Source organism: Calonectris borealis, chromosome 1 (assembly GCF_964195595.1).
Source record: "Calonectris borealis chromosome 1, bCalBor7.hap1.2, whole genome shotgun sequence".
Classification (NCBI taxonomy): domain Eukaryota; kingdom Metazoa; phylum Chordata; class Aves; order Procellariiformes; family Procellariidae; genus Calonectris; species Calonectris borealis.
Genome location: NC_134312.1, coordinates 120,225,760 through 120,514,117, shown reverse-complemented (window position 1 = coordinate 120,514,117; position 288,358 = coordinate 120,225,760). Strand labels below are relative to the sequence as shown.

At 42.0% G+C, this 288,358-nt stretch overlaps 4 protein-coding genes across 5 annotated transcripts in view; 1 reads left to right on the top strand and 3 right to left on the bottom strand.

The window, feature by feature from the left end:
- The window catches only part of DSCAM (DS cell adhesion molecule), a 390,627-nt gene extending 269,717 nt beyond the window's left edge, over nucleotides 1-120,910 (top strand). Inside the window, exons 11-32 of one of the 2 annotated variants that reach the window (XM_075172887.1) lie at nucleotides 269-365; nucleotides 1,804-1,932; nucleotides 7,453-7,620; nucleotides 11,569-11,639; nucleotides 18,583-18,823; nucleotides 20,498-20,644; nucleotides 22,407-22,562; nucleotides 31,787-31,920; nucleotides 49,599-49,752; nucleotides 56,162-56,279; nucleotides 57,289-57,452; nucleotides 60,756-60,854; nucleotides 61,423-61,611; nucleotides 63,963-64,253; nucleotides 70,079-70,255; nucleotides 76,839-76,869; nucleotides 83,844-83,959; nucleotides 86,317-86,466; nucleotides 90,254-90,451; nucleotides 93,808-94,110; nucleotides 99,002-99,009; nucleotides 118,329-120,910. In XM_075172887.1, coding sequence (XP_075028988.1) covers nucleotides 269-365; nucleotides 1,804-1,932; nucleotides 7,453-7,620; nucleotides 11,569-11,639; nucleotides 18,583-18,823; nucleotides 20,498-20,644; nucleotides 22,407-22,562; nucleotides 31,787-31,920; nucleotides 49,599-49,752; nucleotides 56,162-56,279; nucleotides 57,289-57,452; nucleotides 60,756-60,854; nucleotides 61,423-61,611; nucleotides 63,963-64,253; nucleotides 70,079-70,255; nucleotides 76,839-76,869; nucleotides 83,844-83,959; nucleotides 86,317-86,466; nucleotides 90,254-90,451; nucleotides 93,808-94,110; nucleotides 99,002-99,009; nucleotides 118,329-118,607 — 3,420 coding nt within the window. In that variant the 3' untranslated portion in view covers nucleotides 118,608-120,910. Of the gene's footprint in view, nucleotides 1-268; nucleotides 366-1,803; nucleotides 1,933-7,452; nucleotides 7,621-11,568; nucleotides 11,640-18,582; nucleotides 18,824-20,497; nucleotides 20,645-22,406; nucleotides 22,563-31,786; nucleotides 31,921-49,598; nucleotides 49,753-56,161; nucleotides 56,280-57,288; nucleotides 57,453-60,755; nucleotides 60,855-61,422; nucleotides 61,612-63,962; nucleotides 64,254-70,078; nucleotides 70,256-76,838; nucleotides 76,870-83,843; nucleotides 83,960-86,316; nucleotides 86,467-90,253; nucleotides 90,452-93,807; nucleotides 94,111-99,001; nucleotides 99,010-118,266 lie in introns of both variants that reach the window. The other variant, XM_075172878.1, reaches the window with a different exon arrangement.
- Nucleotides 120,911-151,850: 30,940 nt separating this feature from the next.
- On the bottom strand, nucleotides 151,851-205,213 carry PCP4 (Purkinje cell protein 4). The gene is made up of 3 exons (XM_075175204.1): nucleotides 205,105-205,213; nucleotides 185,531-185,582; nucleotides 151,851-154,345 (listed from the first exon to the last, which is right to left on the bottom strand). The coding sequence occupies exons 1-3, from the start codon at nucleotides 205,111-205,113 to the stop codon at nucleotides 154,218-154,220; spliced, it is 189 nt and encodes a 62-aa protein (XP_075031305.1). The 5' UTR covers nucleotides 205,114-205,213; the 3' UTR covers nucleotides 151,851-154,217.
- Nucleotides 205,214-228,002: 22,789 nt separating this feature from the next.
- IGSF5 (immunoglobulin superfamily member 5) lies at nucleotides 228,003-263,647 on the bottom strand. Its single transcript, XM_075172865.1, has 9 exons — nucleotides 263,339-263,647; nucleotides 260,376-260,579; nucleotides 251,884-252,204; nucleotides 250,535-250,843; nucleotides 245,285-245,416; nucleotides 244,752-244,776; nucleotides 241,490-241,602; nucleotides 239,464-239,540; nucleotides 228,003-228,654 (listed from the first exon to the last, which is right to left on the bottom strand). The coding sequence occupies exons 2-9, from the start codon at nucleotides 260,431-260,433 to the stop codon at nucleotides 228,586-228,588; spliced, it is 1,104 nt and encodes a 367-aa protein (XP_075028966.1). The 5' UTR covers nucleotides 260,434-260,579; nucleotides 263,339-263,647; the 3' UTR covers nucleotides 228,003-228,585.
- Nucleotides 263,648-277,149: 13,502 nt separating this feature from the next.
- Nucleotides 277,150-278,633, bottom strand: B3GALT5 (beta-1,3-galactosyltransferase 5). Its single transcript, XM_075135009.1, is given in 3 exon segments — nucleotides 277,150-278,106; nucleotides 278,540-278,566; nucleotides 278,568-278,633. Coding segments are annotated over 3 exon segments (1,050 nt in total).
- Between the last annotated feature and the right edge of the window lie 9,725 nt (nucleotides 278,634-288,358).

Genomic DNA, 288,358 nt, shown 5'->3' with positions numbered 1-288,358 from the left:
AGAAGCTACAGGGATAGGTGGTGCTCCAACTCCTGACTACATGTGTAGAGCTGATAGCCTGCTTCCTCAGCCCAGGTGTTGTTAGTTTTGATAAGTCTCAGTATTTTGGATGCTTTACTATGCATATGTATGTCTGTGTATAACATGCAGTATCTATTTATTACTGTCAAGTACAACAGTTTGTACAATTTTTCTTGCACCATACAGAAAAGCTGTTATTTTCTCTGCATGCTGTTCAATCAATCACTTCTTTTCAAACCACCTATAGATTTTGCCAACTGTGCGTGAAGATTCTGGCTTCTTTTCCTGCCATGCCATCAATTCTTATGGGGAGGATCGTGGAATAATTCAGCTCACTGTGCAAGGTAGGAAGAGGACAACATAAGGAAAAAAACACAGCTATTGTAGTACAGTAAGTGTATGCCATCCTCAGAAATCTGTTGGGGGAGGGAGGCTCTGATTCCTAATTAAATTTATTCCTCATTGTCCAAGAAATGAGGGGCTGCATTAAGATGCTCAGTCTTTCATTTTCCAGCGTCACAGATTAAATGAAAATAAAGGATAAGCTCCAGTCTTTCTAGATCTGCACAAATTAATAAGGAGAATTTTTCTTAAATACACTAGCTGACAATCTACTAAAGATACATAAAACCATCATCTTCAGTAGGGATAGTGGATATGAGGGGGTTACTTTTTGGGGGGAGAGGGAGAGGGTTGCATTTGTTTTTAAAGAACAAATGTGCTTAAAACCCAAGTCTGAAATAAAGCAAAAATGATCTGACTTTATCTCTAGAGAAATGTTAAACCTACTGTGGATCTTTAAACAAAATATTTCAAGTTTAATCAGTCAAAATAAATTGTAATCAGTTTGCACAATGCAAACTCTAGGAACCTATGTTGCCTGGGGCTGGGGTTCCCCTCCCGCAGGGTTTCTCTCGGGCAGACAGCAGCAAGTCCTGGAGTGGCTGAGGTGATAGAGTTTGAGTTGCAGGGCACGGGCAGGACTCAGCCACCGGCCACTGCTTATTTCTGCGCGATGCTTGTTCCTGTGCTTGTATGCCTTTGAGCAGGCACACAACAAATTTCTAAGACTTGCAAATTTCTTTCTCCCCACTCTTGATTTCAAGTAACAGTACATTTCAGTGAATGCCCAAGACAGCCCTGTCGAAAAAGTCAGGTGGAGTGTGGGGACAGGTTCTCAGTTACACCACTGCTCATTTAAACTGCCATGACAATTTAAAGGGGCATTAGAATGGGTATAAATTTACATCCTTAACTCTAGAGGCAGAAAGAGGATTTAGTGTCGTTTTATACTGTTATAGAACTATTCTGTTATGAAATGGAGACTTTTAAACATACTCAAAGAGATAGAAATTTTACTCCCTTCCCCCATCAAATTTAGCACTTTTAAGTTTAGTATTCATATTTCCACTATCGCCTTTTGTGTAAAAACTGTAGAAGTATCAGTGAAACGTGGTGTTCAAGGCAAAAATCTTTTCTAGCATGAGTAGTCCAATCTGGAGTGTTTTAAGAAATGCAACTCTATGTTGCGTATAAGAAGGTTAAACGGAAGTCAGTATTCAAGATTACATCAGTGACTCTTAGTTGAGAAGTGACTTTTCCTCCCTCTGCTGAGTATTCTTCAGCAGGTGATTAACTGGCTCAGGCTACTAATGAGTGACCGCAGAAAATGCCATGAGAGCTTACCGTCAGGAAGCTATGCCAGTGCCACGCTCATTAATGTTATCTTGTTAAGAATACGGGCTTTCTTCTCACTAAAACTGCATGTGTGTGTTTACTCAGAGCCCCCCGACCCCCCTGAAATAGAAATCCGAGAGGTGAGAGCGCGCAGTATTGCCCTCAGATGGACCATGGGATTTGATGGAAACAGCCCAATCACCGGCTACGATATCGAGTGCAAGAACAAGTCGGGTAAGAAATAATCTTCCTCTGAAGTAATCCCCATTGCTAGTCATTCATCACTGAATTTGTATCGTAAAAGATAATTCATAAGTTGAAACGGCCTGATGGAAATTTTTACCATGGTTTATTTAATCTTCCACAGTAAGATTTATCTTCATTTCTTGTCTTTTTTTTTTGAAGTAAGGACGTTAAGTTTAGCAATTGCTGCTTCTCCCTCTTACCAGAGAAACCTACATGTAAGGGGAACAAATTTTGTTGTAAAACAAGCCATTCTCGATGATAGCTGGTATGATGGTTTTGCTAGCTGATTTGTCGTCCCTGTTCTTATCTTTTGTCCATTTGGATTTTTTTTCTTTTCATTTTGTATTTTTCCCTGTAGAAAAAAATACCTGCCTTTACAAATTATCTTTTCCTGTAGTGCTGATTTGTAGAAGTTACTTTCTATCGATATACGAGTACATGGCATCTTCCCTGGAAAGTTAGCAGTGAAAAAGGGTAGTTATGAGACTTTCTAGACAAAGAAAGCTGTGTGATAGTGTGCTGAAGCACCATGCAGAGTTTTCAGTAACATAACAGTCTGAAGGATAAGATCAGTGGCACATATTGGCAGGCCAATGCGAGCAGATACCTTTCTGCTAGGTCATCATGTATTCACATCAATGAACATCTAATAAGATGAATGAGGTGAATAGTTAAGAAAAAAAATGTAACCTCCTAAGTCAGGGAAGTATTCCTGTTCCTGTACGTATTAAGCCCCAAAAATATTCACTGTCTGTTGAAATCTAAAAACATTCAAGGTGCGTTGGAACTATGTTTGTGATGTAAGATCACACTTAAACTTAGGCACATTGTTAAGCACTGTCCCTAAGTCATGATTTGAGAAGGGACTAGAAAGGAAATTGCGATGGAACAATGTTTTTGTATTTTACATATGATTAAAAAGACACTGAGAAATTATATTGTACTATTTTATGTTGGAGTTTGTTACACTATTTGTAAGGGGATGTAGTCCACTAATAGGAATGCTCTATGTGTGCTTATCAGTGAAACATTCTGTTTATCAAAGCAAGTATAGTACATTTATAGTCTTCTCCCTTTAGTTCTGAGATCTAAAAAGTTACTTGTTCATAAAATTCTAAAATTTGCCAAATTTTTAAAAAATTATTCTACTGCCCATCTTTACTATTCTTCATTTGTCTACATCGCATCATGTATTTCCTTTGTACTTTACCTACTTAGGCAAAAAATGTTGTGATGCTTTCATTACTAGATAAAATATTTTCAAGAGTGTTAAATCATCAGTCACCGTTTTTGCATTGGCTTTGTAAATGAAATCGATAATGTACAGGTGAGCATGGTACCTGAAAGATTACAAGTGAAAATTCCCCACTGAGGCTGTGGTCAGGAAACAAATCAGCTTTGGAAATGTAGACTAGGCAAGGATGCCTTCAAGGGACATGTATACCTAAAAGTTTCTGGGCTTTGTTCTGAAAGGATTCTTTTCCTTTCTTTCCAACCATCCACCTGCTCCAGAACAGTTTTTGAGAGTCATTCTTGCCTGATAGGCTCCTTTCTCACCCTAAAACATCACTTGTATTTCTGAATCATGTAACTCAGCATAACCCTATCTAGGAAGATTGAGCTACTTTCCTTTGATTGAAGCAGTGGTGGAAAGGGTATTCAGAGCTCTAAAACACCTTTTTTAGATTTAGTTCAATGTTTTCAAGTGATAATGCATAATGCCGGCAAAGATTAAGTGGTAATCCCTGTGAACTTGCATCGCAAAATTATGTCTTTCTCATATGGCATGATAAATCGATAGCAAGACAGCAAATGAAGTGCCATCAGATTGGGTGAAAACATCAAGACACAACATAGTGATAAAGGTTAAAAAATTGAAAGAAAGAAAAAATACTGGGTGGCAGAATTGGTGTTGGAGAAAATGTTTCTTTGTCTGTATTTGAAGACTGGAGGTCATGTCCTAAAAAGAGCAGATTATCTTCATCTCACTGCAAACAACAGAAATGTCACTTTTTAGGATCTGAGGTTGAATGTTTGGGGAAACTAGTATCAGGTTTTTGAATTCTTGCGAATGACACGATTTTTGTCATTAATTAAATCATCAAGAAGATGAAATACCAAAAATGGTTTCTGAAGAACTTGCAAGGGTAGTTGGGGGAAGTTAGAACAAAGAAGAGGGAATTAAGAAAACTTCTCACAGTTTCCAGGTATCAAAGGGACAGAAGAAAACTTAGGTAAAACATTCGCGAACGCAGATGGTAAGCTCAGGGAACATCCTGCCAAGGCCAAAGTAAAGCTGTAAATTGCACAGTTGAGTTTAGTGAGAATTTTCCACGTATGTTGCTTACCCTGAGGGCTCAGAAATGGGTTTACAGCAGGATGCATCATCTGGGCTTCTCTAGAAGGAAAACAGCAGAACTTTTCAGTTTCAGAGAATGTGCAGGTGACCACATATCATGCATGGACTTCACTATACGGTGCTGCCCTCATGTATCCTATCTACCCCTGCCATGCCATAGACAAAAAAGACACATTACTTACCCTCTGGAAGGAGCATGGAGTTGCCTGTCACATGGGTAGGTGGCATCTGTAGGGTCCAGTTGCCATTCAGGAGCAATATGAATAGTGGGAGCTCAGCATTTCAGGCTGTTTCAGTACTGAGATACAATGCCTGTCTGTACAGAAATGTACCCGTGGCACTCAGACCTGGCCCTTCATGGAAACCACTGATGTGTAGCCATCAGACTTTTCCATCGGAAGTGTACAAAAGGGTTTGAAGGTAGGAACAGGTATGCGGGTCCTTCTTCGTGCCTCCCTCCTCATCCTTTTTATTTTTTATGCCATTAGGGAAAGCCGAGGGGCAAACCGAACATCAGTTCCGCTTCAGTCCTGATCTGAAGGGAGGGGACTGTGCTTGTGCTCTCGTGTGAACTGAGCATCCTTCAGGACGCAGATGCCTTCGCAGAGCTGGGGGGTTCCCCCCTAAACCCGCCACGGGAGCAGCGGGGCGGGCGGCCGGGCGCGGCAGCCGGGTGCAGTACCGGCAGCGGCCACCGGATGGCAGCGCCGGCCCGGGCCTGGGGCGGGCAGCCACCCGCCTCCCCCAAACGAGCGAACGGGCCCTAGTTGTCTTCATCAGAGCAATCCCGAAGCTTCAACCTGTGTTTTAGGAACGGGTGGAAAGCTGCTGGTTTTCATAAAATCATAAATTTTTCATAGATCATTGTGTCAGCGTGCATTTTCTGTAACACTGAGAAGTGCTGGGGTGCAACGTTTTATGAGTGGAATAAAGAATATGTTGAAAATTCCACTCCTTTTTTTAACTTTTTTTTTTTTTTACTAGCCCGTTGCTGCTTGTTTTCTGTGCTTTTTCAGTCTTTCTAGGTAAGTAGATTTTAGAGCACTCTGCAACATCAATAAAAACCAGAACAGCCAATAGTCAATCTTAATATCTCACTCAATTACTTACCACCTGAACGCGAGCAAATATTTTTAGGCTTTGCCAGAAGAAAAGAAAATATTTTTTTTCCTTCTTTTTTCTTATTAACACTTAAATTTTTCAAAACTGGAAACAGTTTTGGTGAGAAATTGATTAATTTCTCTCTGGACTGACTCAGTTTGGAGGGATTCCTTTTGTAGGTTTATTTTACCCTTCAAAAAGGGGATACATGTATCAAAATACACTTCTGAAGTCCATGCATCAGTCATAAATAAACTCTGGAAACCTGCATTTAGAAGTACAGAAGACTCTGAGTTTTCATCTCTCTCATTCTCCGTGGTATGTCATTACTTAACCTACTAAGAGTTACAAGAATTTTTCAAATTTGTTTATTTTATGTCAGCAGTTAATATGTACTACGGAGTCCTACAACTCAGGTAGGACTCAGACCACTGTTTGACTCAGTATGTCAAACAACCAAGTAAAAACTTAAACAATTTGATAACATACATACTATACTAACAGAATTTATTACCCTCATCAGGTCAAATTTAATACATTCTCCATACCAAGTGGGTCTTTTTTTTAAATTCTTTTCCTGTCGGTGTAGTACATGGAACAGACAGCGTTTCCTTCTTGCTTATATAACATTTAACACAATGGAGTGTAACTGCTGGTTAAAATTCTGTAAAGTTGAAGAAATTCCGTAAGGTTTAAGAAAGCAAACTGAAAGCAAATTGTGGCTGCCTGCAGATAACTCCTTTAGGGCTTCTAAAAGTATCCTTCAGAGGAAGCTGTGACAAACTCAGTAACCAAGGGAAAATATATTCAAGTGAATCTGGTTAGCACTTAATGTCTGATTCCTAAATGTTTTCTGAGTAAACTAAGCCACACAGACAAGAAAACAGGCTCTGTAACAAGCCAAGCTGCAGACATTATGACAACTTGTGCATCTTTTAGCAAGCTCATATAAAAGAATTTACACAGTATGTGCAAATATTTGGTATCTGAGTGAGCTTTCTATTTTTAAACTAGTCTTTCTTATCTGTTGAGCTTTCTGCAATCCTGCCTACAGTGACCCATACTGTAAAACGCTCCTGTAGAGCCTCCAGTGACATCCCCCGTAGGATGCTGCAGAGGTTAAAGGAGGAACATCACCTGCACTAAGAAAGAAATGAAGGACAGCAACTCATAAAAGGCATCAACACGCTTTAAACAGAGAGATTCTATTATTTTGTTTGCAGCAATTGAATGCTTGGATGACAAAGAGGGGTTACTGTGTTTAGCCAATTTCCATCCTTTTTCCTATTATATGTCTGGAGAATTTATTAAAAACATAACAGACAGATGAATAGTAAGCATGAACAATAACAATGTGCTCCTCCTTTTACAGATACATGGAAACAGCTAAGAGGGTTCTACATTCCCTTTGTATTAAACTGCTCGTGTAGCCTAACACGAGTCAGGGAAACAGCATCAGTCCTGGAGGGTGCTGAGCCCCACATCTAAGCCAGCAAAGTACTCCAAGCTCTTGCTCACTGTTCACCTATGGTCTGAGCTCCTGGAGTTTGGTATCAAACTTTCTGGCTGATCTCTGCTAGTCTAAGAGCCCTCCATTCCTGTTTATTAACTCCCTTTCCTCCCTTCTTGGAGCACAACCAACCTTCTCTCTGAGTGAGGATCTCTGTGGGGCAGCAGCTCCCATCTTTTTCACAGTTGTTCCAGTGTAGCGATGGTAAAAAAACGGTATGTACACACATACACATACACAAAACTGGGCAATCTTTGCCACTCTCACCACCTCCTCAAAAAAAGGCAAAGCAGTATTTCCTCGGTTTTGCTGAGGACCCGGGGGCTGAGATCCCATTACTCACAGCACCACGCTTGGAGCAGTCGAGAGTGCTGTCAAGGAAGGTGATCACTCGATTTGCTTGTAGCAGCAGGCGTTATCTGGGTTAATCAGCAATGGCAGTATCCCTCTCTGTGAGACGGTTTAACTGCATGCTTGTGTTAGCAATGCTAACATCATCTTTTATTTGTCTGTTTTATTTTAATCTCTTATTAAATAGACTCTTGGGATTCCGTTCAGAGAACCAAAGATGTTTCCCCTCAGCTAAATCAAGCCACTATCATTGACCTCCACCCTTCCTCAACTTACAACATTCGCATGTATGCCAAGAATCGCATCGGCAAGAGTGAGGCCAGCAATGAGCTCACCATCACTACAGATGAAGCAGGTACGCTCTGGTTCTGTAGCATCTAAATCGTGCTGGGAATTATTGCTCCTTGATATGAGGAATCTTTACTTGAAATGCTGCTTATGTTGCTGCAGCGGCATTGAAAGAAATACTGAATTGTTCCCATAAAACATTGTGACTTTTGCAACTTCATCGTGCAGGCCTGTAATTAAAGCCGTTCAGTGTCATCTAGTGGTCAAAGAAGACATTGTGCTCCAAATTTTCAGCCTGGGGTACTGGAAATGGCACGCCTATATCTATAGTTAGGCAACTCAATCAACAACATCCTATTTTTAGTGGTGGTTCCTCCCCTGTGGGTTTTGTGGCTTTCCTTAGATGCCCAGGGATTCAGTATAAGTAACTCATTTAAGCTACCCCCATTTGAGAACATTGACCTACGTGAAACGTACCTTCCTTTGGTATTCCATCCGCTACCCCACCCATCATTTAGTTTTCTGATTACCGTGTAAGTCCGTTGGCTGTCATTAGTTAGTGTCAACCCCCTGTTCTTTGTTGCCATGTATTCTTCTACATGGCTACACGTTTCTGTGCCAGGAGGGCTATGCGGGCATCTTCACTTTGATGGCCGGAGTCACTCTTTCGTGCACTCAAACTGCTGCCCTCCAGTGCCGTCTTATTTTTATTTCTCAGGGCTAGCAGAAGTGGCAGATGGATAAGGACAGCACAGCCTTGTGCATCCTACCACGTCCCAAGGCCTACCTGTTACATGTGACAGCGGAAAAGACTTATGGGTGAAAAGCAGAGGGCTACAGCTCTCTATTTCAGCAATTAGCAATGAAAATGTTGAATGGCTATAAATATTTCTGCCAGATATATGTTGCAATTATATACAATGTACAAAGGTGTACAGCTGAGAGTAACGCAAGCAGCTTCAACACCCTTAGCCATGAAACTGGGTGCAGTTACTCTGAAAAGTCTTGACCAGAAAGGAGCTTGCTCATTTGTATTTTAAAACACATTTTTATCTTGCTAATTTTATTTTTCCTGTTATCTTATGCTAAGTCAGCAATGCTCCCTTCTTTAGGGATTTTGAGAGGAAAACCATAATGCAAGTATCTGGGTGACAGTGCCCTGGCAGTGAAAACCTACTTCTTTTTCAAGATTCATGTTGGTCTGAACTTTAAACACTCCGTGACTGATTTTCAGTTCAGCTCATATGAATACAACTGTGTAATTCCCACTCATTTACTCTGTGGGTGAATTGACTACAGTGAAAATATACCCCTCGTCAGGAGAACGTTTTTGGTTCCAAAGGACTTTTTTGGAATAAGAACAGGACACAAGGACTCACAGTGCAAAGTAGAGTAAGCAGGAGACAATGTGAGCTGCATTTCTTTTTTCACCAAGTGTCCTTTTTCATCCTAGTGAAAAGAAAGGAGTGAAGAGTATTTACATTTTTACGAGCCTTCAGTGAACAGCTTTACTAACAGTGAAGAGTTTGTTTGCAAAATATTTATCATTTGATCAGGGTTTTTCTCTTCCTTTGTTCAATGAAAATGTGAAATGACTAGAGAAAACATACTTATCCATTCTTCCAGCCAGCAGCATCTGTATCCTCAAAAAGCCCATCCTTCCTTGTGCATATACATCAAAGTAGAGGGGTGGATCTTGGATCTACTCTCTCATTCTCTCTTATTCAGCCATGCTTGGAATATTTCTTACTTGCTGAGTTTTTCCTGACTGATAATTAAGTTGTCAGGATCAGCAGCTGGTCTTGTAATAAAAAAACAGCTTCCCCATGAACAGGGTGGAACCTTAACATCACGTTTTATTCAGTTCTTTGTAACCAGGTTTCAGAATAATTGATCCTTTTGTCGCTGTCTTTTAAGGAGCTGTCTATCTGGAGAAAAAGACCAGCAGTGTGGAACTGTATTCAAAAGTCACTGATCTACCTAGGGAACAATTGGAAGAGCGGAGGTCAGGCTTAGGCAGAATATGTGATGTTTGTCTCCTGGGTTTTGATTTCAGGTAGTGTGCAATGTACAGGAGCATCAGTTTTTGATCACTGTTTACTTCTGTTCTCTGCTTTTACAATAGGAAATGGAGAACAGCATGGGTGCAGGGAATGAGAGAGAAGGTAACGAGAAGGGAGCAAGATAGACATCCAAGAAAGACAATATAAAAACTGAACAGCTCAAACCATGCTACTGGCAAGGGGCGCAGATTGTGTATCACATATTACAGCAACATGAGTTGCCCAGCACTAATTATAAAGGTTCTCTGTGGCAAAAGGATAGTCAAGAATGGCATAATTTCAAAGCTTACAGACCACATCTTTCCCTCCATATAATGACAGTTAGCTCCTGTGCTGGAAAATAGACTATAAGTACACACTTGCACTAACACTTGTCAGGAAAAGCAAAAGCAATATGGCTGTTGTTTAACACTGAAATCAATAGAGGAAGCTGGGATATCTGGGTTTTCTTTATGTCTTTGTCACAAGCTCTGTATGACATTAAGTATATAAAATAAATTACTTCTTATTTAACATTTCACCATGGTATGCTAGGAACAGTTAACTACTCGGGTCTGTAAAAACACTTGGGGTCTCTCAAGGAAAAGTCAAGATTTTAAGGTGCACATTTTAAAACCCATTTTTAGGATCAAATGCTTTGCTCATATTCCACTACATTATAATGTACCTGGAGAAATGGCATTCATGTTTGTCAGCAGGGGGACAGTATCAAGGACAGGATTCAAAAAAATCATAGAGACCTCATTTTTGTCAGTGGACTTTTTCCACTTCTCCTTCCTGTACATTAATGCAAGGGGAATGGAAATAAAGTTCTTTCAACCTTTGGAAATTTCCCGTATGAAGGACAGTCAACAATGGCACAGAATAGGGCATATTTAATAACTTAAACATATTATAGGCTGTATTCTGGGTCTCTCTGCTTTCATCAGTTAAAGCAAAATGTTCTGGTTCCTCTCACTGCAGCTGTCATTTACTGCTGCTCCACCTCTAACAGCCCCATCTCACCCTTTTTATTGCTTTACTTCCTTTGTCATGCTATTAAACTTAATTTAATACCTTTTACTGAGGCCATATTCTGCATCAAGGGAACCCTCTACAGCAGCTTGAGATCACTCCATTCCTTTCTTCAGATCTTTCTTTTACAATGATTTACCTCGCTGAGCAAGCAATTTACTTCACACCTCTCCATTCAGTCCCAGCCAATTCTTGATCTGCTTTGTAGCTGCCCAGCTGACAAGTAGGTTCCCCTAGACTCAGGGCCTTCTTTTTTCATTCGCCTTTAAAGCGTCATGCGCACCCTCGGCAGCATATCAATAGTGAATGAAACTCCTCCGGACTCAGGCAGGAGCTGCAGCTTGCTTTTTCCATCTGGCAGTTATTTTTTGCCTGCTTTCCAGGCTAGGATACTTACACTGGGGAGGGGCAGAGGGTAAAGTGTGCAGGGTTTTGTGTATAAAATACTTGATATTTGACTGAATGTGCTCAGTCTCCAGTGAACAAAGGGGATTCCACTGGAAATTTTGCGACATGATGAAGGTCGGCTGAGGAGCTCCTATCTCACCTGCTTTCAAACAGGTTCTGCTGCCTTTCTATCACCTACAGGGTTCTGACTGCTGAAAATATGTCTTGCCTATTTACAAAACAGAAACAGCATTGTAAGTGTATCACTATACAAGAAAAGTCACTGTTATTCACTCTTATTTTATTTGCCAGGTTGCTAAGTTTTGGCATGTGTTGTATTTCACTGTTGGCCAGAGATGACACCTGAATGATCAAGATGCTAGGCTCTGGTTTTGTTTGATGAAGTGGTATCTTCAGTTTTCTATATGACATTGACTCTATCCAACTCTTTGTGCTGCTGGTGTGTTAAGTTGGTGACATGTTATGTGAAAGTGCTGAATTCTGTGTGCTGTGAGGGCCAGTTTTGATGCATCTCTCTTCTCTCTTTGCAGCTCCTGATGGTCCACCTCAGGATGTCCAACTTGAGCCTATATCTTCACAAAGCATTAGGGTCACCTGGAAGGTAAATGTACACAGCCAAGAATATAGCCTCTGACAGTATTTTGGTGCATGCAAAGAGGTTCCATTGATGGGAGTATTATAACAAGAGTGGATCAGTTATTTTATTTTGGAGAGACCTTGCAGATACCTTTGCCAACAAACCTTATATTGGTCGGTAAGACTGGCGCATTATGTAAAGAAAGAACCTTCCATTGGAGAGTAATAGCAGCAGCCGCTTGCCTGTACTGATGAAAATTACATCTCCTACTTCTTTCCGATTTCAAAGATAAGGCTATGTGCTTGGAAAATGAGCACTCACAGTATTTCACTGTGGTTTTGGGCAAAATTTCCCCAAACCATTCGAGCCAATGGGATTTTTTTCCCATTGCAATGGACTTTGGGACAGAGCCTTACTGAAGGCATATCTGCACAGAGAGAGCAATATAGTGTCTCAGTATAGTCCATGAGAATTAATGAATCAGAGCAACTAACTTAAAAATGTCAACAACTGATATTATTTAAAAATTTGGCATGTCTTGTGACTCAATTAATTTTTTCTAGTTTTTGCCTCGTGTTTTGACAACCACAAAATGTTTTAAATGCTTTCAGTATGATATCAGAGGTACTTAAACCACGTTTTAAATTATTTTGTGCTATATACTGCTTGTACATTGTAGCAGACAGAATAAAGCTATCTAATTATAGTAGTGTAATCTCAATATGAATGGCAGTTTCCAAATTGTATTGATAATTCCATGTATTTAAGGTTCTGAAATACGTAGTATTAAGTGCTGGAGTAGGATGGTGGCATAATAGTCATTAATTTCTATAATGATGTTAATTACTCCTGCAAATGTGGGTAATGTGTAGTTTGCATCATAGTATGGACCATCCAGAAAGTCAGGATAGTAACAGTGAGTTGCTGCTTATTAACCATATAAATAACTGCAGGCTGCTTATTTTTTTTTAATTTATTTATACAATAAATAACCAGCACAATCCTGTGTTAGTTTTGAGTTTGTCCCTGAAAAGACAGGTTTCTATAGTGCACAATCTCCATACAGTGCAGGTGGATATATAACTACTGAGATGTCCAACTAGTACAGAGGGACCTCAGCTATCAAGATTTTTTTAGTAGCTCAATGGTGGTTTAAAAATGGTAGATTAAAAATTCTGTTTTGATGAGACATTTTGGTATTAAGCTTCAAAAGCAGTAGTCCGTATCAGACCTCTTATGCACTTGTCACAAATACAGTGCTGGTTCTTGGACCTCGTCCACATCTTAAACTTATATCAGTGTTGGTTTTCATCAAATGGTTTCCAAAAACCAAAGGCTTGTGGTCACTAGCCCCATGCTTACCTGATGGTTGAAGTGAAACACAACAATGTATTTATAAAAGACATACATGAAGCGTGGATTTAAATGCAGCACACAGTCAGTAGAGCAAAGGCAGTAGTTATTGAAGCAATGCAGAATGTACAGTGATTCTCAACAAGCTTAATGGGTTGATTCTTTTTAAAGCACTCAAGATGTGTGACTGCCATTGGATCTAGTCAACTATAACCTCCAAGCTTCTATGCATGAACTTGTTTTTATGGATGTATGGGTAGGCAGATTGAAAGGCTTTGCCTGCTTTTTTAAAGTTCACTTTGGGGAATATTTTCAAAAGCAGAAAGAGAAGATAGGCACCATTGGTTCACTGCTGGAGTTTATAGTGCCATTTGCAATTCTGAAGATCTGCCATTAAATTTTATAGATGCAGATGTGTGCAGGCAGCTACAGGACAAAAAAAAATTTCACACCTACATTTCAATAACATTGTCTAAAATATGGTTCAATTTGTAATTCCAGGCCACTTCGGGTGCAACTTAGTGTCCTGATCTCTAGGTATTGCCTGGGGAGTAGAAGCATGTCAAAAGAGTAGCTGGAGTTGTATTCTCAAGATCATGTTTGGAATTTGATTTGTGAATACTTGTCGAGTAATGATCAGTATCTAATATAAAAAAATAATCACAGAAATGAGCTATGTATTGAATATATAATCCGTTGTCCTGGCAAGTCTCGTGAGCTGAGTGAGCTTAAGGTGTGAGCTACCTGTGACCTTGAAAATGTCTGCTTGTACCCATAAAGCGTATATCCAAACCAGGAAAGGTGGGTCCATGCTCCCAGAACTGTGCACCCTGGTGAACCCGGTGCCATGCACTGTGCAGATGCTGACTAGACATTTGGAGTTTGCTGTGGAGTGTGCTGCCATACTGCACACCCATTCTCCAATAAATACCCAGTCTCCTGTGAACTTTCAAGATATTATTCCCATAGACCTAGTCTCTGTTAAATCTGTTAAATCTTTTAATTTATTGACCAGCAGTATCCGACGTGGTCAAGCAGCACGAGAGGCACTGTGGCAGTGAGATATTCCTGGTAGCGTGTCCTTTAGCAAAGTGCTAGGAAGGTGCTGCTGGCTCTAGCCAGAGGTAGCCTACAGCCCCATCATGCCACAAGATCCCATGAGGTGCTGTTTTGCAAGCAGCAGAAACTCTGGAGGTCTGCCTATGAAAGGATGGACAGCAAAAGGCACCACTGGCACTTCACTGAAATTCTGCTCAGTGTGATCTTTGTGCTGTCAAGCCCCTGGGTGCTCAGCTTGAAAACTCTGGGCCTTGATTTGCAGTCATTCCTCCTTTATCTGCTGGTAGGTTAGCTCATCTGATGGGCGCTAAGTTTCTCTGTGGTGCTGGATGTAGATGAAATCTAATTGTTTTCCTTGACCTCGAAGCTCCTTTGCAGATAAAGGTGGTCACTGAGCTGCCTTCCTGAAAGGTTAGTGCTTGCGTAGTCCTACCTTTACCGGAAAAATTATTTCCTGAATTACAAATTGTAACAGCTGATTAAGAAGTCCCCCTAATTAAGAAGTCCCAAACCAGGAGTAAGCCATTCACTTCCCTTGAATTATTGCAGTTTTCTCCTAGCCAGAGCAGTTTTAGTCCATTACTCAACAAGGTACTTTAAGATGGTCCCACAGACATACCATAGTTCAGTTCCATGCTGAATCCTGACTTTTGGGTAGGTGCCTATGATGCATTACCGTGCAGAAGGCACTCATTGCATTGTGCAATACAAAGTACTTCAGAATAAAGAAATATCCTGAGATCAATCCTATATTGTCATGGAGGCAAAATAAGGAAGAAAATAAACACAATAATAACCTGGTCATTTTTATTTGGAGGCGTATGGAGCTTTTGCCAAGAAAGCCTATGACGACATTATACAAAAGGGATTGTGTTGAGAACCATAGTTTTATTTAAAGTTGGCAAAGCTCATTTAAATACAGACAGCGTCAATAACAGCAAAAGGAGCAGAGAATAACACATAAATTATCTTTCATCTTGTATTAAATTCTATTTCTGCAACTTGCTGCAGTCATTAATCTTCCTTTAAAGTTTGTCTTAGCCCACTTTTAGAAAATCCTAGTTAAGCGAAGTTTTATAGGTCTGTGATCTATTTAATCCCATTTCTACGTGTCCACTGGGTTTCAGAATGAATTTTTAAATAGTACTCAGAATTTTTTGGTAGTTTAAAATGGTGCAGAGAGAATGGGAATGAAACAGGAATTCTCATTTAGAAAAGACCATGAAAATATTCATTATTTTTTCTTGTAGTACTTTACAAGGTAAATGAACCCATTAAATTTAGGCATGGGAAATATTCCTTTTCCTCTTTATGCATATACACATGCACACAACTATAAAATGTCATATTTTACAAAAGTCATTGATACCCTATTTTACAAATACGGGATTTTATGAGATAAGCAGTAAGATCATGGACTGAAACTTACTTTTTCATAATGTTCTACAACTACTGACAAGGTTAACAATATTTTTCCCCATGAACACTTGGTCATGGACAAATGTTGCTTCACTGAATTTTCTACCAAAAAATGTGTTTATACACAAGAAGGCGTGTATATCAAATATGATTTATTTGTGCAAATAGTCAATCCAAAATGAAACATTTAGATAGTACTAACAAGGAACATTTGAAGTTTTGTAGAGCAGAACATTTCAATGCTTAGTTCTGAAGTGACTTTGAGCTTGGTTTATATTGTATAATGTTTCAAAGTGGGAAAAAAAAAGAAGTAAAATGTTGATGTTTTATTTAAAGAAAAAATTCCCTTGACCTAAAACAATTATAAAGATGTTTCATGAAAACTGCAAAATTTGCCATTTTGTTCTAATTCAAAATGAGAAAGTATATAATTGCAGAATTCCCAGTGAAGAGGCTATTCTGGCTGTAGTCCTGCTCTGAGAACATTTCAATGCATAGTAAATGTATGATTCAGCTTTATCTTTATGTTCCATCTGTTTTACAGTATGATGTATGTGTTCCAATATATGTGCTATACGCTTCTGTGATCTATTATGTACAAGGTGAATGCTCACTTTTTCTTGATATCCAGTCATGCCTTATGATATATAGTGTACGTACATACAGCATCTTAATGTGTGCTGTATGTGGCAGTAGGCAGTGTATGCCATTCACAAAACAATAAGTGCACTACATTATGTGGTGTATGTGTTTTATGCACGTTGCTTGTGATTTTAATGTGCAATGTGTGTTTGTGACAACAACTTTTGTTCAAAAGCCACCCGTGGTAACTCATGGGAATGTTCCAGTTGCAGCCTTTAACTAGGAGAGGCTTTAGATCTTGAGATGTCCAACAGACATCTCATGTTAACGTTTGAGACAAGAAATCTCCACGCAGACTGTTGAGATGGAAGCTGTGATGGAATCCAACACTGGTGGAGAGAACTGCTGTCCTGATATGATTAAACTGGTGCCTCCACACTGATACACATTTAGAAAAGAGACACTGACCTGCAACGTTGCCTGAATGCAGTCCTCCCTGTAATAACACTTGTTTAAGTTGTCTGCTGCTTTGTCCAAACTGTTTGTCCTTTAGTCAATTTGAAATGTTTAGACTATGTTAGTTCAGTCTTCTTGCCCCTTCTCATCAACACTGACAATGCCTCTAAAAATTTATGAGCTATGCAAAATGCTATGGCTAGTAATAGAATTTGAAATCCTTCAACTAATGAAACAATTCACCCTGAAATATTTAATTATTTAAATGTGACAAAGTTATTTTCTTCTCAGATGGAATGAAACAGCTTTATCTTATGAAGATATCTGAATCTCAAACAACAAAAAAAAATCTGACCTTAGTTTCCACCCCACAGTCCAGCTTAAAAGAAACACCTTTTGCAGTCGTTTAAAGATCATGAAGCCATGTAGTTGTTCAGAATAGGTAACGCACTTGCAAACAAAGTGTTTTGATAATAAAAGACCTACATGTTTCTAAAGAAGTTGGGGTCTTTTTGACAACAAAACACAGAAATATTCAAACAGAAAACAATTATACTCTTAGATTCCAAAAAGACAGTTCTAATCCCTGCAGTGTGCCTTACAAGGCGCTCAAGACCTGAATCTCCTAATTCGGTCATCTATGACTGGACGGACAGCACCACACTTGCAGAGAGCTTATTGGTACCAGAGGAACTGAAGTACTACAGTGGAAATTATATCCTTGCTTCAAGTTTTGTTTCTGTTTCTGAAGGCAGGAGGGAGCAAAAAAATAAAGCATCTGCGGAGTAATTCAATCAGTCAGATCCATCTAGTGATACATTTTAAATACGGGGAGGGTGCTGGTTTTTGCAGAGCAATGATTTGTTGGTCGTGGATGAAAGGTAAATCCCACGCCGGTTTTATTAGCCCCAGTGAGACTTTAGTCCAGTGGACTATAAACTCACTGAAACAGACAGATCCTGTAGCAGAAAAGGGTATTCTTCCTGAGAATGTGTTCCTCAGTAGATTTAATGGGATATAGTAACAACAGAAATTGCTGCCTCTGCCGGTTTAACTCATTGCCGATAAACTGCGTCACAAAGACCTTTTTTATGGGTCAGTGGATCGGATGAGCTCGTGGGCATCTGGTGGGAATTTGAAAGAGGTTTGGAGGATTTGAAAGAGCTTTTTGTCCATGGATTATAAACTGCGCCTTAAAATGTTTGTACTAATTATACCTCATATACGTAGAAAATCATTATCATGTATTGAAATTAGTCCAGTACTATTTAAATAGAATTTTAATAGGTATTTCTTTCAATAACAGACTTTTTCCCTGAGTTGCCAATCCTTGTTTTAGTCTAGACTACATTTTATATTGCAGAGTACAGAAATGATTTCAGGTACAGGGAATCTTGTACTGTGTCTGAGAAATACAGTACATAATTATGGCCAACCATTTTGTACTGTCCATATTCTTGAATGCCAGATATTGTACACCTTGTTTTAGTAGCTATTCAGTATGCAAATCTCTGCTTCCAATTCATTATTGCCTTCAGCACTCATTATCTAATCATCTTTCCACACTACACACTAAATGAACAGAAGCATATTTCAAAGCACAGCGTAAAATTTTCCTAATGCATCTAGCTGAATAAACTTATGTGACTGCCTTCAACAGATCAATAAATGCCTTACTAAAGATTTAGCGAGTGAATGGTAGGCACTTCTGGCAAAAACACAATTAGCAGTGAATGGTAGGGCTGTAATGCAAATATACCCTTATCAACTCAACTTTGATTTATTCACCTGATAAGAGAACAAAACATTATAAATTCAAATTATAACTCAAGAATATCTCCTTATCAGACTTTTCTGTGTATGAACCATTTAAAGGTCTGTCCTTTATCACAGGAATGCGCAAATTAGAACAAACTGCACCTGAAATTCATATATCATGGTAAAAAGTTTCTACTTCATGTGCAGGGAGTACTTTTGAATTGTTACCTAAAAATAGACTTGCATTTGGTCGGAAAAAATGTTGACTCAAAAATTTTAAGGGGAACAACTTGATTTTGGAGACATGCACTTAAAGTGTAATCTTTCATTTTCTGTTTAGGCTCCGAAGAAGCACTTGCAAAATGGAATTATTCGTGGATACCAGATAGGTTATCGGGAATACAGTGCAGGAGGCAATTTCCAGTTCAACATCATCAGTATTGATACCACTGGGGACAGTGAAGTTTATACGCTGAATAACCTGAAAAAATTCACCCAGTATGGCATGGTAGTCCAGGCCTGTAACCGAGCTGGAATAGGACCTTCTTCTCAGGAAATCATCACCACTACTCTTGAGGATGGTAGGTCCTAGGCAAATAGCTATCATGGGACATGTTATTATTTCTTTATTTCTTTTTACCTTGTTACATTTATTGCTTGATTAGTGATTATTATAGTGGGCATAATGGAAGACCAGATTTTACAGCTGTTAGATACAGTAGACAGCTGGATGGAAAGAGACTGACCAATGAGAATGTACAATTTTCATTGCAAGAGATGCAGAATCATGCAGGTAAATAAATATAACTCTACTAACATGATATATCCTACTGTGAATGATATAGACTAAGATCATAGCTTTCACTAAGAAGCCTATTGCTCTGGTGTTTACATATTTGCAAATTTTGTGATCTCATCATAGCTTCATAGTGATCTCATCATAGTTTTGATATGCTAAGAAGTAAAACTCTGAAAGGTGAAGCGATACTGTTAATTTTGTTGGCTTTCTTTTTTTTTTTCAAATGAATGTGCGGTGAAAGCTAGAGCTCTTGTACTGCACAATCCCTTATCTTGTCAGCCTAAAGAGAGATGTGTGGTTTTTTCAAGGATATCCAAACTAATGAGAGAAAAATCATTGTTATTTCAGACAATCTATTTCAACCTGTCTAATCCAAGGAACAATTTAGATTTTTTTTTTTTTTAAACTTTTCAAAATAAAAAGTACTTCTCAAACGATGAAAGGGAGTCCTCTAGTGGAAAAAGAGAATCATTCCATATCCAAAAAGAGGCCCAATATTTTAGAGGAGTATAAAAGCGAATAATAATCCTAAAGGATAGTGTAGGCCAGATTTTCAGCTACCATAAATTTACATCAGTGTACTGAAGTCAGTGCCAGCTAGAAATCTGACTTTTTACATGGGGGAAATGGAGTAGTACACATCTCAAATTCTCAAGAGCTACAGATTTTGAGGCATACGTTTCACAGAAGGCTGGTGTTTTTCATTTACTCTAAGTGTTGCTATGCCTAGACAGATCACTGCAAAACCTCAGAAGGCAGTATGTCACACGTGCATATATTTTGTATTATAATAAATAGTGGTTTTTTTCTTCAGAATCCGACATGCTTATTTTTCCTGACAACTTTTTTTTTTGGTTGTTACTCAATTTTGGGTCCTTCTCAGAATTAAAGGTGTCATGAGCTTTAAAAGCAATGCCAAATACTAACACTGCTGTATTGTTTTGACACTAAATGGCCAACAGAAAATGCCTTAGATTTGGCTGACTTTTTCCAATTTTTCTAAATATCAGTGAAAATATTTTATGAACATTTTTTCCAATATTTTTTAAAGAAGTGCCCACTTTCCCCCACCACCAACTTTAAAGGAGCATTAGAATTGTCCAGAAAGATGGCAATTTGGCTGCAAACTTTCAAAAATATATTAAAATTGCTTATAGAATATTCTGCATATTTCAGCACTAGGACATATTTCTCTTTCAAAAGAAGCGACAAAAAACCTATTAAAAGACTAGTTAGCAAGTGGGGAAGCAGTACATCAAAAGTCATTCCAGGGAAATCAGCTGCACTTGCAGAAACATGTGGATTGTAGTAAGATTAAAGGTTTTGCATTGTTAAGAGTGGGTAACTGCTAATTAAATAATGGCTGGTGGGATAGCAATGAAAATTGAAAGGGCAGCCAAAGGGTAAACATTGAGTTGTATTCATCGAGTTAAAAATGGTGAATATCTTATTCCAGTGCCCAGCTGCCCTCCAGGGAATGTGCAAGCCACTGCCACATCACCAGAAACCATCTCTATTTCTTGGTCAACATTGGCGAAAGAAACCCTGAATGGGATTCTGCAAGGATTCAGGGTTATCTACTGGGCCAATCTCTTGGACGGAGGTGAGAGAAATCCAACTATTACCAAGTAACAAGCCATATGTGGCCTTTAAATCTTTTCTTCTCTGCTGTGAAGGCATTGTACTTCCTTTTCGCTTTGGTTTAGAGAAAGCTTCATCTACCTGTGAAGGAAGCCATTTTCCGTAGGTCTTTACCAGAGTAGCAGGCATTGCAAAGCTGCCTGCAGGGCCCCTTGGGGAAGGCTTCCCCCGTGGGTTTGCAACACTCCATAGACCTGCATAGTACCCAAAATGACCTGAGCAAATTTCATCTCAGTTTCAAAGTCCAGCAGGTTTCTTTTATAAAGAATGATGATATGAACCTAGAACATACCTGCCCAATCACGTATTTTATTTTACTTTGATTAGTTATCTGTTTGCTTAGTTAGGTGACTACTTGAGGGGTTATTGCTTATTTTTTGACAGGATGTATTTCATCTCCATAGCTGAGGGCATAAGAAGGAAACATTTTTGGAAAAGGCTTGTTATTTTCATGCCAGCCTCTTCTGTTGTGCTTATGTTTTGTACTCTTAGCATAATTCCTAGGGAAATCGACTCCTGAGCAGAAAATGAGTGAAATGATCAAAGGAAAAATGAGATACCTTACTAATCTGCAATTTATCACATGATGATAATTCTACGTATGGTCCTTTCTTGTAAATTAAATATTAGTAGGTTTGGGATGCACATGCCTTTATTCCTATTTGCCCTGCTGAATTTTCACAGCTCTAGGGCAATGAGCTGTCTCCCTTCTTTTGCTTTCATCCATCAGGATCATAGTTCACTCTAATATGCAACTGTCTTGCAAATCCTGGCCTCTATTAGTGTGGCAAGGGGAACTCAGAGTGGAAATGTATCCCAGAGGCCCATTGTTACTGCTGATAACGTTAGAGTCAAAAATATTTGGAAATAAACCACCAATTCCTTTGTACATTTAAAAATAAAGATTAAAAATGTATGAGAAGCATACATAAAAATGTAGACATGGCAGACATAAAATTAAATGTTTCCAGTGATGTCTGTAGTCTTTGGATCAGATTCTATGTGAATATTATCAGTGCATGTCTAAGCTCCTATGTGATGTCCTATAACATGATGAAAGAAGATAACGTTCATGCAGTGCTTAAAACCGGATTTTCTTCATTTGTTCAGCTTTATTTTCAGCCCTAAATATGTTTAAAGCTTTTTTGCCGTATGGGTTGTACTTCTTAGCTTGCTGCAAAAAAGATTCATATGAAGTGCACCATCTTTCTGCAAGTAAATCTGATTTTACTGTCTTTAAATCTATTGTTAGCTGGTATTACTGCCATCAAGTGCTTTGCAGCAGCGCTTGCTACATATTTTAAAATAAAGGGGCCTTTTTTTTGTTTTTCCTTATGAGAAATGGTCTTTCTCAAAACCAGAAAATCTTTATGAAGATAACTGACTTTCTCATTTTTGCTTTAGGGAATATTTTGCAATAATCTCTTCTTGTTATCTATTCTGTATGAAAAATCTTATTACTTGTAAAAATTTTCAATTCTCTTCCCTGTATTTAAAAAAAATGCAAAAAAATGTTTGAAAATGAAAACAGGGTCTGCTTTGAAAGGTAAGAAGTCGGGACACAAAGGAATTTATTTTAATTTATTATAATTCATTGCTATTTTATAATAATGAAGCATTACTTCTCTGGTACACTCTTTAATCCCCAAGATTTCCACAGGAGGTATCAATAGCTGGGAGAAGACTGAACTTGGCAGTAACTCTATTTCCTTTTTATTCTATAGAGCTAGGAGAGATAAAGAATGTCACTACTACACAGCCATCACTAGAGCTTGATGGCCTGGAAAAATACACCAACTACAGCATTCAGGTGTTGGCTTTTACACGAGCTGGAGACGGAGTGAGAAGTGAACAAATTTTCACCCGCACTAAAGAAGATGGTAAGGAGCAAAACATGTTCCATTCCCACTTCCACAAAATGTTTGTATGTCTCAGGCTTTCAAAATAGTACAAATATTGTACATAAACATGCAGAGTGAGATTTCTATTGAGTTAGGAGCACATGGAGAGGAGTATGCACCCGCAGCTTTGAAAACAACCTGACTGTTTCCAAGACTCCAGTTCAGGTGAGCCAGAAGGTTGTAGATAACGCTAATGATCTGAGCAAGTTTGCCTTTTTTTTTTCTTCCCAAATACTTCAGGATCTTATTTGGGAATTTTGAGAGGGTTTGAGTTAATTCTTTCAAAGTGATTGAAAACGGGGAAAGGAGGATGATCTTATATAACTTATATGCCTCTAAGAAGATTTTTTTCAGTATATCTATATAAAAAAATATCCCTCCAAACACCTTTTCCCTAAAAAGCAAAATGAAGAACCAAAATCTCTTGCCTTTGTTCATAGGTCAAAGCATGGAAAATTTAAGTCTTAATGCTGAAAGTTTAAGAAAGTTTTAATCACATGCAGACACAGACACACATGAGATTTCATAATAGCTTTCTTGTGACTTTAACTATGGAAATCACTTCAGGTTGTCTCAGTAGGATGCCACATACTGATCTATTTCTCAAGGACTAGAATTTCAAATTCAGGGGGAGTTTTGTCCCTAACCTGTTTAATGCCTTGAAAACCCCATGAGATGAACAAATACATCTTTAGATCCCTAAACACTTTTGAAAATCTGGATCAAGAAATCTTTGGCAGAAATAAAAATGCACACAGTCCTGGAAATAAAGTCACTTGAATAATGTTTGATTGGTAAATTCTCCTGTGAGCTATGCAATGTTTTTTCAAGGAAAGTAGGCAATGGATTTTTCTTTATTACTTATCCAGTTTACTGGTCATTCATGAATGTATGAATATATTTGTCAATTTTCTTATTTGCAATGAGATTTACAAAAGTGCCAAGAGAGTAGCTTCAGTAGATTAACTGACTTGATGAATGTTTGGCGTTTTTTTCCTAATAAAAAAAATGACTCGATAAATGTTATTAATTTTTTCCAATAAAATATTAAGGGACTCATTCTAAAATTTACATACGTTGTACGGTCACCTGGCCCCAACTGTAGTTGTATCCAGGGGATGCAGTATAAATGAAAATTGGACTTCTAAAATTTTCTGTTGCATTATCAAATGAGTTATTTGTTCCTTGTTCTATTTTCATGTGCTTAATACTTTCCACTACTTTGATCAAAGTTGAATTAACACCAAAAAAAAAAGTAAGTGAATGTCTTATAGCTGAGAAATATGAGGAAATTTAGGGATGTAGCAACGTTGGTTAATGTAGGTCTACTTCCTGGACTTGCTAGAAGTAGGCATCACTGAGATCCTGCAGCAGCTTGCAATAATGGCTCTTTTTAAAACTGTCTCAAGGTACCACACCTAGTCTGAAACTGACAAGGACAATTTGCTCAGCTGTAGACTTGTGTGTCTTAAACACTGAATGTTAGGTCATTCTGATACCACCCTAAAGTCCTTTAACAACTACTTTGGAGCACCTAAGTCCTGAGTCAGATGCTCTTGCGACACCCAGTGCTTGGAGGTAGATGGTTTTATTTCAAAGAAAAATCTAAAAAATAAGAGAACTGTAAGATCACCTGCTACATTTTCAAGTTACTTTTTGCCACGTAGATCCCAGAATGGCAACTTTTCCCTAAATACTCTCTGAACACAAAGGCTCTCACTCCAGAGCCTTTGGACTAGGACTTAAGCTACCAGCAAACAGGGGAATAGTCCCACACTGTTCCAGGGGTTCAGGGACAGGCTGGGCTTGGGGAGATACAGTTCATGTCAGAGCAGCCCTGAGGACAGCAAGAATGTGCTTGCTGGTCTATGCCTTTAAGCAGCATTGCAGCTTGCTGCCTTATGTGTCAAACTGGCAAGCCGGTCCAATGTTGGGGGACAATAAGGACCATTCTTCAGGAAATCCCTGAAAAGCCAACCTGTAGAGACAACCCCTGGCTCCTGGGTCAGCCCTTCATGGCACATATGCTGGAGAAGTCGTAATGCTGTTTGGGAATGCCATGCACTGGTTTCTGTTGCGTTAAAAACTTGATGGGATCTGCAAGCTACCAAAACTTGCCTGGGTGCAGATCAAGTCTTGTCTCTGTGTGAGGTTTCTTCAGCTTTTGGAATTGATCAGATGGCAGAAGTGGTGCCAGCAGTACCTCTGTCTCTCACTGTGAACAACAAAAACATGGATTACTGCTCCTGAAAAGGTTGCTGACACTTCACCAAGACCATTCCCCTGCTCTAAAGAGGATCAGATACATCTCAGCCATCCCTGATATTTACTAAACTTTTCTCCAAAATTTGCAGTGATGAGGACTCCATAGCTTCCCTAAGTATCCTGTGTCAGTTAAGAACCCACCATAATGCAATCTCTTTTGCTGCAAAGAGGGTTGAGTACTTCCCTCTGCCCAGCTGGCCAGGGAGAGCAATGGATAACTTGCTGCTTTATAACAGTATTTCCTACCTGAAGGGTTACTGTGCCCACTGCTCCCTCCCCCGACACATACACGCGTCCATCTCCTGTGACCTATTTCCAGTTTGTAACAGTTCTGGAATATCAGAAGCCCCAAATTTTTAAATTTTTTTTTCTTAACCCACGTCTTCCTAGTTTGCTTCTCCTTAACTCTTGGTGGCTTTTTTTCTCCCTCCCTTTCTGAGATCAGACAGGCCCTGAGATGTGGGAAGCACATAGATTCTGTGTTGAGGCTGATGTGGAAAGGCTCATCTCTCATCTTTAATCCTCCTGGCAGTTCAGCAATAATCCACCCCGAGGCAGCGTGACTAAACTTTTCAGATGTTTTCTGATGCCTTGCAGTGGTTCCACTCATTAAATCTTTTGTCCAGAAAACTAAACTGAAAGGTGTTCCCAGAAAATACAATGATTTCATGTTTTGCTTCAGCCTTCACAACTTTTTATTAAAGACAGTAAAGGTTTAGAGTGGAATACATAAAGGGCTGCAGTTAAGCATAAACCAAAACCAAAGTCCTGGGTCTAAACATCCTTAAAGCTGTGGAAGTTAAATGGGAAAAGAGCATTCACATTGCCAAACTATATGTACCTAACAGGTGCCTCATTCCTCAGAAAGAACAGACATTTCTTCTGTAATTTTCTAAGGAAAAAAGGCTCCTGTAGAGGATTATTCAGTAGGACTAATTTCAGTCCACCTAAAAGATCCTGCCCTAAAGTTAATTTGAACACTCTCTTAGCACGTGTAATACAAATAATTGCAATCTTAACAGAGCTTAGATCTGGAAACTTTATACCTCTGCTCCCAGCCCTTCTTTGGCTAAAATTATAACACAAGGTATTCCAGCCCCCTCTAATAAAATCTGTATATCTGAGATATTTTTAAGTGGCTGCCAAGTCCTTCACATCGTTATTACTATGAGGCCATATCACACCATTAATTTCTTTCTCTTTTTTCATTTCTTTTACATTAAGAGAAACTTTTCTTTGTAAAATCAATGGTGCAGTGTGTTCCACGGCTGCTGTTGAAAGGCAGATCGCGGCCTCCTGTGACTTCTCTGTTGGTGTTCAGCTAGAGATATCAGGCCAAAATTTCTCTAGCAGGCTTGAAATGTCCAATGTAGCAAAATAAGAGCAACCCAGAGAGTGAAGCAGTCAGCCTGGATGAAATGAGTTGGTGCTTCCATTTCTTGTAATGTTTGATACTGATTTTAGACACCAGAGGTCAGACACTGCTGCTGCTAAGCTTAGGAAATGGGAACAGCTCTAGCAAATAACAGGAGATGAGCTTTCCTTTCAATGTGATCATATTTATGGGGTTTTGTCTAGCTTTTTTTTCCCCATTAGCCTTCAAAAAAAGAAACTGCTCTTCTTGAAGTTCCTTCTGGCAGAAAAATAAGCCAGGCAGAAATGCCCAATTTTTAAGAATTCATTCGGGTCGACAGCCAGCTGAACGTGAGCCGGCAGTGTGCCCAGGTGGCCAAGAAGGCCAACGGCATCCTGGCCTGTATCAGAAATAGTGTGGCCAGCAGGAGCAGGGAGGTGATCGTGCCCCTGTACTCGGCACTGGTGAGACCGCACCTCGAATACTGTGTTCAGTTTTGGGCCCCTCACTACAAGAAGGACATGGAGGTGCTGGAGCGTGTCCAGAGAAGGGCAACGAAGCTGGTGAAGGGTCTGGAGAACAAGCCTTATGAGAAGCGGCTGAGGGAACTGGGGTTGTTTAGTCTGGAGAAGAGGAGGCTGAGGGGAGACCTCATCGCGCTCTACAACTACCTGAAAGGAGGTTGTAGCGAGGTGGGTGTCAGTCTCTTAGCCCAAGTAACAAGCGATAGGACAAGAGGAAATGGCCTCAAGTTGCAGAGGTTTAGATTGGACATTAGGAGAAATTTCTTTCCTGAAAGAGTGGTCAGGCCTTGGAACAGGCTGCCCAGGGAAGTGGTTGAGTCACCATCCCTGGAAGTATTTAAAAGACGTGTAGATGAGGCGCTTAGGGACATGGTGTAGTGGGCATGGTGTGTTGGGTTGACGGTTGGACTCGATGATCTTAGAGGTCTTTTCCAACCTTAATGATTCTATGATTCTATGATTCTATGATTCTATGGTTTTGTCCCCTACCCTTTCCACTTTACAGTCTCTAATAAGCTGATTGTCCTCTTCACCTGAGGACTTAATTTACTAAATCATTAAAAGCTAAAGTAGTTCTTCAAATTTTCTTCCTTGCTGTGTTCAAAGTACAGTTTCAAAGGCTAGTCCACTTTGTAACAATGGGGGGTTGACAAATTCCCTCTCTGTTTCTGCATTGCAAATGCAGTATGAGAAAACTGTAGTCGAGACAATGAATTTGCTCCCCATACATGCCCGACATATGACGCACCACCTCAGCCTCTGACCTCGGGCAGAACTGGCCAGCAGAGGACATGGCCCTCAGAGCCCCCTGTCATGGAAAGCTTCCTGCAACTGGCAATTTGGCTTTCCTTTCAATGTGATCATATTTGTGGGGTTTGTCTAGCTTTTTTTCCCCCTTTAGCCTTCAGAAAAAGAAACTGCTCTTCTTGAAGTTCCTCCTGGCAGAAAAATAAGTCAAGCAGAGATGCCCAATTTTTGAGAATTCATTGTCGTTTTGTCCCCTACTCTACTTTTTACTGAGTGTCTGGCAGAGGTTGCTTCTGGGGTTTCTGTGATGCAGGAGGATGCGTATTTCTCTCTCGTATCAGTTTCTTTTGAGAAAATGCATTCTTATGCACAGAAAGCTGTTTGTGTATCACAGACGACTTTGCTCAGTGCAGCAGTGCTGTCGTCCCAGCTCTCCTCTGCCACTGAGGTCGGCGTTCAGAGCAAGGAGAAAGCTGCAGCAAGGGAGCAGCAGGGACTAGCTGCAGGGAGGAAGGAGGAATAGCACTAAATCCCTTTGCCAGCCTCATTGAAAGAATACAGAGAGATTTTCCCCCTCTCCTTTCTCTCGCTTCCTGGCGGTTGGCGTGAGAGATGGATGTACAGATACCATCTGACGAAGCTTTATATTTATTCTAAAATGAATAAGCATAAGTCCGATCAAGTGCACGTTCAGTACTCTTTCTAGCAGAGCTCTGCTTGGGCTCGTTCAGCTGGTGAGGATGGCTGTGCAGTTCATCACCTGGGCCCTATGATGGAAAATTGCCCTTAATGACTCCTTAATGCATTTTTTCTCTTGTCAGAGATCTCCAATTTTATCTTTTTGACTAACAAAAAAAGGTACAGAATAATAAGTGTTCCCCTTGTGAAACTGGCAGGATGTGGTAGAAATGGTATAATTAGTATGAGGCCAGTTCAGAGTGAATGAGGGGTGGACAGCACATGTGGATATATTTTGGCTAGCGTAGATCTAAATTATAGGTGGGATATCTCATGAACAAAGGCACTACCAGCAGCAGTCAGGAGTTTGTTTTGTTTTGTTTTTCATAAATGTAACAGTCAATAAGATAGTCTTGTGTGGTGCAGAATTAAAAATCTGTTACAGAGCAGGGTTCAGTATTCTGATACATCGGTGATATCACTCTTAATGCACCGCGCTCCATGCATTTGCCTCCCTGCTGTTCAGTACTGTGAAGAAAAATGGTGATAATCTTTCTGCTTATGAAAAGGGGAATGAGAAAGTTCCTGGAGCTCCTCCCCATGATCTGGCGCATCTAAATGCTCTTTCCCGGACTAGTCATATCAGTATAATTGCCTTCTCTGCATTAGCATTTCACTTGCACTGTCAAGAATACAAAGTGTTCTCTTCCACGTGAAAGCAGCATGCTATTTCTGTGTCTTTCAAAGCCTCGTTAGCTGGAGAATGAGGCCATCTTTGATCTTAAATTTGCCAAATCTGCTCCCTAAAATGTTGCAAAGTTGGCTGGAAGCAGTCCTTGGCTTCTCTGTGCTCAGCCCTGGTTGTCCTCCGGCTTCTTACCATTATTTTACCCCTGGTGACCATGGAAAAAAGAAACTATGGTATTGTGCACATTTAGCTTGTCTTTGCTGGGATCTGTGGGAATCAGTGTGCTGGATAACGATCCATGGAGAATTCGATAAGACATCCCAGGTCTCCTGATACTGCTGTCTCATAACGACTGAAGCTAGTAAGGCTACGGGATGCAATGGCAATGAAGAAAATACCTTGAGTTAACATAGCAAGACTGGGGTCTTTCCAAGATAAGGCAGGCACCATATTCTCCCACCTTCTTCACATACTCAAGGATGTTTAGTAACAAATGTTTCAGTTAATGCTGAGCTAATTCATAATAATCTTGTTTAGGTCCAGGGAATGAGTTTGAGCAATGACTTTACCCTCTGGACAGAGGACAGTGGTGATCTGTAAGGCATCAGATGACAGTCTGCAGAATTCTTGCTAAGGAAATGTAAGCACTTCCCCATACACAGTCATTTCCACACGCACAACCCAGCAAAAGAGGATTAATAAATGAACCAGACACCACTGCAAAAACTGTTGCTTGATTCCAACCCCTCCACAATGAGGCGGAGGGGTCTTTGGATTAGAAAAGCTTCAGCAATTTGACTATATGACTTGCTAACTTTCTTTCTAGCCCCTCTTTCTGCTGGTCTGTATACAAGACAAATACAGCAGTCCAATGTCAAGTAATATTTTCCACATATGTCCGTTGACTGGAAAATGCTAGGTGAATTTTGAGTTAATCCCTCAGCAGTTGACAGCCATGACCAATTAACGTCAGAACCTGTCCCTATAGATCACACCCTAATTTAACAATAAATTACTTTAACCTCATACATCTATTTGCAGTGATTTCCAGAAAACATTACTAACTGTAAAGGAATCCTCCCATGGGTTAAGTAATTACCCTGGAGAGCTAGCTTTCACTCTTCAGCAGCGGGAGCAAATAGCATTTCTAATGAGCTGGGTATAAATAACAAGTTGAATGCTGTCAAGCATCAATATTTACTCTGCATTGGATAGAACTGCTAACTGAATTAGCCCCTTTGCAGTGAGGGGCTGGGTTTGCATGCAATTATAATCATGACATTCTCACTTGATGCCTTATTAGCTTTCTCAACACACTATAAATAGAAAATGCATATTCAGAAATGTTGCACTGAGCAGTGCCTATCTGTCAATTTTCTTACATCTTCCAGTACTACCTGTACAGATATAAAATTGAAGTTCTCTTTATATGCTTTTTACAACCCGAAGTAGCTAGCCGCAAAGCTAAGCAAATTCAGACCCCGGGCTGTCTGGCTTCTCTTTATAGGCAGTTTTTTACCACTATAATATCTACTTACTTAAATGAGGTAGAATCAAGATTAAGGATCCATCTACGAAGATCAGCTTGCTGGGCAAGGGTTTTTCCATCTGTATTGCACAATAACTGTTTTCTATGAAAGTAAAGGAAGATGATCAAGCATTGGAATGGTAATTTTATTGGAAACTCTAACATTTTGGTGGTTTTGCTTGAAATTAGACAAAAATATTAGATTCCTCATGAACCAAAAGTTCTGCAGAGAACAGAGTCCATCAAAATGTTTCATTTTGTCTTTAATAACATGTGTAGTAATTTCCAGTACAACATATCTATTTTAATAATTTAACATGAATATTCTCCACATGCAGTATTAAAAATATATTCCAAATTATTTCTTTTTACAGTTTTAAAAATATTTTAAAATAATTTCCTATTGACAAGAGGGGGGTTTTTTTCAGGAAAATTTAAAACATTTTATTCCAATGTTAATTGTAGCTCTTGCTATTTTGTTAAAGTACCAGCTTACATGTAATGTGATATTCTAGCATGCAGGAATTTTTTTACGTTAGTATAAGAGTGCTTCCAAAGTTGGAGAACACTGTACAGTGTAACATGTGTTTGAAAAATAACATGCTCATGAAATTAAAGTCTTTCTCAAAATGCAAGCGTGCAAGGAGACACAGTTAAGTTCATGTACCAAGATTTTAGCATTTCCTGGCTGAATTTTTTTCTGTGTGGTTTTAGAGAGGAGGGGTTTTTTCTCTTTTTCTGTGACAGTTTTCTATGGCTTATACAGATAGCTGCTGTAATTAGAGAAATAGATATGTGTTCACATACTGCAGTGCCAGACAGAGGTCTGAGCTGCTGAGGGCAAGGCTGGGGGGAAGGTGGCTGTGTGGCCATATGTCTGCTCACACGTCACGCCACTAGCTAGACCTGGGTCACGTCAGGCAGTGCTAACTGCATGGGACTACAGCTCATTTGCTCTCCAATTCATTAAATTCACAGCTCTACTGTGTATGTCCATTAAACTGTTCACATGTATATTATTTATACAGCAAATAATCATTTGGCATGAGTTATGTCTTAAAAATTGACAATTTATAATAATATGTTTATTGGCATTTTGCACTGGCCACAGCCAACCTATTTTCACGCATGCAGGCTGGGGGTGATACTTCACACGAGTTTAACCATCCGAGGCAGCTGCTGCTTCGGGGCCCTCTGAAGCAGGGCCTTTCGCCTCTTAGGGATGGGGGCAGAGCCCTCCAAACCCTCTCCCCTGGCGTGGGCAGTGCAGAGGCTGCTTCCTAACACAGGCTGTCCGCCTGGGTCCACAGGGGCACAGTTACCAAAGCGGCAAGCTCTCCTTTTCCTGTTTGCTCCTCCATTACACTAGGATGACCGAGTGCCTGCCTTGGGCCATTCTAACACGTCTTGTTTTTCCAGTTCCAGGTCCTCCCGGGGGTGTTAAAGCAGCCGCAGCTTCGGCCTCCACCATCTTCGTGTCCTGGCTCCCTCCCCTCAAGCTGAACGGCATCATTCGGAAATACACTGTCTTCTGCTCACACCCCTACCCCACAGTAAGTCCCCCAGGGCAACCGCAGACGGGCAGCACTGACCTGTGGGGCTGAAGTTGTGTGCCTGCAGGTGCTCAGTGCTTGATGCTTTCCTTGCCGCTTCCTTTCCTGTCATTTGGTCTTTCCCCTAAGCAAGGGTGAAGGGGGATCCTGGGGCTACGGGGTGACTGAGAGTTGGTTTCGGTTTTTCCCACCTATAAAACTTTTGCAGTTATTGAAACTTACTGCTGAGTGCTGACTTACAAATCATATCAAAACTCACAATTGAAGTTGAGTATCTTCTAAGGCATGGGTATTTTTAGAATTTACTCAGTGACCTTTTAGAGGACTGGCTGCAAGCTATGTTGTAGCTGGAGGCTTGTATTTATATACCAAATTGCTGAATCTGACTTCTGTTTTCATTTAAGTTCCTACCTTTTTGGCTTGGGTATTCATGTGTGAAGGAGCACAATGACTTATGAATGAAAATATTTGTTTGTGAATAAACTTATTTGTGCCTGGAGTCTTTGCCCACCCTAGATCGATATGCTATTACTGGGTGAGAAAGTGACAAGAGAAAAATAGAATTGAATATCAGGTATATCTCTGTCTGAGTCACAAAGGAATCCAACTATCTTTAAACAGAAGGGCCAATTGCTCTTTGTAGATACCCGTGCATATTTATTTTAATATACATTGAAAAAGTAGTTATTTATTTTTTGCGCAAGGTTTTGATTTCGTTTTTAAGCAGGACTTCCCATCAAAGGTAGCATTGCAAGTTGCAATATGTAATCTTAGTGTAATAGACAAGGAAAATACTGTTCCAGAAGTAGGAGGAGTTTGACAGGGAAATTTCCAAAAGTGCCTCAGGCTTGTTTTCAAAGCTGGCTGAGAGAGAGGAAGGCCTGAGGGTATGTCTGAATGGGACCCTGCGGGCAGACACAGCCTCACCCAGCCCGCTCTTCCAGCAAGAGAACGAATTCTGCAGGTACTCAAGGGGAAACGGGGCAAAACACACATGTCCATTGATGGCTATGCTTAAACCGATACATCCTACTATAAGCAGGGTTTATTAGTCACAGCCAAAGCTAAGGGTTGGAGATCTTTGCTTCATTTATGTCTTGGGACTACTGACTCTTAACTCCATCAATTAATAATTTTAGCCACGCAAACCAAACTTTCTTGAGCATACCGTTTAAATGTAAACTAGCCAGAGATTTTTCCCTCATGGTTCGTACATTTCTATGACACACAGTGGGTTAAAGGGGTCAGAACAGAACTGGACCTTGCCGTTAGGGCTCTGGTCCGAATGGGGACCAAGAGCCGCTCTGGGGGGTTGGAGAGAAAGCAGGTGGTGCTGCTGGCTCTTGCTAGTTACTTACCCTGCACAAAGCTGCAGTGTTTCTTCCTGAGGCTTTGCTAGGAACAATTTTTTATGTGTTTACATCACCAGGAAAATAAACATCCTCAGCTAAAAATTTTTTTCTCTAATATGCTGTTCTCTCATATACAAAATTATTTTTTTAAGACTGCTTATTGTATGGTTACCTTTTGGAGTAGCTCAGCGATGGACAGTGACAAGAATAGTTACTCTTTTTGCTGGTCTTGGCCTGTACTGAATTTTACTGCTATATTTTTGTGGTGTTCATTATGGCATGATGTGAGGGTATCACTGTATACCTTAGCCAAGATAGAGGCACTTGGAGGTGTTTGTGTTTTCTGTTAATTGTTAGTATGTACATGTATAGTTATCCTGTTGTTACCTGTGTACATGAAGGGGTGTATATGTGTCTGTACATATAAATATATACATGTACGTACCCGTATGTGTATATATATGTACAATATGTATCTATGAGGACAGTCCCTGTACCACTTCTCACTGGTGTTTTGCAGATCAGCATGAGTTGTGGCTTACAGAGCTGGTCTTCTGTATCAGTCCTGTGTGGTGAGCGAGGCAGTGATCGCACCCAGTGGTCAGTTTCCAGAAGCCAGGTTGGACATCTTTAAATAAGTGCAAGGCCTCAGGGTACATTTAATATAGGACACACTCCCCCAACATTATTTCTAATGCAATGCTTTGTTATCTTTTATCCTTAAAAGGATTGTGAAATAAAAAGTTATTTTATTCAGAGCTAGCTTTGCAGTGAAACAAGTCTGCTGCAGAGGTGCTTGAATGGTAACACTCCTGTGCAGATAGGGTCTATATATCCCAAGGAAATTCTTGTATGATTCACTGTTGGCAGAGGCAAGTAGTTGACAGAGAAAGTGGTCTTAAATTAGGGTGAGGAGGGGAATAAGTAGAAGACCTGTGTCTTTATCATCTCTTCTGCTACCGTAAGTAGCAAGCACTGTAGTTGGAGGTATAGAGACATAAAAACTTCCTGAACAGACTTCTTCCTCCAGTCAAAGCCCTGGTTGCAAAATAACCTTGCTAAAAGTCTGCCATTTAAGCAGAAAGGCAAACTCAGTTTTTAAGCATCAGTGAGGAGAAAGAGAAAAGGACAGTGGTAAAGGCAAACTTATGGGAAGGCTATATTCTTTGCAGATTGCATTTTACAAGCAGTATGTGTATGCTGAGAACAACTCAATACAGTACACTTTAGACACTTCGGCTAACAAGACAATCCTTTACACAGGAACACTGCTTTGGTGTTTAAGTCACCAACAGGAAAACAAATTAACTGTTAGTTGTATTGTGCACATTTTTATTACAAAGCACAACCCTCATATGACCCTGAGATATTGTAACATGAAGATTTGCTGCCTCTTGCAATTCAGTTTGTTTTGCAAGGGCAGAAGCTGTTAGAACTTCTGCTGCCCCTGTACAGAAGGATGCATACATTTCCTTTTTAAATATTTCGAGTCCTAAGGACAGTATTTGGCTGGGATGTTCCGAGCCACAAATATGATTAATGTGTGAAAAATAAAAATTATTTTCCACTGCAATCTATTCTCTAGCCAAGATAAAGGGCAAGCAAGGGTCCAATGTCATACTGTTTAATTGTTGTGCCTATATTATTGTATAGGCATTATTAGGCAGAACTTTCTCTTTTTTATTCTGCAAATACAGGAAAAAAAAACAGAAATATGACTTAATGGGTCCTTTGTTCTTCAAATGTAAGAAACAAAACATACCAGAATTTAAGTTAAAATAATTATCCTCTGTGTTAACTTGCAGCCCACATTTCACAGATCTTGACTCCACTTGACTCTTTTTAGGAATCTCAAGACCACCTGTAATGGTCCCATGTTGGCCAGCTTCCTTCTAAGTGTGCTTATCCCCAGCGTACCGGCAGGACGCTCATCACACTCATTCTGCCCAAGCCTCAGGGAAGCAACAGGCAGTGCTATCAGCTGCCGCATAGGCTGCCGTCCCATCCTGTCCGTGTAGGTTTTCCCAGTGGTGCCACAGACCTTGCACATGTTTTGAACCCTAGCAAAGAAGCTAAGGTGGTTCGGCTCCCACCTTGCTGTGGGGGGAGCTGCTTTAGGTGGCTGCTCCAGCACCTGCTGGCTTGGGTTGTAGATGTGTATTGCCAGGGCTTTTAAAAGGGCAAGAGAAAATTTAGGTGATTTCTGAAAAAAACTCCACCAACCTCTTGTTGCATTCAGGGCAGTACACTACATAAGGAGGAATCAATGGAATTAGATTAAATAAAATTTAGATGGCAGAAAGTGCCTGGAAAAGGTCATCGTGACACAAAGCATGTAACGGCTAGCCAGCCTGGGAAACAGTAATCTCAGAACAGGTAAAAAGAAACACAGAAAGAAGGCAGGAGAACAAAGGTTAAGAAGCAGGATTTCCTGGCACAGGAAGGGCTGAGAAAGCATTAGAACTGACAGGGAAAGTAGAGAGAGGTTAAGAGCTGAAGACATGTAGACCAACTATATCATTTGGGTGTCAACAAACAGTATGGCATCACTCAATCAGAAATACACATATTAAAGTCTATTTTGCTTTGTTGATTAGAAAAGTGCAGTCATTATTGTTGTTGTTACTGTTGGGGGTGATCCGTTGGTCAGTCATTCATTAATAGGAGCAAACATATTAAACAGGCTTATCCTGCTGTTTCCAACAAAGCAGGTCATTAAATTGTGCATCAGTCTCCTGCTTTCTCCATGGGATGCCTGGAGATTAATGGAAAGGAGTCATGTAAGTAGAACTGCACTATAAAAGGATAATAAATGGAGACCGCTCTCCTTCTCGGTGATTTTCCTTTTCAGGACATTGTCAGTTAGTTCTTGTCTTCGTTCCACTCATATTAAGATGTGGAATAAGATGACCTTGCTGTCGCTCTCTGATTTCCTGATAGTGAAAGCTAAAAGCAGAACTTGTTTGGGCAAATGTGCATAGAAAGTGTTCAGACGTGAAAGATATACAATACTGCCAATGGCCTAAAATGTCATAGGAGTTTTATTGGAGCCTTTCCCCCGTCTAAATTAGGAAACATCTTGGTGGCAATCTAATGTGTTTCTTTTTCTCGGAGAGTTGCACATTAGCTCTACCAGTGTTTGGTTTCAGTTGTTGTGTACATATTTTGGCAAACTGGACTTCCATTTTTAAACTTCTGTAGAATAATAAAATTTAGGTTGGAATGTTCCTCTGGAGGTCGCCTAGTCCAACCCCCTTCTCAAAGCGGGTTTAATTACATCAAGTTGCTCATGTCTAGTGAAGTCATGAACACTTCCATGCATAGAGATCCCACAGTCCCTCTGGGTCCCAGTTCCGATATTTGACCATGGTCTCATAGTAATTTTTCTTTCCCCCAGTTGATCAGAATTTCCCATGTCGAAACCTTTCCCACCCTGCAGCTTCAAAAAGGGCTCGGCGCCATCTTCTCTGTTTCATCTGATGAAGTATATGTAGATGGCAATAAAGCCTCTCCTGAGCCTTCTCTTCTTAAGGCTGACAGACATAGCTGGCTCAGCATGTCCTTTTATGTATGTACTGCACTCCAGCCTCCTGACCATCCCCTGACAGCCCTGTGCTGTACCTGCTCCAGCATATCCATGATTTTTTTGTACTGGAGAGCCCAAGACTGGACAGAGTACTTAGATGCAGTCTCATAAGTGCAGAGTAGAGGGGAAGGATCACCTCCCTGGACTTGCTGGCTACACTCTTACAAATGTAGAGTTGCTAATACCAGACCTGCTTTTCTGCAGAGCTGCCTCTTAGACAGTCGGCCCTCAGGCTGTAGTAGTGCATGGGGTTATTCTATCCCAGATGCAGGACTTTGTATTTGCTCTTTTTGAACTTCATAAGCCTCTGGTCACCCCATTTCTCCAACCTGACTAGGTCCCCCTGAACAACAGCCCTGCTCTCCAGCATATAAACTATTACCCCCAACTTCAGGCCATTCACAAACTTGCTGACAGTGCACTCTTGTTCTGTCTCTCAGGTCATTAATGAAGATATTAAACAGTATTGGTCCCAGAAAATGATCCTTGAGGGATATTACTAATCATTGGCTTGCAACTGAACTTTGCACCACTGATCACAAGTCTGAGCCCGGCAGTGCAGACAATTTTCTGTCCATTTTATTGTTCACTTTTTCAGCCCGTATTTCACCAATCTGATGATAACGAGACTGTGGAAGACTGGGTCAAAGGCTTTGCTAAAGCCGAGGTAAACAACAGCCACCGCCCTCCCCTTGTCCACAGTGCCAGTCACTTTGTCATAGAAAGCAATCAGGTTGGTCAAGCATGATTTATCTTTGGTAAATCCATGTCAACTCTTCCTTCCCCTCCTTCATGTGTTTAAAAATGGCATTTGCTTAATAACCATCTCATATTATTGAGACTAGGTCAGCCATCCTGTAGTTACCTAGATCCTTCTTCTTGCCCTTCTTGAAGATGAGTGTGGCATTTGCCTTTTTCCAGTGATCAGAAGCCTCCCCTGATTGCCATCACCTTTCAAATACAACCAAGAGTTGCCTCACAATGACATCAGCCACCTCCTTCAGCACCCTCAAATGCATCCCATCTGGTACCATGGGTTTCTGTATGTCTAATTAAGTGATTCTTAAGTGAGTACAGCATCACTCCCAAAGACTCTTCAAGAAGGTTTAGAGACCTGGAGGCCTGAGGGCAAACCTTACCAGTGAAAACTGAGCCAAAAAAGGCACTGAGTACCTTAGTTCTTTCCAAATTCCTTTTCACGAAGTACCCTGCCTCATTGAGCAATGGGCCCAAACTCCCCTTAGCCTTCCTTTTGCTGCTGGTGTACTTAAAGAAACCCTTCTTGCTTTTGTCCTCTACAAAAAGAATTGTGTTTGAGTTCAATCAGGATCTCCATGTTCATCCATGCTGTTCTTCTGTCATGCTTGTCAGAAGCAATTCTGTCAATTTTCCATACATTGCAAAAGACCATTCTTTTGCTCTGAGGAGGTTGTCCTTGAAGATTAGCCAGCTGTTCTGATCCCCTGTGCCCTTGGGTCAGTTTCCCATGGGATCACTCCTCTCAGGATCTTGAACGCCAGTCTTATGGTCGCAACAACCAAAGGTGTCATAGACCTTCACATCTTCAACCAGTTTTTCCTTGTTTGTGAGCAACGGGTTCAACAGAGCATTTCCACTAGTTAGTTCATTGATCACCTCCGTCAAGAAATGGTCTTCAGTACTCTCCAGAAATCTCCTAGATTGCTTGCTTCCAGTCTTATTGCCCTTCCAGCAGTTGAAATGTGGTAAAAGTCACCCATGAGTACCAAGATGTGTGCTTGTGAGGCTTTCTTCAGCTGCCTCCTCCTCTTGATCAGGAGATCTGTAGCAGACACCTACTACAATACTACAAGTACTGGTCTGTCCTCTGATCCTTACCCACAAGCTCTCTATTGATTTGTCACTTGCTCCGGGGCAGCACTCCATGCATTCAAGAAACTCCTTTACACCAAGTGCAAGCCCTCCTTCATACCTCCCTACATGTCTTTCTTGAAGAGACTGCATCCCTCCATTGCAGAACACCAGTCAGGAGTGCTATCCTACCATGTCACCATAATCCCAATGAGGCTGTAGCTCTGCAACTACACACTGACTTCCAATTACTGTCCTCTAAGCTACATGCATTGGTGTACAGGCATTTGAGATGGATCCTAAATTGTGTTGTTCTTACAGGGGAAAAGTGACATCCTCTTCTATAATGTTTTCTCCTAGACACATCTGCTTTGCCCCATTGTGCCCTTGCTTCTCTATTATGGTAGCTCTCCCCAACCACACCTAGTTTAAAGCCCTCATCACTAGGTTAGCAAGCCTTTTTGCGAAGACGCTCTTGGTGCCCTTTGCCAGATATATCCCATCCCTGCTCAGTAGCTCTCATTCCTCAAGGTCCTGCAGTCATAGAAGACAAAGCCCTGCTAGACTAACCCTGCAACATCAATTGACTCACTTCTGCTTGAGCCTTCTCCCTCATCAGAATGTTTGAGGAGACACCACCTGAGCCCCTCTGCTCTTCACTCTCATCTCCCGAACTCTGTTGTGACTCTTGATATGGTTCACATTGCCCCTTCCAGTGTTGGTGCCCACATGGAAAAGTAGTAAGGGAAAATAGTCCAAGGGCTGGATGAGCCTTGGCAATATCTCCACACATCTCATATCTTAAAGCCTGACAAGCAAAAAGTTCCCAAGATATTATGTCAGGTTGGCAGATTGGTGCCTCCGTCGCCTGCAGGAGGGAGTCTCCAATAACTATCACATGCCTTTTTCCTTTTGTGCAGACAGTAGGTTAAGGCTCAGATAGCTCTGATGAATCCTCTCACGGGTCTTGTTCATCCTCACCAGTGCCCAGGGCATTATACATATTCTGAATTTGCAAATCTGCAAGTGGAGCACAGGACTCTTTTTCCTGTTGTCAGAAGTGACAACTTCCAGTCTTCTAATAACCTGACTGCCACCTACCTGTTTGAGCATGTTTTTCTGCTGCCCTTGCTTCTTTGTGTTGAGTGACCCAGGTTTTCATCACCACATGCAGTCTTGAGCGGAGTTGCTGGGCCCCTCTGCATACCTGCTGTGATAACTGATGTGGCAATGGCTGTACCAGTCAGCAGTGCTCTGGCCTCCCCCATTCCCGAATGGGTCCCTTCTTGCAAGACTATGAGCCCACTCAAGCTTTCCCCATCCAAGCACTCATCGGTTAGCTTGTGAGCACTGTTATTGCCACATGCTCCTCCTGCCCACACTACCCACACAACAACAGGTGTCTGCTGCTCTGGGCAGATGTTTTCACTGATTACAGGAGGGATTGTGATTCTTAAACGTGAATTCCCTTGCCTTTGATTAAATGCTTCATACCTATCTTCGTTTTCTGAGTGCTCAGTAATCATACCTCTGTCAGACTTCTAAAGCTCTTTCTGTTTGACACCAAATCTCTTACTGTACAGTATGAAGTGAATTTCCATGGAGCAGTGGTACTTCTGTGAAGCTGCTCCCCAAAGCCCTGAACCAAACTGTGATCCACTCCACAGTAAAACTCTATTTGAGGAAGACTTCAGATTGCATTTCACTTTCCAGCACAAGTACCCAAAGACTGGCAAAGACAAGAAGCTTACAAAGCATCCAGGTACAAATTCAAAAACCTAGTTTTTTGATAATAAGAACCAGTTTATTCCCTGGTCTTGAATTCTGGCCATAGTTTTGAAATGTTAGTTGATCAAACTGTTGCTAGTTGTGGGATTCTGCTAAGAGGTATGATTTCTCCCTTAAACCCACCTTGACTGAGGTCCCAAATGACCAGAAACCTGAGGACTGGAAGGAGAAGAAATTCCAGAGCAAGCTGCTGTTGAACCAGATGAATGGAGTGAGAATATTCCTGCAAAGAACCCAAATGATGCTGTCATGATGAGAGTATTAGCGGGATTAGCTGGATGATGAACCAGAACACATAGCAGACCCCAATGCTGAAATAGGGGTGATGAATAGGAGTTATCTTAGAGTGCAAACCCTACAGTCAGCCCCAAGTACCTGGCAGTGACCTGTGTCTGAAAGAATCTTTGAAAACTGTAATCTACAATTCTGGACTTCTCCAAAGGATTTAGAAAGATACAAAAGCTGAAAGCCCAGCAAAGTTTCATCTTGGCCTGGAAATATTTCTGTGCAACTGTTGGGTTTGGAAGATGGGGGAGATGAACAGATGTGAAGTAATGATGGAGAAGAAGGAAATGATCTTATATTTGGCCAAAACCCAAGACAATTTACTTGAAAACGTAATTGATATTGGAAACTGACCAACATCTGGGACTGTTTGGGGCAGGCGGTTACTGATCTTTTTGGTATACTTATTTTTCTGTGAGAAACATCCTCGTAAGCGTGTTAGACTTCTATATTTGTTTCATTTTTTGCTTTTGGTTTAAACCCACTAAGAGGAAAAAAAAAATTACGTTGTTTAACCTGCTGTCAAATTAAACAACAGGCGTATGATGTCTGCACAAGACACCGTTCCCATGTACATTCTGTCTGCTCAGTCCTGTGATAGAATAACCAGCTGCAGCAGTAGCAGCACTAGTGACTAGACTATTCATCTGTTTCTCACATCTCTATGCACCTTTTTCTGTCAATCTGTAGAGCACCATGATGAGGGAAAAACTGTAGTCAGATTCCCCAGTTCGGGTGTATTACAGTGAGTTTTTTCTGTTCAGTAGAAAAAGTGACATGAATCAGACTCTTTCTCCAGGTTTCCTTCCTCTCTTCCACAAATGCAGGGACTGCATTCTCCCAACTCCGGCCACATAGTTTTAAACAGGTCCCAGTGAAAAACACTTAGGTCAAATACCTTGGTTCCTTATGAAGTCCTATAAGTTTGAGATACATTCCTCAATACAAACACATGCAGAATCTTCCAGAAAACACCTGGAGAATATTCTTTGCAATGTATTACTGATATCGTATCAAAAGCCTACACAGGAGACTCTGGGGTTGCCCTGCAAAAGAAGAGAGTCATCTCTGTTCTATCTCTGTAACTTGCAGACTCAAGTTCACCTGACTTCAGACATATCGAAGAGTGCTGTTTCTGGGATCTGGGACCAGTGCTGATTCTGGGATCATCCAGGCTTTCCTTTCATTAAAGGAAAGAAGCTAGATGTCTGGGAGAAGCTAGATGAATCTTCTTCCAAAAGCTTCACTTCTCTTTCTTCACTCTAGAGAAAGTATACATGGTTATCTTAAACCAGAGGATATGCATCTTAAACTAGATGATATGAAAGTATATACAATTCTCTTAAATTAGATCTTTAAACAACCAGAATTAGCTGACAAAAATTCCCAGCATCTAGGTATTTTCTACACAATTCTTTCAGACGCCAATCTTGTCTTGATTTTGCATAGGATCTGTCCAAATTCTAACTCAATGTGAGGCGGCTTTGCATCACGCTTTCTGACCCCTGGGTCCTGTCCAGTTTAAAGACTTGAATAAAAGGCATGGAAAATAGAGCAAAAGCAATTATAAGCCAGAAAAGATTTGTTGTTACATGCTGTAGAGACTTCAGTGATTAAAGGGATGCTGAAAGTCTACTTAAAAGAGGGGAGAGGTAGCTGGCAGAAGTTGGCTAAATAGATAAAGTTACTGTTGAACGAAAACTTGTTCAGAGTCAGCAGAATCTGAATTTAAGATATATGTTCATATATGTTCATTGATTTGTATACTACAAGCAGTATTAATCACTGTGCTTATCACAGTACTTTTTACAGCATGAAGATATTTATGTTCATTCATTCTTGTTCTTTAGGCACATAAAACTAGTGTATAATTTTAAAAACTCATTTTGAATGGTATTTAAAATATGTCTTTTTTAATATACCATGTGTACTGTTTACAGTTTTTTCATAGCTATTATTTCACAGCTTTGTTACCAGCTCCCAAACATAGTACATTCATTCTTTTAATTGCTTTGTCAACTTTACATTTTCTGTCTATCTGATTTTTGTCATAGAGCAGATCTCAGGAGAGGTGTTACAGAGTATAAATTAATTCTGATGATGTGCTGTTTTATACAATTTTTAAAAGGTCTCCTTGCAAAGCCCTCCGAAAACAAATTTGATATTGATTTTTTCATAAAACTCTGGTCTTGTCTCACCTAATCTCACATATAAGTATATCAATATAGTCTAACAATAAGTCCTTGGTGTCAGTTGCAGTGTATTTCAGCAGGTATGAATTCATCCCGTTCCCTTCTGTATCATACAGGGGACAGAGCACTTGGGACCAGATGGTGTCATACAATTCATGCGTTGACTGAAATGCTCTGAAGAAACCTGATGATTTCTTGGGGCCACCAAAGGAGGCAGCAGAACTCCTGGCAGTGCAGAAGGTGGTCTCCTGACCTTCCTATGGTCACCAGCCCATGACACCACATGCTGCTTCCCTCATGATGAGCCCCAGGAGGTTGATGGACTCTCTGTGAGTTGCTGCAAAGGGGCAAGCAGGTGGTGTACCTCGGTGGCTCCCAAGCAACAGACTCCTTGACTACCTGGAAGTCCAGGCAGTGAGTTGTCTTCCAGATGTAATTCCTGGAAATGGGTTTGCAAGGTTTTTCCTGCAGGTGGGAAGGCAGGGAGCTGCCTCTGTTGTTTCCAAAATTTCCATCTTGCACTTTCTAACATTTCAATTCCACATTTAAGGAAAAAAAAAAAAAAGAAAGATAAAAGATCTATGGAAGCTGCATTCTGTTTTGTGCACAGCTTCTGTTTACAACAGTTATCTTCAATAATGCTAAGTGAAAAACAGATGCCATATTTCAAAACATGAGCCAAAATAGCAAGACCTGAACAGAAGCCGTTATATGACTGAAGTGGTATCCCAAGTCTTACTGAAAACTGTGGTCCAGGATTGGTGGTTATTTGCAGCTCTGACAGTCTGTCCGTCTGTGAAAGGAAGCAAGGCAAAAGCCAGCAGTCCTGGAGAAAAGTACTAGTCCGTGACCTTAGGCAGAGTTTCACATCTTTAGGGCGTTCACTGAGAGTGGTTTGTCTACTCTGTTCAGGGATGCAGAACTTGAAGTTCATTCTCTATAAATACAATAATGTATTGATTTCATATTAACCCAATTTGCTTCCAGGTAGAAATAACTTGTCATAGCCCTCATTATGGGATAACTTGTCAGTCCAAGAGACTCTAAAATGTCATTTCCAGGAGCAACAAAGGCCTGTGGTAGAGCAGGGTAGACAATTCTATGATGGTGTTGTGCAAAAAGATGGAGATCTTTGTGTTTTGGCTTCGTAGAACTAAAAACTTACTTTAATTACTGATGAGACTCAGTGCTCATTGTAGGCCTTATCTGTACTGCTGATTAAACAAGAGCCAAGGAGCAGCACCTGGCCCCAAGACTATGTGACATTGAATGATGTCTGTCTACACTGCTTAGCACTAGCCCCTCTAAAGCAGATTTGTTTTGAAGAGAGCTATTTAGAGTAGTACAAAACTTAGCTAGAGAACAAGTTAAAAAGTGATGTGGATCATCGGGTGGGACACTTAACACACTCCCTGGCTCTCTCCCATTTAGCAGTGGAGATAAGTCCAGAGGATGCATGTTTATTGGAAGAAACCTAGCTAGGCAGACATGGTTTAACTGAGACAGCTCAGACTAGATATAAAACTGATTGCTGTTCTGTGGGAGGCTATGAAACCAGTAGTTCATTGTTGTGGGCAGGAGAGAGCAGCGTAGGCATCTCTCCTGAGTCCACTTTTGTTCAGTGGTTCCATTAGTGACCTGGATAATGAAATAGCAAGAATGCCTATTAAATTTGCAGGAGATATAAGGCTGGGAGGGATTGCAAGTACACTGGAGACAGAACTAGAATTCGGACAGATCTTGATGAACTGGGAAATTGGTCTGGAAAAAGTTAGATAAAATTTAGTATGGGTAAGTGCGAGAAAATGGGTACTGTGAATAACCAACTACAAAAGTACTGGGTAGAGAGCAATTGGCTAGATTCTTCAGAAGAGGATTTTGAGGCTATTGTGCATCCCAAGAGGAACATTAGCTATCTTTATAATCCTATTGTGAAAAACCAAATGCCATACCCTGGGATTGTTGAATACAGGTTTGGAAATTATTCCGGAAGGCTATAGACCAACGTTAGAGTCCGAAGGATAACAGCAGATATTATTAGAGAAACTGTTAGAGAAAATGTGATTTCTGGGCAGTGTTGAAAACATCAGAGTTATTAAGTTGTAAAAAGATAAGGGTACTGGTGGGGAAAGGAATAATAAAACTTCATGTATATTAAAGACCTGTGCAAAGATGAAGGTAATAATCTATTCTCCATGTTCCTAATGGACTGGAAAAGAAGCTATGGGCTTAAACTCCAGCAGGAAACTCAAGTTAGATTTCAAGAAAGCTTTCTAGTAGTAAGATTAGTTAAGCAATGGAATAGGTCTTGCAGCCTAGGGAATTGCAAAATCTCCATTTATTGTAAGTCTTCAAAATCAGGTTGGACAAACATCTGTGTGAAATTGTGCAGATATAGTTGAACCTGATTTAAAGAAGAAGGATAGACTTGGATGAACTTTCAAGGTCCTTCCAGCCCTGTTTTTAGATGATGCTCTGGCCATATTTTATACCTAAATTCATAGTGAAAACACACATGCCTCTTTAGGTAGTATATATATATATTTTTAATTTTCAAGGTGAGACAGCCCATATACAGGTAGACAACTTGTATAAGCTCTTACTTCACAATACACACCACAAACCTGGGATGTTTCTTGCTTTTCACTCTTGTCCTTAAAGTCTCCATATGGCTTTCTCAGTTCACCTCCAAGTTTCCTCTCAACTTGTAGAGAACGAGGAGATAGAGATCTTCAGTGCACCTATCTTACCTCAGAAGTTGTGTAGATGTAGTTATAGGCAATGTGCAGGCTTGCTTTGACTGAATAATCTTCCAGTCCACAGTAAATGCTACCTGTTACCCTACCTCCCTGCTTGAGAATCTCCCTGATTGCTTGGAAAACTGTTACAAATGTATTTTTCTTCTAAAGCGCCCTTCTGAATTTTTCCCATGCTGGGTTAAAAAACACAAAAAAAAAAAAAAGAAAAAAACAGCCAGAGGGTTCAGAGTTTATGCACATTACCTATATAATTGCTTTCTAAAGGAGTCAGAAATGCCAGGAGATGGCATACTGCTTCAAAGTGTACAAAGCAATGTACACCAATAGAGCTGAAATTGCATCAGAGGAAAATGATGCTCCCTGCAGTGGCTGTTCCTCAGCATCTCTTGCTGTTGCCTGGTTTGGGAAGTAGATTGACTGCACCCTGATAAAGGACTTTGATTTCATTTTATTCTTCACAGCCCTAGCTGGCTTTTTAGGGACTTGGCCCTGTCTGTGCTTCTTAGACAGTGAGTTACAGACAGAAGAATTAAGAAATTAACCCATCATCTATAAGCTGAATAAAAAAAGCAGTTAGAAAAAAAATCCCTTGAGCAAGCATGTTACTGCTTTTGGGATAAAACAGCAGTATATGTTTCATACTGGCACATGCAAAGACCAATATGTGACAAGATGACATTCCTTTAAAATATTTCTTATTTCAATTGTTTAATCTTCTCTTTGCTGACAAAGCTCCCTTCTTCTTGTGTAATGAAAGTCTCTGGCATGTTAGTCTAATTGAAATGACAGGCAAAAGTTAAAAGTAAAATCGATTCTTTGTCACTGGAACATCCCCAAGTGTTTAAAAGGGAATGTTAGCTGAGGAAACAGAAAGTGTATGTTAACCAGTTAGAAACCAAAATCTTTTGCTATAGCAGTTGGTTTTAAGAAAATAAGAATCATTAATTTAGTGCAGATACCTTTACCAGTTTCAATTAATAAATTAATTCCATGAATAATTGAATTTATATTTGGAATAATTACAGATGCAAATGTATGAATGATGCTGGTTCTCAGTGGGTGAAAGAAAGGAATTGAAGACAAGACATTTTAAAAGGCGTTAGAGAAGCTAATTCTGTGATTATTCCATCTTTGGAGTTCCAGGAAGAGAGAGCTTCTCTGTTTTGAGACAAATTTGCCTGCTCTTCTAGCTGGTCACATTGCAACCAGAGGAATTTCGGAGGGTTATTTTTTCAGTTTGTCTTTAACTTCAGTCCTCAGAGCAGGAGTGCTTAGTGCCAGTGCTACAGCTTCAAGGCTGAGGTTTTCCTTTTCTGCTTAGCTGCTCACCTTATCCCAAACACAAAATCTCAAACCAGATTTCTCTGAGCTGTGTTTAGCAATTGTATACAGTGTGTATGTCTCTCCGACTGTCCCAGTCTCTGTTATTGCAGAGGGGAGCAGAGCAGGGAGGCATTTCAAACAGGAGATCTGCAGTATATTCCAAAGGCAGCCATATGTCTCTTTCACAAACCATGGAAGTAATGGAAAAAACAGTATAAATTTAACCAGACTGATGCTTGCTGGAATGAAAGTTTAGCAATAAGGAAGTCTCTAATGGTTAGCTGTTCCTAAATGCTGTATCCATGTCCCATGTTAATAGGTGGTTTAGAAGTAGCTTGTGCTAGATAGCTGCAATAATGAGTGGAGCCTAAGTGCCAGAGATGGCCTAGCCTGTTTGACTTTCAAATTAACCCCAAGAAATGCTGCCTCATGAATATTAAAATTCAGCCTCCTGTGCCATGATCAATACATTAATTTTTATGTATGACCTCACAAAGATCCTGCCTGTGAAGCCACAGGCATTTGCCCAATATTTTTGTGTAAATGTCAAGACAGATGGTTCTCAAAACCTGCTGTAATATTTCACATAATAATAGAAGTATCTGCCTGCACTGACCTCTTCATATCAAAAGTGGAAACCCAGGCAAATGCTTGCTAAATGGGACAAACTGCCTTGGCATTTTGACAGGAGCAATGAGATTGGCTAGAAAGTACGGCAAGGTCCCTATCTGGGCTTGTGTTGAGCCTAGATAACTGTTAGCTGGAGCAAACCAGTCGCTCCAGAAAAGTTAGTCTCCATGGAGGAAACAGGATGTATTCCTGTAGAAGCAAACAGAAGCACACATTTGTATAAAAGCCAGGGAGTTAAGTATTTTAGTTAACAAGCACATTAACTTCAGATGTGTTCAGCGCAGACAACTATACCTGGGCTAGTTATATGGACACTTCTATAGTTGGTGGTGAAACATAGGTATGTCAAGGGCATGATTCATCCCACGGCAATGTATGTGTCTCAAATAGGCCGGAAGAACCTTGCCTTAGAAGTTACCTTTTCTTTGCACAGTCTCTGAAGGAAGTCAAGGTGACTGGCTTAGACACAGAAGTCTTCACTCTAGATTTCAAAAGTGAGATGAGATGAATTCCCCTCTTCCCCTGGCTATAGGAGATGCCAGCTCAAGAATAGAGAAATGCATTCAGTAGCTGAAACTGGCTACCAGTTCACACTGGAGAGGTGTTTAACGAGATCTCAGAAACACACCTTATTTATTTGGAATTCACTTTGAAGGACTATATAGTCCAATGCTTTCAGGTCAAACTGCCTTTTGAAATGCTAATCAGATGAAATTCGCCTTTATCACCAGCAGATATTTGTATATCAAAGAGAGTCCTTCCATACCTTCTGTCAGTCTGAATCAAGCTTAGATTACACTGATGCATTATTTTTAATGCTGATTCCTAGTAAAATCATCTTTTCTACATCATTAACGTTCTAATTATTTTTAGCCTAGTGTTAGTTAGCCATTACCACGCTCAGTATTGCAGAGGGAAGTGAGTCTTTATTATTCATTCTAATGGTTCATTACCCCTCTGTTTTTACGTACAAGAATCACAAAGCTCGTGTCAGAAGTAAAACTGGCTACGCTGCACATTGTAATTGTGTTCAGGGCTGATGAGTTTTCCCTTCTCCTCCACCAAGGAGCTGAGCTTCCTGAGGAGGATGTGCTGAGGTGCACAAAGCCCACGTCCCCCGGAGGAATCTATATATTCCTCCGCGCCTTCCCTCGCACAGGTCACTTCAAGCAGACTGCAGAACACCTCACCGATACGCAAGTACTGCTTAGCAGCTGGTTGCCTTCGCTGCAGCCCGTGGCCGAGGCACTTGAGTGACAGTGCAAGGATAGTCTGACCTGGCATTTCTTCCAGCCCTTGTCCTTCCCTGCTAATGCGGCTGAATAGCTGAAATGACCTTCTGCTGGGAATCTTTGAATGGAAGCAATTTTGTGATTGAACAAGACCAGACTCAGGGGAAGTTTGAACAGTCTGTTACAGAATACAGTTTTATTTTTTGATTCACTACATTACTGAAGGAATAAGCCACTAAACCCAGGGATAAGGAACACCAGCACAACTGTTCTAAGTGACCGAAAACATATCTCAAGTAGTAAATGCCAGATTTCACAGCAGATGCAGGACTGAATCTTCTGTTGGGAAAGTTTTGTGTAAAACAAAACAAATAGTTTATCAGAACTATTGATGGTAAAATTTTGTCAAATATGTTCACTTAAATTGCTTATCCAACCCCGTAAAAATAAACAGACACATTAAAGTCCTAATCTGGATAAAAACATTTTGTAAACAAAATATAGGCCCAAATTCACTGAATATAAATCGATTGCAACAGGTTATTGTGTCTGCTCTGTTTATTGCCATCTGCCATCTGTTTGGAGCAATTGATACTCATTCAAAGTACCCTGAAGTAACAGGCTTTGTAGCACTCAGCTTAGAAGACTGTCTCCAAATACTGTTTATTTTAGTCTGGAAACATTTGTCTCTCCCACCACAGGTAATCAGCGAGTTTGAAGCCTCTCCCGACTCATTTTCCTACAGAATCCCCAACCTGAGCCGGAATCGCCAGTACAGCGTCTGGGTGGTAGCAGTGACTGCTGCGGGAAGAGGCAACAGCAGCGAGATTATCACTGTGGAACCGCTAGCTAAAGGTATGGTGACAGTGCTTTTTAAAGCAATCCAGAATTTTACAATGCTAATTACTGTTATAATTGGCACGTGGCTTCTTCATGCCTCATTGCTTACTGAGAGTGGGATATGTCAGGACTAACTTCAGTTCTCTCCAAAAGTTAGGTGACAACTCTCAGCTAATTGCCTAAGCTTTTGCTGTAGTCAGCAGAGAGAGAATGGTGTGCTCCTCTAGGGGGTAATTCATTCCACCTACCTTAGAAGGAAATAAATTGCTTTTTGAAGCAATTTTTATCTTCTTTTGTTGGGTACAGAGGGTTTGCAGATGATCCCCCTGCCCTTCTGAATGTGCCTCTCTTTTTTCTTGCCATACAAGATAACTTCTTTATCATTCTCCTCCTTACTAATATCTCTTGTGTACTCCACAGGTGCTATCTTCTGTATAAAATGGCCTGATTAACATATCTAAACTCTGAACAATTGTTCTCAACTTGCATTAGCTTTGAAGTTTGCTGCTTCTATTTCAGATATGAAGAAGGGATAATGTGCCTCAAATCCTACATATTTTTTACCAGCTGTACTAGTTGTTCTATTAAAAGATATGAATTCTGCCTTAGCTGTACTGTGAGACATGATGCTTTCAACACTATAAAACTTTAGCTTGGAAACAGAGACCTAACATTTTAGACAGCAAGGTGAGAAGAGTTCCATCAGTACTCAATCTCTACACGGGGTCTTCAGGCTGATTTTTTTTTTTTCCACTCACATTGGTAACATCACAGAATGTGGCAATGTGAACAGTGTATTGCACAGGTCCCTAGAGTTGCAAAGGTAGATGCATTTAATTGACTTTACAGTTTTACAAGCCTGCTAATTCTTCAGTCAGGTGGCTAATGACGTAGTTAAATAAAGTGTCTAGGGCTTTATGGTGTTAGATACTTTCTAATAAAGTTTTGCAGAACTTCAGCCAAATGCCACCAACATGAAAGCACTTTCTGCATGGAAGAGCATATACCATCACCACAGGGAAGCTTGCTATTCCTACCTAGGTGGTAGGTAACCAGTTTGATGATGGCAGATTAACTATCAATCAGAGCTATTCTCATGGATGTCAGTGATGCTGTTCGGAGGGTACTATTTCAACACATGACATAGCTTCCTAATACATAGAAGTTGCAAACAGCGTTCCTCAGGCTTGTGATGGGAACTTGCATGTCTTTCCTTTATCCCTTCTCTAGGCTAAAGTTTTTATCATATGAGATGGATATTTTTCAACATTACTGTGAGAAACCTGTCGTAACTAATATATTACTACTGTAGATCACAATGGGAGATTTAACAGTGTAAATGTGGGGAGTGTGTAGCAAGGTAAAGAGGCCTAAATTGGAGTAAGCAGGGAAATGCTTGCTCCCCATACCATTGCTTACAGTTTTTTTCTGTCACGTGAGAAGAGTCACCTTTATTTTCTGCTTCTTTCTGCTATTTTTTGTACAGTCTTTCAGAACTTTTCTCTTAGTAGCTACACAGTGGTACAGGAGTGACCTGAAGGATGGCTGAAAGACTTTGAAAAGTCTGAAGGATCTGAAAAATCTGGAGCTTTTCCATTGTTGAATTTCTTGTAGGATAACTGCATACCGCATTTTAAACATCGGTGAGACCAAAGTTGATATCTTAAAAGGATGAGAAGTGTAAGGGATATCTGTAAAGGAAGACCATGAAAAACACCTCAGGGAAACAGGGCAAAGGTTTCAGTGTGGTCCTCCTTTTAGGCCAGCTGTTACCTGTGGGTAATGAATGTGTGGTGATGAAAAAACAAAAAGGAAACAAATTAAAACATAAACATTGGTGCTTGAATAAGAGCAAAAACAATTAGACAACAACATGGTGCAATACTAATAGACTGAGGATGTAGGCAAACCCAGGACTGTGCAGGGACCCCTGCACATAACACACTAGAAGTTCTTTTTCTCCATCTCCTATGCATTTAAAAAACTGGGAATTGTTCAGGCAAGATGAATGCAGAACAATGCAGAGTTTGCAGGTACCAAGATGCATAACCTCTAGTTATGAGGAAAGGTAGTATGCGATTGCTCTCGGTTTGCCAAAAATAAAGAAGTTACAAACCGACCCACATGTACCTAAACTAAACGAGCTTATCAGAAACTGGAATTAATTCTGCTCCTCCAAAGCTTATTTAATATGATCCATGATGCCAAATAAGTGAACTTAAAAATAGCTTGTTTGAAAACACAAGGGGACTTTAAGGAAAAATAATTAATTATTAATAATAATTAACTTCAATATAGACAAGTCAGTGTGAACAAGATTTTATTTTGAAGGACAGTAGACTGCATCCAGTCAATGTCAGAGCTAGTAGTAATACTCCAACATGAAGTCTGCATTAGATGATGCTCAGGACAAGCCTCTCTTACATGCACTTGGGACTGAAAAAGTGATGAATAATCCATTTGTGGAGGTTGTGATAGACATTAGGAATACTGATAGGTAGCAATTTTATGAACTTTGGATGTAGCCAGGTTAAAAATTATTGTATCATGTACCAGATTTCCTGTATGATTGCATCACTGGGCCTTTTAGAGAGCTGGGCGAAAGTGGTGATCAGTGATTAGGGTAGGGGACACACACATGAAGAAGGATGGGCAAAGTTAATAGCCTTGACGACCTTTCTACTCCCCCTACATCTGAAGCAAGTAACACATCACAGGGTTAGAAGCAGTTATAACCTGATTTTGCCACAAGTCCCCAGTGCAAGAATATCCTATGGGCTGTTATTGTGAAGTTGTTTGCTTCTTTTTTTTCTCCACTTATTTCACAGTAACTGTCCAAGTAATGATACCATCATGACAGCTAATGAGAGTTAATTTTGAATTGAATTATGTCAACTTAAATATAACCCCTTTAATAACACCTTTGAGAACAATAAGAATATCTAGATAGGGCTTTGATGTGAAATGGATAGTCCAATTTAAATGAAAGCTTAATTCAAGTTAACATTTCTTTCTTTAGTGTCTCCATGTCTCAGAACAGATTGTTATTCTCTGTAATTAACTGACAAAAATAATCAAAAAAAACCCAACAAACAGAAAATAATTACAGCGATGAAAGTTCAGTCTCCACGTAAGCAGACCATGCTCCCCCCCCCCAAATTATGCTTCATTGCTGACTTGAAAGTTGTGGGTTTAGTCAATCAAATATCTCTAAAAGACAGAAAACCTTGCATGCACCTTGTTTCTCTTATTTCCTAACTATGACTGATGGAGAGCAGCATTTGCCAGCAACATGACTATAACAGATCTAGACCCATGGCAATCCAATCCTCTGGTGAAAACTCTCTGACTTTAATAGAGTTCCCCTGTTCTTGTAAACTCCCTGAGCATTAATGTGAACAGATTTGCCTCCTAGTCTATGTTGCTTTGTGTGTCTAATGTTTTTAAACAACATGTGGGGCTACACACACCCCACTGGTCTGTTTCTTTAATGGTTCATCATACTGGAATACACAGGATATTCTTCTGTGAGAAAGTAAATGAAAGAAACTCCTGACCCAGGCTCTTGTATTTGGATTAAGCTAAGCTGCAGTGAACTGTCATAGCTCTTGTTCAGTTTCCCTGTACTGTTTGCCTTTAAAATTCTGTTGTGTCCTGTACAGAAAAAAAAAGAAAAGTGTGTTATGGCCTCTTGCAAAGAATTTCTGCCAGTTTCTTATTCTGTGACAGTAAGTGTAGGTAATAGAATTCATAATTTAAACAAACAAACACGCAGAAAACTGCATTAGCACAAGAGAGTGCACTATTCTGTGAAGGCACCCCTTTGTCTTCAATTAATGATTGGGTAATTTGCAAAAAATAGGAACAGACATAGTCCTAATCCATGCCATCTAATGTAAGGCTGGTGGGTAGTCGGTGAGCATTTGGGTAGCTTTGATAACAGAGGTAAGCCCTGCAGCTGAATTGCCTACATGCTGCATAAAGCTCCCTTGGCTCAAAAGGGAGAGGTCTGTGAGATTCAAGGTATTTTAACCTCATGAATGCCTGTTAGCATTTCAAACATATTGTTCTCAGATTAATTTCCCTGGGCATTTATTTTGTTTCTAGTTTTCTTTTGTTTGTGTACCTGCTAGCAGTTTCAGAACATTATTAGAAGTTACGCCATAAAGAAAATTGGAGTTAAGAATTTTCATGCTGTTTTACCGTCTCTTTTAAAAGCACTCAGTACGTGAACGGAATAAGATAATGCATAGAAAGCTGCTGGTACTTTCACAAAAATAGTGTGGTATGCTTTTGTAATGTTTTGGTTTATGCTTCTGTGAAGTTTGTGTTACTTCTGCACATCACCATAAAATGGGACACATAGGATATTGAAAACTAGGAGCTAGAACATAAATGTTCTCTGGAGATCTGGATCCAACCTATGACCTAAGGAAGGATTCACTGTTGAAATAACTATTAAAAATAAAGGGGTGTCACAAAAAGTTTGGTAGCAGTGCTGCTGCGTCTTGCTGAAGGCTTCAGCAGGGTTCCTGCACTACACATGCTTGGTCCTAAAGTAACTGGCAGCAGTTAGAAATAGCTGGATATTTCGAGAAACAATGGAGAGGTGGAAAGCCAGGGAGAAAAGGAATAATAGCTCATTTTAAATGAGTTTTCAGGCTTCATGTTATAGAGGGAATTTTGCATGGAACAGGAATCCACATTTCTAACCACTGTTGCTCAGAATGCACTGCAGCTACTAGGAATAGTCCAGATGCTTACAGATGTGTTTTGTAGATAGTCACAGCTGACAGCATCTCCTGCTGCTTTTTAAAGATGGCATGAGTACCATTAGGCAATTCCTGCAACAAAAAACTGGCACCGCTGAAGACAAATGAGCCTTCTAACACTAACTTCAGTGGAGTCAGCATTTCACACCATGTCTCTGGGTAGACAGAGAGACGGAGCATTCTTCTGTTTCAGTTAGCTTGGTTAACTAGTCCATGGCTTGTGGCAGTACAGGCACGTGTAAATCTTTTCTAGAAGATATGGCCTTAGGGGTCCCACAGTGGAAAACAAGGCTGTATCGTTAGAGTTACTGACCAGTGTCTTTGCATCATGCTGGAGTACCACCTCCTCAGGGCAGACCGCGCCGCAGCCCCCTCCTGCCGGGGCTAACCATTAGAGCTGCCAGAAGGAGGGAGCCAGGGGTCTTCAGCTGCTGTTTAGCCAGGACAGGACATGTCGATGCTTGGCTGTTAGGAAAGTAGTGTCATCCCATTACCGAACCTTGACTTTGTTAGTTACCCTAAATCTTTAAAACTTCTTATGTTTTCAGTTAAAATTTTGACCACAGAAGAATCTCTCAAGAAGCTTAGTCTTCCATAACACTTGAAGAGAACATGTGCAACACCGTCCAAACTGATCGTATAATCTATGAAATTTTTTTTTATTAATATCTCAAGTTCCAGTGCAGCCTACTCATATGTAATTTCCCTTAACTCTTCAAGGCCTATTCTTTTATGCATGATTTTTAAAAAATATATATTATTTGTAAAGCATAAAAAACCCATTGAGATTAAATGTCCCAGTTATATTTGATGCTGGCTCTCATTTTCATGTTTTTCTAATTGGTACAAAATGGATTATTAAGTATAAGTCCTCATCAGTGTGCATGACTGAAGTAGCTCAGGATTAAAAATACAGTATTTAGTGTATCTGTATTCAGTATGTGCCTTTGAAATGTATGTTTAGAGGCCAACAAGAAGCCTATTTCTATCAAGGGTCATTCTTGAGTAATAACATACAATGAAACTCTAATACAACCATAGCATTCCTGTATATTATACACTGAAACTACAGCTGTGATATATTTCATTGATATATTTTGTTGATATATTGATATGAGAGCTGACACAAATTAAACTGACTTGAGGATTTGTTCATATTTGTGGACTTCAGATAGTTTCTTTGCAATGTACTCACGCATTCATACATGAAGGTTTATTTTGCTTAATACCATAGCTGTTGTAACAGTCATGTATCAATAATTTAGCTTTTGTAAGATACCTGTCTACTGCGGACACTTCCTGCTGGAAGTTTGAAAAGAAACATCTCTTGGGCATTACTTTCATCCATAATTTCTACTATTAAATATATAAAAGTCAGTAAAGATGATTTTGCTCTTTTTCTCCACAGGGACTCTTCCAGTCCTCTGTCTCATCTCTATTCTAGTTACTTGTCTTCCAGATACTAAAACTCTAATACTCGTGCTTGACTAAATAGTTGATATTATGAGTCAAAAGAAATTAGTTTCCTAAAAGTACAGCTTGAAAGAGATTGGCTTGGTTTTCCACGTTTAACTCTGGATGTCTGCATTTCCCTTCCAAGGACTGTATGAATGAACACCTCATTTCAGTCTTTCTTGCTGTCTCTTGCTCAGCTCCTGCCAGGATTTTGACATTCAGTGGCACGGTGACAACTCCCTGGATGAAGGACATTGTCCTCCCTTGCAAAGCCGTTGGAGACCCAGCTCCGACAGTCAAATGGATGAAGGATAGGTAACCAGCAACTAAATGTATAGCTCAAATAAAACCAATTTGCTTAAAATTCTGAGGGTTGTGATGTGGGTGATCCTGAATGACTGTGTCAGGAAGAAGAAGGACCATTTGCAGGGACTGCACACAGTCACAGTAGATGAGGAGTTCAGAAATTCCTTGAACTAAAACTAATTGGCTGTGGTGATTAGAAGGTATCAAAAGGAGCAAAAGTTATGAAGAAGAGGTAAAGGTAAACATTCAAAATGTAAAACCTAGGAGTCTTTTCTGGTTTAACTTTTTTGCATAGATGGTAGATGCCCCATCCGTGGAAACATTCAAGGTCAGGTTGGACAGGGCTCTGAGCAACCTGATTTAGTTGAAGATGTCCCTGCCCACGGCAGGGGGGTTGGACTAGATGACCTTTAAAGGTCCCTTGCAACCCAAACTATTCTATGATTCCATTCTATGATTCTATCTGAGCTAACTTCACAAGGCACACAAAATAGTTTTAGTCTGAGGATGCAAAATGTCTGGTGCATTGAATCGTGCTGTGGAGTGCTGTATACACATCCTGCACCTATCTTGTTTTCCATTGTTCTGTTTTGATCTTTAGTTTCACAGTTTGACAGTCACTTGGACAATAATTTTCATCCAAGCATTGTGTAAGCAGTGATACTGCAATGCTATGAAACCATCCTGTGCATTGATAAAATAGCTATTATTTTATAAGGATGGACTTCGTAGCTGGGAACTGCCTTTTACTCGTATTTTGTCACTTTTATGAAATTGCAGATAGTTAAGGAAGGAGAGAGTTCCCATTTTCACTCAAACTGGGGCCAGGTTATGTGTATTCTTTAAGCAAATGGCAGGTGTTTCCCAACAGACAATATTCCTTCGCTGTCTTTATTAAAGAAGACACACCCGCTTTTTCTTTCTTTCCATTCGTAGTTGGTTCAAAAAAAAAAATCCAATCCTGAGTAATTTTGATTGTAACTTCTTTAATGTATGCACTTTGTTTCCTGTGAGGTAGTAACGGGACACCCAGTCTAGTGATGATTGATGGGCGAAGAAGCATCTTTAGCAATGGCAGCTTTGTTATCCGTACTGTGAAAGCAGAAGACTCCGGATACTACAGCTGCGTGGCCAGTAATAACTGGGGATCAGATGAAATAATTTTGAATTTGCAGGTACAAGGTAAGACTATTGGATATGTCTCGTAATTGTTATCACAGCTATTAACTGCTATGTGCTGATAATACATAGGTATGTCTGTTTGCAGGTATATGTAATAAAATATTAGTATTAATGTGTATTAACACACATTTCATTCTTCCAAATGAATAAATAAAATATTATGCAGGTCATTCTGACTCAGCCATCAGCATTTTATGATATAGTAAATGTTTTGCTTTTGGTGGAGTGTTTCACACACTTGGAGTTAACGCTGTATGTAAGCTTTTGTAGGGTTGACAACTAAGTGCATTCAGTTATTTTCTAGTTCTTCACACAGCAAATACCAACTTGTGCCTTCTCCTCACAAATATTACATGTATCATTTAAATTTTGCAAAATTCAGAAAGAGCTGAAGGCTTTTACTTTAGCTTTTGAAAAGCTATTAACAGAAATTTGCCTCTGTACTGACACCTTGGACAAAAACTTCATTATGCAAGAGCAGAATTTTACTGATGGTGAATATGAGGAAGCATTTAAAATGTAGCATCAGTACAACTTCAACTAGCAGGTATCACCAGCTATTTTTTGTATGCATGTTGAAATATATATAATGAGTTCATTATGGTATTGATATGTGTAAAAAAAAAGACAATATAGGACTACACATTAACAGTAATGTGGAACAGAGCATGTGTATTCACATACCAAGAATTCACTTCCCAGGAGATTTCCTTGCTCACTTACACTAAAGCAGATCCTAAGAGTGCTTCAATTGGCTGCAAATTGTTGTACCAGAGGGAAGCAAATAACCGAGTTGGGAATATGGGCCATGCTGTGGCCAGTCACTCTCCTGTCCCTCGATATGCAACCTAAATTTCTAGTGCAAACATAAGAGAACACGGAAAGAAATTGTCTCAACCGCAATGCAAGTCTCTCTGCATAAACCAGTCTGCTAAGCCTTGAAAGAAACGCCATAGTGTATATTAACTTACCTACAATCCAACAGAGCCTAAAGATGCTCTTCTGCAATGTCTGAAGTATGACCACAACAGGAATTAGGGAGAGAAAACACTACTAAATGGAAACCTCATATTTATATTTCACTAAGTACTTTTGTAATGGCATATCCTTGCTGTTATTGAACTGCAGTAACTAAAAGCAAATCAATATTACTTCCCCAGGGGACAGAGAAAGACTGGTATTTAATATGCAGGACCACCATTTTTTGTAGGTAGGGTGAAGCTGTGATGAAAGGTTTTACGACAAATCTTTCACAGTGTAGTGCCTGCAGTCTCTCTCCATGGATTCAGCCAAGTCAGTCAGAATAATGGAACAAATTCATCTCACGTTGGGAATTTTCCTCTAGAATATAAACTGTCTTTTTTGTTTTCTTCAGCACTGTTTAACCCTGTGAGGGCACTAAAATCAACTTCTCTTTGAACTAGTCTGTAGTTGTAAACCAGCAGCCTCCACTTCACATCAGCACTCACTATTTTGTGATGTGATGACTTGAACGTGCTCTGCAGTGGGAAGCTTTTCCTGGAGTTTGACTCTGCAGGTAGAGCTATCCCTTACACATAGGCCAAGCAGGCAATGTCCTCTGGCAGCAGACTGCTGGACACGACAGAGCGTTTGTGACCTCTGGCCTGCCTCCTTTGCGGGCTGGTGTCTGTCGAGCAGTAATTACGGCAGGGCAATGGCAGCTCCTGACAGCAGCGGTCACTGACACCACCACCCCCTTCCCACTCTTGCAGTGGCAGTGACTGCCCTGGCGTCTCTCCTCCCTGGCTTCCCATCCCTGCTCTGCCGCCGCTTCTTGGATCCTTTCCCACGATGGACGCTGTCCATGCCTCACGCCTTGTTCTTCAGGCAGCAAACTCAATTTGTCTACGTTTCTGAGGAGCTTGGAAACCTCTAGTAACACTTGTTCAGAAACAATCTGTAAGACAAGCCAGACATGGTGCTGCTGTGCATGACCAGAGCAGTGCAAAGGATTTGAAACAGGAACTTCCCTTTCTCCCTCTTTCAATTTCTGAACCTAGAATTGGAGATGTAAAGCACTTGGGTGAAGTGTTAGTAAATATTTACCTTTCAGGGCTCTAATTTAACTAGCTCTTTGGAGTTTCACCTGCTATTCATCTCTGTTTTAGCAAACACTATCTTCCATGGCCTTACTGGTTTTGTGCCATGGTTCTGGTTACCCCACTTGTACAAAAAGACTAGCTACATGATTCAGGCAGAATTCAAATATGAGCCCTCTAGACTATAACTAGGATATGACCATATTGGCTCAGCAGACACCTTTTATACGACAGACTCATGATAGATTTGTCAAGGTGAAGAGAAAGCTGGCTACTTTGCCATTTTCTGCCCCTGAGCATTAAGCTCTGGAAACTCAGCCATTATATATTGGTGCAATTTGGGGTCCCTTAGGCTGAGCCTAACCTGTCCTGGTTCCCAGTCCCATTTCCAGTCTCAATTTCCTGTCCCAATTCCCAATCCCACTTCTCCCTAGCCTGGGCGACTTGTTAGGATATAGCTGGCTCCTTCTGCCCTTTCATGCTGGATTTTCCTCCAAAGGAAACTAGACACTGGGCAGAGGATGGGAGATGAGACCTTTGTCTTACCCTTGCGCTCTGTCAGGAGCTGGTCCTCAGAACCGTGCGGTTCTTATGTCCCACAGTTTAGACACAGCCATGATGTTTATGGGGAGCAGCAGAACTGAAGTGTTTCCAGGTTTGTTCAGCCTTTGCTGATAGAGTTGTGTCTTCTCTATACCAATAGCCTCAATGAATAGACAGTGACCTGGAAGAGGTATGGATCTGCCTCTGATCACAGATCTACCTATGCTACCTAGTTAGCGCTCACAGTTACCCTTGCAGAAACTCGTTATGCACTTTTTATCTTACTTTTGCCAAAATAGCCTGCAAACACATGTATGAGTGGGTTATCATTTGCAAGTGGACATCTGTTTCCCGCCACTAAAAATGCAGCTTCTCCCTAAAACAGATATAAAAAATAATGAAAAACAATGGTTGGGTAGCTCATATGTCATTTAGATCTGACAGGACAGATATTCAAAATTCCGAGAAAAGCAAGGGTTAAGAACTGAAAGACAAAATTGTGTAGAAATTTAAATATAAAAAATGAGAGCTTGTCTGCTTTTGTCTTAACCAAGGGTGTCAGCTAAACAGACACTTTGACAGAAATCATTTGCATTTTTTGCAACTCAAAACAGTTATTTGATAAATGATTGTTAGAAGGGATTAAGATCACATCTAATCATTTGAATCTATTTTCTATTTTTAACTATTTCCCATCTAGTTCCACCAGACCAGCCAAGACTCACTGTATCCAAAACTACATCTTCCTCTATCACTCTTTCCTGGATACCTGGAGACAATGGTGGCAGTTCTATCCGAGGTAATACAATTCAGGTTAATTGCAACTTCTCACTAAATTATCATATGTTGATAGGATTAGTATATAATTATGAATGGCTAAAAAAAAAGAAAAACAAAGCAATCTGTATTGCTCTCAGCACTTAATGTGCACTATCATCGTGATAACAGCTTTCAGTAAATTGCAGTTTCTCTTTGTGGTGGTCTAATCACAGATTCAATCACTTTCTCCCAGTGTACCCTCAGCTGTTATGACAGTGACTCTCTCTGATTTTCTAGACATGTAATCTGTAAGCATTCATTTTTGAGGGTCCAGGTTCATCATCTGGTCTTTGTTGCTGATTGAACGGTATTTAGAAATGTCTATCCCTTTCTTTTCCCTTTGAAGCGATCACAAAAATGGTATTTAAGCTGTTGTAAGGGTAGGTAATATGTATTGCCTGGTATCTTTTAGTCAGGGGAGAGCTGCATGTCTTCCTGTGCATGGGATTATTCTAGTTTTATTAGGTGTTTAAAATGACTTGTCATATTACCTGCAGAATTTGTGGTTTGTGTCTGGCTTATCGTTGCCATCTGTGCTTTCCCTGCAGGTTATATTTTGCAGTACTCGGAAGATAACAGTGAGCAGTGGGGTAGTTTTCCTATTAGCCCTAGTGAGAGGTCCTACCGTTTAGAAACACTGAAATGTGGCACTTGGTACAAGTTTACTCTAACTGCTCAGAACGGAGTGGGGCCAGGACGCATCAGTGAGATCATTGAGGCCAAAACGCTTGGAAAAGGTACGTTGATTTCCATCCCTTTGCTCACCTAAAGCTGTTGCATTCTGCTGTAGATCTTGCTTTGATGAGAAGACAGACTTGGATATTTTAATATTATTGGCTTTGGAAACATTTCCAATTGTGTCCATGCTGCAACAGGAGAGGCTGTCGCTGCGGGACTTGAAGCACGTACCGGCTGGTATTCCTTCCTTATTTCTCTAATATTTTTTTTCTAAGATGGATTGGTAGATATTTGGGAAGGGGGTGTCTCCACTATCATAGGCTATCGCAATTCCAACTACTGCTATTGCCATAAGGAAATTGCTTCGTCTCCTGTTGTAAAAATTCAAGGTTTTATTTGTCTGGATGTTGAAGGAAGATGGGGAGTATATTTATGTGTAGAGGAAATGGAGCCAATGTCTCATTTCTGCTCTAAGCTGGTATCGCCAGAGCCATGCAAGTAGCACCCTTGGAACAGAATAAGAGTCAAAACCAAAGGAAAAGTTTACATAAAGCTCTGCAAGGCAAAACAGCCAAAATTTGTGAAATTCTTAGCTAACTCAGCAATGGATCCCATGGTCACACTCACATTGTGTGATAGTTCCACATTGCAAGTATGTGTCAGGATTATGAGTAAATTTTGCAACAGACCCTCTTAAAGAGGCACTTTAAAAAGTCTTACACCTAAGTCAACAGAGTGGAGTAGCTGTGCATAATGCTCTAAAGATCACCTCATCTTCCATCTCTTCACCGGTTGTAAGAAATACTCTGATTTGGGAGTAGTTTCATAATAAAGATAGTTTACTGTGATACGTACATCTGCCCTTCTTTATGCTATTCATCACACCTGTGCTGTTGCAGATCTCCCAAGCATCACAGCAAGGTGGACATTTCATTTGACACTCAGTGACATAGGGAAGACCTGGTATGCAGTAGATGTGATCGATATGAAGCTCAGAGGAGACTGCAGATCAGCTGCGTACATGCTGAGATTATCAGTAGTCAGGGAAAATTATTTGCCGCTTAAAGAAAGGGACATTTAGAGAAGTAGAAGTTGAGTGTTCTAGTTTTCTTTGCATGAAATGTAAGGTTTACACATGCTTCAGATAACATCCAAAGGGTTCATGAGAAAGCAGATCTCCCCACCTTTTGAGTTTCTCTGGGACTTGATATACATGCCTGGAAACCACCTGTGTTACATTTACAGACCGAACCAGGTGCTGTGTGATTTAGAATGCTGAGATCATTCTCATTCATGTGAGAGCTCCAGAAGCATCTCTGTCCAAAGCTACTAACAGAGCTAGTTGAAATAGTTTATAAAACAAAGCAGGAATCACCAGTTTCTTTTAGATTCCTGTAGAATTTAGAAAAGAGAGTACATTTTGGTACATCTTGGCAAGGCACAAGAATGGCTAAAAGACCCTCATTGGGTAAGTTATCCTTTATTATATAGAATAAAAAAGCACATTATAGATAATTTTCATCACATTAGGTGTAACTCCCAATAGTAAAAATATTTTGTTTCTGCTAAGCAAATAGCAATAATACTTTTAAGCACTCTACAGAAATATTTAATATGATAACATTTGTTGATGGCCTGTCTTGTCTACCTACTGTCATTACTTCAATTCTAAGGTGTCATTTTTACTCCTGTATTACACAGAACTGTCAAAAAACTGTCAAAAAAACTTTAGTGTATATATCAACAGAAACCAGCATTTGATCTCAAAGGACAAGTAAATAGAAATGTCATCCCCTTTCTGAATGGAAACATCTTAATACAGAAATACAAGTTTCAAAGTATATATTATTTTCAAATATATCATATCAATGCCAACATATTAATATTTTTTAAAATTCTATTTTTACTTGCAAGTTCTTCAAAATTCTAATTTTCCGCAAATCAAAGCCTCCATACTCTCAAACAAAATTGTGTTCAATTCCCCTTCAAAAGAAGACTAGAGCACCAGTGGACAATCTTCAAGTGTATTTGTCTTCTATGGTATTTCTACATGGTGTTCTGAACCCTTTCTTTTCTGCACAGCAGTGAGCAGGGGCATTTACTGATACGAAGTGTCTGCACTAGATTTACAAGTTGACTCATGCCAGTCCATGCAAACCAGCAAGTCAGGTCTGTGCAGAGATGTATGGATATTTTTTTCACATATGGATTTGAAAATCTAGGTTTGTGAGTCTGGCACAAAGTGTGAAAAGAACGTTTAAGAAGAGGGGGGAAAAGGTCGAATATATAGACATTGAGTTTAAGATAAAGTTAGGATTGTCCTAGAAATTATTCTCTTGATTTTATATTTTTGAGAGTCCTATATCTGTAATACTTAAGCACTTCACTTAAAACATATCATTGCTTCTAGAGCCACAGTTTTCGAAGGAACAAGAGCTCTTTGCTAGTATCAACACCACGAGAGTGAGGCTGAACCTGATAGGCTGGAACGACGGTGGCTGCCCCATCACCTCTTTCACCCTGGAGTACCGGCCATTTGGGACAACAGTCTGGACAACTGCTCAGCGGACATCTCTGTCAAAGTCCTACATACTGTATGACCTCCAGGAGGCAACCTGGTACGAACTGCAAATGAGAGTATGCAACAGCGCTGGCTGTGCAGAGAAACAAGCCAAATTTGCAACACTCAATTATGACGGCAGTAAGTATATCTTTTTATTTACATGTCTGAGATACGGTTTTTACTCTAGTTTCTTATGTGATTTTTTTGCTTGTCTTTCTTTCTTTTTTTCCCCCATAAAACCCTTTTTGAATCTGCTAGCCATGCTGACAGAGGGGTAACAGTCTCAAAGATGTAAAGTGCTTACTGACTTCATGACAATAGTCTGCCAGGCAGAAAAGAGGAATTGTTTATTTGTCCTCACTGAGGAAAAGCTCCAGCACCAAAGTCAATCAACCATGAGACATGTAACCATAGGACACCAGGTGTCATTTGTTCCAGTGGTCACAGAAGCACTTGGTAGTATTTCATGCATCTCTTCCATGCAATTTTTGTCTTCCATACCGTTGGTTCCTGCAGCCATTCACAGCAGTGACTGGCCTCATTGCTATTCCATGCAATGTCCTTGTGACACAGCTCAAAACCCATTATGTGACACAACAGAGCAGCTTACTAGCTTGTCTTCCGGGAAAGCCTCGGGACAACATCCTCCAAGGGCAAAGCAATGGCAATGCTATTATCCCTATTTACACACAGGGAAAAGTGAAACTAATGGCCGTGACAGATGGCTCTGTCATGCCCAGCAGCAGGGCACAGGGGATGAAGGAATTGTTGCATCCTGCCCTTCTGCCCGGCATTACTGCCCACCCTGCAAAAGCCAGAACATGAGGGCAAGAGCAAACACGCCAATTTGTCAGACGCTCCAGCTTGTATCCCGGCATATTTATTGAAAGGATGGTGGCACATGTGTGCTTCTGCTGACTCTATAGTGGGAAGTGGCTGTATTTCTGGCAAAAAGGCAATACAGATGGCTACAGATGGCAATCTCTTGAATTGCTCTAGTGTGAATTGCCAGAGCTTTTCTGGAGACATCCAGTGTAATATGTTGCTGTGTTGCCAGGGATATTGTGCTGTATTGTGCAATCACTTGGCAACATCTGCACTGTTAGATTAAACAACATGACTAGTGGATAAGTTCGAACAAGAACTGATAATTGTCCAGCGACAGCACCAAATTGTTAATCGTTCATAACTCTGTGTTGGTAACACATCTCCCTGACACAGTTTTGTCCCACACAAACCAGCACTCTCCAGGATAATACCTATGTTCGGCACAGGGAAGAGCAAGCAACAGGGACCATTCCCAGTCAAAAGTATGGGATATGAATCAGGCAGAGTTTAAACCTCTGCATCTTACACATCCTCTAACACTATCCCAGTCTTTGCGCTAGATATTCATCAGTTGCAGATAATTAATGACACATGCCCTCATGGCTTACCCTTTTGCAAATAGCACATCCCCTCATGTTTTTCTGTGAAAATGTCATTTTGGTAAGCTGCCTCACAGTCCTCACATTATTTCAGACACTCTAAAAAATTAAGAGAAAGATTTTGTCTCAGCACTTTGGAAACCAAGATCCAAGTAGTTGTTATACAAATGCTGCCAGGTCTTGCCAGGTAGACTTAGGACCTGTTTTACTGAGCAATATAGATGTTATCAATAATAACCGTATCAAGTATTATGAGTTAATTTCTTGCCACTTTACTTAGCCTATCCTCTTTTCTTTCCAGTATCTTTCTACAGGCAGCATCCAACTTTCAGTGATCTTTTTTTTTTACATCCATAATTACTATTACATATATATGACTGGGGCAAAGATACCTTAAAATGAGATTATATGAAAATGCAGGTCCAGAGCCTTAAACTCCCACCGATAGCAGTGAAATCAAATGTGCTTACAATGAACTGATTTGAAATGTTGTCAGGCTCTGCGTTTTGGTTAGGTGATGATACTTACCTTGGTTTCACATACTGTGACCTGCACGCCATTTGATTTTGGGTGTTGCTGTATGACAACTTTAAAAGTGAGAAAATGAAACAATAAAAATATTTGTAGCATTAAATTTCCTGGGCCACTGCTTCTGGTCAGCTAGAAAATTTCTCAATTATGGCATTGATGGTGGTGTTTGTCAAGCATGCTTTGCCAGAACTATATGGTGCCTTAGAGAGGCAGCATGATGTCAAATACTGACTGCAAGGTTAAGAGAGGAAAACATAGTTGGAAAAGCAAATTTCAGTTTTCAAGTTTTCTGAATTTGTTATATTTGATGCAGAACTAAAATGATAAGTTGATTATTGCTATTATTATCATCATTAATCAAAATGTAGATAGTCTATTCCCACATAAGGGATTTCATAGAAGAACTATTTCAGTGCTTCTAAAGCAAAATTTGTCCCGACAGTGTCCCAGCTCCCTATTAATTTGTTCCTCGGTAAGCTGCATAGGCTTAAGGCACTGCTTAAGGCACTTCAGAGTTGGAAAATAGTGTCTGATTAGAAATCAACATTTTCTATCAACACTTCATGTAGAAATTTTTGCTTTCATAGAGAGTGAATTTCTCATTTACAGAAAGCATGCCAGTGGAAATTTTTGGCCAGCTCTGCTTTTGAGTGCTAACCCTGCCTCTACCATTGATTCGCCTTGTGATGTGAGATTAGTGCCTTCCAGCTTCTAGAGGTCACAGCTCCCTTAGGATAAAACAGATACAAGGATAGTACTTTGAAGATTAGATAATATGTGTATGAAAGTTGTAGGATACCAAATGCTAAGAGCAAGCTTAGGAGGTTTAGCAGTCTTAAGATAAACCCTTTGTAAACTTTGTAGAAATCCTTGAGTTACACTGTCTTTCTGTCATTTTGTTTGGACTGCAATAGCTGATTGTTATCTGTGATAGAGCTCCTGAGAAATATCATGGCTAAGTATCCTTTACCTGAAACCTCTTCGTGGTGAATTAGATCAAAAGGTTAATGACAGATCTACGTGCAACTTTTTGCTTTCTATTCACAGATATTACCGCTAACTATTTTCAGCTTACAGATTTTATGACCTTTCTGCCCCTTGTTTTTCAGAACATTGGCACTCAATACTTAAGGAGATATTTTTAGCACCATGCAGCTGTAATGTGTAGTGCTGCAAAGGAGCTTCCTGAATCAGAGATCAACTATTCAGTAGCCCTGACATTAAATCAGAGCAGCTTGGTAGCTGCTCTAAACTATGCTAATTGATTCTAGCCCACCAGGGCACTTCCTACCATGAAGAACAGTTAGGACACAAGAAAAAGCTTGGTAGTCCTGAAGTCACAAGGTGCAATGGGAGATGCTGGAAGGGCTTCAACAGAGGGGAAAATGGGGTCAGAGACATTCAAATTACAACTTCTATGAAGCACCAGTAAAGCAGGCTAACAAAGGATGATGGTGAATTGACCTGGGGAAAAAAAAAAGCTCCCAATTTGTCTGAGAAAAGCTTTGACTATTCCACTTCTAGCCAACACCTAGAATGACAACAAATGTTGAAATGGTGTTTTCTCAAAGAATAGCAGGTTTAGTTTTTGGTAATTTCTAATACAATTGTTGAATATTCACAAATGGATAACGTGAAGAATATATAAACTTGCAGTACGGTTTTTTTTTAATTAAGCTTGTACTGCCTGTATATAGCGTTATGAGGTTTACACTTTACTTGGAAGAGCTATGGAAAATGATAATCACTTACTTAAACACTTAAGGTTTAACTGAAATTTAGGCCACTCTTAATCTGTTTTGCATCAAAGTATTAAGGAGAGCACGACATAATTTTAGGTAATATTGAAGCCAATGGTCCTTAGCCAATAGTCTCTGTGACTTTAATTCAGAGCAAAATTTGGCCCTTTAGTATTCAGGGGGGGTTAGGAGGATTTAGAGACAGTTATAAGTATTACCTTCAGGAGCCTGAAGTTCTTTCCATTTCTTCATCTAATCATTTTTTTTGCCTTTAGAGTAGTGTAAAAACTGTATCTCAGTTAAGAGAAGATGAAAAAATCCTGCTGTGTGTTTATTCCAAGAAATGGAAAATTAGAAAAAGAAGAAAAATTATGGGGAAGAACTGCAATGGAACAGTAGAAAAATATTCAAAATGCAATTGTAAGAAAATAAATTTTCCGAAGTACCTGGTATAGATTTGGATGGTCGTAGCTTTTCTGTTTATCTCCATCCCTTTAGGGAACTACTCTTCTCATTATATGCAACTCAAATAGCTGTTCTGAAAAAACACGTCTTAGAATTCTACATTTTCACTGTGGTAGCGCTCACGTTGTACTGCATCATATCACAGGGTTTTTTTCTGATATTGTATGGTACATAATGAGATATAACTATATCACACAATCCAGCAATTAAAATGTAAAAAAAGGATGTGCCTGTTTTTCTATCTCACCCTCCTAACCTTTTAGCAAGTAAGTAGCCACTTTTATGTTTCAATAGCTGGTTAAAATTGAATAGTTTCCATCAAAAGTCATCACAGTTCACAATACTTGCATGTTTCTACCCGTTTCAAACAAATCTGCATTTTATAGCCTCATTTGTGGTTGCATTCAGCACTTTAATAGTAATCAGGAAATAAGTGAGAAGCCTTCCATGAATAAACAGCCTTCCAAAGAAAGTACTGCATTCTTCTCACGTCCTTTAGAAGTAAAGGAAAAAAGTATTGAAAATTTCAAGTACTATATATCACTAGGAAGCCAGGTATATTCAAAATGCAAATATGTCCCAAAATGAAAAAGTGAGCTGCCTGCTGATGCCAGTAGTTTGTAGATTCATTTCCCTCATTTCACTCTCAAAATTTGATTGTTTCTATCCAGTGTTACTCTCCTGTTTTACTGATGAGTACAATGTCAGACACTGTTTAGCAAATCAGCATCAGGTTGGCTATCTGAATTTCAGATCAATATCACTGCTGCACCCCTAAGACATGACATAAGAATGTTTCTGTGCAAAGGATTCATCTGATGTATGTATGTCCTGGTTTTGGCTGGGATAGAGTTAAATTTCTTCCTAGTGCTGTGTTTTGGATTTAGTATGAGAAGAATGTTGATAACACTGATGTTTTCAGTTGTTGCTAAGTACCCTGCTAGTCAAGGACAGCTCCCATGCTCTGCCAGGTGCACAAGATGGGAGGGAACATAGCCGGGCCAGCTGGCCCAGCTGGCCAATAGGGTATTCCATACCATGTGATGTCATGCTCAGTATATGAATGGTAGGCGTGTTCCAGGAAGTAGTGATTGCTACTTGGTTATCGATCAGCGCCGGTGGTGAGCAATTGCATTGTGCATCAGTCATTTTGTATACTCTATCATTATTATTATTATTTTCCTTCTTCTGTTCTATTAAACTGTCTTTATCTCAACCCACAAGTTTTTCTTACTCTTACCCTTCCAATTCTCCCCCCGTCCCACTGGAGGGGGGCGGGGGAGAGTGAGCGAGTGGCTGTGTGGTATTTGACTGCCTGCCGGGTTAAACCACGACAATGTAGCACAAAATGAACTTTGTCAAATACGTTCCTTACAAAGAAAAGTCCAGCAGAAAGTATGAATATGTCACAGCAGTGCTATTTTCCCATTGTAAGGAAATACTATTTCCCATACTACCCATAGGTAGTAATTCTGAGATCTCTTATAGCTTTGTAAAGATTTAATATGACTTAAAATTAATTGTAGTATTTGACTGTATAATGGGCATGGTTTTTCATCAATGAATGCACCTCTTCTCGATTTCTGATAATCTATGAGTCCCTGCAGTCAGTACCTTGTTACCAGTGTGACTGGATACGTGTGTGTGGCCATTACACATGCAAAGATAGCATCCACCCTGAACATGACAAATCCTTCTTAATGTTCTGCATGCAGCTGAAGCACATAACATGCCATATTCCCTGAGAACTCAATCTTTTGTCTTCATTAATAGGCATCTAATATCATGACACTGTTTCCAGGTACAATCCCTCCACTCATTAAGTCAGTTGTGCAAAGTGAGGAAGGGCTGGCAACCAACGAAGGGCTAAAGATGCTGGTGACCATTTCCTGTATCTTGGTTGGGGTCTTGCTGCTTTTTGTGATGCTGCTGGTCGTGCGGAGGAGGAGGAGGGAGCAGCGACTGAAGAGGCTGCGAGGTAAGATGAGACCTGTGGCCCTTATTTCTGCATATGCATACTCCCTGAACATGACAGTACAAGTGGGGCTGCATGTGACCAAACTGTTAAATACCCGGTTGGTGTCATTTTCCTGCAATACATAACAGACATGAGGCAACAAAGCATATGTGTTTTCTACAGAAATTCCTTCTTTTTCATTTGGTAGTAAGTTTCTAAAAAAAGACTCTTGTATCCATTGATATTATTTTGCATGGGGAAAGGAAAATAATTCTCATGTGTTGGTATGTGTTTGTTTTCCTTTTTTTGTTGTTGTTTGTTGCCCTTGTGAATGGTCTCAATAACCTAAAATGATATTTTCTTCAAAGGGTAAAATCAGATGTTCTGAAGATGGGGGAATTTTTTTTCCAGCAGATGCAAACCATGATTCCCGAATCATAAAATGAAAGTAGTCACATGTTAGCAGGCCAGAAAACATAGCCAGATATTCTCAGATTTGTTACCACATCTTTTTCCCTATGATGTGTTATAACAAAACTATTACAACAACACTTCATTGTTCACTGACACTTCATTGTCGCTGATCTGAATCCTATTCAAATTCAGGTGTTTGCTATGTAAGTAAGTTTTAGATCTGTGAATTCATTCAACTCTATCAATCTTCCAGTAAATACCCCTGGCTGAGCCACAGCCAGGTTTTTGTCCCTTGCAGTCTGCCACTTCTGCACTTGGCTCTGTAGGTTTTGCATTAGCACACGACAGCAGACCTTACACTGAAGGTATTTAGGAAAAAGCCTTTCAAATCAAACACTGACTAAATAGTAAAGTGATTTGTCATCTGCAAAATAAATCTAATAGTTTCCAAGAGCCAACACATTGTTTAGTTATTTGTATTTTAACCAAAATATGATCATGATCAATATTAAAACCAGGGCCAACCCTGTGTATTCCATCTCACCTTAGCATCTACTCGTCTCTCTTTTGGGTCTCATTTTGTCTTTTGTAACAATACTTTGGATATTTTTGCAAAAAAAAGACAGAGATACAGGGCTCTTAGGTATGGGCAAATTCATAGATCAAAGAGGACAACTAGTCTTATGGTTCATACACAGCTCTGGAAGTCAGGGCATCTGGATGCTTTAGCTTGTATAACAACATTCTCATTTGAAATCTTTTAAGCCATTTACCTCTGTGCATTTTTTTTTCATCAAAAAAATGGTGAAGAAAGTGTTATCTTATCTTCTCAGAAATACTGTGGAATTCCATCCCATAACGAGTAGGGTATTTTGAGCTCCTTGGCTCCAGGAAATGATAGCTGTGCACATCTAGTTTTTCATGCTTAATTTACAAGTATTCATAGATCCTTGAGTTACAGTCCCTTAAGGAAGGCTGATGATGACTGGCCAGTATGGCTTTTGCATAACATAAGACTTTTCTGAATTATTTCCTCTCAGAATATAGGAATTTAGAAAAATATCTGATCTTCACTTAAACATAGGCAGTGACAAAGAATTCATCAGTACTTTTGATAAAAATCGTCAATATTTAACTACCATTTCTGTAAAAGTTGCGTCTCACTTCTTATATGAATTTGTCAAGCTACAGCTCGACATCCCAGCCATCTGGTCTTGTTATACTTCTGTCTGCTATACAGGGACTGAAGTTCTTTTTTGTATCATATTTTTAGTCTCTGATGATGTTCCTTTTACATGGTGGTAACCAAGGAATTTCTTAATGTTTTCATTAGTAAATGAAACAGATGAATCTTCTTTAATTTTTCTCTGTAGTTTTCCCAGCATTTATTAATTTCAAGGCTTTTATCTGGTCCCTTTGCAATCTTCAGATAGCTTTGCTCATCTGTGTATGCTAGAAATTAACATAGTATTCCAGCAACAGAAATATCAGCATCAGATTGAGATCTTCTTTCCCTTTATGGTCTTCTGTCTATATCTGCAAGGATCACCTTTTTGGGTACAGCATTATTCTAAGAATTTGCGTTTAACATCTTGTCCATTGAGATCATCTGACAATTCCCTGATGACAGTGCAACAGAGTAACATTCTCCATTGTATAGCTATGGCTTGTATTCTTGATTTATGACCTTATACTAATACAGATACATTGCTAACTTGTGGCTAGCCTACCTGATGATCCAGATTGTTATGCCTTAGTGACCTGGCATTTTCATTATATTTTAGCCACCTAATTCTTGTATCATTTTCAAACTTTTACCAGACATTATTTCATTTACTCCAGACCACTGATAGAAGTGCGAATGGTGTGATGTCCCATGGTGCATGACGAAAAGGAATGCTAAACAATGATCATCTTCTTAAACCTGTGTCTTGAATATGCAAAATGGCTGCTGTGTTAATTTTTTGCATTATGCTACTTTGTTATTAAAATATTTTGAGGTACCAAAACTTTGCTCTAGAGAAATATAAATATAATATTTTAATGTTATTTAATCATATCTCAGTGAGAGTTTTTTCAATGTCACCAGTTCTCAGTGAATTTTAATCTCATTTTTAAAAAATCAACTTTGTTTGACATGACTGATTGACCACAAGCCTATATTGATTGGCCTCAATTATTCCATCTCCTTTAATTCATTTCATTAAGCTTCATTCCATTTTTTTCATCATTTTGCTCATTGCCAAGACCAGATTGATAGGACTTCAGTAATTCAGATTTTTTTTCTTCATTCTTTTTGAACACTGATCCTGTGTTAGCCATTTTCTGCTCTTCTGGAGGTTACTTCATGATCTAAAAGTCTTATTGACAATCAGGATTGCCATTCCAGAGAACTCCTTAGTAAGTTCTCTAAAAAAAACCTGTGTGCAAAACCTGATCTCGTACCTAAAAAAAAATATTTTCCTCTAGTAGTTGTTCTGTTCAACTTTCATCTGAATTAGTTTTGAAATTGAAATCCTGTCATTATCACTTGTTATGTATCACCTGGTGGGGTTTCTTTGAGGCACAGGACTCATTTTTCCTAAATTAGGATTCCACCACTGACTTTCCTCTAGTCTACATCAGAAATAATAGTTTCCACAGTGGGACCTTCTGAAAGAATTTATACAAGTTACAAACGTAATTCTTGCTTTTGTGGCTCCAGGAGATGTGTTTTCTTTGAACCTGCTTGACAAAGAAGAGTGGGAATTGCAGATTTATTTGCAGTACCTTCTGCATGCAAACATTTGTATCTGTGCTTATAGAAATGGGTTTGTGGTTCCAGTTTCTGTGGGATAAAATGTAGCATAAGAACATCAGTCTCTCCATTCTTAATCTTTTTACTCCTTGTTTTAGCATGTAGTAACAGGTAAACCTTGTCTTCCTCCTGTGTCATGCCCAGTATGATTTATTTCTCCTCTGTAGTTTTCAGCAAAACCCTGATTTTTGCCCAGTTTAGTAGTTCCACAGGTCAGGTCACAAGAAGGTCAATTGACTGCTGGAGTTCATGCAGCCATTCAGTAGGTCAGCATATATTATAACATAGAAACCTGATGACTTGCCACTCTTTCTCCTTACTATTAACCTAGCTCCACTACTACCGTAATAGTTTTCCCTTTGTTTTTAAGTCCAGCTCACCTTAATCCAAGCAGAAAGTATCAGCACGGCATGATAGTTCAGAAGTGGCAGCATGCAATTTAAAACTGTATCATGGCCCCTGATTTCCCAGGGGGCAAGCTAAATGTGTTAAGAATTTTAAAGACGGCTGCCCCAGCAAATGGAAGTGAGGGCTGTTGCTGGGTCGGTGCCTGTCAGTGCAGTCATGCGTCAAACCCATGGTGAGAAGCAGTTTGCTTTTTTCACTAAGGCATGGGGTGACGCTTGGCTGGAGCGGGAGATCGCCCCCTTCACTCTGCCGTTCATGGCCTCCCTGAGCCCTGTTTTCCCCACCTGAAAGCTGGGAGATAGGACACTGGCAGGGTTACTGACTCATTTTATGAAGTATTCTTATTACCGAATGCAATCTGTAGTCTATGCTCATTTGTTTTGAACCTAGCATTTCTCCTGTGTCTGATGTTTTGGACACACTGTTATCATGTTCAGTTGCTTTTAGGCTTCTGGGTTTTGCTTTGGCAGATACATAAGATCCCTTATCTTCTTGGGACATTTGTTTTGGTCCAGTCCTACACTAACCTGTGTGCCCAGTACAGCCATCATTAACTACAGTAACACTGCCGACCATTGTAACAATCTGCTTGAATAATTAGTACATTTAAACCCTGCTGATGAAGTTACTTTTTTTTCTGCAATACTTCCTCATTCAGCTTTTGATATGTAACATGATCTTGCATGATGCCTCATGTTATGCACAACCTCCTTTGCATCTCTTTGACCAAGAATGCCTATATGTTAATGAGCATTTGAATATGTGCCACATACATTTAATGGTGAGAACATAACATTTTTTCCAGATGCAGCATGGAACTCAGCTATATGCTGTGCAGTATCTGAGAACATGTGAGGGAGGTTGTTTGTCGTTTAATCCTGGTAAACAAATCTAAAAAGCAAACTGGACAACATTGGGCCAAGCAACCTTCAACTTTGTCCCTTCAGCTTTTCTTGAGTTGTGAATTACTTGCACAAGTATCCATAGCCTTCACTTAAGGAGGCAGCAATTGCTTCACAAAAGCTGCTAGCTGAATGAAAACAATATTTGCACGTTAAATCACCTTTATTATATGTGCCAGAGGGAGAATGTGTGCATAGTCTATTCATGATCCTAGTGCTGCTAGAACAACAAGAAGCATCATAAAGTTTGCTGAAAAAAACATGATTTGGAACCAGAGCTTCATTTTTTTTGTGTGTTCTTCAAAAGAACTGGGTCCCTTCCTGGGTCGTTAGAAGTCAGTAACAAAACTATCTCTGATGGCATTTGGGAGCAGCAGCAGTGGTAGTTTTGTTTATGACTGATGATAAAGACGTTGTCATCTACTACGTAGTACCACTTATAAGAGTGTTAACAGCAAAAGGCAATCCCAAACAAAGTGCAAAATAAAAAGGCTGAGTGCCTAAATGAAGCACTGTTTGGATTAGATGGGACATCTCAGATGAAGAGTCCTTCCATCCACCAGGAATCTGCCATGCTTTGTGCTGAAAAGGAATAAGTGAAGGTTAAACAGAAAGGAGTGGAGTAAACAGACCTAGAGGAAGCACAGAATTTCAGCTTCTCCAGTAGCAGGTGAGGAATAAAGCTTAGGACAGGCAAGCTGGCACAATGTCAGAGAAACAGAATGTAGAAAGTGGATGGAAGGGCTTTTGTTGAGGTTTTTTATGAACAAAAAGAGCCCTTTGTCCATTCCTTTTAAAAATGAATACAAATGTAGTCAGAGCAATGCATTAAGATGGTGGTTTGTTTCTGCCCACATCCTTTGAATTTTAAAGGCAGGATATTTAATAGGATCACAAGCAAGGAAATTGTAGTAGGTGTAGGAGACCCAAGAGGTGATTAAGGAATAAAAAAGGTGACATGGAGAAAACAAAGACAAATTCAGTAAATGGCAGGTGCTGGTAGATTTACAAGCAGCAGCACATAAAAGAAGAAATTTAAAGTTTCACACAACAGGAGAGTTGCTTGAAGACTTAGAACTTGGAATTTTTTTTCTTCTCAGATTTGCTTCACTTGGTTGCACAAAAGGCTGCTTTGTTGCTGTGTGATACATTTAAGGACTCTGGAGTCAGCATTTTTAAGTGAGTTTGTTTAGCAGCAGACTGCAGGAGAACAAAGCATAGCTGTCTAAGTTTTACAGAAAGCTACCTGAAGAACACTGGGTGAACTAACCTTCAGCTGTGTCTTTTGATCTGATAAGTACCAGAATAATTATATCCCCAAAGGATTTTATGCTAATAAAAACAGCAATGACAACAACAGGAGGAATTTTTTTTTTTTTTTTTGCAGGGCTGATCCATGTGGGAATAAGCCATCTCCTGTTTTGTAGGGCTGATCCATATGGGGATAAGCCACCTCTTGTTTTGTAGGGCTGATCCATGTGGGAATAAGCCACCTCCTGTTTTGTATGTAGACTGTTCTCTGAAGACCCAGCAGTAGTTTTAAATTACTGCTAGTGGAAAAGCATTCACATTTGAGAGCGACCAAACAAGTTGACTCCTTGGAGACCTCCCTTGCTCAGACCTCCATGCAGTCAGGTTTGGTTTGGAAATGGCAGGTTGGCAACTGCTCATCCAGCTTGGGTTTGGCTCCTGCCCAGAGACGGATGTCAACATTTCTGTCTTCTTGCCTTTTCTTCCTTCCTACCTGTTAACTTGCTAACCATGGCAAGAAGGAACAGAGATCCCCATTATTCGTTAAACTGTTCCTACTTCTAATAAGATTCTATAGTTTTTTCTAATTAAGCCAATGCTAGCTTGTACTTCTCTAAGCATCTTTGGTGCTACTGAGGAATTAAACAGGGCTATCTGGGGCAGAAATACAGTTTCTGCCAAAGTAGGGACTTTTAGAGATTATTTTATTCTTGCCACTGATCTGAGAAACAACAGTGGTCTTACAAATGGCTGATTCAAATCACTTCCTTCCTAATAATCCATCTATCAAATAGATTTTCATTGTGATGACATTTCTTCTATTTTCTTCTAGATGCAAAGAGTTTGGCTGAAATGCTTATGAGGTAAGAATAGATTTAATGTTTTTAAATTGAAAAATGTCTGTCAACTATGCTATCATATTTAAAAGTTATTATAGGGACAAACGGAGAAGTAAACCTTCTATTCCGAAATCCTTTTTCAAAACACACCATTTGACTTGCTCAGAAATGGAAGAAAAAAGACAATTTGTGGACAGTATCTGTGAGGGAATACAACGGTAAAAATCTGAGAACTCTTGTGTTAGTAGATTAAATTGTAGAAGTTATGTAGGTCTGTTTGGACATTTTTCCTATTCAGAAAAACATTTTCATAATATGTACCAAAGTAATTGCTCTTCAGAGATCATCTGATTGAAGGCAGTAAGTGCCTCGATGCAAATATCTCTAAACTTTACAGTTATATTTATGTAATTCACTATTGCTTATACCCAAAGGTATAGAAGAGCAGGTAAATCCATTTATTATTTTTCAGTTCTGTTCCATCAGCTCAGCATCCTGAAATCTAATTCAGTCATTGAATTGCAACAGAATGACTATTCTGGCACCACAATTCTTTCAAAGATGGAAATTTCATGTCTTCAATGTTTATTGTTTTGTCTGGGGAAAATATTGAACTTTAAAACTGCTGCATATATTTGAAAATGGGATCACCAAGGGATTATTTTTAAGTTCAAATGAGTTTTGGTTTGCTAGAAAATCTTTGTATTTTTAAGCAACAAATTTGAGAATGTCATAGATATTTTACCAAATGAACCATACTTTAAACTTCCTCACCCGTGATAAACTTCACCTGCTATTGTAAGAATATACTTACCAAAGACATGGTGACAAATGGTTTTAGTGTAAACTCAGCTCTATGCCATCAGTCTGCAAAGACATCTGAATAGTCCCACTGATGTTAACAAGAATGGTCATGCAGGTCAGGTCATACCCTTCCTATCTGCCAGTTAGAAACCCCTGCTAGCAGCAGATTGCAGGTTTAAGCAACTTCAGGAAGATATGCTCTGATATTTTTCGGTGTTGCAGAAAACAGCACAGATTAACATATGCAGCAAGTCTGTTCCCTAAAGAAACCCAGCACAGACTGACTGAAACTCCTGGATGAAGATATTCAGTCCCAGTGACAACCACACATAACACCTCTGCAATAACTGGTGAACCTCTGCCTTAACCCTGGTTAGCTTCACTAGTCTTGTCACTGCCTCTGCAAGGCCATTTCAGAGCCTCGCTACTCTGACACTTAGAAAACTAAACTGCCAACGTAAGTGCCCAGTTTTGACCCATTTTTTCCTCTGCCGATGTTGACCTTCAAATTAAAGAGCTTCTTTTGCCATCCCTGCCTGATGCACTCAGAGAGCAGTCAGGTTCCTTCCCAGCCTTTAGCTCAGAGTTGTTTTTCTAGGTAACTCATCTGTCACCACTTCTTTTTGCTTTTCCTCCCACCAGCATTGACATATGATCGTCAAGTCAGTTTCTCCCATCTCATTTATTAACAAATAATCTTGTTTTTATTAAACAGTCATATTTTATATTTCTTTTCTGAAAGTGTGAACAAAGGCAACATTTGCAGACACGTCATAACTTGGAGCTCTCAAAGTGATGCTGTTTTGGGGAGCCTGCTTTCTACAGGCTAAATGTTCTGTCATTTCTGTGAAATACCTCCAACAGAAACCTGAGCTACCCACCATCACGAGATATTCCTGAAGATTTAGGATGTTAATAACCAAAGGATAATAAGCCTTCTCCAAAGCACTAGTCACATATTAAAAAGCGCCTGATATTTTCTATCTTTTAGATTTCACCAAAACCTGCTATGATAAAAATATCAAGGAAGAGGGTACGCTGTGGGTTGCACCTTGCTGTTTAAGTATTGGACAGAGACCAGAAAAGATGATTCCCTGCTTGGTAGGAAGGTGTGAGGGATGGAGAGAGCTTTTTGTATTTTTCCCTTTGAGGAGATTTTTATGAGTGAGTGTAAAGCGGATTAAGAATGGAGCTTTAGTCTTTGTTTTGAAAGATGCTGGCTTTGGCTGTGTAAGTCAAATGTCTGGGGAGCAGGATAAGCCCCAGAAGTTAGCAGTTTAATGGGATCTGCACAACTTGTTGCTGATACCTTAAATTCGCAAATAAAAATCCCTGCTGCTGTACAGTCACAGGTCTTTTATATTTCTTTTGGATGAAAGCATGGGTCCAGCCGACTTCTTTGTAAGAGTTCACTGTGAATCAGTTTAGCAATTGACTGAGCTTTCTAATTTTGAACACAAGGTGAGGAATCTTTTCTCCCCAAATATTCCTCTGTCAGGCTGATTACTTACAAGATTTAGTTTTCCATATGTTTTTATAACAACCAGCTTAGACATCAGGAAGCCGTGAGGTGGCCTGACTCTCTGCCAAGGACCCGGAATGACTTTGGGTTTACACATATTTAATCTCTTTACATAATTAACTTGATAGGTTTAACCCTCTCCTGTGCATAGAGATATTTTCAGTCACTCAAGTAAGTATTTTTTTGTTAAAGATCCAGAAAGATTTTTTTAAATGGGGTATCCTTTGAACTATGCACACTTTTTCAAAATACCTTATACATCGTACTTCCTCTGGAAAAAGGCCCATTTATCCACAGACTGTACATAAAAGCTCTCAGACCCAAAGGCCCATGTACCCAAGTATCTGTCTTTCATAGTGGCCAAAAGCAGACACCTTGGCAGAGTAAAAGACTACAGCAAATGCATACTGACTCGTTCCCCAGACAGGCTCCCAGTCTCTAACAATTTGGAGCTGAGAGATTCATTGAACCAGAGGCAATGAATTGTATTATACACAGATCCTTACAAGGTCTGACAGGTAAAGAATAGCCATAGCACTGTTTAAGTTTGGGATTTTATATCTGCAGGTTAAGGAAAATATAAGTAGATATGTTTCCTCCCTGTAAAGAATTAATCATTGGACTTCTCATCCTCCAGACTGTTAAATACTCTGATGCCTGAATATTCCTAGGTTAGAAAATACTGGGGCACCAAACTTCAAAATTGCAACCCTAAAAATCTTTGCCTCACTGCCAAGTCCTAGAGGCACTTAATTGCTGTTGGCATTTTAGGTTTTTATAAGCTGAACGTTGAGCTATTGTGGTCTGCAGAAAATAATTCAAAATTCCTTGAGCCAGAAAAAGATGTCATGCTAATCAGCAGCAACTCTCTTGCTACTGCCAATTGCCTGTTCTGTGTTTGGACACTCATGTCACCATGCTGCTGCATACAGGAGAATTAATTAGACCAGTAAGGACGAGGAGACAGATCACACAAAACAAGGCATAACTCTCGAGCATAGTAGGGAATTTTCCTGAATATAGAGTGGCCTGGGTTCCAGTTCTGGCTTGAAGGACCTTCCATGTATTTTGCATAAAGCTATGTCAGGAATGGGATTCAGAATTCTCTCTGGGCAGGTGAGCAATATAACTGCAAACCTGGGGAATTGTGCTCCTGCTCCCTGTGGTCCAAACAGTACTTTCTGTGCAGCTGAGTACTTTGCAATAGTAGGAATATAGAGCATTCGTATACTGCATAAGAGCTTCTAGCTCTCACTGGGATTCTGGGGTCTGCATTCTCTGAGGAAGATGTCTGATTTGACCCCTTGGTCTCCTGCGTCCCTGGTGAGCGGAGGAGGGGTGCAATGATGCATTTATAAGACTTAATTATGTATTGCCCAGATTCTATATGTATCTGATTGCATGTATCCTATAACTATTGGATTATTGATTATTAATTGAAATTGGACCTCAAAAATTCAATTTCCTACTTGATCACAGGTTTGCTCTATGATCTTGACAAGTCCAAAGTAGTCCAACTTTTCAAGGGCATGTATTCAAGTATATTTGGCATGCAGATAATATATTAGTCTCTGATTCTCTTACTTGAGTGGAAACCAATAGGAGAGTGGCATCTAATCCATGCAGAGACTTTGCAGAGACTTCGAGAACTTCAGTGAGGAATTTATCTGCATTTAGGATCCTAAATGTCTTTGAAAATTTATGTGCTTAATAAGACACTGTGAGTACTATTCTCCACTGATTATATATGGAGAAAAGTCTGGCAGCCCTTGGGTAGCTCTTCTGATATTTTGCTTCCATAATGATTAAATGAGGCACCAGTTGTAGCTGTTTGAATGTATTTCAGCTATCCATCTGTACATGATGGCAACAGTACCACCTAACCATCCAGGTAAAGACAGAGACATTAAAGTTTGATATGCATAGATAGTGTTAATGCTGGGGACCGCAAGAACAGAGAAAGCCAGAAGGTGAGAATCAGCCAGAGAGGGGTACCTGTGTGCCTTGCAGATCTCACTCTTGGATTTGGAGCAGAATTACTGACCACGTGACAAGGAAATTCCTCCTAAAAACGAGGACCGCCAAGCCTGCAATAGTTAGGTCTTGCTCACATGGAGACACAGCAGGAAGTTAAAGCAAATTGTCTAGGGATGTGGGCTCATCACACATGCATCAATCTCCTATGTAGAGGCCCGCACTCAGGGAAGAAGTGAGCTTATCATCAAGCAGCTTAATAGTCCTCTGCTGATTCCATTAACAATAATTCATTGCCAAGGAGAATTAAACTGAGTGATCTACAGCTATTTCAGAATCATAGAATCATAGAATCATAGAATAGTTTGGGTTAGAAGGGAACTTTAAAGGTCATCTAGTCCAACCCCCCCCGCAATTATCAGGGACATCTTCAACTAGATCAGGTTGCTCAGAGCCCCGTCCAACCTCACCTTGAATGTTTCCAGGGATGGGGCATCTACCACCTCTCTGGCAAACCTGTTCCAATGTTTCACCACTCTCATTGTAAAAAATTTCCTCCTTATATCTAGTCTAAATCTACCCTCTATTAGTTTAAAACCATTCCCCTTGTCCTGTCACAACAGGCCCTGCTAAGAAGTTTGCCGCTATCTTTCTTACAAGCCCCCTTTAAGTACTGAAAGGCTGCAATAAGGTCTCCCCAAAGCCTTCTCTTCTCCAGGCTGAATAACCCCAACTCCCTCTGCCTTTCTTCATAGGAGAGGCGTTCCACCCCCCTGATCATTTTTGTGGCCCTCCTCTGAACCCGCTCCAACAGTTCCATGTCTTTCTTGTGCTGAGGGCTCCAGAGCTGGATGTAGTACTCCAGGTGGGGTCCCACCAGAGCAGAGTAGAGGGGCAGAATCACCTCCCTGGACCTGCTGGCCACGCTTCCTTTGATGCAGCCCAGGAGACGGTTGGCCGCCTGAGTGACGAGCGCACGTTGTCAGCTCACGTCCAGCTTTTCATCCACCAATGCCCCCAAGTCCTTCTTGACAAGACTGCTCTAAATCTCTTCATCCCCCAGCCTGTATTGATACCAGGGGTTGCCCTGACCCAGGTGCAGGACCTTGCACTTGGCCTTGTTGAACTTCATGATGTTCTCATAGGCCCACTTCTCAAGCTTGTCCAAGTCCCTTTGGATGGCATCCCGTCCCTCAGGCATGTCGACCGCACCACTCAGCTTGATGTCGTCTGCAAACTTGCTGAGGGTGCACTCGATCCCACTATGTCATTGATGAAGATGCTAAACAGTACTGGTCCCAATACGGACACCTGAGGGACACCACTTGTCACTGATCTGCATCTGGACATTGAGGTGTTGACCACTACCCTCTGGATACGTCCATCCAACCAATTCCTCACTCACCAGACAGTCCACCCATCAAATTCATACCTCTCCAGTTTAGAGAGAAGGATGTTGTAGGCGTGGACCGTGTCAAAGGCCTTACAGAGGTCCAGATAGATGACATTACTAGCCCTTCCCATGTCCACTGATGTAGTCACTCCATCGTAGAAGGCCACTAGTTGGTCAGGCAGGACTTGCCCTTGGTGAAGCCATGCTGGCTGTCTCGAATCACCTCCCTGTCCTCCATGTGCCTTAGCAGAGCTTCCAGGAGGATTTGTTCCATCATCTTCCCAGGTACAGAAGTGAGACTCACTGGCCTGTAACTCAATAGTTTTACACCAGAAAATGAGCCTCCACTTGCATTTTAAAGCTCTTTGAACTTTGAGCACTTGGATCACACTACTGGCTGATTTGTCCTAACTTTCCTCAACCTCCCTGCGTAAAGAAGTATTTGCAAATATTTCATCTCCTCCAAAGAGTAATTACATCTAAAAGGGCAAAAAGTTCCTGGGTTTTTAATGCAGTCTGAAGGTTTCTTGGTGCAAGCTCTGTACTAGAAATGATTGTAGCACTCAGTTTTATTATCCATTTTCATTTGCTTTCGGTAGACAGCTCATTTAAGAAGTAATTTTCTGGTACACAAACTTCAAAATGAAATTGTTTCAATTTGCATGATGATAGAATAATTGTTTTATGTTCTTTTTTAGAATATTGCATCAATCAATTAGAAATAATCCATGAATGTAAACAAGATTTGCAATTTTATTCTTGGAACATCAATGGGATTAAAACCTTTATTTACTCTATGCAATTTATTAATGGAATCCCTAGTTATTAATATGCTTTTTCATTTATCAATTCTAGTGATAATTGGAATTTGTCTAATGAAAAATAATGAAAAGTTAAAAAAAATAATTAGAAATTACTCAAGACATCATTTTCCTACCAACCTGTTTGATCAGCTGTGTGTTTCTTTACTCATATTCATGAGGAATGAAAGAAAAGGTCCACCCTGCAAAGTGTTTTTACTGATGTCGTTATATGACAACACTTGAAGAAAACTATACGAAATTTTCAGGAGATCCCTACTGATAAAGAATAGACCAAATCCCTCAACATTGTGTTCATCTAACTGCTTGTCATGTGCAATAAATTAATACCATGCACTTGTTCTGAACAGTGGAAAAATAATATGTATGAGTATTTTGCTGATTATTTTTTGTTTGAGCTGGACAGATTTAAAATTAGGAAGTTTGCAAGTATCCTTTCATTTAGGCTGAAATGTTAATGTGTTCACTTCTCTCTTATTTTTAGCAAGAACACCAGGACATCGGATACACTTAATAAGCAGCAGCAAACACTGAGGATGCACATAGACATTCCCAGAGCACAGCTTCTGATTGAGGAGAGGGACACGATGGAGACCATTGGTAAACTCTTGTTGGGCTTGTTTTCACTGGTTAATGTAACAGGCACTTTAGGTGAACTTCCTTTATCCTACACGTTTCTGCCACTGCACACATCAAGAAAAAAGAGCTACAAAGTAATTTGCAACATTTGAAAACTGAACTGATTTTTTTTCTCCCCTTTGAATCATTTTCCGCTTTTAGTAATCGCAGTACAGTATTTAAAATAATGCAGGACATTAGGAAAATGAAGCTGATGGGAAGAGCCTCTTGAAGAAAATGTAAATGAAGACTGGCAGATTTATGATTTTCATTTTGATTTCTCTTTTGGCTTTGACTAGACAGTTGGTTCACTGGCATTACTTATAAGGAAAATGAAATTCTGAAACTACAATATCAGTATTTAAAGATTTGCAACAGCCAACTTCTAAAACTTACACGTTGCATATTGTATCCACCTGTCTATAGCAAATGATATTTCAACATTTTGATCAGTTTTCAGCTTTTGTGTATCTATGCAAAATTCAAATCTAAACTGTTTCACACAACAGAAAACAAGATTTCTCATGTGGTTGGCACATAGCTGAACTGTCATGAAAAACAGAATTGTTTGGTGCTGGGGTTTTTTTCCAAATAAACACAAGATGTCTGAAATCTCAACGGAATAAAAATGCAACCTGATCTTGTGACCGTATGGGTACACACTGTGGCCAGACTTTTGAGTTACAGTTGCTGAGCAATAAGGGGTTATAGTGGAAATACCGTTAGTGCCTTAACTGTAGCAATACGATCAGTGTCTTAGTAATAGCCAGCTCTCCACAAAGCACTCAGAATAAGCAGGCCCTTTGGCAGTCTTGGACATAGTTTTCTGCCAAGAGGCTTTATTCCCAACCTGAATAAGAGCTCGTCTTTTGCCAGAGATAGAGTAATTTGATTTCATAATGCTCATTCTATTTATGGCCTTCTTTGGGTAAAAAATGCTAGTTATGTTATTGTGCAGAACTCTTCGCCTTAATGGTGTCTTGTCAAGCTAAAAAAAACCCCAAAACCAGGAATGCTTAGAAGAAGTGAATCAACCTCTGCTGACTAGTAAATACACGGAAGCCCCGCTGCTGCCAGTCCCCTTAGAAATACATTACAAAGCTATATAGCATAGCATAGCATAGCAGGAACTTCTTGTGGCTTTCATTACTGTTAGGAATGGATAAAAAGCCTGTGAAGAATGCAAAAGAAAGTCTGATATCATGCAAATAATTGTCCTGCAAGCACAGAGACAGTGGAAGATTTATTGCTGTTCAACCTTCCACAATGAAGTGGACCAGCTTCCTGTTTGGAGCAAAATAAATACAATACAGAGATCATAACTGAAAAAAAAAAAAAAGTGCTGTATAGCACTGGCTTTCTGCAGGGATCAAGGTCTGTGTAGAAATTCGGTGCATATATCCTACCCCATAGGGAAGCAATAGGCAGCAGAACCATAGAACAGTAGAGGTCAGCGCTCACTTTTTCTTCTCAGTCCTTCCCAAGGTCAGGCTTCATCTCACACCTTTCTTTGCAGCTGCAGGAGAGCCCATAGTCAGCTGGACTGACTATGTTTTGTGAAACTTATACGACTCACATAAAGCTCCCCAAAGCTTCTTTTTCAAACCTACAGTACTGAGGTTTGGTGCAGAGAGAGCTGGTAGGACTTAGCCCTTAGCTTCCAGAATGGCAAAACACTGGACTTAAGGATACTTAGCTGCCCTGCAGGTATATTTCCATTTACTTCACTATGGTGCTCTCATGCTTGAAAATAAGCAGGTCCCTAAGAACTGTCTTGGGTCATGGGCATCCATTCTACAATATTCTGTCTGTGGAGAAAAAGCGGACTGGTAGAGGGTTAGTTAGCAACATTACCTAACGACCTCCTTTTGGGAAGACATGGGTGATTTCACTGAGGACATTACTAATTATGTTAATAAAAAGAAATAAATTGAATATGTTGTTGAAAAGCTCAGCTGAGCTCTCTGAAAATGAAGGGGAAGAGGGCAGTGTTCAAAAGATGGGAAGGAAAGAAGTTAGGGCCAAAAATAATTACACACAAATTAGCTTTTTGGAAGGATGCTTAACAGTCTTAGTTGCACATCTCTAAGGTGAAATCATAAAGACAGACATGAAAATTACACTTATTCTTTAGTATGAACTTTAAGTTTAAACCCACAAGGTCCCAAGCTGTGGTACACACTTCAGAGCATCTTCAGCCCTGCAGAGAAGAGGGAGCTGCCACTGTCAGTGGTGGCACTCAGCTGAAAAGAAGTCTGGGGACTGGCTGTAAAGCTCTTATGAAGGCAAACCCAAAATTCATTATTCAATATCTATCTGATGGGTTTTTTTACTTGCAGATGACAGATCAACAGTTCTGCTCACCGATGCTGACTTTGGAGAGACGTCTAAGCAGAAGTCACTTACTGTCACCCACACAGTACATTACCAGTCTGTGTCACAAGCTACGGGACCACTGGTGGATGTTTCTGATGCCCGGCCAGGAACAAGTAAGCATATAAGAGAATATGTTATCTGGAGAGGAGAAAGCTATAAGAAAATGAATACTGTGCTCCTGCATTTGTATCCTCATGAGGTTTTTTCTTTAATCTGAAACTTGAGAGAAATCTATTTAGGTCAGCAGAGAACATTTCTTATACAATTGCATTTAGTGATTCAATATGGTAAAAATTGCATATGTATCTGAAATGTAGGTGTAATTTGAAATAATTCATACCTGGCTTTCATTAAACTAAATGCATGCTAGATATTAATTTCTAGAATTTATTGAGTAAATTAGCTTAATGGCTTTTAGTGTCTAATTTATTCTTTCTTGGTGATCAATCTTTATTGTATTTCAAAATACGTCTTCCCTCCTTACCTCTCCATCAGGCAAGAAATACATTTCTCATTATTGCTTTTCTGAAAAAGTTGTATTTCCAGTTGTAGTTATTATGGTAAATTATTTTTCCAGGTATATTCATGTTGAGTTATTCTTATAGTGATTAAAATACTATCATAAGTTAATATACTGCTGCAATCCATTCTTCTTAATTTCTCTCATGAATGTGTTCCATATCTATGTAAATGGAAAAGAAAATCACTAGATTGAAGGAATACTTATGAGTTAGGAATATTACCAAAGTATAGTTCACTAGCAGTGTGTATTTTCTAAAATCTCTTGGATTATTTCTATCCCTTGATCGTTTCAGAATTTGTTTACTTGGAGAGTTTGGTGAACATAAATGCTGAAAGCTTAGTTGTGCATCACCTAAAATGTGGATTATTTGAAAAAATTTCATTTCATCTTCATTTCCACCCCAGTCTTTATAAATGATAGTTGTTCTAGTCCTGATCTTGCTGCTTTTCTAACTCTGATAGAGTTAAGCTATGACTAGTTATTTCTTGAGGATTAGATTAGTACCACCATTTTTCATCTGTGGAGAGCCATGACATTTGAGTTAGAAGAGCCAAGATATGACTTTTGTTTTCTTTCTGGTACTACTCTTGTCTCGCTCCTTTAGTTCATGTATATGCTGGCTAGCCTGCTCACTAAGAGCAAAAAATATCATATAATTTTTATCATGTTGACAGATCAAGATCGTCTGAGTAACCAATGGAGTCTCCATTGTTTTCCAACCCCGTCTTTTCTCATAAAGAAAGAGGTGCCACCCCAAAATTGCCTGCCTGTACCACACCACAGCATTTTATAGCACCAGCTTCTTCCATTCCTAATCCCTTTTTTGTATGCAGTTATGTGCTTCCATCCATTGAAGTAAGGAGGAGACTTCCCTCAAATTAAACTGGGGTTTAACTCATGTATGAGATTATGTCTGTGTCCAGCCCAGCTTTGGAAATAGAAATCCGCCATCACTCTTATTATGCCGTAAAGATCTGATTGCAGCAGTGCGCAGGGCTGGGTCAGAGACTTTTAGGTTGTGTTCTCTGGATTTAAGACACTAATATAGCTTTGACAGAGGCTAGGCTATGAGATTTTGTTTAGACCCGCAGCTTTCTGTGTGAAGAGCAGTGCAGTGCCCAGCCGGGTGGCTCAGAGGTTATGGATCCTCCCGCCTGAGCACACTGCTCACTGATTGGCAAATATTCCCTTACAGCACTTTTAAAGTTGTTCTCTAGTTCTTTTGTATTTATTTATAAAAGATGTATGCTCCATGAACTTTTGCCTTGCTCACCTCAGCTCTCTACAGTTATGTTTCAGCATATGACAGCAGAGCTGGCTTAACAACAGGGGCACCAGATGTGCGCTGTTTTCCATCACACCGGCAGCTCTGGAGCTCACTGTGTCTGTGCTACAGAGACCCTTATGCAGGCACAGCACAGCTGGTGCAGAGCTACTGCTCAGCACATGCTCAGCAGGACGAGCACCGACCTCCTGCCTGCTGGCAGCAGGCTCTCCTGCCTCCTTCAAATTGCTGACGAAAGCCTACTGAGTCACGGGATCAGAGAACAGTTGAGGCATCCCTGGGCACTGGCTAGTCCAACCCCTCTCTTTAAAGCAGGGTCAGCTAGAGCCGGTTGCCCAGGGCCATGCCCAGACAATTTTTGCGTATCTCCAAGAATGGAGACTCCACCACCTCTCTGGGCAACCTGTGCCAGTGTCAGCCACCATCACAGTAAAGTGTTTCCTGATGTTCAGAGGGAAGCTCCCATGTTTCAGCTTGTGGCCATTGCCTCTGGTCCTGTCACTGGGCACCACTGAAAAGAGCCTGGCTCTGTCCTCTTTGCACCTTCCCTTCAGGTTTTTATATACGTTGATGACACCCCCCCAATCCTTCTCTTCTCCAGATCAAGCAGCCCCAGCACCGTGCCAAGAGTTTTCCCACCAGCCCTGTCCTCCTGTCCTTCATGTCTTCCCTCGAAGCAGGCACGAGGCTCTTCTCTTCTGGCTACGTGACAGCCACGTGCCAACTTTCCACAGCTGGTGCAAGCGGTGGTTTATACTGACAGGCTGGTCACGTCATGCCAAGTGCATTTTTGGATGTTATCCATGTGAGGCGGCTATGTGTTGCACTTACCAGGAGGATCAATTACCAATGGCACCAGGTTCAAATTTTTCCACTGCTGTAGGGGGAAGATGTGAAGCAGGAGAAAGATCAGACCATAGCTGGTATTTGTAAATAAATACCTTGGTTTTTTGAAGCAGCAGAATACAGATTCTTACTGGGAATGCTTAGGCAGAAGCAATGCTCAGAGTCATTATCTGGGTGTTGTTTTTTTCTTTAAATTGCTTCTGCTAAAGTCTCTTACCTCAAAGACTGACAACTTCACCATTTGAATGTGAAAGAACATTTGAATAGATTTGAATTTTTCATTTGTAATACACTTTCTCTCTATTGTTAGTAATATCCTTTCAGGAGCTCCGAAGAGAGAGTCACTTTCTGTTTGCCACATAATGATTTTTCTATTCCACTTGCTTTGTTAGGGAGTACAAGCCTCACTTTTACAGAAGAACTTTTTATTAACAAAATTAAGGAGGACAGTTTTGGCAGATAGTTTGCTTTTACTCCCTTGGTCACCATATTATCTCTAGGATAATAAATAAAATATTGCTGACCGTAAACAAGTAGCAGATGATTTTTAAAGTTTAAGAAAATTGTATTTGTTTACTAATTTTTTTTAAAACAGTCAAACCTTTATGAAGCTGTTCCTATTGAAACTCTGATGGCACCATTACAGGTTGTGTTTTATGTCTTGGCTACCTGTTAAAAAAAATAGGGAATCTGTAGCTGATTAATACCATAATATAGTAAAAGTATTAGTAAAATGTCCAGAATAGGAAATCATATCACCACATTTCTAAGCACATGTTTTTACAAACTGAGGGCAGGTACCTGGTGTAGGGTGTTTCTGAGAGCACATCTACGCTGGTAATTTACCTTAGACTTCACTTGAGATGTGGTATGAAATCCCCCACCGGATCTACTTGCCTTGTGCTCTTTCATGTCGCAAAGTGGTTTTCGTACTGGAGAACTGCTTATGTTGATTATGTTGCACATTCATTATCATGAATGTGTCATAGGAGATTGGTGGGCCTCTCAGCTCTTCAGCTGCATCCTTTTTAAAATGCATGGTTTCATTAGAAAGAGGGTATTTCAAAAAAACGTTAGCAGTTTGGTAATGAACAGCACTTTCACTGTTCATTTTTTTTTCCACAAAGAATGTTTTGTGGGTTTTTTTAACCAACATGGTTTCAGTGGCCATCCCCTTCTGACAGGGCTTGTTTCCTTATCAATTCAAGAGCCTAGTGGCAAAGATCCTCTCTGTTATCCATCACAGATCCTACCACAAGGAGGAGTGCCAAAACCGGACCCACAGCTCGCAACCGCTACGCTAGTCAGTGGACCCTCAACAGACCTCACCCCACCATATCAGCTCATACCCTCACCACAGACTGGAGGCTGCCCACCCCCAGGCCAGCAGGATCAGTGGACAAGGAAAGCGACAGCTACAGCGTCAGCCCCTCGCAGGACACAGGTACGAGGCACTCTGCAGGGCTGCACTGTGCGAACAGGACAGCAGTAGCTGCAGCAACCTTCTTGGTCCTTGATGAACTTCATTTGGTGCTTAGGTGTCATTATTTTTTCCTTGCTAGCGTGTTTTTCTGTAGGTTGTTTATAAGGGGTGCCACAAATGCATATAGTGCTAATAATAACAGATATTGTGCCCGTGGTTTCTCATGCCACACATGCATACTGAAAGATATGGCGGTAATTTTTCCTGTAGCTGAAGTGCTGTACTTCGCGTATCTGAAAGAAAAAGTAGGAGAATTTGCTGCATGAAATGGCATTGACCAGGAAGGGGCAGTATTAGCAACCAAGAATAGGCCTGAGTCATAGGTGGAATGGTTTTAAGGTTTGAGCTACGTTGAGGTTAGTATTTTCCTTTTCCCATTCATGTAATATGTTCATAGGGTTTATTCTAAGTGGAAAAAATGAGAGGGAAAAATAGCCGTGATTTTCCTGAGAAACAACATAGGTTTTATTCCTCTATATGATAAGTGGGGAGAAACTGAATACATACTCTGCCTGCAGTCTTCATCTCTTCTTGATGTCTTCACATTATAAATGCAATTGTAACTGAAAAAAAAAAGCTTTCTTCTCTGCCCTACACTGAACAAGTGATCAAAAAAAAGGCAAATAAATGAGTAAATGATTAGGCAGAAGAATAGTCACAAAGCAAATCTAATAAAGGTTAAATATGAAGAAAGGTAAAATACTATTCAAAGGTATTCCTGACAGAAGTGAATCCAGGCTTACTCTGGCCTCCTCAGAGGAATTGCCTACCTTCCATCCTGATTTTAGGGGACAAGTGTTTGTCACATGAAAAAGCTATGTGTTAGAGCTACAAAGCAATAGGTGTGACTGGCCTTTCACCATGAAAACCAGTATGACTGTTTTTATTCTCTCTATAAGAACAAGCATCTGACTTCCCTTACATCCAGTAATTTATAGCTTGGAGTTCTCATCCTTTCACAATTCATCCTCTTACACTTGTAGACCCCTATGTTGTCTCCATAGGGTAATGGCACTCAACAGATACTTCTAGCCAGCTGACAAATTCCATACTGATTTCTTCAGGTAGAACTGTCGTAAGGCTTTAAGGATTAACTCTAACAGTTATACAGATACAAATATTATCTCAGAAACCCTTTTTGTAGATATTCCAGATTTCAGGTGCACTTACATGTGTTTCAACGTTTTGTCACCCAAGTGTATTTTCCAATGGGCATGGCAAAGGGCAGAGAATTCAGTTTGCGTGGTTTAATAGACAAACTACATGCAGTTTTGTAAACAGACTTCATAATCTATATTTTAACATGGATACTTTCCTACTCTGTGTCTACCCTTGAACACACAGTGATTTATGTAAGGGATAGCAAGCTTTACATCATGCTCAAGAAAGGTTTTCTTGTGCCAAAATGTAGCTCTTTTATAACACTCAGTTTCTCGGGAAAGAATAGAGTCACTTTAATCTAAGTACTTCAGAAGTTTAAAATTTCCAAATAAACACTATAATAGATGTAGCCAAAGTCTGTGTTCAAGACTCAATTGAACTAATGTGCACATTTGATCACTTTTCCAACACAGAGTTCAGATTTCTGAATCTAGTTGATGCAGTTGATATTTGGCAGAGTTTAGCACTTTTATCAAAACAATTCCAGGTTTAAAAGCTGTAGCTTTTAAGCTTAGGAGAAATGTATTGCAGCAGTTCATGGCTGTAACTAAGTTCTAATGTTCTAAGTAGAGGCTATTAGAAATTTTCTGATGAATCTAGGTTTCATGAAGTTCACTCTGGGCTTGATGATTTGATGAACTTTCATCAAATCTAAAGTAGGTGTTCAAGCAGATTCTTCCTGGAATAGTCTCCCCAGTGCATGGATACAGAAGCTGCACATCCTGAGCTTCATGGACTAAACTGGGACTTTTGCATGACCATCATATTTACAGACACTGCTCTATGGCACTGGGCAACTGCAGCCTTCCAGGAGTTTCCAGTTGATCAGAAAGTTGGAAAGAGATTATTTTGGTGTGATTTACGAATCAAATGTGAAAAACAGGATGATGTTTCCTGTGGGGGAGGGGGGGAAAAAGCCTTGTTTAAGTTCTGGCCAGCTAAAAATCTTAAGCAAGTTACAGCATATTGTAGAAGTACTTATCATTTTAAATAAAGCATGGTCCTATTTACAAGTGGCAGGAGTGTTGTTCTTTGTGCACAATGAAAACTGATGCAAGGATCCTAGCGCACAATAAAAAAGATAAAGATTTGCAATAACAACACAGTTGCCTCTGGCTGCTATAGGAGTCCCATTTTTATGAATTAGCTATTACATTGTGCTTGTTTATTGAACATCACCAACAACATCTGAAATTGTACAGATCTTGGGATGAAACATGACTTCTGCCAAAGGAACTTTTGAAAGTCCTCTGCTCTTCCAGTCCACTGAAGTAGAAGTGCCATGGGTGCAACAGACCAGTGATTTGTCCCTACAGAAATGAGTGCTGCATTTCCAGAATTCTTTTTAGTGTATCAGTAGCCATCTACATCTTCAATAATAGTGCTTGTTTAAGAAATATTGATATTCTCAGAAACTCCTCAGCAGAAAAGAACAGCTTCTAGGTCATAACAGCCTGTGTGTCAAATATGAAGCCCCCATTAGCTTCAGCAGCATTGAAAAAAGCACCTGAATCACTGCACACTGATAGCTACCAAACGATATTGCTTTCTTAAGACCTTTGTTCCGTATGAAATGAGTTAGTATTTTACCTGGTGTCTAGAGAGACAATGTCTGAGAGACATTGCCTTTATATTTGACCTTTGTCCTTAGGGCTTTCTCAAAAAAAAGTTATAGGATTGAAACAGGTACAGAAAGCCTAACCTTTCTCACCTAGACATCGCCTCACAGAAATATTTCTGAGATGCATTAAAAAGATAATGTAAAGAAGATGTTCCTCATTTTGCTAAATCTGTTTTGTGGGTTTCTAACATTTTTAAGTCATTTAACTTTTAAAGAAATGATTTTTTGTAAAAAAAAAAAAGTAACCTTTTTCATGCATTAAAGGTTATTTCTTCTAAACCATTAATTTAATGCTAAGCCAAAAAATGCTGCTAGCAGAATAAGACTTCACTTTAGATTATCTGTAATTATCAAGCAACTGACTTAACTAAAAATTATGCAGACATTTATAGTGAAGTAGACTCATTTAAATCACCTTGATAATTTCAGGGGCTCTGCATTTTGTTAAGAAATACTATCACGTTCATAGTTTTTTTCCCAAAAGGGATTGTGCAGATGTTTTCTTTCTCCCATTATTTATATTTCTGATGTTTAGATCGAGCAAGAAGCAGCATGGTCTCCACAGAAAGTGCCTCCTCAACATACGAAGAGCTAGCGAGAGCATATGAGCATGCAAAAATGGAAGAGCAGCTGAGACATGCCAAGTTCACCATTACAGAATGCTTCATATCAGACACATCGTCGGAGCAGCTCACGGCAGGGACTAATGACTACACAGACAGTCTGACCTCAAGCACGCCGTCAGAGTCGGGGATTTGCAGGTTTACCGCGTCCCCCCCCAAACCTCAGGATGGAGGGCGAGTGATGAACATGGCAGTTCCGAAGGCACATCGGCCAGGTGAGACACGAGAGGTAACATTTTTGTCCCTGGGGTGAGCATTTCACCCCATGCCTAGGCTGGTTAACAGGCGAGGATATATCATAAGGAAGGAAGAAAGAACTTGCACAATGTATCCTGTAAATACTTACAGAGATAATTGCTTTTTGTCCCAGCTAATATAACATTTGAGTATATTCTCCCATATACAGAAATTGATGAAATTTTGGAAATGTAGGAACAGAAAGGGACTGTCTAGGCCATCAAATCAACTCCTCTACAGCTGCAGCTGTCAGGCAATAGTCCCTTCTGTGATAAGTAAAACCGTATGGGAGTACATATGCCCACCTCCAACTCAAACCACCCACTAATAAAACGTGTCTTACAGCAATACTTTGTGCTTGAGAGCAAAGGTTTGCTATCAGAATAGTTCATAAAGACAGATTGTAGAAGATGTACTATCCTTTCTGCCATGTAGCTTGTCAAAAGTGTAATAACCCTTCAGTGAGGTTCTTGCGCTGTTATATTCTCTCTTTGACATCTCCTAATATCAGACTAGGATTATCTAAAGGGGGGAGAAAATGAAGAAATGGAGAAAATGAAGACAGTGCAATAGCTCAAGGGATATGGAGCCTTCTACCTTCAGACAAATTTAAACTCACTCCAACTTCTTACTGACTGAAGGTGCCTGAGGGACATCCATCTATGGGGCTCAATCACATTTCCAGTTCATAAAGAATGCTGTTTCTAGTGATATCCACCTAGGTAGGTGCACATCTACCTAGTGCACAATAGCATAGGTAGATTATTTGTGGTACTCTGAAATCAAACATGTTATAAAATCTTCTCAGAAGATTTGTCAGTCTTTGTTAAAGAATACATGATTTGACGAAGATTCAAATGGGAAAAACGCATAACTATATCTGTGTTTTCGGAAAACACGATTTATTTTATTTTATTTTATTTTACTTTATTTTTTTTATTTTTATTTAGTATATACATTTGCCATTTGGGTGGGGCTACTTATATACACAGAAAGTAATCAGTGGTGCTCATATATGGAGCGGTTGGTTTTGAGGGTGCTCACGAGCCATGTCCGGGACAACCAGGGGATCAGGCCCAGCCAGCACGGGTTCATGGAAGGCAGGTCCTGCTTGACCAACCTGATCTCCTTCTATGACCAGGTGACCCGCCTAGTGGATGAGGGAAAGGCAGTGGATGTGGTCTACTTGGACTTCAGTAAGGCCTTTGACACTGTCTCCCACAGCATTCTCCTAGAGAAGCTGGCGGCTCACGGCCTAGACAAGTACACTCTTCGCTGGGTAAAAAACTGGCTGGACGGCCGAGCCCAGAGAGTTGTGGTGAACGGAGTTAAATCCAGTTGGCGGCCGGTCACGAGCGGTGTTCCCCAGGGCTCAGTGCTGGGGCCGGTCTTGTTCAATATCTTCATCAATGATCTGGACGAGGGGATCGAGTGCTCCCTCAGTAAGTTTGCAGACGACACCAAGTTGGGCGGGAGTGTTGATCTGCTGGAGGGTAGGAAGGCTCTGCAGAGGGACCTGGACAGGCTGGATCGATGGGCCGAGGCCAACTGTGTGAGGTTCAACAAGGCCAAGTGCCGGGTCCTGCACTTCGGCCACAACAACCCCAGGCAACGCTACAGGCTTGGGGAAGAGTGGCTGGAAAGCTGCCCAGAGGAAAAGGACCTGGGGGTGCTGATTGACAGCCGGCTGAACATGAGCCGGCAGTGTGCTCAGGTGGCCAAGAAGGCCAACGGCATCCTGGCCTGTATCAGAAATAGTGTGGCCAGCAGGAGCAGGGAGGTGATCGTGCCCCTGTACTCGGCACTGGTGAGACCGCACCTCGAATACTGTGTTCAGTTTTGGGCCCCTCACTACAAGAAGGACATGGAGGTGCTGGAGCGTGTCCAGAGGAGGGCAACGAAGCTGGTGAAGGGCCTGGAGCACAAGTCTTGTGAGGAGCAGCTGAGGGAACTGGGGTTGTTTGGCCTGGAGAAGAGGAGGCTGAGGGGAGACCTCATCGCGCTCTACAACTACCTGAAAGGAGGTTGTAGCGAGGTGGGTGTTGGTCTCTTCTCCCAAGTAACTAGCGATAGGACAAGAGGAAATGGCCTCAAGTTGCACCAAGGGAGGTTTAGATTGAACATTAGGAGAAATTTCTTTACTGAAAGAGTGGTCAGGCCTTGGAGCAGGCTGCCCAGGGAAGTGGTGGAGTCACCATCCCTGGAGGTATTTAAAAGACGTGTAGATGAGGCCCTTAGGGACATGGTGTAGAGGGCATGGTGGTGTTGGGTTGACGGTTGGACACGATGATCTTAGAGGTCTTTTCCAACCTGTATGATTCTATGGTTCTATATGTAAAAAAGAGTAATGAATAAACTATGGTCTTTTGCCTAATACACACCATAAATTGAAAAGTAGTTGTGGGGATAGAGGAATGGAAGATAGACAGTGCTTTCCTGCTTACCACAGGAAAGCAGGTGGTATCATTCAAAAGCAGGACCTGACACTGAAAAGAAAGCATAAAGGATTTTGCTAGGGAAAGCTAAAAGAACATGGGAAGAAAAAGTCCAAGCAGAAAGTAGAAAGTTATAAAACACAAGGCAGGGAATTAGTGTATCATACAGATAGATAAGAAGGAAAATAAGTAGGAAATAAAATAGTGAGTGAAATGGCTGATTTCTGTGTAGTCACAGAGTAGACCCACAAACCCAGGAGCTGTAGAAATAGATAAAGATAGAAATAATTTTCATTTCTAACTCAAAAAAGTAAGGTAAATATTTGTCCTTGCTCTGCTAAAGGGAAGCATCTGCATTCACAGCTAAGTCAAAATTGCAGCCCTCTCTTTCCAGTCAGTCAACAAACATTTTTTATCATCTCTTTTTAACAAATAGCTTACTCTCTTCCTTTCATGTTCCAAATACATTATTTATGCATATTTAGTATTTGGAAATATTCTAATGTATTCGATAGAAAGATGATTTTCTTGAGGGCATACAGCACCAAAATTTGGTCCCTGTGCTTGAGTTAAAAGCTTCCAGGGTTGGAACATCACCAGAGCCCCTCTAGTGAATTACAGGCTTGTAGCCATCTTTAGCTCTGTTACTTTAAATGGCTTGAATTTTTACCTGTTTTTCTTAATTAGCTTTAGCTTTCCTTTGTAGTAAGGAAATGAAATATATTATAAAATTAATAATTAGCTTCAATACATTGAAAAAAATTGAGTGTTCCAGTGGAGCAACTCGAATGTTGACCCATAAATATTGAATGATATGTTATTAAAGGTTACTTTATGAAGGGCTTTAAACAAAATATATGGGTAGAAAGAATTTTCAGCAGTACTGAAAGCTATTTCAGTAGCAGTAGCAGTACTTCTAATGTTCAAATCAGTGAGGAAAGACTTACTGGGCATCTTTCTTCTTTCACCCACCACTTCAGAAATTCTGCGGAAGTAATTAATAATTCAAATACAATTAATCAAAATAATTCTACATTTGGGAACATGGAGAAGAAATTTAAAAATTTAAGATATTTAGATTAAGCAGATGAGAACATCTGAGATGAAATACTGACTGTGCTTCTTCAGCACATCTGTATTCTTCCTTGAAATCAGGCTTTCCTTTCAAGATAACTTTTACCTGTTTTCATGGTGCTTTTTTTTTCTTCTCCCCCAACTTGATCTCTTTCTTGTACAATGTCACGTTCAATAACTTATGCCTCCTCCTTCCTAATTTCTGATCTCACTTTTCAAACTGCCTGTAATGCTACCTATTGCAACTTTTATGGTCGCAGTAAAGGTTTAGGAGTGTGCAATAAGTAGTATTTGTTTTTCAAAATAATCCCCAACAATTATAAGACAGTCTCAGAAAGACTGTAACAAAAAGTTATTTTGATAAACGGGACATTTTGAAACCAATCTACCCCTTTAGTGGCAGGGCAGAACACCGAAAGGAACAGGAAAACTCATCGGATCAACACGTGGCTTAGGGGCTGGTGCCATCGACAGAATTTTGGCTTCTTTGACCACGGGGAGGTTTACACGGCACCGGGCCTGCTGGCGACGGACAGAGTTCAGCTGTCTCGCAGGGGGAAAAGGATTCTCGCGTGTGAGTTGGCCGGGCTCATCGAGAGGGCTTTAAACTAGATTCAAAGGGGGACGGGGATAAAACCAGGCTCTCTAGAGAAGAGCCTAGGGACCGCACGCCATTGTCGGGGGAGAAATCGGCAGCCCAGCTGAAGTGCATCTATACCAATGCACGCAGCATGGGCGGCAAACAGGAGGAGCTGGAAGCCATTGTGCAGCGGAGTAGCTATGACTTAGTCGCCATCACGGAAACATGGTGGGATGAGTCGCACGATTGGAGTGCTGCAATGGATGGCTATAAGCTTTTCAGAAGGAACAGGCGAGGAAGGAGAGGCGGTGGAGTAGCCCTGTATGTTAGGGAATGCTTCAACTGTCTATAGCTCGATGGTAGTGATGACGAGGTCGAGTGCTTGTGGGTAAGGATGAGGGGGAAGGCCAACAAGGCAGATATCCTGCTGGGGGTCTGTTATAGACCACCTAGCCAGGAAGAGGAGGCAGACCAAATATTCTACCAGAGGCTGGCAGAAGTCTCCCAGTCGCTAGCCCTTGTTCTCGTGGGGGACTTCAACTTTCCAGACGTCTGCTGGAAATACCACACGGCAGAGAGGAAACAGTCGAGGAGGTTCCTGGAGTGTGTGGAGGATAACTTCCTGACGCAGCTGGTAAGCGAGCCCACCAGGGGAGATGCCTCGCTTGACCTGCTGTTCACGAACAGAGAAGGGCTGGTGGGAGATGTGGTGGTCGGAGGCCGGCTTGGGCTTAGCGACCATGAAATGGTAGAATTTTCGGTACTTGGTGAAGTAAAGAGGGGGGCCAGCAAAACCGCTACCATGGACTTCCGGCGGGCGGACTTTGGCCTGCTCAGGACACTGGTCGAGAGGGTCCCTTGGGAGACAGTCCTGAAGGGCAAAGGGGTCCAGGAAGGCTGGACGTTCTTCAAGAAGGAAGTCTTAAAGGCGCAGGAGCGGGCTGTCCCCATGTGCCGCAAGAAGAACGGGCGGGGAAGGCGACCGGCCTGGCTGAACGGGGAGCTCTGGCTGGGACTCAGGGAAAAAAGGAGAGTTTATCACTTGTGGAGGAAGGGTCAGGCAACTCAGGAAGAGTACAGGTATCGCGTTAGGTCGTGCAGAGAGGAAATTAGAAAGGCAAAAGCCCGGCTAGAACTCAACCTGGCCACTGTCGTGAGAGACAACAAAAAATGCTTTTATAAGTATGTTAATGACAAAAGGAGAGCCAAGGAGAATCTCCATCCTTTATTGGATGCGGGGCGGAACGTTGCCACCAAGGACAAGGAAAAGGCTGAGGTACTCAACGCCTTCTTTGCCTCAGTCTTTAGTAGTCAGAGCGGTTATCCTCAGGGTACTCAGCCCCCTGAGCTGGAAGACAGGGACGGCGAGCAGGATAAACCCCCCATAATTCAAGAGGATGAAGTTCATGACCTGCTATGCCACCTGGACATTCACAAGTCTATGGGGCCGGATGGGATCCACCCGAGGGTACTGAGGGAGATGGCGGAGGAGCTTGCCGAGCCGCTCTCCATCATTTACCAGCAGTCCTGGTTAACTGGGGAGGTCCCGGACGACTGGAGGCTCGCCAATGTGACTCCCATCTACAAGAAGGGCCAGAGGGAGGATCCGGGGAACTACAGACCGGTCAGCCTGACCTCGGTGCCGGGGAAGATCATGGAGCGGTTCATTTTGAGGGCGCTCACGAGCCATGTCCGGAACAACCAGGGGATCAGGCCCAGCCAGCACGGGTTCATGGAAGGCAGGTCCTGCTTGACCAACCTGATCTCCTTCTATGACCAGGTGACCCGCCTAGTGGATGAGGGAAAGGCAGTGGATGTGGTCTACTTGGACTTCAGTAAGGCCTTTGACACTGTCTCCCACAGCATTCTCCTAGAGAAGCTGGCGGCTCACGGCCTAGACAAGTGCACTCTTCGCTGGGTAAAAAACTGGCTGGACGGCCGAGCCCAGAGAGTTGTGGTGAACGGAGTTAAATCCAGTTGGCGGCCGGTCACGAGCAGTGTTCCCCAGGGCTCAGTACTGGGGCCGGTCCTGTTCAATATCTTCATCAATGATCTGGACGAGGGGATCGAGTGCTCCCTCAGTAAGTTTGCAGACGACACCAAGTTGGGTGGGAGTGTTGATCTGCTGGAGGGTAGGAAGGCTCTGCAGAGGGACCTGGACAGGCTGGATCGATGGGCCGAGGCCAACTGTATGAGATTCAACAAGGCCAAGTGCCGGGTCCTGCACTTCGGCCACAACAACCCCAGGCAACGCTACAGGCTTGGGGAAGAGTGGCTGGAAAGCTGCCCGGAGGAAAAGGACCTGGGGGTGCTGGTTGACAGCCGGCTGAACATGAGCCGGCAGTGTGCTCAGGTGGCCAAGAAGGCCAACAGCATCCTGGCCTGTATCAGAAATAGTGTGGCCAGCAGGAGCAGGGAGGTGATCGTGCCCCTGTACTTGGCACTGGTGAGGCCGCACCTCGAATACTGTGTTCAGTTTTGGGCCCCTCACTACAAGAAGGACATGGAGGTGCTGGAGCGCGTCCAGAGAAGGGCAACGAAGCTGGTGAAGGGCCTGGAGCACAAGTCTTGTGAGGAGCAGCTGAGGGAACTGGGGTTGTTTAGCCTGGAGAAGAGGAGGCTGAGGGGAGACCTCATCGCGCTCTACAACTACCTGAAAGGAGGGTGTAGCGAGGTGGGTGTTGGTCTCTTCTCCCAAGTAACTAGCGATAGGACAAGAGGAAATGGCCTCAAGTTGCACCAAGGGAGGTTTAGATTGAACATTAGGAGAAATTTCTTTACTGAAAGAGTGGTCAGGCCTTGGAGCAGGCTGCCCAGGGAAGTGGTGGAGTCACCATCCCTGGAGGTATTTAAAAGACGTGTAGATGAGGCCCTTAGGGACATGGTGTAGTGGGCATGGTGGTGTTGGGTTGACGGTTGGACACGATGATCTTAGAGGTCTTTTCCAACCTGTATGATTCTATGATTCTATGATTCTATGATTCTACCCAATGGCAAGGCTGCAACTTTACTCAAGAAAGATAACAGTGGAGTTTACTGGTGAGGACTTTGTCAGCCATAACTGACTGAGCTATTACTTAGCTTGTTGCTACCATAAGTGTTTGGTATGAGCAAGCAAAACGTTAGACCACCTGAGGCTTGACTTCAGAAGACCTTCCTGTGAGTTTCTGGGGGCATCCCAACTCACGTCACAGATTGTTCCCTTGCTTTTCCTGAGCATCTCATAGGATTCTTTTGTACCTGTATAGTCAAGCCTGCTGATCAAACCATCTGCTTTTTCCAACAGGTAGCATTTGAGACCTCAGGTTGCTCCAAACTGAGATAGTTAATGGGAAGGAGGGAACCTGAATGTTTTTTCACTGGAGGAGGAAAAGGGGTGATCAAGATTCCATGACTTGTATTCTGGGGGCTGACATCAACCACCTGCTGTGACATTCTCAACTTCCATACCATTTTCATTCAGAAATTAAATCAAACATTTGATCACCCCATCAGTTTGAATTTCATTTGTACGGCTCATCAGATGTCTAGGCAAGCTTAGTAATTGATCATTTCTAGCACTATGAATTAAGGTTATGTTTTCAGAACTTCTACACATTACGTACAACTCTAACTTTGTAATTAGTAATGCATAATAGTTGGTTGCCTCATATTCTAGCCCACTGTAAGTCTTCTAATAGACCTTTTCCCTTCCAGTCAGCTGTGCTGCAGATACACGCTCAGGTCAGCAGTCAGAACTGCTTCTGACTTCTGGATTTCTACACCTTTTTCCTGACATTTACAAAAACAATAATCAGTTTCATGAAGTCAGCTTAGACATGGGAGCAAAAAATGCAAGGATTTTGCCATGAAACAATAATGATAATTTTATTAAAAAAAATACAACAATCACACCTAATGTCACAGAAAATATTAAATAAGGAAACAAAGTGATTTTGGCATACTAAATCTGAGACATGCACCAGCACTTCAGAATGATCTGGATATTTGTCATGGTTATTCTTGTATAATTTGGACTGCCAAATGTATTGCGCTGTAGTACACAACTCTACATTTCAGCTGAATGCAGTTATTGCATCGCAGAATCACAGAATGGTTGAGGTTGGAAGGGACCTCTGGAGGTCACCTGGTCTAACCCCCCTACTCAAGCAGGGCCATGTATGGTAGGTTGTCCAGGACTGTGTCCAGTTGTGTTTTGAGTATCTCCAATGATGGAAACTCCACAACCTCTCTGGGTACCAGTGCTCAGTCACTCTCACAGAAAATAAATGTTTCCTGATGTTCAGACAGAGCGTCCTGTCTTTCAGTTTGTGCCCATTGCCTCTGGACCTGTCACTGGACACCACTCAGAAGAGTCTGGCTCCATCCTCTTTGCACTCTCCCTTCAGGTACTTGTATACATTGATGAGATCCCCCCCGAGCCTTCTCTTCTCCAAGCTGAACACTCCCAGCTCTCTCAGCCTTTCCTTATAGGAGAGATGTTCCATTCCCTTATCTTAGCAGCCCTTAGCCAGACTCTCTGCAGTAGCTCCACATCTCTCTTGCACTGTCCAGCCCAGAGCTGGACACAGCATTCCAGGTGTGGCCTCACCAGTGCTGAGGGAAGCATCACCTCCCTTGACCTGCTGACAACACTCCTATTGCAATCCAGCTTACAGCTGGCCTTTTTTGTCACAATGGCACATTGCTGCTTCGTGTTCAATTTGGTCCACCAGGAGCCCCAGGGCCTTTTCTGCAAAACTGCTTTCAAGCTGGGTGGCTCCCAGCATGTACTGGTGCATGGGGTTGTTCTTCCATGGGTGCAGGACTTTGCCCTTCCCCTTGTTAATCTGCATGAGGTTTGTGTTAGCCAATTTCTCCAGCTTGGCAAAGTCCCTCTGGAGGGCAGCACAATCCTCTCAGTCCTCCCAGTTTTGCATCATCAGTAAACTTGCTGAGGGTATGCTTTGTCCCACCATCCAGATCGTTAATGAAGATGTTGAACAGGATTGGAGCCAGTATTGACCCCCGGGGTACACCACTAGTTACTGGCCTCCAACTAGACTTTTTTCCACTGATCACATCCCCTAGACCTGGCTGTTCAGCCAATTTTCAATCCATCTTACTGTCTCCTCATCCTGCCCATAATTCATCAGCTTCTCCATGAGGATCTTATGAGAGACGGTGTCGAAAGCCTTACTGAAGTCAAGGTAGACAATGTCCACTGACTTCCACTCATATACCAAGCCAGTCATGTCATCACAGAAGGTTATCAGGTCGGTCAAGCATGACTTCCCCTTGGTGAATCCATGCTGACTAGTCCTGGTCACTTTCTTGTTCTTCATAGGCCTGGAAATGTTTTCCAGAATTAGCTGCTCCATCACCTTCCCAGGGATGGAGATGAGGCTGAGTGACCTGTAGGTTCCTGGGTCCTCCTTCTTGAAGATAGGAGTGACATTTTCTTTCTTCCAGTCTTCAGGCACTTCTTCCAACCACCATGATCAACCAAAAATTATTGAGAGTGGCCTCACAATTACATCTGCCAGTTCTCTCAGCACTTGTAGGTGCATTCCATCAAGGCCCATGGATTTACATATGTCCAGCTTGCTTAAATATTCCCTGACCTGATCCTTGTCCACTAAGGGCAAGTCTTCCTTACTCCAGACTCTTCCACTAATGTCTTAGACCTGGGATTCCTGAAGGCTTGTCTTGCTAGTAAAGACTGAGGCAAATAAGACATTCAGTACCTCAGCCTTTTCCATCTCCTGTGTCACTAGTTCCCTGCTCCATTTGGCAGCAGGGCCACATTTTCCCTGGCCTTCCTTTTGTCACCTATATACTTACAGAAGCCTTTGTTGTTGTCTTTGATATCCCTGGCCAGATTCAACTCCAGTTGGGCTTTGAATTTCCTGACCACATTTCTACATGCTTGGACAGTGTCTCTGTATTCCCTCCAGGTTACCTGTGCCTGCTTCCAACCTCTGTGTACTCCCTCTTTGTGTTTGAGTTTTGCCAGGAGCTCCTTGTTCATCCATGCAGGCCTCCCGGCATTTTTGCCTGAGTTTCGGCTCATTGAGCTTGGAGTGGGTGATCCTTGAATATCAATCAGCTTTCTTAGGTATGAGGCTACTTCTAGTTGTCTGTACAAGCAGCTGTACATGTTTTCTGCATCATTGCCTTGACACCAGGCCAAAAGTTTCAAGTATATAGAGAAGGTGTTATTAAACAGTCTTCAATAAAAAGTATTTTAGGAGTTGCATTTTTCTTAAACTTTTCAAAAGTCATAGCTACAGGAAATGGAACAGGGAAGTAAGAATTTTTAACTAATTCCTACATTCAGTGTTTTGAAAGCATGTCTTATGCATTCTTGCATTCTGATCTTTACAACTCAGACAGATTTTTGGAAAAAGATGAGATTATTTGTAGGTTTTGCTTCAGCATCAACAATAACATCATTATTTTTCCTTTTACAATAACACATTATAAACCACCAAGCAAACTGAAATTGCTGCTTAACAACAGTCTCTGCATAGCTTCTGAAAATGAAGGGATGGATGCAGACCTGCACATGGGTTTTTGTGGACTTCACAGAACTGGCAGATCTAATCTGCCCAGGCCTTGAAGCTGACCCACTGCAGATGGTGACAGTTCTCTGTAAACCATCAGAATAGTCATGTCCCAAGAGACACATTAAAAGAGAAAATTGAAGCAGTAGAGATAGCACAGCAGTATTTTAAACACCTGGGATAAATCACATCCTTTAGAAAAGTGCATTTTCAATTCCTAACCTCTGTGCAGTGTTGATATTCTTCATGGTATAAAAATTATGTCAATACGTTATTAGCATTGCATCTTTCTCAAAATCAAAACTCTCAGAAGTTTAGGTTTATGATTACTGTTCTCCTCCCCACAGTTGTCCCTTGGTTAGCAAGATCAGGTCCTCAAGGAATAGGCATACTGGGCAATCATCTCAACAGTATACTAGGTCCTTCCAGATCAAAACTGAGGCACTTTTTCATATTAATATTCAGAAATGTCAACAATTATTACCTAAAGTTTACCTGGGATGTTAACAAATGAGTCAGTCCTTTGTCCTCCAAAGCTGTCATTCAAATCTTGCATTCAGAAACTGGGTGGGACAGAAATTGGAAAGAAACACACTCTCTTCCTGCCTCCCACTGTGCCATCAAAGAGTCTATAATGTAAAAAAGGGGAAGATAATTGTAGAGGTTGAAAAAGTTCTATAATAATGTTTCTCGCTTCTGTTTTAAAAATATTAACCACAAATTGAGTTATCATAACAATTATTCTTAACTGCAATAAACATTGCAGTAGCAGTTTATTAAAAATAGATTCCCGTTATTATAATTTTAAATCTCAGTAATAGCCTCAGCCAAGAAGCCTCTTGGGTTTTTTCCCCTCTTTACTCCTAAATAATCGTGCTTGAGAAAAGAACAGCTATTAACTGGGAAATATTTTGATATTTCTGTGCTTCCCAAGTGCTATTTATGTCTTTTCTGTGGACAGACCGCTTGCATCCTCTGGCAGTGGAATTCATGCTTGGAAGAAATAATATCTGACCGGTGCTTGAATAGGGAATGTCTAGGAAGTTTTCATCAGGTCTCTTGCTATTTGCAGAAACCTCTCTTTCACAGGGGTACTGCAAAACTCAGACCCCCAGATTATATTTTTCTCTGATGCTAATCAGCAGTAAAAAGAACCTCTTTAAATATATGACATTATCCTTAAGTGTTAGCTTGACTTGGATCAGGCAGAAACTTGATGTCACAAAACAAGTGCAAGCTCATTTTAGCAATCCCACTTCCTTGCCTCTTTGGAGATCACATTAATATATAAACCCTGAAGGACTAACAGCATCTCAGATACACTTCCAGAGAAGGGATATCATTCACTGGGTATATCAGACTAGGAGATTTTGAAATCCATTTAAAGCATCCCAAGATTTTATATCTCAGAACCTCCTCTACAAACTTTCAGCTGATGAAAGGAATCAGTTTGGAAAGAAATCTGCATGTGGGTGGGGAGAAAAGGCAGTTGCAGTCAGGCAAGCTCTGAGAAAAAAAAGATTTTCCTGAGACTGATTTCACAGCCATGAAGATGTCCAGAACACCCCATTTCTCCATAGGGACGCTGAGTGCTCTCCTCGGTCCCTATACCTGCACAAAGCAGGAGCACCAGTTTGCTAAGCCCCTGGAAGCATTCTCCTCTTGCTGCCCTTGGACTGTTGGTTGATGTGCGAGGGCAGAGCTCCATCCCCTGTCTGCCAGCCCTCCTGTTTGGCCTCTCCATCCCAGAGGAGGAGATCTGGCCAGCAGCCACCACCTTCTTGCAGCAGCCGGAGGACAGGACAGGCCTGCTCTCAGTCAAGCTCTCAGTAAGCAAGTATGGACACTTCTTTGGTCTGGGTTTTTCAGTTGGGCACCTAAGTCAAGCAGCCTGGGTCTCACCCTAAGCCTACTGCATATTTACTAGAAAAGACATGAAAACTGGTCTAACCTCTCCAGCTTTGCTGAATGATCAAGTTCTTTCAGTATTTAAGATGCCTTAATTAGGATTCTTGACCCAATTTACAAATTTCTTGCTGCTTTGACTAATCCTGCAGACTTGAACAGCAAAGTCTTAGCTTGTAGACAAGCCTTAAGCTACAGAATGCAGATACTTTATTAAATAATTGTTTACAGGGATCCCTTAAAATAGAGGCTGGACATCACCTGCAATGCATAAATGTTGTTTTAAACACGTAGGTCAAGACACAAGTCTTCTTTTCCAGTGTTCAGTCACTACAGCTAAAAATAAGCTGCTTAGCACAATAAGGAAAATATGAACCATCCAGTAATAGAAAGCACAGTATATTTCCAATGTCAGCCCTGTAACTCGAGATAAAAAGACGTGAACTCTTTTCCACTGATCTGAGTTCAAGGGTGAAGGAGCTATTTCCCTCTTCTACCAATGTAGACAAGTGTGACATAGTGATGGAATCTATTTAGAGACTTGCTTTCTGTTGAAAAGTTGCTGACGGTGCTCTATAAGCTGCAGCAGTAACTGAATCCGACACAAATTTGGCCACTGAGGATTCAGTAATGGCTGGGACTCTTGAGTTAGGGCCTCCAGCTCACCTTTTGCCTCCTTTTCCCATGCCTATTATATTATTCTGCATTGACTGAAAATAGAGTTGTACAGTTCCACAGTTTCCAGATCCAAAACTGCATTTCCTGAAGATATGTGGGTATCTACGTTTGACCCTTTTTTGTTCAGAAATCCTACAGCAAAGTAAGAAAAGGATAATATATGGATTGTTTTCTTTTTTAGCTCTACACTTGCACTGTCTGCTTTCAAATACAATGTAATATGTACGTATCAATATATGTGTATATAAACACACCATACATAGTGCGTATATAGAACGAAGAAATCATCATCCTGACTCCACAACTGGCGACCAAGGTCCAGTTCTGAGAAAACTACATAAGGAGACAAATCAAAATAGGAAGGTGGGAAAAAAGCAAGACAGGCAGAACAGTTGTAAGTGGGAAAAATAGCTTCTTGCCTATGTTTTTAACTATAGTAAATACTCTTAATATGTATTTTAACTTACTTGTATGTATACTTACTTACCGATTCTGAAATTATTCTCCTAGATGAGCATCTCTCATGTTACCATATTAGATTATCTTGTGCCTGTAACACATTCCTTTTATTTTCTATTGCTTGTGGGAAAACTGGGAACATGCCACAAAGAGACAGACTGTGTTGTTTGCTTCTTATCATAGAAATGGCACATCGGTGATGAGAGTAAATTGTCTTTATCCTGTCTCAGGTTTTATTTCTGCAGAGTATCAGGAGCTTTTTCTCCTTCTGCTGTGAAAAGCTGAATGTTCTGCAGGGATGAAAACCATTTAATTCCGCATTTAATTTGACATGACTACGTACTTGAAATCATTGGCTTGCATTATTTTTCTGGTGGATTTACAGAGAGGAAGGTTCACACTGCAAGTTTTTTAACCTTGCCAGTACAATAAAAATGAACCTAAACAGGTTCAGCTCAGAAGCTAAAATATTATGAGATCAGGAAGGAAAACTATAGCAGTGTGAATCATGATTTTAAATAGGGCAGCTGTTTGGTTACAAATACAAAGTTTCTGTGCAATTGCAATGTGAAAATTCCATTTTAGGTAGCGTACAAGGTGCTGGAAAGCTAAATTCAATTCATTAATGAGAAAAGTAATTTAAATTATTTTTACAACTGTCATCTATGAATCAGCGATACTGGTGTCAGGAAGATTTATTTGATTTTTTTTTATTAGAGGAGAGAAACAACTGGTACCAGTTCCTCACGGACTCTACTAGAAGTGGGTAGCAGCACAATTATCTTTTCTTGTTGCTATCTAATTTATTTGTTATTTTGATTTGAAAGTTAACATTGACTTTGGAAAAATACAGTATCCCAAACTCTGCTGGTTTGTAATACCACTGGTTTTTTCGCTTTCTTCTAGATTAAAAGTTGCATGTTAAGGGAAACCCCTTTTCAAGAATGCCCATTTCCTATCTTTTTATTACCAACAAAATCTTTCTTATTAAAAGTGAGATTTTTTTATAATTTAATTTAGTTTTGTTTTTCTAAAGCTGATTATTTGCTTCATGGTCTTTTTTTTTCATCAGCTGCAACTATTAAAATAGACTACCCGTGTTTTCTGTAGGTTTGGAAGCATCGGATTCAACTGTACTTAGTGGAGAGTTTTATGCCTAAAGCAAGGATTACATTTATCAGTAAATTTTCAGCTGTTACCATGTTCTTACAGACATAACTGCAATGTTAAATTTCTAAAACCACCAGGATATGTTCCAAATCAAACCAAAGATGTGGTGTCCACTTCAATTAAAATAATAGATTTTTAGAGCAGTTCTGTTAAGAGTCCATATCTTAAACCTCACTTCTACAAAAACTAGAAATGGCCTGCTCATGCCATTTTAATTTTGAAAATGTCAAAGCATTTCACTTGGTAGTGTTGAGACATAGTCCGTGATTTTTGCGTGACCTTTCAGTCAGCCCAAGGTAACGAGAAGCAGTTGTTTCCATACAGACAAGAACTGACCTAGCCTCGCTTTAAGGTCCTCGCGGTCATTTACAGCTGTTACTGCTTTAACTGACTCCACGCACAGCAGGCTCTGCTCATTTCCCCTGTGCCACGGGACCCTAATGTAGAGATCTATAGGAGATGTATAGGCATCTGAAAATGTAAACCAAATCTTACCTGCAAGAAAGGCCACGCTTGTGCTATTTTTTGCAAGTAAAGTAGAAACTGGTATCCCTAGAGAAACAAACTTTTGTTTTAACAGTACATTCTTAATCTGACTGTAGTGATAGTCTTTGCCATCCATGTGAGGGCTTTTTTATATGCTGACCTTTAAAGCATAGCTGTATGTACGTGTGGATGCATTTCAGTATTGTTCACATTTTCGTGCCAGCACCCTTAATTTACATATGAGAGCTGGACTTCTGGTCCCAGTGGATTAATTAACAAAAATGCAATGATGCACCTCGTCAGCATCACTCAGGTGACTCAAACTGATGGACATGTGGAAACCGAGTTATGGTAATTCATCCATGAATATATCTTCAGCAGAGCAGCAGGGCAGCGCTGATATTGGTTTCCTTGTTGTAACCTGACCTCCCCATAACTATTAGTAGAGCGTTGTGCTTACCCATGGTCAGGCTTAGCCGTGAATTCACGGGCATGGTGCAGAGCCTGTTGAGGTCAACAGAGTGGCTCCCACTGATTTCAGTGAACCGTAAGTACAGTTCGAACTGCTCACCTCTCCAGCCTCTGTGCGGAATCTGGGCTCCCAAGACATCGCAGGAATAAACCTGTGAAGGATGCCAGTTTCCATGGAGTCACGATCGATTTAACCCTCAACTGAAGTGATGTATAATTGAACAGTTTCTGTTCACTGCACCCAGGATCAACAAACGAGTCTTAAAACTCCAGCGTTGCTAACTGGAGGCACCAGAGTGAGGGTTTCAGCAGGACTTTCCCAGCTCAGCCAGAAGGCAGGAGAGCGCTGTCTCAGAGCATCCTTAAAAATGTATGAAGCAGCTTGCGTGACAAGGTGAAGATGGGAATACAGAGCTCCCATACTTTACTTTTCTATCACCATTTCATCATTTATTGACAATTTTTCTGACCTTAGCTTTAGAGTGCATATTGATTTACGTGGTGAGGTCCCTTTTACAAGTTTTTATAACTTAGACATTGCATTAAATCGAAACAGGAAGGCCTCAGTTCTGCAGGTGCACCGGCCCTGTGAGGCTGGACATCCACATGGCATCTCCATAGGCTCTAAATCTATCTGGCCCCTGGAGTTAATCAGTTTTTCCTTCCTTACACCACCAGCTCGGCAGCGGAGAGGTCCTTAAATATGTCAATTCTCCTTAAAGTTACTTCTGAAAGGTACAAAGCATCTAACAGATCTTTTAAAAGTGCAGCTCTGTATGAAAGGCCAAAGTTCTGCTTAGAGAAATACAAACCAAAAATGTGCTTCAATTCCTGTTTCATTAAACCTTTCAGGAGTAGACAACAATGTGATAATCAAGTCTCCTGGCATTCAGTTAGACAGATGCACAGTGTGTTACTTTGATGTATTACAGATGTATGATCTCAGTTAAACTATGGCAGTCATGCTTTTGCTTTAAGACACATTGATTAAGGACTTTTTCTTGGAATTAGAAGGCTTAAATCTAAATAACAAAATGAATCATCTTTTAAAAAAATGATTCAAATTAGTTGGAATCCTCATTTTCAGTCACTTAAACCTAATCTCCAGTAAGTATAAATCAATTTATAGTCTTGCTGAAATCAATATAGCTACTCTGATTTATACCAGTAGCAAATTTCGCTCCTGAACTACAGTTTTATCAATACCCTGGTGTTTCTTAAGAGATAATTCCAATGATTGTAGTCAATAGCAACTGTTGGTTTTATTTTGTTGTGTGAAACACAGCTGGTATTTTTAATGCTTTTATGAAAATGCCAGTTTTAGCAGACGGCAACATGCAACATTTAACTAAGTGTTATAGATCTTCAAATTACCTATGCAGGTGCAGTTTTCATGGAGAAAGAAAAATGAAACTTGCCAATTTAAAGTACAGCCTTGCAGGGGTGATGGGGAATTCTGATTTCTCTGTCTAGAAATGGGAATCTTGGCATATTTTTCTAAGGTGTTTTGGCTATTACCTATCTATGTGATCACAAGCTTGAACAGCGTAAAGACGTGATTTTATGTCATCTGCCAAAACACAGTGAGAAGCCCAAAAGATGTAATGGTGCGAGTCACAAAGCCACAAGGGCAGAGCTGTGGCAATTGCCCGTACGGCAAAGGGGACCTGACAGGCAGCTGAGGTTTGCAGCTGGAGTGCATCCAGGCATCTTATTGGCCTTGTTTAACGTTATGCATTCAGTTGGTTTAAAAGTGTCCCCCAAAAGTTGAGCACTTCGATCATTTTCCTTGGGCAGCGGAGCAGAGGTTGAAGATACCCTGAAGAAGGGAAGAGCGCCTGCCTGCTCGCACAGCAGCTCCTTCGCTAACGAGAAAGCTGTGTCCTGCCACCTCCCTCCTTCCTCTCCCCTTCTGCCTCTCGGCTGCTCGCTAAACCCATAATTTAAGGGAGTACTTGGACCTTTTACCTATTATTCTGGATCAACTTAGAGGGCAGCAGAATTATGAAATCCAGTTTTTGTACTGAAAAAATGGACTCAGAAGGAGTCTGTGAGCTCCTGAGCTTGCTGATGGTGTGCTCCTATTGACCGAGAGCGAGCTGAGGTTCCCATTCATTTGAGCAGTCAGTAATTTGCATGGGGAAATTTCACCACCATTTCCATTGCTGATCAATACTGGCTCTAGCAAGTGGAGCCCTGTTATTCAAAGCATCCTTCAGAAACTTTTTATTGTTCAGTTGCGGCATTTTACTGCGACATTTACTAGAAAAAAATAATTATTAAACAAAGAGCATTGGGAAGGCAGTTCCACGCTGAACAGATCCTGGGAAAAAATAAAACAACAAAACAAACACAGGCATAAGTTAAAGCCTGCCTACGCTTTGGTTCTCTTCATTTCATCATCCTCCAAGTTCCCAACAAGTATCTACCTGACCCTTCAACTGGGTGCTGAGTCAAGGGAGGCACCACGAAGCTCAGCTGGGTGCTGGGAGCAGCTGCTCCCTGCACCCGTCCACCTCCCTGCTTCGGGGCAGGAATGACTCTGCGTATGGAAAGGATCCCCTGGCTTCCCTTTGCAGCCTGTCACTTTTCCCGGCTAACAAGGCAGGAGGGCAGAGCCGGTGCTGAGCTCTTCACTGAGGCACCACCAGGCTGAGACCTCTATCAGCCAAGCAAGGAGGTGGAGGACTGATCCTTTTTACCCTCCTGCTTGGCTGAGCAGGACACAGGATCAAGGTAACCAAAGAGTTGACTTTATTGCTCATTAAGTGTATTTATATCTGATGTTGCAGTGTGCTGTGAGCCTTGCGGGTCTGACTCTTAGCCTGTTGGTGTGGGAATGATTGCAGCTGCGGGTTCAGTGCAGGATACATGGACAGAAGATGGACAGAGAGGGAGCACCAGCTGGTTTCAAACACTGACAGCAGCAATTGTAAGAAATGTTATTGCTGCTATCAGTCTGGCTTCAGCTCAAGCCGCGGCTGTCTAAGCAAGCTTTGCCTGCTAGCTTTTAATGGTGTGTCAGTTTTGAAGTGACAAAGACCTCTGAACATCGCTTGTGCTCTTTTTTTCATCGAACCTCTCCCCTCGGCCTTGCAAACCCTCCACCCTTTCCTCGTTTCTAAGATAAGCTTTTCCTATAGGCAGTCCTTTTTCTGCAAATCAGCCTGTGAGTATCAGCAAAGGCTTCACGGATTTATTTATTGTGCTTGTGAGCTGGAAAACCCCACTAAACTTTTTAATCAGCATAAACCTGAACTTAAAGCTAGCTGTCAGTAGCTCTGTCTCCCTTGCTTCCTTTCAAAGGAAAACACAATATCCCACCAGTGCTTCCCCTTCCAAACTCGGGACAAGCCAAGGGATGCCCAACACAGTGGCACTGTGGCACCATTTTTGCCAGCACTTGTACACCCCCCCGCACTGCACCATGTCATGAAGAGTTGTACACTCGGGTCCCAAATCGACGTAACTACCTCAGCAAGGCACCTCACCCGTGCTAACAGAGCTGTATGATTCAGTTCTGGCATGATCTCTGATCCCGTGAGATCAAGCAAGCTGTGTGAATGCCCTATTCACCCGGACTTATTCTTACCTTTGTTAAATAAAATATCCTCCCATAGTCACCAGTCCTACTTTATAAACTTCTCTAAAACAATATTTCAAATAGCATGGAATTTCCTTCACATGGCAATCAAAACTTGAAAATCATGAGGCAGTCATCATCGCTGAGAGTATCTGTGTGAACTGGTTTCGGCTGGGACAGAGTTTGTGAAGACAAATTGCTTTTGCTTTAAGTAGAAGTTATCATTCATGAGAAAATGCATATAGCTATCATGTGACAACTTGGTAAGAGCATCTTTTTTGCAGTCTGTGATGATCTTTGTATTGAATATAGCACAAATCCTTAGATTTTCTGGAGCAGATGAAAGCAAAAAAACCACATAAGCTTTCTGGCATTTGAAAGAGGTATGAGGTGAATTTTCAGGGAGAAAGGAGTGCATCTCAGCTGGGTTTAGTTCTGCAAACAAGATAGCTATCTTGAATAAAATCCCAGAAAATTTGAGCAGTGGTATTTTTTCCTCCATGTAGCCTGTCAAATTCATCCCAAATGTTCCCATACCCAAAGCTGACCTCCAGAAGGAGGATAAAAATTTCTATTGTTTTTGCAAAAGTTTTTATATCATCTTAGCTGTAATGAAATAAAGGTAAATATTTTTTTGCCTAGTGCCACATTAACTCAGAAAATACTCCTGTTTTGGTAGAATGTGTTGTTTATGGTAAATATCACAGGAAGTGAGTTTTAGCATTTGTTTACAAATATTTACTGAAGCTAACATTTTCTTAAATGTACTATACTAAATAATTCATTAGAGGGCTAGCCACACAGAAAAAAAAAAGACTGAGGTAGCTCTGCCTTAAATTACCGCATTCAGATTTGACTGAATGTTTATTATTTGTATATAAAGTCAGTGTTTCTAAAGACAGCAAATTTCCCCTTTTTAAAAATGCATCAGAAAACTATAGTTTTAGAACGTCTTTTGTACTAATTAAGCCAAAATGTATGAATTATTAAACATGTTCATTTGCAGTGCTCATGCACTTGAAAGGTTTGCTTTCATTACTAATAAGGCACACACACCGCTGAAAAGAGGTAATTAGAGCATCAAAGGCAATGAACCATCCTGAAACTTGATAATGCTTTGCCTGAAAAAAATCATCATTCAGCTCAATAGCAAGAAACCAAAAAAGTCTACACTGTTGTGTCCAGAAGGATGAGAACCAAAGTCTTTCCAAGTAACTCCATAGATATGGCAAGAGGCTTTTAATCTTCTCAAAAATACCTTCAGAATTGATGTAGGAATGGCAAAAGTCAAACCCTGTGGTTACATTTCAAAGACTGTGTTTTTAAGCCAGAAACACATTAGTTCTTTAGAAAAGAATTTTTCATCCTGTGAGACTGTTTCAATCCTAGCAAAGAAGGAAAAGTTCCATTCTCAAAATTTTTCTTTTCCAGTGATTTTTATAATCTGCTTTGGTATATAAGCAGTTGCAGGGAAAGATGCTTCTTGCAGATAAGAAGGAGCACTGGCACTTTTTATGACAGGAAAATGTGTACATCGTATCAAATAATGAGTGCTCTGTGTAAGCCATGTCAGAGACTGTGCGTTGTGTACCCAGCTTTGGAGAACAAGTTACACTCTCTGGTTTCTCATTACTGCAATCCTGTTGGAACTTCGCCCCCAGACACTTAGAAAACTACGGTAAAATGACTGCATATTGTTTACACAGATTATTGACTATGCTTTCTTATGTAGGTTTAGGGAGGAAAAAAAGGTCTTTTTTACATAGCCTGAAGCTCTTAATGCACGTAAGAAATGTCTAGACAGCAGCTTGAAAACCAACCTTCATCTCTGTAAGGTTCAACACTCATCTTTTTTATAGTCCATGCATATCCATTGCTCTCAAGAAGTAGCGATGTCTTAAGATACAGAAGCGGCTCTCCGAGGCGACCACGGGGGATTGCCAATGAGCCGTGCTCTGGCTTCTGCTCCGCATCAGCTCCTTCTCGGAAAGTCGACCGTAAAACAGAAAATGCAGTAGTAAGAGGGAATGCATGTGAAATGACCTGGCTAGTCTTAATAAAGCAGCAGGCACTGTGCCGCCTGGCAGCAGCCCATCACAGCCAGTGTTAGGGAGACAGACATCTTCGGGAAAAGGCCGGGAAATAGGGGTGGGGGTTCAGCGCAGAAAATTGGTCCTCTTCTGCCAGGGCTGAGGGACCCCTACTTTGCATGGGGGGCAACTGTGGGAGCATGAGAGAAACCCTGCTTTCTGACCCCGGCAGCCTCTAAACATCCCTGACAAGAGGGAAGTTATTACTTCGGTGTTATAGTCAGTCACAAAGTTTTCACGCCTACTATTGCCATCTCAGAGGTGTGCTTTGCTGCCTGCCTTCGCTGGGGCCCTGACAGCGATAACCCACGCCCGAGGCAGCCAAACGAAGGCCTGCACCACCTTCGTTAGCGGGCAGAGAGAGGTACGCGGGGGCTGCATCGCTCGCTCCTACACTCTTGTCTCCCTCCCCCACTGGGGAGGGGTGGATAGCGATAAGGCTCCTCGTTCAGGATACCGCGATGCTGCAAAAGATACAGCCATAGGGAGCGAGTGATACAAGCACTTCCCACCCAGGCTATCTTCCCACTGCAGCCCACGGGGAATGGTCTTTGGAGCAAACTGCCCCCACAACGGAGTTTTGCAAGGACTCTGTCCAAAAGGGAACCCAGACACAAAATAACTGGGGCGCAGCGTGGGTGGGCAGGGGATCGGGGACTGGGTGCAGAGGGAGCAGCGCAGCTGTTGGGCAGCACGAGTGTGCCCGCAGGCAGCTCGGTTCGATGCCTGCAGTTGAGTGAGCCGGCGCCTGCCTGCACCTGCCGGTTCGTGTGTCCGTATCCTGATGTACTTTACCCCAGCGGCAGGTACATTGCTGTCTCAGCTGAAAGAGGTCTCATATGCTGAATGTGTTTGGCATGAAAGGTACTGTAGGAAAATAAGGTAAATGAGTAAAACCAATTAATGTTACCGCAATTCATTTTTCAAGTGGTGATCAGTATGAGTATAAGCACAAACCTCCCCCTCTCTCTCCAACCTTACATAAATGTTGCCGTGGTGCATATGTCAGCCTAATCTTGAGATACGCACATCTTACTCTGTGGGGATTAAATACCATGTACCATGCATCTCTGTTGGAGACGTAACTCGAATAAAACATATGGTGTCAGAGAGTGCCCAGGGGATTTCTATAGGAATAAACAGCGGTTCTGTCCAAATGTAACTTCTCAGCAATTCTGTCTGTGACCTGAAATTATGGATAGAGCAGATGCTGTTAGTCTTTTAGGTAAGATTTGCAGTGCCTTGACTTATATGAGAAAGTAAAAGAACTGTTTTATTTTAGATCATTGGGCAGCTTTTAGCTTAGTTAGGAAAAACGAAATTGTTATATATTGTTTTATTACAAAGAAGTGCTTTCCTGGTCTACTGTATATGCCACTGGCACAGGTCAGCCTTAATTCCTATGGCCATAAATAGCTCATGTAGCCACAGGTGTAGTAGTGCCAAGAGCCTTCTACTTTAAACATTCAGGATGCATCCCACCTGTAGATGAGACTATGGTTTTGATAGCAGCCATAAAAAGGAAGATATATACTGCAGAGGTCTGTAAAGAAGGGGAAATACTGCTCTTGAATGCACCTGTAACAGTGCTTTTTTCATATATACGTTAGGCTACACCATTAAATATTTCTAGAAGGGAATGTCATTATGTGCCTGATTGCCCCTCAGTTCCTTGAAGCAACTTTATGAATGCCTAGCAGGCAGGGCTAGAATAAATAAGCCAATATGATTTCTGTAGTAGGTCTAATACATGTACAGATATGTGGAAGGTAACACTCACCCCTGCCTAATTCCAGACAGTAGGTCCAAGGTACCCGTTTGAACTCAGTAGCTTTGCAAAGGCAAATCCTCTGGACTGAGCAGGCTGCCATCACCAGGCTCACATAGAAATGCCCAGGAATCGGGGGACATAACGAATAAGAGGTTTCCTCGACAATACAGAACAGAAGGGAAGGTTGATGCAAGAGCTAGGGTGCCAGCCCCAACGCATTTTGTTGCCACAAAACAGCAGCATATTGATGGCCATAGTAGTAGAAAATCATTAGTGATTTAAACACGGTGATGATGGATGGCAGGTAAATGTTGTTACATTAGGACAAGAATGCTTTTCTGCTTTATTCAGAAATGTCGTTAAAACTATAGCCCTAATACTCATGTATTCATTTTAACTAATTCAGTCATTCTACTCTAGATTGGGGGTCATTAATTGTAACTGTGAAGGTTTTCATTTAAAATGGAAAATAGGAAATGGATATCTACTGAGCCTCCACATTTTCCACATTTTGAGAAATGAAAACCAAGACCTTTTTTTTAGGATTTTGAGAAAAACTTCCTGGTCTTTTCAGTTTATATCTTCTTCATGCTGTGAGTGCATGTAAAACACATTGCACTTCTCATTATAGTCATTCTATTATGAAGACAAATATTAATAGTGAATTCTTAGGGATCTGCCCAAAAGGAGTTTGTTGACCCATTACTCTTGATTCTGTAAGATCACAACGTAGCAAATGGCCGACAAACAATATATCAATTATAAATGTTGCAGCTGGACTGATTACAGTTACTCTGCTTTGGTGGCCAAATCCCCCCGCCAGTAGGTGAGGGTAACACAGTACGTGACCGCAAGTAAGGACTTGTTTTTCACTTTTGCCTCCCCAGGTGATCTCATGCATTTGCCACCCTACCTTAGGATGGACTTTTTATTGAACCGTGGCGTGCAGGGCACGAGCAGAGACCTGGGTTTGGGGCAAGCCTGCTTGGAGCCGCAGAAAAGCCGAACCTTGAAGCGCCCCACCGTCCTGGAGCCGATACCCATGGAGACATCCTCCACAAGAGAAGTACAGTCATGGCAACCTGGTGCTGTGGCAACGTTACCTCAGCGAGAAGGAGCTGAGCTAGGACAGGCAGCAAAAATGAGCAGCTCCCAAGAATCCCTGCTGGACTCCCGGGGCCACTTGAAAGGAAACAATCCCTACGCAAAATCTTACACCCTGGTATAACAAAAAGAGCATGGTTGGACAGTGGCTGTAAATATTTACACTGAAAAAAAAATCCAATGAAAGCTACCTTTTTTTTATTGAATTCCAATATTTATAATTAAAGAAGAAGATTGCCAAAATATTTGACAAAAAAAAAAATAATATGAACGACAGACAGTGCAAAGACTCTCTTGCTTTTTTTCTGTCTGAGTGTGAGCTTCATCTGACTGGACATCTAAATTTTTGGGTAAAAGAGTCCAGTTTTCTGATCTTCACAAACGTTTGTGTTTTTACTGATTTTCTACGAAGTGCATGGAGACTTAACTAAAACATTTTAACTGGAAGTTCCATCAGACAAGATTTAAAAGGGAAAAAAATCACAAAAAAAAAAAATCACCCTATTTGTGAATTCAACAGGAACATTGATTTGGAAAAACAAAAAGTCTTTTGTCATGTTTGCACTTTTTTTTTTAAATTAGAAAATGGGTCCTTGATTGTTCTTTTTTTGTTGTTAATTAGGATGAGTGATGTCAGTGGAGTGAGGGGATTGATTTGTTTTTTTTTTGATATTAATTTAATGAGACACTCTTTGCATTTTGTCTATGCGAAATAAAAGGGTCTTCTGCCTTTATTTGTGACGTCTGTTTCCATCGCCTTCTGCTGTACTTGGTTTTCCCTACCTGTAATAGCCGTGTCAGTACCGTACTCTGAACAATGTCTTCTTGTACCTTGGGCAGAAAAGGAAAGCGGAGGTCATACCTTTGGAAAAAAATCGGGGTTCACTCACCCACAGCTTTTTTGCTACCATTGGGCAGAGAGCCAGAACGGTGTTAAGTCCTGAGTGCTCTCAAACTCACCCCGGACTCTCTGCATTCGCTTCACCTGCCACCGGCAGGCTTTCATTCGGCTGCAATATTTTTTGGATCAGAAGAAATGTGTTGATGTTACTTTACTTACTCCCTAGGAATGGATCTTCAGTCCATTTGGGAGCAGCAGTCACAGAAATTAGTCGCTTACGTAAGGACTGGGGAAAAAAAACACAGCTTTTCCCATAATAGGAGAAAGGGGAGGAAAAAGTCATTCCAGGTCTAGGATCAACGCAGCTTTCTTTAGCGGAAAAAATCTTTTTACGGGGAAGCTGTCAGCTCATATTACTTTTTTGCATCTTTTGATTACATGAGAAGTAATATTGCTTGTTTTATACAAAGCATAAATGATTGAATACTACAGCTGGTGAGTTTTACACAACATTTGAGTGGCCTCGCTAAGTGCCTCCTTGTGTGTATTCTGGCTACCTTTGTGCGCCCTGACCAAGAGAACATGGTGCAGAGCATCCCAGATTAGTGCTAATACAAACACGCTGTTCAGTGCCGGCTGGAAATGTTAACTGGGGTCTGAAAGCAATAAAACTCGGTAAAAAACTTGAGCAGGCTGAGAAACTCCTGCAATTTCCCTGGCTGGTGACAGTTTGGGCACTGCTAATGCAAACATTTCTGCACCATGCTCAATTCAAGATGTTTTAAAATAGAAAAATGCAGTTATGTATAATTGTTTCATTGTAATTATGTTGTTATAAGGGCACTAAGTTAGCAAAGTACTTAAGTGTCTTGAAATGAATCAAGTTGCACTTTCATCCTTAGCTCTGTCAAGCCCAAGTGCTAAAGTCCTGGAAAGTCCTACAGAAGAAGCCAAATGAAGGCATCCTTGAGGTATGTACTTCTTAGAGCCCTACAGAGAAGTGCTGAGATGTCACTTAGATAAGGAACAATTTCCCATCTAGTCTGCCTATTTGACCAATATGGTGATAAAGCACATTAAAAAAACAAAACAAAAACCCAAAACAGAAACCAAAAAAACCCAAAGTAAAAAAAAACCCAACCTTTTGCCTCTGTAAAAAATTTTAAAAAATCAAAAATTAAGAATTACCTGCTAAGTATTTCCAAATAGAATGAAAAAACTATGTGTTGAAAAAAGATTAAATTATTCATTTACTTTGGGGTTTTTTTTTCCATATAGAAACATTTTGTTAATACAAATCTAATTTAAACATGCAAAAAGAAATTTCTTTTACTATTTCACATTGAAAACCTCCACAGAAGACTAAACTTCTATTGGAGACTTCATTTTTGGGCAATCCACTTCTTTTCAATTCCCACAAGTGTCTTTGCAGGGTGCTCAGCTTGAGCTGGATGGTGCATTGGTACTGCATTTACAAATAAAACCTGATTTTCTCAGCAGCATTCAGGACTTTTGAGTCTCAGGCCGTTTTCATCTTCCATTCAAGCTTCCTTCTTGTCCTCTGAAAAAAGGCAAAAAGCTTTTGGGCAAAATCCAGGCTTGATCAATTTGTTCCCGTGGCTCTTGGCTGCCCTCAAGCACAGGGATGGCGGGTCCCACGGCAGCGCTCCCCACAAAAACTCGCCTTCAGTGACAGACAAGAACAAGTGTGAGATGGAGGGAGGAAATATTCACATTTTAAGCTCCCGGTGACTGCTGAGAGTGGAAATATTCCAATATCTCCCTAAATCTACATTTGGCTGACAATCTGGAAAGTGCCAACTGTCCTTGACTTAACGAGACCTTCTCCTCATCTGTATTCAAAATGCCTGGTAATATTCATCCTCCTTATGAAGTGAAGACGCCTTTGGGGGCCCCTATTCAAAGAAATTCATGGCAAGTCTCCTGCTGGTTAAAATCAGAGTGGAACCGGGCTGTTGCTCAGCACACGGAGGCTCAGACCGGCAGGGTGCCTGGCTCTGTGCCCTGGATCCAGCCAGCTCTTCAGCACACGTAACTGTAAACATGTGTACGGTCCCCTTGGCTTGGGGGTTTTATTGGCTTTTAATTTTCCAAACAGCACTGGAGTAGTAGACCTAGTTAAACATGTAACAGAAGCTTTCAGGAAATGCCTGTCCTACTCTCATCTAGTCAAGGTTTGGAGGCAGAAGTAATCTCATTTTTCAGATCAATACAGCTGGGAGCAGTCAAGTCCCTGCAGGTTTGTAGAACCAAGATAGGAGAAAATGTGCTGATATGTTCCTACCAGCATCATTTTAAACGCTTCCCTGTAGCAGACCCATCAAAATCCATGGATTGTATAAGTCTGCATCCCGGCATGTGATATACTTCCCCCATTGCACTAAACGCCCTCTTGGAAAATATTCATGTAAGTGAAAAAAACAGTTGGCACCAGCATGCGATCTCAAAAGACGCTCCCTAAAGTACCGGAACATCTAGGTACCAAGCAAGCACTCCTTGCAGAGAACTGTGACTCCATCTCAGTCCTGAGGGTGATAGGAGACCTTACTTCAAAAGATGAATTTAAGAGCTAAAGTTCTTCCCCGTCTTCTGTCTACTAAAAATCATAACTCCTTAGAGAGGCTCATTCTTTTTCACATTATACTTTTCCCCATGCCCCAACCTCAGCTAACCCTTTAGTGATTCACAGATAGTAATTAACTCTCCCTTTTGTCTCAAATGAGTTAGCAACTCCCTCACTCCTGCCTTTTTAAGAATCCTTTTGTCCTTCTTCATTCCATTACTGTTTCACTTAAATTGCCTGATTAACACAATTACATTAAACTCAGTACAGTTTTTCCCTCTCCCTGGTTTTAGGTTGGAGCTTGCTTTTCCTATTCAGAACCAAAGAAATCTTGACTTTAAAAGTTTAAAAGTGTTCTTTTGGTCGATTATTTTTTTAACCAGGTGAGCTCCATAGCAGTGTTACTGTAGCTAAGAGGCGTTTAGGAGTTATAAGCAAGGTGAGGTATTATTACACCAAATAATATAGTTGAAAAACAAACAAAAGCAACCCTGGGCTACTCTTTGGGACAAACGGAGAGTCCAGAGGAGCTTTGTACAACCGGGTTTCCCACCCTCCCAGGCAGCTGGGGGGATGATACCGATCCCAGGCTTGCAGGTGGGTGAATGGCAATAGGTCTCTACTTGATTCCTTGCATTGATTAATTTGGGGTAAATGTCTTCGGACTTTGACACCCAACATCCATTTCCTGCACAGCCAGGTATGTATGAAGAGGGTTTTTTTGGTTGGTTGGGCTTGGTATTTTTTTTGGGGGGGGTCTTTTTTTTGTGTGAAGACATAAACAGCAAAGAGGTGGGATAAAGGGGGCACCTGGAAAGACAAACTCCTCCAGCACATCATTTTCCTGAGTAGGTTGAAAAGCTCTCCCAGAGAAGGGAGGTCTCTTTTAAAAGAAAGGAAAAGTAAAAAGAAAAATAAGCACACAGTTTGGACAGCCCATTCGTAGCTTTAGTGTTAGGTTATTTTAGGTCACAGCAGTTGCTTAATGGGCTCTCGCGGTCAACTATCAGGCATTCCAGCAGGGAAAAGAGAGTGCTTTTCACCATTAATTTTCTCTGGGCTTGCCTGAGCCTCCCAAGGGGAACCTCACCACCTCCCCAGAAAGAAAATGGCTCTGTGGGAAGTGCACCAGCCCCCCACAGACCGCTAACATGGCTGGGGGACCATACAGTGCACTTCCCTGGGGTTTTTTTATAGTTTCTGAATTATTCCTCCTTTTTTCACAATTAATGTTATGCTCTTTTGTTTCAGGATTTCAGGGCAGGAAGGTGCTAGAATTGACACAAAAGGGACCTGTAACTATCTCAGGGTTGACAAGGGCCTGTAAACTTTCCAGCAGGTCCTCAGCACGGGAGCATTTGGTACGCTGGCTCCCCACCTCGCAGCCACCTCCTCCTGGCTCTGCTTTAAGCACCTCTGCCCTCCGAGTTGAATGATTTTCCCCCTCGCTGGCACCTGCTGAAGGTGTTTGGTACTTTTCAGGCCTGACAGTCGGCAAGGGGACAAGCACCAGGGATGACCCTGAGGGTGGAGACGGCCACATCTCGAGAGGGGACAGCTTTCCTGCCTGTTGGAGCAATCGTTTGAGACTAAAATGAAGACTCTCTGCGATGTGCTTGTCAGGAGGAAGGCTGCTGCAGGTATTTGTTCTGATGCTGCTGGACAAGAAACAAACACACAGAATTTCTAGCCAGTGACTTTTTTTTTTTAATGAGAAATACATACAAATATAAGATTTCGAAATCTCTGGGACTGAGTGTGAAAGAAACTGATCTCTACCTTGCCCATGGAAGAGTAATGCCAAAACCAATTTCTCAGATTACTGAAACAAAAAAAATTTGCTTTGAAATAAATTGTGGAAGTTACTGATTTTACACTGAAACTGCCAAGTTTCCATGCTCTGAATCTGTCAGAAAGCATAAAAAAACCCACAACAGTTCAAACCTTTGGACACTTTTATTTAATTGAAAGCAAGTAAGATAGGCGTTTCATAAAAGGACATCACATAATCGTGAGGTAGTAGAGAAATCCACAACACAATGGGAAAACAAGGTGAAAAACCCTGAGAAATGTAGTCACTAAGGAAACTTGTCATCAAAACTGTAACACACAGTAATATGATTTTGGAATATTGCTCAAGTTAAGTTAAGCTACATCTTTGCACCTAAAGTTTTTTCAGTATGCTTTCTTTAACAGTTCCAGTGCTGGTAGGATAACAAAATTAACCTGATTCAACAGTTTAATAGAGAAAGCAGTGGTTTCAGTGCTATTTGTAGTGCAATGGAGGCCTTGGGTGGCATGGGGAGGGAAGGGAGCATTGCAGCCGGGGGCTTGGAAATATCACACATTGAAACATGTATTGTGATAGATCTTCCACCAGCTAGAGCCTGGCTATGTACAATCCTGCAGCTTTTCCCTAAAGAAAGCACACCAGGTTCACAGAGAGCTTGAAAATCCCCTCTCCTCCCACCCCCTCGCAGGCTACGTCCTTTTCTCCTGTCCTGTCCTGCCTGTGATTTTCAGAGGCTTTCGAGGCTGCAGAAGCTTGATGCGGCTGCCTCTGGATCCTGGGAAACATCTTCTCCTTCCCTTCATGTCTGCTGGCAGCATCTCCAGCATCTCCCAGCCCCTCTCATGCTGCGGTTCCCACGCTGCCCCGACCACCGCTGCTGCCCCACGCTGAGCTCTTGCACCCTTGTGGGATGTGCCCTTTCCTGGGGCGCCCACCACCCTGTCTCTGCAAAGCCAGAAAAGTGGGACCAGGGGCTCCTCTGTGTCCAAGGCAGGTCCCAGTGCACACCGTTCCCAAACACCTCAGAGTCTCAAGGATGGAAAGCTCAGCTCTGATGGATAAGACTCAGTCCAGAGGCTTGAAATCAAACAGCGGTTCCGCTTATGGCACCCAGCATGCCTGCTTTACCAAGGGCCGCAGCTCCCAGCCCTCCCAGGGGGCTCGCGTCACTCCCGTGCCAAGAAAAGAGCTCCTCTTATACCGGAGAGGATAAGCAGGCTGGTAGCATTAAGGACCTCACCTCTGTTCCCAGGTGGAGGCAGGTCTGCTGGAGCCCATCTGTGCCTTTGCACACCAGTGTGCTGGTGCCTGATGTCCGACTGTCACCTCCTGTCTGTCTGGGCAGCCAGAGACTCGTAGGAAAGTGGGAACTCGTTGGGACTCTGTTGGATTTAAATAACATCCCAAAAGCACAAGAGAGGGGTTCTTTTGTTCATGAAGAAAAGCATTAGAGGGCTGTAAGGCTCTGCTCTGTACCAGCTTCTTCACCTCTGTGCAATTGCTCCAACATTAGTAATAGTAAAATTAGGTGCTTCCATAAGGAAATTTAAATTAAATGTAACCTAAATCAATTTGAACTTTAAAACACTGAGCTCGTACCACCTGTCTTTCCTATAGAACAAATTATATTTAAGCCCCAAGGTCAGGAGCAAAGGGAAAGCTTAATTAAAGTTGATAGCAGACTACATAACCACGCCTGAACCTACGTACAAACAGATTAAGCACCAAAAGCCATTTATTTTATTCTGCTATCCTTGCCTGGACTCTAATAAGATTTTCCTTTTAAAATGGTGACAGCTTCAGTTGCATTTCATCTTAAATGTAGAGAAATGAATGGATACCTTGGCAAGCTGCTCTCCACCAACCACAAAAGCTTGTTCATTAGTCTCTGACATGTTGGGCCATAGCTCTTTGCACTTCTAATTAAATCATCATCCTTGAAGGTGAACCCTTTACAGTATTTATAAGCAGAATCACCTCAGGTGGAGGAGACGTGAACCAAAGCAATAGGCAACACAGATTTGATGAGGTGCTCTGCAGTTTTCCCGTCATTTCAAAGAGATCCGAGACAAAACTCTGGAGAGGGGGTTTCTTTCATTTGAGGAAGACTAGGGATTTAGCAGCTAAAAAAGAGTAGACGTGACCACCCGATTGTGCATTTGCTCCCATGGGTGGCTTGCAACATGCAGGGCATGTTTGGGATTTAGGCTGCTCTTCGCTGGCCCGGGGCAGGAGTACAGCATAGCTGGATGTGGTTTGCCAGACCAAACAGAGGGAGTTGGTGCACTGGGAACAGGTGGGATTACAGGTTATTTCTGGTCAATCTGGCATTACAGCGCCAGCTGTCACCTGTGTCGTGAGTAGCTTATCTGTGATTACGGCGTGCAGACGTGCATGCACGTACCCATACACACACACACTCTTCATCATCTGCACAGAGAATGTCAAGATCAATATGAAAGCTATCATCACAACCCTTTCACTACCACTGCATTGCACTTTGTGGAAAGGAGCAGGGAAAGATGCTACAGCACCACGAAACCACAGCAATCAGCCACTTCCAGTCATATCACTCTCCAGTGTTTGTCTTAGCTGTGCATGGGTGCATAGGCAGATCTTAACTTTTCATGGCCCACCCTTTAGCAAATATTGTCCTATCCAATGTCTCCTGGTTATTTTTATAACCTCATATTTTATTCTTTACTCCTCACAGCAAGATGTTGAGCTTCTTAATCCATTCAGCACAAGAATACAGTCAGAGACATTTAGGGGCAAATGCTCAGGTCAAGGTGAAGGGTGTCACTTACACTGACTAGGACTAGAAGAAAAGAAAAAGAATTGGATGAAGTCTGCGTGCTAGAAAGTGCTCTGCATCAACCTTGAAAGTACAGCAGGCCCACGATCCCCCTTTACAGCTGTGAACCACTTTTCAGACACTCATGCACACAGGAGATCCCTGGGAGCTGTATTCAGTGCTGTCCCATCCCCTCCTAACACCACACAGAAAAACCACATCCATTTCCATAGGTGGCACCCAGAGCAGATATGGAGATGGTCAGTGTTTGCCTCCTCAGGAACATGCAGAAAGGTTTATGCCAAAGCTGACAATGTCATGAAGAATATGTGTGTTCAAAAGACTACTGCTACTAATTATGATTATTCTCAATAGACTTGTTTCAGCATAGCCTGATTATTAGGGTTCTCACAGGAAAAGACCACTTAGTGGACCCAAAATTTTCATGACAGTCTCTCATTTTCAGTAACATCCAGCATAAAAACAGCCTGATCTCCTGCCCGTTCAATCAGTTGGCCCTAGATAAATGAGAGTTACCTGAGTCTGAGGCTCTGAGGCCAACAAACCATCTACTAAATCAGGCCTAGGCATCCCATGGCATCCTCCTGCTGGTAGCCTCTTTCTCCTGGATTCAGGGTCTAGCAGAGGTTTGTGGGGATTCAGCGTCCAGGTGGAGCTTCGAGAGTCTCTTCCCGACACCAAGGCAGATCCCCACCCTTTGGGTGACCTTGGCAGTTTCCCTCAATTGCCTGGAAGCAGCCCAAGCCACTATCTACAGCCACAACAGGCTGAAAACAGAAAGGAAACATTTGGATTTTATTTTTTTTTCCTTATAAAATAAAGGCAACTTTCAGAATTTCCATTCTGAAGCTACACATTTCCCTTCTCTGCCCTGGCAGGGAAACGAAAGCTTTTCCAACACATTATCTGAAGAACGGAAAGCAGTTTTGGCCACATCCAATGATTATCACGTTGACATTTCTCCATGCTGCATTGTCTGGAAAACGGAGCAGCCAGGACAAGGCTGGACAAGGACTGGGTCTCAGCAGACTTGGTGAAATTAGCCAATACTGAGCCCACAATAAAAACCACTTGCCTAGCGCTTCAGTGAGGGTTCCCATGCAGCAATTCTTTAGCTCTGTGTGCTGGGCCTGAAAGAGGCTTGAAATTTTGCCATGCAAATTAGCAATCGCTCAGCTGACTGGGCAGCTGAACCAGCAGAGCAATCAGCTGTGCTGATGTGTTTGAACTGATCAGAGAGCTCAAGATCCATGGAAATCAGGGTATATCCCAGCCCCTGGGGCAAATTCCAAACACACTAACAAAAAGCATGGTTCTTGAAGGAGAATAGCACGTTACCTGTATGCGAATGAAATAATTTCCAGCACGTGAGCTCTGAAGCAGCCTTTAGAGCTCAATAAAGAACATTAGCTTGGACCACATGAGAAAAGAGCAAGTCTTGACCATTTACCTAGCAATATATTGACTTGTTTCTCACAGGTTTCGATAACAGAAACTCATCTCCAAAATTTGCATAGTCCCAGTAAAATACACGCTCAGGTCTGACAGGACAAAATCTTTCCTATTTTTACAGTCACTGAAGTCCCAAAGACTTCAGTAGGAGTTTAGGATAAGAGAAGCAGGCAGATAAGTGTGTAATAAAGAAAGAAAGTGGTCAGCTTCGAGAAGAAAAATGACAGAGACCAAGAGGTAAGACCTTGGCAAAATTTGCCACAACTTTGAATTCACCATGTAGACAAAGTTATGCACAGCTGATGTCTGTGTCAAGATGACGCTTGACAGTACAGTTTCTACCTTTTGCAGTTTTAATCAAAATTGAAAACTTCAGCATTTAGTAACAGTGGCAGTGTCAAATATTACTGTGGCTCTGACAGTGACATGATGTCATCTCAAAGATGGCAGAATATTAAGGTCAGACATCTTTAAGCTTTTCATTTAATCTTATTCGCACTGAGAAGACAGCGCTCTCCCCTCTGAAGAGGATACAGCAAAATTTCTAGTACTAAACACTCAGGAGCTGGATATCTCATAGGGGGAAAGCTGTTGGTGGAGTCTTTCATCGGCACTTCTACAGCACATATTAGGAGAGTAACCAAATAACTCAGAAGCCTGAATCCTTTATATGCCCCCATCGTACCTATGAGGGAGGGAAGGCTGCAGGGATCAGATGCTTTCTTCAAGGGCATTCTATAGACACAAAACTTCAGCCTTCATTAGTTTTCACACAGGGCTTGATTCTGCTCCACCGAGCTCGGTGGCAGGTTGCCCAGGGAAGTTGTGGGGTTTCCATCCTTGGAGGTACTCCAAATTCGAACGGACAAGCTCTGAGTCACCTGAGCTATGCTGGCCCTGCTCTGAACAGGAGAGGGATAATCCCTGAGGTCTCCTCTGGACTAAATTACTCTGTGATTTCAAAACAGAATTTCCTGTGGGAGCAGAATTGCATTTGGAGTGACTCAGTTGTAAGGACCTGCTTTCCTCCTGAAGCTTTTCTCTCCTGACCCTTGGGAAGGAGAAAAATGCTCCCACATTTGAAAAAGAAATCCCTTTTCCCTAGTTCTTCAGTTGCACACCTTGCTGGGGGTCACGGGGACATTTCTGGCTTTAGGTTTAACACGTGCTAAGTTTCACCTCAGCTTTGCATATATATAATGCTATAAATATTTTCCAAATATGGTCATAAGATGGGGTCAAAATCAGGTGAAAGTTTGTCCTCCATCTCCCTATACCTTAGTTTGCTGTGCTAAAGGGTGCAGCCAATTGCTACTTCATCTCACCGTGACCTCGTGCAGAGAAACTCAGAAATGCCTGTGGAGCACTTGGACACTGGTGACAGCGTTCATGAAAGGAAATTAGAATCATGAAAGCTGCAGGGAGTCAAAGAATAATTTTATGTTCAGTTCAGCCTCTGAACAGTGAATTCTAATAAAATACAGGTAGTATTAAAGAAAATAAGGAGTAATTTCCCGTTCATAGAAATGGGGGGAGGGAGGATATAGGTCCCCCCTGGGGAACTGGGGGGATATAGGCTTATGAAGTCAAAACCTGTGTCATAACACATTTCATCACGGAAGAGCAAGTACCATTAGTACTGCAGGGGTATCTAATTCTGGCATTTCTTAACTTCAGATGGTTGGCTTTGCAATCTAGTTATTTTTGATGTGCTTTATAGTGTGCAGAAACTTTCTGATGTTTTGCTAACCAATGACCTTGTTTGAAAAGAGCATCTGTGGTATTTTAATGACTTTCAGATAACTTTTATAGCTGATGTTTTCAACCAGCAGCGTCCTCTTGGGTCCAAACCTAAATATATTCTGTCTGAAGAAGTGTCAATTTTAAAAAAAAAAAATGAAGGATGTCAATTACATCTCAACATTTCCCAGAGTGCTTGAAAATATCTGCTGAATCAATACATATACATACATTTTTTTTTTAAAAAAAGAAGAAAATTAAAAAGACAATACTTATAACAAAGTATATTACTCTGGAGAAAAACTTGCAATGTTGACTGATTTATAAAAAAATTCAAATATTTCCTATACTTTTAGCAAAAGCTTGCTATTTATCCCTCTTTTTCTACTACAGTATTTACTGCATGATTTCTACAGACATTATTTTTCTTATGCAAGTAATTTCTCATGCTGTCTGAATATGTCCAGAACATTAGTAGGTTTTTACTCCAAGACACCTTTAATCCAACACTCTTCATTCTCAAAAGAGCATTTGCACGTGTGCAGAAAACATCCCAGGATTTTCACAAACTAAGAGTATTGGCCACATCAGAAGATGTCAGGTATAACCTTAATTCTTCAAACAGCTGAGCAATCCCCTTAAAAGAATATTCAAAGGACAAACACAGAAATTTCTTTGACACGTGCAGCAAAAATGCCTTCCAGTTGCAAAGACAAAACTGTATTTATGGTGCACTGCTATCATTAAAAATTGATGGTGTGGTCATGCTGTTAGCTGACAGGTTTGGGGTGGGCTGTGATGGGTGTTCCTGTGTGCCGTGCTCCAGAGATGGTGGCGAGGGCAGCGGTGCCACTCCCGGTGGCATCTGGTGGTCCCTTCTGGGGACACTCCAGGAGCAGTGACTGATGCTCCCTGCACGCGCGGGCTCCCGGGGTCAGGTACCGCTACAGAGCAGCAGGACTGCGGGCTGCGATGGTGAAGCCATTGGAGGCTGAAAACACTGCTGTGGGCTGGTACAGGCACATGTTTTTGTGGAGGGCTTTGGGGTCTTTTTTTAAAAAGCACATAGGTTTTAAAGGTTGCGATCTTTTGTGACATTTCCATCTCTCTTTTCGTGCTGGTGGTGGTGCAGCTGACAAATTGAAGCCAAAGTGTAATCCAAATAGCTGTTGACTGAAGTCCTCTGTTTTCTCTTCTTGGCTACCTCTGAGACCCGGGCAGTGTTCATCTGGCTGCTCGTAAGTGCTTCTGAATGCTGAATTTAACCCCAGTCAACCCATCTGTCAGATGGCAAAAACCAGCTCCTGACTGACAAATAGAAGAGTAGTATGACTATAAAAATAAGGATGTTAGGTACAGCTTTTAAAGCTATTAGGTCATATATCATGAGAGAACATCCCATGAGACTAATCCTAATTGACACTAATTTCCATGTTTTATGAAACCTTTTTTAATTGTCATTACACTTTTGGGGGGCTGTTCAGAGCTTGTCTGTCCTAAAGTTAACCTCCAAAGAAGCTACAGCTTCTGCAAGAAGGCTTTTTCACCAAACAGCGCCTGCAGAGAGAGATCCCTGCTTCCCTTCCCTGGGTCCGATATCATAGGAACTCATGCTACGGGCCACATCCCCAGTTAGTAAAATTGAATACCACTCCTTTTCCAGCTGATGACATTATATTGATTTACACTACTAATAAAACTGGTCTCCCTCTTTTTTTTGGGGGGGGGGCGAGGTCTGCCTACAGATACAGACATGGTTTTGTATCTCTGTGTATAACATACACTGTTTAAGTTACAGGCACCTATGTATGCACACACGTTTAAATTAATATATGCTTGTAATATAACCAGCGTGTCTTCAATTCAAATACAGATATTAGGTAATATATTACTTTATACATAAACATAATTGAGGTAAAGTGTATGGGAAATAACTTTTGTTAGATCAAAGGTTGGAAAAACAGACACGCTTTCAGGCAGATGAGTTCTTTTTCAGGTAATTTTCAGGGCTCATGTAACCCAAACTTGTCTTTCTTCCCTTTTTTATACTAGCAATGCTAACAAAGAATTGTATCCTTCCCTGCAAACCTTGCTTCACCTGTAGCCTTAGCCCATCACAGCTACGACAGGGCTAGTGTTAGCTGAACAAAACTGCTGCTTTCACGAAGTTTTCTCATGGACACATCGTGCTGCCCAGGCCTGAAACAGCCCCCACTCCCTACCTGTGGAAAACCATTGATATTTTCCTGGATTGTGTTTGAGTTGTTTGTCCTATCACGATCCCAAACACTGCAATGCATAACACAGCTCCTCTGTTTGGTGAGTACGCGGGGGCTTGAGATCTGCTACTGTCTGTAGTGACTGAGGAGAGAAGGCTTAATTAAAGCTGTCCATCGGTAGGTGAAAGGCATCCTTTTCTTTTATAATGGGAAGATACACAGGTAATTGCCTTTTCAATTTAACACCTCCTGTACCAGGGCTGCTGGCACAAAGCATGGAGGTATTGTACTCTGGGTGTCGGGAGGAAGAGGGGAGGGAAGATGTGGGGGATTTTCTCTGGCAGTCCAGTTTGGAGGACCATCTGGACAGCAGCCTGGGAGCAATTCATCAGCTCTGCAAGATGAAGCTCAGAGGCCGAACGCCTTTTTTCTTTTGTACAAGCTAGCTAAAAGTAAACCAGATTCTGCTGCAATGAATTATTAACAGGAGTTCATTTAACATCACTGTGATCTGGGTTAAGTACAGACAGGGCAAAGTGGTTTCCCAAATCTTATTGATTTCCCTGAGTGTCCAATCAGAGGACAAAAATATGAGTTTGTCAGCAAAAATATCTGCTGGAGAAAACCTAACACAAAGCAAAATGAGCTTTGGAGAAGGAAAATAGTTAAATGGGAGGTCCTGGTGCAAAAAAAAAATTGCAATGCTTTAGTTTTAAGTGACTCAATAAAGAAAAATGTGCTCTGACAGTCCTGTGATACACCAATGTCTGTGGGACATAAGGGTCTGCATCTGGGATCACACATATGTTCTATACATAAGGTAAAAGTGTATATATGTGACAATATAGGTATGTGTGTATAGCCAACCGCCATAGGTCATCTTTGCGCTCCGGAGTCAGGAGAGGTGATTCACCATCTCCTTTGTCCCTCTCCTGCCCTGGTCAGTATTTCAATGAGTCATATTTCACCGTCTGCCTTAGGAGTTGACTGTGCAATAACGTGCATGGAAGAGTTCATAGAATCATAGAATCATAGAATAGTTTGGATTGGAAGGGACCTTTAAAGGTCATCTAGTCCAACCCCCCCTGCAATTATCAGGGACATCTTCAACTAGATCAGGTTGCTCAGAGCCCCGTCCAACCTGACCTTGAATGTTTCCAGGGATGGGGCATCTACCACCTCTCTGGCAAACCTGTTCCAGGGCCTCACCACTCTCATTGTAAAAAATGTCTTCCTTGTACCTAGTCTAAATCTACCTTCTTTTAGTTTAAAACCATTATCCCAGGGATAATGTCACAACACGCCATACTAAAAAGTTTGTCCCCATCTTTCTTACAAAGCCCCTTTTAAGTACTGATAGGCCACAATAAGGTCTCCCCAAAGCCTTCTCTTCTCCAGGCTGAATAACCCCAACTCCCTCTGCCTTTCTTCATAGGAGAGGCGTTCCACCCCCCTGATCATTTTCGTGGCCCTCCTCTGGACCCGCTCCAACAGGTCCATGTCTTTCCTGTGCTGAGGACCCCAGAGCTGGATGTAGTACTCCTGGTGGGGTCTCACCAGAGCAGAGTAGAGGGGCAGAATCACCTCCCTGGACCTGCTGGCCATGCTTCTTTTGATGCAGCCCAGGATATGGTTGGCTTTCTGGGCTGCGAGTGCACCAGGCCGGCTCACATCCAGCTTTCCATCCACTAATACCCCCAAGTCCTTCTCGGCAGGACTGCTCTAAATCCCTTCATCCCCCAGCCTATATTGATACCGGGGGTTGCCCCAACTCAGGTGCAGGACCCTGCACTTGGCCTTGTTGAATTTCATGAGGTTCTCATGGGCCCACTTCTTGAGCTTGTCCAGGTCCCTCTGGATGGCATCCCATCCCTCAGGGACATCAACCGCACCACTCACTTGGGCTAGTATACCACAGCTGGAAAGTATCAAGCACACTGTTCACAGGTTTCAGGATCAGTAAATTCAATAATACGAGGATTTTGAGTATTCATCAATTGTTTCCTTAAAGACTAAGGACAACATTTACATACAATTGTTTTCTTTACATAACAAGCTAAAAAGATAATAGATGAAAATGTGAGAAGACAGACAGCAGAAGTTAACATACCAGTCCTGTAAATGTTGCACCAATTTTTCTCAGTTCTTCCAGCAGAATTTTTATTTTCTCCAATTGTACCTCTGTGCAATGTTGTGTAATTCAATTTCTCACAGACTTACTAGCTTTGTCAGCAAGGCTTTTAACTTCTAGTTTTTGCAACCACGTGTCCCAGATCACCAAGCAAAATGAGAGTATGCCTAAAGCCCAGGCTGTGCAGTTCAGTCTCCAAGGCAAAGCTCCCGTTAATTCAGTATGGCCAGTACTTTTTGTAATGGATCTGACATAAAAAGGACAGCCTTCTTTAATGTGTACTGTTGACTTCAGTAAGTATACTCATGAAAAAGGTGCTGAGTTTGTATGAATTATGACACTTCATACCAGTTGCGTGAGAATACCTGCTTAAATTCTCCATTTTCATTTCTTTTCTTCCCCATTTTTCTTTATACCTTAATAGTATTTTGTATAGCATTAAGTAGTGGGATCTGCAGTGATTGCTTTGCTTGTATGTTCATTTCTAAAGACTGATGGCCAGTCGGGATTTTTGACGTTTATAAGCAGGAAGATCCTTGGAAAGCACTACAGCTGTAAACAGTAAGCTGTATATACTAGAGCTAGGACAGGTAGGTGAAAACATATGGTGTTTTTAATTTCCCTAATGGACATGGTAGGTTCCTCAATCTTGTCAAGAATCAGTGTAAATTAGTTACCTAAAAGAACTGCATTTTGCAGCTAATCGGAGTGCTTGGTTACTACGCAATTATTTCCTAAATGGAAAAAATGCACATTAGCACGAATGTTCAATAAGATTGTGAACCATTAAAGACCCATTTGTTCTACAGATATAACTGTGGTGACTTTTTGAACAAGTTCTTCCTGAAAAGCAGTTTGCTACAGATGTGAGAGGCCACAAATGATATGCTTACTGTAAGAAAAGGGGCAGTACCTGTTGTCTTGAAGGAGAGCAACTAAACAGACCTAGGAGATGAATCTATTTTTCTGCCTGGATTTTCAGGACTGCTGTTCTTTACCATTTTCAAAAGAATAATCAAATCCCCAAATGAACTTGAATAAAATTGCTTGTTCTTTTGAGTTTGATGGACTAGTTATTTTTAGTCAGGTTTAGTCATTAGAAGAAAGTTCTTTTTTTTAAAAAGAGTTTGCACAGATCGTTAAGGATTTTTATAACACTTTAGAAGCACAGGAAAAACACTCTACAGCACTTTTGATGCTTTCAAAGTATTTAAAATGTTTTCATGAAAACTCCACAAAAAAACAAGACAGTAGTTCATAGCATTTGGGCCTGCAAAAAAAATCAATCCGTTTGGGTTGATACCTTGTGTTTGTATGCAGCCCAACGCTACAGGAGCAGGCATTTCTAAACCACAACTCTAGCAAATAAATATTGCACAGATTTCTGTTATACCCTGCCCCGCAAATTTTCCTTCTTATTTCCTTCTCATTTTCCTTCTTTTTTTTTTTTCCACTGAGGAAATTTACACACGGAGGCTTAAGCACCAAAACCTGGGGTTTGCTCTTTCTTTCACACAGGCAGGCTGAAAGTGCATGTTTTTCTCATTAGATGACTTTTATGATTTGGAAAATGGATATTGCAATCTCAGTATGCAATTGATGCATGGTGTACAGATGCAGTGCCTTGGAAAACATTTGCATTGACTATCATGATGTTTTCCTAATTAGATGCCTCTGAATACAGATCTATTTCCAGCATGGTTTTTACATCGAACTGCACAACAAATTCAGTTCAACTGGCAGTTTAGCTTACCCAAATGCCATCAACAGAAGTTAGCTGAAATAAATTAAAGAGGCAGTAATGCGCTCGTAGCATTAACATTAGCATTTCATGGCCTTTAGCTAGCTCAGGCAATAAACAAACTTGAATTGTGAAAAGTTTCCTGCTTATGCGGACAGAAGGGCATCTGACGGCTGAAGGCTGATTGCCGCTTCTCATCAGACACCGTCACTTGCCTTTTCTGAAAACCTTAACCGTGGTCATAAAGTATCTTGCTCTCCAAGAGAGGGTTAAAGGTGGGAAGCAGAACAAAGGAAGGTAAAATGGAGGATGGATGTCAAGGAAAACTTGCTTTGAATAAGCTGATGGAAGGAGTAGCTCGGTAGCTGGGGTGCAGCGTCTCTCCCTCTTAGGTTACCGACTGAAGTGATGGAGGTTTGCTGATTGAAAACCAGCCGGCGTGGACTGTGATTAAAGGTTTTTCCCTCCGGTCGTCCTTCAACAAACAGCTCATGTGAAACACAGGCTGTAGGGAGAGCGAGACAGTCTCTGTTGGGATTTCTGGTGAAATTCAGAAGAGGTACCTATGTTTTCTCATATCATCCTACTGTTTCCACTGCTGCTGGAAGCAAAAATGCTTTTAAGTACCTGGAGCTGCATATATAAAATACAGCTGAAGTATGATTTTAACCACTACCTCAAGCTGATTTCCTAGAGCCACAGACAGGCAGGGACGTAAGGGGTTACGCTTTCAGAAGTGCTGAGCACCCAGCAGCCCTCCCCACGGAAGACTATTTGGTACTGATTGAAAGCGGCTCTTCTAGAAATGATCCATCGTGGCGAGAAACATGATTTCTCCCAGCGACTAATGCCGTGACTTTATCGAGTGACAGCACAGGAAGGAAAGGGACAGTGCAGAGCTGGCAGCAGGCACAGAAGTGGTGGGGGAGCTTCTCTGGTAGGACAAAATGTTGCCAAAAGCTGAGATGAGATGGAGTCTGATGAGGGGAGAGAAGAGGGGAACAAAGAAAAATCTCACCTTTCTGGAAGTTAAAACTGTGTTGAATTGCTGTCATTTTGTGTCAAATTGTGTCTTTTTTTTTTTTTTTTTTTGAGGAACATGGATTGCTTCAAGTATTGGGACTAAAGAAGCAGGATAAAAGCTCAAAATGGAGTTATTTCAATAGGTAAACTATATGCTCCCTCAGCAATCGTGTATTGGAGCCCCACAGTAGGGGTAATGAAGGAAGGGAGCTCTTTTCTGCTCTGGTTGAAGCAGATTTCCTGCCTCAGATTTTATTTCAGATGAACAGAGATTAAGTTTGCCTCTGACAAGAAATCCTTTAGCGGAAGGGAGCAGGTGACAGGGGTCGTGGGGTTTATGGCTCTATATTGCCTGTGGGTGGCACATTTGACAAAAGAAAAAATTGTCCAAGGTGGGAAAACACTTCTAGTCAACACAAGTTCCTCAAAAAAAAAAAAAAAGACACTTAAAATCTGAATTTTTCCCAGGAGCACTGTATGGAATGACTATACCAACCTTGCTTTAAAGGACCACAATGTATTTTATTCATGTGCCACAGGGAAGACCAAATCAACCATGAACTCCCTGCTGCAATGGTTCAGCCTATACTGTATGCCAAGACCTGGGCTTTCATCCATGGTGTCATCCTTCTAGTGGGCTCCTCAGCAAAGATCCAGCCCAGAGCTTTGCAGACTGCCACCCAGGCTCCACCACCTCGAAGAGCGAAGACCAAGCTGCTGGGACCTCTGCTGTGCCCTATTGCTGAGCCCATAACTGATGGAGGACTTGAAGACCAGCCAGAGAGGGGCAGAGACCTGGTATTACCCAGGGATTGATGGTGAGAGCTTTCCCCCCCTGCCACCACCTCCTGAGTGTCTGAGCTGGCTGCCACTTGCTGCTTCGTTTTCCCCAGTGATGTCATTGCTTGAGAGCAAATACTAAGATGTTATCACAAGAAGTTTACACATGCGCACCTTACTACCAAAGGGTCTTCAGTTTTTCATGTCGTTTATATAAATGTGCTTTCAGCCGCCATGAGAACTGCAACTCCAAAGAGCAAAAATTTTAATTCTGTTCCAGGAGATTGCAGTTTACTTAAACACCTGCTAGCTTTATCCTGGCAGGCTAGGCTAGGATTGCTCTGGTATTTTACTGTAGCTTAGTGTTTGATGATCAGTTTATTCCATGAATTTTTTCAGGCAAAGCATCTGGAGCCATTTGTTAATCCAACATGCGAGGGAAGCAGAATAGTCAGCACGACCATGGTCTAATTTTGAGGCTAGGTTTTATTTCTGTCAGCTGGTCAAACTACATCCTTTCATGCACTGTGACTGTAAAAGTAACTGCAGGAGTAATGGTCCACCAGTAAGGCAAACTGCACCTCCAAAACGAAGAAAAGGCATTGCACTTTCTGCAATGAGTACGTAGACAATTTTGCATGGCAGAGGAGAGAAAAGCCATGAGACTTAATACAGCTTCAGCAGAAGCCATTTCCAGTTCCTCGGCATGGTACTGAACCATAGGGGCTAATTGCAAGGCAGCCTGCAGAGCAGTTCATCAATATAGATCTAGCATAGCTTGTGAGAACAACAATTTTAAAACCATTTTTGTTGCTTAGAAATTTGGGAATACAGAAGGCAATATGACTGCTGTAGCATAAAGATACAGCATGGTATAGTCCACGCTTGCTCTCATCAATAATTAGACAATGACAAAAGGTTGTTTTCCAAGACTTTCACACCTTAAAAAGATAGGTCTTGATAGCAAGTGCATTTCGTGCATTTCGTGCATTTCATGCATTATCGGCAACATATCAGCTCCTCTTTCAGCTGAGGAAGTAAGCAAAGACTTGTTGAAAAGAGTGGAGCTTGTTTTTCTGATGACTCAAGCTAAAGCAATATCAAAATGTTTCTAAAGTTTGTCTCTTGGGATACAATTAGTTGAAAGGAGAACAGGTCTGCATAAATATTTTCAAGATTGAAGTGAATTGTTGGCTGTGTTCATAAATATAATCAGTATACTACCATAAAACTGTCTGTAGTTTGACAACATATCATGATGTGCAGCTGGTAACACTAAAGTTAACTTTGGAAGAAACCACTCTCCCTTCAAAGTAATAGAAAAGGGAATTACTGAGGCTCGTTTAGCTCATACACTGTGGAAAAAACAAAGCATGCTCTCACTAAGACATCAGTTTAACTTTAAAGTCTATAGGACTGGAGGTTTCCATCACATTTCCCTCTCTGCCAGCAGATTGCTCATGTCAGCCTTGACAACTGGGAATTTTTGAGGCACAGGGTACTCAGCTTTGCACACGAAAGCACAAAGAAACTTAAAATGTTCTGCAGATATAACAAATGACTTTTTTCTATTAGTTTATATTTGCTAAGTTGTAATTCTTAAGCCTCTTAAAGATGGTGAAGATGCAGATGGGAGAATGCTGCTTTTTTAATACTAAAAACTACGACAATCTTAAAATTAGAACAATCTCATTCTGTATGTGCTGAAGTTTGACATAATGCATTAGCTGAAGGTTAAATTACAACAAAGAACAGATGACAGATTACTTGTTCATAAGAGTAACTCTTCTCTAAAAAAAAATATGCAAAACTATTTAATTCACTGCCGCACATTTGTTCTCAAATAGCTGAATTCACATTCTGATTTTTGAGAGAAAAATTTTTATTCACTATTTGAACTACATTTGCTGAAGGAAGGAAAAAGATGACTTTGAAAACTGCAGACGTGTGCAAAAGGGGGAAACTTCTGATTGATTTACGTTTGTACCAGGTATGTGTGAACTGAAATATTAAGTAAAGCATGTATGTATGTTGGGGAGGGCATCAGGAATCCTGTATTAGAGAAGGTCAGGTTCTGTTTTCAAATGCCTTAATTTTTCAGAATTCTAGCTTTCTCTCACACTTAATAGTTATGGCATTTGCTGTGTAAATTCCTAACTCAAATATATGAGCAGAAAGACAACCTTGCCAGATTGCAGAAATATGCTAAATATTAAATCCCTTAGGGCTTAGGCTTCTCTCACACATGCAAAAAAGTTTCAAGAAATGATTATGAAATATAAATATGCATTACAGTTGTACTGAAGTTACATAATATCTCAAACAAGAAAGTAAAAGTTTATAATAACTGAATTTTATATGTCACAGCTATAGGAAAATTCAGGAAAAAAAATCCTGGGATGCTAAGGGAAACATACTTCTCTAAAGGATCCCCTATTTTTCATGTTGTCCCTTATTTTCACCCAGGAAAGGCAGTACCTCTCTTACCGAAGATCTCTGTCACTCATTTCGCCTTAGCCAGATACCAAGGCAAACAGATCAGCCACCAGTTCCTCCAGCTATTCCTCTCCAGGAATTCAATTAGAGAAAATGACTGCTTGGTGAATATACTTCCCATTAGCTTCCCCTGGACCTTGAACTAAGCTTCATTTGTAAAGCAGAAATAACCCACTCAGGAGGGTTCTCCAAAGAGTAATTTCTTGTAAAGGTCATGCACGCACTTTTGAAAGAACTGAACACCTGCGCATGAGGAATTATTAGAGCTCTTACGTGAAATGCAGATTTTGTGCGCATCAAAACATCAAATCTAAATGCTTTTGTCTTCCAGATTTTTTAAAAAGTACATGTATTTGTACCCACGCATATAGCTAAACACGACAGTTGGATGCGCTGGCCAGAAACTCAAGTAATATCTAAATATCTCACATCTAGCATCTTTTTAAATTGATCGTTTGTCCACAGAAGAGAGCTGAAAATAACCTGTTCTCTGACTGACAGTTTAGTTAATGAACTTAACTAGATAATCCTGTAAGGTCTGAAGTTAAATACCATAACTAAGAAAAGGTATTACCCCGGTTACTCCTCACTCTGACTTCACTAAATGTAACAGTTCCAAGACAAAAGACAGGGGTTATAGCCCAGTGCCCAGAAAAAAAATCCCTGCTACTTAAATTGTTCCATTACTGAAGTACAAAGACAATCATCCATCAACATGTTGACAAAGTTTTAAAAGGTGGCTCCTCATTCTTTCCAGGAGAAATAGTGCTTTCTACATGACTCTGGAAACTATGCTAAAAAATAGGGGGGAAAAAAAAAAAGAGCTTTTAACCCCAGAGACTGAGACTTGCTTCTTATTTTAGCAATGCAGCTGTTACCAAGGTAGGTAGCAGAGATGCAGTACACTTTTCTAAAACTTCAGCTGAACGCGGAGCCTCTCATGTTGCACTAAGTGGGAAAATAATACGGTTATTCTGCTGAACAGGGTATTTAGAAAGAAATCTCTCTTAGATCAATTAATTTGGTTGATTGTATGTAGGCGAGAAACAGATTTCTCTAAAATATTTGGTCCTGGTTAATCAGAGAAGCACACTGTCAGGCTGTAGCAATGAGCTCTTTTTCCTTCTTTCTTTTCAGGTTAGAGAAAAAAAGATCCTGTAAAAATTATCAATTTCTCACTGATGATTTCTAGCTGATTTTTGACTGTAGAATGAAAATCCCTAAATTGCTATGAAGTGAAGTCATAAGTATCCTGGGTTATATAATAACAGCCTCATATTCTCATTGAAAGTGATGTCTTCAGTATCATTTACTAATTTCTCATTTTTTCCAAGTTTGGTGAAAACTGGTTTGCAAGTAGTCCACCACCAACGCCTGGCCTCTGTTGTTGAGGGATTTATTAGATGTGTTTCCAAGCCTCCCTTAACTGTGACTTTCCAGTCTATTAACTATTTACGTCTGGTATCACATAAGCATCTCTAACATAAGCACTGCTGTAGTGAATGTAGATGCTATATAAATAATGAAGGAGTAATGGATTGGATCAACTCCATCTGGAAACGGGATAAACTCCTCTCTATCTCAGGCAGGAGCTCTTTCCATAGGACCAAACCGAGGTGAGCTTCTCGCTGGAGAAAGAGGCTGGATACTTTCAAGGCTGTGTTGGAAGGCGGCTTGCTGCAGCCGCTGAAGCCTGCGGCAGGACCAAAATAGGCAACGGGTCAGCTTGGTTTCCCCTCCAGAAAAGGGGGAAATTAAGCACCAGGAAAAGGTCCCGTTCCTTCAGAGTACAGCTTTAAAGCTGGACTCTACTGAGCAGATGTGTCCTGTGAAACTGCAGAAGCTGAGAAGGACAAACGTGTTCCCTCATCGGGCTCAGCCATTTTAACAGAGCAGAGACAGCAGCAAGGAGCTCACAGGAGCACGTTCACAGGCACGAAGATTACCAGGCTGCTGTACTCTTCCCCTCATTAATGCAGACACCTGACATTCATCTTGCACTTTGCAGTCCCAGAAAGATGTCTGTAGTAGCTGTACCTCAGCAATACTGCTGCACCTGCCAGGAATTACAGGCACCACTGCTCTGAGCTTTCAAGACACGGAGCAGGTTTGAGATTAATTCAAACCCTAGTGAGGAAAATACCTGTGCCATAATACTGGTTCTTTCTCAAAACTCCCCTTGCAAGCAGATCTTGCACAAGTGCTAATGGATGCAGATATGTAACAAGACAGAATTTGTTTGGTTTTATTTTTGATGCAACAGACATATCCAAAAACAATCAGATGTCACTGCAGCTATGTTTATAAATGGATGGCTAATAACTGGAAGCTGGTTCAAATTAAATCAGATTTATTTTGCTTTAGGTGAGAGCTTGTTAATAACAGTGAAATGCACTACGGAGAGAGGCACCGCTAAACCTCCCTGCTTGGCAGAAACCTCATCCATCACGGAATTGCTGCAGTTGAATATAGCCCATTTACACAGTCTGTGAAAGATTTGCAAAAGCACCCAGGAGATTAAAGTGCATAAGTGCCAATGACTTTAAATAGTACTTGCTATAGCAAATTTCATCCCCTGAGACTTCAGTAAACTTAATAACGCACAAAAATACAGTCTGAAGTGCGATCCAGCTTTACATAAGCTTGGCAAGTCTTGCTTTTGTTTTAATTTGACTGATATTGTAGGGAGAAAACAAAAATGATGGCTTTTTCAGAAATTATCAGACTGGAAAGTAGCCTTTATAGTCATACTTAACGCCTAGGCTCACTAATACAAGTGTTCCTAAATGCCAACAGATAAGATGTTTTTCAGTGGAAATCAACAGGTTAGTTTATGTCAGAGAATCATAGAATCATAGAATCATAGAATCATACAGGTTGGAAAAGACCTCTAAGATCATCGAGTCCAACCGTCAACCCAACACACCATGCCCACTACACCATGTCCCTAAGCGCCTCATCTACACGTCTTTTAAATACCTCCAGGGATGGTGACTCCACCACTTCCCTGGGCAGCCTGTTCCAAAGCCTGACCACTCTTTCCGTAAAGAAATTTCTCCTAATGTCCAAAGAGACAAGCAAAGGGAATTAACTGGCCTTGACTAACCATCTCACCTAAAGAATACGCTGCTGACAGAGCACATGAAAATGGATTCACAAGAGGGAATAACATAGCCTAAAGTGTGCGAACAAAAGTAACCTTTTAAAGTTGATTTGCATCAGAGGCCTTGGCCTATTGTCTGAAAATAATAATTGACTCCAGCAACCCAGTTAAGCCTTATCTGTAGCATATCAACAGAAAAGCTATTCATCTGGGAACGTTTTAGCAAGAAGCAGCAGGAAAATCAAGGGAGTGACATTTGGTTGCTGGGACAAAGAAAAAGCAACGTAAGTACGTGCCTGTTCAGGCCACAATAGCTAGGGCACTCCCTGAAAGACTCGCGGCAGCTGAGAAATCAACTTTCTGTGTAAATGTGTCTTCCTTCGCCATGTGGTTTTGTACTCCTGAGATGCAAAACATTTTTCAGTGGCATTTTGCAAGTCTTAGATCCATCACCTACATATTGTCAGCTATTTCCAAGGCAGAGAGTTAGAAGGACACTCCAGAACTGGTAAACAGGCTGCTGCTCTGCAGCGATGTGAATTGCAAAGGGCATTGGGCGATGCCTTCAAGGTTTTCTGATGAACGTCCTTTTGAATGAAGCAGTGGCTTCCCCCCACACACACACTTTGCAACCTGTTTTGTTATCACTTAGGTCTTGTTGTGTGGGAATACAGTACGCCTCACCAAAGCTGCCCGTGGGCTGCCCACCCGTGCCTGCAGGCGTGCTGCATCCACCAGCAAGAACAGGCTGTGGGGAGGCTGAGTTTTAGGAGACTCTCAGGTAGACATGGAGTGATAAATTTTGCGGTGATAACTTTCAGTACCAGCGGTGGGGAAGCAGATCCAAGAGTTTTATCTCACCTTTATGCAGCACGTCCTCACTTGTGCTGCAGTCCTGCAGCCCAGCCCCCTGCTCCACGCTGCTGGGCTGCTTGCGCAGCGAGGTGGCACGCGATGCAAATAAAATTCAAGGGCAGAAGCAGAGTGTAAGTCACGCTGATGCACCCAACGCTCTTCTCCAGCGCCTGCTTTCCTGTGCAGCAGCTGCACATCACTGGTGTATATTTGAGCCAGAGCTCTGACTGTGAATTGGCACTGAAGGAATGCTGTGCAGATGAAAAAGGGATATTTATCATTTAGTGTTTGTTTCCTCAAAGGAGAATTGTCTGCTTTTATGCAGGCAAAAAATGTCATCAAGAGAATTCCCCTTCTCACTGGATACTTTCAGGATTTCCTTTACTGTTTTTACTTTTACTCTCTTACTTTTTTCTTTGTTGCTAGTCCTAACCTTGAAGCTTTGGCAGCTATAAACTATAAATACTACTGAAAATTACTTACTTAAATTAGTCTTATTGACTACAAAGGTTGCAGGATCACAATTTCAATGTGCAGCACAGAATCAAGATAATGGACACCTAATTCAGATGATGGGCACTAACCCATGTACATATGTAAGAACGGAGCAAACGTAGGTAGCTCCCTAATGCCAAGAAAAACTTACATTAATGGAAAGTGCTTCTTTATGAAATGACTATTTACTTCTATTGTATAAAACTATATAGAATATGATGCATAATACATGTTTTTCCCTTGTGTGCATCCGCACGGCAATTCTGAAAAAGAGCGGAAATAGAGGAGCTAATCATCCATCTTTTTGCTATGCAGCAGATGTCAATAAACTGGAGTTTGTGTTCCATTCTATTAAAATCCCAATGTCCCAGGCAATAACCTATCTTTCAATAAACACAGGTCTAATGTCCATTGAGATGTGAGCTAATGCTGAGTGGAAAATGACTTCTGTGTTTACCTACTTCCAAATTGTGTTTTATCCATTTTCATTTACCAGATAAAAACAACTGATTGCCTTAACTTATCCTTTGTAAAGAAAAAGCCTCTATGATCAGGGGAATATTGATGGCAGAAGAATTCTAGTGGAATAAAACTGAACAATGATTTTAATTTCTCCAAATATGATGTCTCCCAATTCACTTTTTAAGCCCTAGATGCAAGAGATGTTCTGGGTGTTCTCCAGAGGCTGTAGGTACCATATGTCAGGAGAATGTCTAGAGGGCAAACTACAGGATGACTGATCAAATACTGAGATTTTTATTTTTAACTCTAAGACAGAATTTACACAGCACAGCTGTGATCCCTAAACGCCTGCCAATTGCCTTGTATAAGTTGAACACATTGCAATGCCTCAGCGCTTGCAATGTTGTCCAGGTATCCCCTAAAGACAATGCTATACTGTTTAGTTTTACATAACTGAACTGGAAATATCTAAGTAATTCATCATATCAGCAAAAGAGTGAGTGGGAAATGAAGTGCTCCAGCTCTTCAGCATGAGGCAATCACCTCCCTTTCCTGCCACCGTTCCCCCTCCACCCACCCTTCCTGCTGTAATTCTCTACCCACACCCTATGCCTCCTCCTTAACGCACTGTCATTACATACGTCCCCTTCACCTTTCCCATAACCCTTTCCTCTACAGCAGTCACCCCTGCTCCTACACTTTGCTACCATCTCCCACCAGTGTGTCCACTTTGTCCTCTTCCCCAGTTGCTGGGGCCCAACAAGCGGTGCCCGATGCTGGGACCACTCTGGGCTCTAGGGGAGCGTGTTGACTCCGCAGCCCTGTGGCTGATCAGCTAAAAGGTCTAATGCTGGTGCTTCCTTTTGGCCTGCCTGGTGTTTCTACGATCCCATGATGCTACGGTTTGGCACTGAGCCTTGCCTGCTCAGGTCAGCCAGCTGCCCAGCCAGGCAGGCAGATGTGCGCTCCCATCAGCTAAGGAATCACCCCGTAAGCAAGCCCCACCTCAAGGCTGCGCAGGACCGGGCTGAGTTTTGTCTAAATAGCTGATAATCAGAGATTTAAACGAACAAAACGTAGTCCTACAAAGGGGACCCGTGTACCTCCATGTGGTATTAACGTGGGGACCGGACACATTCCCCGCGTCTGGCTTGCGGGCAGGGCTGCGCCACCAGTGCAGAAGCGGGGAAAGTGGGACTGCGCCAGCCCTGGGCAGGGGCACAGCAAAGCAGGGATGCGACCAGCAAGGTCCCTGCTGCCGAGAGGAGCCAATTTGCTGCCACCACAACAACTGAGTCTGGCCACACCAGGAGGAGGATAATAGGTATGCCCACGCCACACAAAGAAATGTGTCACTGTGGCTTGTGTGTGTGATCTGAACTATTTTAATGTGTTTGGGAGAGGTGCCAGTCTTCTGCAGGTGTGTCAATTTTCCCCTTGCTGTAGTTATTATTGTTGTTGTTATTAATCATTGCCACCGTCTTGTGGTTATTTTTTTATATCATTCACTATATTAAATGTGACCTTGGCTCCCAAGAAGAAATGACAATGGTTAAAGAAAAACAGTGATATCATTTTGCCAAAAGCTGCAAACTAAGTGCAGAAAGTCACTACACTTCGTGTACTTGATTAGGCCAACAGATCAGCCCTCATGTACCTCCCTCTGCCGCGTTAGTCCTGAAGACTTCAGTGGGAATATTTATGGTGGAAAGTACTACTGAATGTGAGTAATAGTATCGGTTTGGCCTTTGTGAAAGACCATTACATCACCACACACTGAGAAGGGGCAAGAGTCCTCAGGCTTATTTCAAGAGCTATTTTTAGATATGGATATTCAGACTTTTCTTATCAAATAATTAGTCATCATAAGTAAAGGCAAGATAACTTTTGAGAATAAAATAGAAAGTCATTGAAACCTTTTCTGAGCTCCCAAAAAAGGTTTATTTAGAGATCATTGAAGCCTCTGCACCTGACTCTAATAATTTAGCAACAGGAAAGGGGAAAGCACAAAAAAAATCTGAACCAATTACAATTCCTGCCCGATTTGAAGGCCAAAGAACTGCAGATAAAGACATTTACCTGGATTTCTGTATCATCCCAGTATTGCAGAGGTGCAGTGGGACTATAAAATTAAGGAAGGTGTTTTACCGCCAAAATAGTCTCTTGTAGAAAAGAAGGGGAAAATCCTGACAAGACAGAGAGACCACAGAGAGGCTCCATATTCATGGGAAATGATGTTCTGACTATAAGCCAAGAAAATAATGCTGTCACAAAAAATGCCAAAAGCCATGTAAATTTGTGGTAAGGGCATCATCACTTGTAAAATAGTCAAGATAATTATGCTGCTGTGCTTGGCACTGGTTACGTTTCATTTGGATGACTGCATTTCATTTCAGGCACACAGATAAATTGGCAGAGTTCAAAGGAGAATAACAAAAAATTATGAAAAGGGTTGGAAAAGAAGACTTACAAGATAAGGTTAGGGAAACTGGGTATAGCTGGTCTGGAACAAATTAATCTAAATGGCAGGAGGGAGGATTTAGGTTAAGTACAAACCAACCTTTATAGCTTTAAGAAAAGTGCAGCCACGGAACAAGCTGCCAAGGAAGGTTTTAGCCTCACCACCACTAGAGATGCTAAAAGGCAGGAGACCATCTGTCAGGGAGAGGTTAGGGATTAAAAAAAAAAGCAAAAAAAAAAAAAAAGGCAAAAAAAAAAAAAGCACTGCCACAATTTAAGAGTTGAGCTAAATAATCCATTTGTGACTAGACTTTAATGGACTAGAAGTGGCATGGCTTCTCTTTTATGGTAAGACCTTTTCATTGTCAAGATTGTCTTGATCATATAAACCAACACAAGTCAATTCTGCTGATTTCAGATTGGGAAGGATATCTGCATTTAAATGTTTACAGGAGATAGATGTCTAAATATTAAGTTAATCATATTAATAATACAGTCTCCTTTTTTTCCCATCAGGCTTTGAACATGTGTATAGAGCTGATATTGAAAAAAGAATATTTAGTTTAGGTTAAACCATAATTAAAATCTGAGGTTTGTCGTATCCCTTAGTATTGCAAGTAAATTATGGGCCAGCCCAGGCCTGTCCAGTGACCTGAGGCTTGTGATAATCATATTGAAAAAGATTTCAGATCAGGTCAAAAATGAGGTGAGTGGTAAATGGTCAGTAATGGATATAAAAGCATTTCTGCATTGCCACACAACTATGGCACTGAGATGACACTGGACTCTAAGCATCTCTTGCAGCCTCACAGCAAACTGCTGACCGTCAGGAGACACCTTAGGAAGCTTCTGCTTGCTGCAAGGCATCTGCTAGCTTGTGGGTCTTAAGGAAACATTAAGCAACTAGCCCAAACAGCCTTCAATGGTGATTCAGCTGAACCGCTGGGACTTTACTTTGGAAGTTTCCACAGTCAGCTGCCAGGTCTAAAACGGGAGCTATCAGGTAATGACTGAGGGTAGCAGAGGGCAACTAAGATGCCTCTCAGATGCATAAGCCTCTGGTTACTCCTACACGAGAGCACCACCACGGAGGGCTAGATGTGCACCATGTCCCAAACGTGGGCTGTTATACCGCCTGGGTGAGTATCATGTCCTCCCTACTCCACACCCTCCTCAAGCTTTGGTTTTCATGAAGGAGAAACCGTGACACGCTCCAGATGGTCTTCTGAGGTAGAGGAGCAGGGACCATGGCCGTCGGCAACGTTGGCCGTCTCGCATGGGAACGCCCCCGCTCTGCTGCGCGGTTCCTCGGGATCCAGTGGGCTTCGGACCAGCGTTTGGGAAGCGTGGGCTGCATAAACACCTCCTGGCAGCGGCCAGCTTCGTGCCGGAGAGCCAGCACAGCTCCTTTGAGGCATAAGCCCTGAAACAGACCAGACGCAAGGAGTCAACTACCTGAGCCGAAGAGAAATCACCTTCAGATGGCTCAGTAGGTTTCAGCAGCGCTTTCCTTTTTCTCCTTTCCCAGCTGTGCTCCTCTTTTGCTCAGAGGATTCCCTTCCACCCATCCGCCTCCATTGCAGACTCCGGCAGATGCTTTCACTGACTGCTGCTGTGCTTGGCCGATGTACTTTGGAGCAATTTCAAGCAGGCTGCAGGCTGAGCCCTTGCGCCAGGGCTGGAGCAGATGACAGAGCCGCTGCTGACGCCTGTTTCAGTGAGCAGCCGGTGGGCATGCTCGGCCGCAAGGAATCCAGCGGGGATCCTGCTGCACCCGCCCCGGACCTGGATCCTGGGGGATCCTGCCAGTTTCTTGGGCTCGAAGCTCAGCATTGAGCTGCGTAGTGTTGCAGCTCGGGTGACTGAGGGCAAATAAGCCAGGGGAGGGAAATGTCACTTGTTTCCATGGGACCTCTGACCTTCGTACGTATGCCCAAAAGCTATCTACATCCCTCTCTCCTCCCTGGAAGGGACACTGGGATATGCGGAGGGACAGACCCCTAATGTGGGCAGGGAGACTGCAGGGCACAGTGGGGCTGGCAGCTCCATGGGGCCAGGACCGTGGGAGATCCATCCAGGAGCAGGGCAGCCAGGGAGCAGTAGGGCAGCTCCAGCCCCGGGCATCGGACACCTCCCTTGGGATGGGCCAAGGCCAGGACATGGGCCCATGGATGGGCCCGGCTTGATGGGGCCATGGCTGGGCAGGGCAGGGCTGTGGGGAGCTGGAGACTGGCCCTGCTGTAGCATCGCTGGGGCAGGGGCTGACGGCCCTGAGGAGCTGACGTGAGGGCCTGGGCCCTGGGCAGGGTGGGGGAGCCCCAAGGGGCTGACATGGGGTCCTGGCCATGGTTAGGGTGGGAGGAGCCCCGGGGTGAGCAGGGGCAGTCAGGGCTGTCGGTGCCCTCATGGCTCTGACATGATCTTCCTCTCCTTGTGGGTCTCAGGGATCCTTCTGTAAAACTAAGGAGCAAAGAATGGGATTTTTCATGTAGAAAGCACGGATAAAACCATTTGTCACCTCACTTTTCATCATCCCTCTTTTCAGGTGATTTTTAAGAATGGCACAACATAGATGCCATTGGAGTCCCACTGGCAACACCCCGCTCCTCTGAGAACTGGACATGCCATCCCACCCGTTCGGCTCCTGAACCTTCATCAGGAGTTTTTCTGTTGTTTTTCTGCAAGAGGACCTGACCATTTGTTCCCAGATCACTTAACTTCCCTAAGAGGCATTCACAAGAGTCCAGCCAAAACTTCTTGAAAATCCAGGTGCACCTGGGTTACCATTACCCACCTGTTTACTCCATCAGCGACCGCCAGCAGATTTGTGAATCACAGCTGCCGTCAGGGTTGATGTATTACGCTTGTACGACATCATATCATAGTTTCTTTCGAGCTACCTAATGAAGACAGTCTTTCTAAATCTCTGAACACGCCTAGAGCCCTTTCTAAAATCTGTTATTAATTTGCCACCGCCTATTCCCCTGGAATTGAGGCCAGCGCAAGCAATGGGTTGAACAAGGCGGCTGCTGTGTATCTGAGCTCCTCTTCAAGACGTGGGTGAACCTCATCCAGTCCTGGCAATCTGTTGTTACTAGTTTTGCCAGGTTACTCCAAACTCTTTTCTACTGACATTTCAGTTTGACGATGAATTCCTCAGGTTGATGTATTACAAAACAAGAGCCCTGTTGTGGGACCCTCTGCTCTGAGCGTTACTGCAAGATTCATTTCTACTTTCTGCAAGACCTCTGCTTCCCCACATCCCCACAATTCTCCAGTAGGCAACCACTCTGAGTAGTGTTTGAAAAAAGTTTCGTTTGTAACTCTGTACCTTCAGCAAGCCACAGGTTGGCTACAGCTTGCCTTTCTGTGTTTGACTTGACAGAATTCACATCCTTTGCTGTTTTCCTCATTTGAGCATTCTTGTGCTTTCTGATGGCATTTCTTTTACTTCTAATAGTCTCCTTTGCTGTTTACTTCTACAGGTTATTTTACGGTCCAGGCAATGATGTGAACAAAGGATTTCTAAGGCTCAGGCAATTGTTCTGATCATTCAACTGCAGGTTATTCTCTTTTGGGACAATCTGATGGTAATTTGGAGCAGAAGCAGTATGGATGTGTCTGGGGAGGTGTGGGTGTATGTGGTGGGAGTGATAACCCTGTTTCCTGCAAAATCTACTGCTCTGAATAATCTTTCATGTTACCTATGGGAACTTTTGGTTTATCAGCACAGATATCCACACAATTTAAATTTTGCCTTCCATGACTTGGTTACTCCCAGCTAGGTAGTGCCAGTTAACTACAGAGCTCAGTGAGCGTCTGGAAGTTAAAAGACCCATATAATACCTGGAATGTTTAAGTGTCCTCTTTAGCCCATCTTAGTGAAGTTCCTGGTTGAATCAAACTCCTTTCCTCACTTCAGCAATATCCAGATAGGTCTTTGAAAAATATGAGTCAGTGGTAAGAAAGGAAATTAAAAACTGCCACCTTGCATATGAACAAAGGATCAATGAAAAGCAAGACTCAGGAGCGAGAAAGCTCTCCTCTCCTGGGAACATGAACTGAAGCTGTGATGCAAACACATTTTCATAAAAAGGAAATTGTCTGACAGGGGCAGCCACAATTAATCCAAATTTGATGCCAGTTCACTATTTCGTCATTATGTTTCACTGTATATTAAGACTGTATTTGTAAGATGCACTCTGAAATTCACATTAAAGAATAGCTCTGCTGCTGAAAGAGCCATAATTCATTTACTAACAGCCCTTGTTGCTGTGCTTCAATAATGTAATCGCTTTCTCTGTGTCCCAACCATATGATTATACTAGTTGTGTAGGAAATTTAAGTCCAAGGAATGTCAGATCATACATAAAAGCCTAGTGCTTACCCATAGTTTTTATTCAATTAAGTAGCCATTACAGAGCTCATGCTATTTCAAATGACATAATGCAGAACGGAAATGCAGTCCTTTATTACAGATATATGTTCATCTAAACAAAATTGCACCAACATAATCCAAACCCTTTACAATTTTTAAATTATTATGCTAAGGCAATTATTATATGGTGAGCAGTCTCTGTGAAAGACTGGGAATCCGTGGCCTCCGCAAACCACACTTGGAGCACAGCAGCAGTGTTATTTGAAGTTTATTTGTGAAATTCCTACATGCAGAGAAACAGTGCTGCTAAAATATGCTCCTAGAGCGAAAGCGCTGAGCTGCAGCTTGGAGAACCCTGACTTTGCAGGCGATACGTGGGTAAGTCTTGCATAGGGCCGGGACCTGACCCAGACAGAGGTGCCTAAGGCAGGGCCTGGGCAGCATTTACATGTTTATCCCCAGACTAAGATCTAAAAAGCCCTCTCCATTTCCACCCAGTCTTGCTGTGCTTATTAAGCACCTCACACGTCATCTCTGCACATGCCTTCTACATCCTCCACAGGTTCCATGAGGCTTCCTCTGCTCAGCATCTCTGAAGGCTCCTCCTAACCAGCACGGTCCCAGAGCTCCTGTCACCCACCATCAGGTTTGGGCTCCTCACTAAATTGTTGCCAGCACCACAAGTGCCTTAACCTGCATAAGGCTGAGGGCCTTCCCTTTGCAGTCTCGCAGCCCTTCAGTATTGCTGCTGTGGTGGGCTTTCATGGGAAGCGACTGCCACCAGCGTGAGATCCTTCCTTTCCCTCTATTCCTACCCCTTGGCCGTAGCTTTTTGTTTACATGAGGGGACTAATGATATATGTGTCCTTTGCCCTGGTGATCAGAATACTCCTGTGGGAGAGGAAGAAATGAATCCCTCTAGGCAGAGGTGGGAATTATACCTGAATCTCTCGCGCCCGAAGGAGTCCCAGCTCCAGGCTGTTCAGTTCAAGGCAGGCAGGCTGTCACCACGCAGCACGCCTGTCTCTCAGCCTGGAGGTGAAGCTCATGCTGCCTTCTTGGAGGCAAACACCGGTCCTCCAGAAAATGCTTCTGTCTCCGATTTCCCTAGAGACAAAGCCGCCTACTGGAACCCCTAAATCTGCTGATGAAGCCAAGAAGGGGATGAGATTTTTTTTACACATCTCTGTGTAGTGCATGTCCCACTTGCTCAATCTAAATAGCTCCTTTTTCTGAATACAAAGTACTTGTTTAAATCTTTTCTGAACCTTCCTCGTGCACTATATGGGCAGCCAATTCCTGATCAGGCCTGAAGCCAGGCAAGATCCTCACTTAGATCCAGCCTGAAACTGGTCTGTTACTGTTTTACAACAGGGAGAAAATACAAATACTTCCCAATTGAAGACAGACATTGTTATGGCTGCTTTTTGTTAATCAAAAACTGGGCTAATATAGTGATAAAGTAAGGGGCTCATATAAAGCTGAATACAGAACAGTGCAAATGGAGGCAGGGAGTCTGTTATGATTTACTCATCAAATACCAAAAATAATATGAAAAGAGAGAGATGGCATGGAAATAGTTACTGATTATGTAGAGAGTGAAAAGCTGCATCAAAAAAAGAGTTTAGAGCATCAGTTTCTATTTTTACAAATCAAAAAAAAAACCTTCCAAAGGTTTCTGGAATTGAGTTTTGTATTTTGTGTCTGATTTATTATTTTTTTCCCATAAGTCAATGTGCTCCAAGCTGGGTAATTCTGAATGTTATCATGCAAAGAAGAAGAACAGGGACAATTTCTCCGCTTAAGCCACTTTATTGGCATAATTGCAAGACAAAAATAAACTGCTCACTGCTTCCTACACCTCTTCCCCTTGTGCCAGCTTCTGTCTGCAACTTTTTACTTTCAGCTCATTACGAGAAAGTAATTTTATTGTCACATTTGGCTGGCAGCTGGAATTCTCCAAATGAGGTAAGCAGGGCTGAGATGCGTGCTCTCATCCCTCAGCAAAAATCTTGTAACATACGGTGCTGTTATGTCTCCAAGCTTTACGTGAAGAGGAAAACAGGCATCTGGGCTGGGTTCATTTGTAACGCTGTGGTTGCTGGATTAATATGAAAAGACAGATGAAGGCAGACACTTTAATTACTTCACCCTAACTTTTTATTACAACATCAAGTAAAATGGTGAGTTACAGAGAATAACGGGTGTGAAACATCTGGGATGAAGTCACACACACAAGCTCATGGTTTGTTATCTACCAACGGGGTTTTAAATATTGATAATTTCTGTACATGCATCTTTGTGTTATTTCTGATTTTCTTGATAAATCATTTCAGGATTACTTTCTTCTAAGCTGTGAGGTAGCTACTAAGACTGGGACCCCGCTTTTTTCTTCTGGAATTTTCTGAACTGGGACTGTATCGCCACAGCCGCCCGCTCTGTCTCTGGCGCATCCATGTCTATGTCAAATTCCTCTTGAACCTTCTTCTGCCCATCTGCTCAAAGAAAACAAAACAAAACATCAACAGTTTTTTCAAACAGTGATAATCACTGGACAGCACAGGTGAAAAACCCTGCCCCTCTCTCCTTCACAGACACAGCCGTGATGATGGGGAGCATATTCAGAAAAAACCCTGAGACCAGTTTTAGCCAGCACAGCTGATCAAATCCCCCAGCCCCTCCCATCGGCAGAGTCTGTGACAGCCTGTTGGCAGCTAGACACCAAGGAGCGACATCCAAATGGTGCTCGGCAGTCACCGAGCATCACCCTGACATCTGAGCAAGTCCTCTCCTGCCCGAGGAGCTAACAGTGAGGGGCAGAGGGACCCTCCTGTGCCACCCTGCAGGTAGAAGTTACTCATAACCCCATGTTTACTCTAAAACAAAGGCACCTTAAAATATTTTAAAGTAGGGATTAAGACCCTTTTCCTATCACAACTCCTGCATTAGAGGAAGAGATAATACTTCCTACGGCAAATTTCCATCCTTTTCACTAGTTTCCTGCCTCATGTCTTTCAGCACGCACCGCTCTTCCCCTTTGAATCATTTATGTTCAATCTCTCTGCCACTGTGCTGCTTCCCTCATTGCTCTCCGGGCTCTGTTGTTGCCTTTCAGCCTCGATGCCTGGCTCTTTGCCTTCCTTTATTCCCAGTCCTCAGCTTTTGCTTCAACTGCATTCGGCCTCCACTTGGACAACGCAGCTGACTTTGCTGAATTTTGCTTCATCCACCTCCGTTTAACACTCACGTTTAAAACTGCCACCCTCATTGCAAAGATAACCCTAATCTGCCTGGACTAACAAAGTGGGAACACACATTCACTCCACTAACCTTGTCGTACCGCTGAGTTTTTCCTCTCTATAAACATGTTTGTTAAACTCACTTATGTAATTGTTGTATCCCAGTCCTGCAGTGAATGTCATGCCAGGAGTCTGCAGACAGCTCTACTTAAAACAGCTGTGGGAATGCACCCATTTTGAACCACTTTGCTTTTTATTCTTGAGATTAATACGTCTGGGATGCTCATCCCCAAGTACTGTTAATGCAAATCAAGGGAAACGCTTTCAATGTATTATTAAAATGAAAAGAAACTTATTCCCCACTCTCTCTCTCCTTCCCACTAGAAAACAGGGATACCATTTCATGATTTTAGCATGAGTCTTGCAGTATTTCTTGCCTTTACTTCTTGTTCTCATTCAGAACTCTATTTTTGTGTCCATTTTTCATGACCAGAATCCACTCTAAACTGGGCAAGTATTTGAAGGGAAGGTTTTAGCATATTCCAAACTGATTTTATTTTTACTGCAATAACCAAATAAATGCAGCTATGTTAATATAAAAGAAATGTTCACTTAATATTTTGTTTTACTTAGAAGAACATTTAAGAAGAAAGATGGAAATGTAAGAAGAAAGATGAAAATGTAAGAAGAAAGAGAAAGTCTGGAGAGGAAGAATAGCTTGAGAGCCTACCAAAACTTTGATTATATAGTGTAATGAAAAGTTAGGTTATCAAAATGAAGATTTTTATGGAAGAAATTGAATCATACTAACATTACATCAAACTTCCACAGCCATTAAATCCAAGAATCTGCATGGTTTGTGTAACTATTCAAGCAACACAACCACCTTAAGTACAGAAATACAATTACTGCCTTATTTTTCACGGCGAAAGGGAGGTGAAGGTCGGAAGTTGACAGAGCCAAGAAAACTGAACTCTCCCATTAAAGCCATGTTATACACTGAAACTTAGAATGGCTTGTTAAAGAAACAGAAATGTCTGTACCAGTTCCTAAACTAATAACTATAACACAACGCTTTGTGAAAATTTTCCTGTTGCCAGATAACATCTCCTCCACATTGCTGTGTACACAGCAGAGAAACAGAGATTATTTTTTTAATCAAATTTCAAAAGGAATTACCATTCTCACAATGACTTAGTACCATTTTGTTGGTATTTTGGTAGTTGGTTTTGATTTGGTATTTATGGGTTGAAGGGAACTAAGACAAGAAATCACAACTTTTTATATGGAAACAAACCAAAAAAGGACTTTAAATCATCCTGTAAAAAACTAAGAATTTTCAGTCAGAACATGTAAATACAGACTTTTCATTTGAAATTTTTGAGTGAAAAAAAAAACCTGATCAGCTAGCTCTAACAGTAACCACTTTGTGATATAAAAATGAAAATAAAAACTGTTTTACTTGTCCATATGTCAGAATCTCTCCTCTATTAATAGGGTCCTATTAACTTACTCTAAAGAGAAAAGTATCACTTATGGAGAAATACTCTTATTTCTTATGGGGAAATATTTTATCAAAATGTTTATACTAGTAATATAATAATCATTTAATCAGCTTTGAAATAGATGAGACTAATGTCTTCTCATTGCTTGATGATTTTGATTTTTGTTGTAACATTCTGAATTTTAGGTTCCTCCCTAGCCACTCACTAGACACAGCTGTCGGTCTTAACAGTAGAAAACAAAAGTGGAGTTTATGCATCAATTTTAGCTTTTCAGTATATAAATTACTGTCCCTTGGAAAAGTCAATAGGGAAAGCTAGATGGATGGACGAGTAGACACGATTGGTTTTGTACCTCTTGATGAAATCTGGCTTGTACACCTCATTTCCTATTACAGCCAAGTCTTAGTAATATGTTAACTTGCAGTAGTGACTCAGCAATCTTACGTTAAGATTTTGTAGATTTAAGAAAACCCAGCATTTAACATAATTTTTCTCTGGAATTTCCAGGCCAGTTAATCTTTGCCTGATGTGAATCATCATCACTGCCTTAAAATCAATTGTACTACAATAATTTACCCTTTCTTAAGATCTAGCTGACTTCCTTTTATTTTTTGACCCTTTCTTGTTGAAATCAAAACCAAAATTCCTTATGAACTCTTTCTGTATTTCTCTTTTTCCCATCACTAAGGAGAAATGGTAGGATGAGAAGTTTTCAGTCATGATTTATTTAGACTTGTAGATTAAGAAATTAGAAGTGTTCAAAAGGGCCAAGACATTTACATGGGTAATGAAGAAATTCATTGTTAGCTTACAGATGGTATGGAAATATATATATAATGATTACACATATATGCATAACATTATAAACCAACATGTACATCATCTATATATAACGTATATGATATGCCTGTGTTTTCTTTCTTCCTATGCCCATCTCTTTGTACATGTATGGTATATCTGCATTTGAATATATAGAGAAGATATATGAATATATAGAAATACACAGACATATTTGCTTAAAGAGTTTTAAGTCCTGTGTTAAACTGAAAAGAGCTGGATGGGGTATTTCCTAAATTTTGGGAGTGGATTTTCTTGGAGTTCTCCCCAAAACATTTTCTATTGAAGACTGTCACAACACAGATACTTTAACAGATGGCTTGTCAGTCTGGAGAGAGAATTAAGTGGTGTGCCTTCTTTGGCTTTGTCTGTGCTAAGGGAAAAAGATTTTAGCTTTTACCTTGAATTGCTTTACTAAAAGTAGCCTAATGATTTAAAATATATCACACCCCACTAACTACACCGTTTTTGTTTTACTGGTTAGTTAGAGTTAGGAGCATGAGTTCCAACCCCCCAAGGCAGGGCTGTTGGAACTAGATGATCTTTAACGTCCATTCTAACCCACACCATTCTATGATTATATGATTCTATGAATTAAGAATTGACCCACTTAATTACAGTGAAAAGCCAGCCTGTGCTCGGGACCGGGACCTGTGCAGCCTAGAGATGACCTCCCTGCACCAATATGAGTGACTGAAAGCCTTTTTGCACCACGCTTAGCTTTTACCTGTCAGTAGTTGTTCATATATCTCAAACATGCAGGTATTAAGTTTGAATGCTCCAATTATGAAATTTATGCAGAGAACTGCAAGCAAGCCCATAGAAATGTCCCTCTTTCACTCATTGTCTCCCACTCCTAGCTTTCTTTTCACAAGGGATCACTAGCTTGGAAGCGATCTGAAAACCCAGGAAATTCTCACTCTCAGCAGGCCGGAGCACAGATAAGCACTTGCACAGGCTTTACTCTTGGACTTGCCTTTTTCATTCCTACTGGTGGGGGCCACCCATTCTGTCTGAAAACAAGTCACCTTTTTCTAAGCTACCTTTATGTAGCAGTAAAGGTAGATCTGGATTCCCTCCCCATCCTCAGTCACACACACACCCTGTTGTTGATACCTATACTTTCTAGACTATATGCAGATTTCTTCCACATGGGTATCTGAGGATCCCTGGACTACCACAGGCCCACATGAGGAAACTAGGAGGAACAAGACTGTTGTCAGTAGACTTCAATTCACAAGCTACTCATGACTTTGAGGGATTCAGAAATAAAAAGGGGTTGATAAGCACTGGCCTACCCTTTCCGCTTTCTGAGGGGATTTGGTTTCATTAGCACCATAAAAAATAAAACCCCTAACCTTTCTCACTACACTCAGCTATTTCAAGGCTTTCCCTGAAACATTTTTTCATACTTAGTCCAAATTCCCTCTCCTAGATAGTGACTCACACTCTTCTTCTGGACATGCCATGACAAGCCAGGGGAGTCAGTACGTGTCCCTGCTGGGTTCTGATCACTGCCGACAGCGGAGGTGAACAGAACAATCGCATGCCAACAGTCATGGGTTGGCCATAACAAAAGTCTAGTATCTAGATGTGTTTTTCAAAATCATGTGTTTAATGTGGACTGACTCTGGCCGCGCGTCAGTTCAGGCAAATCTGAGTTGTGATGGAACAAACCCCTTGGAGTACAACATCAACTGCTTGATGAGTCCCACCATCATAAGGAACACCGTCCGCCCCAGCACCAGTCTGGAGCTACAGACCACTTTGCAGGACTAAAGACTGAGACAACTTGCAGGGTGCAGATTTTACTTCAGTATATGCAATAGTCATCCCAGCAGGAGAGCCTGAAACAGCATCTAATTAGCTGTTTTCCAAATCTAACACCCTGAAAGCTCAATTCACATTGTTGCAATTGAAAAAGGTCTATTTATTCCTTTTCCAGATGAAACATTAGAATGCTGTCTCCGTAATCTGCTACAGTGCCTCATAATCCATTGCAAACACTGGATGGATAATGAAGCTGTCTGTAACAAGGAAAACAATCAAACCTTACACATAAATCTACCCAGCAAACTCTCAAGAAATATGGTGCAAGTGTAATTATTCACAAACATGCTTTCAGCTATTTCTTTCATTTACTTTTCAACTATAAAGTAAAACGAATTGTGACAACACAAGTTGTCCCTTGGCAACAAGGCCAAGTGCCGGGTCCTGCACTTGGGTCACAACAACCCCAGGCAACGCTACAGGCTTGGGGAAGAGTGGCTGGAAAGCTGCCAGGAGGAAAAGGACCTGGGGGTGCTGGTTGACAGCCGGCTGAACATGAGCCGGCAGTGTGCCCAGGTGGCCAAGAAGGCCAACGGCATCCTGGCCTGTATCAGAAACAGTGTGGCCAGCAGGAGCAGGGAGGTGATCGTGCCCCTGTACTCAGCACTGGTGAGGCCGCACCTCGAACACTGTGTTCAGTTTTGGGCCCCTCACTACAAGAAGGACATTGAGGTGCTGGAGCGTGTCCAGAGAAGGGCAACGAAGCTGGTGAAGGGCCTGGAGCACAAGTCTTGTGAGGAGCGGCTGAGGGAACTGGGGTTGTTTAGCCTGGAGAAGAGGAGGCTGAGGGGAGACCTCATCGCGCTCTACCACTACCTGAAAGGAGGTTGTAGCGAGGTGGGTGTTGGTCTCTTCTCCCAAGTAACTAGCAATAAAAAGAGAGGAAATGGCCTCAAGTTGTGGAGGTTTAGATTGGACATTACATTAGGAAAAACTTTTTTACCGAAAGAATGGTCAAGCCTTGGAACAAGCTGCCCAGGGAAGTGGTTGAGTCACCATCCCTGGAAGTATTTAAAAGACGTGTAGATGAGGCGCTTAGGGACATGGTGTAGTGGGCATGGTGGTGTTGGGTTGACAGTTGGACTCGATGATCTTAAAGTCTTTTCCAACCTTAATGATTCTGTGATTCTATGATTCTAACACTGGAAAAAGAAAACACAGCTTATTCCATATGGGCCAAAAGCCTAAAGCAGTCTTTTGTGACCTTTGAACACAGGCTAAACAGACTAGTCTTTCCTAAAAGCGTTCATGGAAGGGCAAAAGCTGGTGAGATGGACTTGGGGGGGAAGAGGACCCACTCTTTATTCTCAGAATTTCTCCATCCTCCAGATGAAAGAGAGATTACTTGTCACCTTCTGGAAAAACATTCAGCATGAAAAATTGCATGGGTTGGAGCCTCTAACTGGCATTTCACGTCTTAAGTGCTATCCTCCGCCCCTGCTCACCCAGCCCACAACCAACAGGAATTATGGGACTATACTGAAGATGAAATATACTCATAAAAATACTGCATTTTGCAGGGGCTAAACTGCAGCATTTGGAAGAAGACTAAATGAAGTGTGGGACAAAATCACAGTGCCCCATAACACGCCAGAAGCGGTATTTTGCCTCAGGCAGAATCATTACCTCCCACTGCTCAAAAGATCATTCAAGCTGTGACAATCTTTATGCTACTCTGATCCCAAGCTATTACACCAGTCTGTCCAATGAGGCAGAACAGTCCCTAATTAAAGAGGACCAAAATGGGCAGGAATCTCACGGATGCTGACATTCATGTGGATCATTATCTTTATATGATGGGAAAAGTCATTTTATCTGACTAGACTCCACAAAGTAACCAGCCTGCTAAAGAAAACATATGGGTGCTTACATGTATGGAAGCCAGATTCAACTCGCTTACAAGTACCAGTTTTGAAAGCCAAGAGTTGATGTGACCATTCTTCCCCCTCTGTATTCAACTGAGGGGTGAGGAAGGGTCTCATCTTCTTTTAGGGGAGTCAGTCTAGCAAGATGCAAGTGTAAGATGAGGAAAAACAACACCATAACTGACCTTATGGCTGAAGAAAGGAGACAGTCTACTTCTCAACAATAAAAACTCTCCAGTCAGTTGCCAGGGCCACATTACCCAGCAGGCTGGCTCTGAGCCTTTTTATTGGTCACCCTGCTGCTCCCCAGCAGACTCTCACTTCACAAGGCAGCTGAAAAGATGGCAATGTTGGGGAGGTGGACGTTGCCCAAGCCCAAGAGAAGAAAGGAAGGTAGTATTGGCATGCAGAAGACAGCCTTAATCTGACCTTGTCTCCTTTTATTTATTCCCTAGCCTTTTCTTTTGCTGAATGAAATGCCAAGTACAGGCCTCTCTGCTCAGCAACTATAGTTTGTTGCTCTCTGTGGTATCGGGAAAAAACATCTTCCAGAGCCTTGAGCACTGCACTGGTTTGGCGACCTCGCTAGCTTAGTGTACACAGCTTGCAGCTGTGACTTTGCCTTAGCACCCCTCCAGAGATGGGATGATCCAAAGAGAATTATTTATATGAGGAGCCTGTTATAGCATAGTGCATTGATGAAAGCTCATTAGCACAGTACCTATGCATTTTGAGGGACAGACTCCATGATACTGCTGGTGTGATGCAGTATTCCCATTGTCTAGAATGACCTTACTGCATCAGGATATTATTGGCCTTTCTGTTAGCTGTATCTGCCTCCTGGGTTAGTGTCTAGGCACAAATCTCTCAGAGATTACTTTTTTCACATGCATGCTCCTGATGCCACAACACAAAACTATGACATTTTGGTCTAACTTTCCCAGATTGATGCAGTAATTTAACGCCGTTTGTTCTTGTGATGTTACTGGCTAATCTCCAGTTTGGTGGTCATTTGCAAAAGACCTGAATCCCTGGGAGCCTTGTAATTACTTGCTTTACCAACATGCTAGCATAATGCTAATGCAATATTAGGCCTCCGTGGAATTACCTCGGTGTGACAGTCTTGTGGCCCCATGACCTCCTCAGCCACAAGAGGCACAATCCCTTCAGTCCTCTGAGCACCGACCATGGGACTATGCAAGACAGAAGTTCTTCCCCTTCCTACCCATATCTGCGCAATGGAGTATCACTATCTGACTGTTATATAGATAATCCAACTCAAATGTTCAGCTACTTCATTTTTAAGGACAGAAATTTTCTCTAATTAGCTTAGGAATAACACAATAGTTTTTCTTCCTACTCATTAAAAATGCTGCACGGTGAGATACTAATTTTGTGACAAGGACTACATCACTACATTTGTTCTCGTTTCTTCACTCCATAATGAACTCAGACGTTTGAGGGCCACCTTCCAAAGTCAAGGGCTGCCTGTTCTGTTTGAGTGTCAGTAGGTAGGCACTCGACAGTGGGGGAGGTTATGGGTTTATAGAAGGGTGTTCATTTTCCATGGTCAGTTATTTGAAGGTGGTAGGCTAATGTCCACACAGCAATGATCTCTGAAACTGAAGAGCAAACCCTGGAGCTCAGCAGTCTCCTGTGACTTCAAAAGCTCAGTATGAAGGGAAATAAAGGTTATCATTATTGATCAGATTAAATGTAACAGCTACTTTTATCTGAACCACACCAACTGGCCCCTTAATATCACTCAAAGCAAGCCAGAAAAGAATTAATATCTTTAGATTCAACCATAAATTACAATTTGGTATAAAGAAGATGACTTCATTAGGCAACCAGAATCCTTTCTTCTTCAAATTGACCTTTACTTTTGTAATGTAGTGGTGTTATCTCAAATTTGAAAAATTAGTTTTGCTGTAGAAAATAGTGGTTGTTCTTTTATGATTTTAAAAATGTTATTTCAGCATGAGGCTTTTGAAATGTCTGATTAATCTTTTTTTTCCTAGTTGTAATAATGTTGGAGAGTAGCAATACTATTTCTGACATAAGATAAACGAAGTAGCACAAAATTATGTATATTGGGGTAACATAATGGAATGGAAAGGAATAGTAATAAAATTCGGTTTACAAAAATTGTATTTTCAACTAATTCGTAGCCAACTACAGAGGAATTGATTTTGCTCAACAATTAATACAGAGGCAAATATTGTTTTTCTTTAAATGCTAATATTATTTAAGCAATCATTCCTCATCTTTAAAATAATTAACGTATCACTTACAGACTTTCAAAATGGCTTACAAATGCATAAATGATGCATAGATAAGTACGTAAGTGCTAATGGAGATCTAAGAGGTATTCTGGGCATGAAACTAGAGGCCATAATTCACATCTCCACATGGAGACTAAACTTTGTGGAAGTTTAACTGGGAACATAGCAAATTAAAATGGCCATCTTAGCTGTATAATCTCATCTAATACTAGCTAAAGCTGCACCTGAGGAGTGCTAGCCTGACGGGCAAATGCAAGGGAAGCCTCTGGGAACTAAAATGAAGTGGTGCTGGGGATCAAGTGCTGGCACGGTCAGGTCCCTCTGTCACTGCAGAATGATGCCCTGCCAGCAGGGATAATACACTTAGCCCTAAGTCCTCTTCTCGAAGAGAGAGTGCCATGATTCTCCTCACAAATTCAGTCCAAAGTTACGGGAGTCTCTTTCTGCAGCTGCATGCATGTGATTCCCAATGTCCCAGCCAAGTTTTAAATGGGAATTGTTATGATGTGTTTTTAATTTCCTGTGCAATTTCCAGTTCTCTCTTCCTCAGTAAATACTGTGCCTTTAAACAGCTTTGCTGTTCGACTGTGGAAAGAGCTGCATTTCAGCAGTGCGTGAAGCAAGCCGCCCTCTTGCCTCGCTAGTCAACTGCTTGATTAATATATGATCAGTTACTTTCCTATTATGGTAGCATTCAGGCGCTCCAAGTCACAGCTGGGAACCCTGATGTGGTTACAAATGCAGGACAATAAATTCTACCCCCTCCGCCACCCCTCAGTACTATGACCTTTGCAAAAGTGTCTTCAGCAAGAGTTTAAAATAACAACAGAACTTCCTCAAGGCTACCTCCTAGGCTATGGCTACACCAGCACACTACCTCAGGCAGCATCCACAGCTCCTCTAGAGCATGTAATACTTGGCGCAGCCTCTGGCATGACTGGGACTCTTCCTGCCTGGCTCCTGTGGCCGCATAGCATGGCCGGGACCCTACCTTGCAGGCAGGGTGGATGAGAACACTCTGGGTTTTTGAGGGAAAGAGAGTTTAGCCCTATTGATGCAAGCCATGCTTTGCATCAGAATCAGAGAAAAGGCTTTAGCCCATTTTATTTTCTAACAGGGATGGGGCCTCTAGGACTTCGGCACACTTTGTAGCTCTAGACTGCTAGGGAACTGACTCAAAATGTGTTGGCACTTGCTATTAATTATGTGATGACCAACAGTACCTGAGAGCCCTTGCAAGGAAAATGCGAAAGAGGGGTGTTCATCTTCCAACATGATACTGCCTCCCTTGTGTTGCGTAACGGCCTCACTTTCCGGGAATGCTTCCCCACCTGCCCCCCACCCCCTCTCTTTACAGTTTATAAGAGTAGCTAGGGAATAAGCTCAGAGAAATGGCAGCGATTACAATATGCCACACAGAAGTAGCAGAAAAGGGGGCTCAAATTCGTGCACTGCCAAAGTGAGCTGAGCTGGGGAAGATGGCATAGGTTACAGAGGAAAACCTGTCAATCAGAAGAAGGAGGAGACTCAATCAAAAGAGCCGTGGTACGGAGTCAGAAGGTGTTTCTCTTCACCCACAAAATGAAGAAAATGAAGAGTGAGATTTTGCCCTGCCCATCTTCAAAGGGGAAAATAAGGGCAGTTCCTAGGCATCATCATATATCGGCAGATCTCTGTTAGAAATTAATGACAGCGCTATTTTAAGTTTTCACAGTAACTTTAATAAAAACTGTTACATGAGAGCTTGGAAAGTCACAGTGAGAAGATATTCTCCTCTTGTAAAATCCATCACCAGGTTTTAATTACAACGTATTTAACCACACACTTAGCAGTGGACAGTGTAAGGTACAGGAACTGAGCTTTGCCATTCAACATTACACTCTTAAGCAAGGGAGTCATTTCAGTGTCTTCTATGCCTTATCCCATGGTATCAAAAAACACCTTGTAAATAAGATTATCTGTAAAAAGCATTTACTTTACTGCATAGATTAAATGCAAGAAACAAACAACTTAAATGTCCAAACACTGCAGCTTCTATTTGCATGAACATGGGCATTGTTCTATGCTGGTAATAGGATAATTACTTTGGCACAATCCCACCATGAAAAAGCCACTGCTTTAATACAGGTATGTACCACTACATGCCAGCTTGGGGGTGCTTGTGGAGGCACTTGGGCCATTCTCAAAGCCTTGCAGATAGAAGTGGAGCTTGTAAGGTTAAAAATGCCCAGGGAAGCATCTGGAGTCCTTTGGAGACAGAACAAAATTGTCACGGGGTACCTGATCCCGCCCACGGACTGAGTTGAACAATCATGCTCCAAGAGATTCTTCTGGGAGTGTATTTGGCAAAAGTTTGTCACCCCTCCATAAAACCAAACACATCCCAACAGTAGAGCCCCAGAGATGTGATGGGTATAAACCCTAGGCTTCTGAAGCAGCTCCAAAGTAGTTCAGTCACAGTCTGAGGAAAGACCAGCATACTCTGATAGACACGGATTTACCATGAGACTTGGCCTGCCAGTAGATCTTACATGCTCCTGCATCAATTGGCTTTGTAACTTCTGCTCCAGCATCCACAAGTGCAACCAGATATAGTGCTGGATTAATGCAGTCTGGCCAGTAGTCTTACTGAATGTTCTGTATAGTGAAATTCACAAAAGGTACAGAATTTCAATGTCTCTGACTCCTGAAAGCAGTTACCCAGCTGTAGCTTTCCACCATAAAGCAAAGAAATTCTGTTGCAGGAGGGTTCTAGGAAATTTCCACTGTTTTCTTTTGCTTGGGCTGTTATCCGAACAGAATCATTAATTTGAGTTTACCATGTCTCCATTGAACACAAAAAGCCACATTATATGTTTATTTCCCCTGCAGGCTGGTTTGCTTAACTTTCTTAAGAAGAGAGGGGCACCTCAGGAGAATGCACAATAGCACTGAAATAGCAGTAAGGGGGAGACAAATGAAGATCCTGTGGCAGGATCGGCTCTGAAAGAGGATGAGACGGAATTATATGCTGGAGGGTGTTGTCAGTGCATTTCAGGCTGTCTTGCCCAACAGCCATTTGAAAAGCCATGTTACATGTTGTGCGGAAGCTCATTAGGCCGAACATTTAAAAACTCGATTCTAGATAAAAAGCTCTGTCCAATTCCTGAGAAAAATTCACCTAACCTAACTTAGAATCAGAGAATCATAGAACCATTTAGGTTGGAAAAGATCTTTAAGATCATCAAGTCCAACCGTAAGAAAAAAACCAAACTTGCAGGTGTTCTCATGGGAGCTCAGCAGCAGCTCACTTTAGAAAGAAACCAATGGAGAAAAACAGGCACTCCGAGGGTGCAATTCATCTGACCTACTTTAGGCAGACGTTTCACCCTTGAATCTCACCCTTGAATGCCCTTCCTATATTGGCTAGTTCTCTATTAGCTATAAAGGGAGCTCAGGGTTACTAGTTCAGATGTAGATATTGATACCTGGTCAAATGAATAACATTCCCTGAGCCTGAGTGGTGCCTGAACTACACATTGTAGAATTTCATATGAACACACTTATCTGCTGAATGTGAAATTCTTTCTCATCAAATAAATTATTTAGTCCTTGTGAAAGGTACTACACTGAAATTGTACCAGCTAAGAAATCGTATTTGTTTCAGGAAGGAAGAAAATAAAATAGAGAGAGGCATACCTTCTCACACTACTCCATCTGCGTGCTTCCATCCCATTGCTCGCAAGGAGAGAACAGCTCACCTTCAACAAAGGGTCAAAACGAACATTTGTTCCCTCTGCTGAGCTTGCCAGTGAAGCTGCCAGTTGTGCAGCTGATCTGGATCCTCTCATGTTCCCTCAGGAGCTGACTGAACAGTCTGCCTACATTTCTCTTTTTATAGATATGTAGTTGAACAGACAAAAAACCCATATCGGCACCTCTTGCTATCCTTTGAATTTATTTCAAGGATAGTGAATTTTTGTGCAGGTATGTGTGTCTGCATGCTGTGGAGAGACTATTTCATGCTCAAAAGCCTTTTTTTTTAAGTGTACATCAGTGAGACTTCTTATATTTCCCTAATAAGGGATTACAGTTAACACCACAACAAGCAATATCAAATGCTTCATATGAACAAGCAGCCAAATGACAGTTGCTGCGAGAACTATAATTGAGTTTGCAAGCTACTGCAAACACCAAACCTCTGCTCTGCTATTTAGCTAATAATGAGCCAGATGATGGCAGCTGCCATTCTGCTGAAGACTGGAGATGCTCAGAGGAACATCGTTGCACCTAGCATGTGTCAACGGCAGCCATTACTTGACTGCAGGACTGAGACTACATAAAGGAGAAGAAATGAAATGGGTGAGTCGGATGTACTGGATGTGCTGGAGAAGACAAGTACTTTTTAAAAAGTATCACTAGCTGTGCTTCTCATTGCTGATCCAAACCAAGGAAGGCACCTACTGACATAAGATTATAGTCTGCACGAAGTGCACAGAAAACCATAGTGACCAGCTCCTACTACAGTTCCCCAACACGAATCCCCTCTCCTTCCCTCCTGGGTTCTGAGCAGGACCTGTGGGTAAGGAGAAGGCATGGCTTCTGCACTGAAATCTTAGCTGATGAGCACTCAGTAGAGTTCTGATTTTACAGGACAAGTATACACACGTTCTTTAAATGCCAGAGCACACAAGTTACTGCTTCATCATTCCTTAAAGGAAGCAATACAAACCCCCCACACATCCTTGTCGTCGTCGTCTTCTTTTTTTCTTTGTCCTCTCCTACTGTAGAAACTGATGCTAAGGTTAATATGACTATTGGCTCTGAGACAGAACGTGAGCATAACTCTGCTCTTCCACAAATTTCCTCTCACCAAGTAATAGAAAAGACCTTACTGGCACACAGGACAATTTACTGTTTGGCATAAGGGAGTAAAAAATGGCAATGAATAGATTCTCTAAAAGAGTGGGGAATGAATCCAGAAGGGCAAGATGTCCTTCTCAGCAGTTTGTTCATTACTTATAGACAGTTACTGTATTGTGAGGCTGAAGCCTGGAATTCTAACAAGTCAATACCAAAGCTCTGTGGGATTTCTCGTCCCTGACTTTAGTGTCTGTATTTATTGAGTGAGGACTGATGGTATAGGGTAATGTAATTTTCCAAGCCTTTTCAAAGTAGCAGAGATTAATGATCAAGGTCAGGCACCAAAGGCACTAGACAGTACTTCAAATCCTGCTTCTACTTTTTTTTTTCCTTTTCCCTATCTCATAAAAAAATAAAATTCCAAACCTTCTAGGTCCCAGGCACTGACTCAGCAACATCCTCTTTTGAACTTGATGGTATTTCAGATAAAGGGTGGAGGAGCTGTTCTCCCATAAGAATGCACTTATATGTTCAGACAAGCATCTGACTGAAGTGTAGATCATTAAGGCTGGGTTGCAGTGGACTTACTCTCAGCTGTGTAGCAAGGAGAAGGAGCATCCACCTTTTTATGGCCTATGTATTGATTAATCACACCTACATACCTTTTTTTTTAAATGTTGGTAAAAGCAAGCATGGTTCTCTAATAAAGTCCCAGTGAAAGGAGAAGGTAGGCCCTAGCTCTTTATCTATATCAGGAAGTTATGGAGCAGGGAAGTGAAAATGGTCTCATTATCCTGACAGATGGTGCACTTAAACCCACACAGTGCACTGAGGACACAAAGAAAGGTTCTACACCCTTGAAACGCAGCACATTTCTGAGCTGCCAATGAAAGTGGTGGCTATGAAGTACCACACTGGCCCACCACCCAAGCTGCCTTCCAGCCCTCAGAGCTGTAACAAATTACTTTTGTCACCTGGAGCATTCCCTGCCTCCTCCTCCTCCGGCAGGGACTGTCATGCCTTTTGTTCCTCCCATCCTGGTCCAGCAGCACCTCCTTTTGCTTGGCAATCCCACCTACAGGGTTCACACACAACCACCCCTACTAAAGTACTCTTAGCGCAGCCCCATTCACCTTCACAACATACGTGGCCTCAAGATGGAGGAGAGCGAGAGGGCAACAGTGATCCATATGCAACATGTTCCCCTGTATGTCTGTGACTGGCTTTGTGCCCCCATAGATCTCTGCCTTGTGCTAAAGAGACTTACAGTGAAACAGAAAGAAATGGCATTAAACTGTGCAGGGATTTTGGCAGGTGGTCACTACACATGTTCATTCATCAGTTGGTTTTTTGGTTTGGTTTTTTAATTAAAAAATTAGAAGTGGGTGTTGATCCTTTATCTCAAGCACAACTACAAAAAAAAAACCCCACACAACTTCCAGGCAATGAATTAGGAGGTGTTAGCACAGTAAATGTTAGCAAGGTTGAAAAAGAAATTCTTTGCTTTAAATTTATGGTAAATCTTTTGTATCCTTGCAGATTCATAACTCAGAAGCTGTTGGAGTGGTTTGCTTTTAAACAGAAAATGTTTTAAATACAAAAAATACAAAAACAAACCACAAGCTTTATTGATATGAGGTTGTCTGGAAGAAAAGAAGGGTTCCTATTCATTCGATCTTTGTTTTCACCTCACTAAGTTTTCACCTGGTGCCTTTTAACAACTGCTATTTAAAAACAATTTTATCAGGAAGGGTGGGCATTGATTTAGCTAAGTGCTGCAATTGCAATTAGAGAGTTATTAAACCCAGTGCCAGATAGTCTAATTGACATGAAAATCTAAAAGAGGCCAGGGAATAAAGGTTTCCCTCCTGCTTCAGTTGTATGATTATTGCACACATAAAGTTATCTTAGAAGAATATTAAGGTTGCAAAGTTGAGCATGAAAAATGACAAACTACACTGATACCATCACGCAATTAATTCAGTTAATTTTGCATAGACAACTTTAATTCCAGAAAATCCTGTTTCAAATTCTTGACTTTGTGACTTTCATAGTCTTAGGAACACATTGTGTTTCCTAGATTTAAAGAAAAAAAATTATATTCTGCTACAATATATCTACACCCACATGGTTCCTCAGCACGACTGCTTGGAACTGTTAGACCCACCACATAAACCTCTTGTTTTAATGAAGTAACTGGTAGTGGTAGTAGGTTGTTGTCCTCTACTTGAATCAGCAGGAAATGGGATGGTTGCACATTTTGCCGGTGGGTTTCATACGGCTGACAGGAAAGGTACAATGAGACGATGGAAGGTATGGGCTGCAGGCTCAGGGACTTCATCACTCATTGATGCCTTCAGATGTGGTGGCTATTTCTGTTCCACCTCATCTGTATAAACTCAGGGCTAGTCCCATCTCTTCCCCAGCCTAGATCTTCATTATAGTTCCCATTAGACCTCAACAATGCTGCTTCTTTATTTGGATAGTGCTAGTCCCCAAAACTGTACCAGGGCATCCCATAACCTCAGAACTCCACCCCAGCCCCTTCCCACACTGACTGGCTCCTGGCCTCCTCCGGTTCTCGCATCTCAATTCATATTCTTCCCTCCCAGTCCCAGTTTCCATTCAAAAGTATCAAACCCTCCCTAATACTCTGGGGTTCTAGTTTCCTGATGAGATTTACTGAACTCCTTCGTCATTCCATCCTTTGACCTCCCTGCTCCAGCTTCTTTGACCATCTGGTTCCAAGGAAGGAGGTACACTTCTCCTAAGCAACTGTGGTGTCTTGGGAACACAGAAGGGGCACCACCATGCTCTTAGTTTCAATTCCTGGCTAAAGTGTAGCTTACAGAAACATGTAGCAGCAATTAAGGAAAACTGTAATTTCCTTAAGCCTTGCAAAGACACTGTTGGTTTAGTTGTTTCAGTGCTTACTATTTGGCTCAGTGATGTTGAGTTTTCATCAAAAAAAAAAAAAAATTAACTGCTTCGCTGAACACATGCAAACATAAGACTTGTCTTTCTAAACATTTATAACTTGGCCAATTTTGAAGATAGAAAAGTCACATCCCAGATGGCAAATCTTACATTTCTGTTCAAAATGACAAAGGCTCAAAACAGTCAAAAAAAGGCCACCAGAAATTGTTTTTAATTGCTAGATGTGCTAGCATTTTGTTCAAGCCTCATTTTGGGGAACACTGGAATGACTTTGCTGAACCCTTCCAAAATAATTCTGCTTGAGGCAAGCAATCAATATGACAAATCTCAGCCTAAGCAATTGGATTTTGGCAAGGCTGTGTAAAACTGAAAAGGGAGCTTTTATCCAGCAGAGTTCAGCAGCTCTGTTAATTGGCCTTGCCACCAGTCCAGACTGTAATAAACAAAATAAGCATATATAATATAAGTAAAAGAATGTAAACTAAATGAAATAAAAGTTATGGATAGCTGAAAAATCTTTAAAAGGGGTCAGAAACAGAGTGTGAATATTCCTGTGCTGGTGTTTTGAGAGTTGCCAATGATTTCTTGAAGTTTTAACCTCAGAAAAAAAAAATAGAAAATAGTTGAGTCACTGAAAACGATTACATGGAAGACAAAAATTAAAGCTCTCCCTTATATATTCTGCATTTGAGGATTTCTCTAGCAGTTAACTCTGCTACTCATTTAGAACTTCTCTAGAAAACATTTTCCCCTGTGTGAATTTAAGCTTTGACAGGCACTTTTTAAGTTCTGTTTGGATTTACAGACACATCAGATTATCAATAAAGCTGATCAGAAACAGCATCTTAGCTGACACACACGGTTGACCAACCTCAGATCATTACTCCAGCCCATGTTTTCTAATCTATATGGATTCATTTTTCCTTCCCCTATTTCTGAGGGTTAGAGGCCCCATGAGCTTCCACGGTTAGCATCTAGAAGAAGGACTAGAAATAGCATGCATTTCCTCTTCATCAGAAAACACAAGCTGGGTTAGTGCAATTAAGGATTTAAGTTAGGCCTTAAATCCCTAACTGACACCGCAAGTGTTGGCATATGCAGAATGCAGAGTATATAGCACACCCCAGAACTAGTCCCTGTTGCACTAAAACCCACCTATTTTCTTCACTAATTGAATTTTAGACCTGAATGTAAACAGAACCAATTAAATATTTTTTTCTTCTCTTTTGCTCAGGAAACCCAGTATTTACTCCTTCCTTCCTTCCCAAGCTAATAAGGCAGACAAAGAGAACAATTAAAAGCCTTCTTGTTTCCAATCCCACTATTTTAAAAACTGCATTGTCTCTTTCTTAAACGTGGTGCTCTTTTTCCAGATGTTTCTTTGCTGCCTATTCACCTGGCCCATGCTTAAATCTAGTCTGGGAAACAGTAAATGTTTTGTGAGACTGGAGAGAAATGAGAGACCATGACTCCAAATTAAAGCATTAATAACCTTCTTTTGGCGAATGTATATTCTTTACTAAAGACCCAGACTGGAACTTTGCCTGGGAAAATAAGAAGAGGGAAAATTAGGCAGTTACAGGGAGAAGTAGCACTTGACCTAGCTGTGCTGAAGAGACATGAAATTCTCTGGGGGAGGAGAAAGAATGAGGACTGAGACAGAAACACAGCATGAGGGAGACAGTAAGAAAGCAAGCCAGAGAAGAAACTGCTTGTGGAAAAGATGAAAGTAAAGCTTCAGTTTTTATGAAGACGGAAAGAAAGTAAGGAATAACTGACGACCCATCGCAGCAGCCTGGCTTGCCTGGCAGAGCGGACCAGTAGCTTGGAATCACCCCAGAGCATCCCACTGCATCATGTGCTTCATCCCACTCTCATGGGCACACTCACTTGTTGCCTGTGAGAATAAAGGCTCTCACTGACAGAAAACTATCTACTGATACAAGACAATGACTGGTTAAAAGCTTCAGTATAGTGAATGCCTCTCGGACCTTGCATAAACCAGCAGAAATCACTGCCAGAATAGCTATGGCAATTTGCACCAACTGAGGATCTGACTCTCTCTTTTCGGCTGCTTACCTCAATCTGTGCAACCTCTTTTGACTAGCAATAACCAGAACAATTTTTTTTTTTTTTTTTTAACCAAATCGATCATACTTTCTCCTGAAAAAAGCCACTGGGGGGGCAGAACATCTTTTTTTGAACTGCCTGAACTGGAAGTCTACATTGCTTTTGTTTTGTTTTCTGGCACGCTTGGTCAAGCTTATCAACTGTTTTGTCACATCCAGACAGCGTCACTTACAACGACAAAAGGTATCCCTGACACTGGAAGAGGAGGCTGGCAGCTCTAGGCTGGATCACTCACTACCTCAGCAATTATACTGATATGTTAAGCTGTGATGAACAAAAGTGGAAGCTGTACCCAGCCTCTTGCTGCTAGGCCAGAAACCTCACAAACACACAGCAGAATAGAAGTGGCTGCTCTCTATCTTAGCCCAGGTTAATTAGATGCTAGTTTCTATTCTGCAAGTTCAATCAAGAGATCTGCCCCAAAATATGCTTTGTGGTACTACATAGTCCTGGAGAAAACTCCTTACAGGCATAGAAAATTACTGTGATGTCTTAAGAGTTGTGTGAAGCTTGAAAGTAGGGGCAGATTTATGGTAGTTATAAAACCTTTCCCTGCCATGATTCAAGTAAATTTGGATCTATTTATACTTTGGAGAGGAAAGCAATAACTTCTTAGTGATGTTGCATAGTACCCACTCCAAAAATAATGGCAGTTGTGGATGCGCTTACATTTAGGTTCATTAAAACCTGAAACTTAGAACCAAATGGAGTGGCAGTTACAAGCTCACACAAACAGATATAGGGGGGAGAAATTACAAAGAAGCACTAGCATCCTTTGATGCAACTTTCTTCACTGGTTTTTTTGTGTGCAGCATCTTCTATACTGCAAGAAGAAAAAGAACTAATGAAAGGAAGAAGATAAGTATTATAATTCCAACTCACTCTGGACCTCAGCCAGTCCACCATGTAATAGAGAAAATGCTAGTGTTAGCAGCAGTGATCATCTTAAGATGATGAATAAAGACCAAAAATCTACACTAATTCTGCTGCGTCTGAGAACAGCCTCTAGATTGCGTTGCTCACAAGGTCTGCCTGTGGCAAGGGAGGAATGGAGTGAATAGCCAAAAATTACAGTTTCTTTTTTATGTTCTTCCATAACGGAGTGGGTTTTAGCAAGACACCTCCAGAGAACTCCATCTTATGACTCAGTCTCTTGCTTTTTATTTACGTGGTCCCTCATTTAAAAACTATAAATACTTAAACAACAGTTGTGACACTTTTCTCTGGCATAGGGCCACAGTTTCAAAGAGGTCCAACAGTCAGCGCAGACTAGGTCCATCAAACCTCCTGGACATGGGCAGAACAGCTCCAAGTCTTGCACCTGGTCCCACTGGGCATATGACACGGGCCTGTCTGCCGGTGTGCTAAGCATATACAGTATCATTTATGGATCCTTAATCTCCAGATTTCTTTCACTGGAGTCTAGCAGAACTATTTTTTTCTCTTGAATTTGACAGAGAAAGGAACTTAAGCCATAGGCTTAAGTTCGTCTGAGATGAGACAAAGTGGTGCTGATGGATAGAATGATGACTCATGACTGATAGGCAAAGCCTATGTCTGTGCCCTCTGCTGACAGAATTTATCACCCATTGATAAAAAGGTCCAAAAGCATGTCTTCTATTTGTCGTCTTATCTTCTTGGCTAAAAGAAGCCAGGAATGCTTTCTTCCAGCTTCCCCCAGGCAGCACAACACATCTTTGCCTCCCAGAGGCAGACCTCACAAGAGATACACAGTTTAGCTACGAACAGATTCATTGTAAAGGTCACCAAGAAGTTTTTGCTAGTGAAAAATACAGCTGTCTGCTTTATGAACAAAATCATGAGATGAGACCCTAATACACCTGTGCTTTGCACTGTCTGCTAGTAATTAGTCTGCTGGCTGCTAGACCAAGAGGTAGCTGCTTCAGGATGCCAAACAGCCTTGAATCCAGCTGCCTCAGCTCTGTCTAGACATCATTCTCTATGTGGGTTCTGGCCTCTGGTTATTTGAGGTGAAAAGAAGGGGGGTATCTGATTCTCACCTGTGCTGTATGAACAGCCATCTGTATAAGTCAGGATGGGGGTATATGCACTCCCATCATAGCCCAAGATGGGGCCCAAACATAACTGGAAGTCTGGTATTACATGTGCATCCACATCTTTTCTCGAAGATACCACACCTGATAACCTACATTCAATTACGTGAAATCAGTCTAAGGCCAGAAGAATAGACATATCTTCAAGCTTTATTAATCTCTCCCCTCCTACCCTTCTGTTTAGCTGTACCACATCTGCCACAAACCAGAGAATCCAGCCCAGAATTTTCTCCATAGCTAATTCTTGCTTCCAGTCAGGGACTCTCTGCAGTGTCTGTACAGACCTCAGCCACAAATTCTTAAGGTGCCACCAATTGTAATGAGAATTAAATTATTTTATTAACATGGATATAGAAAATTATTAGTAAAAATCATTTACATACAATTGTGCAGCATTGCTTAGCTGGAGAAAACAGTGCCTATATAGAGCAGGCAGAATGAACAGAACAAGCCCTTAAAAAAACCTACAAAAGTAAAGGAAAGGACTGATCAAGGCTAATCTAAGCTTCAAACTACAGAATACCAACGTCACAATACATTGGAAGTTAATGCACCTCCCCTGTGCAATAAATCTAAAGATGTTCAGGTGAGAGACTCTGTCCTACACATTGTGTTTGAAAGAGAGAGTTGTTGCAACACATTCTCAGAAAGGAGTGCTTCTGAAGAACCTATGAAAGTAGAAATTACTAACGTGTAAAAAGGCCATTAGCAAAAGGCTAACTTTTAGCTGTCTGGCTATCAGTATGAGATCTGTAACTTAGATCAGAAACTGCGGAGCCAGGATAGTTACTGTTGGATTAGTACAGACAGTTAATGAATTCCAAAATGCTACAATAATGTATTGTTTTCTGGCTATTAGCCTGGATTTTAATTAGTTTGTGCTAATGAATACATTTGTACATGTCCATTTTTTATTGGCAGCTTTTAGAGGAGCTGGTAAATTGGTCACCGTGGAGTGCCAGTGTTTCACTAAAACCTAACAAATAATTAATGCTTTCCCCACCTAGAGTTAACCAGCAGTCTCAGGGGTTTTTAGGTATAAATTAGAATGAAAGATGAGATACTCAGAATACAGTTAGAGTATTCATTCATCAACCGCGATTAAATAATGTTACTGTGAGACCCTAGAGAAGCGTTGAGCGCTGAGTTCCCACAATATCTCTGGACTACCCACAATATCTCCCAGGAGCTGCCAGAGCACCCTGCCCTGTTTTCCACCCTGACTCTTGAAATGCCTTTTCCATATCTGATGCTATCCAACTTTCTTCTTTTCTTGAGAATTCCTCCTTGGAAAATACATATTTTTTCTCAGTCCTTCCTATTCGTAACCCACTGTGGTCTAGGGAAAAAAATGAACCAATACCAAGTGTGCTTGACCAAAGCAAAGGCTTTCATTAGATCCAGTATCCTAGCTAACAAAGACCTCAAGCCAGGAAATATTTGGATGTTTTCACATCCAGATTTCCACAGAGAAAATGGCTGGAAGAACTGACATGAGGTGGCCAGGATCAGCCAGATCTGAATAAGGATGGAGTTGCTTGAGATGGGATTAAGGAGAAATTGAATGCCCAGGTCCAAACCCGACATTCCGAAAAACCCTGTTGAGCATCCACTTAACTCCACAGGCTCTATAGGACTTTTATTTTAGTATTACCCACAAATTCCTCAGCTTTGATAGAGTTGAGCAAATCAGAAGCCGTTTTATACCTAAATCAAATTACGATCTATAAACACCAGGCTCTCCAGAGAACCCCATTCTGATAAGTATTCATGTCATAAAAGAGCATGTTTCTCTCTGTTGACAATAAATGGAGCTTTAGGTCTCTCACACACATGTACACCAATACAGCCAGGCAAGAGGAATGTCACCCCTAACCTATAGAGAGGGACAGAGTTTACGATTATTAATTCTAACAGCTCTTGTTCAGCATAAGAACCCAAGATACATGTGGACTGAAGTCCCACTTTGAGACACCCTTCTCTTGCATTGTACGGGCAACCTAGGCACTTTACATAAAGTCCTGAAATCCACTCTGAGCACCAAGATTGAAGGTGCGGTGTTGTGCTGGTTCATGTTGTAGCATCTAATTCCTTTTTGCAGTCTTAACTGCTCTTTATTCTGGTCTCTAGTCCAGCTAAGGACCAAATTTTACTCATGTCTGTAACAGTCCCGCTGTTCTAAATTCTGGTGCCTGCTTACACAAGGGAGCCTGATAACACCAAATTACAAGCTAATTTTGGAGCATTGAGCTAAGTGCATTAAGACAGCTGCGTACTATAAATTAAAATCTTAAAAACCTTCAGAAAAAATGATTAATCATTTACCGAATTACTAATAGACAAGGAACTCTTAAGTGGAAAAGCATTTTAATTTCATTTACAAAACCAAGTCTTCTGGAAAAGAAAAATAACAGAACAAAACAAGTCTATTGTATGAAGTAAGGCAGATAGTGTGTACAGTCAAAAAGAAAAGCGATGTTTCTGCAACAGTAAATCCTGGTAACCACTGTTGTGCATTGATTGTGTTCCTCTTTCATTTTTCACTTCCACTAAATTAAAAAACATGCTGCTGAGCTACATCCACCTCTCGTAGCCTTTTAGTCATCTGTTGTTAGAGTCTAGGAACATGTAGGGATAGATCTGCAACTTGTGCAAGTCAGTCCAGCTCCATGGACTTCCAGTGTCAATACGCTAGCTTACATACGCCATTGACTCTAGTCCTGATACAGCCCCAAACCATCCCTGATGATGTAGGGATAGATTCATTTCAGAGGTAACATTACTGGTTTTACGAGGGACTGGCTTGACCCCGGTCCTTCATTTGGGTTCCTACCAGCAGCAAAGCATAACTAAATGTTCCTCTTCTCAGAGTATTGATGACAGCATGGTTTCAAATGAGTGCACATTTGTGGAAGCAAGCCAGTGCATGTCAGCTACATGCCAGTCATGGAAAGAAGTCTCATTCTCCCTGTTGCATAGCCAGCAGCACACTGATAATTACAGACTGATTTCCAAAAGAAATATGGCACTTGTCAGAAGCATAATTTCAGTTCTGCCTTTCCTCATTAACACCTGATGGGAACTCCAGCATCAGAGTCATCTAAAGGGCAAAAACCACCAGCGCCACCAAAGCCTTATTATTATTTTTTTCTTAATTTACAACTGACTTTTTTTCCCTAAAGGCCTAACTTGATCTTTACAGACCAGCTTCTCAGAAAGGATTAGGGCTCCCACTGCTTTTCAGGTGCTCAAACACCCACTGAATTAGGCACCTCCTAATTGCCAGGATCCCAATGCTGCAAGAAGCTGGATCCAAGTCACATTGTTGTTGTTGAAAGCACAAAGAAACTGAGACAAAATCTTACCGAACAGGGAAGTAGTGGCTGTCAGCTAAGGGTGGAAACTAGGAGTCAGAAAGGCCAAACCCACAGTGTAACAGGCCACAATCAATGCAAATATCAAAAAAAACAAGGACAAAGGAGCATGTCAAGATCCTCGTGGGTACCCTGAAGAGGGTACCCTGGGTCTCAGACTTAAACAGTGCTCTTTCTACCTTTAGTTTTACAGACTCCATTCTTTCAGGCAATTTCACTGCTCCTCCATGTTCTCACTAAACATGGTTTGCCTGACAACACAATAAGCTTTTGGGGTGCAGGCGGGGGTGCGCGCAATCTAACACAACAGGGCTGTGATCCTCTGTTAACTACTGAAACTAAGTTACAAGTGAGCATAATTCATGATGCTTTCCTTGGGCTGCTTCTAATCTCAATACTGCAGGAATGCTGCAGCTCTACTAATTTCTACCTCCTGCAAAGGTGCAAAGGAACAGACTGTATGAGTGACCATATGTAAGTATATATACTTGTATACATCTGTTCATTTCTCACATTTTTAGAAATGCAGCTGAATTTGGGTGCACTCTGTTCAAGAGTATCACATGTAAGCAGGCACACAAGTTTCCCAAGTTGTATGCAGGCACTGTGTGCAAAACAAAGATCCCATAAATTAATCAAGTTATTCTCGTAGCAAGCTGGGAAGAAAGAGATGGACTGGGGCAAAAATTGTTATTGTTATCTCTATTTTTAAAGACTTGGAAGACACTTAGTTACTATGGTGGTGAGGACCATATAAGTACCTAGACAGATTCATTTGTAGCAGGAGCGTTAAGTGTGAGGGTTTTTCCATCTCAAAGGTGCCAGCTAGCTGGGACCTTTTCCTCCAAGGGAAAAAAAAAAGGGAGAAATATATTTTGAAATAATTTCATATTTTTAAGTCCTTAAAAAGTGAGTTTAAAAAACTGCAATCATTCCTCTATGGTTGTGCTGTTCTGCTTTGTTTTTTCCCTATGGGACTTCTGCATTTAATTTGCTCTCCTGGTACTCTTTCATCAGATAGGAAACCACTCTTTTCCTCTCCAGTGCAGTCCCAGGGAGGAAAAAAACCCCAAAACAACATGCAAGAAAAAGCTGTGTAATTAACATTATATATCAACATACACACAGACACCTTTCATGTGCATATGCTATATTCTTTGTGTCAGCAGATGGACTTATTTGGTAGTCATGAGAGTAGTTATAAATGATACACAAAATGAAAGCTTGCAGGGAATTCCAAAGACAGGACTTTGGCCAGACTATATGAGCACTACTGGCTCTGCTAATTGATGAAACTTCTAATACAATGCTTTTTTTTTTTTTAAAGATGCTTCTGCCTAAACATTCAAAAATGAAAGCTTCTCATTACCAGATGAAGTGCAGCAGTAATGCACAGTATCAAACCCGACTTGTTAGGTAACAGAAGAATAAGAACAGTATCTGTTCTCTTACAAGTATTACTTAAGTTTAAATTAGGTATATTCATTACTTTAAACTCCACTAGATGATCCTCCCCATGAAACCAGATGGCTACTGCATGTGTACAGACACGTGTGGGGGTAGGTGAAGCTTCACTACAGAAGGTGTCTACTTTACCCCAAACACACATAAAAATTGTTGCTTTAAAAGTTTTTGTTGCTAGATAAACATCGGAAGTTTTTGATACAAAAGTTTCTGTGAGCAATCCTTCATTGTTATCATTGCCCCAAATAAATAAGCACACAGTACTCCTCTGGAGAGGACTTATACTAATCTCTGGCCTCAAGAAATGGAAATTCACCTAGGAGAGGAAATGAAGTTCATGTATAATTCCCCTCTCTTCCTTTCAGCATCCTCTCTAGGGAAGATCTGTGAACAACCTGAGAGTCTTGTTATTAAAGGCTTGATCTGTCTTCAGCTGAGACATGCTGGCTGCCTGAAGAGATGAACAGACTCCTTGATAAACAGACCAGTCTGGGCAAAGGAAGAGATACAGGCAAGGAAAGGTCCTGAGACATTTTGGTTTGGTTCTGGGTAAACTTTATGTGTAGCTGTCCCCAAGAAAGCGCCTGAAATGAAACTCAGCAGTGTTCTTGCCATGCGCAGCTATGCCTTGAGATGGGATTCCTCTAGAACTGTTTACTTTGAATTTTTCTCCTAACCCTCACGTGAAACATTCTCAGCTACAGATCATGGTGTTGAGTTCACACAGGATTTTTACACCTTCCTCTGAGCCTGAGCAATGTGTACATGACCAAATACAACTTATGTAACTATGCTGAGGGTTCAAACATTTTTGTATTTAGGCTTTGTGAAGGTGTTACGTTATTTGATGGTTGCATATATGTCTAGGAATGTTGCTGAGACACAGACTTCCCATTTTAAGAGATGGGGGATGAGGTACAGCAAATAATTCTCATCTCACTTCCTAAATACCTGCTAGTACCAGCTGGGTTCTATGACATAGGACAGAATTTGGCTCTGGACATAGATTGAAAGAAGTGGAAGGGAGAGACTGCATTACTGTCTGGGAGATCATATTCCGTGAAGCACAACTTTCAAGGGACAAAAGAATTTTAGCAAAACACCATAGTGAAAAGGGACAAGAGAGTAAGGTCATTTTCCTCCCAACACTCAACCTAATACCCAGAAAAACTCAGTATTAGTTTCATACAACACTCCCCATTCTAACTTCTGATTAGTGCTGTGGGGGTGAAATATCAGAGAGAAGCAGTCTGAAAGGGTAGGGTTTTTTTTTGTTTACATTGATTCAGCAGTTGCTTGTAAGACCTATTTCATCTTTTGCCACGCAAGCAATGTTTTGTGGGAAAGACAAAATGCACAAGGCATTGCAATGCTACAGCTCGGTCACTGTCCTTCCCTGTGACTAAAGAACATGACCTCTAGACCTAGGCAGATACAGCAAACCATGTTCCATGAGATCCTTTGAATATTTATACAAATTAGCCTCATGCGTTGCCTCCCTTTCAAAATCTTTTTTCCACAAGTAAGTTTATTTGTAGGGCTGTTCCCAAAACCAGTACATTTTTACATAGTCATTGGAGAATATTAGTGGAAAATTAATTTCGAGTTCTTAAACAGATATTTATATTAGACCATACTACAATAATGATCCTGGCCTCTAGCCAGGAATTAAAGCTCTATTAAGCTAAGAACTCTACATAAGTAACTATGAAGATGATTATTCACTCTGCCAGACCTAGCAAGATTCTTTATTCCTGAGTACAATGTGCAGAGTGCAGAAGTTCCCAAATTCCTTGAGCAGATGAGCATATCCCTCCACCAGGAAAGTTTACTAGAGAGATATCTCTATTCCATCATGCATGATTATTTTACAGTTCTTTACCATTACTGCTAATTTTTCTAGAAGCATTCCAATTTAAGTGAGTTTAGATGACTCCAATTTAGATGTAAGAGATAAGAATTTACTTTATTTACTCTACTGTTTCTTTATCCTCATGTAGCATCCCATGGTGTACTGTATGGAGAGGAGAAAATGCATTTATAGTATTCTGACTACCTCAAAGCAGAAATCATACACTGACAAGACAAATGCTTGAGAATGAGTAGAAACTGAAAAGAAGGGCTTCACCTTTTCAGTGCAACTGACCATCTTGCTGTGATTGTGTAGGCCATGACATATAAGTTCATGCAAAACCTATTCATTTTCATTTCACTCAGATCCAGGAAGTTACAGAATTCATCACATGAAAACACGTATTTGGTTATTATAAATATTCATATTGCTGAATGATAAATCTGATATTCTGAAAAAATTAACAAATATCAATTAATAATCACATGCCTTACATACTTTCAGAAGAAAGAGTGAGATCTACTAATAGGAAAAAGAGTGATTCTAAATTTGAAGATAGAAATAATTGATTCTTATGCAATTATTTCCCTGCCAGTTGTGCTAGGCTGTAGATTATACGAGACCAGCTTGCAAATAGCAAAAAAAATGCAGGGTAATGTGAAACAGAATGAGAAGTGACAAGTGTTAACCTACAAAGGAACTTTGTGACATTGCCAAGGTAGTAAGAATAGTAAGGTAGGAACATCCTGTTTTCATTTAGGATGCATTTGCAAACATGATAAGCCAGATTAATCAAACCAGGTGAGCAAAAAGGAAATGATAGCTTCCTATCCCACACTGACTCTATTAGACCAAGTCAGATTCATACAGGAGGGGGTTCAGAGGGATAGTACTGCTGTCTTCCCTTTGGATTTTCCACCATAGAGAACAGCATTATGTGATAGAGTTTACACATTAAGTTCATTATGGCATACACAAATAAGTAAGTCTTGGCTTTCAGGTAGACTGAGGTCCTTCAAGACCCAATGAGATCATGGCAGCTACAGTGACATGGCTCCTACGTAAAAGTTGTTTTTACACAGGTGCTTCTGTATGCATAGTACTACTGCTAATTTTTAGGGTGGTGTTTCTTTAAAACTAGTCCTTTGACTAGTTTTCACCCAAGAAAACTAGTTTATGTAATTTACTCCCAATAATATTTTTGTTCTTCCCGCTCTGACAACAGAATGAAATTACATAGACTTCCTTGACAGCAGTACAGGATGTTTTGGATGGAAAAGCTACTCAGCATTACACAGTGCCCACTGAAGCTATCAGGAGCTCTTCCATTGACTTCACTAGCCACTGATGTACCATGAGAGCACATTGTAATGCAATAGTCACTTTTCCTCAGGAAGACATGAATCACCATCTGATTTTGATCATAACCTGTAAACGGGCAAACCACAACTTGTTTAAAAAGTCAAAATAGACAAATGTCATCTAGGGCTTGACCAGCATCCAGTGAGGTCGTTGAAGGTTAACAGCAAGAGTTACTCCAACACGAGTGATTATTCAGTATTTATAATACTGAATATAATTCTGCTTTATTTTCATGCAAGCATGCGGATTGGGGAGATCAGAGGACTCTATTCCATCTCCCCTGCTGCTCCTCTATTTTACTTGGATGACAGTTTTTTTGTTATAATTTCATTACAAAAAATAATTGGTATCTGTTTGTCTAAGATTAACTGTGCATCTGCCTGTTTATATTATACCTAAAACTATGCTACAACTAGAATCATATATATTTGTGAATTAATGATGCAGCCCTTTCTCACTCAAAATTCCCTTTGAGAAAAAAAGAATTTGCTTTTAAAAAGGCTGCAGGATCAGTAAATCTAAGCTAAACTTGACAACAGGACAATTTTATTTGGGAAGAAATTCAAGATAAATGAGCTCAGTTCATAATGTGCTCAAACAGTAAAGAGAAAAACATGCTTCCCATGCTGCCCGAATGGCTGACATAATTTTGCTTGCTTTCCTTTCCTGTTAACTTGAGAATGCAAATGGCTTTGCTGTCAGGGTACATTTGTTCCCACTAATTCAAGACACTATAACAAGCCAAAATATTTATTTCTTTTTCCCACTCTAATTTGTGTTTTATCATATTGGGAACATCAGCTACGGATTTCATTTACTGTAACATTATGCAAACAGCTCTTATGGGAAAGTCACCTCTCTGTAATAGGAAAACTAAGCATAAAGAAGTCTCTTAATGTTTTACGAGGTGTTGCTTCAAAGGACCCAAAAATTCTGTTCAGATCAACACATAAAGGCCAAAATGCATATCCAAAATAACTGCTCAAATATCCCATCTCAGAAAACCCTTGGCTTTTCAGAGAAGAGACTTACATTCTTCCTGCTTTTCAGCAGATGGGATGGACTACCAGAACATACTCTTTTAATTAGAACTGGATGATCAAACACAAGCAAACAGCATATTTATATAGTTCAATCCTCATCCTGTTCATGAATGTCTACAAAGTGATGCTGCCTCATATTCAGCTGGGTATATAATAAAGCTGATCAAAACGTTTTCCTTTGAAAAATGTTTCTGATGGTAACTGGATTTTAATCAAGTGATCATTTGTGTGTAAAGCATTTCTGCCTCCTATAGGAAATAAAATGAGATTTCAACTAAAAAACAATTGCTGTTTTCACTGAAAATTCAGTTTGACTTTCTTCGAGAAAAAAAAATTTCAATATTTTCCAATTAGAATTTTTTGTGCCACTTAAGGGGCAGAAAATGGTTCCTGCCAGCATCTTTGTTAAAGTCTGAAAAAAAACAATGACTCACTCCTTAGAGCAGTGGAGCATGAGTCCAGATTCGCTCACGTAGACTGCCGAAGTTAGGAGCCTATTTGCCGTAAGTTCCTTCCACGTGAGCTGCTCCATCCATAGCCTATCTCCAGCAACACTCAAATGAGCTCTATGCAAGTGGCTTCTAGCTTTGGTATCTTAGTTATGGGCCTAAAATTAGGTGAGATGAATCACATCGCAGAAATTATGTTTATGAGCAAGTCCTTTGTAATTAGTTTACTTTTGTTCACCTTTTCCATTCACATAACAGCTGCTCATAATACTTAACCTAGTCTCTTGGTGTCCTTTTTGCACATACCTAACAGTCTTGTTCTAGCCTCATTTGTGTCTGCACTGCCTTCTACAGAGTCCTTTGGTTTACCATAGTACAAGCTCAGAATCAGGTCTCTACTTTAGTAGAAGATTTGAACACACAAATATAAAGAAAACAATCCTGCTGAAGTCCTTCCAGTTTTTAAAACACATTCAGAAGATAAGATATGAAATCAAGGCCATCACTACCTGACATCTGTCATTAGAGTAAAAAATATTTTGGCTCAATTTGACTCAATATTCTCCTTCAAGAAATACAATCTACCCTTACCATTCTCACCAGATGTCTTGTCTTTTCCATTTGTAGCTCCGGTTCCTTGTCTCTGTTAGGGTGGGAAAGAAAAAAAAAAAAGTGGTTAGAACGAACTTGAATGTGCATTTTCCCCTTGGAATTACTAGCAGTTATAGCCTGATTCCTCCACGATACCTTGGATAGTCATTCACCCTCAAGCAACATTGCTTCAAAACACTACCAGTTAGAACAGGAATGCTTAGTACCATTTAGGCACAGCTGTATAACTATGTGTGCAACTGTATATAATTATCACGTTAGTGATAGGATATGTGTAATCACGTTTCCAGCAGTGCAAGGGTATGAGTTACAGTAGGACATCTCTTCAGGTCCCTGCTATGCCTCCATTTTCATGATTCTTCTGACCTGACTTTGGCCAGAAGACTCATCTTTCCGCTTTGGCCACAAGCGGAGATGGAACTTCCCACTTCAATTCAGCCTGTCCAAGGAACAACCTCATGACTTCCCATGAAACAAACTGATTTAAGTTACTCTACTAAGTAACATGTTGCAAACACCAGTGCAATCCAAATAAATAAGCACAGTGGCAGAGCTGTATTAGAGCAGTTACACTACTAGGTAACTTCCTAGCTTAGGAGTGGTCTCTCTATGAAAATTATGCTCCATGACCCAGAGAAAGCATCTCACAGGTGGAATTAAGGTACATTAGCAAGTACAGCAAAACTTGCATCTTATGCAAAAATATTCGTACTGTATTACTGAAATAGGCTAAAGAATTCGTCCTCTAGGGTTGTACATGTAAAAAACTAGGAGTATTAAATTCAGTGAGTAAATCCAGCTGCATTCAGCCATCAGAGGCAGCACATCCTCATGTATCAGGAAAGTTAATAGCTGCAGTAGCACTGGAAACCAAACTGTTTGTACCAAATTATGGACAGACATCAATTCTCTTATGAGAATTCATACAGGCATACTTATCTGAAGGTATTTACGCTAGAATATCTGGTTAAAACCTTCTCTACTGCTCTGGCTTCTGTCCTTCATCTCCCACAGTGGTGGTATTTCCAGGGTATTCTGTGTATATAGAGCTAATCACGACATAAGCACAAAACCTTCACGTGTACTCTTAGCTCTTATTATAGAAGCCAAAGGGGGAAGGAAAGTTCTTCAAACCCCTCTGGAGAACACGAAAGAGCTATATATGGTCTATCGTGCATCCACATGCCAGTGGTGAGGCTTCTCATCTTCTCCGTGGCAGACTTCAGTGCATATATCTCTGCTCCACTAGCTCCACCTCATCTCTCACTCCATGCAATGAGACAGAGCACCCCTAGAGAAAACAACTTGGAGTCTATAACTACAGTCTCCCCATATGATGGAAATACATTTGTTTCTCCCCGGAGCCTCAGAGCTAAGACAGGAGAGAAAACTTGGCCAATAACATCAAAAAATGGGATTCTAAAGCGATAAACATCTTTTACAAAAGCATGTTACCAACAGCCAGAAATCAATAAATCCACCCAACAACTAGTTTTGCTAAAGATATTAACCTTTATGCCTTTATTTAAAGTTTGGTTAATATTTCCATATTTCAATTTCAATCCACATTTGAAACTAGATTTTAGTGTAATTTACTGGGACCCCCCCAAAAACCAAAATACTGAATTTTTCCTATCTATAAAATGGTAGCTTTATTGCTTTTTCCTCCCCTGTTTATTTTTAAATGCTTTTTCAAGCTGTCATTTCCTGAGTGTTTCAGGCTGTGCTACTTAGCCTTTATGAAAGTTTCTCTTTCCTCCCTAGGTTATACCTGTCAGGTTCGGTCTGCTATTGATGGGGTGCTGGAATATGGATCCACACATTTATTTCATGTCTCAGGATTTCCTCTCAGGGAAAGGGGAAAGTTGTCAAAGAAAAATAAAAACTTGGCTTTCGTCAATGAAGGTTTTTCTATTCATGAGGTCAATATTTTTCTTTAAGTCTGAAATCAGTCTAAGTATTCTATAGCCATTCATTTGATTGGTGACCACTGGACATATACAGAATGAAGACTGAAAGTCTGCCAAACAACTTCTGATAGCCTTTCCTTCAGTTATATACATATTTTGATCTATGAGCACTGTGCTGTCTTCCAAGTGAGTGCAATGGATTTGAAAGTGAAAATCAGTTTCTCATTAACTAGGCATTGAAACTTATGAAAAAGCCATACACAAGGTGATCATCGACCTGCAAAGCCTTTAGCCTTTTATTTCAATACATTCAGTGGACCTATTTTTAAAAACATCTTCAAGATGCTGGTATTATTAATAGCTGGAGCTATTTGCTTCTTTCATCACCTTTCATGATGCTACCACAGACTGCAAAACAAAGCTTAGCTTTTTAATCTCCTTCAGAGCACAAGAGGACTCAATATGAGGAGGAGTTACTACGCGTATTTCCAGGAAGCAATGGATGAAAGCCCTCTAAAAGCTGATATAACAGATACTGTCCTCAGATGCAATAGATCGAATTAAAATCAATGAAATACAAGAAAAACAATATTAATTTCTGGGGTTTGTTTTTAAACAGAAAACCCCCAAGTTGTTGACCATATTTTAAAACATAAAAGCAGTCTAACACATTCTGTTTCCTATAATTTGTAGCCAGCTTCCTTCATTCAAAGATTGCTTCCAAAATTCCCCAGCATTTTCTAAGGCAAGCACTAGGACAGAAGCATTGAATAAACTTTCCACTAGGCATCGAAGAAGAAACATCGGAGCCAAAATGAACATGAGTGCAAAACCATAATGATTATACGGTAAAACAGGATAAACAGTTTTGTTGCTATGTTGCATAGGAGGAAACATAGTTTATGACTGCTTGGGGCTATATTAATTTTTAACTCAGTGGTTTTACAGAACATCAAAGGCACATTATTAAAAATATCTCCAAAATCAAAGTCACTCCCAATTTGTCAGAAGAGGAAGGAAAAAGGACTACTGCCATATGCCCAAAATCTCAGTAAAAAAAGAACAGGTTTACTTTCCTATTAAATTCTCAGTGTTATACACAGCAGCTAGTTAATGTGATATGAAAAGCTGTACTAAGTCCCCTAGGTGTACAAACTAAGGTCAAAAGTGAATTTGCAGCCTGGAGGACCTTTCAAGAAGAATGTTAAATTATTGCAGCAGCTTTTCTACTCATTCTTCTAGCCTTTCCTGCACGCCCAAGCCTAATTTTTGCCTTTAATCTTACATTCTGTTCTTGCCTTGAAATAGCCTGACCTTTTCAGTTATGCTTTCAATTAGCACCTCACTGTTGGGGATTGTAGCCAGGTGTTGATTACAGAATTTTTCGGGGCAGAGGGGTTGTTTGTTTTTCAGTGAGACACAGAAAGCCCAAGATCAGGGACATGAAACTGCCAGAAAGTTCTCTGACAAATGGGCCTTTAGAGTAGTAGTAGTATTCTGCTTCTTCATCTCAGTGCAGAGCCAACAAGGTACTGGCTGTGTCCCAGTAAAGCAATGGCTGTAGATTTTCAAAAGTATATTGTTTCTACATCAAAGAATGAAAGACCATTGAAGGGTAGAATTAAGAGAATAGAAATGGTGAAAGTTTTTGTAAAGTGAATAGCAGAGAGTCAGTGTAGACTCGACTCAGGACAAAAAATAATTACATTGACACATGTGAAATGTTATTAGGATGTTCTGTACTCATTGACAAGAGGAACAGCAGTGAAGTCTGTGCATATCCTAAGCTTTTCTTAAGCCTTGTTTTGCTACCAGGTCCATCCCTAACAAAAGGCATTATATGTGTGACATAAGGAGATACATGTTGGTACAACGCAGCACAAAAATGGCTGTGGGTCAGCCAGCTGTGTGCCAAGCAAGCCTTTATTCTGCACTACCATCTGTTCTCCATACAAAATTTTCTCTGTAACAGATATAAATTGAATCGAACTATTTCATAAGCACCTTATTTTTTTCATAGCCTTCTGCTTTAATTAGAGTTCAGCTGCTTTAGCCTTAAAATGAAAAAAGTACTGAAAAATACATTTTACAAATTTATAAAGTTTATAACCCTTCTGCAAATAAAAATGTCACTGTAAATATCTGCTTAAGGACTTTCCATGCTTTCCAAGTAAGGAAAGCTTCCTAGTCAACAGCAGAATGATCAGGAGATACAGCAATTTCTACCTGCTGTTTTTCATGGCTGAATACTTCCTGTACAGTTCCTCAAATTAGGACAATTAGGGTTGACTTTATCCAGGAACAACATAAGAAACAAAGTTCTTAGAGGCTGATCTTTACTTAGTGTTGGTTGATCTTTGAAGATACTGAGAGTTTTAGATTACTGAAGTAAGCCCCAGTTGAGGTTCATTTGTCTATAGGCATAGGTAGATCCCATAGCATACTTAGTATATAACCATTACTGCCTGAAGGTTCGTAGTATGTTTTTTTAGTTTCCCCTAGGTGGAATTCCGAGGACATTACATTAGCATGCATACTTCCTACACACTATAGAATGAATTAGAGAAATCTGGATTAAAAACCCAGAACAGAAGACACTATCAAATGTGGGACCTACATACTTCACATAGCCTCCTTTTCTCTGTACCTCCAGCCAGTCATATTATAGTCAACTCCTTTGGTTCTAAGAACCCAGAGTTCTCCATGCTTTTTAACACCAGGTATAAATTCACTATTGAAAAAAAAAGGGAAGGTAACATATTAAATTTAAAAACAAGCAGTAGGTATTGAAGGAAACATCAGCTTTTGCCAGTAGATCAATACACTATGTGTACGCACCACTTGAAAATAATTACGTGATGAGGCAATATCCTGAGCCTACTGAAATCAATGGGAGTTTTGCAATTGCTTTTCTTTCATACTCTAGCAAAGAACAAAAGCTGTACGTCAGAAACAAAATTTAAGTAGGGGCAAGAACCAAGCAGCTATGACCTGGAGTGAGCAGATACACTCTAGAATTCAGGATTTCAATGTGATTAATTACGTTAACTCTTCTTTACTGGAGATTTCTGTTTCGCTATGTTTGACAACCTCTTCTTAATGTCGTGCATTGACTTGAAACTATAGCACTTGGCATTTCACACAGTTAGGTGTGAAAAACATTACTCTTAACCACAACACAGTAAATAATTTTGTAAGAAGAGGGACAAAAGATATTACCATGTTTAAGATAAAAAGTTAAGAGCAGGAAAAATGATGCTGTTGTGACAGAAAGATTTCTGTTTACTGACACTGCCAAGGGATACCTGGCCTCTAAATAATGGGACTTCTAGCACCACTGTATTTTTTGGAATTATGTATCAAAAGCATGAAGATGGACAGCTGGGAGAGATAAGGTGTACCACTGGTGAGCCATGCACAGATTCTGCTGTTTCACTCGTTCTCTCCTATTATAAGTCTTCTCAAAACTGGTCTGCAATACAGCCAGATGGTAAATCCCAAACCAACTTCTGCGACGTACAGGTTCATTCACATCAGTAACAGTTAGTCACCTAAAGAACATCTGCAGACAGAACTGAAGAATCCCAGAGAGAAGCTTGAATATATTTATGAAAATTGCATTAGAAGCTACATAAGTAAACTTTCCTCACTGTCTCTTTTTGCCTCCTTTACAAGTTCCTCTATGTTTTCCCCCACGTTTTTATAGATGTGTTACTGAATATTTATGAAATGAAAGTGTCCTTCAAAGCCCACATTTAAGGTAATTGCATCAAGTACAGAACATCTAGCCAATATTTTGTCTGAACGATGGGTAAATCTGATAATGTGTCTGTTACTTCTGTCTTACACATCATTGTAAGAAATCACAGACCACATTTTCTGGGCACTTGACAGAAAGGAAAAATATTTATCAATACATACTTCAGTACAAAGCAGTTCACTCCTGGTTATGACTGTACATTTCTGGTAGAAGTGACTTTCTGGAGACTACCACTTTTCCCTGGCTGCTCTCACCCTGGAATCTCAATTCTTTAGGATATGGCCTCTACTCTTGCCTATATAGCACCTTCTCTGCATGCTCCTTTACACAACAGGAATTTTCTAGAGCCAGTTTTCTGGCTGTCTTGTGTTGCCAGGGTAGCATAATATTGCCAGAGCAAGAGTGCCAGAATCCATCTTTCAATACTGGCTGTCAAAACTAAACGATCCCTGGCACTCTGACGATTTCTGTAATTATCTTCATGGGTCAAGCAGTGTTCTACTTGACTAGCTCTTGATTGTCCTTAATTTTATTAAGGCTCTTCTATAGCTATTTTAATAAGTTACAACTCCACAGGTGGAACTGATGGGATTCAAACTGCAATGGCTAGAAGTTGCCACAGTGACCAGCACTGGTTTTCTATGCCTTTGTAGCCACACACATGCACATTGTCACCCTAGAAACCACAGTAATATTTGTCAGAACTTAACAAGGCTGTGGATAACTACAGATGATTTTCCATCTGGACACTGGGACCAGTACCTGGCTCTTGACATTCCAATTATTTGGGCAAGATACAATCTCTCCACAACTTCCTTTCATCTTTCTGTAAAGGACACAACCTGGACCTCAGAAGTCATATCCTTGCATCTTTGACAGTCATTTACACTGTTGCAGATTAAGTCTTAAACGCTACTTTCAAATACAGAAGGAAAGCACTATATTCAAGGTATAGCTGTCCATACAAGCTGCAGCCTGTGTGAAAAGCAGACAATTTACCAAGTCGACTGCTGGTGTACTGGTTGCTGCATTTCCCCAGGAAGGAGGACATGCAGATGTAGGTACTGTTTACTCAGGGTGAACCCGCAGCTCCCATGAGACAGCATAGGGAGGCATGCTGGTGGAAAGCCCTGGCCCTCCTTTTGATCCACTGGACGGCCAGGCACAGAAAAAGCAATGGGAACTGAAGGAGTAACCCTGAAGTTGGGGTATCTCAGGGTAGTTGAAAGACAGGGTTGCAGTCCCTGCTCCTGGGTTATTTTGTTTGCAATGTGGTCATTGTCCATGTAAAACATGCATTTTATTTACATGCCTACGCAAAATGCATACTCCATCCAATGGCCAGAGTGCCTTAATCACAGGGGCTTTAGCAGAGTTAGGGAATTTGCCTCAATTTAAGAGGTGTGATTTGTTCACTTTTGTCTAGACAGAGCTTTTGGCTTGAGGTAAGTCCTGAGAACAGGCACTTCTGAGTGCATGCAGACAACAGAGCTTCAGCACCCAGCACGCTTTCAGGTTAAATAAGAAGGCACCTGATGAAAATCGGCAGCGAGAATCACTGTCTGGGATATAAGAACCCACTTACAGTCATGTTTTTAAATATTCTAATAGCACAGAGAAGAACTTTCACTGTGCCCCACTTTTGCCAATGCTGGGCTGTAATTTATAAATCAGCACAGTGAGAACCTGCTGATTTGTATTCAGATTCAATATAACATTGTAAACAGAATATTTACACCAACACCAAATGTAATCACCATAATTAGCACAAACAGTACCTTGCTTAATATTTAGGTTATTAGCATATTTTGAATTAAAACATTATTAAGCAGATATTTCTCCAAAGACATTGTAATCACAATTTATTTTTTCTGAGGCAGGGATTAATGGAATCTTTGAAGTTAATTTTGAAAGCAGCTGCAAGAATGTATTTCCCAAATCCTGTTAATTACCATGCCAGCCATAAGAAGTACTCCCTCTTTTTTCTGCAGGAAATGGAGGATATGATCCTGCAAGGCTTATTTACAGAGGTAATTCATATGTGGAAAAGTAGTTGTCTTCAATTCAGCAGAATCACTCGCATGAGTAGAGTTGGAACCTCAATGTGGTACTTTGGAATTTCTCTAAACTGCATGTTAGGTTTTGTTTAGCAAAGGGCAAATAGGGTAAAAACAACTACAAAATAAGGCTTCTCACACCACTTGCCAAGAAATTACCTCAGCTCTCATTTGGACATGGGTGATACAGCCCGTATCCTAATTACACTGGAAATTGACAAAGAGGAAAAATCAAGGTGACTGAAGAAGAGTATTTCAATTACATAAAAACAGATTGATTAAGCTAGATGGCATAAATGAAAAATTACTGAGATTCTTGAGGTGGTCTCTTCCTTTTTTCTCCTATTATTTCTTATCTATTGGTAGCATCAGAGCTGGCACTACAGTTCCAGAAAGGGCATTTCTGGGCAGGAAACCTGCCTTAAGAACTCCTATTAAGAACTCCTACTTCCCAGTCTAGCCCAATCCAGCCACACCTTCCCATCCCCAAGGCCTCGTTTGTTTGGATACAATTGTTGGCAAGGTCATACAGAAAATGGGAGCACTAAAATTATTCAAGTTAAAAATAACCCTTCAGCAGAGCTGTGTTGAAAACAATCACTGAAATGATCCAGCTAAAAAAATACATAGTTTAATTGTTTCTGTTGATCATTTCAGTAATGTAGTTGACAGCTCTGATCCACAAACAGTTGTACAAGGGCAACGGAACAGGCAACAGACAGTACCATGGCGGCACTGCAATTTTGTTCTGGGCACTGGAAATCTGAGCAAGTCAGTGCTTCATACCATGAAACATAGCACGCAGTATCTCCCTGGGATGCTGCATTACCTCCTAGCAATCTTTACTCTGCAACAGAGCAAAACATGGAGCAACACTGGTACATCTATGCAGCCTAAACTATAAGCCTTGGCCACCTGCACAGGCAATACAGACAGTTGATGGCAACTGAGTCTGGCATCTGACTAGAAACAAATCAGAAACTTGGGGACCTCGGGAAAGCATTTTGATTCAGATGGTATCTTGGGTATCCTTTAATATTAGCATCCCCAGATGGGAGGAGTGCCCTAAGCCAATTAAGGGGTCACAATCCTTGCCTAGGTATAATATAAGTAAATATGGATAGCGGTTTTGTAACAAATATTTACTTTATATTTCATTCTTCCAGCTGCTTCTGAAGTTTAGGGTAATTTAATCTGCTGAGCTACAAACCCAGCTGTAATTGAGTTAGAGGCTGTCTTCAAGGGACAGCCTTTAAGGATGTTTATGCATCACTTACTCTAGTCCTCAAACCCCGGGGCAGCCAGTCTGGTCACGGAGAGCAGCTCCGAGCAGCCCCAGAGCCATCTGCAGTGATGACAGTAACTTCTTTAGGGCTATTCCAGCAGCAGGGGAATCACTGGACTGAGAGCATGCTGCAGCCTTGGCAATGCACCCTGCCCAGGGGCTGCACAGAGAGATGATGCAAACCTGTTATCTCTGGCTCTGTGCCACAAGGAGATTCATGCAAGGGGAACCCTGAATTGGCTGCTGAAGCTGCCTCAAAATGGGGCCTCTCTTGACAGAGGATTTATCCCGCATTGTTCAAATCTGTATCAGAACTCACCCGCTGAGACTTTGGGGGAGCTGCTGTGTTTGAAGTGTGAGGCAGTTCAGAACAAAGCTGTCTTAGTACTATGAGTCTAAACAGCAGCCAAGCAATTAGAAACAACCCTGCCATACTAAAAAGGAAAATGGACAGGGCAATGCACAAGGTCACCTTGATTGCCAGGAATCAGGGACAGCAATCAAATACACTCTCATACAGCAAGCAGAAGAAAAACCAGGTCACTAGCTCTGACCAAGAGCTGGCCAAAAAATAGGGATTTCCATAAATCAGAAGCTCACAGAACCCTGCAGCTGCTCAGTGAAATTGATGCTGCCATCAGCTTCATTGTTAATAGCAGCAGAGAAGAAAGCAATTCTCACTGAGCAGCTGTAGGTAGTTCCCAGGGTCCCTGGCCCCAGGACAGACCCACCAGGTTACCTGCCCTAAGACTAAATGCTCTACAGTTCCTGCAGTGCCCTAGCCGTGGAATAAGTCCAGGGGATATGTGGTCAGGCAGATTCAGCAAAAGCTCCCCCACATTGTTTCAAACACTCTCCCTCCACAGAACTGTGTTTTCCAGTTGAAGTCCAATGAAAGCTTGCAAGTTTCTCCACTCCAAGTAGTCAGTCATTCCTTCTGCCTTCAGTCTCCCATTATGTATCAGGCTCCATTCTGCACTTTGTGTCTTGCATATGAAGTGAAAGAAAAATGTTACCCAACTAGACATTTTCACCTTATTCACACATGAACGTAGCAAACCATCATTCAATGCCATTAAAAAGGACTCTAATCTGCTCCTCCAGAAAACAGTCATGCATTCACAATATTCTAACATACCCATCCCATGACTCGACAGAAAATAGGTTCCTTAGAAGTTTCATGCAGAAAGCATATAACAACATTCTCTTAGATCCAGCTGTGTGCTGCAGTCTGACAGTGCTGACACACTGCAGTCAGACAAAAACATCTATTAAAGGTTTACATGGCATGACCGCAAAAAGATATTGCTAGAATTCAGATAATTTGCAACTTGTTTTTTTCTGCAATAAGTTTACAACGTTAATGCTAAATCCTTTGCTACCAATGTTTCTGCATCTGCAGATCCATCCCATAAGTCCAGTTCCAGGATGGAAATGCACCAAGCTTTTAGTCCAAGCAAAGAATATAAGGCAGTGCTCAGAATAAAAGCCCTGTGAAACAAGGAGAGGGTCTCCTGTAATCTTACTGGAGAGGTTCATTTCAGCTTGGCTTGGATGTTAGTGCTGTCCAGTAGCTTGCAAAATATGCCGAAGGAAAGAAGTCACAGCTAGCCAACTCTGACTGGCAAACTAAAATTGGCATGAAGCTGGCCTGCCTTAGGCATTTGGCTGCCCCGCTTAAACTGCGACACATGTGTGAGGGCACATGCATTTTAAAGCATGCCAAGCCAACAATGTATTTGCCCTCTTTTCCAGTGGTGAGTGTGTATCTGTCAAATATGAGTGGAGTAGTGATATGTATGAAGCAGCTATGAAGCCACATGTCTTATTTTTCCACCATGTCATCTGCAGAAATCTACCTGCCTAGCCATCCCTCTCTTGCCTAGTATGCTCTTCCTCCTCCTCATTCCTACCAAGTTAATGCTTCTAATTTGTAGCAGTTTCCAACTGGTCTCCCTTTTACCTCACATTTTACTAATATATGTTTGGAATTCAATGAACCAGATTTCAATGTTATTCAGGTTTTTTTCCTGAACACCACATAGTATCTCTTAAGTTCAGATAAAAGCCATTCTTCAGAGTATTTCAATTAGTGTTAAAATTATGTGCTTAAAAAAGTCAACATCCAGAGTATTCAGTATCTTAAAACAAAAATAATTTAATTCTGGGGGTTTCAAAGAAAAGCATATTTTCTACAAAAGAAAAGGAGGAGAGAGACAGCAAGAATCCCATTACTTGAAACATTCAAGCTAGGAGTGAAAAGCCCTAGAATTCAAACGAAAGACATGCTAGTGATTTTTATGAGAATTATTTTTCTGTCTCTGCACCTCTCCCCTACTGCTCCACCCAAACTTGGACTTTAGCATTTTCAAATGTGTTTTCACATTTAGCTAGGCATTACACTCTGGTTCATCTCAGGCAGGCTTCTCTCCCTCACCAAATTATGTTGTATCTGTCTGATGGAGTCTGCACTCAACCTTGCTTGGTCCCTTTTAAAAAGAAGTCCACCTTGGACATCCAAAACCCAACTTCCGCATCCCCTTGCAGAATAGGGCACACTTTCCTCTGATCCACCCAACCTCACCCTACTGCCTATAGGGCAGCTTTGCTGAAACACACACAGCTCCTTAGTAGACAGGCAAAGGTACAGCGGTATGTGGGTAGTGGCACCGGACAGGGCAGATCAGTTGAATACATCTGGCTCAGAAATACCAATTCACTAAAGGCAACCTATTTGCAGGAAAGTGCTATGATGTCTACAAAAACATCCCCACAAATCACGGGTCTTCCTTCATATCCCAAGTGTTACTAGGAAAAGGTCCAATATTACCAAAATTCTCAAGAAATCAAGATGTGTTCAGATCTATTCAGCTTTTCCTCATATGCTTAGTTACACACTTGCACCAATTTAGGAGTTGCTACCATGATCTTGATAGCCTTTTCCTTGAAATGCATCTTCTCCTGTAGTTAGAATGCTGCCAACTACTATTTCAATGCCTGGTAATCCCTCTAGTGTTAGATTCATAAAGAACAAAGCATCACCGAGGCAGATTGACAGCCAGGTGCCCTGCCCAGCGGTACCTGCTGGGTAGCAAGGCTTATTTTGTAGGTCACAGAGGACAGAGATGCAAAGCATCCCCAGGCATTAGCAATGGGTACTGTCTGCTTTCCAGCACTCTGCTCAGTGATTCTGAAGCTGTGCAGATCCCCAATTTCCTTGAAAGTTGTCCTCCATCCCCTACAAAACTAAGGCACTTTCTGTGAAAAACTGCTTCTCATGTGCAAACCTACTAGTTCCAACTGGAGATGCTGACAGGACTGTTCCAGCTGTCTCAGTGATTGACTCCAGAAGAGCCTGCTAACTCTTGTCAAGATTAACAAGCTTTAGCATAACACGGAGTTGTCCTGTTTCCAGGGATAGCCCTAGTCAGTGCTAGCTTGGGCATTTCTGAACTGTGCTCCATCATTCCCAGAAAAGGTGCACCAAAAATCCCTACAAATACATCTACACCAGTGTGTGCAGCTAGCCAAGATCCCTACAGGTCTCTCTTCTTCACTTTTAGGACACTCCTGTTGTGCTGTGATCCAACATAGCCTTCCCCTGCTCAAGAGCACAGCAGTGCATGCCCCTTCTGAGTTTAAACCATTATAACCCCAAAATTTGGTTCAGGTTTCTCTGGTTCTACTATTGCAGCTTTCTAGTCCTGTTGGCACTATCCAGCAGCTGGCTTCACAGCACGGCTAGAATCAAACCTACCAGCCAAGGAGCAGCAAATAAGGCTGGTGACAGAACAGCTCAGACCTTTCTGTCAGGCATTTCGACTCTAAGACTCTCTGCTAAAGACACTAAATATACACTTGCATACATTTTGCCATAGGTGTAGCTCTGTCTCTCCACACGTTAGAAAATCTGAAGCCCTCATACCTGGTGCCACCCCTCTCATCAGCCTGCTGTCTCAGTCTACGAATCTTTGAAGTCTCCAAAGTCAGACAAGAAGGACACCGCCTTTCACAGTTTTTTTTCCTTTTGTTTCTTAGTTTCAGCTTTAACAAAAGGGATCTCTAACATCATTCTGTCTACTGTCACAGTACTCACAGTATCAGCTGCACCACTGTTTCGGGTCATGTTTCATGCACTATATACTAAAGTGATAATGTAAGAACACTCAGTGTCTGTAAAATAATACTTTTCTTTAAGAGGAAAGACAGTTCAGGTGTAACTAATATTCAAAGCATGTAAGCAGACAATTTTCATTTCTTCTCTGACTAAACTCATGCTTCTTCCTCCAAATTCCATGTTAGTGCATAAATAAGGCTATATCCCACTTGGTATGAATTGATGAGATCGCACCAGCCAAAGACCTGGCCTATGAGACCCTTGCACAATTTACCTATAAGTAGACTAGTCTGGTCTCAGAGGGAACAGACATGGGGAGTAGGGATAGATTGCAACCTCAAATCCTGCCATTAATAATAAGTTTCACAATTGCAACTCTTCTGCAGTTGCTTATTCCATCAAGATTGCCATTCATTTTCCTGTTAAGAGAAAGGTAGCCTGTATAGTCTGTCTCTTCCATCTCTTTCCATAAGAGAAATAAATACTGAATTTCTTAATTAAAAGTAGAGGAAGAAGGGGAAAAAGGATTTGTTAGTTATGATTTGATGTAGTTCCTAGGTCAAATCCTATCTGCTAGGTCTTTTTATTTACAAACCCAATGTCCAAACAACTGAAAAAAAAGAAACAGAACACCTTTTCTTAGAAAGAGGGAGAATGTATGTTATTCATCTTCATTAGAAGATCCTACGCCTTGCAGAGAAGAAAGCGTTACATGGCTCAGTGAATTTAAGGCTCTGTTGCAACTGACAGGCTGAAGAAAGGCATAGCTTTCCCCTGATGCGTGCAGCCTTCTTCCCCCAAATCCTCTTCAGCTAAGAAGTGGGTATCTCATGATTTACGTACCCAATGTCTAGGCCTAGCCGCTCTATTGCAACTTTTCTGTAGCAAAGTTACAGAGAAGAGGTAAAACATGTAAGCACTGAGACACATTTTCCAAGTCATCCCTACAAAAAAAGCAAGACAGACAACCACAAATAGTGGCCTGGAAATCAAATATTTTATTCAAATCAATAAACAAACACCCCACAAACTTTGATGAAAAGACCACCGCTGTTCTGTTGAAGTTAACTGCTACTATACACCACATTTCATCATTAGCATGATCTAGTTAATCTAGAAACTGTTAGAAGATGACTCTTATAAACTTGCCAATGCATTACAAATTCAGGGATATTGGACTAGAAACTAATATGCCTTTGCAACCTGAAATGATATTCTATTATCAAGTACTGCAGTACGAAGGTTGGAGTTTTCCCGTTTTACGAATGCAGGAGTTTTTGCTTTAAGTTACTCTTTTACAGGGAAACATATTTGAAGCATACTATTAAAGCTAACTGCCCTTTAATAAAGTGTTGTGTTGTTTGAATCTGTTGGCATTCTATACATTGCAAGAAAACCAGTGTGCTTCTTTCTAAACAGTCTGTCTACCAGTTTCACCAAATTAAGATCAATTTCCAACATCACTTCTAAGTGCTATTTTAGAGGATGCTTGATCCCACTGAAACCATACTGATGGAAGGAGTAGGCAAAGTGACAGATCTAAAACTTATTGTTCTCCCTTCTTCCTCCTCTTTTCAGCTGCAATTTACCATTCTGCTAATAAATAATGCGAGTTAAAATTAAAACTGATGTTCACGTGCCTTATCTGTCCCACCCCCATCCTATAACAGCTGCAGATTTTCCTCCTCCACCCTGCCATCTTCGTGCTTCATTTTTTAGCTCTTTACAGTTTTAAACCTACTATGGGTATAACCTCAGTGAGGCCAATAGTTAACAGTGGGGGTCATGGCAGTATCTGAAAAATGCATCCAGAAGGACCCCCCTAAGACAACTGGCTGGCTCAGACAGTTTGACAGTTGTTTTCCCCTGACAAACACCAGCTCTTTGCTTTAGTGCCATCAGGATTATTGGTGTACAATCCTCACTTCAGTGTTTAAATACACGTGGTTCTGAGACCCTAAATACCATTTCAATTGAATGGTTTCAACTGAACTTGGGAGAGCAACCCATGGAAGAACCCCAGTTTTCCCATTTAACTACCTGAAGCAGCTACAGTTTCAGACAGAAGCCTCCATGTACACCCAATGTTTCACACTTGGACATGTCCCTCCTTCTCCAACAGCCTCCTGGTGAGCACAATTGTCCAGAGTGATAGAGATATGTTCCAGGTTCTCCCTCAACCTGGAGGGAACAAGATACCCTTTGTTACTCTGCCAGCCTAGGAGCATACTCAAACCACCAGGCCATGTGGTACTGGTTTTGAAAACAGCCACAGCAGAGATGGCCTTAGTGATTAGTGTCTCATGCACACACCTCAAGGAAGCTCAATTTTCAGAAAAATATCTTTGACCCTAGTGTTAGGCCATGTCATCTTTCCAGTGAAGCCTCCATGTTTGCTGAGTTGGCTGCATGGGTACCTCCCACTGAAGGTGATCTGAGCTCCAAAACAAAGGTTCAGTACTCCAGGCCGCAGAGGAGAGCTGTCAGGATGAGCATACCCCACATGACAGCTCATCCCCACACGAATGTCCTGCACGCCCCTACTGCCAGGACACATGAGCATTCTTCATGATCCTTTTGAAGGTGGACACAACACAGCAGTTGCTGCAGGATTCAAGAGCCCAGAGGCAACATAAGGCAAAGAGCTTGCTGTAGCTCAAAGAAGAAACAAGACCTGGTGTTCTTTGTATTCAAAGCCTGACCCCTATATTTATGCACACATCACGTCCCCAGCTCTTAGCCTCCCCAACTAAGAGACCTAAGAACTCTACGGAGTCAAACCCCTAACAGCTCTCTTCTGTCTTATGAATTTCATGTGCCTGGTTGCTTGATGCCTGTTTCAAAAGCAAAGCTAGAATATTCTTGCTATGGTCTGGTAGCTAGGCTGCTCCTCAAATACACAAAGCTGTTGGCTCAAACCCTGCCTTAGGTGGTGCGCATCAGAGCCCTGGCAATCAGTACAGCACTTCACTCGTGTTATATAAAGCTCTTCCAGTGCAAGTTCTTTCTTTAAATCACAGGTGCCTCAGGCATGTGGGCTGATTAGGTAGATTTCCTGAATGGCTCTCCCGAAGACAGACACCTAAATATCACTTTAAAGCTGAACTCCTCCCCTACACCAGCAATACCACTCTTGACCCTTTAATATCAAAAGCAAATAAATGCATCCAACAAGGCAATCTCTGCTAATGCTATTTTAAGCTCTGACTCCTTACACATGTGCTTCATCCCTTAACCACTGGAACAGCATCCAGGGCTGTAACGCCATAGTGTTTAAGCGCACTCCTTCCCAAGTCCAGACCCGATTCCTGATAACACCCAGAATCACTCAACACAGGAGGCAAGAGTGGCAGTGAACATCATAAAAATGTTTGTGATGAAATACTTCTTGTGTACCTTTGTGCCAGGGAATACTGTCACCATGACATATCTGCAACATGTCAGATAGTTAAATGACTGATAAGACGACAGGATTCCCTGTGGTGAATCAAGTTTATGCCAGTTGTGAGGCTCACTGGTAAAACTACCGGCTGTGAATAGCTATTTGGCATTAGTCTGCAAACCCATTACCCAAGATTACTTCCCCCAGTTCATCCTATGTGACCAGAGATCTTTAATGGAAGAAGGGCTGCATCTCATGGGTGCTCACTGACAGGAGCTGATATTTTCCAGCATGGCTAGTCTCTCTAGGCTCATTAAAAATAACAGAAAACACCTATAGACCTAAAGAAAAGGCTCCTCAGTTATTTGAGGACAGATTTTCAAAGCTACTTCAACACCTAAAATACATTTCAGTATACAGTGATGTTCCTGAGAAGTTCCCCGTACAGCTAAGTGACCTAACTGCCAGTAAAACCAAGCAGCAGGAAGCACTGACCATGTTTTGCGATGCTACTAGGTAAACTCTTATACCTCAGGTTCCCTGTAACTAGTTACGGGGCCAGACTTCTGCCCAGAAGAAGACAGAGCACCTTAAACGCATTTTCAGACAAATATTGCAGAGGAAGAAGTGTAGGGTTTTTCTGTAGAAAAGTTCTTTATCCTTCCTGAAAAAAATAAGTTAGCTGCTAGAAAATAGAAAAGTGCTATAGTGAGATGAATGGCTGCTTCCTGGTCAGCTTTCTCCACCAGGAGACTGGTAATCACTGCCCATAAACAGGAAATAAGTTAATTTTGCTTGAAGGAGTAAAGTAAGAATCCATGCAAAGTGTCAGCAAATAACTTGAGGGATATGAAAGCTCTCTTCAGAGATTTCTGCAACTGCACTTCAAGCTCCACTCAAATCCTGACAACTGTTAACAAAGCAAAAAAAACCTTCCCACCCTCCCAACACCATTCTATTTGGGATAATCTTTTGATGGCTCTAGTTGAGCCTCTATTCAATCACTCTGTCCTCAGATTTGCTAGCAGATTAAAACAAAGAAAATGGAAAATATTTTTCAGTTACAGCATTACAAGTGAAATCCACCAAGACCCCATCCAAATACAGCAAACAGATGTCTAAGGAGCTTGCTTTCTGCTAATCTTTTTTGCCTCATTTTTTAACAAGTCATTTGCAGTGAGGTGGTTTGGGGTAGTCCATTTGCTTTCGTCTGCCTTTTGGAAAAAGAATCACCTTTTGCGTAATAGCTGACAGGCAAGTAACAGCAAGGAAGCTTTTTTCATTGGGGCTGTGAGTGATAAACTCTCCAATACTGTCAGCTGAATGACAGTAGCACTGAAGACAGCGAGTGCAGTGCTAAGTGTCATACAAACAGGGCTTAGTGCTGCGCCAGGGAAAGAGACATCTTCCAGCTCTGAGGGTTTGCTAGGAATACTGTTCTGTGAGGCACAAGGAAATGCATTATGAATAGAGAACCCCTACGCTGGCGTTAGGAATCATCTTGGTGTTCATCAGGACCTTTAAAATTCAAAAGGCAAGCAATCTAATTCAAACTATGAAGGGGTAATTACTGAGCAAATACAACCAAGCACAGGGCTATAACAAAAAGAGTGCAGTGTACAGTTATACCAAGTACAGCAGTATCACCCAATCATTACACCCCACTATAAGTAGTATTTTTTTCCCCAAATGCTACCTTTAAGGAGTAGAATAGTGTTGTTGCATCTCACAGAACACTTCAGCTAGCCTGGGTGGCAAAGGTGACTGCAAAAAAACCCCCACACTGCATGAATTCTATCCGGTTGATATAAATACAGGCAGCAGCAGAGGAGAGGTCATGGAGAGCCCGGTGCATTACACCTGGACTGCCTGATCCCTGCAAGCAGCAGAAAAGCACGATGAGGATTTCCTCTCCTTTCCCCATTCAGCCTGACCTGCAAGCCAAGATGTAAACTTCCCCTCTTAAATCCCTGCACCAGAGACCATGCTACTACATTGCTTTTTGTCTCAGGTTTACACCTCATCTAAAAATACAGCTGAGTGTAACACCTGCACAATAACTAGCCAAAACTTATTTGCTGTTGCTCTTAATTTTACTCTTGCTGCTAAGAAAGGAATACTCATTTGTTAATGAAGCAGCAGATCTTTTATAATAGGAAATAGCCTCCAAAAATAGGTGCTGGGTAGGGCATAGTTACACATATTTCTAGTGATTCCCAAAGAAAAGAGTTGCACCAGAGAATGTGGGATCTGCCAGCTGAACCTGCCTGGCATTTGACTGACTACACTGTCAAGCAGTCATCCTGTCTGATGACACTTTTAATAACAAAAATACTAGTTTGCCCTAGAGAACTTTCCCACTGCAAAAAACCTGCAAGTGAAAATTTTCCGCTTATTTATTTACAAGGATACAAGTGATCCTTATATGTTTGGCACTATTTACATTTTTTCCTTAATTGCAATCCTTACCAGGACACTATTTATAAAGTTTACATCAGCATCCAACTACAAACAGGGCATTTTTTTCCATGAGCTCTAGCAGGTAACTTTCACACAACTTACTAGATCCTTCCTTCTGCATAGGAAAGCATTAGATACATGTTCAAATTATCAGGTTTTTTAATAAATGATTCTCCACTGGTCTGCATGGTCCTTCAAAGGGTAAAACATTGCCTTGTTTTATGCTTTGAAGGAGCATACACACCTGTGGAGATCTGTTTATCGGAAGACAAGAGTTTAACACAAGCTACATATCTGAGACTCCCCACCCAGCAAAGAGACACCTCTCAGGTCCACTAGCTCTGCCGGGAAGTACAGCAGAGCCTCACCGGGTTCCCAGCCCGGGAAGCACCCGGCCCTCCCCAGCTGCTCTTTGGAAAGTGACGGTTACGTTCAACGCCAGGTGCTGCCCACGCTCCAGCCTCCCGGGCCGCTTTCCGAGGGGCTGCGGCGGTTTCCCCCCACAAGCCCCCGCTGGTGCTCCGCGAGAGCCCGCCGCCGCCGCCGCCCCCCCAACGGCCGCTCGCCCCAACGGCCGCTCACCTCGCTCATGTCGCGCAGCAGCAGCAGCCCGGCCCGCAGCAGCCCGCCCGGCACAGCGCTCCCGCCGCCCCGCGCCGCCCGTTAAGAAGCGGCGCCCCGCGCCCAGCCTAGCCCGCGCCAGCCAATGAGCGCCGCGCCCGCGCCGAGCCTCCGCGCCCCCATCCGAGAGGGCGCGGCGCCCCCTGGCGGCGGCGGCGGGGGTCTCAGGCGCGGCAGCGGGTGCCCGGGCCCCCGGGGTCCCTGTCCCGCACTGCCGGGAACCCGCCCCCGCCTCCTCGGCCGAGCGGGCAGGGCGGAGGTGCTGAGGCAGGAGCCCCGCTGCACCCTCAGAAAACAGTGGTTCCAAGCACCGGGACTGCAGCTTTCCCCAAGCAGCGCTCCCCTTCGTGGTGGTGCCGGAGCTCCCCTGCCGAAGAAGGAGACCGTCACCGCGGGAGGCTACCTGGGAGCCGGGGAGGGGCTCGGCCACCCAGCTCCGGGGGGAGAGCGGCCCTTGAAACAGTATCTGCTGGAAGTAGCCTGGAAATGCGCACTGATGGGTACTGATGGGATGAGAGAGTCAAAGTTTCACGGCTCTCTTCACCACCTGGCCTTGCTCTTTATTGCTGAGGAGCTCAGCAAGTCACAATGTGAGGCTCACTGCCATTTCTGTTAAAATATATAGCATTTCTTCATCTAGCTGCTTTCGCAGATATATGGAAAAGAGTCCTGATAATTTTTCTGAATAAATAATTAAAACAAAACTTTGGAAAGTGTGCCGTTATACTCCAGCATCCATCTTTTGATGGAGCACAATTACTGTATTTGGTAATACATATTCAGATGCTCTGACTCATGTATCTGTGAAGAAATATAGATTCAATTTGCTCTGGGAATGCATTTAACTCCCTCAAATTTTTCTCAAATCAATAAAAAAGTTAACACATTATTTTGGAGAGCCCGAGAAGCTTGCCAAACCTTTCCACTTCCAGGAACTACCTTGCAGCAGCCTCTTCTCTTCATCAAAATCAGGGCCAGTCTTAATAGAGATAGTGAAATAAATTTTGTGAGACCTTTCTGGAAAACGCCTTTCCCCTTTGGGTTGCAGAGGCATAGGCACTGCAGCTTCACCTTCCCGTACCACCCATCAGTAGATGCGCAGTGACGGAGGGGCAGATGGAGCCCTCCCGTTGCAGTCACTGCTGCCACGGCTTTCAGTCTGCTCCTACCTGAATGCCTGCCTGGCCCCTGCCCCGCCGCGCGCTCCTTCCAGCACTCTTCCCCAGCAGGGGTGGGCTGGCCTCCTCCACCTGAGGATGAGGAGGCTCCACAGGCAGTGGAACCAGGGAGGTATATCCTGGGAAGAATACAGGGAAGCTGCCCAGATGTGTAAGGATGGGATCAGGAAAGCTAAGGCACAGTTGGAGCTGAATTTGGCAAAGGATGCAAAGAATAATAAGAAGGGATTCTAAACATATGTTGGCCAGAAAAGGAAGATTAAAGAAAATGTACCCCCCAGGTAAATAAAACGGGAGAGCTGGTGACAACCGACAAACAGGAGAACTGGTGACAACCGACATGGAGAAGGCTGAGGTACTCAACAAATTATTTGCTTCAGTTTTCAATCTCTGTTCCCACATCTCTCAAGCCCCTGAACCTCAAGGCAGGGACTAGGGGAATGAAGTCCCTCCCATCGAAAGTGAAGATCAGATTCGAGACCCCTTGAAGAACCTGAACATATACAAGTCCATGAGACCTGACAAGATGCATCCCAGGGTCCTGAGGGAATTGGCTGATGTAGTTGCCAAACCACTCTCCATCATATTTGAAAAGTCATGGCAGTCAGGCAAACTCCCCGGTGACTGGAGAAAGAGAAACATTACACCCATTTTTAAAAAGGCTGAAAAGGAGGACCCCGGGAACTACCGACCAGTCAGCCTCACCTCTGTGCCCAGTAAGATCATGGAGCAGATCCTCCTGGAAGACATGTCAAAAAATAGGGAAGACAGGGAGGTGATTAGAGACAGCCAACGTGGCTTCACCAAGGGCAAATCACACCTGACTAATCTAGTGGGCTTCTACAATGGAGTAGCTGCATCAGTGGACAAGGGAAGAGCTACAGATGTCATCTACCTGGACTTATGAAAGGCCTTTGATACAGTCCCCCACAATACTTTTGCTGCTAAATTAGAGAAACATGGGTTTGACCGATGGACTGTTAGATGGATAAGGAATTGCCTGAATGGCCACATCTAAAGAGTTACAGTCAATGGCTCCATGTCCAGGTGGGAACCAGTAATGAGTGATGTCCCTCAGGGGTCTGTACTGGGACCAAAACTATTTAATATCTTCATTAATGACATAGACAAGGGGATTGAGGGCACCCTCAGCAAGTTTGGAGATGACACTAAACTGAGTGGTGCAGTTGATTTGCTAGAGGGAAGGGTTGCCATCCGGAGGGACCTTGACAGGCTTGAGAAGTGGGCCCATATGAACCTCATGAAGTCCAACAAGGCCAAATGCAGGGTCCTGCACCTGTGTCAGGGCAATAGTATCAATGCAGACTGGGGGATTAATGGATTGAGAGCAGCCCTGAGGAGAAGGACTTGGGGATACTGGCAGATAAAAAATTGGACATGAGCTGGCAATGTGCGCTTGCAGCCCAGAAAGCCAACCATATCCTGGGCTGCATCAAAAGAAGGGTGGCCAGCAGGTCCAGGGAGGTGATTCTCTCCCTCTACTCCACTCTCGTGAGACCTCACCTGGAGTACTGCGTCCAGGTCTGGGGTCCCCGGTACAAGAAAGACATGGACCTGTTAGAGGAGGGCCATGAAAATGATCAGTGGGCTGGAACACCTCTCCTATGAAGGAAGGCTGAGAGAGTTTGGGTTGTTCAGCTTGGAGAAGAGAAGGCTCCGGAGAGACCTTATTGCAGCTTTTCAATATATAAAAGGGGCTTATAAGAAAGATGTAAAGAGACTGTTTACCAGGGCCTGCACAGGGCTGTGGTCGTGGGGTATGAGGCAGAAGGGGGAGAAATGTGGAGGGTGACAGCAAGGGGGGTTGATAGCAAGAGGGTGGAAGATGCATGGTTTGCCTCCTGCTTCCTTCAGGGTGCTAGGAAAGCAGAGGAAGCTAAGGGCATGAGTCGAAAACAGGCACTGGAGACCTCAGCCGCAGAAGGGGGTGAATTGTCTCTGAAGAAGAAGGAAGAGTGCTGCCTTTTATTGTGCTTGGGCTCCCAGGTTGGCAAGACCCGACCTGCCCACCTTTGTAAATCCATTCATATCCGTTTACTTGGACTGATAAACATGTTATTGCATCAGCTCAGAAACTTGATGCCCTGACTTCTGGGCAGGAATAAAATGCTAAATCGTGATTTATCCTTGTTCTGGAGAAACTTGCTGGCTCCTGACCAAGTAAGAGCCAGTGCAGTTCTTGTCAGGCGCTGATGTGATTACTAGTCTAAGCCAGCCAGTGGGACTTTCACAGTCTTGATTTTGAGCGAGGATAGCCGGGATCCCAGTCTTGCAGGGAAGTAGAGGGGTAGCAGCATTATGTCAGCCCATGAGTGTTGATCCAGCAGCAGGAGGAGGATTTTCTTTTGCCCTGTTAAACACAGTGGCATATTTGCAGTTTGTGTCATTAATTCGACTAGTATTTGATCTTCTTTAACCTGAGCCAGGATGCTGTGTTTGTGGATATGCGTAGTTTCTTTAAAAAACTGTTCACAGCACAAGGTAGTTGGAGAAGAATCACCTCACCAAGTGTGTGGATGTATGATTTTTAGGTTAAGTATGAATCCTACAACTGGGGATACAACGCTGCAGGCACTCTACCTTTTATGAATTTGAAGCCTGAACAGGACTTCCCCCTCTTTTTTTTTTTTTTTTTGAGGCTTGTCTGGGTTACCAGTGATAACACAAGAGGAGGAAGACCCCATTTAAAATATCATCTTTGGTCCTCTTTTATTATGCTAATATTCCCAGGACCTCCACCGGCATCCGGCATTTTTTAAAATTTACATTAATTGCCCCAGATCTTATTGTGAGTGGACCAAGTGGGCAATACGCACGGTAAGAGTTCATTGTATGACTAGCAGTTTGTTCTGCAGCTTCAGGCATGTCAGTACAGTGTAAGGACCCAAAGTAAATATGATGAAGTTCAGCCCCTGAAGAAGCTTTTTTATTACGTGACAACATTTTCCAGTGAAAAGTAATAGTGGGTACATTGTGTTAGTATTCGTATTCTGACAGGAGTGCCATTGGTCTGTCAGCTTATGGGTATAAGGCACAATGCTAACACAAATTATTAAAGGGGTACTTCTGACCAAAGGGCTCACAATCACATGGTAAGTGATACAGACCGCTGAAAGAAAAATCGTTTCAGTTCCCATTGACATTGATAGGAGTCCTACTGGTCTCGCTCTTCATCATCAAAATAAATGTGTCAAATTCAAGCAGAAAATCCCATGGTGACAATTCAGGCTGTACTCCACCGTGCACAGAGAAGCATGTTAGCAGAGAAGACTCTTTGCACTAGATTCAGGAGGGGAACATACAATGTGTTTATTTTCTGACCTGTTTTGAGGAGTTCAGAGCTTCCAAGAGAGGCACACTGGAGAGCACACTGAAGCCCAGAGGCCCCACGGCACTCACCCCCCACCACACACACGCCCACCCGCTGCAGGACATCCCTGCCATCCCAGTTCAGTACCTGAGAGCAGGACGGATGCGAGCTGGCATTTTGAGGAATCAGCTGCCCAGATTAGCTAGTGGGAGAAGTGGAGGAGGGTGAAACCCCCTCCTTTCTCAGGGCCCGGTGTTAAATTTGAGTTCATAGCTAGGTGCCAAGTTTGCTCTTTTCAAATACAGCACCAGGCATGGTCTCTTCTTCTAGAGCAATGATGCTGATGGTGATGGCAGTGCCCTCCATGCAATAACTCTCTACTCTGTGGACAACTTGCATATATTGCAGTATGCAGTCGCAGTATAAGATGCATAAGCTGCCCTCAGACAGTTTCCTGAGTGAGCACAGGACCCCCCTCTCTCCGATGAAAGCCCTTGACCCACAGAGATGCATCTGTTCTCTCTCCCTCTGAACAAATCTTGTTCCCTGCCTCCCAGGTTTGCATATCATACACTGGAGAAAACTTCCACAGCCAACTAAAGCAATCTAGACATAAACTGGGGGCTGAAATGCCTATGTGCATCTCCTACTTCTTAGAGTGGACCTACTGAACTTAATAGCTCTTGAACGTACACACACACAGAGAGCCACACAGATACATCCTAATCTTGGGTACCACCTGAGCTCTGACATTCTAATTTATGAGCCAGCTTAGTTTGACTTATCTTGACTTCTGGAAATGCAGCAGCAACTTCAATTTTTTTGAAGGAACTTAGAATAAAGATAACCCTAATATTTGTTTTATTTATATTCTGTCATTTATGCTGTCTAATGGCATCAGGTTTTAGTTTTGAGGTACCCCTTTGCTGGCAGCCTTTCTAACCTGAGGCAACTTGAAGATGCCTCAAAGCGCAGCTTTTACTTAAGTGCACAGCTAAGTAGTGACACTTCTAAATAGAGAAAATGTTCTAAGCTAATCTATTTTCAAGAGCTGTTATATTCTGAAAATTGACTATTAAAATACCACCTTCTTATTCATCATGTCTACACTCTGTATGTATTCAATCTTGTCTGCTGGCATATGACTGCAATTTTACTGCCTTTTACTCCCACTTACCTGAAAGTCTCAGCAGAGAGGAGAGCATCTGAGCTGGATCCTGAAGCAGAAAGCATCACAGACTTCCAAGGAGTTTCATCTGTGCAAGGGGACTGAAGATGGCTCTTCTCTGCAACACTGAGCAATGCTGTGGTGGGTTGACCCTGGCTGGACGCCAGGTGCCCACCAAAGCCGCTCTGTCACTCCCCTCCTCAGCTAGACAGGGGAGAGAAAAAGCTCGTGGGTCGAGATAAGAACAGGGGGAGATCACTCACCAATTACCATCACGGGCAAAACAGACTCTACTTGAGGAAGATTAATTTAATTTATTACCAATCAAATCAGAGTAGGGTAATGAGAAATAAAAAAGAAATCTTCCCCCCACCCATCCCTTCTTCCCGGGCTCAACTTTACCCTCGATTTTCTCTACCTCCTCCCCCTGAGCAGCGCAGGGGACAGGGAATGGGGATTGTGATCAGTTCATCACACGTTGTCTCTGCCGCTCCTTCCTCCTCAGGTGGAGGACTCCTCACACACTTCCTCTGCTTCAGCGTGGGGTCCCTCCCACGGGAGACAGTCCTCCATGAACTTCTCCAACATCAGTCCTTCCCACAGGCTGCCGTTCTTCACGAACTGCTCCAGTGTAGGTCCCTTCCATGGGGTGCAGTCCTTCAGGAACAGACTGCTCCAGCGTGGGCCCCCCACAAGGTCACAAGTCCTGCCAGCAAACCTGCTCCAGCATGGGCTCCTCTCTTCACGGGTCCACAGGTCCTGCCAGGACCCTGCTCCTGCACACAGTGTCACAGCCTCCTTCAGGCACATCCACCTGCTCTGCTGTAAGGTCCACCATGGGCTAGGTGGATATCTGCTTCACCATTAACCTCCATGAGCCCAGGGGGACAGCCTGCCTCACCATGGTCTTCACCACAGGCTGCAGGGGAATCTCTGGTCCAGCGCCTGGAGCACCTCCTCCCCTCCTTCTTCACTGACCCTGGTGTCTGCAGGGTTCTTAACTATGTTATCCCAGAGGCACTACCACCATCACCGATGGGCTCAGCTTTGGCCAGTGCGGGTCGTCTTGGAGCCGGCTGGCATTGGCTATATTGGACATAGGGGAAGCTTCTAGCAATTTCTCATAGAAGCCACCCCTGTAGCCCTCCTGCTGTCAAAACCTTGCCACGCAAACCCAATACAAATGCATTATTGGAGAACCCTGTGTTGCATATATGTAAAGAAAGAGCTAATTGTAATCTCACTCTTTGTAACTGGCAACGATGCACAACTGCACAGTCTTGCTTCACTTTAAATCCTGCCGTTGTAGGCAGCTACTAAGTCAAGTGGTTTTATTAGAAGTCTGGTTAGCTGCAGAATCGCTCCAGAAGAGACAGTAACACAGAGTGTAGGGGAAGATGACAGCTTAGGCTGCTATATTTTCCACTCAAAATTTGATTCAAATAAAATCAAACCCAAAAATTCAAAATGAAAATACGACTGTGCCTTGAAAGGTGTTCCATATTCCATCAGAGTAGAGCCACTCTGTTTGGTAGAATATATTTGAATTTTAACTGTGACTGCAAAAACTGAAGTTTCCCAGCACTTGAGATCAGTACACTGAAGTGAAACCTGTGCCTTTTGCTGGTTTTACACTCTATGAATTTTTAAAGACAAGGAACAATTTCACACAAACTTTCAGGGGGAAAAAAAAAAGCCCATGTTGCAGCTGAAATCAAGGATATTGATTTCACATGGGAAGCTTTCGTTTCAGAAAAATGTGTGCCTTTGAATACTGGAGAATAGAAGGGGATCTGGAACATGACCTTAATTACAGAGAACATGCCATAATTATAGGCTTTGGTTTGCTCCTTGATAGTAATAGATTTAACAAACATAGCCCTAGACACTGTATGATGTGTGACTGGTCACTCATACATATCAGCTAATTTGCCCTAGTAAAAAATTTAAAATTTAGAAAAAAGGCAGTTTCCACAAGCTTAACTCCCATTAGTATGTCTCTTTACCTTTTAATTAAGAAGCTAATGGCTGTGGGTAGTTAAGCAACAAAATACCTTTGAAGATCTGGGCCTTAGGGCCTTTGTTACAATCTAACCTTTGTTCCCATGCAAGAGAAATGGGTCAATGGTTCCAACAAAATCTTATCGTTGTCAGTGTCACAAAATTATCAAATATAACTTGGAAAAATTGAGTCTTTTCTCGGGACAGTTGCATGACACGACTTATGGTACAGTGTGAGTCATCTTCTATCCAAAAAAAAAAAACCCACCCAAATATAAGTGTCGATTCTTCAGTCTGGCCAAAGAATTTTGAAGGATGTAATTCACAGATGTGTCCTTAACTTTGGTGTAAAGAAAGCCATTCTCAGTTTAAGTCAACTTCCCTAAACCTTTCAAAGCCTGAAGAGTGCTGCGGGGTTTGACTCTTTGATTGGCTCTGTTTTGGAGAAGCCAGAGGGTGTCAAAATGTATAGCATTCAGATGTTACTTGGCACTTACCCATGGCAGTTAACTTTTTAATTAAAAGGTAAAAAGACATAATAATTACCTGTTAACAATTTTCAATCTCTGTACAGACAAAGGAATTAATGTGATTAAAAAGATCCACAACAATTATAACTTGCAGTATGGAAGTTTAAAGTATATTCCTTCCCTTACTTTACTTCAATGACTTTGGGGAAATTAAGGTTAAGGGCAAATTCTCTGTGCTCAGCGTCTCTTTCTGTGCTCCTTGGATTAAACAAACAAAGGAAAAACCAAACTCTTTCCCCCAAAATTCTCAGTGGCATCTTACAGAAATAAAGACTTTCTTTCCAGTGCAAGCTGAGAGCATTAGGTGCTGCATATATATATGTATGTATGTAAGTATGTGTGTATGTATGCTGCATATGTCAGGGTGAAAGAAGACTTCTAGGAGAGTCTCATTGGCTCTTGACCATTGCACAGGGGTGTTCAGGGAGCCTTTTCCCCTTTGTGTACTCCCTAAATCCTTATTCAGCTCGGAGAACGGACCTAGAAGGCTCCCAGCTTCAAAAGGGCTGAAGTATATTGCAAAGGTAACATCACTGCCAGTATTAGCCTCTGCATGAAGCTCATGGATCATAGTCTTCTCTCCTACTCCAGCTGCAGAAAGCTGGTTTGACCAAAAATGAAGGGTAGTGTTACAAGAGCCCTTCCACTGTGCACCACCCAGCACTGCTGCCATGACTGCTGGAGCTGCTGGATATTTTTATTTTCTTGGTCTCTATAACAGCATAAAGCTGAAGTTCAGAAGGGTTTCTGTCATGTTTGCTTTCCATCTTTAGACAGAGCAGAGGCTTCAAAACAACCTCTGATCTCTGCGTCATAGCACTCCCAAATTTTGCCAGACATTTTACAGGGAAAAGAAAAAAGGTCAAGTTATCCAAACCCTTTCTTTCTACTTGCCCTAGAAACCTTTTTAGTGCTGTATTGATAGTAATTACACATAACATATTCCAGTAAAAGGAAGTTAAAGTTGCCAGGTCAAGTCACCCATAATTAGCGGCTGCCAAAATGAGGATACCAATGCGAATGTACTTCATCTCTGCTCTTCCCTCATGCAAATGCATGTTGGGGTTCTTCACTTTCTCAGAGGGCAGGAGTCTGCCTCTGCTGTGCAGCGTGGACCAGGTTAGGGCATGGATCAAGACCAAGCAGTTGGCTGGAGAGGGAAAACCTTATCAATGCTAGGACTCACACATAGGAAGGTTAATAAAAAGAAGAAGGATTTGTCTCTATTGCTAAACATCTTTTTATAATGTATTTGTGGATCGATATGTGAAGCTTTGGAGTTCTCAACTTCAGCTCTGGGGCCTTTTGACCGTTGCATACCTGGTTTTTAAATGGGGCTGGTTAGCATCAACGTTGTATATAATGTTGGCTGGAGGTAGGAAGCACGATATGGTCTTGATACTTCAAGAGGACCCTTCTAGGCCTATTTCCTACATTTAGTTTATTCACAAAATGGGATCTGTTCCACTTATCAAGGTAAAGATATTTACTTAACATTCAGAAATTGAGCTAGTCAAAGAAAACATAAGATCAGCACTTTTTCATTTCTGAGCTGTGAAGCGCAACAATAGACTGAGACAGATTGTGCTGGCTTCTAGAAACACCCATTTAGTAATGGGCATGCTTAGAGACTGAAAACCAGGCCCTTTAACTTCTGTACCACCGAGTTAAATCTCTCCTTTTAGCAATGGTTAGTTTGCTGAGAAGAGTATGAGGCATGGAAAAGAGAGGAGAGATAAAGTATGCGAGAAAAAACCAGCGTGTTCAGCATGTAAAGACCTAAGCTGATGAATAGGTATAGCTAATTTGGCTGAACCTTTTTTAATGAAATTATTTGCATTTTCTGTTAAGAAGTTATAAAATGGAGATGGAAAAAAAAGCAACTCCTAGCTGACTGATGGGAATGGATGACTCCTCACTAAAAGCATCTCACTTTTAAGAGAAAAGAAATGCTTGTTTCTGTTTGCTTCATCTTTCTTCTACAATGTCTGTTTTACCAATAATAACACCTCGTTTAGCCATTTCCTATGGGCTAATGGTGACATTTCAGTTTAATGGTTTATGACTTTTCTGAGGGCTCTGTCCTCCTTCTCTCCTTGCTAGAAAGTGCTCTCTCTCTGACCCAGTATCTTTAGTTGAGGTGTTATTAAGTAAAGGTTCTTGTAAAGGTCAACGTAACTCTAAAATAGACTCATGAACACAAAAGAGACATGGTTCTCTGTCCTGACTCACTGCAATGCCATTTTATTCAGCACAGAGTTTTCCTTGGTGGTATTTCCAAAGCACTGTCAGAAGGTGAGCTTGGAGGGGCTGAACTCTTGGGGATCTCTCTGCAGACCGTGAAAGGACAAGTTTCCCTTGAGGGAATTACAGGACATCACTGACCATCCTGATTTGTGTCCTTGCAAAGCATCTCCTTCTCTTCCTGCCCCCCTGCCCCACCTTTAATTTTCTAGTTAAATGAAGGAAAGGAAGGCACCCTAAGCTATTTTTTAGCCATTGTAAATATACCCCTAAGAGCTGACGCAGAAACCCTTCCCCTAAAAGACGACAATCTTCTATGGATGACAATGGGGGAGGGTGAGAACAAGGCCAAGCCGTTGGATCCCCCAGTTCCAGCCTCACAGGCTTGTGTCTGGCACGGTGCAGCTTTTACAAATTTTTCTTCTTACCCTCCCTCTTTAAAATGCAAGCTAGGTCACATGTAGCTTGTTTAACACTTGCTGCTGCACAGAAATTAAAAATAGCTGCATCGCGTTACTTAGGACTAGGAAAAAAGCACAGTTAGATTTAATGCATTCTTCTGTAGTTGGTTTGTCCCTGTGCAGCTCTAGAGCAATGAAGCATGGAGGCGTCTAGCATTTACCCTGGTACACCATTATTTGACTAAAACAAAAGTCAGTACTCCCTCAAATGATCAGAAAGAAAATCATTTTGAGACAATTAAAAGTAGTTCAGGCACTACAGTGGACTTGGCAGCGTGATGATGAAGTACTGGCTATGGCCCTAATGAACTAGCTCTGATCTCAGCTGCAAAATTCAGTAGTAGTCCTGGATTTACATTTTTTTTTCAGGCATTTTGTTTTTATGAATAATAAGTAGGTCATTTATATAAATTACTCAAAGGAATTTGTGAAGATCAGTGGAATCTAATCCCAGGTTCTCTTAAATATTTAGTTTATCATCCCTTTGTATTTAAAGTTTCAGAAGCTGAAACTTTAATGACGTTATGCAACTGTAAACAGATGAGTTCACCTGATAGTGAGGAAGGGAAGGGTATTAAATAACAAAACTCTTATCCAGGAAAGGCCAAAAACTTGCTAGCTTCTTTTACAGAGGACATTGTCATTTTGGTGAGCATTTATCTACCTTCTTCTATGTTTCAAACAGATTCACAGAATCAAAGAATAATTTAGGTCAAAAGGAATCTCTGGAGGTCGTCAGGTTCCCCAGCTCAGTGCAGGGGCAGTATCAGCGAGATCCTTATGTTGCCCCAGGAACAGCTATGAAATACAGCCCGCATAAGGAAACCTAGTGCAACCATTTGATATAAATTTCTGGACACCACGTGCAAGCGAATCTGACCTAGAGCCTGGAGATTTTTTGCGTGTGTGTGTATTATCTTCGTTAGATATTTTTATATTTATATAAATATTTTTATTTATATTATATATTATTTATATATTTTTATATTTTTATATACTTATTTATATTATCTATATATTTATATTATAAATATTTTTATACAAATTTCAGAAGAGTAAATACGGCTTCCATGTATACAATAAACTCACTGTAGTTCCTATCTCTAGCACATTTTCTATCTTTCCAGGAATATCTCAGCAGTCCTAATGCACACCATCAGGGTCCCCGCTGCCATCTGGTCACAAGTTGTTCCTTGAGTGGAGAAGTAGCCTTGTCTAGTTACTCAGCTGTGGAGTTATATCAGAACACGGCTGTGCCAATCTCCCCCTGCACGTTCCTCTCAGTGGTGCACCTCCAGGGGCCCCAGCACTTCTTGGACTTTGAAGTATGCCCAAGTTTTCTGGGGGGCAGAAAACCTTCGAATCCAGGGCCTGAGGGCAAGGGCTGCCTAATGCTGGACCTCTCTTAATCTGGTGCGGGAGGAAAACCCTGCCAGTCCTGCGCTAGCCTGTACGGGTGACTCAGGATCGTTAATGAATTCTGAAGCTTTACTTCCTAATGAGATTTGCTGTTGTTGTTTGTTCTTGAGAGCTCAATTTGATGAAGCACTGATCAGGGCAAGGACTGAGAAGTAGGTGAAAGCATATTTTATACATATCCTCAAAGCTCTTGGGTGATACCCACTAATACCTCATTAAGCAGGATGGTTAATTACACTCTCAGTTCTGCATCTGTAAACAGTTTGCTACTTATCTGCTTAGACCACATTTAAATTCAGTATTAAAAAGCAGTGACAAAATCCTATCGCTAACCTATGCACCATATATCAACAATATGGGGTTCAGTTGGAAAAGGCAATTAGATTAGTATAAAACTGGAAGACAAGTAATGCATGATTTGACTCTTGGGAGAGCTGTTAGCAGAATAGGCCAGACCAGAATAGGGCTCTCAGTCACTCCAGAGGACCTTCAGCGTAGCGTCTTTAAACAAAATGGTTTCAAATGAATGTGGTTTCGTTTACAACAGCAGAGGAGACAGGAGAGTCAGCTTCTTTCTGCTTTCTGCTGCTGAAATGTGCCTTTCCCTCTCTGTCCCTGTTCTCCTTCCTCCCTCACTGCTGCAAAAGAGGGGGTACTATTTTGGACTGTGACCAAAATGTTTCTTGCTAGTTTCAATTAATATCATGCAAAAAGATGTGCAAGCACATAAACATCCCAAGTGAAGTCCATTTCCATATTAGATGTTTATTCGCCTTGTTCTATTATACACATTTCTAATTTAAAGGAGAACATGATGGATGCCTAGAGAACAAAGTGACCACTACGTCCTTTGGAGTGTTATAAATTATCTCGGCCATAAAGTACATTTAAAAATGTACCCGGCTATTGAGAATCGCCATGCTCTGCACACTGAAATGCCAATTCTAACCCAGGGGAAGGAATCATTAATTGGGTAATGAAATTGAAAGCATGATAATAGATTTATTACTTAAATTGTTGATTATGCCAATTGACCTTTTAGTTAGATCTTTAAGCCTTCATAAAGTCCTCTTGCTCCTCAACAGGAAAAAACCAACAACGCTGTGCTAGCAATTATATTCGTTTGACAACTGTGTTTGCGAAGCAGAAAACACAGCAAAAGGAGCAAACGGAGTTCAGTGAACTCTTACCTATGAGGTCCCCAGCATAACAGCAACTCAGGCAGCGTGAGCTGAATGCTCTGCACTGTGCACCTGCAGTAGGAAAAACAGTATAGTTACAGCCTAGCACTTATATGTAAATCGTTGCAATTATAGGCTATTTAGTTGATGTTTTGAATTAACTTGGTCAATGACCCACGAGTGTGTCTGAAGGCAGTGCTTCCCTGGAAGACAAACACACAGAAAATGAGAGCTGGCGTGCACTGTCGCTCACTTGCCCACTGCGCACTTTTCTCATTAAGCAGTTACAAAGGGCACAAAGGGCATAGGTGTCCGCTAAGCAAATCTTACCCACCGGCAAAATTAACAAATACAAGCAAAGGAGTGACTTAAGTAACGTAACATTGGTAACTGTATATCGTGGCTCTTTTTACTGTTTCCATTTCAGAGCACCGTCAATGACTTCGTAATCATCTGACATTAATTGTATCTACCTCTGCCCTAACAAAAGGGATTCGCAGTTGAAATTAAGGAAACTAAGGCTTTGTAACTTATTAGCTATGAAGCTGCTGAGTTTAGCAATATAGCAAAAGAAGAAAGAAAACCTCCCTGGTTCAGCGGATGATCTTCCCAATATGCATTAGAAAGACTTCATTAATTATTTCTGATTGGGTTCATTGCAATAATTGAATCGCATCTGCAATGCAGGGCGAAATTTGTCAGCAGTCTGGCCACTGAGGCTAGAGGGATATAGATTTCCTTCCTTATTATTTCTGTGGTGCCATGTGGCTGCTCACGGTGCTTCACAGCCAGCTGAGGAGTCAAGGCACCTGCTCTGAGGCATTTGGGTTCCTAATGAAACAAGTAAAGCTAAGAGAAGTGACAACGGACTGAGGGCAGAGGGGGAGAAAAGAAGCATCTGTGAAGAAGGGGAAAAAGAAAACTTTTCTGGAGGGAAATAAAACATTACTTGCAGTAGGGCAGCTTAGGTATGCATAGTTCAGACATGACTTTGTTGCAGCTGCTCAACAAAGCACTTGCACCGAAAAGGTTTCTGGACATAGAGCAAATTTTCTTTTGGCATCTGCTTAGGGGCAGTACCACGGCGCGACAGGAGTGAGTGACTCTGGCCTTCCTGTACTGATGCGCACAGACTAATAAAGACAACTGGCTTGTCTCCCTCTTCCCTGTACGACCACTTGGTAGGCTGTTTGTGCTCCCATGTTATGCGACAAAGTGAGCGGCTGCCTGGCTTCTCCATGTGGGTAAAGGATGCTCCCACCTGCGTCCTGGGAGAGATGTAGGGCTGCGGCAGCGCTGTGGTCATTGCAGAAAGAGCCCCCGCGGCAGGACCACCCAAGGGCGGTGCTGTGCCCCGCTGCCTCCTGGTGGGACTGCGCCTAAATCTGGAAGTAAGTCTGCTCCTAAACGGGTGGACGGAGGCTCCTTGTTTTAATGTGCAACCAGTGGGAAACTACAGAAGGCGTTCTAGCCACTTAGTTTGTGGCATCTGTAAAAACAATTTTTAAATCTGCCCTCAAAATAATCTTTCTTACAACCTGAGGAATCCGTACAGCTGTTTGCCAGGAAACTGAGGACTTCTACGCAGCTCAGAAAGGGTCCGGCAGCAGCACACGGTGTCAGGAGCAGCAGCGTGGGGCTGCCCCACCAGGCAGGCGCGCTGCAAGCTGCCGGAGACAGCGGGCCAGGTCCTCACGACGAGGGGCACAGCCCCGTGAGACCCAGGGAAAAAGAGCAGAGCAGCTCCAGCAACGGTCACCAGGTCAGCCAAAAGCCCAGGTGACCGCAGAGGTCCGTGGTGGCTGGTTCAAGGTCCGGCCGGCAAGTGAAGCCGGGGGGGTGGAGGGGCTGGCAGCGTGCCTGCCTGCGGGGTGGCTGCCGCGGCTCCCAAGCCAGGGAGCACGGCGTGCACGAGCAGAGGCCCCGGATGAGGCTTCTCGCGGCTCGCTCTCAGAACTCAGCTGTTTTCGGAGAAGTGTGATTGACAGTTACACAGCATCACCATATTAGAGCAGACCACAAACACAGGCAGCTAACCCCTTAGATGGAAGAGGCTGCAGAGGAGGATTGCAGAGAAAGATGGCTACAGAGCCTGTTGACATACTCAGGGCCCTGACAAGCTTCTTACGAACGCTATCAAAATTGCATGTGAAAGCTAAGTTATTTCATTAGATCTCCCAAGACCTCAGCTATTAGGTATCAGCTCAGAGCAGTGGAAATATATGTGTGCTACCACACCCGCCTCCTTCTTTACCTTGTGCTTTCCAGCCCTTGCACCTCCCAATGTTCCATCATCTTTAGTACATGCATCTTGTAAACAAATTTAATACACACAGCTAATCTTTATACATTGGAAAAAAATTGTAAAATATGGAAGCCTTGAAAGGAGTATGTTTATGTGTAACTCTGGATAGTCCTACCCAATAAGAAAGGTCTTTTGACTTTAAAATAGGCTTACCCCACAGAAAACAGCAAAGATTTTGCATGAACAAAGGAAACAGATTCTTGACTTGTGATTTAATACAAAGTTATACAATTTCCTCAAGTTTGGTTGCACAATACAATATAGAATGTCATAATTCTTTTCAGGATCTGCAGGTGAAAGGTAATTGGTAATTAGGTCTTATGTTCATATTGCTGATATCTCAGTAGATTATACTCAGGTGATGTTTCTTCACCAAAACGCTATGACACTGTGCCACAGGAGCACAGTGCCATAGTAAAACCTTGCCTCATGCTTTTAAGCATTGCACGATTCAGCTGTAGCCCCAATGTGACAGAATCCATGATGTAACCACTGTATATAATTTTAGGGCTATTCTTCAAAGTATATTGCTCCGTTCTACTCAGGGAGCGGCACACTGCCTGGTGATCAGCAGTCCCATCCTTGTCACTCCTCTGTGCTTGTCCCCTGCTCTGGCAATGGATAAAAGGAGTAGGAGAAAGTGACTGTTCCTCTGCCAGCTCGGATGCCTCCCCAATTAATTTTGGCGGCTCAGCATAGACACTACATCTCTCTTTGTCCTCTTTGAGTTGTTCATTTCGCAACTGGAGACTATGAAGCAGTGATCAAATTTAAAGTCTTTTCTGAGCTCAGGCAGCATCGAAGGGCTTGGCTGATAACGTAGATCTTAATGCGGATGTCTTCAGAGGATCAGGGAGCAGTCTTGCAAATTTCCAAGATGCAGATGTCCACAATAATGGCTGATAAATTTGCTTGTATTTTAACAGAACAGTCTCTGTTTTGCAAGGTTTGAGTGTGTCTGACTGCTCTATTCCGAAAAACAACACAATCCAGAGTACACAAGGCTAATTTTCAAGCAGGAATTGCTGCCCCACCACTCTTTCGGTGTGGACCAGCAATCATCATGAAGATTATTAGCTTCTGCATAGGTGCTGCAACATACAAGAGAAGTGCTGAGACAAACTTAAAGGGCATAGAGTTCATTTTAACAAATTGTATGGCTTTGTAGTAAAACCAAATAAATGTATTGCCTCATCAAGGGGGATTTGTTGCCTGTCTTTTGGAAGGAGAGTAGGGTAACATCTAAATGCAACTCTGTCTCTCTGAAGAGTGGTATGGAACAGTCCCAGCATCTGGCAGCTCGTAGCACCTTGTGAATCCGTACTCCTCTGGGAAAGAAAAATACAGTCTGCCGCCATCTCTGAAAGACTGTCAGTCGTGGGGCAGGAGGTCTGACCCACAGGTCTCCCTTCATCCTTTCACAGTAGGTCTAAGATGGGTGGTAGCAACACTGGTGTTTGCAGCAGAGAGACCCAGGGTGCATGAACACATGGTCCAAGCAAACGGAGCTGAGACCACAGCATCAGTATCTGACTGGAAAGTCATTGGGACTAACGGGATCAATAGCACAGATGAGCCGATCCAAGGTCAGAGCAGCCCCTGGGCTTTTTGTAGTGGGAAGCTAATGAGTTGGAGGCAGAGCTCAGATGGATCTAGTTGGCTTCTCTAATAAAAACATCTCAGTATTGTTTTCCTGGGATTTTGGCATTCTTTCCCCAAAACAAAAACAAACAGAGTGTTTTGCTGGAACATGATTTTTAAAAAAAGCACTTAGCGTAAACCTCATTTGAGAGAGTGATCATACCACAGTAGAAAATAAACAATATAAATAACATCTGTGTGACATGACTTCTACTATGAGAGCTAATGCCGAATGACACTGGAAGCTCCCAGACATTAATGCTCTGAGCTGAAAAGGAATAGCCTATTGCAATATTCCTCTGAGCCAGCAAATATCCATGTTCATTTAAGTAATCATCTGTGCTAATCTAGCATAAATAATCCATGATTTCTAGGATAATGTAAAGGAGTTGTAACCAACCTGCACCTCCCAAAGAACAGAGAGCAGGGTGAGGAACGGCTAAGAGAAAACTGAATTCCCCAGGGCAGAAGGGCAAGAACCTCATTCAGAGCTACAGGCTGCAGCAATGCCGAGCGCTCCTATCAAATCCCACCTTCACAACGACACGGCTAACTTTTCCACGGGCTGAGGGGGTTTGGTGCAGGCATATTAGTATGGAGCCTACTTGGCTTCTCTTTCTTGCTCCAATTTTTCCCAATAGCAGTTCAGGAAGGTCAGTTGAGGTTTGCATAGTGTCCTCCTGAAGTTCCAGTGGGTGGGATGATGGAAATACACAGCCATCAGTGTGTGTGTATAGGCCAGAGGAAGTTTGCAGGTAGAGGTAGTATGTTTTGTTGGATCAGCTGGTATTGCTGGAAATATTAGGCAAATTCAGGTATGCAAACCCTTATTCAGGTCTGAAATAGAAACAGCAGTTTTCAGAGCTAAATACAAGCTGAGAACAAACGCTCAGATGTTCATTAGGTATGTATCAATTAGGCCTTTGTTTAAAGAAAAGATATTTGGTAGAAGAAAGGATGGTAAAGAGGGAGGAAAGTGAGAGACAGAGAAAGTTAAAGTTAAATGAAGCTGCTTGTCACCTAGGGGAAAGAAGAGACAGGTAGTTTATAGCCTGGGGAACAAGAGTCAATCATGGTGAGTAGGAGGAGAGTCTAATCATAAAAGTCACATCTACTGAGAGCGTGCTCCTCCATATCAAGTGGCTTTATGAATTTCAATTCTCAACCTCATCTTTAGAATGGGTTTTGGAGGCTGTTCGGAAAAAGAGTACTAAGATGCCAAAGGTGTTTTGGGAGCAGTGTTCTCCTATTGGCAGCCAGGGTTTTTTTTATTATTATTATAGCTTGACCATATGAGACCATTTTGTCCATACTGATTGCTTAATTTTACTTACACAGTTACCATGAGGTCACTGGATTAATTTTATTGTATTTCTGGGAATGTGGGTGTGGGATTTAGAGAAATTCAGGGAGGGACAGTTGGGGGTAGGCCCCATTTTAGATGGGTAAGATCTATTAGGGTGGATAGGGAAGGGTAATAAGATGAGTTATCTGCAACACTTTGAGGGACCATCCTCTGGTTTTCCAGGAGCTTCTGCTGGGAAAGCTTGTAGGATGCTGTATCATAGAATCATAGAATAAAATCATTGAATCATTAAGGTTGGAAAAGACCTCTAAGATCATCGAGTCCAACCGTCAACCCAACACCACCATGCCCACTACACCATGTCCCTAAGCGCCTCATCTACACGTCTTTTAAATACTTCCAGGGATGGTGACTCCACCACTTCCCTGGGCAGCCTGTTCCAAGGCCTGACCACTCTTTCAGGAAAAAAATTTCTCCTAATATCCAATCCAAACCTCCCCTGGCGCAACTTGAGGCCATTTCCTCTTGTCCTATCGCTAGTTACTTGGGAGAAGAGACCAACACCCACCTCGCTACAACCTCCTTCCAGGTAGTTGTAGAGTGCGATGAGGTCTCCCCTCAGCCTCCTCTTCTCCAGGCCAAACAACCCCAGTTCCCTCAGCCGCTCCTCATCAGACTTGTGCTCCAGGCCCTTCACCAGCTTCGTTGCCCTTCTCTGGACACGCTCCAGCACCTCCATGTCCTTCTTGTAGTGAGGGGCCCAAAACTGAACACAGCATTCGAGGTGCGGCCTCACCAGTGCCGAGTACAGGGGCACGATCACCTCCTTGCTCCTGCTGGCCACACTGTTTCTGATACAGGCCAGGATGCCGTTGGCCTTCTTGGCCACCGGGTCACACTGCGGGCTCATGTTCAGCCAGCTGTCAATCAGCACCCCCAGGTCCTTTTCCTCTGGGCAGCTTTCCAGCCACTCTTCCCCAAGCCTGTAGCGTTGCCTGGGGTTGTTGTGGCCGAAGTGCAGGACCTGGCACTTGGCCTTGTTGAACCTCATACAGTTGGCCTCGGCCCATCGATCCAGCCTGTCCAGGTCCCTCTGCAGAGCCTTCTTACCCTCCAGCAGATCAACACTCCCGCCCAGCTTGGTGTCCTTCCTGCCTCATGCAGGATCCTTTTGAGGAAAGAGATAGTGAGGCCAGTAACTAAAGAGTTGCCATCTCTGTCACTGGGAAGCCCAACTACTTGAAAATGGTGTATTTTAGGTTAGCAGCACAAAGTATTATATATTCTACCAAATAAATATCAAAAATGGAAGCTCTATTCAATCAGATCAGTAAAAAACCAAATATTGTGAGTACCCTTCAGTAAGAGTTCATCTGTTGATTCTGCTCAGCCCACACAAACTCGAGGTGCTTTTTTATTGTAAAAAGAAACCTCCACATGAAGCCAGTGTTATTTTTAATTGGCTTTGTATTAAAGGTAGCCTGAATTTCTGTGAAATATAAAACTGGTGAGACAACTTTAGGAAACCTTAGTGTAGAACAAAATACTGTTTATCTCCAATGCATTTTCCCTGCATATACATGTATGGAATTCAAATTGGAACATTTTATAAATAAACATGGAAGGGTTTTATATTATCAAACTGTGCACAGTCTGTGAGCAGTAAAAAACTAGATACTTCTAGATTACTAAAATGTCCCTCAAGTCATAATTGTAAATCAATATGCATGTGTACAAAATAGTAGTGTCTCCATAAAGTGCCTGAAATTCACTATTTTTAGTCTACTGTGTCTTCTGAAAGTGCCTGAGTATTTTATATTCCCTGTGTGCTAAAAATTGTCTCTGTATTTTATGTATTGTTGTTTGTAGAGTTCTATTTGCAAACATAAGTAACAGCTAGTACTGGAGATGATATACAAGCTGTATAACATGCCTAAAGAAAACAAATCTGGAAGCATACAAATGCCCCCAACTGTAAATTTCAAGGACACCATAAGAATTTTTAACCTCATGCTAATGCTGTTAAGAGTGTACCATAGCTGTGTGGGATGCATTCTTGTAGCTGGCAGGAAGGAAAATAGCTCCAGACTCTGGTTAATGTGCACGTTTCCATGGTTGTGGTACCTACTTGTGCAAAAAACCTTCATTTGTTGACAAACCCGTTTGTCAGTGGGATGTGCAGTCAGTGGGGTGTAATTCCTGTTGCTGCTGTGTGTTGTCCGCTGGCAATCATCTGCTGGCAAATGGTCCCCAAGGTAAGTGCGGCACGCTGGAGCATTTTCCAGCTCCCAGGCAAGATGCACAGCTGGAGGGTGACCTGGCTGCACGCCCCTGATGTCTGACCGCTACAGCTTGGAGCTGTCAGCAGGGAAGGGAGCTCCCACACGGTTCCCAGATTAGGGGTCTCACACTAGCTCATTCATTCAACAGCAGTGCTGGGAGGTGCTCTTGCCCAACCACAGCCTGAAAACCAATTTGGGAAGCACTGCTGGTGTCCTCTGAAGAGCCTCAAGCACCAGGTAGCACAGTGTGGAAATCTCAGTGGGAACTCCCCAGCGTGGAAGGCACCATATTTCTGACACAGGAGTCCGTCTTTTGGCTCAGAGCATCTGTCCTCTTGCCCGTGGCCTCAACACAACAATGTTTTTGATTAACGTGGAAGGATATAGATTAATTGGAGAAAAGGTTCTCTTCAGTTCTAGGTTGGCTGCTTTAATATGATACCAAATAATATCGAAACTAAGCTTGAAATCAAGTGCTTTGAGATAAACAACACAATATAGTTTGATTCCTTTTGAAAATACATTCTAATGAATCAACATTTTCTGCTGGGAAACTACTGCCTCCATGCAGTTTTCATTTTTGTACTGCAGGGTTACTTTTCCGACAACCAGACGGCTTGCTAAACATGCACGTGCGCAGGAAGACAAAGGTCCATGGTTTTTATCCCCGAGGCACAGGCTGGTGTTACCCTGAGCCTATCTGTCTCATGCAATGGACGTTCCTCTAATAAAGTGGTGTTTTGTTGTATTTAGGTCGCATTAAGCTACAGTAGTAACTAGGAGATGTCAGCAATAGCAATACTTGTATCAGAATAAGGTAGATGTTTCTCTCAGTGCATGGTTATTTCAAGGAAAAAATGCAGATATTCCATAATGTAGATTGCTTATATTTTCTCTGTATAACACTATAGCTATTTATATACTATGCTGTTGGTACAATTGGATTCAATGGGAATGCAAAGCTCCTCCTTAACCAAACAAGACAGAAAGAGTGTATATGGTCAGAATCTGAAACAGCTTTCTATACAATTGCACATGGCAGACCGTGAATTGGTCTCAGCGCTTGTTCTGACAGACTGACTGCAAATGCGACTGGCAGTGCAAAATCTGTCACAATTTAATGAGATGCCAAATGCTAAACATGCAAACCAACTTCTTTTTCCTGAGATCGGGTTTCAAATTTCGTATTTTTGTGGCACAGATTATCACTGAAAGTAATTCTATGTAGCGGCTTCTTTCAGCACTCAAAGAGCACCTGCATTGGTTCATACTAAGGATTAACATGCAAAACACTGAATAATTCAGAATGCTTTGAGTGGGTAGAAAGACGAGTACACTGAAAATGACTTGTTTTTCTGGACTAAGTTTGCCTTTTTGTAAAAAACTAATAAGCTTGAACTTTTTATTATGAAATACAAAAATTCAGACAAAATATTTCAGCTAGAAATCATAATTTTTAGATTGGGAAGGCACATTAGGGTCCATGTGCCAGATCTGCTCTACTGACAAGGTTGCCTCGCTAAAGTGCATTTCCCATGGTCATTATCAACTCTATCCCTGATGAATCAACAGGGTCCAGCATGACTACCAACAGCCACCATTTGCTGTGACCCAAGTCATTTGGCTGTCAAACTCGGCCCACAAGTAGAACAGAGACATAAAGCATTCAAGCAACAACTCTTAAAAGTCAGGCGTTTCAAATCCACGTTTTTCAGCTTAAGATTTTTGCATTTCAATCAAAATAGGATTTTTTTGGCACATGGGTGATTGGTTTTTATTTAAAACTGGAACATTGGCTTTAAGACAAACACCTTCAACAAAAGAATGTATTGAAGTGAATCAAATTAATTTCTGATCCAAAGATAGTTTTGTTAGAAATTTTGAAACAGCCTTCATTAAAACTTCCCTTGATTTTATTACAGAACAGAAACTGAAAAATGTTGTTGATCTATAAGCTCAGGATAATCAGCTGTACATAAAGTACATTAAAAAAGCAGTAGATATTGTATTAACCAGTATTATTATTAACCAGTTCTTCTGAACTAATAAATCTCTTGCAATTCCAGTCCTTGGTCTTGCTGTGGATAACCTAACATTTCTGTCTGATAGGAGTTTTGCCGATTTCCTTGGGACCCAAAGCACGGGTTCTTGTTCTTGTAGACCCCCATCAAATTCATTGTCTCTGAAGTTAAGGCTGTCATTTATGTCCATTATTTTGCTGAGAGATCATATGCTACATTATAAAGGTTGCAATTTTGTTTCATTACATGAGGGAAAAAAGAAAAATAACTTATAGTTTAAACTGAGAGAAACTGGCGTTAACCTTTCTCTGTTGCAGGAAGCCATCCAAACGTGTAAATGCAACTGATACAGAAACTTCCTGGAGAAGTACATCCTACACAAGTGTCACGTTTCTAATTTTCTTTGGGCTGATCAGATAATCAGTACGTCTTTGAGGCTGCACCTATGGGAGAGTAAAAGCAGTTATAGAACTAAAAGAAATCCTAGAAAAGCAGTCCTGCAAGGGTCCTCAGGAGGTTACCTGCCAAACCCTCACCCCAAAGCATTATACCAAAATGAAATTTATCATCAGCAACTCCCTCAAAATCTAAATACAAAGGAAAGGATGAATAGCAGAACAAAACAAAAGCTTCACATGCAGCACACTGATAGCAGTTCTGGGAATTCATTAACTGGTCGTACTCTATCTGAGAACTTCTGTGGACTCCGCAGTCTTTTAAGCAAAGTATTCTTTTAAGCAAAACATGATGTTGGGCATTTCTCCTCTGGTTCTCTTAAAGAAACTACCCGTTAAGCTGTAAGAAAAACTTAACATCTGACATTTCTTTCCAAATACATTAGAAATTGTAACAATAAGCACGCCAATATTCCATGTATCTGAAAGACCGCTCTCAACATCTCAGTGTTTATTCAAAGCAGGCTTTTTTTAAAGTTCCCATGACTGGCATGATTCCAATTCCACCGACCGCAGCCTGTTTTCAAACTGACCGCAGTGGGATCAGTGCAGGGCAAATACTCAGCAGTTTTGAAAACCCTATCCTCATTTGAAATCAGTGCGGTGGATTTCCAGTCCTAATTATTTATGTGCTTTTACAAAATATCATTGCGGAGGAAAAGACAAAGAAAAATTCATTCTCAAATGCATCCAAGAAACATACACTGATATTTAAATGTAGTAGTGAGACCTCACATAGATAATTACAAAGTAGCTCTAAGGAATGAAAATTTCTTCCAAAGTTATAAACATGTATCTTCACATAGCTTCCTAAATGAAGCACTACAGTGGAATGGTTTGCTGCAGTTAGCCCCAGTGTTGGTTTTATCTATCTCCAAGCAGATGCTATCTGCTGGCTACTGTTCCTTGCAACTTCCCCACTTGGTCGCAAGCCCTTGGAAATTAATGGAAATTTCACTATTCTTCCCAGTGGAATTTTTATCAAGCCCAAGCTGGTTCCTAACTATTAAGCAATCTTCTTGTGGTTTGTTTCTGGAGCATTAATCCTGTACAGTCTGTATTGCCTTGGTATCCTTCCAGTATTAAACATCTTAAATAATGCATTTGGTACATATACATTATTGAATAAGCCATAGAGGAAAATGTTAGATAACAAATGCGGACAACATGTTTCTGGTATTTAATGAGTCCCAGCACCTCAAGGAAAACTACGGGATAAATATAACTATCCTAGAAACATTTCATAAGACAGCTGCCTTCTGTTTTAAACACAACTCTCTTTCTCCCCCTCCCCCCATCCCTTTTTGTTGCTAGAACATACTGCTGTTTTCTAAATTTACCCTTCTTTACTGTTTATTTCTGCAGAGAGGAGAGGTGCCCTGGGAAGTAACAGGATTGCCTGTATCTGCTCAAGAGACCTTTTCCAAGATCTCTCTGCTGCACTTAATTTCCTGCAGTTCAGCCCAAAGACCTTACTGGTGCTCAACAGAGACATCACTCATTCATTTCCAGACCACATCAGAAATTTCCGCTGGTCTGTGTTACCCTGGAGATAAATATATGATGAGATTTGCTCCATTTATGGCAGTTATTTTGCATTTCCTGATTATTCAATTACAGGTCTGTTATGGCAGGCTTTCTCACTAGGACAGAGGTTTTGAGAAGCCCTCTACTACTGGTCCCCCCAAAAATAACAAATTTACAAGAAGAATGGAAAAAGAAAATCTAAAAAAAGCTGAAGGCAAGTGTTATGTTTGTGGAAAGCAAGTATTCCCAGATATTGTGGACTGTCCTTTGAGTATAAAGTATACTAAACTAGTTAGCATACTGAGTAACCAGAAAGTTTCAGAGGGGGTCCAAGAGCACCTCATTGAACACTGTCTCTGAAACTTCCTGAAATAGATCATTATTTGAATCCCATATTTAGCAAAATACTGGCGTGGGAATATTTCCCAGAACTTGTTGCACAAAAATACTGTATTGCACCCAGATTTTCTAAAGGAAAAAAGACATTAATCATAAATTTCATCAAGTAATGTTGTCAAAAGAGGCAGTGTTTATGGCCATTAATAGGCAATAGTTCGGAAGATTTTGGTTTATATGTGATTTTGAATAGGAGGGAGCCAGAGGACCTGCACCAGCTGGATCTAGACTGCCCTATTCTTCCCTGACAACACTGGGAAAAACGTAAACCAAGCATGCCTCTTCTGCTTTCAAAATCTCATCTGCAGGAATGAGCCATCCAGCCCCTGCCTTGTCATGCCATTTCTCCTCACCACCAAGGGAGGAGCCGAGCAGCGAGTTTGCTCCTGGGGTAGGGACTGTGTCCACAATTGTTAGCCTCTGCCCTGTTGCATCTTTCACAGAATCATAGAATCATAGAATGGTTTGGGTTGGAAGGGACCTTAAAGATTATCTAGTTCCAGCCCACCTGCCATGGGCAGGGACATTTTCCTCGACCAGGAAGAACTAGACCAGGATGTTCAAAGCCCCATCCAACCTGACCTTGAACACTTCCAGGGATGGGGCATCCACAACTTCTCTGGGCAACCTGTTCCAGGGCCTCACCACCCTCATAGTGAAGAATTTCTTCCTTATAGCTAATCTAAATCTACCCTCTTTCAGTTTAAAGCCGTTACCCCTTGTCGTATCACTACATGCCCTTGTAAAAAGTCCCTCTCCAGCTTTCTTGTAGGTCCCCTTCAGGTACTGGAAGGCTGCTATGAGGTCTCCCCAGAGCCTTCTCTTCTCCAGGCTGGACAACCCTAACTCTCTCAGCCTGTCTTCATAGGAGAGGTGCTCCAGCCCTCTGATCATCTTTGTGGCCCTCCTCTGGACTTGCTCCAACAGGTCCATGTCCTTCTTATGTTGGGGGCCCCAGAGCTGAATGCAGTACTCCAGGTGGGGTCTCATGAGAGCGGAGTAGAGGGAGAGAATCACCTCCTTCTACCTGCTGGTCACGCTTGTTTTGATGCATCCCAGGATATGGTTGGCTTTCTGGGCTGCAAGCGCACATTGCTGAGTCACGTTGAGTTTCTCACCAACCAACACCCCCAAGTTCTTCTTCTCAGGGCTGCTCTCAACCCATTCTCCGCCCAGCCTGTATTTGTGCTTGGGATTGCCCTGACTAATGTGCAGGACCTTGCACTTGGCCTTGTTGAACTTCACGAGGTTCGCACAGGCCCACCTTTCAAGCCTGTCAAGGTCCCTCTGGATGGCATCCCTTCCCTCCAGTGTGTCAACCGCACCACACAGCTTGGTGTCGTTTGCAAACTTGCTGAGGGTGCACTCAATCACAGTGTCCATGTCGCCCACAAAGATGTTAAACAGTGCCAGTCCCAATACTGACCCCTGAGGAACGCCACTCATCACTGGTCTCCACTTGGACATTAAGCCGTTGACCACGTGTCCTGATTTTGGCTGGGACAGAGTTAAATTTCTTCCTAGTGCTGTGTTTTGGATTTAGTATGAGAAGAATGTTGATAACACCCTGATGTTTTCAAGTTGTTGCTAAGTACCTGCTAGTCAAGGACATTCAGCTCAAGAAAAAAAAAAAAAACAAGCGTTGGGAGGGAGCACAGCCAGAACAGCTAGCCTAGCTGGCCAATGGGGTATTCCATACCATGTGACGTCATGCTCAGTATATGAATGGTAGGCGTGTTCCAGGAAGTAGCGATCGCTACTTGGTTATCGGTCAGCGCGGGTGGTGAGCAATTGCATTGTGCATCACTCATTTTGTATATTCTATCATTATCATTATTATTTTCCCTTTTCTGTTCTATTAAACTGTCTTTATCTCAACTCAAGAGTTTTTCTCACTCTTACCCTTCCAATTCCCTCCCTGTCCCACTGGAGGAGGGGGGAGTGAGCAAGCAGCTGCATGGTATTTGGCTGCCTGCCAAATACTGCCTGCCGCAACTCTTTGAATGCAACCATCCAGCCAATTCCTTATCCACCAAGTGGATCCAATCCACCATCAAATCCATGTCTCTCTAATTTAGAGACAAGGATGTCATGCAGGACAGTGTCAAATGCTTTGCACAAGTCGAGGTAAATGATGTCAGATGCTCTTCCCTTATTCACCAGCGTTGTAACGCCGTTGTAGAAGGTCATCAAATTTGTCAGGCACGATTTGCCTTTAGTGAAGCCATGTTGGCTGTCACCAATCACCTCCTTAGTTTCCAGGAGGATCCTCTCCAAAACTTTCATAATTATTTGCTTTAGAGCAAATGCCCTGGGTTATTTATATTTTATTCTCACTGTACTCTGATATCAATTAATGAATCATTTCATTAATCTCAATCAACTCATGCTGTGTACTGGCCATTTTTCTGTAGAGCTTTCTCTGAAGTAGCATAGCCTCACTGAGGTTGCAGTTCACGGGATATAACTTCACTGAAATGGAGGCTGCTAGCTGCTTGTCAGTGACCTAAAACTCATTTTCTGATTCTATAGAAGATCTCATACAACTCATTACAAATACAAAATGCACAGGAGTAGGACCACAACAACCATTTTGTATTTAGACCCTGATATGTTACAGCTGCTAAAGCCTCTGCTTGGTTTTGATTTCAAAGTTGTTTCTTCTTCAGATTAATTCAGTGCTCTACTAGTCCTGTCAGTCCTAGTCTGAGAAAAAATGGTTTCATTATTCATTACATCCTACACATTGAAAGGAAAAAGACAGCTCTAGTGGTTCGCTGCACAGCCCAACTTTACAGGAGTGTCTAAGGTGGTCCCATTTATCAGTAAAGATGCACTATCGTCAGCATTTCCTTTACATAGTTTTAAATGTCTTTGTACTGACAGCTTGGCATCTAGTTAACCATGGATATTTGACAGTCACATGTTTCAAAGCCTGCCTGTTGACTTATCATCTGCCCTGGATGCCTTTTTATAGGGATTACTATAAAGGGACTATTACACTGGGAAAAACTTTGCATAGTTCGTTGGTTTGGCTGAGGAAGCAGATGCCCAAATCTTTCCATCTCTTCCAGCTCTTCAGCCAGACAAAAAGAGAGCTAGCAATACGTAGATGAATCAGAAGGTAAAATGAGTGTGTGTATCAGCTGATTTCAGGGTTGAATCCTTCAGTGATGTTTTGAATACTGATCTTCAGTCAGTGAAAGAAGGACTTCTGCTATTACAAGCGTATTGTAGTCATTTCTGCAACCCGTATGACATCAGTGATATGAATGATGAACGCACATCTGGCATTATGAAACAGGGCTCTGATTTTTAAATTGATTTGACAGATGGCAGCTCCTCAGACACTGACGCTGTGGAAATGTGTGATAAACTGAAGGCTTTGCCTGCTATTAGCCAGCCAAAAAAATCCCAGTCTAACTGCGTTAGAACAAATTGCTGAAATTAATGTGGTAGGAGTACTTCCAAATGTGTCTGCATGCATCACACATTTGGCTAACTGCTAGAACAAAAAATCAGGGAGGCACAGCTTTCTGTTTCTGAAGGTTATTTCCCCCCCGCTCTCAGTTTTTTAATTCTCATTCCAAATTCACTTCGGTTAGAGGAAAACACCCACCCAAAGTTCTAGATACCCTCAAAATAATTTGAATACACTATTGCTTCAAATAGCAAACCAGTTCCAACCTGTCAACTTTTTCGTACACTCAGCACATTTCCCTGTCCATCAATAGACATACAGCCTGGAAATTCCTTCTCATTTCTTCGTGGGTTAATCTCACCCGCATAACTTCATTCCTCCCCTTCTTCCACAGACACTTGGAAAAATTATACTAAAAACTGCACCTGCCTTTTCTATATCTGCATCATCAATATTTATTACTCTCTTAATCACGATATGCTGACCAATGAACATCATAACATGACATACTCGATAGTACATTTCATCAGTAGGGGTAAAATTATTTGCTGTCATTTGTTTATATTTCTATTTTATTGACCTTTTAATTTGATTTTGACAGCTTAATTTTTCTTTTCAAACAATCCTCAGAGTCAGAGCAGTTATATACAGTGCAATAAATGGATCTACAATTCATCATTCATTTCCTTCCCAGTATAAAACCACAACCACAACTAAATAATATTTCCAGTTTATAGAGTGTCACTTGGAGTAGTTAAGAAGAAAAATAGATCCTTCCCCATTAATGGAGCCATGACTCACTCTGGATTGGAGAGGAGGAGTGTGGCTGTGGTGGCAAGTGCAAGCCTCTTGTAGCTGTGCTGAAGTCAGCTGAATTACACCAGGGATGAATCTGGCCCACTATAAATGAGCACTCACTCCCTCTTATGAAATGGTCTTCTGATTTATCATAGAGACGTTTATGGCATATTAAATGGATTAAATATGAAGCTTGTGCAGTCCAGTCCTGCAAGATGCTGAGTCCTTAGAGCTCCTTGTGTACCAGTGGGACTGGAAAAAACGAGTGTCTTGGAGGTGGCACTCGGGACCTGGCAGAACTGGCCCTGTGGCCCTTGTTCAGGCTAAACTCTCTGTGGGACTGCCCCAAAATCTGCTAAAGCCAAGGTAAGGGATCCCCCTTACTGCACTTGGGTTTTGGAAAGAGCTCTGTGCAATGGGTCAGGGCGTGAGGAACAGCCCCTCGGATGAGACCTTGGTCCCTAACACCTGTTTGGCCTGCAGCTCAGCCCTGGGACTAGGAGCAAGGATCACTCTCCTCCCATTGCTGACAGTAACAAAATATGCAATTAAACAGAAGCCTGTAACTCTACTCTTCATTTGACCTTTTCTTGGCTAATGTAATCAGAATGAAGACCTTCCAGCACCCCTGACTGATGCTCCTGGCCTCCTCTTCCAGTGGCTGGTAATTTTTTCCTCAGCTCAATAATTTAGTTCGATATTCATCATTTTTTAAATGTCTCGTACATCTTTTTTTTCCGCCTTCTTCTTCACTGAGGTATTTCTTTTCCCTAAGATGATTTGCCAAATCTTTTGCTCATGTTGTGAATTGATCAGTGCAATTGCTGGCCAACATTTATCTTCTGTAACATTTTGCATTAGTTTCTGATCCAAAGGGTTTGAATGGCCAATATCTGTCCTAAGTGATTTTCTGTTGTCATCTTTTACAATGAGACTCACCAGGTATTTCAGGCTTTGTACCTGGTTGTGTCCACGGAGCAAGGACTTCTGAGGAAACCTGTTATACAGAGTCTCCCTTAATCTCTCAAATCATTTAAAATTGTAACTTTTTATATATGGAACAGAAGGGATCAAATTTGAAGCTGATAATACCCTCAGAGATGCAGGGAGACTGCTTAATGCCTCTGATCTGTGCTCAAACTTTCTACCCAGTTTTCTTCTGGGAGTGGGAGGAATGGGTTGTGCAGCAGGTACAATCGCCTCTGTCCAATCAAAATGTTAACTTGAAAAATCTTCATTCACTGTGATTGCCCTGCTTTTCATCTCATCCCCACATCCATGAGCTTCTTTTAATTTTAAAACTCTCCTTTCAAACTTTGCCCATATGGACCTAGTTTCTGGCCTTGTCACTGTGGTTGATCCTGATCCCATAAGGTGTCAAGGAAGCCAACCACAGAAACTTTAACTTCTTTCACCTTGCAGACGTGGAGAGACAAGGCTTTAGGTCTTCAGTCTCTGTGACTCTTTCCATCAGTAGATGGGCTCCTCGTTCCTTCCCCACCCTGCTCCTGAGGGAGGACTTGGGTTCTTCACTCCTTCTTCTTGACCTCCATAGAAGCACTTCAGGGACGTTTGACCATTTTTCTTGTTATCCAGGGAGAGAGAGGCAATTTGCTGGAGTCCACCCCTTTATGACCTCCTGGTTTTTTACCCTCTATTTCTCATTTAAAAGTCCAGAAGAATAAAGATGAAAAACCTTTGGGAATGTTTCCAGTATCCAGGAAAGACAACTGAGAAACACAACTTTCTGTGCTTAGAAAATGCAGTGGCAGGAAGGCAGGTGGTTTCTGAAGAAATTGTTTGATCCAGCACTAATCAGCAAACAGTTAAATGGCTTGCCACCTCACTTCTCCTACTTGACAAGAAATACATTATCACAAAAGAGCACCACAATGTTTATTATGCAATATATTGGCAAAAGTGGTGATTGAACTTTATTAGAATGCATCCAGTAATACTTTTTGTCAGAAAAACTCTATTATGCAGTTAACAGGTAAGGTTATGAATGTAAAAGAAAAACACTTTTTTTGTCTGGGAAATGTTTTACTATGTTTGTATATAATGCCATAAATTTAAATCACGGACTGCAAATCCACAATTTAAGGTAAACCTTCATCAACCTTTATCAGCTCCTGCGTATACAAAATGGGGCCACCACAATATACTGAGAAGCCCTGTTCCAATTGAGAAATAGTTTGTCTTCACAAGCCATTTTTACATTGCTAAATACTCCTCCAACATATGGAAAACAGTTATAAATAATTTTCACCTCTAGATTATCTCTTGATACTTTTAAAAAATGTGTGTGCAGTTACTGATGCAGCTAGAAGCCACCGTAACAGACTTGTACCAAATATTGCCCAGGGACAACTGGTTTAACAGAAACGCTTCAACTTCATGCTGTGTGCCTGTGATGGATTTCAATGTTTCCCTAGCCACTGGGCTGCAAGGGACCTCCTAGGCTATCTAATCTTGACATGGAGGGCTGCATTTGACATGGAGGGCTGCACCTATATTTGTGTTTCAGTTTGAATCAGGAGCATGAACCCAACGCTTGTGAACCCAGTCTTCTGATGGTCCCCACTCACAACACCATCGTTCTCACTGTGGAGCTGTCTGAGAGCACCCAAATCGGATACCCTTCAGATGACACCAAATGGGTTAATGCCCCCCAGTGCACAACCAGTGCACATCAACCATCAATGAGCACCCGCCCAGTCACTGGGAAATGGCTACAGCTAACTGAAGTTATCGCCTCCACCTGAAATGTGTGTAAGGTGGATACGGGGTCCTCAGCACAAGCTCTTTTGCTTCTCAGAGCAGACCCTAAAGTGCCACATGCCTCGTGCATGTAAATATAGCCAGTGCCTTGGAATCCTGTTCATAAGCATATCAAACATGGTCTGAAACTTTTGCTCAGTGTAATAGAGCCACACTGAACCCTCAGCTGTTTTGTACATGCTTTTCAGCCTTGTTTTAATAGTATTTTGTTTGACAAGTAATTAATGTCAAACATAATTACTACCAGCCACAAATACATCAGTATCATTGCTATTATTATTAGTGTTATTATTTTGATCATTGTTTTAATCATTGATTGAGTACTTCCTAAATTTCATTGCTTGCCAAAAGAACTAGACACACTCTGCTGTGATTTATATGCATTGTCATCCCAAGACAGATTTCTGCATTGTACGTGTTGAAATAGCTCTTCAAAAATAAATGAGTTATCACTGTGTTGAGGAGTGAATTCGGTACCACATCACTGCTGCTTTCCAAGGGAATATTGGCAAAAACCATCACGGAGGTGCTAAATGTATTTTACAAATATATGGCATAAATTAAGATCCACGTTGCTGTTGTGCTAGAAGCTAAGAGCGCCCAGCACCACCCTTCAGAACAGAGGTAGCTGAGAACAGAACAAGTAGAGGAATAAACATTCTTTCTCTACTTCTTTATGTGTTAGCCATGTGGAAAGGGGGCAAAGTTCTAGGGTCGACTGGGTGTTAGCTACGTGCTTTCCCTTCCATCATTTACTGCTGAGATACCAAAGGTCTCTAAGATCAGTGTAAAGTTCCTGACTGAAGCAACTTCTGCAACGTGGAAGTGTAATTGGAAAATACAATCAAGAAATGATCCAGAGAAAATGCACATTTATTTACTGTATCTGCACTGGATTTTGTTTGCAAAGGAACCTCAAACCTCGCCTTCAACAGTGCCTCCATCTTATATCCACACCTCCTCCAGTCTGGCAACTGGGGAGAACAACAAAAACATTGCAGACCTCCACTTTGGCAAAGGCACCTATATAACAGCTGTCCAGAATTATTACATGTCCAGAGCAAAGCAAACCTCCACATTATAATGGTTTAATGTATAATATACACAGAGGTGAATTCTCAAAAGCCAAACTGGAGTTACTCTGGCTGGCAAGGCTGAAAGAATTAATTAATGGTAATAAGTGGGCTTGTGGAGAGAGAGGAGGAGACTTTTTAATCCCAGGAATGACAAAAAGACAATTGGCTTTACCTATGGGAAGTCTGTTCCAGCCAGGGCTACCCATCATGCTGGCCAGCAGAAAGGCCTAGCTGACATTTGGAAGAGGAAAGATATGAAAAGCAATGGAAAGGAAAGAGCAGAGACTGACTGAATGCCTGTCAGAGTTCAAGGAGCATCTGAATGATGTTCTTATTCATATGGTTTAGTTTTAGGTAGTCCTGCGAGGAGCAGGGAGTTGGACTTGGTGATCCTTATGGCTCCCTTCCAACTTGAGATATTCTATGATTCTGTGATTCTATGAGGGGAAGTCTGTGACTTCGTAACTTTAGCCTGGGAGGTGGGGAAGAAGATGTAGCAGGGTGCTGAGGGGAACAGATGTGACAAAAGCCTTATTAGACATTTCTTCCAAATGTCAGGGGTAGTTGTTTCTCCCTCACCTCCCATCCCCCCAAAAAAACAATCTAAATCCAAGGCTAACACCCAGGGCACTTATCGTTATAAATCAAACGTTCAGGAATGCTGAAGGGACATTCCACTTACCCAATTACAGCTGTAATTGACTTATAAATGTCTACCTCCACTCAAAATATATGTTTGGATATAGTACAATACACACTGTGTGAAAAAAAAAGTCAAGATATCAGCATTACAATTACCTTTGGTACAGAACTGATATGTAAATCTGCAGCAGGGACAGTGAACTTTGAAGACATTGGGGGAAGAGAGGCAATTCCTGTAACAAGAATATACAAGATTACTGTTATTCCGTGTCCATCATGGCATGATCCACAAGCCATTCAGCAATACAGCTAAATATGATTTAATATTGTGAGCCAAACCCTAGCTAACTTGTTGGGCTAACATGGCAAGGTTTTTGTAGTGGGGGGAGCTTGCAGGGGTGACTTCTGTGAGAAGACACCAGGAGCTGCTCCCATGTAGGACAGAGCCAGTTCCAGCTGGCTCCAAGATGGTCCTGCTGCTGGTCAAAGCTGAGCCCATCAGTGACACTGGTGGCACCTGTGTGATACCGTATTTAAGAAAGGGTAAAAAACGCTGCACAACAGCAACTGGGAAAGAGGAGTGAGAAAATGTGAGAGAAACAGCCCTGCAGACACCAAGGTCAGTGAAAAAGGGAGGTGAGGACGTGCTCCAGGTGCTAGAGCAGAGATTCCCCTGCAGCCTGTGGAGAAGACCGTGGTGATGCAGGTTGTCACTCTGCAGCCCATGGAGGACCACAGTGGAGCAGATATCCACCCTGCAACCCGTGGAGGACCCCACGCCACAGCAGGTGGATGTGCCTTGAGGGAGAGTCCACACTGGAGCAGGCTCCTGGCAGGAGCTGTGGCCCCATGGAGAGGAGCCCATGCAGGAGCAGGTTTTCTGGCAGGAACTGTGACCCCGTGGGGGACCCACACTGAAGCACTCCATTCCTGAAGAACTGCAGCCCGTGGAAAGGACCCACATTGGAGAAGTTCGTGAAGGACTGCATCCTGCAGGAAGAACCCACGCTGGAACAGGGAAGAATGTGAAGAGGAACGAGCAGCAGAGATGATGTGTTATGGACTGACCACAGACTCCATTCCCTGTCCTCCTGCACTGCTTGTGGGGAGGAGGTAAATGAGCCAGGAGGAAAGTTGAGCCTTGGAAGAAGCGGGGGTGGGGGAGGTGTTTTTAGTTTTGTTTTTCTTTCTCACTATCCTACTCTGTTATTAATTGGCAATAAGTTAAATTAATCTTCCCCAAGTGGAGTCTGCTTTGTACATGACAGTAATTGGTGAGTGATCTCCCCCTCCTTATCTTGACCCACAAGCTTTTCCATCTTATTTTCTTCCCCTGTCCTGTTGAGAAGGGGGAGTGATAGAGCAACTTGGTCAGCACTTGGTAGCCAGCCAAGGTCAACCCAGCACACTAACGAATATGAAAGAAGCCCATCTAGGACCCAGTAGAATCAATTTGTCCAGGTTTTCCTTAGTTTTCTTTTCGTTTTTTATAACTGCTACATTTTACAATACCACAGGCTCTTGAAATCTTTCCACTGCACTTATTTCTTCGCAAAAAGAAGAGAGAAAAGGATGTATGCCTGGATTATAGACTCTGCACAACAATTTTATGTCATTAAGTGTTTGATTATACGTTTTGATAATAATGTGGTTATAAATGCAAGTGGTGGGTAACGATTTGGTGGAGATTTGCATTTGCTTTTGAAGAGTCTTTGTGCTTAAGGACTAGAATTTATAATGCCTTAGTCATTTATCAGTAAATCGTAGTTCACTAACTGCCTTTATTTCTTTCCTTCTTTTTTTTTTTTGTTCTTTTTTGGTGATGGTGGTGGTGTTTTTGTTTTTACAGACCAATTGCAAAATATTGCCTAAACTGACTATCGTATAGGAATCCAGTAGTGCCACTTCTGGCCCCAGAAGATATTTGGAAGAACAAAGGCATTTAAAAAAACAAACCCAGGACTAAAACTAAATTCAGCTGCAAAGAACACTGATTTTTTCTCAATACTTTTGAAGGACCATACTCTAGAAAATCCAGAATGTTCTGAAGAGGTTCAGGCCAAGCACAAGTCTTTCACGAAGTGTTGTGAAAGGACTTGTAATGTAATTGTTTGACATGTTGTCCAAAATGCCTATGTTGAGAAGCAGTTTGACAATATGTGATTCACCAGCTTAGACTCACTTGGTATTTGTTCTGTGTTCCACAGTTCCTCTGGAATGTATCCCTGATTTTCGCTACCATGCCTTTGCCTGTTTTCCAGATCGCCATCTTTTTTCTTTTCAGCTGAAACTTTTCTAGAAACAAAAAGGCCTGTCATTAGAACTTCATTATGATATGAGAACTCTTGGGTAGTAGACTACAGAGGAAAAACTATATGTCTTACTTCTGAAAAAATAGGTGCAAAACATATCTGTGCCTTTCAAGTAATTAGCTAGTACAAATCTTGTCCCATATAAGTATTACCTGTGAAATTCTCTTTGGGAAGTTTCCATTAGCTGCATTATCAGAAAGCAGGAAAATTAAGTGAGCAATCTTCAAAGAGTGAAGACTCTGTTCCAGATCATAGGTTTTGTAGGAAATTAATTTTGATCTCTAATTCTGAATTACAGGATATTCAGTGGCCCAATAATAAAACACCGGCTAGGTCACTTATGACAGCTCATCATTTTTGTGATTTGAGCCCCCCCCAATTGCAAAAACAAAGTATGTTATCTCACATCACCACAGTTAGCTCCCAAGTGATTCATCTGTACACTCCAAAGTTAATCTTTCACTTTGAAATTTACTTTACAAGTGAGCATAGCCACCGTGAAGTTGACAGAACTTCCTTGGGTAAAGTTACACATCTCTAAATTTGCAGAATGGTGACCTGCATAGCTGCACAGTGAGAAAAGAGTGCCTTTTTTACTCAAAACTCTTATGCTAGAAGAGATGCTACTATTCATCTGTTCCTACCACGGACTCCTTTCCAGGATAGTCCCAGGTCCATCTTTGCCTAGGTTTCTGGTGTGGCAAGCACAAATTGATGGCAGGACTATGACAACTCAGGGAGTTGTAGGGGAAGGGCGAAATATTCTCGGTTAGCAATATTTGTGGAAACTGCTACATTTACTTTTTTATGTTTAGTAGGAATTACTTTGCAGGCCCATAGAGCTTCAGAGGAGCATTACTGACGCACACGTAAATCTGACGAGCCAGCTATGACTACGTGGCTTTTTTAGGAGATAAACATGTAAGATACCACTAAGAAACCTGTCATGGTTGCTAGAAGACAAGAGGAATTGTTTAGGAATACCACCTCCACATGTTACATGATACTGTACTGTCTATTTTATCTGATCCTTAGATCTCAACAAACTCAGTGTAGTAGCCAAATTGAAAGCAGCTACAAAAAAGTGTGGGAGGTACAAAAAGATAGCCAGCCAAGTTAAAAATAAATGTGGGAAGTAAAACAATATATCTCGGGTCTCACCACTTCCTCGCTACTACAACGCAGCTTCCAAAATCTGGAAAATCATCATTCTTTTTACTGCAGGTAGATTCCCCCCAAGAAAAAAAACACTGAACCTACAAAATCTGGAAGTGATTGTAAATAATTCCTGTGATTTCAGTGTCATTGTTTACACTTGCTAAAACTTTGCAGAACTGTCAACACTGAGTTTCTAAGTCCAAGCTGAACCATAGAGCCCGAACTCATCCCAGTGCTTAGGTATTTGCTTAAGCATTTGCTTAACTTCCAAAGTGTAAGCAACGTTTATGAAGTCAATACGATAACTCATGTTTAAAGTTAATGGGAAAATAGGAACTTATTGTACTGAGTTCTAAAAACACACATTCTGTCATGAAGATAGAATTGTATTTGCCCAGAGCAGATTCAAAGACATAGGGGGAGAGTAATGTTATGCCCTATTCTGGACCTGTTCAGGTTGTCTGAAAGAAAGCACTGTGCAGACCCGCATCACCGAGTCAGGGTCCTGGGAAGGACACAGACCCGGCCGTACCAGTCCCCACGGCTGGGCAGATGCTTCCCTGCATGTTCAGTTGATTTTGCCTTCGCAGGGTTGACCCTTGCAGGCGGCTTTTGGCAGAACCAAGTCAAAATCCAAGCCAAATGGCTTTGTAGGACGTTATTCATAGCAAAACCGATATGCGAGTTGTACTGCTTTTGGCCTCCCATTCCCTGCTGATTTAGTCCTGCCCTATTTATATAGCTGCACTGGGTAAAATGATGAATTTAGCATCACAAACTAAGAAATCACGTGGAAGTTTACTGGTATGGCATGGCATAATTAGCATCATTTCCTCAGTAGAAAATAGTGTTTACCTAACCTCCTTATTTTGTTTCACATCAATGAAGTGCTCTATAAATGGAATTCTGTCAACAGACCTGCACAAAATTTCCCCACAAGAGGCCGTTAATGAAGCTAGGTATTACTGAAGTGGGATGCAAGGTGGTGTAACGTTTTGTAAACTCATTAAGAGAAGGGGAGTTAAAAGCCCCACAAGCATAGGCAGAGTATGAATTTACAATGCTCCCTAGAAGCTTAGAAAAAATAACTCCAAATAACCCCACTGACGTTGCTGTCACAGCCGCACTGGCGCCGATAAATAGGATCTTAATGCTGATAACCACCAGCTCATGATTTCTAAGGTTTTCCAACTCAATGCAATAATGTACCAACAGCTTTGTACTCAAGTGCATCTGATAATCACTTGATTAAGCGTTGACACTCATCATCGGGGCAGCTTTATTTATTTACTTTACTGATAATTTTTATCAGTCTAACGCTAACGAACCTTAAAAGACCCGGGGAAACCGTCTAAATTGCCTGCCAATCATCTATTCCAATTAGCAAGGCTTCTCGCCGGAAGGTCCGGGGGCCTCCCTCCCCTCGGTGTCCCAGCCCCAGCCCCAGCCCCAGCCCCAGCCGCATCCGAGCTGCTGGGCGGGCAGTGACCTCCTGTGGCGGCGCGGGCAAATGCCTGCAGGCTGCAGGCAGCCAGGCTGATGCAGGCAGCGCTCCTCCCCTGCCTCCCCCGGGGCGCCTGGGGGTATAGCCAGTTTTTAAGTCTTTGCTTTGCCCGTCAGCTTCAGTAGGAGTGTATTCTCAGTTCGTCGTTTCTGTGCTTGCCGAATCAGAGAGGTCGCGTTTGCAGGATTTTGATTCTTTTCACCCAGTTTATGGTGGGATCAGAGTTCACAACCTGCTGCGAGCTGCGGCCCTCGCTTTTCGCCCCTAAGGTCAGTCCCTTTCCCTGCATAGTGCACCCCCTTCCCCTGCTATGCATGCCGATGGGCCAGGCCACACAGCAGGGCAGCACCCACACGTCCTGGGAGTGCTGGGCGGTGGGGCAAGGAAACTGGCACACCCCTCTCACCATCCCGCAGCAGCCTGGAGGACTTCAGTTGAAAGGAAAAATTCTCCCACCTCATCCCGCTTACCTTATTTCATTTTGATATGTAGATCCTGAGAAAGAAAGGAAAAAAAAAAAAAGAATGTGTTTAAAATGCAAGAAACTAAAATGTGACCTACTCTAGAGCTCCTCTTAGAGCGTGCACTGTGTTCCAGCTACCACAGGGGCATCTCCCCTCCCTGCTTACAAAATTGTGCAACATCCCTGTTGAATAGTTTCCACAGAAATTGGAAATTAGGCACACAGCACTGAGGGTGTGCTTCAGCAAAGAACATCAGCATAGGAACTAAATGCCATTGAAAGTTAAGGTGTTCCTGAAAAACATGACCCCCTTGTAGTTAATGTGAATGGCTGACTGATTACTTTGGAACCAATTTATAAGAGAAACAGCAAGGTGCAAGTAAGGAGCATCTTAACCAGGTCATGGTTAAGAGCAGGATCTATCTGCTCATATTTCTGCTTACAAGTCCTTGCACAGCACCAGAGCTGACACAACTAGGAGATTTATATCTAATTGAAGATACTTTTTAATGTATAGACCGATTGTGAAGGTCCACTTACCTTTCTTCTTTAGGCAGCAGCAACGCACAACAACCGCAATAATAATGATCAGAAGAATAATACCAACAAGTGAAAGCACAACTGCAAGTACAATAACCCATGTGCTTCTGCTGTCTTCACTGTAATCATTTTCTGTTAAATTAAATGGAGAAACATTGTACTATCAAAGCCTCAAAACATCCTTTTCGGAATATTTACCTTTTCTTTGAGAAGCTATTAGCTGTTTGTTGATTATTTAACAAGGAGTCTGTGTTTTCCAAATGATGGACTGTATTTATGGATGGTGCCCAAACATTTAAAATGTTTCCAAATGCAAAATCTTTATTGCAATTGTAACTTTTCCCACAGCCACTTCTCTTCTGAAAAACACAGGGTTGCAATCTTCCAACCTAAACTTTATTTTGTATATATGCTGGGCCTCCCAACATCCTTTGGAGACATTTGGGGTTGGGGAGAGGGGTTAAGATTCAATTTAGATGTCTGTACTACAGATATTAAGCATCTTGCCTAGCTGCTCTTGTCAGTGGAGAGAAAATAAGTGTTTTGAGTTACAATTCATTTGGCCAAATGTGCATGTGTCCCTTTGGATAAGGTGAACAGCTCTGAAGAAATGTCCATTTCTCCTCACAGACCACAACGGTAGTCTTAGGTGACTAGTACAGATGGAGAGCTCTAGCCTGTAGATATGATTTTCTGATGAATCTCATCTTGGAATTTCTCTCACTGATTTCAGCAGGTGTTTGATTTTGGGCCATACTTGGTAGGGCATCTGTTATCCACTTAAAGAGCAGTGAAGAGCAAAAAACTCTGTAAAGAGTAGCACGGTTTGGGAATATGCAGCTACTAACCCATCTTCATTACTGACATTCTCACAACATTAACTTATTCCTTTGTCTTTGCTGTAATCTACAGAGTTAAATGAGGTGATTTCAAGATGATTCAGTATCTTGCTGAAATCGGTTGCTATGACCGAACAGTTTTCCTACAGAGCTCCCACATGCACAGAATTTTAAAAGTACCCTGTATTTCTCATGCAGCTGGATGCACAAGGAAGATGCCGGTTCTGATTGTCACATCATCCTGCCCCTTGGTTTTGACCAATTATTTCAGAACCATCTCTAATTTGGCTACCCTTTGAAAAGCAGCCCCAAAGTCATTTTGGCAGATGTTTAGAAACAAAGTTCCAATCCAAATTACAGGTGCAAGACATGTCCAAACTTGACAAAACCTATTCTGTTGCACTGGATTTATGATTGTCATATCCTCATTAGAGGTCCCAGTTAACAACTGCATGGCCACATTTAGCTGACAGTCTCTGGAAAAGGTACTGCAGCAATGTAGGTGACTGGTAACTGCACAGTGTCAGGGCTATGCCCCTGATGCGTGAACGGGAGTATCTGCTGGTTTACCTATGGCAGAGAATAAAGAAGTGAATCCTTTCTATCTACAAGTTTGCCTGGGCATATGTTTGCCGTTTGGACGTTTCAGGCTGCAAAGATACAGGGCCAGAGTCTTCTACAAAGCTTGAACCTCTGTTAGGAGTCTGCATTCTCCAAAGCTCAGGTCATTATGATTAAGAAATTTGTTCCAGTCTTCTCTAATCGTAATGCTCAATCAGCATGTTTTGAATTTCTTCTGACTATTAGAGAAAACAAGCACTCAGTAACCTGCAAACTAGTAGTTAATTCTTTAGGCTGTAATCAGTTGCGATTACAATTGATGATAAACTCGTTCATAATATTTTTATCTAGAAGTATTGCAACAAATATCTATATTTTATCATATATTGTTCCATAAAGCATGCCACAGGGATTTCAAGATGCCTAAAATATGAAAGACAGCTATTTAGCTATAGGGAAAGCTTAACCTTAGTGTGAAGGGAGGAGCTGAACACACCTGCACTGGCCCATACCTCCAGGCTGGTTGCCACACCCAAGGTATTTCGCTCCCTGTCAGGTTCAGGTTACATGCCTAAAGGGGATCTACAGAGCTGAAGTGAGAAGGACAGGATACGATACAAACACTCCTGGCACTTCAGCATTGTAGCTTCTCCCCAGTTTTGGAGGATCCAAAAAGAAACTGGAGCTGGGACCAGCAGGTATGAATGCAGGAGCTGCCAGCTCAACACGCAAGTAGGGGTGCAAGAGCGGGGCACAAAGACATGAGGGCATTAAATGCCTTTTAGCCCCGTTAGTAAATCCACACCAAGTTATATGAGGTGCTTAGTGTGGATGAAGCTACTTCCTCATTCTCTAGGGCCCATCCTCTGCTGCTATCCTGACCTCTGGCTCCTCCCAATGCTGCCCAAAAATTTACTTGGGCAACGTGTCTGCAGAAAAGGGGATTTTCCCTGGCACATGCTGGTGACCAAGGAGAAATGAGAGACTGGAAAAAGCTGCACATCGCTTCTTGGACACTTTGGAGCTTTCTGGCTAACTTAAAAAGCAAAGGAAAATCAGGGTCAGGGCAGATTCCCTATCTTCATCTTCTGCAGGTCAAAGACCATATGAAGTCAACATTGACGCCAAAGAGAGCGTGGGCCCAGCTAAGGGTCTCTGCCATGGACTCCATTTCCCAATGACAACTCTGTGAATGCATCTGCCGGGATAACTCCATAGGAGTTCCCAAATCTGGGGTTCAGCCAAACACCACTGTGAGTGAGGTAACCCTGGACGAGGAGTGATTGACATAAAAATGCATCACCCTGTATAGAAAAGTCTGAGATTAAGACTGATCTAGAGGCACAGGAAGGTAGGACATTCGTTGACCAGGAGATGGCTGGCTGAAGAGAACTCAGATTTTTGGTTACAGTTCTTGTGAATGGACAGGTATTGCTTGTGAGGAAAATGGAGGAATTCAATTTCTCAAGCTTTTAAGTGAAGGCTGAAATTTATATTACAGTAGTTTTGGTAAGGACTCCTTAGACATTTGAAGCTAGCTGTATTCTTTCCTGACAACAGCAAGCTAAGGCTGAGTCTGTATATGAAAAGTCAGACAAGCTCTGAGATTTCAAGTGTGATATATACATTATATATCTTCCTCTGTCGTAAATGCCATGTCTTTATTTCATTCTAACAATTTAAAGACTTCGTATTCTCATATCCAGACAAATTTTGAGTGTCTGCTGCTGCACAATGATTTTTCCAAAGAGAAATGAATGATAGCCTTATACAATCACTAATTATAGAATAATTGTGCTTCATGACATCTGTTTTTCTCCTCTTCTGATTTACAATGAGTAGCTATGGAAACTGAGGGTGGATACCTCAGTATTTCACAAATGAGTAGGCAGCGGAATTTATTAATTTCCTCAGGATAGTTCTATTTTGCTTAGTCAGTAATTAGGAGCAATCTGACTACAAAAAAGTCATATTAATAATGGTGAAATGACCTTTTTCAACTGCATTGCAAAGCAAGTACTTCTGAAAAAGGCTTGCTAATAATGACTCATACTTAAAATAAAAGGCACAGTTACTCAACCTCCTCAGTTGTTTATATGTCGAAACTTCTATACCAAACCCTCATCAATCCACTATAAGAATGTCTTTGTATGTGCCATGTTCACCCACTACAGAAGAAGAATCAGTTCATCAAGAGAAGCTGTCAGCATGATTATAGAAGTTCGCAATGCTCACCTATCATGAAAAGAAACATAGATTCGAGGCCCTACTCTGTGCAGAAGACAGCTGGGTATGTATAGACCCACTGCAAAAAAACTCCATATGACCTATGCATTTCCCATATGACAAGATAAGGCTAATAAAAGGGATGTCACTGTAGGATGGACTATGTCACCATAGGTGGCAATGTACCTATATCCAGCAAGCCCAGCCCCCTGCCATGCAATTAGTGCTTCAAGGTTAGTTTGTCTTGAGACTCCTCTACCTTACAGTTGAGACACTTGGCTAGTCCCAACAGAGAAATTGTCTGGTATTGTCTCCCTCGTCTGCATTAAACACTGCTAACCACAGGGAGATACTTCCTCTTTCTTGCTTTTATTGTATTACGGTTTGGAAAAGAAAAACATTTTTCATAGGATTCTGTTAGATTATGAGGCAGATCTGTAGTGATAATCCCACTTGCTTTGTTCCACACTGGCAGCACAGATCAGATAAAATCACCTTTTCCTGATAAACCTCCTAATACTGTGAATGTGTTAAATTGTGGGATTTATTTTCACAGGATGTCAGCGAGGCCAAAGATTAGCAGCATTACAAAAAATGCTTACAACATTAGCGAAAATATTTAGTGTTATCAAAGGTCTAACTGTTCTTGAGAGATATGCTCAACATCCATGCTTGGATTAAAGTGACCTTGGATTTCCTTAAATAAAAGGCAATAAAAAGTAACCAAATGCACTATGCAAAGAATCCCACATATGTTGCTGCAGGACAAATTTTACCTTCCTCTAAGACGTGAAAGAGACCATACGAGGAAGAGGAAAGCAGGCCCAATAGCTCTTTGATCTAAGTAGACTTTGGGATAAAGCCCGTGATACGCAGCTTCTCTTGATGACCCGATTCTTGCTCTGTAATGGGTGAATACACAATGTACAAAGACATTCCTATAGTAGATTGGTGATAGGTATACAGTATAGAAGTTCCTACATATAAATGCTACCATCTGCAATTAGGTGCCTCAGTGCAGCCCTGGGGATGTTGCCACCATACTAAAACAGCTCCATCACATCTGATCACAGCTCATATGGAGAACTTTCTGTTTGCATCTGAAGTGCTAGTACAGAATCTGTTCTGGGTTGTGTGTGGAAACTGGGAGTAAAATCCAGGGTTTTTTTCCAAGTCAGTGGTAAAACTGGTATTGAATATTATGGAGAACAATTTCACCTGAGGGTTTGGCTTTGAGTAAATGAAGTTTAACAAATTATGTTCATATGGTAGGCATGGCCTAATCAAAGATGTTTAACATCTAAATTCATTAAATGTTTACTTGGTCAAGTAGCAAAGGCCAGTTTTCTTAGCGGTGAATCCATAGTAGGAGTCAGTCATCTTGCTTAGTCCTAAGTTGGACTTTGTGGTTCATTAGACTTGTACCAGTCCTCTCATAGATGTGAATTTAACCCTCCCTATGTATCAGGTTGTGACTATTGGGTCTTAATTCTATCACCTTTGCACATCTCATAGTATTTCATTTGCAAATAAAAGACTTTTCAAAACAAAACAAAGCAAAACAAAAGAAAAAGCACGGTTCTGAGAAAATAGTATAGGCAAAGTACAACAAACATTCACTTACCTATAGTAGAGTTGACAAAAATAACAGTTACAGTCGCATTCTGAGGGTTAGGGAGTGCTTCTATGTCAGCTAAACAAGTCAAAATCTCAGTGTCCGTCGGAGTCAAAGTTAGGATGCTCAGGGCATTGTGGAGGCCATTAGATCCTTGACTTTGCTGGGTAACGTACCTCGACTTATCAATGAGAGACTCATTTGTCATCCAGGTAATGTCTGGAGCTGGAGCCCATCCTAAGGCTTCACAAACAATTTCAACTGTTTTGTTCTTTTTTACTGTTAAGGTGCTATTTTTGATGAATAAAGATCCATTAACTGTAGGAGGGAAAAGATGTTTTGTTCCTTCAGAACATTTGGCTGCATTGCTTTCCTGCTGATAGTTTTAAATCTTATTCTGCTACCCAGAAATAGCTATGCCTTGAGATATGAATTTAAAAACAATCATTATTAACACACATATATACCATATGCATGATATAAACTATAGATATTGCAACTTCACAGACACATTGTCCAGATTGTCTAAAGCACAAGTCTTGGCTTTCAGTACCTTTCCAATAAAAAGCAGGAAATTATACTTTTTAGCCATCCCGATATATTTCCAGCTGAGGGACAGCATAATGAAATAACAGTGTTTCTCTCTAAATTTTAAGTATGCTTGGGTTTTATCAGGAAAAGTTTACGGGTAGATGACAAGATGTTCTCATTGCATGAAGCATCTCTTTGACAAATGGATAGTGTCTGGTGGTTAGATCTTGCTTTACTGGCTGCACTCTGTCACTACTGATGCTTCAGAGAGGAGGAAGAGGTCACAATCACAGGGGCTTGATACACGGGAACTTTTTGTTCCTTGGAAATGGTGGCTTGCAGCAGCAATCATATGAAGAGTATTGCTTTGTGTCTCAAGGGTTTTACTTCTACACGCCATTAAATCAAACTTAAATAAGCTGGACACGGACTCATTCCTGAATTAGAAATCAGGAGGGAGATCTGCCCTAAAGACAGCAGAAGGTTCATGTACAAAGATGTGCATATGGGGTAATCCATACTGTTTCTAGCCAAAAGATCATTTTTGACTGACTGCTGGTGGGCCTGATATAGCCTTCAGGCACTTTAATGCAATCCAATAAAGAATAAGAGATGTAACAGGCAAAAAACAAGAGCAGTTCAAACCTTTGTAAATAGCACTCTGAATGTGACTCTGAAACCTGGTTTGACAGTAAAATTAAGACAAGGAGGCAAAGGATAGTGAATGAGAGCATGTACTCCTTCACAGGGATAATTTGGGCAATCCATCAGAGGATTCCTTTAAGTGCAGTATAATAAAATAGCTTTCTATTGATGGCTATACGCACCTTGAACAGAAAGAAATGCAAAGCTGCTGTCACTAGGTTGCTGGGTGCTGCATTCAATTTTTCCAGAGTCACTCAGCTGTGTGTTATGGATGATCAGTTCCGAGGTAAACCCATTGCTACTGGTATAATTTTGAGAGGTGAAGCGGTCTGAAGTTTCAACAGCTCCTTGAGAACTGATGACAGTGAGGACAGGATTTCCATTGGACAGCCAAATGAGAATTACCCACCCTACTGACACAGTGCAATTAAAGCGGGCTTCTGAACCAGCAAGGACTGTTACATTAGCAGGGCCATTTACAATAGAGTAACAAAAGCCAAGACCTGGAAGGAAGAAAAAACCACAGTCTGTAAACACATATGCAACACCACCACCAAAGGCCTTTGACTTAATCTTTTACTGCCAGCAATTTAAGGCTAAAAAGCCAGGCCATGCCCTGCTTCAAATAGTATTGTTCACTAGGAGCACTGGGGTATTAAGCACTTAGTCATGTGTCAGGAAAAGCTGTTGATTCAGCTGAGCTGGCACTTCACCTCTGACAGTCGTCAGTACCTGATACTTTCAGGAAAAGATTATTGTCTCGTTTTCTGTAATGCCTGTCAGTAAGTAGCTAAAAGATATGTATGGTGAATTGAAATTGCAACTGAGTAATATTAATCCCACAGCAGTAAACAGTGGTCAAATGCTACATTGTTATAATGGATCCCCAAGCCAGTCATTACAAACCCAAGAAGTACAGGTTTATACAGCTTAAAAGATCTTAACCAGTTCAGGATGGAAATGTACAATCTAATGTTTCAGCTCCATCTTAGATTAAATGGTTTCTTTAAAGATGCATTTGATTTTTGGTCTCTCCTCCTCCCACTCCAAAATCACCTTACTTTCTCTTTTCAGTGATTCTCTAAAAAGCTGACATCATTTTGCTGAAAGAACAAAGTTCCACTTTTAAATAGGAAAATACATGAGTTCTCTAGCCTTTAAATAAATAAAGGAGTATGTAAGTTGTCCCTTTTCCATACCTCAGATTGCCACTGATTTTTTGCAGCCCCAGCATATATCATTCCATGCTCTTTCCCCTATTCATCTGCCTCTTCCCTTTTTTCTCATGCATATACCAAATACATCCTTCCCCACCTTCTCAGGCTTTCTGTTAGCCAGAGCTGCTGTAATTCATAAGTTTTTCTCCTTAAAAGGTAGTACGAATTTTTCAGAACTGAAAGCTCATTTCTAATGAAGGCATTCTGTTTTCCTTTCCTCCTCAACAGACCCAGGGCCTCCCATTGCCCTCAGAGGAATGAATGTGCAGCTGTTGCCCAGGCAGATGGTGGATCCCCTGTGCGTGGGAAGGCAGAAGCACTCGCTTCTACCAAGCAGAAAGTGAAGGCAGGATGAAGGCAGAGACCTTTTTTTCAAAGCAGCAGCTGTGACTTCAAGTCCCTGAAATAGCCAGGGGAAATGGGTGCTATTTTGAAGGTGGGCAAATCCTAAAGTATTTCTCAGAGACAGAACATCATATACCCCACTCTTCATGAGGGACAAAACTTCAAACTGTAAGAACAACTGAGATTATTTGATTGATGTCTTAGGGAACAGGACTTGAGAGAGCAGTGTTGTGTGAAATTAGGAACCTGCGTCTCTGGGTCTTTGTTCTTTGTGAACCCCTTTGGATTTTGGCTCGGTTCCCCAGAGCATGCTATGTCCCTGTGCAGTAGAGCAAAGGCAGAGGTACTATTGATGCATTTCAAAGGGGATAGCTGACCAAATGGCCATAGAGTAATTCAGGTTGGAAGTGACCTCAGGAGGCCTCCAATCCAGCCTCTCTGATAAAGCAGGATCAGTTCTGAGGCTGGACCTTGTTGCTCACGGCTTTATCCAGACAGGGTTTGAAAACCTCCAAGGATGGAGACTGTACAAATTCTCTGGGCAACCTGCTCCTGACTGTCTGCATGGAGAAAAAGCTTTTCTTTTCGTCCACTCTGAACCTCTTTTGTTTCAACATATGCCTGTTGTCTCTTGTCCTCTTGCCATTCACCACTGTGAAGAGCCTGGCTGCATATTCTTGACAACCTCCTTGCAGGTACTGGCAGGCTGCCATTAGAAACCCCGCCACCATCTCTTCTTCAGACTGAACAAGCCCTGCTCCGTCAGCTGCTCCTCACAGGGCAAGTGGTCCAGCCCATTACCTTCTTGGTGGCCCTCTACTGAACCTGCTCCAGTTTATCAATTTCTTTCCTCTATTGGGGAGCCCACAAGAGTATGCTCTTATAAGCCAGTCACTTTACTAAGTCACTGCCACCCACAGTCCTGCTGGTTGCAGGTGGAGTGGAGGGGGAGGAAGAGGACTGCCATTGCAGGCTCTGCTGTCACCGAGGTTCATCTCAGGGGACTGCCCATGCTCTGCACACATCCCACGGGGCACAGCGCTTTCTCATCCCACACAGCTTCTATCGTCTCGTCACCTGCCTCTAAGCTCGGGTCTGCTCCCTTTTGGCTTAGTGCTTACCTGCACCCCACTGTGACAGAAGTGCTCTTTGATGGGGGCATTGAAAGGTTTCGCTGGCAAGGGACCTCAGGAAATCTCTTCACAGTTAGGCCATTTGCACAGGGCCTTGTCAAGTCAAATTTTGAATATCTCCAAGGATGGAGATTTCACAAGCTCTCTGCAGACCAAGCAGTCCTGCCAGTGAGATCTACCTCACCAGTGAGTTTCTCATCACTTACTGGGAAACATTCATGCTGAGGAAGCACCAGGACTGCCAGTGCTACCCCTAACAATTCAGGCTGTAGTCTGCGTAATTACAGCAATTAGATACTACAGTCCATAAAAGTCTAATTAAAACCCCGTATCTGCAAATTTGGCCTGAGCATGTGTTCAATTATTTTCCAGCAGAAAAATAGTCTGAAATGGCCATTACTCCCTTGCTAGGATTATTCAGGACAATGAAGTGGTTTTTAAAGGTTTCATTCAACCCAGGTTTTGTACATTTTTTAGGTAGTTTATTCATTAATGGATTAATTATAAATTATTGAAAAAATCATTTTTCATTCTGTCAATAGCTGACATGAGTAGGGGAGAATATGCTGTATTGTTTCACACAAAAGAGATGTTTGTTAGTTTTATAAATGGAAACAGAGCCCAATCTCAGTTACGACGTTGCAACCAGACCCTCAGTGAACGCACCCAGGGCATAGGGTCTGTAATCTCATTGCTCCAATGTCAACATCATTTTCTAATTCCCAGCTCACATTTAATCCTAGGCAGTGAATATCTAACCAGATTTGTGCCAAGAATTGTTCTTTAATATAAATAGCGCCTCTCTTTCCTCCCACTCACCACATATATTTACAGACAAGAGCCTTTTCATTCTTTGTTTTGCAGGATTATACAAACCTAGCTCTCCCTGGTTCTTTGTATGATTGACTCTGAGTTCTCTCATGTTTACAAAAACCTTTACAAAAATTTTCCACCTTCCTGGGTTATGTTACCTCTGCCATGCACCTCATTCTCCAAAGTATATCTGTGTGTGAGCAATAAAACATTAAATGAAAAGCAAACTCCACTTCTACTGATAATTAATAAAGCCAGATAAGATACAGTAAAGCATACTTCTGTTCAACTTAAATGGCTATTTTTCCCAGTAGCATTTATTCAAAGCTCTCTTCAGACTTGTAAAGGTGAACTGAAATGCTTTTAAAACATGAAACAGCTTGAAGATGAACTCAGCAATCAAATCTATGTGCATACCTTAATACTTTGCTTTATAAACAGTTAACCACACAAAATGCCTAAAAGCCATTTCCTCTCTTTTCTATTTGTCACTTTCAGAATGTTAGGGATTGGCCACATGTCTGTGGATGGTATCATTTACAGAGCTACAGGTTTTCTAATGAAGGTGCACTGATGAAGTGCATTGTAGTGAGACCATTTGTCATGTAATATGGCCCTCTTTCCTGATATTCAACATCCAGTTGTCATGATTTCTATTCATAACTTATATTACCAGGGTTGAGACACTGTCCTAAGCTCAAACTTGTCTTTGAATTATCTATTTTTTCTTGACTCATATTGTAGCCAGCCTTTACAATACTACTTCCTGTATATCTATGGTGTTATAACATGTTTATGTGCTGTTTTTTGATTTTTACACTTTGTTTGAATTCTTCCTGACTGGTTGAATTGGACATAAACAGCTACCGTGATGATAGACACAGCCATGAACAAATTTCCTTAGTTAACACCAAAATGCATTTAGTTGCTCATGAAACAGGAGCTGCAGTACTTATCCATACTGCTCCTCTTAATGCAAACTGATCTCTGTGCATTTGTAATTTATTTCTATGCCTGTGCAAACACTTTAGTTTCCTAAGGAGCCATGGTTTGCCATGGCTCTGAATAAATGATGCGACTTTCAGTACACTGCTAGCTGTTAATTAATCATTTGCTATGAGATCATGTCTGTAAGTTCCATTATAGTCTTGAAATTTATCTCTAAACATGAATAATCAGTGATCATTGGCTCTAAAAATACATGGCTAATATTGCTTTTGTTTTCTTCAGACAGTCAGGACAGTATAGGCAGGTAGGTATGAGTTATTCCTTCATTTATCTAATATAATAATTTTTTATCAGTCCATAGGTATGGTATGATCTACATCTTCTTCCACCAACCATGTCTGCTGCAGGAATAGATGGTCTTTCACTGACTTCTGTGGGCTAGGGAACAGGTCCATAAGCCCTGTATGGCGGGTGGCATATGGGTGGCAGGAGGACTAGGAGTGGGCCATAGCTCAACCTTGCCTCCATTTACATCTCAGTAAAGCCCCAGCACAACCAAAAAAGGAGTTTCATGAGCCTCTCCACTTGCTGCCAAAACATTTTTGGTGGTTTTAACCTTGCCTCTTTATCTTTTTGCTTTTACTTTTTATCTTGCAATAGCACACGGAGTCCTGAACCAACAGGGTGTTCCATTGTCCAACCCACGTACAAACATTGATAAAGTAACTCGTGTAAGGTCAAAGAGGACATTTATGACAGAAATGGGATCTAAACGCAGTTACCAGTGCTTCAAGCCAGTGCTGTAAGTCCCTTTGCTGGGCCTTGCTTCTTGCACTAAGAAGAAAATCTTAGTGCCAGTTTGATTTACATACTGCTTATAAAATACCTTGCAGATGGTTGCTTTTAGACAAAGTAAGGCCTCAGGCTAGATTGTCATTGCACTTTACAGGAATTACGTGTTCGGCTCTTAACAGCTGGTTTAACATCTGCTTCCCCACACACAACCAATGAGAAATCCCACCCAGACAAATACCATCTTTGCAATAGGGAAATGTTAGGCTGTCTTCATGCTATTGCATTACCCTTTGATTTTTGAAGAACAAAGCTGAGTTAGGACACCTTCTTTGAGGCACATCACTAAATGTTTATAAAGCAGTCACCAGTGGTGAAAGTTTGCTTGAACTGATACGTATTTACTTATTTCAGTTTATTTACGTATTTCAGTTGCTCAGTCCTTCCCAACAGCATGCAGACTATATACCAACTCCTTTATGAGCTGTTTATTCCCTCCTCTGTCACACAAATTCACTGTCACATCACTGGGGATTTTGAAGAAACAAAAAGGTATCTCATTCCCTGGTTGATGCCTGCACTGAGGCAACATCATTTGCCAAAGAACCGCCCTTGCCCTTCATCACCAATGTTTTTTCTTCTCTGCTTGAACTAACTCTAAAGGACCACTTTTTCATGCTGAAGATTTTGGCAACAAGGGCATCGAGATGTGGCTACCTTCTTTTCCTTCCCTCCTTTTCTCTGCTGACTCTGTCTTTCCTCTTTTATGACATATTTGGATGCAGCGCAGTGAAGAACAGGCTGGACTTTTTTGCCATAATGATTCCTTTTTTTTTGACCTTTTTTGACTTTTTTGACCTTTTACCATAATGATTCCTTTTTTTTCAGCCTCATTATTGTATTTCAAAATAATCTCCCCCTCTATACCCATATCACCCTTCCATAAACCCTGCCTTTTATCCTTCAGTTTTTTGTTTCTAGTCTCTGTGTTTCTCCCTTCCTTCTCTGCTATTTCTGTTTGGATTTCTACATTTTTCTCCTTCCAGACTGTTTTAAATTCCTTTTTCTTTTCACTCTTTCTTTAGTCTCTTGCTCACCCCACCTTGTCTTCTGCCTTCCCTGATGCATCGCTGGCCCACTGCTCCAGCAACAGCTCTGCAATAAATTGTTTTGGATTCAGTAAGATTTTTTTCTTCAGCACATCTCAAGTTTATTTCAAAAACCAACAACCCTGAAGCTGAGCTTTTTGAAAATCAAAATTTCCACCCACCTGCACACAAACCTCTCCACAGCCCCCAAGTGTGTCTTCCCATCTCTTCTCTTACTCACTGTTTGACAGCTGTCCCTTGCAGCCTCTCCTGGCTCTGCCACTAGACGACTGCTCCTCTCCTCCTGCACCGCCTCTTGCCTCTAGTGGTGAGGGTCCCTGGGCTGGGAGCACTGCAGCAGCAGCAGCGCCAATATCCTGGCAGCAGGCTGGGACCCTGCGCTGCATGTCGGCCCTGCAATGTGGTCTGCAGTACTGTTGCTGCCAAAGGACATGCTGTGCCCACCCACGGGCATGCCCAAACTGGCTGCGCCATGCAGCCATCTCGGCAGCCTAGCCACACCACCCAGCCTTGTGACTCCTGATATCCCGAGAGCAGCAATACTTCTTTCAAGAGCAACACTTGACTCTCCACGATACACTTTTTCTCTCTCTGCTTTGGGGTGTGCTCCCATGGCTGCCCCGCGCAGTGCAGGCAACGCAGGTGGGGCAATAGAACACCCATTGCAGAGGTGCTTGACTAAAAGCGTTAGTGAAGGGTAATAGAAATCCTCTAAAACACGTAGTTCTCTGCTCTGGGTGCTTAGGAAGACAGTGCACGAAACAGAACAAATAAAAATTAAGGCTTCCTTGTTATAACTTCTCAGTATCCAAAAACAAGAGATCTAGGGACTTCCTGAGCCAATGATTGCATCTGCATCTATGGATCTACCCTCCATGATATTTGCTTCTAGCTTTTTTCAGTGTGTTTATGATTTGGTATTCCCCATATCCAGTGACCTTGAGATTTACTATTTAATTACATGTGAGGAAAAGTACATTCTTTGGTTTGCCTTAAACCTTCTTTTTGATAGTTTTACTGGTTGTGACTAGTTCTTTTTGTTACAAGAAATTGTGAATAACCACTTCACCATTCACCTCCATATAATTAATTATTTTAATAAATCTTTCCTATTTCTTCTTTTTCATAAGCAGAAAAATATCCCAGACTAATGAAGACCTCCTCATGCTTTTGATCACCTCTGTCACACTTTATACCTTTCTTAGACCTAATATGTCCTTTTTGAAATGGAAGGGCTAACAAAACATCCAGTATTCAAGATATATGCTTTCTGCGGATTTGTATAATGCCAGGTTTCACTGTAGTGCTGAAGACACTAAGTGGTGACATTTTCTCTCTTTTTCAGCAATTTGCTCTCTTTCCAGGATATCTATTCTTTTCCCCCACTAGACATCTTCAGTTAAGTGATGCTTTGCATTGAATGTTTTCTGCTCCTTTATTACTTACTCACTTGGCATCATGACATTTTCTGGCAAATCTTCCTAGTCTGTTTTTGGATTTTGCTGCCCTAAGTAACTCTGCACCACCTGCAAAGTCTGCCACCTCACAGTTCACTCCTCTTCACTGGGTGGTTAAAGAGCTTGTTGAATACCACACATCCCTGTGCAACTCCACTGAGAACACCACTCTGCTCAGAAAACTCAACATTTATTCCCGCATTGTGTTTCCTTTCACCGAGTATTAAGCCATGACAATGCCTTCCCTCTCATCCCACTGCAGCTCCCTTCTTTCAGAGCCTGTTAAAACCCCAGCTAGACTATAATAATAATAAAAAAAATCAGCCTCGTCTCCGTCACCCAACTAGTCACTTCATATTCACATTTTCTTTAAAGCTCTGCCATCAAGATACCTTTTATCTGAATTTACTTTGAAACTCAGGCATGTGAAATGTAAATTGGAGGCAAACTAGCAAAATGATAATTTGCACATATTTCTGGAAGCAAAATCAGCTGCTGATATTGAGTTCTGTACAGATGCCCCCTCAAAAACAGTCCCAAACAGACAGGAGGAAGATGAGCACAAGGAGAGGGAGAAATAAGAGGGACATCCCTGCTCACTGGAAGTGAGAGAGGGTAGCCTCCCTATCTCCTCCCCACCCCATCCACTGCTCACTCCTGCATACTGAAGCCCGCTCTAAGCCATCAGATCATTCAGGCTTGAAATGCAAACTTAACCATTTCAAACAGTTTAAATAATCCCCCTCTGGGACTGACTGTTCAGTCTGATATCTCCAGTAACTGCCATTTACATGGCTTTAAAATTAGTTCACACATTTTGTCCATGGTGGCTCATTTCACGGGTTATGAATGTGTCCTACCTGGTAGTGAGGCCGTTAAGATGAGGGGAAGTAAAATAAGTTTCTGGAACCTCTCCATTGGAGTATTCTCTCCTGGTCCCTAAGGCAGAAAGCCACCAGCGGTCACTGCATACTTGAGACGAAGCTGAAGGACGGAACTTATCGAGAAAACTCGGTAATGAGCTGCGGCTTTGCGTCCTGTGATAAAATGTGACTTTATGTGACCTGTATTACCAACAAGGGGAAAAGATTAAATGAGGGAGGGTTTGGAAGGAGAGCAGTATCTTTTCTCAAAACGATTGTTTCAAAAGAAGTAGAGGAACTTCCTTCAGCAGAGAAACCTCCCCCTACAAACCTTGCATCTCTCGTGCCCTTAGTCCCTCCTGGCTATTACAACACTACTGCTTCAGGATTGACTGTGTCAGGGGAGCTCCATCTGCACCATTAAAGTTAATCATGAGCAGCTGGGAAAAATAATTCTCTAAGCTGCCTGCAATTGCATGTGTATTGTGGGTGCGCTGTCCGTGCCACTGGCAGCGTCCCAGCAGACTAATGAACCCTGTGCTCCATCACTTACTGTCATGCAGGGCAACTGCACAGGGTGCCAGCTGCTCTCCTGGGGTCAGAAGGGAGCAGACCTCCGTACGGAGGGGTTGTTACCCCTCCTCGGGAAACTGATGCCTCCTGCGCCAGGCAGCCTCCAGGAGAGGAAGTGGGAATATATCCCAATGCGCTGCTACACCCAAAAAGTTTGTTTTGATGTTTTTCTGTGTGCTTTACTCCAAAACTAGGATTCCTATTCATACATTTCCAGGCAGAGCCTGGTACCATCATTGCTGCGGCAGTCCCGTCAGGCCCCCGCTGCACAGGGGCCACCGCGGCCAAGAGGAACGGCTCCTGCCACCCTGGCCTCTCCGTCCCACCTGCCTTGGGGCACGGATGAGAAACACCAAATCTCCTCCCCAGACTGAGCACTCAGAAAGGCTGCTAATGCAAAGAGGGTCCCCAGAATTATTTCTCTGAACCTGAGAGTGCCCCTTACACCCCAAAATGAAACGCTACCAGCTCTTCACTGGTCAGAGATAAGATACAGAGCTTGGGTGGGAGCCATCACCTTAATTCTGCATTTTCTGCTTTTCCAGCATTTGTGATTCACTTGTGTGATATTATTGTCCTCCCCCTCAAAATATGTGGGAGAGAGTTTGACTGCACTGCTTGGTTTACAGACTTCTCAGCTGGGAAGTTGAAGCTTGCCTTCATGAAGGGGACACAGGCCAGAGGATGTGGTTTTGTGGCCAGCCCAAATTTCTTGTCAGGAAAGTGTTTTTGATTTCAGGGGTGTTCTTTGTGGCAGCTCTGTGCAACGCATAAATATTAGTATCACCACAGAGACACCCTGAGTTTGCTGTAACAAGCCTGCTTTTTTAACCGCCCTTTTGCTAAAACCATAAACCACACCAAGGCACAAAACGCAAAAGCCCTGGCCCAGCTGTTTTGCTGCCCTTAAGCAAGCAGTCCATTTCTCAGTTTTGTGAGAAGACCCTGCATTAATTCCCAGCAGGGCTTTTATGAAAGCAGTGGTGGTAGGATGGCACAGGGGTGGGTGGTAGTGCCTCTCATGGGGCGCCCATGTAGGAGGAATGCCCTGCGCCCAGATCTTCCCTGCCCGCTGCACCACTGCAACCAAAACAAATCATTTTTGCTGTCTTTCCAAACATGTTCAGCTGCAGCATCAAGGTACACTGGAGCTCTGTTCACTGCTCAGTGCTTTAAGCAGGGGATCTCGCTGAGTTTACTGCAGCAGTTGCGACCTGACCGGCTCAGCTGGCAGCTTGCTCCGTGTTTTCCTGTTTTGCAAGCTTTCAGTTTACCTCAAGAACTTAAGCGACAGCCCTGTCAACTAATCACCATTTTAAGCCGAACCTGTAGGCTGATTTCTTCACCTGTGCATTGGGAGGGGGGCTAGTTTTTAGGCTGGTTTGGGTTTGCCCAGTGCATTTTGAAAAGTTTTGGTTTTTTCTCACTTCCACATTTTGTGTGTGGAGGGGTCCCCAGCAGGCAGCTGGGGCGGGAGGGTCACCATGCACAGCTTGGAGGGATTTCGCCTTCCTCTGTCACTGCGAGAGCTCTCAGCATGTACACAAATCAGTCAGTAGGTTTTAAGAGTTAGTATTATCTGTCATATGAAGTGAAAGAGCCCAAGTAAAGCACTAGGAAACATCCGAAAGTCAGGGCCATGTCTTTTTCCAGGAAGCTGTGATCCCAGGCAGGATCTACAGGCGCGGACAGAACCCCACCGGCCAGGGCAGCAGCCCTCATACCTCCACTCAGAAATCTGGCTGCACCAACACAAGCTGAGCTGAGCAAAATTTTAGGGAGAAGAATAAACTTACTAGAATCTTATGCCCAAATTCAGGCCAAAATCAGTAAATAGCTTGGGGTGAAATAAAGCGAGACGGGAAAGAAAGGTATCTATAACATTTTGTTTCACTTCGTTTCAAAATGGACTTTCAAAGGGCCAGGAAATATTACCCGATCCCTGGATGAAAGAGGATATTTTGGCCAATGATGAATTAAATACCTGGGGTTTGGCCTGAGCTGATTTTCACCTTCTCCACAGGTGCGCGGGGCGACTCGCATCACCAGCGCTGCCGTGCATGGCCCTGAGCCTACTCCCTCCTGCATCTCCGCCGGAGGCAAGGGGATAATATCGATAATATCGCCCTAAAGGAGCAGCAGCTGGATCCGGCCCGGCACAGAGCCGGGCTCGGATGCTTTGGGCACCCCATGATGCGGGGGACACCCTCTCCTAAGGCCAGGGAGCACAGCAGGAGATGGGAGTCGCAAAACACCCCTGCCCACCCCACTGCTGCCGGCCCAGGGCAGGCTTCCCCCCTGAGGCAGGAGCAGGGGAGAGGGTTAAATTATCTTTCAGCCGCCAACTCCTTCTGCTGGGAAGCGAATAATGGCTGCGGAGGGGTTACCTGGATCACTTCCCCGGACGCCGAGAGGGTGTCTCCCACTGCTTTCCCTTTGACGACGGGCCCTGCTCGCACCCTCCGCCCGGGGGGACGCAGGAGGAGACCGGCAGCGTTCAAAGCGAGGAGCCCCAGCCCTCAGGCGGCGGGGCCGGCTGCCCGAGGTGCCGCGGGGAAGGAGCGCCGACCTCTGCCGCCTCTCAGCCTCCGGGCCTCGGGGCAGGCGCCCGCTCCGACATCGTCCCCGCCATACAGTGAGGTAAGGATTGCCTCTCCCCTTCCTCCCGCCCAAATACGCCTGTCGCTGTGTTAATATTTAACCGATCCTGCAGGAGGAAGTAAGGCACATCTGATGACACACACGCGAGAGCAAACTTCACACCCTCCCGACCCGAAAAGCTGGATGGGTGCCACCGCCTGACGTCTCGCCAGAGGACGGCCACGCCACCTTGCCAGGACGCAACGGGAGGCGCAGGATTTATTTTCCCCAGTTTATAACTGCGCAGGTGAGCGTGTCGGTGCCCCGTGCCAAGGCTGGAGCTCGTCCCGCTGTTACAGCGCTGCAGGCAACATGGCAGAGAGGAGAAGTGCCCGCCTGTGGGCCCCGTGTCAGCCGTGCCCTCACCAGCAGGTGCCGTCACCCACAGCCAGGGGTGTCGGAGTCCATCGGCAGCCCCTGACAGGGTGAGAGGCTGAGCCAGGGCCAGGGTCTGTCGAGGGGGTCCAGTCAGGAGCTGAAGGAGACGGGGCCGGGGACAGGGCTGCAGACAAGGCCACGACATGGTGCCATGGGGCCCGTCCAGGGGACAGGGCCAGAGGCAGGGACGGGGCAGGTTGAGGCATAGCTGGGGCAGGGGCCGACCACCCCGGGTGGCTGACGTGGGGTCCTGGGCCGTGGGCAGGGTGGGGGACCCCCGGGGGGGCTGCCGAGGAAGGGTCAGGCCCACTGGTGCCTGCAGGGCCCTGGCAAAATGAGCCCTTGCTGTGAAGTGCAACTTTTTAAGCAGCTGGTGAGAAAACTGAATTGGTTTCCCATCTTTTAATGGAAAATACAGTCCCCAAGTGTTTTTCTTTTTTCCTTTTTTATTTTCATATTCCTTTCCTCCTTTCAGTTTTTTTTCTGGGGAATTTTTTATGTTATATCAGGAAAATGTTCATTAAATCATTTCATTTAATTCTGAAATGATTTGTGTTTGTTTGCCCAGTTAAATCACATTTTTTCCTGCCACTTTTTGATAATTGTGTGTGTTCACCACAGCTGCCATATGCCTCATGAGAGATAATCTTTCAATGGCTGCAGCCTTCATCTTCCTCTGAGAGCTGAACAGCACCCTTCACATTACGCCGTCATTGGTCAGTGAGTTGAACTGATGTGACACATCAGGAGGTTTTTATGATAAGTCCATCTGTCGGGAAGCTTAAATCATAAAGAAAGGACATATGACTTTCCTGAACTATATTTCCTACTAAGCACGGTAACAGTTCTAGCAAACAGAAACAAATGCCACACTGACTCAAAATGAAAAGGTTCAGTTCTGCAAAGGGAAATGAAACAATCAGTTTGGGCAATTTTGATCAATTTCCAAAATTAAATTTTAAAACTTTGCTTTATTAGAAAAAATATCACCCTGACTTGTTAAAAAATAAAAAAGCTCTGAAGCCTGCTGGAATTTTTCTGACCAGTTGTAATTTTCTCTTTTTACTTCCTTGCTTTTCCAAACATCTCTTTTTTTTAAGTCTAAAATCTCACACTCTTGTTCAGCCAACAGCCCTACTTTCATAACAGTATTCTTGAAATACCTGCTATGTATAGTTTGATTTCCATCCAAATAAAGCTAGAGGAAGAGAAGGGAAAACAGATTCCATTTCTGGTTGTCCAAATAGGAAAAGCGCAGAAAGTTAAAATGGATTGATTGGATTTTCAGCTTGATTTAATAAAGATAATTCTTCATAAAAATGCTTTGGAAAGGATAACAACTGCTTTTAAAACTTTTACAAAACTATCATTTGGCACTACCGAGAAGAGATTGTCTCTGTCATCTTTGTAATTGCTCTTCAGGTATATTTAAGCTGCTATTAGATCACCCCTTAACCTCTTTTCTGCCTGACTAAAGCCTTTCTCCCTCAGCATCTCCTCACTGGTGCTGTGCTCTAGACCCTTGTCCACTTGATGACCTGCCACTGGACCCTCTCTCAACATCTAATTTGAACTGAGGGGCACAAAACCTCACACAGATTTCCGGGTGTGTCTAGTAAAGGAGAATAATAGTTTCTCTGAATTTGCTGGCAACACTTCTCTGAATGTGACCTAGTACATGGTTTGCCATAATGGTGGTGAGAGGGCTTTGTTGGCTTGTTGAACACCCTGGTGTTCATTTCATCCAGGTCTCAAGAAATTTTCTCAAGAAATCAAGATTTCTACCACTGTCACTTAGGCGGTACCACTGCAGCCTGTACCTCAAGATTGTTGCATCTGATGTGCAGAACTTTGTGTCTCTTCACACTGGATTTCAAGATGTTTCTGTCGGCCCAGTCCTCAAGTTTACCAAAGTCCTTTTGGATGTCATGTTGCTGCACCTGTGCTACAGTTGTTGTTATAACACCAGCTAATCACAGGCTGATCAGCTATCACTTTACCACACTGCAGTCTGTCATGGTCTGTAGATTAGCCATATCCTTAAAGGTGTACGCACATAAAGATGCATACACCACTCTGCTGGCCCCAGTCACAGGCGTTTCATTCCTACCTCCTCAACGTAGAGAGGATAGGTTGAAGCCCACAGTGGGAACTGTGTGCCTTGTGGCCTGGTGTTTATGTCCACCGTGTTTATGTCCACCGTGTTTACGTCCTGCTCTGGATCTGACCCCAGTGGGAGTCATCAGGAGAGCACCTGTCACCTCCACCCACGCACTCGCTGGCTTGGCTTTGTCAGCTGAAATCCTGCTGGGTGAATCTGCTGCACAGTGACTGGATTCAAATGTCCTTTGTTTCCCCTGGGGCTGCTTGGGCAACCAACACATGTATTAATATTTTATCAGTTATTTCTCCCTGCCCTTGTTGGTTCCTTCCATACTTTGACTTTTCTGATGAACTGTAATACCATGAAGAATACAACCGTTAGCATCGGTTAGGATGTGCATGGGATAAGACATTATACAGCATGGTAAAGTGCCTGAATCCCCAACCACTGAAAACATTGTGCACGTATAAGACTACCCATGCTCATGACTGTTCAAAAGATCAGGTCCTAAGTTTGCCAGCCTGATGCAAATGGAAAATCATTTTGTGAATCATCAGCCTGCATACCAGGCAGATTCTTACCTCCCACTCCAGTTTCTCTAGACACTTCTTTCCAATTCTTCCCTTTTCTTCTGTGTGTGAGTAGGAGGATTTTTGCCCATTTATTTTTCCCCCAACCGTTCCAAACTCTTTCTTGCGCACCATATCATTTTTTCTGTATGGTGCGTAGCCTGTGTAAACTGCTGGATCAACCCTCAACATTTTTTGTTCTAGAGTGTGTTAGTCTGAAACATATGGCTATACAGCTTGCTGTGCAAACCTACACAAGAATCTCCAAGTGAAATGGACTTTCTGAGAATCGCTTAGTGAAGCCTTCTGTCATTGTCATTGTGGCTGTAAGTGTTAGGGTTTTTTTTTGGTCACAGGAAATTGGACAAATTGTCATGATGGAAAATGAAAAGCATTTAGACACCTTCATTTGTAAATTACTTCTAATGAGCGAGAATGCAGAACAGGAAATCACCAGTCCCTACCCTTCCATGCTGTACATTAGCTTGTTTAGCTGAGTCAAAGAAAATATGGTCAGAGGGTGCGAGCACTAAAATAGCAGAGAAGAGGCACTTACAAATACAACATTAAAGCTGATTTAAGGTCAGTGCTAGAAACAGAAATAAAATTCTTCATTTTCCAATGGAAATTGGCTTGAAAAGGGGTTTGAACATTGCAAAGACTTTGAGAAATGGCTCCCTATTAAAAAATAAATGTTCTTTTCTCTAGTGAAGAACAGGAGAATTGAAACATCTAGAAAAGACTAAGGTAGGGTACAAGCTGACATAGTGACTGAATTAGCTGTCTCTATCTTAAAGCCTACAGGACGCTTCTCTCTAGTAGCTGATCAGGCCAAAGAGGTGCTAAGCCATAACTTTTCCAACTCTGCCTCTTTTTTTTTTTCCTCTTTCTATGCTCTTACACCTTTCCTCTACTGTTTTCCAAAATATTTGGTGCTCTGAAAGGCGTGTTTCTCATTCAAAGCAGATTTTATTAGTGTTAGCTATAGAAGTCAAGTGAGATACACAGATCCCTCTCCTCTCACAAGCTTTAGTTTTTAAAATGTTTTCATTAATCTGTTAACATATTGAAAACTCATCACAGTATTAAGCTTTGATTTGCATTTCTCCTTAATCAGGACCTAAATGCACTAGAGGAAAAGCTCTAGAAATAACAGGGCCGTGCCATTTCCTCTTTCTATTACCTATGTGACTGTTGAGATGCATTTTTCTCCACCTTGTTTCCACTTTGTAGGGTATGAGAACTCCGGAGACCCATTTCTGCTTTCAACATCAAGCACAATGAAGACTCAGTGCAAGCTGGGGTCCTTGCTGTCTACTACATATATATTTATGTGAAAAATTAGGATACCCCAAATGTCCCTCTGTTGCATAAACAATAGTGTAATGTTTGTCTCCATATTTTAAAAGAAATCTCAGTTTGTAAAAAAAGGTTTGCTGAGTGAACAAAAGAGAATTACTGGACAGATATATTAATTATCTGAAAGATACTGACGGTATCCTGTGACATCCCCATTGCATAGCTGATGTGATACAAAGTGGGGCTGTGGGGGCACTTCCAGAGGAGCTGCAATCCTTATGAATACCAGTAACCATACACAGCATGCAGGACCCCCTTCTCAGCTATTGCTAGCCAGCTAAGACACAGGCATCCATCCTAAGCTATTTATCAAGGATTTTTTCTCTAGTCATTAAAGATATAAAAGCGCTACCAGATGATGCTTCACCTATCCTGATATGAGGGTCTAAGACAGGCAAGATTTGTCACCCTTTGGTTAGGCCTGCCTCATTATTTTGACTGCAGGGTAGTCTGAAAGACTGGGTTAGACTGGACATGCTGTTTTAGGCTGCAAAAGTTAGCTGAGACCAATCCCACCAACAGAAGACATTTCATGTTGATCTGAGGAATCCTGTTTTATCTCCTTCCTAGGAAAGCAGGTCATCTTTGTCTTGACCTAAAGATTCATGAAGTGACACTACCGTGAATCGAGGCCTGGGTAAATCCTCAAAAACCTCATAACACCCATATAGCTCATCTGATTTTTTTTGTTCAGAGTTTTTTCTTCAGTGTTCTCTTGCTGGTTATTACAAAGCTGTAACTCTGTGAAGAATTGCTGTGGGCCCTTAAAGAGCAAAGGTTTGGATATAATCTGCTTCCAGACTTTCACACACAGGAGGCCACAGGATTAAACACTTTATTTGCATGAATATCCCTGCAGTTTTTATTTGGCGTTAATAAATCTGCACAACTGGAATGTAGTTCTCCAGTACTTTCCTGCCCACACTTCTTCTGAACCGCATTCCCCTTTGGCAGGTGCATTCCTCCTCTCCAGTGCTGAAATCGGTGATGAGTTGTAGCTGTAAAATCAAAATGTCATAATTCAGGGAACGTAGATGAAGATATTCATCATTGATGCCTATTCATCATAGGCAACAATAAATAAGTAAGAAAGTTTATTACAGAATGAAAGAAGATGCAGCTTTGGTGCTGATAGGAGGACTGTAAATCTAAGAAGGAAATTTTTAGTGCTCTCTAATACATCAGTTCCCCTGGCAACATTTTCTTCAGCTTTAGAAATGTTTTGTCTCTGGTCCAAACAGTTAGCTTAATTGCTCTGGTTATCATTCAGTTTATTCTAAGGAACTTTTCAATGTATGATAGCGTGCCAAGAAAATGTAAACATCATTCTCTACACTCATTATAATCACTATTACATTTTTCATTATTGCTTAGGGTCATGATTTTAGACTCCCTCCTGAGCTTTACATGTGCAGCTAGATTCTTCAAGGAGTTCAGGCAAAGTGCAAATCTATCCAGAGCTCCTTTAAAACTGGTGCGCTCAAAATCTATCTGCCAGTGCACGGTAAGTCCAGCTCTGAACATGTCAGATGAACAGTGCACAAGCGTATCACAAGTCGGTGATATGCACACACAAGCACTATGGTCCAAATCCCACAGGAGTTCCCTGATAATGCCAGGAAAACTACCATCAAAGTACGAAATTATACTCCTTTTCTTTCTTTCCTGATGATTTTGCAAGGTTGCCAGTTATAGGTAACGTTAATACTTACACCTCTGAAAATAGAATATTAATGAATATTCCTAAGTGACCCGCAGGCGTGATCCAAACTGACAGTGCAATGATGAGAGAGCAGATTATCACCATAAAAGTAGGCATTATATTGGAAGAGCTTTGTCTTTTTTGCATTTTCATGAAATACATCCTTATGACTGACATCTTACTCCTCCCTTTGGGCATTCAGTTAAGATCACCAAGTAGAAATGGCAGGATTTTTTTCTTACAAATAAATGTCTCCTATGCACTGTATCTGTGATACGGAGTCTGTTACGGAAAGCTGCCCTTTTGCAGTAAGAGAACATAAATCCCTGGCAGAGATGGCTTCAGATATTCGACTTCTCTTTACGTGGCAGAGTAATGGAAGTGCTTGTGATCACTGCTGTATTTTGGCTTTCTCTTACAGAGGAGAAGTAAGCTTTATTTTTATATTCAGCTATTTCCTTTGCCGCAGATGTATATAAAATAAGATTCCCTAAAAGCGTAGGGAACTGGTGAGTACTGAAAGATCTCAAGAATACAGTGAAGACTGATATGTTTACAGGCTGAAGTTTCCAGTCTCCTTTTTACAGGCTAAAGTTTCCAGTCTCCTTTTCTTCCCTATCCCATGCAGCACTTTCTTCAGTACAGTTGGAGAAGGTGATATCACTCCGCTACTGTGGCCTCCTGCTGCTTAACTTATACCTGCAAGGAATGCAGGGTTTGACCTCAGCATAAGGGGATGGGATCCCCAAAATGGGCTGGGGGGGCAGGTGAGCACAGAGGTGCATCGCACACCCTCACCCTCAGCACCGAGCTTTCCCTGCCAGCAACAAGCGCTGCTATTCTGCCACCTCCTCACCCCCAGCAGCAGCAAGCTGCGTTACGCACGCACACTGCGACTCACTCCTACTCCTGCCTCCCGGCTCAGCTCACTTTTCTTTTTAATTCCCTCGTTGAACCTTTACTAGGAGAAGCACATGTAAAAGCTGTAGGTCCCTTTATGTACTGGAGTCAAACATTTACTTAAAACTGCTGTTCCAGCAATAACAATTAAATTAAACATGAAGGGAATATTGCTGCCTGGAAGATCTACAAGCTGGAGGTGTAAATCACACCACATGACTAATTTATGACATTCTGCACCTACAGGTGTACGCTGAAGGTTTGTAAGTGTAAGGACGGCTGTGATTTCTAAGTGCTTTTGGTGATGAGAGAATAGGAAGCTCATTACACAGGCCTCTATCCCTGACCCAAAGTCATAAATTAAATGAGGTCAGGTTAGGTCAGTAGCTGAACACAAGGGATATTGTGTACGTGGTTCAGTTGGAGAGATTCTGAGAAGGGACTTGGATTTTTTTTTTCGACAAAAATAATGCATTTTTGCATTTGTGAAACATAAGGCAACAACAAGGTTATTTCTCAACCATTGAAATTGTCCAATTACATTTTTCAGTGAATATGTACTTGAGTGAACTTTTTAGAAGGATGGCCTTAAAACCACTGTATTACTAGACTTCGAAAAAATCTCTATTTGTTCAGTCAGAACATGTGCAAATTCAAGTCTGTTTTTTCAGGCTGGATCTCCTATGTACTGCTTATATCTAAGCCCTGTCACTTAGATGCTTTCCTCTATCCAGTGTGATAATATTTGTAGATACTTTTGGAAATATATTGGTGGAATGAACTAATGAATTTAAGTCCAGCTGCAAACAAACAAGCAAAATACACCGGAAAGGTAAGCGAGGAAAAAAGACAAAAGAAAAGATAAAGGTAGTAAGGGACACCTTTTCTAGTTACAGTTTTTAGTTCATAACTGCTTGTGTTTGGCAAACAATCAGACCGCCTTCAGTTACTTGACATTTCCCTTTTAAGTGACAGGGGAACAGTGCGTGCTTCCAGGTCCCAAGAACTGGCATGCCAGTCAGCCACAAACAGTGCTGGCTATGGTGACACAGGCAAAACCATTTGGGTTGGATCTTGATCTTCCAAAAGGTATCAACTGTGGTTAAAATTGTCTTTTATCAATTCCCTTGCTATGGTTTTAACAATCTTGCACTTGACACACTTGTCATTTGCAAAAAACATTCTAAATTCAGATCACAGCCTGTTTATAAGGTTTTGCTTTAAGGTACCTTTGGCTTAAAGGTGTACCATGTGTAGACCATTAACGGCAAGAGTGGCTGATGTGGCAGGATTGCATGCTTAGTACTTGGAAAAGCACTCCCATTGTTGATCTCTTTCTCTTCTATGGGAATTGTGTATTTGCCTTAGGAACAGGAACCAGCCAGTCATTTTAGGATGTTCATACTAAGACATTTTAGAGAAGGGGAGAAAATTCAACAGATTCAGAAGGCTGAGTGCTGGCTCACTTGGGTCACAACAACCCCAGGCAACGCTACAGGCTTGGGGAAGAGTGGCTGGAAAGTTGCCCAGAGGAAAAGGACCTGGGGGTGTTGGTCGACAGCCGGCTGAACATGAGCCGGCAGTGTGACCCGGTGGCCAAGAAGGCCGATAGCATCCTGGCCTGTATCAGGAATAGTGTGGCCAGCAGGACTTGGGAAGTGATTGTCCCCCTGCACTAGGCATTGGTGAGGCCGCACCTCAAATACTGTGTTCAGTTTTGGGCCCCTCACTACAAGAAGGACATTGAGGTGCTGGAGCGTGTCCAGAGAAGGGCAATGAAGCTGGTGAAAGGTGTACAGCACAAGTCCTATGAGGAGCGGCTGAAGGAACTGGGGTTGTTTAGCCTGGAGAAAAGGAGGCTGAGGGGAGGAGCACTGAAAGGAGGTTGAAGTGAGGTGGGTGTTGGTCTCTTCTCCCAAGTAGCAAGTGATAGGACAAGAGGAAATGGCCTCAAGTTGCACCAGGGGAGGTTTAGATTGGGTATTAGGAAAAATGTCTTTACTGAAAGAGTGGTCAAGCCTTGGAACAGGCTGCCCAGGGAATTGGTTGAGTCACTGTCCCTGGAGGTATTTAAAAAGACGTGTAGATGTGGTGCTTAGGGACATAGTTTAGTGGTGGGCTTGGCAGTGTTAGGTTTATGGTTGGACTCGATGATCTTAAAGTCTTTTCCAACCTAAATAATTCTATGATTCTATTCATTTTAATTGGAAAAAGAGCACGCCTCCTAACTTGACTACATCCCAAAATGTTAATACATTCACGACCGAAAAGATAAATGAACACACGGAACTGTGGTAACAAAATACTTTACTAAAATATCATACATTGAATAGTTAGCTTAACATTCTCATGTTCTATGCAAATAATGCAAACATTGTCACGCATTTTGTATTAATATTTTATATTAACCCGCACAAATCCAAGAAGAACAGCATTCCTGTCAGATTACAGAGCCCTTGTGTTCTGTTCAGCTTTTACATAAGGCAAATGTTTCATTACAAAAACCTACTCTGTATTCTCGAAACTGCCTGGAAGGGTTATACCTCCTTAGTAAAACTGAATCAGATGAGATGTGTGACCAAATCCTTCGTGGACATTTTTTAAAATCCTAACTTAAAGTAAGAATATGTTAGCTGATGAGTTAGAATTGTGAAAAATGTATGCATTTTTCTGTATTCAAAACCTGATCTTGTGTTGGAAGAAATAGAGTATGCTGAAATGCACAACTCCAACCAACTCTAACACACTATCAGCTAGGTTGATTTGTACACTCCTTCCTACTAAATGAGGAGCACTGAAGTAACTTTTCAGAGTAACTTTCCAAAGCTATTAGTAAGAAACTGATTTAATGATCATCTGACCCAGAAAGCATAAAAATATTAGGATAGTGCATTACTTTTACAGATAAACTGCCCCCAAATTACCTAAATTCTTTTATTAGCCTATACAAAATTTTAAAAATAAGTATATGTACACTGCAGTATTGTGTTTACAGTTCTAGTTATATTTCCAATCTTTTTGTGACGGTCTTTCATAGGAAAATACACATAATTTGGCAAAAGGCCACTAATACTGTTTTGATTGTGTTAAAAGTCATGATCTGAGGCCTAAGCTGCAAAAGCTAATTTCATTTAGCTGATACTTATAAACAGACTAGCACAGTGGCTTTGTTTAAATAAATGAATTTGCCTTACATTCAATCATCTACTTTTCTTAAATCACCTTTTCCAGCAGGATAACTTTATATTTTAAGTAATTAATTATTCATTTACTATATTCTTATTCAAAGCAGCCTACTGAATGGAGAGAATTATGAAATCAATTTCTAATTTATGCGAGCACAAAAAAAATCATATGTTGAGGAAAATAACGTGCAACAACCTACAACATTCACTTGGGAAACTAATTTGCAAAAAGGAGAGGAACAGGCTATCTGAATCCATAACATTTCAACCTGTACTCATTTGCTCCTCATCAGAGATTTAGCAGTGATAAGCCAAATGCTTCAGATAGGCAGGCCGTTAGATGCTTAACAACATATATTCAGTGGGGACAAAATATTTCGAATGCAACAATAGAGAGAGGCATCTTGCACGGGTCACTTGGAATTACAAATAGACTCCCTGGAAACAGTATCCAGAATGGGATGGTTTCTTAAAACACGCCTGAGGACCTTATTCTCAATGGCACAGTAGCTATGAGTTTAGCCCCAAAAATATAGCGGTAGCATCTGCAAGTATGATTAACAGAAAATAGCACCATCTTCCCAGTTAGTAGGTATATTCAAGTAATTAGGAATACTCTTGAACTAAAATAAAAGCCACAGTCAAGAAGTCTTGCAGAACTTGGCCCTCAAGGGTAACTTTTTTAGTGATGATACAAAGCCACGAACTGCTCAGATAAGACATATTTTAATGCCACTCACAAGCAGCCATTGTTCAGGGAAGCAACCCAAAATACTGTCTCCTAATGGGAGACTTTACCCTTTGGTCATGACCTCAGCCTGACAGACCAGCAGCTGCACCATCCCAGGAGCCAGGTGCCACCATACATCTCGGATCAAAACACCTGGTGGAGGTGAACAAGTCAACACATCCGTGCGTAAATGAATAGCTACTCTGCCGAGCGACAGGCTCCCTGGGACTGCACGGTTGGACTGGTCCTGCCGGCTGGGATAAGGTTGGCACCAGGCACAGAGGTGGAAGTGAGACCCACAAGGGACTGCAGGATTATTTCTCTGAGAACAAGAAGAGGTCAGGATGAACATTAGGCTGCATTATGCTGTCCCAGCTCACAGACTCTCTACCCCACAAGAGAGGGAGCTAGGAGAGGCCAGGAAGCATTCCTTTACGCTCAACGTTTTTCCAAAAATTAAAGTAATAGTCAGCTTGCACCTTGGGTGCAATAGCAATGAATGCCAAAAAGACATTTCTACAGGTTACGTGGAAAGAATAGTGATTACAATGCTGTTGCTAGGCTTAATCAGTCTGACCCACCACACCTACTTGAAGGCAGCAGCAAAAGTAGATGTGCCACGGCAGGGCTTTGAGTCCAAGGGCAGATACACCCGCAAAGCTGGGATGGGAGGCGGAGAGATGCTGTTCAACCCTGGCACAGGGTACGTGCTAGGGAAAGGCAAACACCTCCTTGGCCACCCACCCGACCACCTGGATAGCCATATCCCTGCAAACACCATATACGCAGCTATTTTCTGAATGGGAAACTTAAAATGAAGATTATTCTTCTACCAAACAAATAAACGTTATTTCTTTCATCATCAGTTGTCAAAAATAAGTGCATGAGCTTGGGTTACTCTACATCAGAAGAAAATAAATAATATTACATTACCATTATTAAACACTTTTCAGGATGGGGCATATTCCTGCTGAAAATATTTATCCTGCTCTTCAGACACAGGCAAGTAAAAAGAGACACGTGGACAGTCCTCACAAACGTCAATAAAAAGAAAAGAAACAGTAAAAGTAAATAACCCCAAAGTAATAAAACATCTTTCCCTGTCTTTCCTCCATGCCTTTTACCACATTCAGTATCTGTCCCCATCCCCAAGGCCCTGCCCCACCATCCCGGGGCAGTGACTGGCCCTGGTTCCCCTCACTGGGCCTGATCCTGACCCTCGCCTGTCATCACCAGGGCGTGGCCATCGGTGGCTTGCCCTCAGACCTACCTCATCACTGTGATACTTCCTTACGATCAGGACCCTTGGTTGGACCTGGCCACCATCTGTGGGTCTGTCCAGCTCCCTCACGTGGGTGTGTGGGGCTGAGCCCTGCCGGCTGTCGGATCCCCTCAGCTCTCAGCTCATCTTCCCCTAGGGAGCAGCCCCACTTTTAGGGCTCTCTGAAAAAAACATGTCACACACAGTACAGGCGTTCGATACTTCTTTGCTGGTAAAACCGACCTTTCCTTTGCGTGAAAGTAAATCAAATAGGAGTATTGCATAAGCATGATTTTATGAACCCAATTCTCCCTCCCCATAGCCCAAATGTATTTTTCACAGCATCTACTGTGAAGACTCAATTCCTTATCTCTGAAACCTACAAACATCCTAGCGATTTCATGAGTCTTTGCTTGGTAATGAAATAAGAAATGAGGCTCCCAACCGGAATGATTACTTGGGAACATTTTCCCATGAGGTCTTGTTTAAAAGAGAAAAACCCACCTGTCTTCTCCCTTACACACCCAGTTCCTCATAGGGAAAAATGTCTAAATCAGGTGTACTGTTTAGCTCACTGTAAGCGAGCCTGGGCAAACCATTTACAGGAGCTTTCAAGCAAAGTGAGACACAAATGTAAAAGATGTCTCCGGCGTCTCTTTTAGTAGAAAGACCAGGACACTCTCCACTGAGCATGGATCCGGCTCTGCCACGTATCACTTTCAGCAGGAGGCACGTTTAGGGAAACAGATGCAGTAGCCTTACACATTCACCAGGTGACCTGCAGTACCTAAGGTTGTCCCAAGAGCGCTGCATGGGCAAATTCTTCCATCTCTGCAAAAAATTTGTGTAGACTGAAGGAGGGATCTGTGCCAGTATGCAGCTCTGCCCACACAGAGCTGGCTGCAAGGGCAGGGCTGCAGTTCCCTGTGCCAGGAGGGGAACGTCCTGACAGCTACCACCACCTTTTCTTAAATGCCTGCACAGATGGGTGCAAATGCAGTAATCTATCAAGGGGGACCAGGAAGAAGGTGCACATTTTCTTCTCTGAACAAAAGTACTTTGACTTTTGGTTTGGCACTGCAGAAATGCTCCCAGTCCTATAGCAGCAAGACTTGGAGGGCAGGTTTGCAGGCCTGCACCTTTCAGAAAAAAATAATAATTGTAATTTGTGTAGAGAAGGGATGCAAAGAGGCGGGAGTGAATGGGAAAGAAAGAGGTTTGCATGTTCTTGGGGAGAAATGGAGATTAAAATAATCATTAAAAAAGTCTTTAACATGATGGATCTAGAGTTAATTGGGAGTTTTGCTGGAGTCAAGAGCAGCCCTGTAAATGTGGAGCATTTCAGTTTGTTAATTCAAGCAGGGAAGGTGCTAGGGCACTTTTCTGTGATTTTCTGTCACTAAGTGATTCCAGTAGCTCAGCTGCTCAGATGGTTTTACTTCATGGCACATCACAATTTTCTTAAAGCGAGAAACGGAGAAACTAATCCTTTCTGGAAAAAACGTCTGCTCTGAATGAAGCTCCTCCAGCTGAATTTTTAATTTGGCAAGGCACAGTCCTATGAATACATCCTCCAGTTTAATGAACGAAATGCTCTCTGAAACATTATAGATCTGACTGGCAACGTCAGTGGATAAAACATAGCCAGTCCCAGAACAAAACGGCGGGTAGGTCTTTCCAGGATACTCTTCTCTGCTCACATACCACTTACTCCCTCTTCTCCGTATGGGGTACTCCCGCAGTTTTAAAAAGCCTGTGAAGAATCTAGTGGTCCTCTTTTTCCTTAGAAGAAGCTCAGTGAGGTAAAAAACATTGACAAACACATCTGTGTCGGTTTTCATCACAAAGCTGGACTGGTAACAAAATTTGTGAATCCATTCAATTCCCATCATGGTCTTCAAAGTCAAATTGTAATACGTGTCTGTAAAATTCTTTTGAATAATGTCTTTGTACTTTTGGCTTTCAGCAGCGATATCAGCCTGCTCGTTGAGATTCACAGTGCTTCCCAGGAGGAAATATGTCACCAGGCGCTTGCTGGCGACTGTTCTCTCCTTGCCCCAGGTTTGCCGGATGGCCATCCTGGCATTAACATGGTGGTACGAGGATGTCACAAGCAGGACAAGGAAAGGCGGGTTCTTACGGCAGTCTATATCCGGGAGCTGCAAGAAGTTTCCTCCGATTCTCCTAAAAGTCTCTATGGGGAGTATGTAATCTTGGGTGTTTTTTTCACAGGATATACAGGATTCAGACAAACTGTCGTAAAAAACCCAGAACACACAGCTGAGCCCTACAAGGCAAACAAACAGCCTGAATCTTCTGAAATCCACCTGAAAGAAACAAGAAGGAACAGCATATTAAAAAAAAAAAAATCTAGTTCCTTTCAGTGCTGCATACCAAACTCCCTGCATAGGGATTTAAAGCCAGGTCGTCTCTAATTGAAAGCCACCTATTTCAGGGCACTCCCCCACACGCATTTCTCTTAGTATCATTCCCACAAGATATTCTGCTGGCAACCAAATTCACACTCCTACTTGCTTGAATCTGCCCCCCAAGCCAGCATATCCTCAGAAATCTACACGAACACATCCACTGACACCAGGTTACCCTGGCTGATGCTTCAGACCTCCTCTCCACTTTCAGCATCTTACAAACCACGACTTAGACCCACCAGGGCTCCCACAAGCCAGAGAGTGGAGAAGCAGCAGATATGTGCCCATGCCGGATGACAGAGAATAACAGCAATCGTTTTTCTTTAAATACCATGTTTCTCCGTTTGTTTGAAAAAGTGCCTGTGTCCCAGAGCCAGCAAGTACTGTCCAGCTGGCAGACCCACCCAGGTTCCTCCCATCTTCATCTTCTTTGCGTCCTTTGGGTTTCTTGCACCGACCCAGCAACTGCTCCCGATCTTTTTGCTGGTGGGGCCATGAGTCACATATTTGACATTGGGTCAGCTGCTCAGAAAAAAAACAACAGTCGTCAGATTATTTGGATGTTTCACCTTTTGCAGAGTTTAGGTGACTCAGTAGGGCTTGCTGAAGTGAGAAGGGGGTTGTCCATACCCCCCTCTCCTTTCTAGGCGAAAGAGATCCAAACAATAACAACAATGTTCATTCATTTATCCTTGTAACAGATTAACGTGCTGCGTATCTGGTTACAAATCTAGTATAAATTTTGAGAGAGAGAAAAATTATCAAAGCAAACCCGAAAAGGTTACAGTGCCAACAAAATTACACATCTCCATAAATTAACCTGGTGAGAACACTATAATGCTTCAGTTACTCATTCCGTTAACCCGCAGGCCCACCACCTACTATTTTAGAGCACAAGGATGGGGGGACTTTTACCAGGAGAAGGGCATTCCCTTCCGCTTCCCCGCTTCTTAACAAAGAATTGGATCTGGCTTCCCATCTAAAAATACAGCAAACCAAGTTTACAATCCCCAGAGCTGTAGATTTCATGGAAATTTGATTTCTGCCTTCCAACCAGGAATGTTCTGCCTAGACTCCCCGAAACCACATTAGTGCCCTCCTTTTGCTCAAATTCCCCTTTCCAAGCAATGAAAAGGTTTTGCGTTGCAGGCTTAAGTTCATTTTAAAGTCCAGCCAGGTGTTCCTGGGACCAAATCCAGCTCATTTTACCCATAAGAATAGCCCCATTAACTTCCGTCGGTGTTCTCAAAAGCATGAAACAAGTAGGACTGGAGTCCTGGTGTACTGATACTCCTCCCACAGTGAAATGCATTTTTGCAATGATTCACTAATGGATTTTGAAAATATTTCAAACATTCACATTTCTTCTGCCACTTATATTTAAGTTAACTTTATCTTTAAATAGAGTATTCCTCAGATCTGTTTTTTCTTGTATGTATAGCTCACAGTATTCTTGCGATTAATTTAAAAATTGCTTTAATTAAATACATGTGTAAAATTGTGTGAGAATATACATATGCATATATACATACACACACACACACACAAAAGATTATATGAAAATCTGCTCTGCATCTGTTCTCATGTTCTTCAGTGGCCTGGGAGGAACCACATGAATATCCTGAAAATAGTGTTTTCAGGAAAGGATGATGTTCTGAGGTTTACAACAGAACTGCAAAAGAGGTTCGCTCCTGTCACCAGCTCTCACGAGGCTGTCTGAGGGTCTGACATTTCTCTGTCACAGGAATCCAGAACATGTACAAACAAAAGTCCTTCAGGTACTGAAGAAAGTAATTGAGAGTGTAATTTTCTATTAGAACCCATTAAAACCTTTTCAGAAATACTCAAGAGCAAGAAACCATAACATAACATACTTATTTTACCAGATTTCAGTAGAATCAGACTAATGTGACTTGACCATATTTACTTCTTACTTGTTTCTGGGTCTGGGCACCGGTAACAGATCTAATAAAAAATTGTAAAGGTCCCTGTTCTGGATGGCCAGGAGAGAAGCCTCCCAGCATATGTTCTGCAATGTACTTACCATACTGCCTGTCCAGAGCCAGACTGTCTTCCTTTTTCAATCCATGTATGAAGCAGTATACAGATACACAGATATATAAACACACACAGATACGCTCGGGCAATGCAAACGTTTGTAAATTTATGTAAATTGTAAAACATATTTTATACATTTTTCAAATCACGCATATGTACATGTCTCATTTCACAGCAGGTCCCTGCCTACTGCCAATGGGTAGGCAGTGGCCTTGATAAGAAACGCACACTTCCCGGAGCAAAGTCTCATTTGGTTCTGACTCTGTGAAAGCTGGAAAACTCTAGCTTTTGTCATCGGTTTAATCACCAAAAGCAAATTTGGGTTTGTCTGGAACTGGTGGGAATGGTGTTCTTTTTTTCTCAGATGAAACATTTGCAATTACCCACAGAGGTGTTTGCGGAGGGGATTGGGAGGAAGGCTTGCCAGGACCCAAATCGCACCAGTAGCACCTTGGGCATTCCCAGTTTGGTGTCTCAGCTCTCTCTACTTCCCCAGCCGCGTGTAGGAGGGAGCCATCCAGATGACATGCTGCACCCCGCTCCGGGGACTCGCCCCAGCTGCAGCTGCTCACCGGGACACCCAGCCCTGCAGAGCCATGCAAGCCCCCGGACCAGGTGCAGTGGAGGAGTCTCAGTCTCCTGAGTCCGTACGGGACTGTGCCCCATCTTCTGTCGCAATCCCATTTCTTCTCTGTTTCAGTCTCGCAATAGTCTTTCCCCAGTATAGCACCAGTTCCCCAAACTCCCCTCTCCAGGTAAACTCAGCAAACACGTGGGAGTGCACACAGGTGGCTCATCTGATGGCCCTGTCTTTAATTTTTTCTCCTTCAGAGCTCAAGAAGGGAAGAGTTGCCCCAGATGCCCCCAAGGCCAGTGGGAGCCCATGGTGGGACAGGGGGCTGTTGGAAAAGATGCATTTGCACAGGTACAGCCTCGGTGTCCCAAGCACCCAAGCTTGGCAATACGTTACAAGGTTGGCATTTACTGAAAGAACACCAAGGAAAAGGGTGACAGAGAGACGACCAGCTTCCTCTCGCTGAGGCCATTTTTCTCTTAAAACCATCAATTTCCTGCTTGTTTTCAGGTGAATAGGGAAAATTTTGAAAGTTAAAAAACACTTTGTATTAACACAGGCAGGTCGGTTCCTTGGACTGCTTAAGTTGGTGTATCAGGGAATTAAATCACCCTGATACTGGCTCCATCCCCCTGGGACGTTGAGCCCCCGTCCCATCCCTCACCCCACCTGCACACAGCAGGTTTATCTTCCTGAGTGAAACAAATGCTCTGTCTCCCCCATTGCCTGGGAGAACTACTATATATGAAGAACGTATGGAAAACAATGGCTTCTATTATGTTTCAACAGGTCAACATGGCTGTGACTGTATTTAGCAAAACCATCACCATCCAACCTAAAGTATCTTGCTCTGCAGCAGAGATATGAGCATAGGTTAGGTGGGGCAAGGCCTGTGGCTTCTAAATTATCTGTCACTATATTTTTCCTCCTTTGCCTGCATCTGACAAACAATACAGTCTGTGATTCAGATTTCCAGCCTGCGTGCACATATCTCCACAGAACAGTCCTGGAGACGTTAATATGAAGTGAACATTAAGTCTACAGGAGGTGGTCCAGAAAGCAATGGAGACTTACTAGCAACCAATCTCTTTTCTAGAGGTCATTTTGAACAGTATCCAGTATCTTAGCATCAAAACAAGTCTTTCTGGTTGATAGAAAATCCTTTTGCATGAAGTTATACTTGAGTATTTTCTCGGACCTGAATCAGAAATTGCAGTTTGTAATTACCTCAAAGCTTTTCCCGTCTCCTATTGTTCCAACTGCAAAATATTTTATGTAGGGCACTGCCAAAAAATTACCTGCTTCGTGTCCTAGAAAGCGGTTTGTTTAAACTGACTGGCGTGACGTTTCATGGCTCTGCGCAGATCCCAGCGAGGTTTGCAGTAGAGCCTGGGACCCAAGCGACGCGGGCTACAGGAGCCTGCAGCCCGGTGCTCTTCTCGCACGTGCCTGAAACAAACACATGAAGAAAAGAAGAAGGTAGTCAAGGTCTGTGATCCAAATCAACCAAACTGCAGCCCTCTACTTTGCAAGTCCCTGTTTCCACCAGTGGCATGAACTACCTCCTGCGTTCCGCCGTGGTAAGCAGATGGGCTATAGGGTCTTTCTGTTCACACCGCTGACCCTTGTGTAACTCCTTCATGTTGCACGGTGACAGGACCATGGTAGCTCCTGTGACAAAGCCTAGTTATTCCATCAAAATTAACCTGACACCTCCTTTAGGTCTGTTAATGAGTATAATTATCTAAACGGCACCAAGAGATCAAGACTGTATGCCATATAGATCAGGAAAAGCAATCTGGCCCGAGGCAGAGAGAGGTAAGTAGGTCTAGAGTCCCCCTGAGAAACAGATTCAAAACATCAATTTAAAGAAATAGTTTTCTCAATCTTTCTGGGGCAAAGCTACAGTCATGCCACTGAGTTCAGTGGACGATCGGCGTTGGCTTTGCATTGAGGTCGCACACATCAGCCAGGGGACGACCCAAAGCGCAAACAACCAAAGTGCTTCTGACCATCTGCACGAGTTGCCGCTTTGTGACCTGAGACACAAGCAGCTGCGGCAAGGCAGACCCGAAAGCAGAGGCATGATTTAAGTGCGCAAACAGGAGTTGCGACCTCAGATACTGCACAGTTCAAGTCAGCAGCAATATTCCCATTTTCCTTTCCTAATAATCAAAGGTAACATGCCCTGGTATAAGTATTAATAATACCTGCTAACTTTTGATTTTCCTCGGAATAAAGCCTCTAAATTGCTTTCTCAGAAGCTTAACAAGACACTAAGAGGGAGTAAACATGCATAGATAATAAGAAAATGTCGAGTACAGCAGGAAACACTTTTTTTTCCCTAAATGCAAGCGTTTCAGAGGAGCAGGGGCCAGCTTGGAGCTCTCACAGATGACATCTCTGGCAAGGCAGTGGGCTCAGCAGTGGCCGGGCCACTGTTTTTACGAGGAGACACGTGGGTAGCTGGGTTTCCCCCTTAGCCCAAGCTCAGAAGTCAGGGACAGATGACCAGGTGCCTCTGGCCCAGCAGCTTTTGGCTGTTCCCCCACTCCCAGAGCAAGACGCTGCCCGGCGCCTACCAGACCTTGTCAGGGACAGCAGCACCTGCTCAGGTACCACGCAGGACTCCCGAAAACAGTGGTGGTGAACCTCTACTCGAAATAAAGGGTCATGCGGGGACAGACTACCCTGCCTCGTCCCCTGGGAGCGCTGGCTGGCTCCTCCTGCCCCGTGCACTCGGTGGGATCGTCCTGCGGAGCCTCCCGAGCCGGTGGTGCGGTTTCCACCCAAAAGAACTGCACGCGAACAACCACCGAGGTGGTGAGGCTAAATGTCTCCTTCCTGGCACTTTAAAATGCCACTTTTCAGAGGGAGGTTTTTACAGCAACGTGTATTAACAATGTCCTCGCCCAAACCAAATGTCAAGACTGACAGGCAAGAAGGATGGAAACCTGAAAAGGGTACAGGATAAGGGAAAAACTTTTTCTGCCGCCCTTACTGTCAGACCACAGAAAACCTTTTTCCCTCCGCTACCTCTCACCAGCCTCTGCTATCAGGATTGTCTCTCCTTGTCAGTCCGTCAGCGAGTCAAAGCAAGACATTGTTCCTCTGCTTCATACATGCCAGTTTCTATCATTTAAGCACTGAGTTGCTAGGCACTTTATTTTCAGCCAAATCGTCTCCCTTTTTTTTTTTCTTTCTTTTTTTTCCTTTTTTTTTTTTTTTGTCATTTTTTGTCTCTTTGGTTTTTTTGTCATTTTTTTTGCAATGCTGCTGGGGGGCTTAGCTTTCCCAGCTCCTCCCCAGGCACCTTTGCACTACCCCCAGCCTGCCATGACGGGGTGTGCGTGGGGAGAGGGGCTCTGAGGGGTGGGTCCTTTTGATGCTTAAAATAAGCCTCTGGCTCTCCAGAAAGGCCATGATGTTTTATGGCCGGGGAGCTGACTCTGGGGAGCGGGTGAGCCATTCGCCCGTGGTCACCGATCCACGGCAGGAGTCCCCATCTACAAACCCTAAGCGATCCATTAGACAACAGATGGAAAAGGAGAATTATTGTCGCTGATTTGCAAATCCTGCTATGTTGCCTGGCTTATGCTCTGTCATTATGTTACTAATACGCATTTAGCTGATTGACCTTGTAACTTTAACAGCAGATTGAATCATCTTTGTAGAAGGTTGGTCTGGTTTTATTTACCGCTTTGGATTTTAATAAGAAAAGGAAAAAAAAAATTTAAAAAAAAAGATGAAGAGTAGAAACAAGTCAAGTTTTTAATTTAATACTTCTAGGGGAATAAACATAATAGAGTGATATGTTAAATTCTAGATTAATATTAATCCCAATGAAATGGCATGCATATATACGTAATACAAATGTATACAGATACATGCATACAACTGTATTGCTTTTAGCAGCATGACCAACACAGTCTAAACACTGGTATAGTTATAATAAGCAAAGAAACTTTTTTCCTAGCAATCAAAGAAAAACCATGACAAAAAAAAGAGACTTTAAAATATAAAATTTGTTAAAATCCAGTAACAGAGTAAGAGTTCCTGAAAGATTCATCTTCTTGCCCCAGATCTTCTCCCATCGTGCTATGCCACAGATGGCTTCAGAAGAGCCACCTGACCAGCTGTAACTCCTTAACATTATCTCTTCAAAGAAAAATTTCCACCATTTCCTCCTCCAAATCATGTTTTCTGTACTACAGAGGGTAATGTACTGGTGGTTAACAGCAGCGCCAGCAGATGTGTATAAACATAACCTTAACACAGCAGCTCTCTCAGAGGCAATGCACAGGCATAGAAGGAGTTTTGCACGCAACATTCACGCATTAAAAAGGTGCGTCTTTATTATTACAAGGGAAAGAATAAACATTTGAGGGTCTCATCACTTGAAAACAGAGTCTTTCCAGTTCAGATACAGAAGTGTCACCTCAGGTGCGGAGATTTCCATTACTAAAATGGTTGCAATGGCCTAGACCAGAGGTCCACGTGGCCTCTGGGTTCTGCCTCTGAGACTACCCAGGCGGCCGATGCCTAAAGGAGAATAAAGATCATGACGAGCGTATTCTCACAGAGGGAAGACATTTGTGGCCCAGGGATTTTCTGAATCAGAGGCTGCATCTTCCTCTTTATTAAAGAAATCATCAAGAGCCATTAGCTCTTGATGCACCTTGATCTCATCCACCCAACCATGAGCACTTGCTCGTGACATTCGTTTGGAAAAGCCAAACAGCATTCTCAGACCAAAATGCGGTTTTGCTCTCAAAACCAGCAAAAAGTTTGGCAGGACGTGGAGTTGCTCCCGTAAAGTCACAGGGAAGAAGTGCTGCTTCTGAAGAGTCAAAAAGAAATGTATTTCCAGGGACTTTAGCCAAGTCAAGAAAGCTTACTTCTATTTTAAAATATCATTTTGCTTTTCCAAGCTGCCTGCAAAATTCTCGTGATGAATCCTGGCCCTAAAAAGCCTACCAAAATGTCAGCTTGGATATTTAGTAAGGCCACCAGATCCCTTTTCCAGGAAGGAGAAAGATGTTGCAGTGGAGGTAGCAATATGGGTTGTTAGGCACCCTGTTGCAAAATTCAGACTATCAACACAGAGAAACTGTTACAGGACAGCCATTACAGTCCGGCCCCCGGTGCAGGTGCTTTTTGTCCTTTTTAGGAGCATGTTCAGACAGTTTTGATTTAATCACTTCCACAGGAGATCCAAACACAGCTGGCAGGCAACCAGCAAAGAGCCATTCTCTCTTGCAGGCAGAGAAAACAGCAGTGCCTCTGGGGTGCTCCCTCCTTGATCTCCCAGAAGGACCTTTTCTCCTCTTGGCAGTCATTTTTTCCAAACATTCAGCCTAAAAGTCTTTTCTTTCTGTCTCTGTCTTCCCTTCACCCCCTGTGTACCAAACATCCCTTTCTGGGTTTCCCTTCAATGCTAACAGACCTGTTTCTTCTAATGCTCCCTCTATTCCTACAATAACCCCATCTTCCATTTATCACTGATGCTAATGAGCATATTTAACTTTTTTAAGAATTGCCTCAGCAATTTTACTACAATTACTATTTTGCTCGCTATATTGCAAACTCCAGATCTCACCAAAGATAAGCAATGGTCCACGATGGGATGAATCACAGCAGCCTTAACCAATATAGACCCATGTGGTTCATTGTGCTGGACAGGAACAAAACCCAACTCACAGCCACCCTCCTATCTTCATAAACAAATGAAGCAATGAGGAAAATTCTTCTTCAAGCTCTTGCATGTATGGTGTTTGTGCCACCCAAAACAAATTCTTTATTACTACATTGTAAATTACATTTACAAGTAGTGCTACAAGTTGGATTCTTCATCTTAATTAAAAAGAAAAATAAACCTGAAAATGGTATTTCAGGCAAGATGAGGGTCTTGCTCTCCCTTGGAAGCAATCTCAAGATACATGAAGGAAGAAGGAAAAGAGCATTGCAGAGAAGAGATAGCTAAGGAGTTTGTACAGAAAATGTCCAAACCAGGAAAAATTACCAATAAAGACATTCCAACGTCACTCTTAAATCTTTCATAAACACAGTACTGCTCAGCTCTGCCAATATCACTGTAGGGTGAGGACTTGTCGGGATGCTACCTTTCAGATGGTATTTTCCCTATTTTAAGCTGGGGCAGCACTTGCACAGAGTAGGCGAGCCCGGTGCTTGTGCCGTTCTGTGCCCTTGTCGTTTCACGCTGCCTCTTGGCACAGTTGTTTTTCAGTGTTTGGAGCTTTACTCTTCCCCTGCCAATACCACAGTTGAACAACGTCTTTGCATTTACGTGTCTATGAAAGAGGCAATCTGGTACTTTTGGAGGGCAACGTTCCTGGGCATCCTTTAGTTTCCACCCAGGGCAGAGCAGCCCAGGGACAGCCACTCAGGCTCTCCTCACCACCCCAGTCCTGTGCCAAATGGTAAGCGGGAGGGACGGTGCCCAGCTCCTCTTTCGATTAGCAGGGCTAAGGCAGAAAGCAGAGGAACAGAAATCCCGCTGCGGGGCCCTCACGCTGGCAAGTCCTTTGTAAATAACTACTTGGCTTTAAAAGTGCTGATTATACAAAGTAATGTTTTCAGGATCAGGCCCAATGGCTGCTTTTTTAATTACTTACCTGTACCTCATGGATCTTCTTCTTTTTAAGCATTTTATCCAAGGTCTTGGCAAGCACGCAGGACAATGAGGAAAACGTTGCCCCGTGGTTGTCCTAACTGATCCTGGTCTTTATCTGGGGACAGGTTCACAGGCTGCCAAAATGTTTCCCTGTGTTAAAACACACGCTAAATCCTCTGGCAAACGAGATTACTTATTACTACCTTCTTACCATCAAATCAGTCTACCCCTCATGCCTCATCGCCCGTTTTACCAGAGGGTGGGCGTTGCAGGCCGGGCCGCAGGCGAACCCCACGCCGCCGTGGGGCCGCACACCGCTGGGCTCGGGCGCGTGACTTCCCCGGGTAGGGAGGTCTGGACTTTGATCCCGTCTTCGAAGCGGGGTCACACCTGCCGCCCCCTCTTACCTTACTCTCCCAACCCAGTGGCGGCGGCCGGCGAGTTTCGGGGAGTGGGTGACGTGGGTCCAAGGGTGCGTCTGTCAGTCAACGGGCTCCCCGGCCGCGGTCGTACCTGCGGTTGGGGTTAGGGGAAGAGAGGGGCACCTCCTCACCTCCGACGCCTGCGAAGCATCCGCCGGCGGCTCCGGCCAGGCTGGGGAGCGGGCGGGCTGCCCTTCCTACCGGGAGGCGCCGGCTACAGCTTGTGAAGTCTCCCCCGATCCCCCCGCAGCCCAGCCATCCCGGTGCGTGATCCTCTGCGTCTCCGGAGGGAGCTGCGAGCGAAGGCAGCGATGCGGCAGCGGTAACCTGAGCTGCCTGCTGTCTCTTCCCTCCCTCTCTCTCCCTCCTCCCTCCCTCCCTCCCTCCCTCTCTCCCTCTCCCTCCCTCCTTCCCGTAGGTAACACACTGACTGTACCGCTGCAGCTCCATCGGCAGGGAAGG

Coding starts and splice junctions, on each gene's coding strand:
- PCP4 (XM_075175204.1), bottom strand. Junction 154,346..185,530: donor CAAGACATCTGGTGAGAATG/GTAAGGGTAGAT, acceptor TTCTTTGAGCAG/ATGGGCAGAAGAAGGTTCAA.
- IGSF5 (XM_075172865.1), bottom strand. CDS start 260,433: ATGGAGAGGTTCCAGAAACTTATTTTACTTCCCCTCATCTTAACGGCC. Junction 244,777..245,284: donor CTGCTGCCTAAAGAAGAAAG/GTAAGTGGACCT, acceptor TTTCTTTCTCAG/GATCTACATATCAAAATGAA. Junction 228,655..239,463: donor ATATCAGTTCTGTACCAAAG/GTAATTGTAATG, acceptor ACTCTCCCATAG/GTGCAGCCTCAAAGACGTAC.